The 288,358-nt window shown below is 38.5% G+C and overlaps 10 protein-coding genes across 25 annotated transcripts in view; 5 read left to right on the top strand and 5 right to left on the bottom strand.

Annotated features, from left to right (window-relative positions):
- Positions 1-93,309: 93,309 nt before the first annotated feature.
- Positions 93,310-96,075, bottom strand: LOC119774524. Its single transcript, XM_038272057.1, has 2 exons — positions 95,641-96,075; positions 93,310-93,858 (listed from the first exon to the last, which is right to left on the bottom strand). The coding sequence occupies exons 1-2, from the start codon at positions 96,073-96,075 to the stop codon at positions 93,310-93,312; spliced, it is 984 nt and encodes a 327-aa protein (XP_038127985.1).
- A 5,191-nt stretch (positions 96,076-101,266) lies between these two features.
- On the top strand, positions 101,267-150,566 carry spred1 (sprouty related EVH1 domain containing 1). The gene is made up of 6 exons (XM_038272604.1): positions 101,267-101,984; positions 123,188-123,434; positions 134,869-135,037; positions 139,991-140,037; positions 145,754-145,897; positions 146,041-150,566. Exons 1-6 carry the CDS (start codon positions 101,953-101,955, stop codon positions 146,707-146,709), a joined length of 1,308 nt encoding a protein of 435 aa, XP_038128532.1. The 5' UTR covers positions 101,267-101,952; the 3' UTR covers positions 146,710-150,566.
- A 1,186-nt stretch (positions 150,567-151,752) lies between these two features.
- On the top strand, positions 151,753-156,608 carry fam98b (family with sequence similarity 98 member B). Its single transcript, XM_038272615.1, has 8 exons — positions 151,753-151,968; positions 152,135-152,283; positions 153,218-153,346; positions 153,420-153,595; positions 154,590-154,670; positions 154,740-154,856; positions 154,935-155,102; positions 155,201-156,608. The coding sequence occupies exons 1-8, from the start codon at positions 151,931-151,933 to the stop codon at positions 155,465-155,467; spliced, it is 1,125 nt and encodes a 374-aa protein (XP_038128543.1). The 5' UTR covers positions 151,753-151,930; the 3' UTR covers positions 155,468-156,608.
- A 2,093-nt stretch (positions 156,609-158,701) lies between these two features.
- ptpn21 (protein tyrosine phosphatase non-receptor type 21) lies at positions 158,702-185,665 on the bottom strand. Of its 2 annotated transcripts, XM_038272581.1 has the most exons (20): positions 185,448-185,665; positions 181,872-182,164; positions 178,388-178,557; positions 178,111-178,208; positions 177,291-177,358; positions 177,127-177,197; positions 176,720-176,807; positions 176,516-176,604; positions 175,245-175,332; positions 174,518-174,597; positions 174,296-174,403; positions 171,576-171,636; positions 171,338-171,419; positions 169,730-171,243; positions 167,805-167,945; positions 164,783-165,001; positions 162,561-162,689; positions 160,095-160,329; positions 159,840-159,997; positions 158,702-159,754 (listed from the first exon to the last, which is right to left on the bottom strand). In XM_038272581.1, exons 2-20 carry the CDS (start codon positions 182,049-182,051, stop codon positions 159,626-159,628), a joined length of 3,708 nt encoding a protein of 1,235 aa, XP_038128509.1. In that variant the 5' UTR covers positions 182,052-182,164; positions 185,448-185,665; the 3' UTR covers positions 158,702-159,625. The 2 variants fall into 2 exon arrangements, with proteins under 2 accessions (XP_038128509.1, XP_038128520.1); XM_038272592.1 differs by lacking the exon at positions 174,296-174,403 and having other exon boundaries at positions 185,448-185,664.
- A 1,342-nt stretch (positions 185,666-187,007) lies between these two features.
- spata7 (spermatogenesis associated 7) lies at positions 187,008-199,529 on the bottom strand. Of its 3 annotated transcripts, XM_038272571.1 has the most exons (14): positions 199,328-199,529; positions 198,913-198,975; positions 198,638-198,727; positions 197,266-197,313; positions 196,241-196,344; positions 195,710-196,137; positions 194,783-194,828; positions 193,254-193,375; positions 193,103-193,153; positions 192,872-192,949; positions 191,624-191,681; positions 191,080-191,541; positions 188,331-188,391; positions 187,008-188,201 (listed from the first exon to the last, which is right to left on the bottom strand). In XM_038272571.1, exons 1-13 carry the CDS (start codon positions 199,368-199,370, stop codon positions 188,362-188,364), a joined length of 1,623 nt encoding a protein of 540 aa, XP_038128499.1. In that variant the 5' UTR covers positions 199,371-199,529; the 3' UTR covers positions 187,008-188,201; positions 188,331-188,361. The 3 variants fall into 3 exon arrangements, with proteins under 3 accessions (XP_038128499.1, XP_038128484.1, XP_038128493.1); XM_038272556.1 differs by lacking the exons at positions 187,008-188,201; positions 188,331-188,391 and having other exon boundaries at positions 190,810-191,541; XM_038272565.1 differs by lacking the exons at positions 187,008-188,201; positions 188,331-188,391 and having other exon boundaries at positions 190,810-191,541; positions 193,103-193,150.
- Positions 199,530-202,383: 2,854 nt separating this feature from the next.
- Positions 202,384-210,221, top strand: pnn (pinin, desmosome associated protein). The gene is made up of 9 exons (XM_038272531.1): positions 202,384-202,542; positions 202,956-203,033; positions 203,599-203,670; positions 205,549-205,624; positions 205,747-205,841; positions 207,072-207,147; positions 207,245-207,400; positions 207,489-207,627; positions 208,560-210,221. Exons 1-9 carry the CDS (start codon positions 202,430-202,432, stop codon positions 209,750-209,752), a joined length of 1,998 nt encoding a protein of 665 aa, XP_038128459.1. The 5' UTR covers positions 202,384-202,429; the 3' UTR covers positions 209,753-210,221.
- Positions 210,222-211,374: 1,153 nt separating this feature from the next.
- Positions 211,375-216,391, bottom strand: gemin2 (gem (nuclear organelle) associated protein 2). The gene is made up of 10 exons (XM_038272542.1): positions 216,141-216,391; positions 215,956-216,037; positions 213,966-214,055; positions 213,784-213,843; positions 213,571-213,690; positions 212,352-212,396; positions 212,207-212,275; positions 211,902-212,012; positions 211,685-211,743; positions 211,375-211,523 (listed from the first exon to the last, which is right to left on the bottom strand). The coding sequence occupies exons 1-10, from the start codon at positions 216,260-216,262 to the stop codon at positions 211,484-211,486; spliced, it is 798 nt and encodes a 265-aa protein (XP_038128470.1). The 5' UTR covers positions 216,263-216,391; the 3' UTR covers positions 211,375-211,483.
- A 937-nt stretch (positions 216,392-217,328) lies between these two features.
- ctage5 (CTAGE family, member 5) lies at positions 217,329-241,129 on the top strand. The gene is made up of 29 exons (XM_038272045.1): positions 217,329-217,553; positions 217,692-217,825; positions 219,119-219,205; positions 219,319-222,964; positions 223,089-223,211; positions 223,426-223,526; positions 224,384-224,533; positions 227,100-227,231; positions 227,698-227,719; positions 228,431-228,519; positions 228,695-228,766; positions 230,986-231,096; positions 231,201-231,272; positions 231,367-231,471; positions 231,600-231,722; positions 231,855-232,001; positions 232,147-232,237; positions 232,348-232,415; positions 232,489-232,559; positions 232,632-232,733; positions 235,099-235,195; positions 235,350-235,417; positions 236,392-236,477; positions 236,608-236,721; positions 237,666-237,815; positions 239,463-239,612; positions 239,744-239,796; positions 239,872-240,052; positions 240,143-241,129. The coding sequence occupies exons 1-29, from the start codon at positions 217,454-217,456 to the stop codon at positions 240,373-240,375; spliced, it is 6,678 nt and encodes a 2,225-aa protein (XP_038127973.1). The 5' UTR covers positions 217,329-217,453; the 3' UTR covers positions 240,376-241,129.
- Positions 241,130-244,348: 3,219 nt separating this feature from the next.
- Positions 244,349-248,828, bottom strand: brms1la (BRMS1 like transcriptional repressor a). Of its 2 annotated transcripts, XM_038272522.1 has the most exons (9): positions 248,667-248,828; positions 248,050-248,213; positions 245,563-245,653; positions 245,350-245,477; positions 245,192-245,271; positions 245,013-245,109; positions 244,843-244,932; positions 244,693-244,757; positions 244,349-244,596 (listed from the first exon to the last, which is right to left on the bottom strand). In XM_038272522.1, the coding sequence occupies exons 2-9, from the start codon at positions 248,186-248,188 to the stop codon at positions 244,498-244,500; spliced, it is 789 nt and encodes a 262-aa protein (XP_038128450.1). In that variant the 5' UTR covers positions 248,189-248,213; positions 248,667-248,828; the 3' UTR covers positions 244,349-244,497. The 2 variants fall into 2 exon arrangements, with proteins under 2 accessions (XP_038128450.1, XP_038128439.1); XM_038272511.1 differs by having other exon boundaries at positions 245,192-245,477.
- Positions 248,829-248,915: 87 nt separating this feature from the next.
- ralgapa1 (Ral GTPase activating protein catalytic subunit alpha 1) overlaps positions 248,916-288,358 on the top strand; it is an 88,376-nt gene continuing 48,933 nt past the window's right edge. For 2 of the 12 annotated variants that reach the window (XM_038272415.1, XM_038272454.1), the window contains exons 1-34: positions 248,917-249,482; positions 258,286-258,396; positions 258,494-258,543; positions 260,372-260,429; positions 260,630-260,673; positions 260,771-260,948; positions 261,058-261,173; positions 261,494-261,632; positions 261,740-261,948; positions 262,871-263,182; positions 264,979-265,158; positions 265,259-265,330; positions 265,419-265,567; positions 265,919-266,042; positions 266,400-266,546; positions 266,627-266,717; positions 267,303-267,467; positions 267,967-268,113; positions 273,919-275,721; positions 279,320-279,444; positions 279,533-279,767; positions 280,655-280,840; positions 280,934-281,104; positions 281,225-281,418; positions 281,494-281,592; positions 281,797-281,952; positions 282,185-282,313; positions 282,485-282,610; positions 283,102-283,160; positions 283,317-283,425; positions 287,419-287,529; positions 287,612-287,680; positions 287,769-287,906; positions 287,997-288,180. In XM_038272415.1, the coding sequence (XP_038128343.1) occupies positions 249,377-249,482; positions 258,286-258,396; positions 258,494-258,543; positions 260,372-260,429; positions 260,630-260,673; positions 260,771-260,948; positions 261,058-261,173; positions 261,494-261,632; positions 261,740-261,948; positions 262,871-263,182; positions 264,979-265,158; positions 265,259-265,330; positions 265,419-265,567; positions 265,919-266,042; positions 266,400-266,546; positions 266,627-266,717; positions 267,303-267,467; positions 267,967-268,113; positions 273,919-275,721; positions 279,320-279,444; positions 279,533-279,767; positions 280,655-280,840; positions 280,934-281,104; positions 281,225-281,418; positions 281,494-281,592; positions 281,797-281,952; positions 282,185-282,313; positions 282,485-282,610; positions 283,102-283,160; positions 283,317-283,425; positions 287,419-287,529; positions 287,612-287,680; positions 287,769-287,906; positions 287,997-288,180 (6,292 nt within the window). In that variant the 5' untranslated portion in view covers positions 248,917-249,376. Of the gene's footprint in view, positions 249,483-258,285; positions 258,397-258,493; positions 258,544-260,371; positions 260,430-260,629; positions 260,674-260,770; positions 260,949-261,057; positions 261,174-261,493; positions 261,633-261,739; positions 261,949-262,870; positions 263,183-264,978; positions 265,159-265,258; positions 265,331-265,418; positions 265,568-265,918; positions 266,043-266,399; positions 266,547-266,626; positions 266,718-267,302; positions 267,468-267,966; positions 268,114-273,918; positions 275,722-279,319; positions 279,445-279,532; positions 279,768-280,654; positions 280,841-280,933; positions 281,105-281,224; positions 281,419-281,493; positions 281,593-281,796; positions 281,953-282,184; positions 282,314-282,484; positions 282,611-283,101; positions 283,161-283,316; positions 283,426-287,418; positions 287,530-287,611; positions 287,681-287,768; positions 287,907-287,996; positions 288,181-288,358 lie in introns of all 12 variants that reach the window. The other 10 variants (XM_038272430.1, XM_038272448.1, XR_005279581.1 and 7 more) reach the window with 9 other exon arrangements.

The following is a 288,358-nucleotide window of genomic DNA, read 5'->3' as shown; positions in this document are numbered from 1 at the left end:
CCAAGTACATCTGATGATACTATCACAAATTGACCTGCCAATCACCTGACTGTGGCTTCAAAGGTACAGATAAGGTGTTTAAGGTCATTTTAAGCAGATTCTGCTTTCTGTTGGCTTTCCTCCTCACCATTATCACAGCCGTGTTTTGCTACAAACAAGAAAGAACCTCAGTCTCTGCTGTAACATGAAAGAGATCCTGGATAATTCACCCAGTTGCGAAAAAAAAAAAAAAATGGAAGCGGTCTCACAGCTGGGATTTTAGAAACTGAAATAGCCCTTTAATACTTCTTCCTCGTCTGAGGGCTCAGCAGCGGTTAGGTCGCAGGGTGGTTCTTCCTGAGGCTTATGAGGTAATCTCATTGATATTTATTCATCTAATGATGACGAAGAATGTAAACTAATGGCTGCATTCATTCTGAGATGACCCCAATGAGTCCCTCATATTAAAGTGGAGAATTGTGCATAAAAGGAGCTCCAAATCCTCAAGTCTGACACAGACTTAAGCTCTAACGCAGACCAATCCCAGCAAGGTATTAAAGTTAGCAAATGGTAGATAATACCCCAAGATTCAAACTGGTATGTCGAACACTGATTCTGCAAGGGTGAATTTAAGCTCTTGGAAAATTGGATATAAGAAAGACTTAAATAAAGATTTACATTTCTGGAAGTAAAACTGACCAATGTCTCTTATTTGATAACTTTCACATGGATTTTAGAGCATAAAACAAATTCCTTCATCAAATAGGTTAGTGGATGTTCAGTAATTAAAAACCAGGGATCCATTATTAGAAAGACAATGAAAAGGCAGAAGGAAAAGAAGATAGGTTTAGTGTCCAAACACAGGGCTGGAGACAGAGAGTCGAGGACAGGGAGAGTGTTACTTTTTGGGAGACATCACTCCTCACCTTGAGCCAGGGCTGTCGTACCTGTCGGAGTGCTGCTGACAGGCAGTTTGTTTGAATGGGGGGTCAAGCAAGGAGCAGGGGAAGTGGAAGAATGCTGAGGACACTCAAAGTTACTGATAGCAAAAAGGATCAGGCAGAAAAGGTGACAGTGTGATTTATTGACTCTTTAGGGGGTCATCTTGACCTCACGGTGAGGTCACTGGAACACCTCCGGGAAATACGAATTTACACTCTTATCTTCAATTTATACAGCATCTGTTACATCTGTTCTTTTTTGTTGTGTCAAAGATATTCTTAAATGCATGAATAAATAAAGAGATTCTCATGTGGATTACATGCATAAAAGCAACACTTAAAGAGCTAATTTTCTGTTCCCCCTTCAGCTGTTTTGTCTGTGCTGTTTGCTCAACATTCACCAGCATCCATGTTGTCATCACCTGTGAAATGACTGAGCTTAGAGCATAAAGGTCTAATGAGAAAGCACACAAAGGTGCTCTTTTGGTATTGCATCATTACACAGAGGTAGAGTCCACACCGAATCCACGCAGCTATCCAAACACGTAGCTTTTCATATCGCCTTTGCCGGCCGTTTAGTTTGCATGGCCATGGGGACAGCTGTTGACACTGTTACCACTGCATTTCCTTTCTAAGTCTACCAGCTGCCTTGCCTCTATTCTCCCCAGCCCCCTCCCTGGAAGGGTGGATCACACAAGTGTTACCAGCCTCCCCGACGACAGACAGCTCCTTTCTGCTTCAGGCTGTTACTGTATCGCCGGGCTGTTGTGGCACAAAGGAAACCAAGGAGCGTGGAGACCACAATGGCCCCGCAGCCCACCTCACCAAGCCCTATTCTTTTAAATAAACACTCTATGTTGCAGGTTGAAAGTATAACTGGATGAAACGTACGCCACGCGCACAAAATGAGCATGGCTCCAGGTGAGAGGACGTCAGCATTACAGCTAAACAAAAATGGAGGCAGCTGAGTACACAATAGTTGGTGCAGACTATGATGTCAGTTAAATAAATAGGACTAGTTATGAAAAATATATGTTGGTAGAAAACAACAGATTAACCATAAGAATAACAGAAAGAGGCAAAAGTTTAAAAAAAATCAAGAAAAAGAATTAAAAATGCGACACCAGCATAAAAAAAAAATCCATTATGATGGACATCAGCCTTGTTTATACTATAACTTCTGCTGGTAGAAAGCCACAGAGTATTTCTATTTTAGCAGTAGCAATCTAGAGCAGATTTTTTTAATAGAAAAATGGAAACTTTAGTTTCAGGAAATGTATAAAATGGGGTAGACGGTGTAAAATCGTGAAGTCATTGTTTTCACTTAATCAGTGGTAGCACATTTGGTCTTCTTTCTTTTCATCACAAACACAAAAATATGAAGTATTTCCTATTTTGGGGAACTTTAATTGGAACAGTGTCCTTTTGACACATAAAAAAAAACATCCTGACAACAAATATTTTAGGTGAGTTTCTCGTAAATGTAAAATAACCCTAATACCCATTTTAAATCACAGTGGAGGTTCTGTAATGCTTTGGTCTTGTGCCTCAAAGGCCTCTATTTGTTTAAGTGCATCAGTTCCTCCAGCAGTAATAGACATACACAGCATGTTGCTACCCCCACAATGCATAAGAATTGGGATGTTTTGATAGTCAATGTGGACATATTCTAGTGTTGTGCCAATGCCATTTTATGGCGCCAGTACCCGATACCTGGCTGTGCAGTATTGGCTGATACCGATACCATATCGATACCATGTGTTTGAAATTAATGTATTTGTCTATATGTAGAACTGCATATACTTGGATGTAAAATAATTACCATCATGGCTTTGTCAAGCTGCTGCCTACCTTTGTGAAGCAGGAAAAAAAAAGACTAATACAAAGTGAATCCAGTAGAACTTTTTATGCCTACCTGGCATGGGTGAATAAAATTGAATAAACTTTTTGCTCTCGAAATGGTATCGGTGCCCTATTTGTTGGTACTGTCAGATACCGATAGAACCATTTTAGTGCTGGATCTGGGCCCCATCCAGTACTGGTATCAGTATCGGTGCATAACAAACAAAGGTGTAATGGCTTCTTCCTTGCACATTGGACTTTCAGTCCTGGGATGTGTTGTCCCTCATCTTGGAAAAATACCCTTTTTCAGCCAGCTTTAGCAATTTTTAGTTTTTCACATCTAGGAAAACTTAATTTCTTTTGCTATTTCAGTGATGCCACATAAGGAAGCTGTGTTTGAGGTATTGTCTTCACATCCATCTACAGATGTGCCTTCAACTAGTTCAAATTTTGTTAATTAGGCTTTAATAGGAAGGAATATTGGAAACCAATGACAATATATTTTGGGGTTTTCCCAGTTACAGATAAGAAGTAACCTTAGCATGTAAAAAAAAGTTAAATAAAAAAAAATGTATCTTCTTGTTCTGTCTTTAAAACAATGGAATGCAAGAAAATAAATATTGCCAGTAATCATAATTTACCTGAAATAGGAGGTTAAATTAACTTTATATAAAATGTTCTGCCTCTTTCTATGACAGTGTATTCAAATGTTTGGATTCAACTGTAACTTTTCTGTTGTTTATTGTTCATAAGTTATCTGTTTAATTCTTTGCACATCTTTATGCTTCCAAAAAACAGCAAATGTGTCAGGCGTGGTGGGACCATATGTGTGAATTTGTATAAGAGTCCCTTCTTTGAATATTGATTGACACAAAAAGAAAAAAAGGATTGGAGTACATACTTTATATGCATATGAAAGAAAGCAGAGGACTATTGATGTAAATGGCTCTCAGCATTTCAGGAATGTATGTACAGCCTCAAGAGAGGCCAAAACAATGATTGCCTAATATGCAAGTGCTTTTTGTTTTTACACTCCGCAATTGATAATGAATTCTGATCGTTTTGATGGGGCCGGGGCTTTTAAGAGCAGACAATGAAAAAGTTTTTACCATTATCGATCGTGGCAGGTTTCTGTTGACGGGGGTGTGGTTGTTGTTGAGAAATTGTCACACGATTAAAGCAGCAATTGGAGACAGCAAGATCGGCAGAATGTTGAAAGAGATGATGGGAGAAAGAGGAGAGTAACCGTGTTTAAAGGACCCTGTGATCAGCCAGGGAAAGAAATGACAGGTGTACTACAGAAAGAAACGCTACTAGGAAAACAAGACTGGGTGGCTCCTCCAAAGCTCTGCGGCTAAAATTAGATTGTTTTAGAAGATGTGAACAATAGGCTGTTAGATGATTGAATAAACATTTAGAAAGTGTTTCTATTCCAGGTAATAAAGACCCTAAGGGCTTGTATATCTTCGATTCACCACCAACAAAATATATAGCTTTACAAAAATGAAGGAGCTGTTCTGTCTTGGACAAAAATAAGGCCAGGCAGCGCTGAAGGACGAGGCCAGCCATGAGTTAAAAGAGGTGCAGGGATGGCATTTCTTTCTCATATTTTATGGACCTGCCATCTCAGCATTTCACATTCCAGGCCAAAGTCTAAAACATGAAGCCACAGCAAAAAAAAAAAAAAAATGCCCATCAGCCCGCTGTACGACTCGATAAATATAATAAACATCCTTGTGAAACAAATTGTTCATAAGCTACATGTTTAATTTTTCAGATCTCCTTGAACCATATATTTCCTTATTAGTTTGGAGACATTCGCTTGGCTTGAGTGGATGGATGACGCTGTCAGAGGCCTGGGCATTATGGCGGCTCTGTGTGAGTGATTTCTACCAAGAAAAGCCTATTAGGCCTGACAGGGGGATGATGATATTAGGCCATCATCATTCAGGAGACACCGCCCCCACCAACCCCACTACACCCTCATCCATCAGACAGCCCAAAACACCAAGCCACGCTCCCTCTTCCCCCCCCCCCAAACTCACTTTCCTCCACACTCCCTCACTTTTCCTTTCCTCTTATTCTCTCCCTTGCTTTCTACAACCTTTATTTTGCCGTCTGTTGTTTATTTTCATTTTTTCATGTCTTTCCATAATAGTCCCGCTCATCTTTTTTCCCTTTCCTCCATCTCTTTCTTGGTGAATGTAAAAGACAAATTCTGCCCTTTTCTTAGCCCATGAAACATTTAACATTTCATTCCAGTTCTTGGCACACGCAGGTAAAAAATGACCTAATGAATCTTACTTATAGTCTATCCTGAGTGCAATTACGAACTAAATATGAGATCTCTGTCCCTTATCCATGTATCCATTGTCTTCTTGGCCTTCCCTGTTCCTACTTGCTCAGTGAGGATTTGGATTCTCTAACTGAAGACTAAAATAACTGCAAGCCAGATTGATCCAAATATCAGGGGTAGTTTTGATGTTTTTGCAACTCTTCAGAATTAATCATTGTTCTAGGTTAATCAGTTTTAGTGCTTTGGGTTTTAAACTGAAGGTGAAATCCAGTCCAGTAGCCAAAATTTGTACTCAAGTAAGAGTTGACATGAGCATGACATACACGATGGTGGTGCAGGGAGTAAGCGTTCTCACTATGTAGAGGCTTTGTTCTTCGACACAGCTGTTGCGGGTTTTAAGTCCCAGCCAGTTGATCTTTGCCGCATGTCTTTCCCCTCTTTCTAATCCCATTTCCTGTCTACTTTAAAAAATGATTTTAAAAAAACTAAACTAATTAAGAGTAATCATTTTATTTATTTGTCATTTGAAAGTAAAAAAAAAAATAGAATTAAATAATTTCTCAAATACTGAGTAGATGTAAAATCAACTGATTTCATTCTTGAAACATACGGTAATGCAAGAAGGCATAAACATAGCTGTGTAAAAATCTACCATTTTAGATAACAAAACAAATGACGAGTACAAATAAGAAACATCATTATTAAACACAGAATTCATGCAAAAGAAACTAAATTTTTTAACCATTTTTAGCAATCTTAAGGTTTACATCAAAAGCTTAGTGCACGTAATATGAATGCGTTAGAACAGGCAAAATACTCAAAATTAAAATACATAATTTAGAGTGCACAATAATTTGAACAGTGGATTAACATGGTGTATGAATAGAAAATGACTTTAGAACAGACTTGTCTAAATAAAACCATCATAAATCATGTTTATGTATTTAGGAATGGGACATTATTTGTCATTTAACTTCAAATTGTTTGTTTAGCCAGAGATTAAACTCAAACAGGAGAAGCTTTGTTTCATAATAATATTACTTAAGGAAAAACAAACAGTGTGGTGTAATAAAACTTAGCCTAGTTTTTTGTTTGATTTTTTTTTTCCAGTTGATTCAGTTTAAAGTGTGACTTTGTTTAAGGTTTTAAACTTAAGAAAAGTTCTTTGACCAAAAACTATTATTGTTGCATCGGATTGATCCAAATCTCTTTGGGTTGCTGTTGGACGCACGGACTGGACTCGAGTCTGTTGCTGAAGCTAACTGCTAAATCGTGAGATAACCCTCTCTTTGTTTCAGCTGGACCCGACCAGAACCAGAACCCCTGGGGCCAGCTAACTAACGGGTCTTTCAGCCTCATCATAGTTTAATGCATTCCTGAGTCATTATTTATTTTTCACAATAGGCTGAATGAAACTACACTGTTTTTACTGCAGTTAACATCTCTGTGTCAGGGTTTATTTACATGTTATCTGCTATTATTATAAAGGATACTTTCAAATGCATTAAGTCTTAAACTCCGAACATCATGGACCTTGAACGGACTCTTAAACCCCTCTTCGCCTTTTATTTCTTTAATTTTGCTTATTTTGAGTTATTTACTGCTTTGCTTAGTTATTAGATATAATACTGTGTGACTTAAGCTGATAAAGGTACCGTTTTATTTTTCATCCTTGGTCTTTTGTGTTTGTTTTACACAGTGAAGGATTTATCACTCAGGTTGGATTTCACTCTTCTTTCGGTAGCATCTGAATGAACAGAGAAATATATTTGGTTGGTGATTAATAACGTTGCTAAGAGCCATAGCCTAAATTACTAAATTGGCGAAAGACAACTGGATTTTGAACAGCCAGATTCAGGAGTCTAACCCTTTTAGGAAAGGGGCTAAAACCCTGGTCAGTAAGCAAATAACAGTTACAATCATTCAACTGATAATAAATAACTAGCTTTATCCTTGATTTGAATGACCTGTTAATTAACTAACTTCCGGTTCTAGTTATTTAATATATTCCTAATCTTCTGGTAAGCTAAATGGCACAACACACATATGACAGATATGTGCATCAGTTAACCTCTGACTTTTTGCGCCAGTGTGCCACTAAAGACTCAGGCCCCGTCCACACGAAGTCAAAACGAACACGAAACGCTGATATTTTCCAAAACGTTTGCCGTAAAGACGGAGACGTAAAATAAATGTGAGCGTCCACACGAATGCATGAAAACGCTGCAAAATGTATGCCAGGCCTGTAAGTGGCGCTGTGGTGCCAAAGCAAAAATAAGCGACGAAATGTTGGGCATGCGCACTAATATTTATACATGGTTGCCCTCATAGATCTATGGTTGCCCTGCGGGTCCATTTTTGTGGTTAAGTCAAATTCAGGTGCTGAACTATGTGGTCGATATTGCTCTGTTCTTCCTGGAGATATTCCAGAAGAAGAAGATTCTGTTGTAAGCCCGACAGCAGGGTGAGTAGCATTAGCAGCAACGGCGCCATTGTTGTTGTGATACTGGTCGCGCATGCGTGTTTAGAGGCGACGCTATGACGCATGCTTGTAAAAAAAAATATGCGGTTAGAGCGTAAAGATGGAAACGCAAAAACGGCGTTTCGAAATCTTCCCACTCTGAAGGCTGAATAAAAAAAAGATCGTTTACAGACCCCCGAAACGCCGGCTTCGTGTGGATGAGAGGCTGGTTTGGTGAAAAATGTGTGCGTTTAGGCCAGGGTTCGTCTTCGTGTGGACGGGGCCTCAGAATCCTGCAGGGTTTCTTGTGGTTAAAAGGTTTTATTTAAGCATGAAGATCAGTATATTTGATGGTCAACTGTTGGTGTTGACAATGAAAGCTTTATGCCCATCAAAAGCAAAGTAGTGTAGAGTAGACAGTTTGATTGGTTAGAGATTTTCCTTTTGTTTTTTTATGAAATCACAGGTATGAATCTTAATTTATGTCCCTCTTAATTAGGAATACATTAAAATTCTGTCCAGTTAGTCTATTTTTATCAATCTTTAAAATAAAAAAGAAATGTTCCATGTTCAGTGAAGAGAAGAATATATATTTTAATTGCAGATCATTACATGCTGCATATTTAAAGAACCCATTTCTCAACATTAAGACCAACTTAAACCCCTCTGAGTGATGTCTGCCATTAAGACAGTCTTTTTTTTCTCTGCAGAGCATTATGCATGTTCAAATAGCATTCAAGGCTCATAGCCTTCCATCAGGTTTTCTTTGACCATTGTCAAACTTTGACTGCATCCTTGCAGGGTTCTCCATCTAGATGGTGGTTTTCTAGAAGCCCTGCCCATATGGTCTTTGTATATGTCAGTCATATCTTTTTAAATAACTGTTTGGTCATTTTATTAATCTAATGTTATACATATATCCCTCAGGCCACCACAAGGAACAGTAATGATTGGTTAGGTTAGTAAGGATTTTTTCTTTTCTCTATTGACAAACACCATAGTTGTACGTATATTTCAAGTCCACCAATGTAGGTCCACCAATGTATATATGTTTTTTTTACATAATGAATCATGTAAATGGTAAAATTCCTTATAATTTCAGTTTAACACCCTTCCCCCATACACACAACACAGTATAGTTCTCATAAAGGCTAATCACTTTCAGCTCTGGCCCGAAAATAGATTGGGGATTACCTTGGACATGAATGTGTCAGTGATCAAAATGACGGCGACAGAGCCGTCTGAGGTGCGGAGCAGTGGCTTTAAAGGTTTTATGCAAAACATGATCTTCTTCTTGCTTTCCATTAATACTGTATAGACATTAATTAAAGGATTACTCCAGTATAAATCTGGCTAGATATTTGCTGTTGAGCACACATTCTTTATGCAAAGAACTAAGTCAAAAAGGAGTGCTAATTCTAATGACTGTTTGGTACAGTTATGAAGAAATGGGCCTTGAATGAATGCCATCGACTTTCAGACAAATATTCTACAATTTAGACACTAAAAACAACCAAATTTGATCTAATTATATTAGAAATGAATATGTGTATAGAGTGTAGTTTGAGGGATTGCTGCTGGAAGTATGATTGCGAATGCTAACTGAGTAATGAACAGTGTGTGTTCAATATTATGTTCCAGCCAGAGGCCTAACAGCAGCAAGATAGCAATTTAAAAGTTATGCTATGTACATACAGTATCATGTTTCAGAAATCCATGTGTTTGGTTACCTTGCAGGATGGATTAATTTTAATGAAATTTGTTAATTCCAAAAACTTGTGAAAAGAAGCCAATAGAGGCATTTGCCTGCAATACAGAAATATTTCGAGCCAAAGAAATGTTGTGATGTGTATGAGAAACAGAAAGGGCAGGCTAAAGCCAAACAAACATGGCTGCATCATAGACTCAATCTGTTTTTGCTTGAATATCTTCTATTTCTTTTTTGAGAAGGACATGATTGAGTGATAAGTGCACAATATCTACATATCTCTTTACACTTCCAAGTGCCAGTAGTTCTGGTCCCATTTGACTTTAGTGATTTATTTAATTTCATTGCTATGTCACCTATTGGTTGAAGCAAATGAATAGCTAATGCTAATAATGTGATTCAAAAGGTAGTACTTTTGTAAACCAAAGAATTGTTGCAGAGTAAACAACTCATCAGGATCTCCTGTAGAAGCAGTATTCAGCAATTGTTCCTTTTTTATTTTAGCTGCAAAACCCCTTTTTTTTCTCTTTGCTGCTGCAAATCTTTTCCGCTACTGAAACAGTGAAAAGCTAGTAGTTATGAAATGAGGCCGACTATTACAGGGATATAAGAAATGTATCTGAATATTTCTGATGACCCTTTATTCTATTCTGTGATTAGTGTGGACTTATGGCAACGAAACATGAAGGTGTCAGTCCTAAGCACCACCCACCCCCACCTCTTTAGTCCAACCTAATGCCCTTTTTTCCCCTCCTGATTTTCTCAAGCCTATTCAAAACTTGTCACTCACTGCTATGAATTCCATTAAACCGATAAGGCTACCAAGCAATCACCTGAAAGAAAGGGAATTACAGAGCATTATAGTTTCTATGCAGAACTGTTGAGAAAACTCTAAATCGTGTCACAGACTCTGAATCACACTGACAACACCAAACCAAAACACTGCATATTTGCACCATATATATTTAATGCATCCATATCAATTACGGTAGTTTTTTTGCATCAAGTTTTTCATCCCACACTGTTTACATTTGATCACTGTTGAACTTTAAGTAATGAAAATGTCATGAAAGCTGTACAAAATGAAATTTAGTTCTATATACACCCTGTGTACACAAAATGGCACTAAAAGTTGTTTAAGTCTAAGTCTGTGGAACCATGTCACAATTAATGTGTTTCTTAGATCTTCTAAAACCTGAAACTGTTCTCTTTATATTCTGTCTTTAATTTTACCTAACCTGAAATGGGGAACTAAGATCCAGTAGCGTGTATTAAGCAAGAGTAGAAATAACGAGTCAGCAGAGCTCCCTGGGAGAGAAATGTGTCTGAGTGTGAATGTGCTGATAGAATGAATGCGGGTCATGATTTATCAGGTCCAGTGAGCCGCTCTCCACCTGTCCTGCTGTGCCTTGATGGCTGCAGCCTTTATCTAAAACAAATGCAGTCTTTTCATTCCTCTGCTCCCAGCACAGCAGTTCACTGTAGCCAGGAAGCCAGATGCTGCATTGTCTGCCAGCAGCACTGAAATGACCACAGCTCTGTGTGTTACAGAGGTGCATGCTAAAAATCATCACCACATGAAGGGAAGTTATTACTCTTTAAAGAACATTCTCTAATATAGATAAGGCAATGAGTCATGATTAAAAACAAAGGGAAGGTTCGTTTGAAGCACTGTATAACCAGAGGGGGTTTGTAGATTTAGCTGACTTGCATTACTGTTGAGCAGGTATCTGTCATTGATCATGATTCTGGCTATATATTAATAGTACCCCTACAGCTTAACATTTGTAAAGTTGAGTTTATGTGCAGGGTAATTTATGGCTACTGAAATCTTAATGCTTTGATCACCATTTTTTGAGTATAAATCAAAAGTTTTCTTCTGAAGGGACAAAACATTAAACGTAGGATTGTGTGTCTTTCTTAATACTTTTTCTATGCCGGTTAATTTCCCCTTTTAAGACACTGAAAAGTATTCATACCATTTATATTTTTCGCATTACAATCATATTTTAACACATCAATTTGAGAGTTTTATGTAATGAAAAAGAGAATGAAAAGGAACTTGTGGAGTGCACCAGTATTCATTCATTTGACAGTGAGAGCCCTAAAGAAATGAAATAATTGCCTTCAGAAGCAGCAAATATGTAATCGAACTATAAAGACAGCTACTATCTAAAGACCTCAAAGGTTTTATACCGAAGATTATGAATTGGAAAGGGAGGAAACAGCTGAAAGGTTAGGAGTGAAAGTGTAGTTCAGTTTCAAGTAGGATTAGGTTATAAAACAATTTCAGAGATTTGAGGATCTAAAAGAGGATTATTCATCCTGAAACTGAAAAGAGTATAGCGCTACTGTAAACCAAGGAAAACATACACCTCACCGCAATCGTTGATAAAGTGGATCTTTAATCTAAGGAGTCCAAGCACTCATTGTAACATTGGAGGAGCTGCAGAAAACAACAGCTCGGGTGAGTGAGTCTGTTAAAAGGATATCTATAAGGTATGTTAACAGCAAATCAGACCATATTGAAGACTGATAACCCTTATTGTAAAAATAAAGTTACCTCAAGTTCCAAGCCATGTAGGGAATGCAGCAAAACATGTGAAAACAAGGACTCTGTGTCAGGGCTCAGAACAGAGGACCCATAATTAGAAAAAAAAAAAAAAACAGACAGGCGTACTTCTCAAAAGTGGAGAGGGAAGTCTCAAGATAGTGATCACTTAATTCTTACGGAGGACGATTACCCTTATACTTCAAAACTAGGTCGTCTGCATAAGTTGTCGTGGTGAACGCAGAGACGTCCCAACCCCCATCCGTAGACACTCTGCTGCACCTCTCCCAAATTGTAGGTGACTGCAGACAGTGCCGCAGACAGGAGGCCTCTGATTGGTAAAATCTACATGTGCTCCACACTATGCATATTTCCTGTTTGGTACCTTACCAGCTTGTTTTGTTTGTATGACCGCCATTGTGGAAAACGACCACTGAAGTTGGACCAGCTAGAAGAGCTAGGTGCGCAAGAACGCTGGGACCCTTTTTCCACTTGGATCCCCGCTCTTTTTTGCCTCATGTCCCTCGGTTGTCGGACAAACTTGCCCCCACTTCCTCACCACCTTGGCCGTATCTAGACCCACAGCTAGTTCTCTTGTCCCTTTTGTGTTGTGGCATGGAATAACAGAGCACAGACCATGCTTCAATTTTGAGCATAAATCAAAAATGTCTGCATCATACCTGTGACAAGCTCAATACGACACACTGCTACTGTAGTATAACCAGCCTTTTAGAGTTCACTCTGTGCCCAGAAACCGAAGCAGAATCCAGTTGAATGGCTGTCAACAGCACGTGGCAAACGAGGGTCCAGAGAGTTCCAGGAGCAGAAGCCTTGAAGACGGCAGAACTGGATGACAAGCAGATCCAACCAGACAAAGGAAGACAGGACATTCCTGAAGATGAAGCCAGAGCCAGTGCTGAAGAGATTCACATGAGTCCAGTCCAGAAGATTATCGATCCGAAGAGGTACAGAAGGGAAATCCAGGTCGAAGTCAGGAGGCAGATCCAGGTTCAGTCCACAGGCATAATCCAGCAGGAGTCCGGGGACAGGTCAGGCAAACAGATCAGAAAAGGAACAGGCAGGCTCAAGGGTCCAAAGACAAAACAGATCAGGATCAGGCCAGCAGAACACAAACAGGTACGCTATGGAACTCTCTCTAAAGGCTTGAATAATCTGGCACTGATGATTGGGAGCAAGTAGCTAAAATAGAGACTAGAGCAGGTGACACAGATGAATGGTGATGATAAACTGGGCGAAGCTAGACAGGTGAAAGGAATGAACAGTTAGGCCAGTCATCAATGGCAAGATCGTGACACTCCGGTCAAAAAAACACCATAACTAAACTTTCAGACCTACACCTAAAACTTTATGAATGATGGAAATGAATGCATCTCATTGTCCTGAACATGGCTAGGCCAATATTGTTGATGGCGTCGTCATTCTGGGTTTATTTTTATCTGTAACAGATACACAAAAACTGCTTAGTGTCTTAGATGGGAAGATCAATGCAGTTTCATATACAGCGGTTCTAGAAGAAGATGGAACTAAATACAGTCATACCGCTTAAAGAAATGGTTTATATTAAAGTGTATTCATGCTATTCATGCTAATGCTTAATGCTATCGGACTGAGCTTGAGCAATTTTGCCAGGAACGTATATTTTTGTCTTTGAATGTGCAAGACTGTTAGGAAGACACCTTAAAAGACATGCAGATATACTTTCCAGGTAAGTGAAATGTTGCCTTTTGAATACAAATGCACACCAAAGTTTTTCAGATTTTTGCTGAGAAAAATATTGAAGACCAAGTTTCAGAATATTTCGTTTTTGTAAAAGTGATTCTAAATACAGTTGCTAGGCTTTCATTTTAATAACCCCTTTTAAGCCCCCTTTTTTTAGGGACCAAGTATGTGTCTAAAGAGGGAAGGGCCCGGCTCAGCCTGAAGTCCAATCCGCTTTTGTTGTTAGTGTTGACCCAGCAGAGGTAATGTGCGTCCGTACTTTGGATTGCAGTGTTTTAGAGATCGTCAAGCGACAAGGACAAAGGCCCTAAACCAACAAGCTGTTTAGTTTCCATTATTATGAAGTGAACATTGTTCTCCTCGACAGGTATAAACATCTCCATTGATCCATCGATGGCAAGATAGAAATATTTTCTCTGACCACTCACAGCCATAAAGTGCCCCCTTTCACAAAGACAGCCAACAAACACTGAAAAGGAAAAAAGGCAAAGAGGCATATAGGAGGCCTGACATTCTGCTCCTTCGGTAAATAATAGCACCGGCAAACTGGCCTATCTGTAACCTCTGAAGCCGCTGTCTGCCAAGATAAAATGTCGGGCCCGTTTCTCGAAAGCCTTGGAAAAGATCAACACGCCTGATGGAGTTTTATTTCTCTTTAATGTCACACTCAGTCCAGGCTCTCTGAAAAACAATCTCAAGTAAACACTAATGACAAGAATGCTCTTAGACACTTCAAATTGGTCGCTAAGCACAGTGCTGAAAAGCCATTGCACCCTGGTGAATCACTAATCTGTTGAACCTCTGAAGTGGTTAAGGCTGTGATGAAAAAAAAAAAAAAGGAGTCAGACACTGCTCACAATGTGGATTGATGATGCACAGGGGGTCACTCTGTAGCCACACACACTGTCCAGGGGGGAAAATTCATCATTTTTGCGTTTTTTGTTTTGTTACAGTTATTATTTAATTTATTCATTTGGAATCCAAGATGTCTCTCAAACAGGTTTTTTATCTGCCAGTTGAAAAATATCAAATTGCATGTTTTACCAATATAATTGCGCATTTTTATGTCCTGTTGACACCCGCTCCTTGCATTCTATCCTTTAACTGCTCTCCATTATGACTACTCTCTTGTAGACTGTGAATTAGAAGCCTGCTTTTAAGTTTAAATGGAGGCGTATCCTTTTCTAAAGGGTCCTCGGATGAGCCTGCCGTCAAACGGAGGGAGGGGGGGAGTGGTGACAGACACTTGGTATGCTGTTATTTTGTGAACTACACTGCTTAGTGTGAAAGGAGAGGGCATCTCTTCCCAGCAGGAAGTGGACAGCTCTTCCCCTAGTAATGATGCATAACTGGTACACTTCCATTCACTCTTGCTGGCCTCAATGAGGATGGCCCCACAAACCTAACTATTATAGCCAAGCTAATGTCAGAGAGTAAGCTGCATTCAATATTATATTTTCGTCTTTTCTGCAGTTTGATTACTCTCTTTTACAAACAGTCGTCCCCCGTACCCACGCCTACAATGCCCTTTATCCACCATGCTTGTCTCTGGCTTTCTGGTTCCCTCTTTAATTTGAGCCTGAGTCGCTGCTGCTGATTCCCTGGATTTTCAGGTGCCATAAACAAGCCCAGTGGGATATTTACACAAGACTTGCACCAGAAATTCATTCAACCACCTTTTAAAAATTAGATGAAGGCACAAATTAGCACCAGTGTACAACAACAAAAAAACAAGTAGAAACAATTTAAAAGCTCAACAGAACTAATATTGAAAGTTGTTAAATTTTTATAGAAAATTGCAGTGTGAGAATTATTCAGCCCCTAATTATAGGAATCTTCAAGTCAGAGGATTTCACCCCCCTGCTGTTATGACCTGCTGCAAACATAATTTACAGAAAGACAAACTTGTGCAAGGCCAAGATTCATTCTGTGACATTTTTGGAAATTTTTCCTTACTCTAGAAAGATTGCACCAACAGTTTAGATGTTGGGAGCATTTTATCTCATGCACACATGATGTAACTAATGACTGATGGATTAGTTGCATCGTCCGTGCCTGATAGCACATCTGATTTTCGAATATGTGCATATATAAAGAATTAAGAGTGACAGACTATTAGTGAATTAATTAATTAATATATTATTATATTACTGCTGTAGTTTGTAGTCACAACCTCAAGACCATTTGGGGGCATTTTTGTGCTGAATTTGAATATAAGTCATAGAAAATTACTTATTTTGAACAGTTTTTACTTTTTTGTCAAATGTGTTATGCACACACCTCAACAATCATGAATTGTCCCAATAAAACTACTTCATAGCGAGGGGGTTGAATAATTTGAGTTGCATCTGTATATTAAAAACCACTGATGCATGAAAGAGTTATAAACAGTAGAGGCCTCCATAAGCAAATTATTACGGCTAAATTAAAACCCTAAGCACCAGCTAGATGGTAATAATGTTGTAGATCTCTTGAGTAACCACAACCTGGGTGCTTAACTTTATTTATTTGTCTCCAGGCAGCCTATCAGACTGTTTTAGGGGCTGTAACAGCCTCGTGAAAATGTCTGTATTACTGCATTCATAAAACAGGTAATGCAGATTAGTGTCTGTTCAACCATATGGATGAGCACAAATGTCTGTTATGGTTTCTGATTTTTGTAGAGCACCCATATTATTAGCATGATGTACGACAGCAAAACAACAGCAATAATGACTCTCCTAGAATATTAGATGCCAAGATTCCAAGTCACTTCCTCAGTTGTTTATTAGATAACTCTCTGCTCTGTGGTATAACATTAAAACCCCATTACTAGGGGTCTCGTTTTAGTGCATAATAGGTTTATATTTCAAAACACTTCTTTGTTCCCTCAACTGTTGATTTTTATTCATGCAATGTAAAATATAATCTTCATATTCCTTGCTGAACCTGCACTGATGTGTATCACAAACACTTGTCTGCCTCCCACCTTGCAAATCATGGCTTAATGCGATAGCATCAGGGTTATTTCATATTTAAACTTGGTGTGTCCGAAATGTGCAAAGACTTTACATAAGTATCAAAAAGCTTCAAATGAGTATCTTCTCGCAAGACCACAGGATTGAATGTAGCCCCGGCTTGTTATATCTTTAACAAAGATGTGATTATTTCTTTTAGAGTGTTAATGTTGAATTCTATTTTCGGTTTCCTTACATAAAGGTATGTTCAAGCTGTTTAGCTGTGGTCACAGTAGGCAAAGGTGGTATATTTTCTATGAGACTATAGTCACATTGTGATGTACCAAAGAAGCATGCAGCCGGTGTGGCTCTTTCAGCAGTTGCCCGCCTGAATTCAAGGCGATTATGGATAACAACCACATTACAGCACGATACATCAAAGACCTAGCTTACCACTCAGCAGGGAGCCACTCAGGCACATTTCAAAAAGCTACCTATTCAAGAGCTCTCACTGGAAGCATGTTATGCATTAAATGTGTCACCCAGGAAAGTGCCTCCAAAGCACGCCTGATTCCTGGACTGCTGCTTCTTTGATAGAAAAAAAAAACATAAATTACAAAAAAAAACCAGTGCAAACAAAGTCCCAGGCCTAAAAAATAAAAACATAGAAACATAGACAACTGTCTTCTCATCACTACCCGCTGATAAAGTATTAAATGTTTTGTTATATACTAGTTATGGAAAATACAATAAATAAGAGTGATTCAAATTCTAAGAGACAAATAACTTTTTCTATTCTTATTTTATATGACTTTTATGTTTAAGACCGAAACAGCACAACTATGAGGCATATAAATAAATGATTGTGGCATGGAGTGTGTGTGTAAATAAGCATTTAGAGACTAAACATTTTCCTCCATCTTGTTGCAAGATATCCTTAGTCAGAGTTGGATGGCAAAGTATGTGGACGTTAATTTTTAGGTCATTCACAAACTTCCAATTGTCTGTAGTTCTGGGCTTCCAAAAACAAGATTCTACTTCTGTCAGAACAGAGGACCCAGCATTCAAGGCAGGCGAGACAGTGGGATCATTCAAAAAGGTTTTATTAGAACAATGGATGATCAGGGTAGCAGCGGCTAGAGCGTCTATCACAGGAAACCCTGTAAAAGGAAAAACTATATAGTGACAACGTTAATCTAACAAAGGACGATATGAACATGCAGCTCACTAACCTTAACCGTTTAACAATTCAGCATCTGTCCTGAGAACGAGTTAGGATCCAGCCCGGGGGCTGCCAACAAGATGCGGTTGGTGCTGTCCAGAGTGTCCCAGCAGCCCCAGAGAATGGAGAACAAGCAGACGTCCAAGCCAAATCAGGCAAACAGATCAGAACAGGAAAAAGCAGGTTCAGAGGTCCAGGAGTCCAAAGACAGTTCAGGCAAACCGTGTTACAGGAAGTGGAGCAGGCAGGCTCAGTGGTTGAGAAGCAGAACAGGTCAGGATTAGGTCATCAGAAACACTCTGGTACACTAAAAACCCTCTTGCCATTGAGATCAGACGGGAACACGCAGACTCAGTGATTGAGAGGCAGAGCAGCTCAGGATCAGAAACACTCAGTAACACTAAAAACCCTCTGGCAAGAGAGAACGAGAATATTCTGGCTCTGATAACTGGATGCAACCACCTTAAACAGATGCAGGAGCAGGTGGAGCAGATGAGCAGTGATGAGAAACTTGGCAGAGTTAGTCAGGTGTATGGAGTACGTAATTAAACCAGTCATCAGAACCAAGATCATGACAACTTTGACATAAATAACTATAGAGTTGGTCTTTACTGTATGTTCAAGGCCAATGTACTGCTGTTGACAGTGTTGGGAAAGTTCTCTTTCTACGTGAACTAGTTCAAAGTTCAGTTCACACATTTTAAAATGAACTAGTTCAGTTCATAGTTCATAATTCAAAACCAAAAAATGAACTAGTTCATAGTTCTTTTTTTTTTCATATATTGCTCAATTACACCATAGCCTACTGTAGAACCACAGACAGCAATTATTTTATCAGCTGTAACACTGAAACTGTGCGTCAGATTTCATCTTCATATCCAGTTTTGAATCCTTATCCAACCAGGGTTTACATTAGCATTGAGGGGACAGCATTTCCCCATTGTTGCTTTAATGCTTTGTTGCTGTCCATTCACTTCACACTAGTAGCAGCTGCAGCTTTCACCCCTACAGTATATTCTCAAAAACATCAGGAAAAATGTGCTGCTTGAATGGTCTTTTTTATGAGTAATTCTTAAAAGAAAAATAGGAAAGTAGTCTTTAAGGTGCAAATGTTTTTTTTTTTATTTTAATAATTTTTTCCATTTGAAATTCCATTTCAATACATACTAAAAAGGAATACTGGAATCCTGGAAAATTATACCAGGCAGGTTTAACAAACAAGTTACATGGATAGTAAAACCCTCAAGAACAGGGGTCTTCTATGTTTTCCAGACCAAGGACCCCCAAACTGATGGCGAGATGGAGCGGGGACCCCCTAACTATATATATTGTATGAAATTGTGTCCTATAGTCACTCTATTACAGATGGAGTAATGTAAAGAAATTAATTTCTCCCTGGGATTATTAAAGTTTTTCTGATTCTGATTCCTGGTTGTTGTGAATGAAACGGTGCCCAGCTTGAAAGAGCTCCTGTGTGTCACTGAATGTGAGCATTGATGACTGAAAGACATCTGCCTCCATTTATCTGTTTACTACAGTGTGTTGATTTCATGTTAATGAGTATTTAAAGACATTTCAATTAGTGGGGGAAAAAATTGCAGGGGGGGAATATAAAAATATCAACTAACCATGCAGACCCTCATGCAGTACCTCCGTAGACCCCCTAGGGGTCGCGGATCCCCTGTTGAAGACCTCCGCTCAAGAAGATTTTACTAACACAAACTGAGGGACCAGGCTGAGGTAGGAATTTAAGGTTACTGAAGGGCGGATTTTTTTACTGAAAGCCGGCGGGCAAACTTGTTGCCATCATCCTCACCGACCACCTGGTCATAAAACTGTTTTAAGTGATCATACTGCTGCTGTGGCTTCCACGCTGCATTTTGTTTTGATGACGCACGCGGCTGTAGGCTACGACGCTGGTAGCTGGTGTTGCCAGATTGGATGTTTTCCCCGCTACATATTAAGGCCTGTTTACGGTGTGATTTAGCCGGGGTTTCGCCTGGAGGACTCTATAGAAATCTGGCAACCTATTGAACGGAGCTGAACTGAGAGAGCGTGCCGTTCACAGACACCAGAATGAACAAGTTCACAATAACGTTCATCAGAGAGTAATGCAGTACGTTCAGTTCACGTTCGCCCAAAATATGAACGAGTTCATGAACTTTCGTTCAATGAACGCGTTCAGGCACAACACTGGCTGTTGACCTCTGCTTCAATCTCAAATGTTTTAACAGGGTTTGGTCCAGATTTTTTCACATATTCAGCTCTAAACATCATTTGTTCAAGAGAAAAGCATTCCAACAGCATGATGCCACCATTATAATGCTTTACTGGGAGGATGGATAGTGTCAGGGTGATGTGCAGTGCTACTTTTCTACTTCACATGGTGTCATGCATTTAAGCTCAAAAGTTTGGTTTTGGTCACATCTGAGCAGAGTACCTTTATTGACCTGAAAACTGCAGGATATTGTTGTAGAATAATGTGAAACAGCTCAAGTTCTATGATCACTCTTGCAAAGCATTGTTTATACTAACAATGTAGACAAGTAATACCTTTCATACACATTCAAATCAGACTTTTTCTTACAGAGTACCTCATTCATCTAACTGAAGTCTAGTACTTCTGCATTAAATCAAGGCTTTTGCATTAATTACCAGCTTTTTCTCATGCAGGTGTAAGGACGGGTGGCTACCGGGGTGTATTTATATATTTGCATAGATTCACACCTGTTAATGACAGTGCTTGTTTTGCCAGTGAATTTTCTTGTTCCTCCAATAAGACTTGGTGTCCTCCCACAGCTATCCTAATGACTGTTATCACACTACCTTGCAGAGAAGAAGCGGAGGAGTTATAATAACCTGCTTACGGGAACATGGCAAAGCCAATGAATTTTCACAGGTGTTTCATACAAAAAAAGGTTTGTAGTATAATGCAGGAGAAACTTTGAAAAACATAATGCATGTGTTACATTTTCATATACATGTATTTTGTTTTTCCAATTTCATTAAGAATAGCAACAAGAACACATGAATGCAATGTACATCTATAAGTGGATCATGTCAGGTTATATATATATTTTCTCATGTGAATGACTTAGTTTTCAGACATTGGGCCTGCTCTATAAAATCACGCAGCTTGATTCTGACATATTCTACAAGAGCAAGTGAGAGCCTGCCATACTTTGCCTACAACCTTCAACTTTGTTAAGAGCTGAAAACATGCCAAGCAAGCCTCCGATAACAAGCTGAAGATGTGGAGAACCTCCTCTAGGCAAGAACAGAATCTATGTGTCTAGCTGAGGATTTTTTTTTTATTTCTCCCTCCTTCCCTCAAATGGCCCCTCTGCTTCTTATGGCTTACTCATGCCTGGAACTGTAGATATTTCCTCCAAGCATCATCTCCCATTACTGGGAGCAAAATTAAGAGTATTTAAGTGACTATTAAAACACCAATGCTTCGCTGCCTCCGGCTGGCAGCGCCCTGCCCTTTATCCATCTGCTGCTTCTCATTAAAATGGCATAATTGCAGGTAAGCATCCTGCACTATCAACGCGTTTAATTACCAAAGTGAGCAAGGTTCACTGTGCCACACTGGCTCAAATAAACCTGGGTAGCAGTCGAATAAATAACAGTTATCATTAACAGTCCCATCCTTGCATATTACTGAGGGCAGGGCCTCTGCTGATGAAGCCTTATTAGTGAAAGAGAAATTAAAAGATTACAGTATTCCTTTAAACACTAACAGGATTCTGTCAGCTAAAATGTTTTTTCTTAATTCCATAACTTAATTGATACTGCATTTATTGCCAAAAAATTTTCTATTGTTATTATTGCATTATAACGGAAATGCCACGATTGTGTAACATATAATCACACCTGACATATTTATTCCAGTTAGTTTCAACCACAACTTAGTTTGTTGGACTAATTATAAACGTCTACGATAAAAAAAGTCTTCTTATGCCACTTGTTCTAATACCATTTTTACACTTTTATATTGATTTGTTTCTAATAAATAGCATCATTGAAACTAATAGTACAATCATACAGAACCTATTAATTTGGGTTCCTCCCTAACCAAACAGAGCTGAATGTTTTGCCAACATATAAAATCATTGCAACTCTTTTGGTGTTTTATGGAATATAGGCAGAAAAAAAGTGTAGTAAATACAGTCAATGAGAGGAGATAAAGGAAGAATCCAGTGACGAGCAATGACAAGAGATGAAAGAGCAATCATCACATGTGCAGATGTAATTAGCCGCCGTATGGGGTTTCTGCTTCTCTTTCTTAACCCATTTTCTGAGATAACTTTTGGTGATTTAATTGAGATTCCAGAGGCAACAGAGGCAAAAATCCAGGAAACAAAATATGAAACCAAAAAAACCAGGAGACACCAAGGAGAAATAACCCACAGAGATCAAGCAATAAAGCAATAAAGCAACAAAGCAACAAGAAACCAGCAATGAGAAACTACAGAGGTGGTGTATATGTGTGGGACAGAACAAAGAATGGGCTAATGAGCTGATACGGAGCAGGTGTGAATAGTACTAACTAGAAGGGAGCCAGGGGGAAAGGAAGCTGGCACAAGGGGGCAGCAGAGAGTAATCCATAAATCACAACACTGCTTAAAAAGAAAACAACTACAATGACAGAAAAAGAAAAAAATACCAAGAAAACAGAATGACATAAATTAAAACGTAAGTGAAAACTTAAAAAGCCCACAAAGGGCAGGATCATGACATCCATTTTCAGCTAATTTTTATGTTACATCAACAATGAGTTTCACAGACTGCTTTATCTCCCATACTAATTTAAAATAACATCAGCCGTTTGTATTTGTTTTTTAAATTCTGCATTTCAAGGACAGGAAAGTGCAGAAAGATCCTCCTTCTCATGTAAAGGTTTAAGAAATACTAATCGGCTCTTAGATTCCACCTTTGTCATCTGCCGTCCCTTAATATGTGCTAACTGGATATAGTATGGGAATGTTCTTAGTTTTTAACCTGCCTCTGAACCGTCAAATTTCTACTTGCTCTTGATCCCTCCATTTTATACATTTTAGCTCCTTTAAACCCCCTTAAAGCTGCTTAGTAACAGTTGGTTGATCAAAGCTTGCATGGCCCTTCATTCCCTTTCCTGAACTGGAGCACAAGTTGAAAATTGTCTTAAAAGGGGACCTGGAGCAAAAAATAAAATGGCATTGTTTGGCCCAAATTCTCACTCTGAAAACCAAAATGCACAATTGTTAAGCTGGAGCACAGCGTGTTTGAGCTTCCAAGTGCTGATTTCATTCATTAAACTAAAAGGGTTGGCCGTCATCCAAAATACAGCCGTCTGATTGTGCTAAGTTGGGAGACTCTGCAGTGAACTGAGCAGTGGTGGAGTTATTAGAATATAATAATATTAAGAAAAATAATGTTACCCTACATAAACAGAAAATGATAATGATGAAGTGTAAATCATCTACTCAAGGTATTAGCTAAAATATAAAAACTGTAATTATCTGCATCTTTTCAATGTGGCTGTTTGATTTTCCTTATTTATATGCTTTCCTATGTGTGCTTTTGTGTCTGGGTGTGTGTTCTTATGAGTGTGTGGGCAGCTGTATTATTTGTGGGTCTGGGTCTGAGGAGGGGCATTGTATCAAAGATCACAAAAACTGTATGACAGCTGACAATTTCAGGCTTTTGATTAAGATTTGTTGATACGACCAGTCCCTGGGTCTGTCCCAAACTCACTCCAGGGATTCTCTGCAGCCCCAGCTGTACCTGAGACGACACAATCCATCAGCTGACAGAATATGGCGCCTTCTCCAGCTCCACTGCCTTGCCTCTCTGCTGAAACCCCAGTAATTAGAGTCTGGGCAACATGCAGAAAAAAAACACCTACAGAGAGGGCCATGTCATGGACATCCCCAATTATGCAGCCACTTTTGCTCCTGTCGTAATCACACACTCACAGAAACACACAACTGGATACACACATAGCAAGGAGCTCTTTTACAAAAACACACATGCACATCTGGCCACATTGACATCATTAGAGGACCAAATCCAGTTTAATCTTGACACTTGCTTATTATTGAGTGACTTCTGTAGTAAGCATATGTTTTTATTTTGCTTTTTTTTTTTTTTTTTTTTTTATATTTAATTCCCACAACAGCCTTCAGCTTCACACCTTTTGTGCACCTGGGATTGTTTTCAGATTTTTCACAAGTTCAGGGAAACAAACTATACATGGAACTTTGCTAACTTGACAGCATTGTGATTCACAGTAGAACTTAACATTTTTTGAACAAAGAAACTTGCTGACATTAATATTGTCTTTTGAATGGCTTCTTTTTACTTTACCCATTAAATCAACCCTGAATAATACAACATAAGTGGCCTATTATCTTCAGCTGTAATACCAAAGGGGAAAAAAGCATACTAAAATTTAACTCCAGCCAGAATATTCTGTTCACTGCAGGCTAATGTCTTTAAAACACCTTCTCCGCCTAGAAAAAGGGGATGAAAGTTAATTGCAGCATTTGCTCATCGGTTAGACAGAGAGGCCACTCAAAACGTCCCCTCATTTGTGAATTAGAGACACACATTTAGCCACAGGAAACGTGAAGTGGGATTGCTCTCCTTGAAGAGGAGGTTAAGTGCACTAATGGAAAGCAGTTGAGTGTTTGTTATTGTTGGTCTGTTATTTTTTCTCTCTTTCTGTGTTTATAGCTGCTGGTCACAGATGCAAATTTCTTAAAGGTTTAAATGCCACTCGTTTAATTCATCCAGCTACTTATCAGAGTGATGGTGAGCGATCCTGATGTTTTGGTCCGTTATCTTGGTATTCTATAGCTTGTGACCTGAAACAGTGTTAAATGGATGAATTCAATGAGATCTAAAGTGTAAGTTTTCTGTTTTAGTTCACTAGGCCATATTCTTTAGCTGAATTCTAAGTTTATAGAATCATAAAAAAAAACTGACTGTATATATATATATATACATATATATATATACATGAAAAAAAATTGTAAACTATCAATAGTTTTAAAATACAGGGGTTTATCACTGCTTTGAATTGAATATGTCCCTTTAACTGGTCAAACATAAACTGGTTGATTTTCCCATGAGCACAAAATGGTTTCTTTAAAAATAATTATAATTTTTCTGAGCTGATAGTAAGATTTTTTTTTTTTTAGAGTTTGTAATCATTCACTGTGGTGTAGATGCATTCAGTGGCATCTTCATTTGGTTAATTTACTTGATTTAGAGGTGTCACGTAACTACATATGCATACATATTTACTTTACTTAAGTCGTCTTTCTTGGCCCCTGTAATTAACTACAGTATTTAAGTTTTGAGGACTTTTAAATTTTACTATATTTGAACACAAACATATACTGTATAATCAGTCCTCACTTTCTTAAAACTGTCTTATTGCTTCTACGCATATTTATAATAACATGATGTTAAAGCTGCAACAAAAATGAGGGAAAAAATGAAGAGTGCAAAAAATATCTGTGCAGTTGGAGCCCAGTTTTTTTTATAAATGAACACTGATAGACGGATGAAGACAGAAGCCTGTAAAAACATTGGATGAATGATGAAAACGATGGATTGGTTTCTGAGAAGTTAGACATTCCCCCTGCATTCCGCTTTATACATTTTTACATTTAAATGTTCATTATGTTATAAATTCTATTTCAAGTTTAACGCTATTTGTAACTAATGGTGAAAATACCAGAGCTCTAAAAGTATATAGATGCTGATTTAGGACTTTTGTTCAGTTCATTTTATTTGATCCTGTCTGAAATTTGAATTAAGAACAAAACTAGACCAAGCTAGTACTTTTTATGTCTAAAGACACAGTAAAATGAAAAAAATGTTTCTGAATAAGAATAGTTAAAAGTTATTTTGTATCATTGATGGCAAACATTTCATAATACTTTTGCACATAAAAACAGTGTAAATTCTGTATTTTTTACTCATAGACAACTAAAGGAGTTCAAACAGACTATAGTCTAAACAGTATCTTTTTTTAAAGTTATCTGTATTTTTACTTTAGCAAATACTGTGGGTACTTTTAACTGTTCAGTGCGAACTTAAGGGTTTAAAGTAAAAAAAATTTAATGTTGTTTTCCACCATTTTGAGGTGTTATATGTTATAGTAAAAGAGCTAAATCTGGTTCTTTCCCACGTTTCAGGTTTGAATAATAAAAGCTCAAACTCTCTGAAGACAATGGGTTTGATTTAGGTGAGTTTTTGTACTTTACAGGTTTTTTGGTTGTTGTTGAATAAAAAAGTTAGCATTGAGTACCGTACATTTTCACACAATGTTAATTTTTTATACCTCCCCACTCTGAGTGAATCATTGCAAAGCAAGGCTGATGATGTTCAGTGGAATTTGTATTTCTGTTTTATTTCTCATGCTTGATAACATTTCCTTTTTCCAGAGAGTTCTGACAGGAGGGAATTCATGGGTGCATTGTGCCAACTATTGTTATCCACTGAAAAGCAAGAGGACACAGTAAAATGCTTGAAATTGTATTTGTCATGTTTAAACTAAGTCTGGGGCATTTAGCAAAGCAAGGCATCAGCGGGAGGGAAAATCCTTGGTGCTGCTCTGAGCTTCCTTTGACACAGATCTTCAGCATAACATGCTTACTCTCTCAGAATAAAACAACCCTGGCAAAGCAGGCAGACTTTTGGAGCAACCCCTTCTAATGAGAATTTGGTGTAATTGATGTCACACTGGGGCATGATTGGGATCATTTCTCACTTTCTTCTCTTTGTTTGGTGCCATTTCAGAAATACGCCCTCTGAACTTTAACAGTCATTTATTCTTTCATTTCCTTCTCTAAACAAAACCGGGTCCCTTCTTTCTGCTCATCACCTTGCCAGTATGAGAGAAACATCATCTTGTCACGAATGTAACAAAACCATTAAACGTGCTACATTAAAAGAGGACGAGAAGCAATTAGCCAAGAAATTACTCTGATCTTGGTGACATTTGGAGGAAATTGTAACACAATATGCGCCGCATGGGCTTGATTGACAGACTAATCCAAGTTTGATGGGTGCGGGTCCACGTTCAGCGAGCAGAGCAGGTCGCCGGCAGATAACGAGTACAGCTGCACAACCCTGATAGCTGTGTCCGCCACCATTCGTCACTTGGCAAATTCCTCCGGTTTAAAACGATGATGAAAGTATCGACCATTAATGACAGGATCATCTTCCTGCCTGAAATAAATGCTCTAATCCCTTTTGCCAGGTCCATGAATTCCTAATATAAATTATATAAACTGGAGAAAAAAATCAGTGTTAGCTCAGTTGTGTTTGTAAAACTGTACCGTGGCTTTTTGTTCGCTGTTTGAAATGCAAGACAGGCAACTAAGGACATCTTGGCTTAAGCCTTAACGTCAAATAAGTTATTGTTAGGGATAGATCAACTGTCTCACTGCAATAAGAATTGCAAATAAGTAAGAAATACAATGAAATCTAACTTAGCAATTGTTAATCACTGAGCATATATGACCAAGAGTACATTTAAATTAATGTCACAACCTTTCATTGGCAGGGCCTTCAGTTGGTTGACGTTCGTTGAGTATACTCTTTGCATTTTAATTGCATTAACCCTTTAAAGCCTTGAATGTTGCAGGGAGCGGGCTGGTTTCTATTTCCATATGTCATTGGGCCAGAGCCGACAGGTCATCACAGAAACATACCGTTCAAATCAAACAGGACACACACTCATACTAATACAAATTTAAAAAGTCATGCTTTTGGAGACTGAAGGGTAAAACTGGAGTACCCAGAGAGTACTCATGCATGCACAGGGAGAACATGCAAACGCCATGCAAAATTACTTCCAAGTTGGAGTCACACCTAGCACCTTGTTGCTATATGCTAATAGTGCTGTTCAACTACACCCTAAAAATGAAATGCACTTCCAACTTAAATGAATTGCTTCAATTTGTAACAAGTAATTTAATCAAGTTGATCCAACTTAACTTATCGAGTTTATAAGTAGAAAACTTAAATAAAGTTAGTTGGGCAAACTTAATTACTTGTTAATAACTGAAGCAGTTCAATTAAATTTCAACAGCATTTTCTCTTTGAGAGCATAATGGAGGAAATTATGGAAAAAAATCTTTCATTTTTAAATTCAACTTCTGATTACATGTTTTCATCATTACAACAATGTATATCAATTTTGATAAGATCATAACTGATACATCAGTCACTAATGCTGTCATATATATCGTGTTGTCCCCAGCTAAAAGCATATTAGTTGCAAGCATTTAAAACAAACTCATGGGGGAAATGCCTCAAAAAAACAACTAAGGCCTTAACTCAATTAAATAAACTTGAATATCAAGTATATCACAAGTGATATAATTTTTTTTTTCTTTTTTACTGTAAATATGTTTTCTTAGTGGTTCCAAAAATGTAAAAAAATAAAAATAAAAAATCCACTGGACGTCGTTTTAAACTTTGTTTCGCTTCCCATCCAGGAAGATTTTTCAATTCAAGATGTCAGAATTAGCATTGAGTAGTATAGAGTAGACCAAAACAACCCCTTGTTTGGCTTAGAAAACATGCAAATTGAACCGGAGTAATGGGTCCGTCTCTTAGGAATGGGGGTCGTTTGGGTTCTGGTCTATGCCTCTGAACAATGACAGGTCACCGTTATCTGTCGGCAACCTGCCTTCTTAGTAGCTGTGTGTAGGTTTTTTTTTATCTTCTACCAAAGAATGGAAGATGATAGGTGCAGCAGGTTTGTCAATACTCACAAAATAAAGATATGCTTGGCAAAGGATCTCTTTACTGCATTTAATAACCAGTGGCAGTTTTTTTTTTCCTGGTTAAGAGATTATGTTAGATTATGTTACCCTTTATTATAGATTAGAATTACAAACAGAGATCTGAAGAGGTGCCGAAAGAGAATCTAGGACAGAGTCAGGTATCATTTCCAGTTTTGGTATACAGGCTGAAATCCAACATGAGTGCGAGGACAGGTCAGGCAAACAGATCAGAACTAGAACAGGCAGGCTCAGAGATCCAGACACAGAACTGGTCAGAATCAGGCAATCACAAACACTCAGGTACACCAGTGAACTCTCTTTAAAAGGCTCGAATAATCTGGCACTGATGACTCGTTGAAGGCTGGTTAAATAGAGACTGAAGCAGGTGGATCAGATAAAAGATAATGAGAACTGGGCAGGTGAATGATATGAGTAATCAGACCAGTCATTAGCGCCAAGATCATGACAGATATAATTTCTATAGTTAGCATTCCCTCACTTTATTCATACAAAATAGGTAAATTTGGGTCAAATTTCAAAGTCTGCCTTTCTGATAGTATGAGACTTATTTTGTGTGTTTTATAAACTGGAGGTCAGTTTTAAATCATTAAAAAAATTTGTAAAGTCCAAATTATTTTTTATAACTCCCCAATGTATACCTCACACACATGAACTGAAAAAAGGGGAACCTTCTATTTCACGTCACACATATTATGGGCATAAAACCCTATTGCATAATTAGTCTAATAAGTAATTTCTGTTTTATTATTTAACATTCATCTGTAATAGAATATAACAATGTCAGCTTTGCTTTGACTTGTTTTATAGTAATATTTCGACCCTCTTCTTTAGCCTCAAAAGTCCTCCCCATAATGCAAAATACGATTTACAGTCTTGTGTTTAAATTATAAATTGATGGATGACCAATATATTTTTTTATCACATGAGCCCTAATGAGCTCACTTAGCTTTGTCCTGTGATGTGTTTTGATAAATGACTGTGCCCATGCAGATGTGGCGAAACAACCAAATTCACACTGGAACACTTGTCCAGATCTCTTTAATTAAAGCTTGTACATTTTTCTATCACTGACAAGTCCATTTGTAGATAACCATCTATCACACTTGCACCCGCCTTTTTTGCTGGCATGTAATGAATTTGATGTGTGGTTGTAATCTCTCAAAGAAACTGAATGAAGTCTAAGTATGTCGTGGTTTCTATGAACACATCTGCATTTTTTTTAACTCAGAACCTTTTGTGCCCCACAGGCATTGCTATTATATAGACTCCAAAGAACATTATGTTGACTAAGGTTTTGGTGCCATTTCTATGTATTTCTAATGATAGTAAAGCCCCATATATAGAGCATCTCATCTTCCATTAAGCTTCAGTGCCCTTTACCTGAAGAACTCTACTACCTTATAAGCTTTTCTATGAACCTGCTAATAACTTCAATCTTAGTCAGAACATTATGGGACTGGGGGACTGAGGCAGTCATGAATTAGATATTAATGCAAAGTAGGTGAATGGATATTGCTACAGGTATAAGAAAGTGTCATAGAGGTGCCGGTAACCCTATATGATGAAATATTTTGATTCATGATGTAAATAGCTAGACAGCGTTACTTTTTCACATATTTAAATTAAACAATCAGCTCTAAGATAACAGGTGATGAGAAGAGAGCTTTCCATTGGAAGAAAGATTGCATTCAGAGAATTGAAATCCTACGTAAATATTGTATAATATAATAAACTAATAACATTGATATACATGATATAATCATTTTTATTCAAAACAAAAGTAATGTTATTATGAACATTTTATGAAAACTAAGATTCGTCATTAAATTGCATTTAAGGGTGTAAACAATTAACCCAGTAAAAATCTGTGTCTCACATCTCATATATTCAAGGAGCCAATATATATAAATTCAGTATCTGTCAATGAAATTCAAGATCAAGGCATATATTAGATCCAAAGTTATTGTCAGTTAAGACAAAATAACCCAGGTAATAGGTGCATTAAGTACTAGAAAAAAGGCATACTTTAGCAGAGATCTTTGTTCCGGCCGGGAATGGCCATAGGGAGAATCGGGAGAGTAAGCGCCAGCCTAGGGCTGGCCTGCTACCCTTTATTCCAAAAGCGCCAGCCTGGGATTGGCCTGCTACCTTTATACCTGAAGCGCCAGCCTGGGATTGGCCTAGTAACCTGCATCTCTAAAGTCTGCCAGTGCAGCAGTGGCATGCATACAGGTGCTGGTCATAAAATTAGAATATCATGAAAAAGTAGATTGATTTCAGTAATTCCATTTAAAAAGTGAAACTTGTATATTATATTCATACATTACATACAAACTCATATATTTCAGATGTTTATTTTGTTTAATTTTGATGATTACAAATGACAACAAATGAAAATCTCAAATTCATCATATCAGAAAATTAGAATATTGTGAAAAGGTTCAAAATTGATGGCCCCTGGTGCCACACTCTAATCAGCTAATTAACTCAAACCACCTGCAAAAGCCTTTAAATGGTCTTTCCGTCTAGTTCTATAGGCTACACAATCATGGGGAAGACTGCTGACTTGACAGTTGTCCAAAAGACGACCATAGACACCTTGCACAAGGAGGGCAAGACACAAAAGGTCATCGCTAAAGAGGCTGGCTGTTCACAGAGCTCAGTGTCCAAGCACATTAATAGAGAGGCGAAGGGAAGGAAAAGATGTGGTCGAAAAAAGTGTACAAGCAAGAGAGATAACCGCACCCTGGAGAGGATTGTGAAACAAAACCCCTTCAAAAATGTGGGGGAGATTCACAAAGAGTGGACTGCAGCTGGAGTGAGTGCTTCAAGAACCACCACACACAGACGTATGAAAGACATGGGTTTCTGCTGTCGCATTCCTTGTGTCAAGCCACTCTTGAACCACAGACAGCGTCAGAAGCGTCTAAAGAGAAACAGGACTGGACTGCTGGTGAGTGGTCCAAAGTCATGTTCTCTGATGAAAGTAAATTTTGCATTTCCTTTGGAAATCAAGGTCCCAGAGTCTGGAGGAAAAGAAGAGAGGCACTTCATCCACGTTCCTTGAAGTCCAGCTTAAAGTTTCCACAGTCAGTGATGGTTTGGGGTGCCATGTCATCTGCTGGTGTTGGTCCATTGTGTTTTCTGAGGTCCAGGGTCAACGCAGCCACATACCAGGAAGTTTTAGAGCACTTCATGCTTCCTGCAGCTGACCAACTTTTTGGAGATGCAGATTTCATTTTCCAACAGGACTTGGCACCTGCACACAGTGCCAAAGCTACCAGTACCTGGTTGAAGGACCATGGTATCCCTGTTCTTAATTGGCCAGCAAACTCTCCTGACCTTAACCCCATAGAAAATCTATGGGGTATTGTGAAGAAGAAGATGCAATACACCAGACCCAACAATTCAGAAGAGCTAAAAGCCACTATTAGAGCAACCTGGGCTATCATAACACCTGAGCAGTGCCACAGACTGATCGACTCCATGCCACGCCGCATTGCTGCAGTAATACAGGCCAAAGGAGGCCCAACTAAATACTGAGTGCTGTACATGCTCATACTTTTCATGTTCATACTTTTCAGTTGGCCAACATTTCTATATATCCTTTGTTTTTATTGGTCTTCAGTAATATTCTAATTTTCTGATATGATGAATTTGAGATTTTCATTTGTTGTCATTTGTAATCATCAAAATTAAACAAAATAAACATCTGAAATATATGAGTTTGTATGTAATGTATGAATATAATATACAAGTTTCACTTTTTAAATGGAATTACTGAAATCAATCTACTTTTTCATGATATTCTAATTTTATGACCAGCACCTGTATGTAGAGGCAGGCCGGGGAGAAGCCCCGCATTCTCAGGGAGAACATGCAAACTCAATGGGCCGGGAATCAAACCCAGAACCTTCTTGCTGTGAGGCAACAGTGCTACCAACTGCGTCACTGAGCAGCACCAGTTCTTTGAAGATAATAATCTTACCACGTGTTTTAAATTGCTTCAATAAAATGCATTTTTCAGACCTCGATTCTCTCCTCCAGGTTTCCTACACTGCCCTCACTACGGCTTCAAACTAGTTTTGTAGTTTTGCATGCTATAACTATTTCCAGAGATTAGGACTTCTAAATATTTGGTTAAGCTTATAAAAGGTAATATCTACTGACTAGTGATGGTACCAGCAACAATGATGCGTTGGTGCATACGTGGAGCCCATAGAGCAAAACAATGTATCGGTGCGCGTCTCGTACAAGAAAGTCATGTGACACGGAGTTGTTTCTAACTGACTGACACACTAAACTGTGTTTAAGAATCTATCTGTCAACATGATGCATCTGCTAAAAATAAATTCTCATCTTTTGTGGTTTATCATTAAAATGATCAAGAATTTTGGAGCAGCCCAAAGGAATAGGAACGTTTCTGCCATTGGGTTTTTATTTTAATTTTCTAGTTGTCATACTTTTCCTCTCAGTTATGACTCAGCTTATCTGAATAAGGGGTTCATTTCAAATTGACTCTTAGTTTATTTACTGTTTTTTCTGTATTTATTGTTTAAAAAATATTATTGAAAAACCTAGCCCACAAACATCCTCATTCACATGTTCCCCTAAATTTTCACATTATATTTCTACATTACTTATTTGCTGCATCAAAAAATATCAAAGATATTTTTAATTTAAACATAGATATAAAATGATACGATATAACCTACAATAACTTAAATTATATAATTGTACTAGTTTATCAAATCAATTCACTATCTGTCAAATAAGCTGCCTGTAGTGTCTTTAAAGGTCCAGCAGGAGTCAGTATTCTGTGACACAGTGTCAATACAGTTTGGAAATGCTTCAAGATGCCTCTTTACCCCATTACTACTACTGACTTTTGACTTACATGAAGCATTAGTTTTTGCCTTCTTAAAATGAAGTCCCTTAAATCTTGTTGTCTTGGTTGCTTGAACGTGATGCTGTTCGGAACACCGTCACCTGCTCCGCTGGTTGCACCAATAAGGTCGAAAATGAAACCGTAATTTGGTCAGGCTACTTTTAAGCGCACAGCATTTGAAAGGGCACCATTATTGCCATTACTGTTAATATATAGTAGACATTTTCTACATTCAGTGATAAAATGTCACAGGGGATTGTATGGGGGGATGGTCATTTAAGAAGGGGGAGGATTTTTAAGATTTTTTTAAGAAGGGGGATGCCATCCCCCCTCATCTCGAGTACTCACTATGGAAAGATCCTGTATTTGTATACATATATAATTAGTCTGCACCATCAACACCAAGTCAAATTACACACAAATAGTGCTTATAAGAATCAGACCTCACAAGACCGTAAACAGTGACTATTTTACAAAATCTTAAACTTCTGAACCCACAAAATATAAAAACAAAAATATGACTATATCCGACACAGAATTACAGCACAAACACAAACGAGTCAAAGATATATTAAGACATTGTTTAGTAGGTGGTGGATGGAGCCCTACATCTCAGTCTGGTCATCTATGACCTGGAGGATGCCGTTTGCAACAACAACCAACCTCTGTGAGGGGCGTAGGGCTGCCCCAGGGTGACTTCTTGTATCAGTCTGCCTGCGGCTGAAGCTATTTCCAAATCTCAGTCCCCCTGTCCTTTGTTTCTCCTTAGTACTATGTGTTGCACACCTTGTAACATCCTCACCACTCTTACAAACATGCACCAGGTAAAAAACTTGCTCATAAATATCCCTTTCACACAAAAACATCTGCACATACAGTAGACTTACCTATCCAAACAATTGTAAGACATATAATAGTTGTCAGACAAACTCAGGTAACAATGCAGCAGCGTAGCCTCCCTGCTTTGTTGGAAATAGCTTTGACTTAGTAAAGCAAATCGTCCAGATGTGATGCCAACTTAAAATATCAATTTAGTAGAGCAATTCTGGCACCTGTAGGCAACCAGCTTTTTAAAAGATGTCATTATAACATTATAACCAGGGCCGTGAAGAGACCACTAAAGGGGCAGGTGCTCAAAAAAAAAAGGGCAAATCTTATCGCATTTTAGGACAGAATATTAACAAAGTCACATAGCTTTCAGAGTTTAATGAACAATGATAAATTACAAAATTGTGAGACATACAATCAAAGCTAAGGGAAATCTCTACATAGAACATAGAACTAGGCATATGTAAAATATTTTATTAGTAATTTCTTTCTGCAGGTCTATTTTGTTATAGGAAAGTATTACAATATTCAAACCTGCAATTTAGCCAAAGATGTAAATCAGAGCTGGACCACCAGACATATTTTGTCTTTACAGAATTAAACTGTTAAAAATGTATACAAGGGCACAATGCAACCTTTTAGTGTACTGTAATCTATAAAAAGAATGTCTGCCTGGTTTGTTGTACTGACAGTGGAGATGGAGACGGTCCATTCAGAAAAGCAGAGCTGCTGCATCAAACTTTAACGTGGAACTGCAGAAAAAAAAGAACAAAAGCAAACATTTTATTAATGCATGTCACCATGAGAAAAGCCTACTCTGTTTGTGTCTTAGTGTATTTTGTAAGTACCTATATATTCATTTTCTTCAATCTTTCCTCTTCGTTTTTTCTTGTCAGTTTCTCTTTTCTTTTTTTCCTCATTGTCTCATCTTTTCTGTGTTGAGTGAAAGTCAATGTCTTATTTATTTCAGTCTCTTGCCTTTCTTTTTCCCCCAAACTAAATCCATTTAACTGTTTAAAAACAAATTTCCAACTTTTAAGCATTTTTGCTATTTTTGTTCTCTTTTGTTCACAGCAGCAGTTTTCTGTTAGCCATGTCTTTAAAAATGTTAATAACCTCACTGTGAATGATTGGCACATCCTTCTCGATTGCCAACAAAAGAAGGTCTGACAACCGATCCTCCTTGCATAAGCTGCGCAGTTTTGTTTTCACCAGCTTCATACATTACTGTATATCTATCATATATCTATCATGGTAGTTCTGGATGAGTTCTCCTTTAAGATACATTTACCTAACGCTAGAATAAATGAAATGTACATCATGCAGCAAAGGACATTAGAAAATCAGACATATATCCATTATGGAGATGATAGGTTTTTGACGGGCGATGTGCCCCTATTGCATAAGTAATACTGAAGAATGTCCTACTATCATTAACAACACAGGGAAGCTTTTTAGTTATCTTGCTTTGCTAGCAAAGTCATTAGCTAGCAGCTAGCTCATAGCACAAGAACAACGGCCTAATGTCTGTATGATAAAAATACTGAATCGATAGATAAGAACAGCTTTTCCTCACCTGGCTGTCTCCTCCCGCTCAGTAGTTCTTCAGAAAAAGAACTACTTTCCTCCGTTTAAACCGCTACTCTTTGCTAAAGTAGAGAAATTATACAACGTTCAAAGTTTTCCGTTGTCTGACAAGTAGGAAGCCTACTCCAGTATTTTCACCAAAAATTATGTTTTTTAATTCACAAAAAAACTGTTCTGTAATCATTACAGAACAGTTTTTTGTGAATTAAAAAACATAATTTTCAATGTAAAAGACTAAAAGCACAGAGTAAACAGTGTTTTAGATCAAACAATACTGCATCATCCATGGGGCTCATTTGGTTTCAATTACATGTCTATTCAGGTTGACATTGGAGAGGCGGTGCAGACTGAAGACATAGCCATCCGTCCGATCATGGTTGATCTTGCTTAGGGCCAAATGAGCAGCGGCCACAGTGTAATGTGGAATATTCGCTACCTTTAGCTCCGCAGTTAGCCGCCTTATCTGACTGTGCGAGAGGCAAGTGCGTCGTCACCGGCAAAAGGTCAAAGATAACAATGTGACCGGAGGGCTTATTGTATTGTTTTTCTTGCCAAAAAAAAAAAAAGATAATAATAATAATTTCAGTACATGTGTCAAATAAAAAAAAAAAAAAAAAAAAAAAAAAAAGGGACCAAAAGGGCACATTGGGATCATGGAGCAAAAGGGGCAGGTGCTCAAGCCCCCTTAGCCCCCCCCTCTGCACGTGCCTGATTATAACATAAGTTTCTCATTAACATTCCTTGACCAAGAGCTGTTTTCATTCACAAACAGGTTATTTGGCTATTGAATAACATTACATTTTTATTTTACTTTGTCTTATGTCACCTGGTTCATGGTGTGACTGGTCCGGAATTCTCACGATGGACGGGGAGGGAAGTAAAGCTTGGATTCAGGACAGCTAACCCCTCGGTTCCATTGAATGTGGAATCAGTGCAGCTTGTCTGTGCATTCTGCCAGGTACCCTATTTCACTGAGAGTGTTTCAGAGCAGAGGGTAGGCTCTGATTGCTCAAGGGATTGCAAAAGCCAAACATCATTCTATTCTCGCATGGTTATTTGTTCACGTGATCAGCTGCACGTCAGCGTCCTAAATTGAACGCTGCAGCTTATATGAGTGGCAGCCCAGGTAGGAGACGCTGTCTGACGCTGATGCAGGTAGGCTTCTAGCCCATCATATGGCTCTAGCAAGTGTCTACAATACTGTCTTCAACTCATATGCCTCTCAACTTTTAGATGCATTGTTGTAGTAAAAACTTCATCGGATCACAAGGTTTGACAAGTGGGAACTGGTGAGTGTGTTTTGTTCAGGATAGCACTAGCACTAGCACTTCCAGCAATTGTTTGGGCTCTGTCAGGGTAAACTGATCTGAATATGTTTACTCACCTGGATTAAGCGTTTAAACTAAAAGTATTTTAAATTGTAAAACATTATCATTGTATGCTAAAATGAAATGATGGGTACTCACATGAGTTTAATGGTTATAATGGTATGATTATTTTTGAGAGACAAATTTGAAGATTGATCAATCGGGCCTGTTTTTATGCAGGCCAGGTTTCCATATCAGGATTCTGTTCCAGAATCCATCTCCAGGACTCTGAAAGTCTAGTGGATCAGACTGGTGAGCCCATATAACGCACCAAGAGAAACATCACTTTCTGTTAACTCCGTCCCCAAATGGGAACTGGTTGAATTTCTTGGATAAAGGATTTAATGAACTGTCATGAATCATTTGTCTATAAATATTGTAAATATTAATACATATTACTCATTTTGCACCATTCCATTGTCTGTCAGTTTGTTTTTCCAAAGTTGCCACTTCCTCCAGCAGTCGAACTTAAAAATTCTTTCTGATTAGATTTGTTTATTTATTCAATCATGCTAATATTCATCCTTCCGTTCATCTTCTTCCGCAAATCCGGGGTCGGGTTGCGGGGGTAGCAGCTTAAAGGAATAGTACACCCAAAACATGATTAGCCTTCATTTTCTACTCACTCCCATGCTGAACAACACTCTGGAGTACTTTTTTGATATCTCAAATGCATCTGGAGATCTGGGAGGCTTCTTGCTGTCTGCTGACATTCAAATAATGGAGGTCTATTGTGCCCGAGACAGAAAGGTCCATAAAAGTCCACAAAAACGTGTCAATATTCCTCCATACTGCTCGTCCAATGTACTCCAAGTGTCCTGATTGGGTAGCATCCAGAATTTACTCGAAACGAAGTAATTTAGAATGTTTTTAGAGCATAAACAGTAGTGTATAGTATTTCCTAAAAGCGCGTTCACGAGTCTACGGAAACCGCGGCAGACCAAACCAGCGCATTCAGCTCGGCAAAGAACTCCTGCTCTTCCTCAACACTGAAGTCCTCAGACATTTTTCTTTCGTTGTTTCTTTCTTTGCACAGGTAAACAGCAAATTTCTTCTTCTACGCTTGCATTATCAGCAGAGCAGACGCTGAATGCGCACTTTCATCTGGTTTGGTCTGCCGGCTTCCGTAGCGTCCTGAACGCGCTGGCGCGCGCTTTCAGGAAATACTATACACTACTGTTTATGCTCTAAAAACATTCTAAATGACTTCGTTTCGAGTAAATTCTGGATGCTACCCACTCAGGACACTTGGAATACATTGGACGAGCAGTATGGAGGAATATTGACACGTTTTTGTGGACTTTTATGGACCTTTCTGTCTCGGGCACCGTAGACCTCCATTATTTGAATGTCAGGAGACAGCAAGAAGCCTCCCAGATCTCCAGATGCATTTGAGATATCAAAAAAGTACTCCAGAGTGTTGTTCAGCATGGGGGTGAGTAGAAAATGAAGGCTAATCATGTTTTGGGTGTACTATTCCTTTAAGTAGGGAGGCCCAGACGTCTCCCCAGTAGTAAGTTACAAGTAATATCTGTTACACAAATAACATACTGTCAGAAAATCTGCCTTTGATAGTCCAAATGTTGTCATCTTAGATGCTTCATATAAAAAAACATAAATTCCAAAACATCATGTTTGATATATCGACCAGTGGAACTCTCAGCTTAGGAAATATTTTGGAGAAGGGTATGGGGTCAGCCTGTGCTCTCATGGCTATGTGAGGAGAGTTAAATGGATCGTTCCTTCTACATAGCCAGCTAAGATGATTCACATGTGTAATACAACCCTTTAGAATTCACCTGATTAAAGGAATTAGATCAAGGAACATCTTACACTTTTCTTTTGTTTTTAATTTGAACAAAACCAAGAACAAAAAGGCTGATATAGAGTAGCATTTCCAAACACATTAATGGAAAAATAAAGATAAATGCTTTGATGTTACAATTATGATTTACTAAAGCAATGCCACAATTAGTGCTACTACAAATCACAAAATGTATTTAAAAACTAACAAACCACAAAAGAGTAAGTTTGACGATACAAAAATATGACTGTAAATATAACAGTTATGGGGTTTTTTTCTGACTACTTTGTGCCGGTTTCTTCCCCATTTTTGCAGGAAGAGCACACCTGTGGCTCAGGAGATTTAAGAGGTCATGTCTGCATCCCTTAGTGAGCCAACCCTAGACATGCCCAGCCCTGCTATGTCCCCAAAGCCCTCCTGTCAGCTGCACCCCGCACCACCACCACTATCACTAGAACAAGACCCAATTTGATTTGCTTCACTGGCCTGTGAAGCTTGGCTGTGAGGCAGCACCTCTCTTTATTCCCCTAATGGCTTCCCTTTCCCCATCGCCCCTTACCCTTCCCAAGATACCAGTTATACGCCCTCTTGTAAATATACATATACACGATTAAGGGAGAAAGACAGGAAACAAACATGGAGCTTAGAGCCAAAGACACTGAAAAGAGAGGGGAAATGTGAAAAAAGAGTAAAAATCAGCCATTCCCCGAGGTGCTTATTCTGGGCTGAGGTCTTTTTTTCAGCGCAGATTCTTTCAGCAGAGATGGGTCGAAAAAACGATCCAGCCCAGGCTGTCAAGAGGTGCCTGTCAAAGCTCCACATTTCTGCAGCTAGGGTACGGTGCAATGCTTCTCATTTCGTCTGCACTTCACTGTGAGTTGTGTTCACAGACGGCAGAGGTTAAACTTTCTGCTGCTGCTGCCACCCACTCTAAGGCAATGCAGCTGATACATGCATAGATACATATGGTATAAAATGAATTGTATGCTGCTGCTCTCCTCCCTCTGAGTGATCCAAATGGTCTTGTGAGTTGAACCGTATAAGTGAGTGTGATGGAGAGACATGTAAATTGTATTGCATAGGACGTGCAATCGGCTCAGACTGTAGCTAGCTAACAGCATTGTTCTGCTCAAATAGCTTCTCAAAGCGTCCATGTGTGACTTTGACTATAAATGGGTCATGCCATACAGGCCCAACTCAGTCTCATGTGAAATGAGTTTGCTTCCAGTAAACTTTAGTAATAATTTTCTTTGTCAAGCCTAATATGCAGAATTCAAAGGCTTTTTCTTTTTTTCTTCTTTTTTTGGTTGTGGATCTTTGGAAAAAAATGGCAATGGCTATGTGGGAGGGGGTGCTAATTTAAGAGGCTTAATAATGACCCCCTACTACTCTCTGCAGGAACTGCCTTCATTCGCCCATCACATCACATGCATGGCATGACAAGGAAACGGGAGATGCATGTCATTTCTGACACAGTGTGGCACTTATTGGCTGCAGGGGAAACTTGATTCTCTTGCTGGGTTACCTGAAAAAGCAGTGTTAGCTTTTCTTTCTTTGTGTATTCTTTCATTTGTTTCTTCCATGATGGAAACAAATAGTCAAGGAGCTCAAATAGTATCAAAAGTTAGTATCATGTACAATGAGTTGAATTTTCACATTTGTAGGTTTTTTATTTATTCATATTATTTTCATTCTCATAAAACAACTTTAGTCAAGATTAACAGTAAATGCTTTATTTTTCACAATTAAAGTGCCACAGCCAAACATTGTCGGTGAGTTTAATCTTTTAGGACCTTTTTTTTTTTGCATAGATTACTGTACTATTTAGGACAGACTATAGAATTGCTAAACAGGATGCCCAGGTTGCTTTAAAAGCTTTTTTTACTATATCTGCTTTGTTGGTTCTGGTGTTGCTCTAAAACTTGTCTCCATACAAGTAAAACCCTATTAATTCGAATTTATCTGTCCACTAAAACTATCAATATTAGTTTTATTAGTCCCTAGCTATGTAGGGGCAGTGATTGCCATGCCAGTCCAGCGACTGACTGCAGTTCTACTGCAAGGTGCCTTGGTCAATTTCAATGACCGGCGTACCTGACATGTAACAACCATACCATGCATAGTGCTTTCATTAATAGAATATATTAATTAGGCTATGTATACCTCCAAAAAAAAAAAAACGCCATCCCCCTTCTTTTTTTTTACTACTACTGTTGACAATATTCCAAAGATATTAGCTCAGGGCAGTTTGCACACCAATTAAGCACATAAATACCATGGCCATTAAAACAGGCACTGGTATTTTAAGCAGTGTGGGCAGGGGCCACGTGCTGTCAGAAAACGGAACTGAGACAGCAGCAAGAAGTGCAGCAAACTATCCTGCTCTTACTTTGAACTTAATAAAACACAGTGGATCAACACCAGCAATGTTCTAAAAGCCAGGAGAAATGCCCTGGTAAGTTAAAAGCATTTTCATAACAATCCGCTGTTTTTGCCACTCTTTGGGTTTAAAGAGGGATATAATGAGTAAGAGTTGAGGGCATTTTATAATAGTGGCAGCAGTGGCGTAGGGTGCAGGAGTTTGCCCTGAATGCAAGGGGTTGACAGTTCAAGCCCTGCCTCTGGCTGTCAGTGTCATTTTGTCCTTGGGCAAGACACTTCAACTGCGTTGTCTACTGATGGTGGTCAGAGGGCCCTGTGGTGCCAGTGTATGGCAGCCTTGCTTCAGTCAGTGTAGCTTGCCACCTTTAGTGAATGGGTGAATGACTGAAGGGGGTGCAGTGTAATGCACTTTTGTCAAGTCTCCTGACTTGAAAAAGCGCTATATAAGTACAGGCTATTTACAGTAAAGAGGCTTGAGTAAAAGTTAAGTTCTGCTTTGTTGGCCTAATTTGTGTAAATTCTGTGGTTATCTATTCTGTGTTAATGAGGTTTTTGAAAGAGAAGAACATTTGCTTACGCTAAAGGACTTTTAATTTATCTAACCCACAACCTCACTCTGACATGAGATAATCTCACTCTTAAAATCTATTCACTTAAAACAGATGAGGAGATTAAATTCTTACCGGTATTCTTTTTATAGAGGGATCAAATTCTTACTGTGGCCAGTTTAACATTTTCTTAATTTTGAGAAAATATTACTCAAATTTCCTCTGTAAGTAACTTGGCTTCTGTGTCTAACTACTCTTTTTCTTCTGTTCTCTGCCACTTTTCTCAACCTCTTGGACCTTGATAACAAAATAAGTGAGAAAATTACATTATCTGAAAAGATAACTTTGGAGTGCTGTTCAAAATGCATTTGCTTTTTCTTCTTAAGAGGTTAATATGTCTCTGTTGCATTTGATTCAGGATTAGCTTAACATGCAAATAGCAATAGTTGCTTCCTATATACTTTCAGCACCAGCTCAATGATCCTCAGAACTGTGGTTATCCCTGTTATTGCTGAACTTTTGCTACCACATGCTTTCACTAAACCTTCCAATGATATCACTGAAAACCATACTCTGCAAAAAAAATTGTTGCAGCATTGTAAATGCTCTGATATTCTGAAGGTTTTAGGAGCTGTACGCCAATATGATGAAATGACCAAAAGCGAACTCCTGCACCACTTATTTTAATTGAAGAAAAAAAACATAAAGAATTTACCTTTAAATGCAAGTAAAGATAAAACAACATTAAAAAACAGTAGAGGTGAATGAGGTGCATGGTATTATGCATACGCTTAATGCATGACTCAAATCAGTTTAAATAGAATGAGACTCGTCATTTTACCTTTGACTTTTTAATGACTCCACAATCCTTTTTAAGAAAATGTAAACTACCGTAGTAGTATTTCACATTACTTTATGCTGGGATAAATAAAGGAGACTGGCCGTTGTTACTTTAACCACCATCTTTTCCCTCAGAAAGGAATAAGGACTGCAGGGTGCACTGCAAAAAGAAGAAAAGGTGAGTCGAAGCGTGGGGGGGGGGGATGTTGCATGGCCCCTTAACGTCACTATAATGCGAGTGGCATGGTGTGTCCAAGCACAGCAGTTTGCATAAGAATCCCTCCCTCTGCCTTGCCTCGATTTATCTCTGTTCTATAGTCTTCCTCTCTTTGACCCATGTAGAAGCTAGCTTCCCATTTGGGTTTCCATGCATGCATTCAGTTACATTTCAGCACATCCAAACTCTTCTAAATGGGATCTGAAAGCGTGTCATTGCAGAGACTGTTAGAGGAGACAGGTCACAAAATTTCACCAGAGATTTTACCTTTTCTGGTAGAGTCCTTTTGTGGGTTCACTGTGGGAGATTTCTTTTTCAGAGGTGACTGAATTACACAATTTACAATAAACAGATATAATTCAGAAATGCAGAGGACAGTTTTAGTCTTACTTTCCTGTCTTTTAAGTCAAATATTATCAATTTAGAACATTCAAGTTTTATAGTTGAAGGAACCAGCATGATCAGTCTGTGAATGCCATTTAAAAAACATACAAGTTGATTGATTTACTCTAGCCTTTAAAAGACTTGCATTATCATCTGTACAATAACATTTCTGTCTTTGATGATATTCCAAAATGTTCCGTCTTTAATCCATTGTGTCTTGGAACTCAGGTAGTGAAAAGTCCCTCATATTTCTACGTGTATTATTGCAGGAAAAGAACTGAATGGATTACACTGGTTAGGCACCCCTTAACCTTTCTAACTCTCTAATCCAACCAAAGAGCGCAGGTTTTTTTTTTAATCAAACGTCTGAATAGATAAACAATAATACCTTTCTGCAAATGAAAAAAAAAAAGAAAAAAGAAACAATATATGGAGGGCTTACCCATAAGCCGAGAGCCTGGGCATCACATTTATTTGTTGGGGGGCTGTTTGTTTTTTAACTGCCTGCTTTTGTTAGTTTTAAATCCGAGAGAAATAAATGTATTTGAATGTTCCATGGATTAAAGAAACAGTGATTTTTACACTTCAAACACGCGGTGTCTGTTTTGTGATTAAACGAATGCGGCTCAGGGTTTCATTGTCCTTTCTTCACTAGCACCAAATGCTATTTACACTCACTGTAGTCTTTCTTGTCTGGGTACGAATTTTGTAGTTGTTTTCTTTTACCTCTTCAAAAGCATCCCTGAATAATCCAGTAATGTATCTTCTGAGTTCAAACTGCTCCATAAAAAAAACTTCTACTTTTAAAAGAATAAAACCAGATGTGCCTTGGTCAACTATTAACAAAGCAATAACACGATGTAAACCTAGCTCTAGTTGTACTTCAAGGGCTAGAAAGTAATGGACAGATTTTTTTCTTTTCACCAGACTGTCTGTTTTACTCTTCTAAGAAATAAAATTAAATCCCAATAGTAAAAGCCTAAGCACCCACCACAATGATGCAAATAGAGTGAGAGGGCTAGCACTATAGAGAGTAAAGAATGAAAAAGTTAGTAGGTGTTTGTCGGTTTTACAGAATATGATTGGATGTGTATCTTTTCTTTCTCCTTGAAAACGTTGAACAGTCTTTGAACTTTGCTGTGATTTATTATTGTTTTTTAAAATGTGTGATTTGTTTGTTTTTAAAGGAATCACTTTATGATACATATTATTCACGGATTAAACTTCTAACTTAAATTATAGATATATCGATTTTCATGGAAATCAATTATCAAGAAATAGTGTTTTTAAGTCTGAAAATAAGAGAGCAAGCCCAGCGCTGATGAAAGTTGTTAAACAGTGATTGTTCTGCCTACAGGACATCAGTGCACTACATTATGGCCATCCAAAGAAGAAGTAATAAGATTAAACAGGTGGTTGTTCCTATTAGGAGGGGGGATAGTAATGTGAACACTTAACAGCCCAGCACCTCACCTATAGATTTAAAAGCTTTCTGTGGTTATATCTGCTTCTACAGCATCATAAAGGTTAATGACTTCTTGTGAAAAATGTTTGAAAAAAATTTAATGTTGGTGAAATATGATTAGACTTTGCAGTGTTGCAGTTCTGACTACTATTAAGATCAGATGCACTTCTATAAACAACTGTATTACATAAACATTGTACCATGTAAACATGGCTATGCAGTATTTATATAAAGCATGGTTGGAGTCAGTGGAAATAGCTGAAGATCTCACTTTTTACCAGAAATCAGTCTTTGTTTTGCTTATGAACTCCATGAGTGTAACATAACTGATAATGTTTTCAGCGAAAGCACTTTTCTCAAATCTACCTGATGCTGCAGATGCAGGGTTGTCATGAAAGTTTAATAAGGAGTAACAGTTAGATGGTAGTTAAAGTAATTTGGCTCAGAGACTGACAAAGGCAACTGACTGACCCTGTAGTTTTTTAAGGGAAATTTGTAGATGCATCTGATACCAGCAGACATTTGGAACAGAGATAATCCATAAGTAACATCTACACCAAAACCCTTTATCACATTTGAGCATTTTATGGCTGTTTGTGAAAGTTGGTGAAGACCTGTTGAGGAATATGAGCGAGGAACAGGAAGTAGTAGCTACAGTTAGAGGTATTTAGAGGGAGACAACATCTTTTTAGGCACATTTTAAGGTATTCTATTAGAAAAGGTTGAGGGAACTACAATTATTCCACAATTTCTTGAGATGTATTTTGGCTTTTTAAAAGAAAAGAAAATGTGGTAAAAAAAAAAAGAACACGTGAAAGGAGCGAAGCGCCGCACAATTCCCACTCCCCGCTCAGGAAGATCTTTGATCATTCGCTCTGTTGCTCAAAGTTGCGCCAGGACGCTCCACTCAAAATCCACTCCGTGCTCACCCTAACTGTCCTGCCGCTCTAGTGAAATCGATCCATGCTCGCTCAAACTTTCAGGGGTAGGCATTTTCTGACAGTTTTCCTTCATGTATTTGTGCCAGGGCCCTGGGACACACAGCGTCTGACACACACGTTTTCTATCTAATTATTAATTGTCCAAAAAAATCACACTCAAATCAGAGAAATATGATTTTACAAATCTTATAATCTAACATTTTTAATTGAGGTTGTGAGCGAACTGGAGAGGAGCAAAATCCTCACTCCGGCCTTTGAATTGAAAACCGCTCTGCACTCTACCATATTTTGTCCGCTCCACTCCACCGCTCTGCTAAAAAGGAGGTAAACCCATTTGTCACAAGTAGGTTCTGACATAATGAAACAATACCTCCAATGACTTATACATTTTTTTTTTTTTTATCTCTGAATGCAAGCAATAGAATTGGATTTCTTTCTCAAGGCACCAGCTGACATGATGACGTAAGCATAACTTAATTTAAATCTTGTTCCACTACTCTTCTAGTTTGCTACCTATACTTCCTGTTTATAACAGACACCTGTAATGTAACCTACAGGATAAAAGCAGTTCTAAATACAACAAGGTCTCCTTATAAAGTGATGGGTGAACACATTTTTTCAAGAAAACCAACTGTCCTGCAGAGCTCTAAAACATAATATTTACTTTCTAAGCAGCTCGTTTATGTTTAGTTACATGAACTGGGAAATATATATGCACCAAAAAGACTTGGTTTGGGCTCAAATTTTTTGTTGAAGGCCAGGAGAGAGAGCAAAGTAAGTACTCGATAACAATAGCAACATGATTACTACTGATTTTATATTATCTTGTTTTATTAAGTCTCACAGATAAACTTTTAAAAAAAAAACAGCAACTGTTCCCACCATTCCAGTGCCACCATGTTGGCCAGGGGCATTTTAATTTGCCCACTTCCGAAGTGTAATTTTTTTAATTGCTTAGAGACGCTGTGTTCTCTTTAAAAGAATCAATGCAGATGTAATAATATCTGTAATTGTCTGCCACGCTCCAGGGACACCACAAAAGCCTTGGATCAATGGAGGAAAGCAGGGAAGCTGGTAGGGGTTAATTTTTCCCTTTCTAGAGGTAATGACAGGGAGGCAACACTTGGCTCCTGGCATAAAAGCACAACTTGTGCTGTTCCTATTGTCTCTACAGTGCCTAATTAGGCCAAATGCAGTTAGTTCCCCTTGGCAGAGGCTGCCGAGGTGGTGATTAATGAAGCCTCCAGTCATGTAACCTGATAAAAAGGAAACAACGAAGGAAAGAAACTTGCATGCATTGTACTCTTAAGTCCTTTACTATTCCTTTGCTTTTTCTAAGTCTTTGTTTAGGCTCCAAAAGTTATCCCATAAAGTAAACAGAAACAGCTGAACTATTTTCCACTGAATAGAAAAAATATATATCCATTGTAGTAAGTACCGGTAAGCAGTTTTATAGCAGTTTTTTTTGTCTGGAGTCTTCAATGTCTGAACTTTTTTTTTTGCCAAAACTGATCTAGAAGCCGGCCTGAGGAGATGGGATATTGCGGACACTCTTTCATTTCAGTCTCCAGAGATGTGTGTCAGGAATCCAGGATCAAAAGGTTGCAGGTATTAGCTTCCCTGGATCGTCATGCCCTTTGACTAATTACCTCATTAAGACACGCTCGAATACTTTCCACGATTCTGCCTTGTTGCTTAGTGTAAAGAGGGCAGAGTGGACGCAGATCGCATCCACAGTGCCCTGGATGAACTAACTCCTGCTTGTCTCTGGATGGTGGGTGGGTGGGTGGGTGGGGAAATCAATCCTTTGTAAATATATTAGATGCAATTACATCCGGCTGGACTTTGCCTAACACATTTATGGGAGCATTAGGCAAAGTCTTCCTTTATCAACCCCTCCCAAGGCCATTAGGACAATGACATGTAATTTGCACATGCAGGAACTTTCCGGAGGGTATTAGAGAAGAAGCACAGTGGAGAAGTTTTGATTACATTTTGAGCAACTCGTTTGTTATTTGTTTTAATATGTTAATGGTCCTCTGCTATTTGTCCTTATCATTTAGGGTTTGTTTCTTTTGAAATTAAGAAATATTATAAGGAGAAGCTCTCGCTTTAGACATCAAATGATTCTCTCAAATGACTTTACATCTTCACCATGAACATTTTGAAGCTGTCATAACGGTCTTTTAAATTAATCCCTAATTAATAGCCATAAATGTAAGCTCAACAACCACCTGCTTATTTATTCTGGATTGTTTAGATATATTTTTGCTGTTTTATTATTATTTATATAAAGTTATTATATTGTATTATAGGTCTGAAGAAAGAGATTCCTTATTTTTTTAGGGACACATTGTTATGTGATCATTTGAAGGATTTGTCATATTTCTATTGCCTAGAATTTGCTTAGGCCTTCAGTTCATTTAAATTATAAATATATCACTATGAATGATGTAACAGTATGAATAATGATCCTGTAACCATGCAATGTCAAGAGCTGTCTGACTAATCCTTTAAAATGAAGCCAAATTGCTTCTTAAGTAACGCAGCAGCTGCAAATTAAACGTCATTGTTTCTATTTATTCATTTTCGTAAAGGCTCATTTTGCTGCTTAGATATTTTCAAACCCCTTTAAACATTCAAGTCTTTAAAAAAATATAAAACAAATTACCCTTTTTGGATCATGTTTAAATATAATAACTGACGAAACATAATACATACTCCTAATGACACAAGAGGTGCTTGAAAGCAAATATGATCTAAAAAGCCACAACAGTTTGCACAGATTTCATCTGCATGTTTTTCTTTTTACACAAACTCTTCTACTTTCTTAGCTCTACAGGTGGATAAGGCCCAGCTTGTGTGCAGTCAGAAGGTCTAGTTTTGCTCCTATCCTACTTGACATGGTTCTTGTCTCCAATACAACATACAAATTAAACTTTTTAACTGCTTTCTATTCGAGCCAAACTAACGAAGTTCACAACTTGCAGTTGACTGATTCTCCCTCCCACTTGAACTCTGGATCTCGGCTGTTACTCCACAGTTACCCCTGCCCTTTGACTGTGTTTCTGATTGTTTGTTTTGTAGCTTTAAATGTTTTGAAGCCCAGCAGGGGCTAGACATAAAATGAAAATGCACATTTTCAAAAGAGTTTTGTTTATATTTTTGTAAGAGAAAAATAATAAACCCACAAAAAAACTTTCCAAATTTCATTTAGAGTATTTACAGGTGCTGGTCATAAAATTAGAATATCATGAAAAAGTAGATTGATTTCAGTAATTCCATTTAAAAAGTGAAACTTGTATATTATATTCATACATTACATACAAACTCATATATTTCAGATGTTTATTTTGTTTAATTTTGATGATTACAAATGACAACAAATGAAAATCTCAAATTCATCATATCAGAAAATTAGAATATTACTGAAGACCAATAAAAACAAAGGATTTATAGAAATGTTGGCCAACTGAAAAGTATGAACATGAAAAGTATGAGCATGTACAGCACTCAGTATTTAGTTGGGCCTCCTTTGGCCTGTATTACTGCAGCAATGCGGCGTGGCATGGAGTCGATCAGTCTGTGGCACTGCTCAGGTGTTATGATAGCCCAGGTTGCTCTAATAGTGGCTTTTAGCTCTTCTGAATTGTTGGGTCTGGTGTATTGCATCTTCTTCTTCACAATACCCCATAGATTTTCTATGGGGTTAAGGTCAGGAGAGTTTGCTGGCCAATTAAGAACAGGGATACCATGGTCCTTCAACCAGGTACTGGTAGCTTTGGCACTGTGTGCAGGTGCCAAGTCCTGTTGGAAAATGAAATCTGCATCTCCAAAAAGTTGGTCAGCTGCAGGAAGCATGAAGTGCTCTAAAACTTCCTGGTATGTGGCTGCGTTGACCCTGGACATCAGAAAACACAATGGACCAACACCAGCAGATGACATGGCACCCCAAACCATCACTGACTGTGGAAACTTTACACTGGACTTCAAGCAACGTGGATGAAGTGCCTCTCTTCTTTTCCTCCAGACTCTGGGACCTTGATTTCCAAAGGAAATGCAAAATTTACTTTCATCAGAGAACATGACTTTGGACCACTCACCAGCAGTCCAGTCCTGTTTCTCTTTAGCCCAGGCAAGACGCTTCTGACGCTGTCTGTGGTTCAAGAGTGGCTTGACACAAGGAATGCGACAGCAGAAACCCATGTCTTTCATACGTCTGTGTGTGGTGGTTCTTGAAGCACTCACTCCAGCTGCAGTCCACTCTTTGTGAATCTCCCCCACATTTTTGAATGGGTTTTGTTTCACAATCCTCTCCAGGGTGCGGTTATCTCTCTTGCTTGTACACTTTTTTCGACCACATCTTTTCCTTCCCTTCGCCTCTCTATTAATGTGCTTGGACACTGAGCTCTGTGAACAGCCAGCCTCTTTAGCGATGACCTTTTGTGTCTTGCCCTCCTTGTGCAAGGTGTCGATGGTCGTCTTTTGGACAACTGTCAAGTCAGCAGTCTTCCCCATGATTGTGTAGCCTATAGAACTAGACTGAAAGACCATTTAAAGGCTTTTGCAGGTGGTTTGAGTTAATTAGCTGATTAGAGTGTGGCACCAGGGGCCATCAATTTTGAACCTTTTCACAATATTCTTATTTTCTGATATGATGAATTTGAGATTTTCATTTGTTGTCATTTGTAATCATCAAAATTAAACAAAATAAACATCTGAAATATATGAGTTTGTATGTAATGTATGAATATAATATACAAGTTTCACTTTTTAAATGGAATTACTGAAATCAATCTACTTTTTCATGATATTCTAATTTTATGACCAGCACCTGTATGTTGTATTGTGCTGTTTGCATGCAATCTCAAACCTCAGGGTTCTGAACTAATTTGGTGAGATACCCCTTACGGTCCTGCATGTTCTTAGGTGGATGTTGCATGACTCATTGCACCTCTTGCAGAGATAATACAAACTTGTTTGTCATCAGTCATGAAGCAGCTCTAAGTCTTCGTGTGAAAGGTTCTTCATACAGCTTCACTCCTCTTTCAGCAGTGAACTGAGGAGCAGGTCTGGTCAGATTGGCTCCAATCCATCAACACAATTATTTTTAACTCAGGGGCTTCCTTGTTGTCACCCAACAGCAACCCTCAACACTACTATTCTCCTTTTTATCCAAGACCTGAATTCTTCATTTGGTCACACTGCTTGCTCCTGAATAGTTACCTCTGAGAAGATTAACCCTTTCATTAAAAATGCCAGACGAGGGTCAACCTCCCATCCTGGGTCTGTGCTCCCAGCGTCCAGCTTTGATCTGTTTGTTATAACAAAAATATTTGCAATCTGTGGGAACACATATATATATATATATATATATATATATATATATATATATATATATATATATATATATATATATATATATATATATATATATATATATATTTTTTTTTTTTTTTTTTTTATTATTATTATTATTTTTTTTTTTAAGGGTTTATTTTTAATTCTATCAATCGACCCAATGACTAACCTGTATAAAATAAATAAATGTTCACCCCCTTCCTCCCTTAAGAAGAAAGGGGGAGAAATACACTGAAGTTATAGCAATGCAATGCTTACTAGTTAGATTAATAAAAAAAAAAATGTATTACTTGAGAGCAGATTAGTTATTTTTTCAGCTCCTTCGCATTCCTGAGTACCCCTTTTTTGCAGACAAGGAATAATTGTGACATTACAAACCTGAGTCCCAGCAGCAGGGATTGAAGTTTACCAGCGGGGTAATGTATTGTACATAACCAGGGGAAGAGGAGAAATCACAATTTATGCACCACCCATCTCCCTGTCAAGGGCCAATACTTTGCAGAACAAAAGTCAACGTCTCAGCCTAAATCTTGTCTGACAACGCGTAGCAGCCCGTGCTATTTTGGGCCCTTTGTGGTGCCAATCTCCTATCTCTCCTGTGACATTTTTTTCAAAGAAAGAGTAGATTTCCTAGAGACTCTGCCCTTTGCAACTTCCACAGTTTATTCTTGCACGCAGAGCGAGGACCCTCCTCCTCACTTTTGCGCCACTGCTCTCCTCCGTGACCTGGGAAATCTGAAAATTAAGACAGCGTATCAAGCTAAGAACCCAATCTTTTAGCTGGAGGAGTGAAAGGGTGCTATGCAAAAGCTTAGTTCAAAGTTACAATTTTAAAAAGTGGATTTTTTTTTTTGTTAAACTGTTGAAAAAAAGGTACAAATATTCAAACCACTGAATAACCTTTAATCAAAGTCTACTGCTGTCTAGCCTTTTATGAGAATAAAAAAATAAATTTCCTTTTGTAATTACTTTGATTTATTTATGTCACCTGAGTTATTCAGGAATCTGATCTTAACTCATCATGTGGAGACTTCAGTAATGATTTACAACCTAAAAAAGCCCACTAACTGGCAGACCAGCAGCTTCACATTAATTTGTTGCAGTGCCTGAGTGTGCAGGTCTGATCTTAGCGCGCTTTTATTCGGGGTGAAAAGCTGAGTCGTTGAAAATAACGCGGGTCTAATTGGCTGTGTTTTGCAGTTAATTTCCATAAAGAGCCTAGAAGACTGTCACCTCGGCTTTGGAGCATGAGGTGCCAGCGCTGGAGCCATGTAACTCAGCCAGCCGTTAATCAGGAAGCACACTTTTCCCTGTTTCGTTTGGGGCAAAGGTCAAGGAGGAGGGGCCGACACCATATCTGCACCAGAGTGCCGTAATTGTGAGAGTGTAAATTGCTGCAGAAAAATGTCTTGTCTCAATGATAATGCATCGTGAGTTTCTGTCCAAAGGGTATAATGAAGGACCAAATGTCTTTTTGAGCTTGCAAAAAAAAAACACTCAATAAACCCATTTAAATGCTTCTATCCTTAAGTAATAGTAAATTAAAAATTATCGTTTTTAACTTTATACTTTCTAGACAAACAATGACAAGATACCCTAAATAGAAAAGGAGTTGAATGGAAACAAAAGATCCGGATCTGGCTGATAATTTCATAATCATCACCACCTGAGTTGTACAACCTGTACAACTCAACAGAAAAATAAAAATAAGTCAATATAAATATACTAAAATAGAGTGTTCAAGCCTATGTTTAAAAGTAGACAGCACAGACTTCCATCAATTAAAATGCCTCTATTCAACACTAAATAGTGTCAAACTACTCTAGCAGGTTTTTGCTGACATTGTCTAAGTTGCTTCCCACAGCAGAGGCTATGGTCTCCATGCTTTAAGAGGTTTCAAAGCATTTCTAGGGACAGCATTGTCAAAAAGTATTAGTTAGGAAGCTACAGAAAGATTTGTAGGACATAGATGGGCCATGGAAAACACTGAATAGATAGAAATCTGCTGCTGCTTCGCTATTACTAAGAACAGGTTGTATTAAATTTAATAGATGAGCAGAAAAGTTGAAAAATAATCAGACAGGCAAGCAAGAGACCTAAATTTTTATTATTATTATTATTATTATTATTATTTCAGGAGATTTAGTAATTTCTTGGAAGTGCCGGCTGTGCAGAAAATGTCACAATGATATCTATATTTTTTTATGTGTGGGTCAATGTGGTTGGATAGTACAATGTGACAATTTTTTTGCATAGAAAAACATTAAGGTCATTATTATATTTATATATTCATTATATAATTATATATTCGGTACAGAAAAAAAAGTGTGGCAAACCATCAAATCAACATCTGCACTCTAGCATGGCGGAAGCTGCATTTAGGTTTGGAGCTCTTTATCCTCGATTGAATATAACGCCTTAGACAAGGTAAGGGAAACCGTTAAATATTCTGTGCTACAGAACATCCAGGCTTAAAAAATAAAAGAAAACTTTATAATTCATACAAAAACATACAAAAACCAAGATTGAGCATCCAAATCAACAAATTAATCTTTTCCCCGTTAAAAGATCCTGGTTTTAAATGGATTGGCATGGGCCCAAAATCAAGCCACACATCTGGTTGATTTGAAAAGGCCTTTGAGGCCTATATAGGACATTTGGTGAATTTTGCAAAGAAGAATATTCAAATATTCTTAGTGATATAATTCTGATTCAAATATAAGTCACAATGTGCCATGCTAATTACCAACCAAAAAGATTTTGGTTGGTAATTAGCATTCTTTTTTTGGTACTCCTTTTCTGTTGCACTCTATTCCTCCCAATTTGGCGTGCCTGATCCCACAGCTGGGATTTTTCGGCTGCCACTTAGCATCCAGAGACTCTGGTCGCGATGAATAGAGGTGGTCTCAGAAGAGAAGGGCCCCCTCATTATATGCCTGCTTTTGGTTGACAGTCCTCCGGATGATCACAACAGGACTGCAAAACAGCGGGGAAACTAAACTTAAGCGTGGTTACAAGTATTTCCTTTGCAGAGTAATACTGATTTACATTGATATTCCACTTTCTGGTATTGAAATATTACTTGTTGCGTTATTTATGAAAAGCAAACACTTCAATGTTTACCCTAATCATTTAAGAATATATTAAAAGAAACTCATCAAGACAAAAAAAAGATTCACCCTACACAAAACATATTGAAAAAAGTTTTGAGCAATCTCTTGGCATTGCTAACAGCCTTCTCTGAAATTTGCTCTCTCACTGCTTTAACCCTCAAATACAAGCACATCTGTGATCCTGTTAATTCAAATTAAAGCCCCTGTAATCACTCCTTTAAACCCTCACTGATATACTTGAATGCCTCCCAAAGAGATGCAGAGGATGGTGCCAAATGTGTCTTTATAGGGACAATTTAACACAATGGTCAAATAAATAGCGGTCTAAAAAACACAAATGATCTGAAGTGGCAGATACATTTCTAAGAACACTTTTTTTCAAAACTTCCAATCCATTTTACTTAAGCAAAATGTCTCTTGCGTTTTTAGAAGATGAAATAGATGAACAGAGCATGAACAGCCCACACTGGCATGGTATGGATGCACCAAGCCACATGATGTTAACCAAATGATTAGAGCGGAAATGTTACTTTTGGGTGGAGTTTGGGGCCAAGTTATTACAGTTCAGTACAGTTTCCTGTCAAAAATGTGATAAGAATAGGCAGACATTTATTGGATGACTGTGGCTATTTAAAGATTTTTGCTCTTTGTGTAAAACGTTGTGATTTTGACCTTTTCAAAAAACTATTATTGGTATGTTGGTATAGCAAAGAAATGTGTGACAAGGAGTAATGCCTTCATTTTAATAATTGCCCCTTTTACAATCATAAAAATGAAGATTTTCTGTCTTGAACCATATCGACATTAATACCCCTAACTAAAATACTGGACAATACTTTTATTACCAGAACTGAAATATAATGATTACAAACCTTATTCCTTCTTGTCTACATTACACGTGCATTTTTTATGCATTATCTTCCGTCTGTGGGTAACATAAGCACATCTGCAGTTAAATACTAGGCCAAACTATCAATGTTGGGGCAGAGAAATGTGGTCAGCAGACAAGTTCTTAGACTTTTGGCACTCAATCTACAGCCTCAGGAGTATGTGGGTGATGACAGAGCAGCAACGTTTGTCTCAACAGCCTGCAGTTATCAAGTACAATCAGCATTAAAACTCAAATATCAATAATGGCTGTTCCATTCACAACCAAGTTTGCAACAATACGCTTTTGTTTTCGTCTCCAATTCTGTCTCTATCAGTTTGCAGACTCTTGCTTTTCAAGGCAGCTGGCGTCTCGTGAGACTTGAGAAATCTCGGTCAAATCAGTCTTTCTGTGCTCTGTAAAATGAACAGTTGCTGCTCATTTTGCATCCTATACTGGCAGCTAGAGGTGGGTTTTAGGTGTGACGACAGCTCAATAATCAGGTAGAGCAGTGGTTTCAGGGTATTTAAAGCTACAAACTGGAACCATTTCATGTTTCCTTAAAAAAGCTGTTGAGATGTACCTTTTATCACTACTGCTAAGATGAAAAGTGAGCATTTGCAGGTTAGGAAGATAAAGATATTTTATCCACTGTCAATTGATTTGTCATACATTTTACTGTGTATAACTTTATTTAATATTTGCCTTTGCATGGACTAATAACATTTTATGTACATATGTTGATATTGCAATTTACATATACCAGTAAATATCTTACAACAATATCTTACAACTAGCAAAAAAAACCCAATGAAAACACAAATAGAAACTGATTTTGAATATGAAAATAGAAAAGATAAGTAGAACATGTTGTTTCTTAGCACTTCTCTTGAGTGATCAATGAACAAGTTTCCCTAGTATATCATATTTATATTAAAATATGTAACAACAACTAAAATTGTTTTTTATTTACAAATAAATTTAGATTGTAATTGGCACAATTTTGCTTTTTGTTGGACCCATCTAAACCATGTCTGTGTCTGTAGGTTTTTTTTTCCTTTCCTCTAATCATTGTCGACTCAAAAAAAGATTTTAATCATGCAGTTGTTCATGAAAAGCTTTCCTTCTGAACGAGAAATTAAGTTTTCAAAATGTTAAATGTTTTTTTTTTAACAATTCTTGTAACTTTACTTTGATGGTCGAAATAAAATAACCAATTTTTAGCAGGGCCGGCCCAAGGTTCTATGTAGCCTTAGGCAGAACATGATGTGTGGTCCCCTGTTCCAGTTAAGCTCACGACATTAGTCACCACAGCACCATTAAAATCTATTTAAATTCACCTTTTATTGTTCATGTCTTGCATAAATAATACTCCTAAATGTCATGGTTTACCAGCAACCAGGAAATAATTTGTTCAAGGGACAATGTAATGTTTAACCATTCATACATTCCCTTCCAGAGGTGAGTAATCCAGGCTCAGGAAGTAAAAAAAACCCATACAGGGATTCGTTCCAACCATTTTGATTTTCAGCACCCTGTACAGACAGAGACTGAACCAGTGATCGTAAAAACTCTGGTCCTGGAGGGTTAGTTTCCTGCAACGTTTAGATGTGCCTCTCTGCCTCCAATATTAGCTTATTAGCAAGCTCTGCAGAGCGTGGCTGCATGCTAGTGAGACAGGTGAGCTACAGTATTTGATTCAGCTGTGTTGGGCAAGGGATACTTCCAACAGATGCACGACACCAGCCCTGGCGGATCTGAGTTTGAGACAGTTTAAAACCAGACAAAATGAGGCAGAAAGGGAATATAAGAAAAAACACTCTGACTTTAATTTAATTCAGTTTTCAATTCAATTCAGTTTAATTATATAGCGCCAATTCACAACACGTCATCTCAAGGCACTTTACAGTTCACAAGATCATACAGTCAGAATGATTCAAAGTTTCTAAGGAATTTAACTCAAAAGTAAAATCCAGTAAGATGTAGTATGACTTTGTTATTTTTGTAAATAATTTAACATTTTTTTTATGATCTTTGCTGTTTAATTTGGTTTAAGTCAAGTTTCCTTCATTTTAGATATAGAATGTAAACCTTATGACTGAGGAACATTACAACAGATGTCTAACATTTGGAGAAAAAAGAACAAAATAATCTTAGGTGAATGGTAGAGCTGTTCAGGTGCTCAAAATGAAGACTAGTACAAGGCCAAATATATTATTGCAAAATCTTAAACACTCATAAAATTAATTTAATTTTCTTTTTAATTACTAGAATAATAAGTCAAAGAAAATAATATAACTTTTACATTCACTTGCAAAATCATCCAAAAATAGGTGCCGTTTGCTTCCACCCTTTGACCACGATGGCGGCTTTGATGTTCCTGCATGTATGTAGTGCCATCTGCTTTGTGAATCCAATGCAGAGAAAAAACAAACAATGAGAAGAAAAAGATGCAATAAATGGATATACTGCTGTGCTTCTTAAATTCTTCTTTAATGACTTATCAGCAAAAAACGTGTATATTTTCTAACTTGAGTCCTTTTATGTCTTTCGTTCATAAGCAATGACCCTTGCTTCACCCCCAACACAGGGGTGTGTTCAGGGTGTCGCAGTCAGACCTGTCCTGCTGAATGCCTCATGGCAGTTTGTTTGTGAAACTCTTGTGTTCTGTTTGCTCCCTCACCCCACCCGGTGCTCGTTGACAGGGTTCCCATTGTGAACCTGAAGGGCACCGCTTTGTTTTGCCCGATACACTGGAGATACTTTGGTCCGGAGAGGTCTTGCACACACACACCTCTTGCGTTGTTCTGTGATAGCATCTGTTGACTTACCTGCTCATTATTTACCTTTATGTTTCCATTATCTGCATTTTCAGAACACAAGTGGTGTTGTTTGCTCAAGTTTGAATGAGTAATGGTTGTTGGCCAAAATTTTCCTCCATTGCTTTTCTTTTTCTTTCAGCATTCAAAAGCGATGATAATCGAAATTTACATAACTACGTCTATTAGATCAATTTATTTTGATGTTAACAAATACCATATGCTTCTCATTTGTACACAAATAAAATCCGCAACGCAATGCAATCTAATGGAGTCTCCTGTGTGTCTCCAGTCTACCTTATTCCACCCCTCCTAACAGTGGGGAGCAGGGCTAATTTACGAGCTTGGGCAATGCCAACATACACTCTGAGGAGGGCCCGTTTTAACACCTCCAAATGCCGTAATGCTTCCCAGCTGACCTTAATTATAAAAGCATGTGGCTCCCCGTGCTTCCTCCACCCCCTCCAATCCCCCATATACAATCGACAAGGCCGGGAGGCGTGAGCCAATGGTCTTACCTGCAGAGAACAACACAGCAGCAGCCACTGTAACAGCTCAATGTTAATAGTTGCATCCTGAGAGGAAATCAATAAAGCCATAAAGGGTGATATCACAGTGTCTGGGCGCTCTCGCACACATTCTTCTCCTCTCTCTCCCCGCCCTCCGCTCTGGGACCTGTTTATGAAAGGTTCTGCTGTTTGGAGGAAGCGGCTAAAAGGTCACAGGCATGAGGTTTTGATCCGGGATGAGCCTCTCTCCTTGGGAGTGTGGGTTAAAACGGCTGACTGGAACTCTTGGCCCACCCCGAGAAAAGTGGGTCTTTTAGAGAGCTTATAGATGCTGTCAAGGTAGCAAAGCGTTAGTCCCTGTAAGCGGCCATCGATGCTCGCCTGGTTATGATCAAGAAGGAATTCCAGGAGGGAAAATGAGGCCTCTCTAAACTGCTGATGAACTGTAGGAGATATTAAAAGACTGACTCGTCTACTTCTGTCCGTATTGCAGATTTCAGCCCATAATATTGATATACGCACAGCACGGGGCTCCAGCATCATTGGCCTGATAAACTGCTCATACAATAGATAATCTTTTATGTACCTCCCCTGCACAGCACAAATATTATGACTATTAGTACATTAATTAACTCACTGGCCTTAGGGTGCTCTGCACAGCCAAGGTTAAGAGCTTCTTTAATTAAAGATCAATATGGTTTTCCCGTATATTAAGACAGCACCGAAACAGACATGGTCTAACCTGTCTATGTGTCAGAATGATATAGAAATTCATGAAATATGCATTTAGTGGGAAGCAAAGTGCAAAATGAGAGCCTCTGCAAGCAAAACTGTAAGCTCAGATGCATTAAAGAGATATGAAACTGTGAACAATGTAAGAGAAGCCTGAAGAAACTCACTGCAAAGAGAAAAGCACACAAGATCCTATACAGAGTTTGCCATAGGCCATACAGGGACAAAACAAACAAGTGGAAGAATGTGCTCTAATATTTGAGGTCTAACTTTTTTTACCTATTGGAAAACATGTTGTGTCGCTGAAAAATACCAATGTTTGTCTACCATCACCATGGTAAAACATGGTGGTGGCAGGATTATGCTATTGGGATGCGTTTCATTAGCAGTGACAACAAAGATGGTCAAAATTGATAGGAAGATCCACAAAGCAAAAAAAAGGCTAATAATGGAAGAAAATCTGATAAAGAACTTTAGAATGGAGTAATGTTTTCTCTTTCAGTTGGACAGAGGATCCATATCCAAATGAGTCTTGTGCCCAATACACTTTACTTATTCTATTTTGTAAAAAAAAAGTTTTATATATTTAAAACAAGAGTATGTCACTTCTGTAACAAGGTAAAATGGCTTCCACCTAAAGAGATACATGTTTATATAAAAAATGCAAACAGTTTTTTAAAACAACTATGCGCTATCTCGTATGCTTTCTGAAAAGTACAACAATAAAAATACAATTTGTGATGTTACCATGAAAAATTTTAAGAATCAAGAAGTATGAATATTATAAGGGACTGTATGTAATTGCGTATATTTAAACCTGGGTTCTTTACTGTATAGGAAGGTGGCTGTGAACAAAGCAGAGCATGTTTACACTCAACGTTCCAAAGTCCCCTTAAAATCACTGTAATCCACCAAGATTATGTTTGACAGACCACACCCTTTTCCTTTTCAGAGTAAAGGCCAAAGAGTAGCTGCAGCCCAAAGCCTTAGCCTAGACTCTGACAGAACAGTCAGCCTACCTCCACATTTACGCCTGGAAGAAACCCAAACGTGGAACTTTTAAGAGCCTTTGTTTATGTAAAATGTTATTTAAAGTCTAATTCGCTTCTGCCAAACCGTTTAAATTATATCCGAGGATGTCGGGAAAAGTTAGGATTTCTAGTGCCATCATAATATTTTGTCATAATACATAACCACAGCATCCATATTTTATTTGAAATTACTTTAAGACTGCATGCAGTGCAACAGCAAAAGAAAAAAAGATATCTGGTCTGCCTGAGTTTTTTCAATCATCACAGACCAACCATTAATTTTAATTCATCTTCATGGGATTTTATATGTTTATCTAATCTAATCTAACAAATAATGCAGTTGTAGTGTTTGCAGAACAATTAAGCAGATATTTTCCATTTTTATAACTACTATGAATCTGAAAGATGTGCGGTGCATATGTGTTGAGTCACTTCTCCTCTGACATCACTTTATGAAATCCAATGGATTATTTATATGAATACAGCAAATACGCAATAATCAGAGAAGCACTGCTAAGATGAGATAATCTGTTGAGCTGATTTCTATAAATTGTTCACTTTAGGGAACTCGCCTTAAGATTGGGTGAAGATGGGTAAACTGACTAAAAAAATAAAAATAAACCAAGTATTATATATATTGGAGTTTATAATTGTTGTCATTCATTTCATCAACTTTCCAGATGGTGACCTAAAATGTTCAAAGCTTTCATCTTATTTAACATTCTTTGAAATACTGAAAAACCGACGATTATTATATGTTTTTGTACAGCAAAAAAATAAATACTAATTTATTTCCAATCTCTCAAAAATGAATATTTTTTCTGCTCAAACACGTTTTTAGAATGTAAAATGATTAGGGGGAATCTAAGCAAGAGCTTTAGTAAAGGCTTCATCATGTTGCAAAGTTTTGAGGATTTCTTTCATTTAGTGCAGAAAACTCTGCATGTCCATTTTAGCACAATGTGCAAATTATTCCGTTTGTTTTAGCAGCATATTTTAACTAGTTCTTCTCAAGATCCCTATAGATACTAGTAAAGACATTGAATTTCAACTGTCAATAAATGCATGCTTTAACTTTAACATTTTTTCTCTATATTTGCTCCCCTTGTTAAAATACTGAAAATTACTGTTATTCTGTTGACATGCACATTTATTAAAGCACATAAAACATTATATGAAGACATTAGTACAATCAATGAGAATAGGCATTAGATTCAAGATTTAATCAGGTTTATGAAAAAGAGCTCACAAATAGACAATATGTGCTTATTTCCGGACTGTAAACATAGTTTCCTGCATCGACGTTGGTGCTCCTTTTAGCAGCATGATGGATAATTCAACTCCATCTATCAGTGAAGTTCTCACTCTGGCTTTATCCTTCACCTCTCCCTAGATCGGATGTCCAGTCTTTCTAAAAACCTCCCTCCTTCCCCTCCCATGATCACACAAACCCCTTTGCTACACAGACTTAGACAGGTTAAACAGTTAAATGCCTGAAAATCCAACTCTGCCCTGTGGGAAATTTGCTTCTAATCCCTAACTTATAGGCACAGAATCAAAGCCAAAAAGCCGAAGCAACAAATCTGATCCTCCCCCTAACAATCTTAGGCCTCTTGGGAGGGCACCGAGAAGCTCCACAGACAAGGCTGAGATGGATAAATACCTAAATGATGAGACAGTCTGGGGACAGGGGAGTAGTGTCTGGCTATGGCCGTTCACGTCCAATTTGGCATCCACGCAATGAAAGGCAATTGGGTGGCAGCCCCCACACAGCAGCCAGTCCTTATTATTATATGTTGAAGTGTGGCTCAGGCAATGATTAATGACAGTGTCGGGGCGAAAACAAAGCACAGTGCAAGTTATCTCCAATCCACCTGCTCCTGTGCCCCGATTGGAAGAGAATGGAAAAGAGCACGGGCACAGGCTTGATAATAGAAAAGAAAAGGGGAAAGAGAATGAAAGGGGAAAAGATGAAGAGGAGGAAGAGGAGAGGAGGAACATGGTGACAGAGAGAGTAGCTGGAGGAGGACTTATTTCCTATAGCATGATGAGAAATAAGAAAAGTCCTGAGAGCATACCCATATTAACCTAATTTTCCACTAAAGATGAAAATGAGGATAGGTACCTTATGTCTTTAGACTAATGAAATGCCAACTTGCAGGTAGTTTACATGTGAGGTGTGAGCACAAAGCTCGTGACTTGTCTTTTTGATTGATTTGACAGGCATAGTGGACCTTCATGGCGTCTGTGTTTGTTACATCCAGGTCCAACTGTCCCCCTGCTGTATTGGTGTTGACATTTATGAGACATGTTGGAGGGGGCCTGCTAGACCTCACTAATGAGATAGCTGATGCAGAGAGCCACTACCACAGCCTGACACTGCCATCCAGAGGACACTTTTGGTAAAGAGCGATGGTCAATTATCAGATCTACTTATGTTCCACAGTGGGGATTCTTTAGAGTATAGCGAATTACATTAACTTACAAGTCAAGGAAATATCTTCTAATCTAATTTTAAACTGAAAAATATAAATAAAAAAACACAGTCTACTTTATTTATGTTGTAATATTAATTCACAAAGTAACTGAAAGTGATTTACAGGAAACTAAAGAAACAGGTAGAAAGACCATTTATTTAAAACAAGGAATGCATTGTTGAGTAATAAAAATATCGAAGTATATCATTAGAAGAAATACAATTTTGGATGCTAATTTCAACAAAAGCATATAGCTTAGCCATGTTAACCCTTTATCGGGCACTCAGTGAAATACTAAGAAAATCAACATTTCCATCCAATAGTGTTATTGGAATTCTTGACAAGACCTTATTACCTTTGTAACATTCAAAAAACTATGGATATTTTGATGGCAAAAATGAATGTCACTGTAATAACAAGACCTTGCAAGAATAAGAATTAGGGACAAATAAACAAAAGTTCTTCTATAAGAAATTCATGAAAAACACTCAGAGTGAGAGAAACACATTTTTTGGTCCAACATAAACTTAGAGGCATTAATGCTGATACCGGCACTAACATTTTTTAGTTTATCAATCCAAATATAATTGTTTACAAGGCTTAATAACTTTTCAATGTGCTTTTTAACTTTTTTTCTTGACTCAGCTTTTTTTTTTTTTTTTCAACTTAATTTACAGTACACTAGAAAAAGTCTAGATCTAGATCAAGCATTTTCTTAAAATAAGTGCATTTGTTCTTGAATTGAGGAAATAAAAAAGAGATTTTGCCAATGGAAAAAAGATAATTGGATTGTCTTATTTCAAGAGCATATTATCTAATTGTCTTATTTTAAGATTCATTTGTAAGGGGTATAAAGGTGATCAAAAACTGTAACTTGCCCTATAAAGAATTAAAAATGTATAAATAAGATAATGTTCAAGTCCCATGAAAAGAATAAACAGCAATATTTTCTGTCTTAATTTGAAGGAAATTACAGTTTTTGTACATCTCATGTTTCCTGTGTTTCTGGAAAGCACAGGGTCTAATTAAAGCCTCCTCCCATTTATTTCTCAGCCTGGGAGCACTGAGCAAATAGGTATCTAATGCACTAATAGGTCCACATTGCTCATACTAAATTAGAAATGCTGAAATGTATTTAAATCCAAGTAGATTAGAGACCAATAACATGGTTTTGAAATATATGTTTTTTACAAAGAGGGAGAGGGACAGTAGTTTCAGAAAGATGTGGTATGATCCATTTCCTTGGTCCTGGTCAACACGCTGGCAGTAGCATTTTGGTTGAGCTGCAGCTTACTGGTTGAATTTTTTTTCCATTTACCGTTTTTCTATATTCTGTCTTCAAATTATTTCCTTTAGTCTGATAATGTTTTGATGTCACAGTAGACCAATATAGTAATGAAGCCTTGTTATGTGTTAACACATAAATATATATCATCATAATATATGTAGTTAGATATGTTGCAATAGTCCATGATCTAATAAAAAAGGAGCATTCAGGAACCTCAAATCAAATCTTTGTTTATTGAGGGTTATGTTTCCTAAAGCGCGTCTATTTTCCAGACAATCTCAACCTTTTTTCAAGTCAATCAATATATATTAGTTATGAGTTTCAAACTCATAAAAACATAACAAATAATATAGGTTTAAACATCTTTGTTCCATTTGACTTCTTATGTAACAAACTTAAATGCCTTCATGCAAGTGTTAAAAAAAAAAACAATTTACCTCCCACTGGATGGTATTAGATTAAAACCAGTAATATATTAAATACGTAATGAAAAAAAGTTGCTTCCATGTATTTGAGATGAGTTTAACAGAAGCCAAAAGAAGATTTATTTTATCTTTTTGACTCTGAGAAGGAAGTGCTGCTTAAAGTAACATTGCCATTAAGGACCTCACAACATAGAGCCAGCTTTTGACCAAGGGGATCAGCACAATCAGTTTTTAATTTTTTTTAATAAATACAATTCAATGTTTTTTAGTCATTTTATTATATGAATTTATATCACATGTTTAAAAAACAACTTCTGAGAAGAATCTACACTTGTGACCAACACAGCAAACTTTAAACCACTTTTTAACACTTGCAGATGGGAATAAATATTACAATATTAATATTAGTCTTTTTTGCATAAGCAACCTCTCTTTTCTTCCTGGTTTTGAAGAATGTAAAGGAATAAAAACCCTCTGTAAAAATGTGTTTGATTTTATCAATCATAATAAATTGGAATTGAATATAATTGATTTTACTTTTTTATCCCACATGGGAATAATCCACTGGGATAGTGGCAAAAACACATAGACGTCACCAGACTTACACTCTAGATTGAATAATATAAACAAAAATCAAACTTAAAATTAATTATTAAGATGTAAAGCAAAAGAATAAACATAGGGAAAAGATACTGTGTGATCTTTAACAGATAATGAGGCAACTTTGGTCAAAAATGGAATAGAAAGAGAAGGACGCAGTCTAATTACAGAACATTGAAGAAAAAAAAGCAATATGAACAATTTTACAAATGAACACTCCCACTTCCCTAAGTTAAGCTTAGACAATCTCAAGACCTTTTGTACTTTAATTCATATATGCATAACTCTATGGAAACAGCAACTCAGTAAAAACTAATTAAAAGTTCCTCCACACACCAATCACCTTCAAATAGTAAGACAAGTAAAGCATAAATTGCATAAAGAATGTGTCTAATTTTAGCACCAAGAGGGATTCCAAGCAATTAGTTATTTCTACTCTGAATAAATGTCATGGATAAACTTCACTGCAATAAAACAAGAATTTGTTTCCACGCATATCTTTACTGTATATGTTTCTATTCTGTATGCAAAATTGTAATACAAATTGCAATACAAAATTGTTAAATGTTAAAAAGAACATATTTAACCATGTGGGGGTTCCAAGACTCTTCAATAAGACCAGGGAATTAAAGTCTACCTTTACTTCCTCCCCCTATCAATAACCCTGCCGTCCAGAAAAGTACCTGGTATCTCAAGAGTTTCACAAAGTGATGCAAAAATATATGTACTTTAATGCAAAGAATCCCAGATAAAACTGAATAAAAAATTAACATGCAGCCTAAAATACACCTGTAATAGATTAATAATAACTTTTATCCTCTGAACTGTTGGCCTAATTCAGGATTGCAGTATAGCTTCTATAATCTTTATAATTTGTCTATATGAACCAAAGCATAGCAGCAGGGTTGAAGTTTGTGGTTCCCGATGAAAAATAAAGAAATAAATAAATAAAACTTACCATCTCAAAACATAAAGAAGACTCTGATATTTCTATCAACAACCTGCCAATCATGTGTATCAAAAATGTTTTTACTTATTTATTTTTTTGTGGAGCAATAGTTATGAGACTTCTCCGACTGTATGCTTTATTTGACAGTTCCAATCATGTAACACTGCATCTTTCAGCCCAAGATGTTGCAAGGGGGTGTCTTCCCTGTGTAGTTTTCCCACAGCACTACATTCTGCAGTGGAAACAGTGGTGTTTTAATGAGAAGCCATAGTCTCCACAACAGCTCTTGTCTGTCTTAACCACGGTGCAGCACGGCACAGCGTGCTCCACGGAAATGTAGTCTATGTGGGATTGCAGGGGCCCCTTTGAAGTGCAGAACTGCGGCTGTTTCCTTTGTGTGTAACAACTGAAAATCAAACCCAAAACCAAAACACCCATAAGATTACCTGAAAGGGGTACAATATAAAGAGCCATATGTATATGATGCTTTACATGTCTCCTCTTTGTTCCATTCCCTGCTCTCTGCCATGATTATGCATGTCTACTGTGAAGAGCTGCAGTGCGTCTGGAGGAGCCCTTGAATGGAAACAGTGAGGTACAGAGAGGCACATTAAAATCCTCTAAAGCTCTCAAACGTACGACCTAGGGACAAAACATGAATTCCATGCGGTTTCTCTCCTTGTAGTGCTGCAGCTCAGACAAGCTCACATTTAGAGCTGGCTGCCATCTCAGACAGTGGGTCCAGTGGGATGTGTCAGTATGTGTTTATCAGAGGATCAACTTCCTCTTTTAATGTGGCACACCCCCACCCCCATCCCGCCCCCATTATCTCCTCCCTCTGCTCCCTTCACTTCCTCCCCCTCCCACTGCTCCCCGTGCCAGCAGTTGAAGGTGAAGAAACCAGAGTTCAGAGAGGAAGAGCAGCAAGCATCGTCTGGGTTACCCTGTGTTCCACTCTCTGGGACCTGAGGGGTTTGTCTCTTTGTAGAGGCTCCGGCACATTTAGAGGGTTTAGTGTAGAATAATTGTGGCACACACAACATCTGTTTTTTAGTAATTAATCATCCATGAAAATGATATTTGTTCATATTGTTTTTTTCTTTTTATTATTGCAAGCAAAATAAAAACACAATAGATCAACAACATAATTTTTATGTTTGGTGAAAAAGCAAAAAACTAGATTATTCATATAATTTAGAGGACATCATGTTAAGGTTTTATAGCAATATGAAAATGCATTGACCTAATGTTTCTATACACTTTGTAAGCTGTGTGGCAATTTTCACATAGAGCTTTATTTCATAAAGCTTTAATTTACATCAAATCAAAACTGCATTTTATATCTGTCTGCAAAGCCCTTTAAATATCAATGCATATGCAACAAACTAAATTCACACCATTGGCACTTGTACATGTTCTTGTTCCAAGCAAGGGTTTAAGAGATTTAAACATTGAAAAATAAAAAATAAAAATACTTTACTTTACTTATTTTTTTTTTTTGCATTATTTATTGTTATTGATTTTTGTTATTAATTCAAGTGACCATTGTGTAATTGTAGTTGTAGGAGATTTTATTTAAGATGACAACAATGAACAACCAGTTTTTTTAACTTAGATTCAGTGCATTGAAAAAAATTGTAGCTTTGTGAAACTTTGGGGAGTGGGAATGAAGGGTCAGTGTTCATGGCTAATTGAGCTGATACCAAGTCAGCTCTAGTTGCCCATCAGCTCGCAAGCTCAGCCTGTTCAAAACCTTATCAGCTTTGAGGTACATTATTGAAGAATGAATATTCAGTAGCTTCTAGAAGTCAAAGATGTCCCTGTAGGATGGCATAGAAGAACACGGTAGACATATTATAGGACCACGCCGTTGAAGCCAGATTTTACATTCACTGTTTTAAAAGACAACCTATTTTCATAACCAGTAAATCAGACAAAGCATTAGCTATTTCAATTCAGTTATGGTTATTGAATTTTTTTTTTACTGGTTAAAAAGAAAAAAAATAATGATAGAGAGACTTTGTCTTACTGTTTTTGTCTTAAAGTCAGAAGTAGGCCTATACACATACAAATACTGTACATAATTACATAGGAATAAAGATTAACATGCTGCACACACCTTTCAAACACATCTCTCCAAACATCAATTGTCAACATACCATAGCCCACAGGACCATTATCTTTGTCCAAGTATATATAATGTACACCCATGTACTGTGTATATATATATTTCTTTTTTTTGTGGGGGGGGGGGGGGGGGTGTTTTTAACACAAGAAGGAAATCAGTGAACCTGTTAAAACCTTAAAATGTGACCGACACTTTGGAGATTCTTAGCTGGATGCATCTGAAGAAAGCTTGCTTTTTACACATGTAACTATGCTGGCACTTGTAGGAACCAGTCTCATGTTAACCGTACTTTCTTCAGAGCATGTTTTCACTTTCTCCATCGTCAGAATGTGAGGAAAGAAAGTGACAAATTTTAATGGTCTGAATTGAGTTATCCGGCTGATCATATTTTCTAAATTATATCATAAAATAATGTCTGTTATTTATTTTAAGCAGTCTTTTGGCTTTAAAAACTACAAAAGCTCTCAGAAGATGCAAACAGCACAACTACCACATCTAAAATCTGAAAGCTAAGCAAAGAAAGAAAAGTATAGTTTAATGGTGTTTTTTGATGAGTGTAAAAAGATAACCAAAGCAGATCAGATCATAATTTTAACCACTTCAGTATGCTGCTTCACAGTAAACAGATTTATTTTGTAATTTCTCTCTAACCTCTCTAAATCCCAGTGGCACTATTCATCATCTGGTCTGCTCCTGGCTGTGAAAGCATGCAGGGTATGCACTTAAATGAAACCATGAAAAAAGTCTAGATGCATACCTTCCCAGATAGCTATGCTTTACAAAACATTTTTTGCCAAATAAATGCCAAAACTAGCAGATTTGGGGTGTAAATTTCTAGCCTCATGTAAGTTTGTCTGACATGCATGTTGCTGAGAATCTCGCCAAGGTTTTGCATTAAGTGAAAGTGACAGTCATCCGTTCGCAGCGACAGGAGGACAGCATCACACTGATCAAAGCACTACTGATGTGCCTCGAGGAGGCAGATGAGCATTTTACATATTAGGGTGTGGGTTTACTATATCTGAAACTGATTTAAACAAAGTTTTCCTGACCAAACAAAGAACATGTGTTTCTGTGATAATGTCATCTCACTTCTCTTCACATTTTACTTTGCAATACTACTTTGCAAAATTTTTCCTTTCCCCCAAGGTGGTTTGTTTCTTAACATTTCTAGTATGTGATCAGCCAACAAGTTAGTACATAAGTTCCTGACATGCAGGAGCCCTGGATAAAATGTAATATTTTTCATGATGGGTCTTAGGTTCTTAGCCCACATGCAGAACACAACGGAGGCTGGGTAAAAGTTTAACAGAGTTTATTGAGTTAAACACAAACACAAGATCATGAACTGGATCAGGAACTGTTCCGGGCTGGTTCACTGAGGTCTGCAGAGATGATAGTTTGATTAGGAAGCAGGTTGATGAGTTATGAGTCTTTGATAGTTCAAGAGTATACCTTGACAGAGTCCGGGTTTCTCTTTGAGAGAGAGGGAACCGTTGGGTCCAGAGACTGTTTGTTCAGCAGAGTCCAAGAGCAGCTGCAGCGTCTTGCTTCTGACTTAAATGACAGACCTTGATCAGAGTTTCCAGCTCTTAACTAAGAGCAGCAGGGGAATCCACACAGGAATCTTCAGGTTTGGCTCACGAGGGCAATCTCGGCAGGTTAAGCTCATCCAGAGCTTCAGGTTTAGAGACAGGTTTCCTGTGAGGCAAAAACAAGGGAGAGTTAGAATCAGATTTCTCTCTAGAGACAGCTAAGATTCTTCAGGTTCTAGGCTCAGGTCGCTAACCAAACTAGGTCAACACTGCGGTGTCGAAGCAAGGTCTGGCAGCTGGTTATAAAGGGCAGGTCTCTTGATGAGTAGATGCGTCTCAGGTGTGCCGGAAGACTCCAGCTCCAGGAGACCCACGGCGCACTTTGCTGGAGGAAGGTGGTACAGCTCCAGATCCCAACAATATTCTTGTCAAACTCAAGAGGATACTTTTCCAAATCAATGAATGGTACAATTAAAAGCACTAGTTTCAAAAATGTATTCAATAAGACTAAAAAATTGCAGTCTTTTCTCTGTAATCTAAAGCTGGGCATACACTGTGCAATTTTTTTCAGTTGTTGCAGCTACTGCTCACACTGTACGACTAAATCGCAGGGTTTAGTCGTACAGCTCACGATGATGCAGATCACAGCTCACGATTTATGTTTGATTTATGCCTGACGCTCTGATGCGATCTACCTGCTCACACTGCACGACTAAACACCACGTCAGACTTAGCTCCGCAGTGAGACGGAGCTGCTGTGACTCATCTATCCAGAAGCCAAATAGAAGAGGAATATGAACACTATAGTGAAACGCGCTGCCTTGGCAATTTGTGCAATTTTGTGCTAAAAGCCCTAAAAAGAAAAGGCGACGACGTATTTTAAAAAAAAACATGGCTGAGCAAAGGTGGCTACTATGGTCTGTCAACAAACAGAACTCCATTTCACTCATTGCATCCCTGCCATGCTGCTGTGTTTACAGAAGAATCCTTGTTTGCACATGCGCACTGAGCGATTTGCCCACGACGTTCAGGAGAAAATCAAACATGTTTGATTTTCCCCGACCTCTCGATATCTGATCGGGAGGTGGTCAAGGGAGGCTGATTGCCCCTCGTAACCCCCTGCACACGACACGACTCACGATGCACAATCAGGCTGAAAGTTGGGCCGATCGAAAGATTCTCGCACATCTGGAAAACCACCCCACGAAAATCTCACAGTGTACGCCTGGCTTAAGTCCTAAAAGCAAATCTAGATTGAAGCTGTCAGTGGTGTAAGACTCCACAATATATAAGTAATGCCTCATGGCCAATATATTTGTAGTTCTTATGTCATATTTCGTTAATAGCATCTCAAAGGCCTGGGCTGAAATGAATAAGAATGTTGTGATGAAAATTGAAAGAATAAGGCTAAAGGCTGCAAGACAAGGAGAACCCAAGGATAGCAATGTCAGGAGGTTGGCAAGAAGACTGGAGGAAGTTAAGGATCTTAGAAGACACGAGCACTCAAGGCCGGATCTTATTAGTTTGAAGTTCAGTAAACTTGATTCGAGGATGAACATTTCCTGCTGGTAGAAGAACTCAGAACAGTAACACTAAGCGAGTCCATCTGGACATCCTCATTAAAGAACACAGCAGCAGGAAAACTAACTAGATGGGTCCTCCTCTAAAAACCTTTCAATGAACTTCAGTTAGCTTGTTCTTAAATTAAGGAGTTGTGGATGTGAGCAGACTCTGGGGCTCTAAGACATAATGCTGGGAGAAGATGGATACTGCAGGGGATACCAGGGGAATGGACAAATCGGCCAGACTTTCTGGACCAGGTGTAGGAGTGTCAGCTGGACACTGGTCTGTGTCACTGGCCGCAATGACTGGTGATTAGAAGCCCAAGATCCTGAGAGACTGGATCTGAAGCTTTGGCTTCATCCTTGGGTGAAGTAGCAGAAATTATCATCTGCCAGTGTCATCTGCGGCAATCAGCGATGTTTAAGATGGAGGACATGAAAGCATCAGCCGGCCCCTCCAACACAGAAGTGAAAAAAGACCCTCAATCCGAATTGATCAAATTGTATCTTCTAGCTCCTATTCCTTAATAATTTGCTGGGTTAACTGTAACAACACTATCATGGAAAGAAAAGGAACTTAAGACTGCTGGTCAGGCTTCCCAGCATGATAATGCAACAGACACGCTCATGTGTTCCGCTTTGGCTTGAGAGTCCTTATAAATTTGGATTAATTAAGATGCACAAGAACACCTAAATAGAGACTGTGTTAGAGGCAGTGGTGGTTTAAAGAGAATTTCCTCTAATGCTGCCTGGTGCCATTTGGGCCTTTCAACAGTTCCACAGGACTCAGGCAAGGAGGAAGCAGAACCCAGAATTTTGCAGTTCATAGCTGTACCGAAATATCTCCTAAGTGAACTTGGTAAGATGAGTGTGACAATATGCAAATGTCTGGTTTTTGGTGCAATATCTACATAGGTGTATAGAGGCCCATTTCCAGCAACTATCACTCCAGTGTTCTAATGGTACAATGTGTTTGCTCTTTGGCTCAGAAGGCTAATTGATGATTAGAAAACCCTTGTGCAATCATGTTCACACGTCTGAAAACGGTTTAGCTCGTTACAGAAGCTACAAAACTGACCTTCCTTTGAGCAGATTGAGTTTCTGGAGCAACACACTTGTGGGGTCAATTAAACGCTCAAAATGGCCAGAAAAAGAGAACTTTCATCTGAAACTCGACAGTCTATTCTTGTTCTTAGAAATGAAGGCTATTCCATGCGAGAAATTGCTCAGAAATTGAAGATTTCCTACAACAGTGTGTACCACTCTCTTCAGAGGACAGCACAAACAAGCTGAAAGCATTAATAGTAGAGAAAAGGAAGTATTTGCTTTTGGATGGAAACCTTATATGTATGAAAATAATCCTTTATTGTATTTTTTAGCTTGTCTTTCTGCTATATTATCCATATGATGCATTGAATTATATCTGCTATTTTCACAAATTTTGTGAGACACTTTTGTATAAAGCAGGACATTAATCCATAAAAAAGTTTATTTGAAATCTATAAATTTCTATCTATAAATCAAAGTTTTCTTTCCAACAGCAATGATGAACTGCATGACAGTATTCTATACCCATCAGTTATAGTATCCAGGCAAGAGCTGTCAGTCTGGTAAACAATCTGGTTGTTATGGCCGTTGTAAGTTTTAGTCAACTAAAACTGACTAAAACTATCCCATATCATAATGACTAAAATGCAACTAAAACTAATAATAGTTTTCATCCTGAAGACTAAAACTAAAACTAAATCTATGATGGCTGTCTAAAACAATACTGATGTCATAGATTACAGATGTGTTGTGAGTTATCTACTCTAATCTCTGGTTGAGTAGGTGGTCACCATTTGAGTCTGCATGCTTGTTTTTCCTCCTGTTTTGCCATATGCTACAAGCAGGAGATGCAAATTGTTAAAACAGTCTCTAGATGTTGAAGATGTGGAAAAACTGCTTTAAAGTAGCTGCATGTCACATATGAATAAAAACTTATTTTTTTTTTATGAAAAAACTTTATTGTTATTTTTCCTAAAAAGGTTTACTATCCAAAACCACTTGGAGATACTTCTACTCATTAAAAATCATTGGCTGATCTTAAAATTATGTCATACCAGAAGTTGTAAAAGTCTAAATTTATCAAACAAAATCAATCAAATTCAGTTCAGTTCTTGTAAATTTACAATATGTTAAATTTTGAGCTTGTTTGTTGAGGGAAATGTAACTAAAGATAATCAAAATATGTATTGAAAAACTTTTAAAGTTAAGAAATTTAAGCTATTCTATGTATTTTTAATGTTGTTTCAGAAGTGTGGGGTCTTGATTAAATATCAAATTTTACAATCAGAAAACTAAACACACAAACAGAATTTAAATGTGTCCCAAGTTGAGATTTTAGAAGATAAACAGCCTAAAACTTTTATTTTATAATGCAGAATTTAGGACAAAAATCATACTGTGACAAGTTAGGAAAAAACTAACTAATGTGTAAGTCCTGCAAAATAGTTTTGTATTGTCGAACACATATATTGTATCTAAAGATTAAAAAATGGCTATGTGTGATTTTGGTGTTTAACCAATTTGGAGTGGAGTATGGCAAGATATTGATAACTCATATTGGTGGTTGTTCAAGTTACTGATGTTTAATGACAGTGAAAGAGCTAAAGTAAAGACAATAAAAAAAAAGAAAAGAAATAAACAAATACACGAGAGGAAAAAAAAAGAAAAGTCCCTAACCTTTAGGAGTCCTCCAAATGTTTCCAAAGCACAGATGTTTCACAGCACTATATATTTTTTAGTCAGTAACAAGATAACTACAGTTAAACCTAATTAAACAAATAAAATGATGCATACATTTTTTTGAAAATGGCCAACACTGAGTTCACTCTGTTTGACACAAACAGCATTAATACTTTCATCACTATATACAAAATCTAAACGTGACAAAGGTGCTAAATCACAGGATGTGTTAATGTACACTGTACTACTTCATTTGATTTAATTTTTCAATCAGATATCTCCTTTTGTATAGTAATTGCAATACATGTGGGTGGACATAGGAGGGCGCTATTGACACTTAGTTCTTAAATCTGTGATTTTAGGTTTTATGTGGGAAAATAAGCAGAATGTTATTATTATTATTGTTGTTGTTGTTGTTGTTGTTGTTATTATTATTATCATTATTATTATTATTATTATTATTATTATTATTATTATAGAAGGATCGAGAAATATGTGGTTGCTGTGAACGTGTGACATTAATTAAGGCCACTAGATGGCAGCATTGACCTTATCAGAAACCAGCACTCCCAAAGCTGCTCAGCCTTCGCCTAGCAACAGGGTTGCTGCATTTCATTCACACACCTACATGATTACACGTGATTTCAACCACTTTAACAAATAATCTGCTAAAGCTGCATCTTCATCAACATACATGTGAACGTGTATGGCAACAACAAACTATACTGCACTTCTCTTAAACCATAATATAGACAGATGATAAGCCCATAGAATTGTTTAATGAAAGAATATATAGACAGAACAGGCAGCACTGTAAGGATGAAGCAATATCCACGTGACATAAGGCTGATAAACTGCCTTCTGCTACCTTCAGCCCACATAAAGCCACACTGAGTGTGAATGGAAAAGCTTTGATTAGGCTTTCCTCAGACGGATGCATTGTAATCTTTGCCTGACAAATGTATCCACAACCGATCACCTTTAAACCTTCATTTTACACTTTTCTCTTCTCAATCTCAATGAAATCCTTTGTCCTGTTTCCTCATTCTGTATCTAAGATGCTGTGCGTAAAGAAGCAATACTAAAATCAATTAGCTCTGGAGGTCTCAAGACTACCAAGCTGTAAATTGACTTTGAATGACAGTACTATATGGAGTCCTTTTTTTTTTTTACTTCTAACAGTTCCTCTTTTGAATAAATACAAACAAACTGGTAAATTGTGAGTGCAACACAGTTGTTTTCCTTTCCTTTCTGTAAAAGTCCTGTTAAGGGACTTTTAAAGGCATGTGGTACTGGAAGCATGTGATGAGCTCTGTGGTATTATCATTCCCCTGTGGCCAAACTTACAGAAAACAAAGTATCTGTTTTTGATCATGTTTTTTTTTTTTTTTTTTTTTTTTTGTTTATACATTTAGTTTAATGCCAAAGTGTGAACAGTGATCTTACTGTGTTTTTAAAGTCAGAACTATATCATAATTTTTATACTGGTCATATGAACCACATCCGTTCAGGAGACGTTCATATTTTAAGAGCTTGAGTTTACTTTAGTTACCACCATCCTCTGAGCACAATGTAAGCTCCTACCAGAGGCATCTTGCCTGCCGATTTACTGTAGCCAAACTAGAAGGGGAGGCTTTGTTAAACACTTAGTTCGGAAAAGGCAAAGTTTTAACAGTGTTTACTCCAATTTGTTTGTTGATGGTGCATCTATCGCATGCATCTAGGGGTGTGCAAAATAATCGTCATGATGATGCATCGTGATTCTAATTTTCGTGATCTACTGCATCGATTCTTGATGCCAAGTATCGATTATTAATTTAAAAAATGAATAAATAAAATTGCATGAATGGTTGGCGAACATCAGCCAAAAACAAGTGTAATACAACTTCCAGTCCAGTAGATGTCGCTGCAAATGTGTTGATGCACGCTGCCTTGTGTCACAAGCATTTCCGGCCGCGGGATACTGTGCCGAGTCATTCAAAAACAAAACATGGAGGAGAAAATATTGCAATGCATCGCAATAATTCAAGTATTGTCATGCATCGTGATAGAATCGCATCGTGGCCTGTGAATCGTGATTCGAATCGAATCGTGACTTCTTTGGCAATACCCACCCCTACATGCATCCGTGCTCTACTTCACATTTTATCACACCAAAATCATTATCATTTCATTTTATAGAGATGTTTAATGCTAGATAAACACAAGAAGAGCCCACTTGTAGTGGAGATTCCAAATTTTACATTGTTTCCCTTTTTTTTTTTTTTACAAATAAGAGTCAAAAAGCTGTATCAACTCCATGCTTTGCAGAATCTCTTTGCAGAATCACCAGGTTTGCATATCACTGGCTAAAATGTCAATCCTTCTTTGCAAAATTGTTAAAACTCAGTCAGACTCAATTAAAGAGGTCTGTGGACAGTGACTTTGTTTTGACCTTTCCAACACATAGTAAGCTTTGATCCAATCCAGTCCACTGTAGATATGGATGAATGTTTGAGGTCATTATCCCTCTGGAAGATGAACCTCCACCCCAGTCTTAACTTTTGCAACCAAACACAACTTCTTCAAGGATTGTCAGGTATTTAGGTAATTCGACCTTTACACAAACACTAAACAGCTTCCCTTTGTCTTTTTAAGAATAATCTGCTCAGAGTATGATGCTGCCACCATCATCCCAAAGTACACATTTTTAAAGAGATACATGAAAACAATTAGCACTGCTTTTGTGAGAACTGACTGAGAACTAGAAGGTGAAAAATGCACATAAAAAGGCAATTGAGATTGGACTTCTCCAACAGGATAATAAAGTATAAATTTCTATATGTTTGTTTGCAATAAATGTGAAAAGATGGGCCAAGAAGTCAATAACAAACAATTTTTTTTTTGCCAAATGAAGACAAGGACTTAACTCAAGTTCATGAATGTTGGAAATCTTCTGCAAGGTTTGCAGTTTGGTTGCATCATATCTGAATTTTGGTCCCATATGATAAAACAACAACAACAAAAACTTGCCGTTGTAAAAATAGTCTTGGTTTAGTATGTTGGAATCTGATGGGTTAAAGTGAAGGGGCAACAGGTCTGGCAAGTTCTAAAAGAAGCAGCGAGCTTGCTTTGTTAGTCGGAATTTGCAGCACCATGGAACGACTTAATAACAATGCATGAAGCAATGAAAATTACACAGCTCCAGCGAGAGAGGAAAAATTAATTGCTCTCAGGTTGCACTCCAGAGAAGTTTGCTCATTCAAGCACAGACAGAGTCATGCAAAAGCAGATTTATAACCTTGCAACACACACTCACACTGTGAGTGCAGACACATGTGTGCATGTGGAACCTTGACTGTGAGCGAAACCAGGCCTTAGGACTGGATCTGTGTGTGTGTGTTTGTGTGCGCATATGCACATTAATTTGTGTGTGTGCAAACCAGCAGCTCTCCAGTGCTGTGAAGGTGAGGAGAGAAGAATTAGGGCCTGGGCCACATTCCAGTCCAACCTCCCTGGGCGAGAGACAGTATTCAGCATTCTTTTGCCTGTCTATCAGACCAGGTGCATTCCAGAAAACATACAAAATGCTGATGTCTGGACTAAATACATAGTTGAAAATGTATTCAACCCGAATCATTACTTTATAAGGTCATATATGTTTTTTTTCTACTATGTGAGTTTATGCTTGACTATGCATTTTATGTTATAGATTAACATGAAGTCAAACATAATGTTAAAGTTATGTAGGAAAAACAATACAGTGACTTATTGTTCCTACAGGTAGAGATGTGAAGATGTGAGGCTCCCTTCACTCTTGCACCCCTAAATAAATTCCAGTGTTATCTATAGCCCTCTGAAGTCACCTTACTATTAAAAGGTGTGTGTAATTTTATTTTAGCAACAAGGGAAGACCTTAGAAGGTTTGTTAGAAAAGACCAAGCATCATACCACAACATATCAGGATAAGGTCATTATGAAGGTTAATGCAGGTTTTGTTTTTTAAATAATAACCCTACCCCAAAACATCTCTCAAGATATTGGTTGATAGATTTACTAAAATTGCAGTGTACAAAAGTGTAAACCTACTTAAAGGTACAGGCTGGACAAAGTGATGCCATTGCATCTGTTTCTATTTGAACAATTGTAGTTTTGTTGGAGCCCTTTAAATCCACAGCCCAGGTGGGAGAAAATGATGTGGTTACACAAGGCAAAAACTTAAGTTTTTGGCCTGCATTAAAACTATGTGGATCAGGAAACATTGCAAATCACCCTAAAATACATAACCCCCATTTTCAACATCATGCTGCAGGTGCTCTTGGCTAAAGGCAGGGATGGAATGCTGTTAGAAAGATGTAAAAACACACGAAAATGCAAAACACAGAATATGGTCTAGTGGAAAAAACCTGTTAGAGGCTGCGAAATACTTGAAGATGCAGCACAGGTCCACCTTCCAGCAGAAGAGTCAGAGCCATAGTATCAAAACATAGTCACATGTTAGAACGGCCCAATCAAACACCAGACCTAAATCAAACTGCGTATCTGTGGCAGCACTTGAAAATAGATGTTCACAGATGCTTTCCATCCCACCTGGCTCAGCTTCTTCTGTTTGAAAAAGAAGAATAGGCAGAGATTTCAGTCTGTAGATGGGAAAAGCTGGTGGAGACATACACCAAGTACCTTGCTGCTGTAATTCCAGCAGAAAAAGGTCTTTTTCAAAGTTGAGCCGTGTGAAACTGCATGCCATTATTGACAGATATTTATTTGTGAAAAACTGAAAACCATGTTTCCTGTTTTTACAGTTATGTGGTGCTGTGTGTTGGTGAGGCTTATGTTCTTGAGTTTTAATCAAAGGAAATTTAGAATAATCAGTATGTCGCTATTGTTCTGCACAGGGATGAACGATAAAGCCATCACTGCTTCTTTCATCTAATGATTCAAAGATTTATATTGCAAGATTTTTTTTTTATGTTTGGAGGAGGCTGAGCTATTTAAAGAGCAAGGGCTTTGAATGTACAGCTAGCTTCTTTTTGAAGTTCATACAGTGCTGCGATGCACTGTGAGTCACTCATGACTGTGCAGACGGGGGTGGACGGTGGTGCATTTGTGTGTGTTTATCCAGGTCTTTTCTTTCTTCTTTCAGGAGAATATAATCTCTGCAGATTTGAAAAGAATGAAAAAAATAATACTTGTCAGGGAAAACAAACCCAGTGCAATCAAGGTGAGCATAAATAGAAGTAGACCTGTTTTCAAAAATAGGGCAACAATCTTGTGTATAAAGAGATCGATGAAACCCATTGGAACCAGATTGTCTTGTCTGAAAGGGGAAAAAAAGCTCCACAACAAAACTCCACTGGGCCTACGAATTCTGCATTAATCGGTACCATTGGACAGAGAAAAAGGTAGTTTTATTATTGAGGGACTTCAGTGTTATAAATCTTGAATCAAACTACTGCTACTCGTTCCTCCCTCACTTTTATGCTCCCTTCCCTCATTCATGCATTTCCTATCTACTTCCTTGTTTTTTATCCTTTACCTCGCTCTTTTTCTTATCCATAAACTGTTAGATCATGTCTGCCCTGTTATCTACTGCTCTATCAACTTTTCATCAATGAGGTGCCTTCCTGGCCCTGATACCGCCACCCTGCTCCCAGTGCAAACTGTGGGATGGAAGCAGCAGAAGTACGGGTTTAAGCCATGCTTCCCTCGTCTCACAGGCACCACCCCCTTGGTGCTGGCAGAAGTGGTATGTTCCATAGTGAGGGCTGTGGAAGTAGAGAGAGCACATTGTTTGTAATCTGGCATTGCAGAGGTCACTTCCTGACTCGTGTGTCTGCTCTCGTCTCACCCCTCCTCCCCTTCCTCCTCCTGTGTGACCATCAGTTTGGCTAAGAAGCCTTAGGCTTTTGGACAAATCATGACCTTCCTCTTTTGTGTAGGAATGCTTCGACATCTGAAAACAATCAAATAATCTGGGCACAATGCATCTCTTTATGGCGGTTGCTGGTGGTTCCCAGATGAGCCAGAGGATTAAGCACTGGAGCCCAACAGGGGAGGGTTAAAGAGGGAGGAGGACGAGGCTAGACTACCACATATGGGAGGGAGGCAGAAGGAACAGGGGGATTATCTGAAGAAAATTTAAATAAAGTGACATTAGGTAAATATAAGTGTACATACAAGTGCTGTCAAAGGTATCCAGATTTCTTCTGTTTTTGCTTTTTATTTAAACTTAAACATTTTAGACCAAATGTTTAAATTTAGGGCATCCAGAGGTTCTGAGTTCAAGCCTCACTCATACAGACTGCCACACTGGATTCCTTAACCCCACACTGCTCGCTGGGCGCCACCCAATGGCACCCCACTGCTCCCCAAGGGGATGGTTTAAATGCAGAGAGTTTTTCCAGCTTTAAAAAAAAACCTGGAAAAAGGTTCTGATGACAGAAAGTTTGTGTTCCAGTGGGTGGTGTGAGTTAAAAAGAAGGTATTGGTCTGTGTGAGTGGATTTCCAATACACTTCAATGATCGGGTTTCTGGTGCACGCTCTGTTTAAAAGTTGCTGTTGGCATGCAGAGATACAGATACACAGAGAAACTGCACTGATTTATTACTTATTCAAAAAAGAGCTGAGTAATAGACCACCAAGTGTTGAGTACATAGAAATTGACATAATTTTCAGAAGCCTAAAAGTTTGGCTTAAATTACATAATTATTTTGAGCTTATAATAGAGTTTTCTATCTACAAGCCAATCAAATCAATCAAAATTACAAAAAAAGTTTTTTTAATTATTTTTATTCTATTTGTAATGAATCTCGGTTTCACTTTCTCAAATATGATGATGATGACAATGATGATGATGATACTTTTTTTTTTATTTCAGACACATCTCACCAACAAAACATAAAAACAATAAATACTTTCATTTTTCTAAATGTAAATACAATACTTTACTATAAAATTTGCATACACATATACATGTTAATGCACAACTTATTCAGTGACTTTGAGTCTTTAAAGGAGTATGATGAAGTTTAACTTATAATCAAAGCCCTTTTCCATTCATTAATTCATAGCATAAATAGGCTTCTTGTTTCCAGTATCCTATCCAAAAGAAGGAAAAAACAAAACAATGATAATAATGATATGTGAAATATGTGGAAAAAAATATTGAAGATATTCAAGATAACCATATTTTTTAGCTGTGCCTGTAACATACTTATCTTTATACATTTTTATTGCTTTCATTTTTCTCATTCATATTTATTTTGCTTCTTCCCCTCAAGTAAAAAATTTTGTTTTACAATGAAAACAGTGTGCAGCTGTTTGAGTAGTCTTCTTCATTTTCTGCATATAACTTAAAGGTATAGTGGAGGATTTTTGCGAATTTTTGAAAAGACTTGCCCTCTCCACTTTAAAAAAAAAAAGCACATGCTCGTCCCTGTACCTGCTACCAAGAGGGAACGCCTGTTAAACACACGCAAGAGCATGCAAGTGCCCTTTTCTCCTCGTGCACGCTCTGTTTGAAAGTTGCTGTTTGCATCGCTCATACAACCTTACTTTCCAAAAGAAGATTTGAAATTCTTCCACTATGTCGGACTCACCACCTGTAAGTTGAAATGGGGACAAGCACGTAGGATGGTCTTACGTAAACATATCACCAGAATGATTGACGATTTGGATGACCGATTATTTTGATGATGCACCAGGAAAAAGAACATCCTTCAATATACCTTTAACAATCAGAGTTTCTCAATTCCTCAAGCAGCAAAGGAAGCAAAAGTGAAAAGGAACCTCTATGTTTCTTTTCAGAGGCTAATATGACAGGAAGCTTTACCTGCTTTAGATATACTTACAATGTAGTTACAATTGTTACTATAGAATCCCTGCTTTTTTTTTGTTGTTGTTGTTACTCACATCACCAAAATGTGATTTCCAAAAAGATTGAAAGGGGCCCTCTGCATTATCTATTTTGACCAACACTTAATCCATTCACCCACCACCCACCACTGCATCAGTAATGCCTATGTGAATTTGTTTAAGCTTGATTTGTGAGCGCATATGTGTTTTGTCCTTAAGACTATCCATCCATCCATCCATCCATTATCTTACACGCTTGTCCTAATTGGGGTCGCGAGGGGTGCTGGTGCCTATCTCCAGCAGTCAATGGGCGAGAGGCGGGGTACACCCTGGACAGGTTGCCAGTCCATCGCAGGGCAACACAGAGACACACAGGACAAACATCCATTCACACACACACTCACACCTAAGGACAATATAGAGAAGCCAATTAACCTAACAGTCATGTTTTTGGACTGTGGGAGGAAGCCGGAGTACCCGGAGAGAACCCACACATGCTCAGGGAGAACATGCTCCTTAAGACTACTGAAATACATAGTTTAAGAGTGAACTAATATATTGTGCAACCCTCAAATGATTTACTTGCTCTTATTTACTAGGTAAAAATAATGGATGTTTTGTGTTGACAATTTTTTTTTTCCTTGACTTATGCTGTCTGGCAACGGTGTGCAGTAATTCACCATAGGCTGCACTGGTAGGCTCAATTTAATTGATTACACTTTTATACATGGGCAGTTGTGATCCACATTTATTTGTAGTTACAGAACAGGATTAGCAAATGATTGTAACATAAAATAGTTATAAATGTTAAAATAGCTACGATGCTATGCCTACTTCACTCTATGTGATTATAAGCTAAAGCACTTTTCGCTTCTTTGAAACATTTATTTAAAATCTCTTCAAAGTGACCTTAAAGGTAGAGAAACAAATACCAATTTTCATATCTGTATTCTATGTTATAATTAGACTACTCGGCACCTGTTGGTGTGGGATCTTATGTAGCAGCTATGGCTGACTAAAAAAAAAGCATTTCATTTCTAGCATTAGGTATTTCCATGGGATGGAAATATTTGCCCTTGTTTCCTCACAATTAGCTCAAGCTCTGTCTTATTGAGTAGTTTCACCCAAAGGTAATTTTTAAGTCTTGCCACAGAATTGCAACTGACTCTATGTCTGGTCCATTTTAGTCCATGTATATCATTGTGAACCAAACTGTTGTAATGTAGGTGTAGTTGTTATGGTTAGAGCTGTTTCCTGATTAAATGTGGATCTTAGCTGTTTTTGTTGCACAGTAACAGATTTTCTTCAAAGACTATCCTGTATCCTATGAGTAAAAGGCAACCCCTAAAATGATGTTGCAACAATCCTTTTTGCATGAAGGCAAAAATGTTATAATAGAAATCAAATCAGTTTTTGTCTTAAATGACCCGAGCTCCCGCTACCAGATGTCTTCTGTGTCTCCTACATGGATTTAATAGATTGCTTCGACAGTTGTCCAGTTGATAGATTCACTAACCTGTAGGTTTCTGCAGCTCTCCTGTTTGCAGCTTTGATTATTTTACAAGTAGTGATACACTGCTAATAGCACTGCCATCCTTTATTACGAAATGGCATTTTAAGATAGCTCTTCACATTTGTTATAGCAGAGTCATTCTGACTTTTCAAAGTTCATGCTACCTTCAACCATACTTGTTTAAATTCTTCTTATTGTACTGTCTCTTATGCTGTTCTTTTTAACCCCCATGAGAATTGTAAACAGTCATCTCTAACTTCCCCTCCAACATATTCATTAATCCCTTCTATCCTGTGGGGTTGGATGATGATTACAGGGAAGCCAACTGAAGCCGCCCAAATAAACATCCCTCAGGCAGTAACAAAAGCCTGTCCACCTCACCCTAAACACAGTTTCCCTGGCTAGATCAGGTTTCAATCAAACCCACGCACAGCACAACTAACAAAGGGAAGTAGCAGAGCCTCAATCCGTGAAAAACCCACAGTGGCTAAAGCCTATTTAGTTTCCAGTTTTTGCAGCCAAGACTTGCAAACGGCTCTAATATTTCCAGTTTAATTCTTATAAGCTAAGAATACTAAGCAAGTTCAGGTTGAAGAATTTCTAACAGACTATTCCAGTGTAAGTAGCCGTTTTCATGCAACGCAAAATCTCCTTACTATAAAGTGACTGGACTTTAAGTTTCTATTCTCTTTCAGCTGAAGAACATCACAACATATGGATTTTTTTTTTTTGACATTCACAAATGTAGAATTCTCTAGAATAACCTGCAAAACCATGCAGATTTTCAGATGTGTGACTCAAGTATCTCTGCACTGAACCAACATCCCTGCACAGGTATGGCCACAAAGAGGCACTTTGTGCTTAACACAGTCTGTTGGGCTACTTCTGATTAACTTTGGAAAATATCCTCGAAACAAAATCTTATGAGATATACTTTCATGCACACTAAGAGCAGAGGTTTCTAAACTAGCTAGGAAACGTTTCTGTCACACAGTCAGCAACATGAAAGCAACAATGTTGAACATCAAACATGCCTGAGAGCCCTCACTTCCTTCCCCTTCAGCCATTACACCTTTTTTACTCAGCACCCTGTAATTAGCTGGCCTAAAAGTTGCTAGCTTCCGTGGCTTGGCCTGCACTAATCATAGGTATGCATTGTTACATTTGCTTGCCTGGTCTTTTAAAAATCAGCCTCTCCTCAAGCCACACCTTTTGGTAAAGATTGCCAGGAGTCAGTTTTTGTTATCCAGATGGGTCTTATAAAGATTCAAGAGAGCCCTTATTGTGGTAAATAAAAAAAAAAATACTTTTTATGAGAGAAACTCTGAGATCAAAACAACAAGCTGTGGTTTGTTAAATGTGGTTAACGTATTCAAATCAACATTAAGATCAAAGCGGTATCTTTATTCACTATGTCCAGAGGTCTCATCACACAATCTTAAGATTATTAGAATAAACAACATTTCATTCCTTTAGTCACTATAACATTAAAAAGAGAGAAGTTGTTCATCCCTTTATTGCTTCGAAACAGGAGGCTCAAGCCTCTCGCCTTCATCTGGTGCTTGTATGTTTAAAATTATTTGTTTTATGACATTTTGGTTTCCTTCCACAATTCAAAAACAAGAATGTCACATTACTCTGAAGAGTCCCAAAGGGTTTGAGGAATGGATGGATAGATGGATGGATGGATGGATGGATGGATGGATGGATGGATGGATGGATGGATGGATGGATGGATGGATGGATGGATGGATGGATGGATGGATGGATGGATGGATGGATGGATGGGCAGATGGACACATGGATGGATGGATGGATGGATGGATGGATGGATGGATGGATGGATGGATGGATGGATGGACGGACGGACAGGCGGGATATTCCAATCTTATAACTTAGCCAAACACATTCTCTTCGACAGACTAGAGGTACTGAAGTAATCTAGATTTTATTAATCCACTTATTTCAAATAGCAAAAACCTCATTTAAATACTGCAGAGAGTTCTTAGCGTAATGCTTTTTGTTATACCCACAATCTCTGGGGTCTTCATCTTGTTTTTATTATTTTTCTTATTGTTGTTGTCATTGGGGTGTAATGTAATAGACCCAAATAAATCCTTCACAAGCCACCCACTACTATAATAACACCTTTTATATACAAGATATATAAACCATAAATGTCTGAATATTCTGTTTTACAAAATACCTCAGGGTCAGTCAGACCATGTTGAGAACATCTGTGAACAGCAGTGTTACAAAATCTGCAAAATGTTCTGATTATGTGAATATCCTTTTTTTTCTGTTTAAAATAATCCATTTTAACATTGACCAGTCTAACAATTTCAGATGTTGATCTAATGATGATCCAATGTGGTGAAGATTATTTAAAAGAAAAACAGGGGAAATCAAATCCAGTTTTCTTTGTATTATTAGTAAGGTCTGGTCTACATCTGTATTTTGCACCATATCTACTGGTATCCACTATCTACTGAAGGGGCGTCCAAATAACCAATAGAAGATTAGTTAAGATTACAATTAACTGATGCAATTATACAGATATTTTGGTATTTGTGGCATTTCCAAGGCATTGTCCCTTAGAAAAGGAGCTGCCTAAAAAACCAATATCTCTTAAACTTGAATCTGGACTTTAGCTGAGGAATCCTGACACACAATTAAATACTGTGATCTTAACTAAGTCGTATATTCTTAGTTATATGTTTAAGGGCACTCTCTTATCATTAGCTCAACCTCCTTCCTAGTTTCAGCTTTTTTTTGCCTCTTTCAAGCTTTTCTTCCAAGACTTCCCTGTATTGAAATACAGGTGCTGGTCATAAAATTAGAATATCATGAAAAAGTAGATTGATTTCAGTAATTCCATTTAAAAAGTGAAACTTGTATATTATATTCATACATTACATACAAACTCATATATTTCAGATGTTTATTTTGTTTAATTTTGATGATTACAAATGACAACAAATGAAAATCTCAAATTCATCATATCAGAAAATTAGAATATTACTGAAGACCAATAAAAACAAAGGATTTATAGAAATGTTGGCCAACTGAAAAGTATGAACATGAAAAGTATGAGCATGTACAGCACTCAGTATTTAGTTGGGCCTCCTTTGGCCTGTATTACTGCAGCAATGCGGCGTGGCATGGAGTCGATCAGTCTGTGGCACTGCTCAGGTGTTATGATAGCCCAGGTTGCTCTAATAGTGGCTTTTAGCTCTTCTGAATTGTTGGGTCTGGTGTATTGCATCTTCTTCTTCACAATACCCCATAGATTTTCTATGGGGTTAAGGTCGGGAGAGTTTGCTGGCCAATTAAGAACAGGGATACCATGGTCCTTCAACCAGGTACTGGTAGCTTTGGCACTGTGTGCAGGTGCCAAGTCCTGTTGGAAAATGAAATCTGCATCTCCAAAAAGTTGGTCAGCTGCAGGAAGCATGAAGTGCTCTAAAACTTCCTGGTATGTGGCTGCGTTGACCCTGGACCTCAGAAAACACAATGGACCAACACCAGCAGATGACATGGCACCCCAAACCATCACTGACTGTGGAAACTTTACACTGGACTTCAAGCAACGTGGATGAAGTGCCTCTCTTCTTTTCCTCCAGACTCTGGGACCTTGATTTCCAAAGGAAATGCAAAATTTACTTTCATCAGAGAACATGACTTTGGACCACTCACCAGCAGTCCAGTCCTGTTTCTCTTTAGCCCAGGCAAGACGCTTCTGACGCTGTCTGTGGTTCAAGAGTGGCTTGACACAAGGAATGCGACAGCAGAAACCCATGTCTTTCATACGTCTGTGTGTGGTGGTTCTTGAAGCACTCACTCCAGCTGCAGTCCACTCTTTGTGAATCTTCCCCACATTTTTGAATGGGTTTTGTTTCACATTCCTCTCCAGGGTGCGGTTATCTCTCTTGCTTGTACACTTTTTTCGACCACATCTTTTCCTTCCCTTCGCCTCTCTATTAATGTGCTTGGACACTGAGCTCTGTGAACAGCCAGCCTCTTTAGCGAGGACCTTTTGTGTCTTGCCCTCCTTGTGCAAGGTGTCGATGGTCGTCTTTTGGACAACTGTCAAGTCAGCAGTCTTCCCCATGATTGTGTAGCCTATAGAACTAGACTGAAAGACCATTTAAAGGCTTTTGCAGGTGGTTTGAGTTAATTAGCTGATTAGAGTGTGGCACCAGGGGCCATCAATTTTGAACCTTTTCACAATATTCTAATTTTCTGATATGATGAATTTGAGATTTTCATTTGTTGTCATTTGTAATCATCAAAATTAAACAAAATAAACATCTGAAATATATGAGTTTGTATGTAATGTATGAATATAATATACAAGTTTCACTTTTTAAATGGAATTACTGAAATCAATCTACTTTTTCATGATATTCTAATTTTATGACCAGCACCTGTATGTCTCTGTCCCATCTTAGGATAAGGATCCACACAGCATGATTCTGCAGCCACCATGTTTGACAATGAAGTCTCTGTGAGAGTTGTGTGTAGTGCTTGTTTTACTCCATATATGGCATTTTGCATCATCTTTTTACACATGACAGTTTGTCAACTTTGACCAGCTATCCTGTCCCTGCTCAGGATTCTAATAGCAGCATAGGCAACACCTTGTTTAATTGATAAAAATTGCATATTTGGGGTGATGTGTAATGTTTGTTTTCCAGGATATGGAGTTTTAAATGTAGTCCACCATACCTATACAAAGCAATTGCATGTGCACTGTATAAGAATTTATATTACTTGTACTTTGTAAACTTTCAAATAGTTAAGTTGCAAAGCATGCTACAGTGATACAATTGCTGAAAAACAGCTAAACAGGACCTCCTACAGGTCCCTTATGAATATAATCTAGAATTCAGGCCAAAATTTTCTCTGAAAGAGGTTTGTGTTGAGATAAGTGCATCCCATTTTCAGTGGCTGCTTTTCAGAGTCAGAATAGTGGCTTGTTTTCCGCCTTGAGGATAACTGTGACTCTGGTTGCACTTGGGAATGAAGTCAAGGGATGCCTCTGTTAGCTAAACATCCTGTTGCCCTGTTTAAATAAGCAACATTGTGTGGTGTTAAGTGTGTGAAAAACACAGGAAATGCATGAGGGTCATCCGCGTTTGTGAGATGAGAAAGAGAGCTGACTTCCTGAACTCTAAATACTCAGGATAAAGGCATGCAAGTGGGAAAATTCATGGTCACTTGGGTTTTTTTCTACTCCGTTTCAGACAAAGAACACTTTATTTAGACTTTCAAGCCTGATCAGTCGCAAATGCTAACCTAATTTGAAAAGGAAGAAATTAAGCAAAAAAAGTTATGGTCTTTAAATAATAGTCAGCTCTCTGTTTCTTGATTTCTCAGTGTGAGGCTCCATGTAGATACAGATTGTGCAAATGCAGGCTTGTAACATTCATATCAAGCTGACATAAGTAATGTGGTAAGAAAACAACACTGATAGACTATTCACCTTTGCTCTCAAAGAGTCAGCAGTGGAGCACAAACACAGCTCAACAGAAAAAACCTAATCAAACAATAAAAAGGAAGTCCACAATATGTGTCGTAGCTGCAAATTTATAGCTTCTGCATGCATGGGGTGTCTATGTGTAGCAACATGAAGAGTGCTTTTATATGGTGGCAACATAAGGCTGAGGCAAAAGGTGTATGAAAGCCAGAGGAATGCAGAGAAACTTCTCACACAACATGCTGTCTCTATGACAACAACGCAGAATCATTTAGCCTGATCTTTTGGCTTTCCACACGGCAGAGAAATCCAATAACATTTAAGTCTTACACAACCAAGCCACAGATTCACTCTATAAAGCTTTAGACACATGTTCAAATAAAGTTAATGGATCCATTCATGGATTAACACAGTAACTTCCAAGAAACAGTTTTTTAGGAAACATTTCAAGGCGTAAGAAATATGAACTACTTCTCTTTGCAGACTTTTTATAAATAAAATTAATAATCTGTATCTTCATTTGAATGAAACGTCTTTAGTACCAAAAATTACTGTATAATAGATTATTATATTGATATTGCACTAAAAAGCAGGAATTTAACCAATAAAGTTTATGTAAAAATCTACAAACATTTTACATACCGGTAAGTATATAATTGATACTGCTGAGAATTGAGGCTACCATAGTAACAACTACATCGAGATGAATTATATTGGTTGGATAGAAACATCGATTTCTACTTCTTTTGAATGTAATTTAAAGATTTTAATTCCAAACCAAAAAGAAAAGAAAGTTGGAGGAGGCTAAGCTACCATGAGTTCAATTTCCAATATGGCTGCTTAAACACAATAACATCATTTTCAGATAACGGCTCCAACTTCTGTAAAACATACAATGCATCATTACAAACTCCATAGTTATTTATATCATTAAGTTATCCGTTATGTATATTGAGTGTTTAAAATAAACAAAATAAGAATTAGTTGATGATTATGGCATACAATATACAATTTAAGTGTTTTAAATCTCTTCTTAATAAATGTAAACATTTTAACAGACAACCAAAACTAAAAGGAATTTGCAACAACTGCCTTAGAGTCAAAGGGCTCAGTTTGTTAATAGGTTTTACTTGAGGTATTAGAAAGGTTGCAAACCTACCTAAAGCTGGATCTACACTAAAGTTCTTCCTCCAATATAAAACCTTTTGATTTTTAAGTCAAAGTGTTAATATTTTAACTTGGTAACTGAAAGATGAAAAAAGTGAGCAAAACAAGCACCCTCAATATGCATAGAACAAGAAAACGATTTCATCCATGGAATGAAATATTGACATTGAGAGATAACCATCTCCCAATAGTCCCAACAGCAGGGCTACTAAATAAAATGTGCCATACCTTCCACCATACAAAATTAATATTCTCTCAGTCCAAGTCCTAAGCCATTTTGTACTTTTATGCTTTTGGTAATAATATACCCAACTTTTTGTGTAATCTCTATGCCCACCCCGTGGAATTACGCAGAAACAAGGGTGTAACTTTGTGATGAAAGTTGGTCGAGACACTCATAGGGTAGTAGCTGATGGAACTACAGTTACTCGACACAAACACTATCAATAGGGTTTGTATTTTACAAAATTGAGCTGAAACATATTGATTGAATGCTTTGCTATTGTTGAGAACACAAAAGAACCAAAATACACTAATATTTATATTATTGGTAGTTAGACATTAATGTATAAAAAAAGGATTGAAAACAGCCGATTCTAAAGCCAACAGCAATATATCGTGCCTCCCTACTATGCACACAATATTAGTTTCATTCATTCATCCATCAATCCATCCAGAAAAATGTAGATTGATTGATTTGATGTTTTTCCTTTCAGCTACATCAGCAGTGTTGGGGAGTAACGGATTACATGTAATGACGTTTCGTGATTTAATTACAAAAAAAGAGTAACTGTAATCCGTTACAGTTACAATGAGAAAATATGTAATTCAGTTACAGTTACTTCCGAAAATATTAACAATTACAAATTTAGTTACATTTTTTAAAAAAATATAAAGAAAAACCTTTGCGAAATATGTAATGATATTTTTATTGTTTCGCGCCCTGTATCGCCGTTTCCCACTATGGCTCCTTGTCTCTATTATATTTGCCACTCTGATGATCCATCCTGTTTTGGTGGAGCCTCCTTGAGGAACAGCAAGCGAGCGGACGGTTCTATTTCAGCTCAAGCAGCGCATCAAACAGTGATGGGCAGTAGCGCAGCTACATGTAGCGAAGCTATTAGTTTAACTACATGTTCCAGTAGCTTGACCGTAGCGTCGCTGCTTTATTTATCAAGTAACTTTCCTGTAGTGACGTTATTGCTTTGATCAAGAAGCGACGTAGCGTCCACAAACGCAACAAAATCCAGGGCATAACTAAGAAATTAAACCAGGTTTTCTATTTTGAAACAACAGAGTTATTTGTTGGACATTCACGCATGAGCCTCTATTCTGCCTCTTCTGTGTGTAGTTCCCAAAACATGCGTATGCGCACGGCAGTGGAACTCAAAGAATGACACACACAGACACATGCACACACACACAGGATGGAGGAGGAGACAGGAGCAGAGAGAGAAGAGCAGCCAACTGACCCTACCACACCGTGGCCTTATCTTCAGAGATTATGAAACTTGTTGAATCCTCAGATAAAAAAATAAGTGTACAGATGTCTGCTTTGCAAAAAAAAACAAAAAAAAAAACAGTTGTCAACGTCCAGGACATCCAACACCAACCTGAGAACTCACATTCAGGTGAATCACTAATTTCCCTCCTGCAGTATGCAAGGAGGGAAACTAAAGTGTAATAAGGTGATCACTGTAGGAAAGAAGTGGTTTCTGAACCTGCTTGTGTTAGTCTGCAAACTGGTTTTAACTCCTCTCAAAGCACGACGACAAGACGTAGGTTTTCTTTAACGGGTTTATTCCTCCAGGCAATCTTGTCAAGCCTCCCAAAAACCGTGAAAACTGAATAAACACAATACACAATATCAGAATGACGTTAGCTAAAGCGCTAACACGAACCAAACCTTACAGAAATGAATAAAATAAATTACAAACAAACAAACCTCGTTGGCTGCGTGCGTGAACAGAGAGAAATTAAGTCCTTGGTGACTTGAGTCCTTGTGGTCATCAGTCCTGAGTTGAGTGTAAATGTTCGTATTTAAAACTTTAATGACAGCTGATCTTCTGTTGCCGATTCCTTGGTGGGCTAATGTCTCTCTGAAGTTTAACTGACAACGTTAGTCGTTACTAGGGTGTTGCGTCACACGCACGCGCATTGAGGTTGTCAAAATAAAAGATTGATCGTGAACACGGTAAGTACATAAGCAAATAAAAATAATTATAAAAATAACAAACCCTTTAGATGAAACACTTAAAAAATGCTTGCAACTGTTACACTCCCACCAAATCACATCATACTTAACGTGGGATTTCTCTAAATTTAGAACAAAACTGTTGCGAGTCAAATGTGAACCTTGAACCATAAATTGAAACATGCATTATACTCTGCCTCAAGTAATGTGATAACCTTCTGTATGGGTCTGTCAAGCAAAACTGTCTTAACTTTAGGTTTACCCTGTGTAGCATGTGTTGTGTCACCAACTCGTAATGTGACCTTTCTCACCCTGCCGTCTGATGATGGCAAGACTTTGTGGACTCTGGCCAGCTTCCACTCACAGCGGGGGGCTTCATCATCCTGTAGGAGCACGATGTCATTCACCATCAGATTTCTTCTACTCTTCTGCCATTTCTGTCTTTGTTGTAAACTCAGTAAGTATTCCTTTCTCCATCGAATCCAGAATTCATTTGCCAAGTACTGAATTTTCTGCCATCTCTTTCGTAGGTACAAATCTTCCTTTACGAACTGTCCCGGTGGAGGAAGAATGACTGTGGACTTCATGGTGAGAATGTGGTTTGGAGTCAAAGGTTCGGGAGCGGATGGGTCATTCAGGTTCTCAACGGTAAGTGGTCTGCTGTTGACGATCGCCATCACCTCGTAGAACAGGGTTCTCAGGGAGGAGCCATCTAGTCTTTGCACAGACTTGTCCAGAATGGCTGTGAGAACACTTCTTGTAGTTCTTATTTGCCTTTCCCAGATGCCGCCCATGTGACTTGCTGCTGGGGGATTCATGATGAATTCACATCCGAGGGCTTTGACTCGTTCTCCACTTATTCCTTTCATAAGTTCCGCAAACTCCCTTCTTGCTCCAGCAAAGTTGGTGCCTTAGTCACTCCTAAGTTGACGAACACTACCTCTGATGGCAATGAATGTTCTCAGCGCGTTGATGAATGCGTCAGTTGTAATGTCGTCAAGCATTTCCACGTGAATGGCTCGTGAGCACAGACAGGTAAGTAGTAAACCATATTTTCTTCATCTCCTTTCTTCCTTCTTTTACGTGGAAAGGTCCAAAGCAGTCTATGCCGGTGTAGGTGAATGGAGGACCCGTTTCCATTCGATCTGAAGGCAAGTCGCTCATTTTTTGTTCTTCTGGTTGTCTTCTGTATTTCCGACACTTGACACACTTGTAAATGTGAGACGACACTGCACTGCTGCTTCCCAAGATCCACCATCAATTGGCTCGCAGTTCGTTCGAGGTCATTCTGCGTCCTTGATGATGAACTCGCTCATGGAAATGTTTGATCAGCAGGCTGGCCATGTGAGTGTTACTTGGGATAATGACTGGGTGCCTTACGTGTGGGTGTAGCGCAGCTTGACTTAAGCGCCCGCCCACTCTCAGGACTCCATCCTCATCCAAAATCGGATTCAATTTGAAGAGTTTGTTGTGTTTTGTCTTCGTTAGATTTCCTTTTCCTTTCAGATCCTTGATTTCAACTGAGAGTGCTTCTTCTTGAACCAATTTGACGATGGTAAGTTCTGCTTCCTTTCTTTCTTCTAAGCTTGTACTCTCATTGGTTCTTTCTTTCACACCTTTGTGTTCTTTAATCAGTCTCTTCAGTCTGGCAACTGCTTGTACTGCCCTTGACCAGTCAGAGAACTTCTCCAGGCGGTTCAACAAAGACCTGTCTTCCTTTGCCTTTGTGTTCAGCACTGTAGCCTTGCGAAGTTCAGGATCATCTTCTTTAAGTTCTCCCACCTTGCTTTCTCTGTGCGGTAGTTCTTGCCGCCATAGAAACTCAGGACCAGGGAACCAATTTGAGCTCTTGAGCTGCTCTGCTGTCAACCCTCGAGAGGCATAGTCCGCTGGATTGTTCTCGGACACGACGTGAGCCCACTGGTCAGGGTTTGTGCTTGACTAGATTCTCTGTATTCTGTTGGCTACGAACACATGGAATCTCTTGGCGTCGTTGTTGATGTAGCCGAGAACTACAATGGAATCAGTCCAGAAGTAGTCCTTCGGATCTTGGAGCTCCAGCTCGTTTCGGAGCATGTCGCTGACTTTGACCACGACTACAGCTGCTGAGAGTTCCAACCTCGGTATCGTTGTAACCTTTGTGGGGGAGACTCTGGATTTTCCCATCACTAGGCTACAATGAACTTCATTGGACTCGCTGACAGCTCGCAGGTAAGTACACATGCCATATCCCGTGGTGCTTGCATCGCAAAAGTGGTGGAGTTCATATCTTTTCACAGGTCCAAAATGTGCAGGTAAGTAGCATCTTTTTATTTCCATGTCAGACAAGTTGGGTAGCTCTTTGATCCAGGATTCCCATTGAGGTCTCAGGCTTTCAGGGAGTTCTTCGTCCCAGCCGATCTTCTCTCTGCACATCTGCTGGAGAACTTGCTTCCCTAGGAGAACGAAGGGGGCCATGAATCCTAACGGATCGTACACGGAGGCTACCGTGGAGAGCACACCTCTTCTTGTAGATGGATTTGACTTGACTTGAACTCTGAACTTGAAGGAATCAGATGTAACACACCATTCTACTCCGAGAGCTCTCTCCATGTGTGGTAGACTGAGAGTCAGGTCTTGATCTTTGACTGCAGCAAGGTCTTCCTCTGGGATGGACATCATAACATTGTTGTTGTTAGAGACGAACTTGTGAAGTCTGAGCTTACCGGTGCTACAAAGCTCTCTGGCTTCCTTGACCAGGTGGATGGCTTCCTGTTCTGTGGGAACGCTTACAAGCCCATCATCTACGTAGAAGTTCCTCTGGATGAAGCGGACGGTATCTTCTCCATAGAGTCCTTGCCCTCGAGCTGCCAGGTGCTTCAGGCCAAAGTTGGCACAGCCGGGGGACATGGCCGCTCCAAACAGGTGGACCCTCATACGGTAGGTTGATGGTGTAGACTCCAAGTTGCCATTCTCCCACCATAGGAATCGTAAGTAATCTTGGTCTTCGGCTTTCACAAAGAACTGGTGAAACATCCGTTCGATGTCACAAATGACTGCGACTTGATCGTTCCGGAATCTGCAGAGGACACCCACCAGTGTGTTTGTGAGGTCGGGTCCAGTAAGTAGGTGGTCATTGAGACACTGTCCTTGAAACTTGGCAGAGCAGTTGAAAACGATCCGGATTTTCCCAGGTTTTTGTGGATGATACACTCCGTGATGTGGAATATACCAAGCAGCTCTGCCTTCAACTTCTTCATCAAGGATCTTCTCTGCATCACCACGAGAGAGGATGTCGTTCATATGCTTCATATAGTCTTTGTAGTACGTTTCGTTCTTTCTTAGTTTCCTTTCAAGACATTTCAGGCGGTGCTCTGCGCATATCCTGTTGTCAGGCAGTGTAGGTCTCTCCTCCTTGAACGGCAATGGCATTTCGAGGTGACCATCGTCTCTTTGTGATACATTTTCTCTCATCATGGACAGGAACTTGAGGTCATCTTGAGAAATTGGATCTTCTTCTCCAGCTCTTTCTGGGAAGTCTGACTCAAGGATCTTAATGATGTCTGAAGGAGTGACCTCTTTGACCTTGCATCTGTTCACGTAATGTACTTCAGTCTTCAGGTTGACGGGAGAATTGATCTCTGGTGACACTCGCATGGTGACTATGTGATGACTGATGCCGACTGCGTCTTCGAACTCCACACAGGGATTCCCATGGCCTACGATACTCCACCCCAGGTCAGTGCATTGCGCGAAAGGCTGATTGGCTTGACCAGACACGACTTCTCTTGGGAGTAAGGCTTGAGAGCAGTTGTAGCCAATGAGCAGACCGACTTCACAACTTTGCAGAGGTGCGATGTGTTCTCTCAGGTGCTCTAAGTGGGACCAAGCCTCGGCAGTTTCTTTGGTGGGGATGTGGGTTCTGTTGGCTGGAATGAAGTCACGTGTGTAGGATGGTGGTAAGGTGATTCTTTTGTCCAAGTGAAAGCCTCGAACCTGCAGGTTCTTCACTCTTTGAGATTGTATGACGGTGGTTGAAGTCATAGTTGAGAGCTTTAACTTGACCTGGTATTTCTCTGCACCCAGAGACTCTGCAACTTCACTCAGTACAAATGTTGTGTCACTCTGTGAGTCTAACAGCGTAAAGGAGCACCTCTTCTGTTGGTTGAGTAGCAGATGAGAGCCAGACAGGAACTACTGCGGCTGTTTGCAAACCAGGTTCATGTTGGATAACTCTGTGTGTAGAGGCTGTGACGGTGTCTTTATCCTGCTCAGCTTGAGTCCTTTCCTTGTTTTGGTTGCTTGACTTGTATTGACTGTGTTGGGCTTGTGGTGTCTTTCGCTCTCCGTTGTCTCTTTCTTCATGCAGACAAGTGGGGTGACGCTTCTTGCAAGCATCACAGACACTCCTATTGCTGCAAGCTTTAGAGTGGTGGCCCGGTTCAAGACAACCGAAACACAGCCTCTCACTTTGGATAAACTTGACTCTGTCTGAGACTTCTTCCTCCAAGAACTTCCTGCATGCATGCAAGGTGTGGCCGATTTCCTTGCAGAACAGGCATGTTTTAGGGGCTCGCTCGTTGGAACTTGTGGTTAGAGTCTTTGCTTCAAAATTTAGCTGCTTCTGCTTGTTGCTTGCTGGCTGCCTTGCCCTTTCAGCCTCATCTTGCTTAAGTGAATGCAGCGATGTAGCTGGGTTACAGGCGATCTTTGCTTCTCTTGAGAGGAACTTGACAAACTGACTGAAGCTTGGGAACTCGTCGTTCTCTTCTTCCATGTCAATGACTTTCCGATTCCATCTAGCTGTTAGCCAGTCAGGTAACTTTGCGAGAAGCTTCCTGTTTTCATTGCAGTCATTCAGGATCTCCAGTGCCTTGATGTGCAGCATGGCGGCTTCACAACTGTGAAGAAAGTCTGCAAAGTCTCTGAGCTCAGTGTTGTCTTTGGCTCCAATCCTGGGCCATGTGTGAAGCTTATCCCTGTATGCTTTTGCGATGGTAAATGGGCTTCCATATCTCTCTTCCAACAGCTCCCATGCAGCAGTGTAGGCTGACTCTGTTCCTAGAAGGAAGTAACCGTCGAGTGCATTCTTGGCTTGTCCGCTCACGTACCTGCGAAGGTAGTATATCTCCTTCTCCCTGATGTTTTTCTGGTCTATCAACGTTTGGAATGACAACTTCCAGTCGCTGTACTTTAACGGATCACCCATGAATATTGCAGGTTCTGGAACAGGTATACGACTCGCACTCATCGCATCAGAAAGCATTTTAATGAGCTCTAATGAAGTTGAATCAGCTGGCGTAGCTGTTGGTTGAGAAGCTTGGACGATAGAAGCTTGAGGTGTAGATGTCAGAGGACCTCTTTCAGGAAGTGATGGCTTACGATCTGCTGCCAGATTACCTTGTGACACCTCATGGATATTTAGTCCTTGGTTGTACACTTCACACTTTGCTCGTGCGGCATTGAAGTCTTTGACTGTTTCTAAATGTTTGATCTTCAAACGCTTTTCTTCGAGTTTGGCTTTGATTTCAGCTGCCTCTTCTTCTCTTTTAATTCTCCACTGAATTTCTTCTTGTTCTTTCTGTTGGCATCGCTTCATGTCTGCTATCTCTTGGGCTGCTATCTTCCTCTTAGCTTCTGCCTCCAGATGCTGCAATTCCAATTGTTCTCTTTGTTGTTCTTCCAAGACTTGCAGAACAGCTTGGCTTGCTGTGGCCTCCGCGACAGCTTCTTGGTGCTTTATGGAAGATGCTTTTGAGCGCCCTGAGGGACTCTTCAGAAAGGAAGTGACAGATTCCAATTCACTTAAAGTGGAGTTCCAAAGAGAACCAGCTTCCGGCCAATCTGGCTCATCTTCATGTGGGTGCTTCCCATCCAGCTAAGCTGTGACTTTGGCAACAATGAAATCTGAAACTTGTGTGCAGATATCTACTTGTCGTCTTGTGTCTTGGTCTGGAGTTGAGACTCTGCGCAGATCTTCATAGACATGGTGGACGTCTCCTGAAAGGCCCTTGACATCATGAAGGATATCTTGCAGTAGACACTCTGAAAACGCTTCTGTTGTATGTGATAGTGCCTTCTTGGAGAGTTTTACATTTGTTCGCCATTTATTGTAAGAATAATTAAATCTTAGTTTCAGTGTTTTCATTTTCTCCTCTTGCATTGCTTTTCCCTTCTCTGTCAGGGTACGGGTACGCTCGCTGTGTCTCTGCGGCTGTGATTCTTGAAAGTTGCTTACATCATCTTTTGGAAGATGTTCAAGGACTTCACTTCCATCATCAACTTGCCCTACCTGAAGTCTTGACTCACTATACTGTGACATCGCTAAGCTGTACTAAATGTAAACTCAAATAAATAAATATAGAATGTAAATATAGAATGTGTGAATGCTAACTGTAATGCTAACATATGTGAAAGTAAATAAAGCCTGCATTAAGTGGAACCATCTACTCTAATGTGTCTAGTGCCTTTAAACTGAAATGAAATAAATATGTACTGAAATACTTAAATAGTTCAAAATACTATTCACTGTGCTCATGACTAATAATGCACTAAAATGGCTCAAAATTCACAAGAAACCCAAAATATAGCATTAGCTTAAAACATAAGAAGGAAAAAAGCATCAATGTCAAATACCAAAAAATACCAAAAATACACTTTAAAGTGGCAGATAAAATACTTTCCAACTTAAAACAAAAGCATTTAACTGAAAGATGTAAATATTTAACCTTCCTTAAATGATGAGCTTCAGTAACCTTTAGATGAAAGACTCAAATGTAGAACATTGCATTACCACGCAAATAGGTTTACAGCACAACACACCATGGAACCAGCGTCACTTAGCTCAACCTTTAAATAAATCCTAGAAAAGACGTTTCTTGCTAATGCCTTTAGTCACTCTTGTCAGTGTCCTTCTTGGTGGCTTCGCTTTTAAACAGTCTTTGATTCAGTTCGTATCCGCTTTTCCAGTCTAATCAAGTGTTTGTGTGTGCATTCCACTTATCTGCTTATCCTTCCTTGCTACGAGAGAGGCAGTGTTCATGCCCACAAGCCGGGCACGTTGACCAACGATGAGCTTGACAATGGTTGCTAGGCACACTGGATACGAGCTGGCTTCGTGATCTTGCTTCGGTTGGGATGGCTTCACCTCCGACGTGATGAACAGTCCCGAGTATTCACTGTAACTCCTCTCAAAGCACGACGACAAGACGTAGGTTTTCTTTAACGGGTTTATTCCTCCAGGCAATCTTGTAAAGCCTCCCAAAAACCGTGAAAACTGAATAAACACAATACACAATATCAGAATGACGTTAGCTAAAACGCTAACACGAACCAAACCTTACAGAAATGAATAAAATAAATTACAAACAAACAAACCTCGTTGGCTGCGTGCGTGAACAGAGAGAAATTAAGTCCTTGGTGACTTGAGTCCTTGTGGTCATCAGTCCTGAGTTGAGTGTAAATGTTCGTATTTAAAACTTTAATGACAGCTGATCCTCTGTTGCCGATTCCTTGGTGGGCTAATGTCTCTCTGAAGTTTAACTGACAACGTTAGTCGTTACTAGGGTGTTGCGTCACACGCACGCGCATTGAGGTTGTCAAAATAAAAGATTGATCGTGAACACGGTAAGTACATAAGTAATAACCAAATAAAAATAATTATAAAAATAACAAACCCTTTAGATGAAACACTTAAAAAATGCTTGCTACTGTTACACTGGTAAATGGTAGAGCCTGGGGGAGGAACAGAAAAGAGTATGGCCCAATGAGAGGAGTCTGAGAAAATCTTACATGCCTGGTGCTGGCATCTGTTCTTATGGACATCCTGTGATTGCCTCTCAGCAGTTCCCTCTCAGCTTAGTGCTTTTTTAAGATTCACATTCAGTTCTCAAAAATTAAATGTTGAACATGGGTCAATACTCATTAAAACCTTAAAGTAATCAAAACGTAATCAAAAGTAATTAGTTACATTACTTTTTAAAAGTAATCGAAAAAGTTACACTACAATTACATTTTAAACAAGGTAACTTGTAACTGTAACGGATTACATTTTTAAAGTAAGTTACCCAACACTGTACATCAGTGATTGTCCTCCTTCAAAAGCAGCAAAATCCAATTTAGAAATTTGTCCCACTGTATTGCTGAGAGCCAAAGTCTATTGAAATTATTGGTGGGGACCGTCCCCACCAGTCCTTTAGAAATGTATGCCTGTGTGCAGAAACATTTACAAGTAGAACCTGATATATTCAACAAGTCATTCCGGTTCATAACATCTAATATCGTGTTCTATTTCGACCCGAAACGTATTGTACCAAAAATATTTAGATCGGCCTGTTTTTCAGTGTAGTCCTGTTTCCCTGACTGTGACTGGCTGGATGTGCTCTCTTCATCCTCTGACATAGGAGCTGGCTCGGAGCTCGTCTGCCTGGCTGCGTGTTTCCTGCACGGGGCCGCCTTTGACAGCTGCTTTTTGTATCTCTGCTTCTGGATCCTTGAACCCCAGTCGGCCTCAGCAGATGGACACTAACACTGAGCCTGCTTCTGCTGGAGGTTTCTTCCTGTTAAAAGGGAGTTTTTCCTCTCCACTGTCGCTACAAGCATGCTTAGTGTGAGGGATTGCATTCAAGTCAATGAGTTGATGCAATCAACTGGTTTTCCTTAGATAAAAAACTTTGAATGAATTTGACTGTACAATCTGGTGAATTGTAAATTGCCTTGAGATGACATGGGTTGTGAATTGGTGCTATAGAAATAAACTAAATTGAATTGAATTGCACTACACTCATGAATTGTGCAGCCCTCTAAATATTGTAAAATAACTAAATATTTCACATATATATATATATATATATATATATATATATATATATATATATATATATATATATATATATATATATATATATATATATATATATATATATATATATATATATATATATGGAAGCATGTGCCAACCTATGGTAACTTCGCATACTGACGCTCCTCTATATCAATGCGATTAGGGAAACTTCTTTTGGGAAGTTTTGGGACTACTTTAGTTGTTCCCCCGTGCATGATGCAAAGGCCGTATTTTAAAAGTGCTGTTAGTTTTTAATAAATCAGAACCTACTATGTGCTAACTGGAATTTTGCTTGCAAAGTTAAGTTGTTTTCAATACGTCGCGGAAGGTTACGTTTTCTGTCGAGAGAGGGTCAACACATCCGCCCAGTTTTCCGATGCTTCATCCCCCCTCTTACCGCCCCCTCCTTCCCCGAGTTGAAAATGGAGTTCGATTAAAGCAGATGTCCACAAACTTTTCCTGGGAATTTCATACCTTCATGTTTCTTTTCTTCTTATGTTTGCTTACTGAAACAGTCAGTATCCTTACTTTTTTTATGGGCTTCGGATGCCTTTACTGCAAAATTCTCGGACACGTTGACGGGGAGCCGAAGCTGCACGGCGCTTTTAAAGTGTCGTCCTGGAGCTGAAGTTGGACGAATGGATGCTCGACGTAAATGACCTGCTAAAACGTTAAAGTCTACGGCGACTTCAGCTTTTTTTTTCTTTTTGAGGATCTATAAACTTTTTTTTTTTTTGCATAGCGGGGAATCTGTTGTGTGTTCGCTAAAGGAGAATGGTGCCGCTGGCTCATTTGTTATGGTCGGGTTTTACTTCAGGGGAGGATAAAATGAATCAACGGCTGTCATTCCTCCTCGCTGCTCTACACTAGTCCCTGCCAACTAAGCTAAGCTAGCTTTCACTCGGCGTTCGCGGGGACGCTCGGTTAGGCATGCCCCCTCTTTGTACATTGTTTTCCCGTCATCCTTAATTGGGGGGTTCTTCGTTTTATGAAGGAAAATGGTGATTTTTGTGGTATTTTATCCCGCCGTCACTGCGCCGTCGATGCTATTGCTAGGATTTGGATCCTCGTGAGGAAAAATGAGTGAAGATTCAACAAATCCAAACAACGAGTGAGTACTTCTCACATTAATATATACAAATGTTTAATTATATTGACTTTTACGCACACGAATGCATCTAAAATAGCTGTTCGGATTACTTATAATAACAGTGTGTGCTTTTATTCGCTGTCCCAATAATATTTCTGATTATACTGCGCTGGTATTCCAGCATTTTCTCTTACCTTTAATATATAGAATGTGACTTCTAATTGTTCATTCGTTACTTGTAGCTCAATGTCAGTTTTGTTATAACCATAACAGTAGCACATCTGAAAATAATGCAATCCCTTTTATTCATCTTGTTTTGACACATCTGACGTGATCTTTGATGGGATAATGTATATCAGGCCTCCATATTTCAGTCAGTTTGATTCAGTAAGACAGAAAAATGTATGTTTAATTTGTTTTTATTATGTATATAGTAAAATATATATACCGATCGCCACTTTTTACATCTATGTATTCATAATCTAGTTTTTAAAAATAAAAAGTAGATATTTTGACAATCTACAGCGTTATATTGACCGTGTGGATCTGTGTGTAGACAGCTGCTGTCCGCCATGATTTCGATCCCTTTCAGTTGATTTATATCCTGCATTTAATCCTTGTTTTTAAATCGAGCCTATCTTTGAATCGCAATCGACTTATTCATCGTCGTCGGGGTTTTGAAAAGAGCAGAAGATGGCTTTTTTTCTCAATCACACATATTTACATATGACGGTTCCCATTCATAAAAAAACGCAGTAAAACTGTAACATTCACGCCCCATCTTTCACCACCAAAAAACCCGATACTACGGTAATGTGTACATGCCGTGCCAATTGTGCGCTACACACGATTTATGATCACGTTCTGATATTTTTTAACAAGGCTGATCCCCCCCCCCCCCCCCCCCCCCACCCACCCTAATGTAAGCGCTTGTTGACAGTCAGTGAGAAATATCTGCTTTGGGAGGTGGTGCGGTCACATGATCTCCTCCATTCATAAAGTACCTGCCTTCCCATTCACAGCACTGTACACTGTTTCGCATTGCACCGGCGATCGCTGAATTGATTGCATTTTTTGGGGGGTAGATCCTGTTCGGTTTGCTGTAAGCACAACAGCTTGCCTTTGGTTTATACATGTAGACTATTGTGACATATAATACCTTTCTCTTACTCCGATGATTTTTTAATTTTTTGTCACAGAGGAGGTAAAATGTCCTTTACAGCCATTTACATTGTCCTGATGTGATTACTGAAACACACCCATTTCTTCTCCCATTCCTTTGTAGTGCTGACTAATTTAGTGCATTATGTTTTGTCCTTGAAGTATGTGATCTAATGTAACATGCCATTCAAGCATATTTTTGTATTAATGGCTATTTATTCATGGTAAAACTGAGCCTTTAGCACATGTGACCTAAATTTTGAAGGCTGTTTATGTATATTTATCTAGGTATTTAAGGCTTGATTTTGCTAGACGAGCTAACAGGTCTCATTGCATTTGTCTGCAGGGGAAAAAGGAATTAAACACAAGCGTAAAATTTGACCCATCTTAGGCAAATATCAAGGATCCGAAGCCCCCACTTTGCCGTGGGCTTACGTATTATCAGTGGGTTTTAAACTACAGTGCTTGGTTTGTTCCACGCTGCATGATGGCGGCAGCGAAGAAGATAAACTGATTCAAACATTGTTGCTATGATTCCACAACCTTTTGGCCAGTTGTATGATTCATGGGAATGAAAGGAGAAGACGGATGATAGATTGTCTTTATATCTTTGAAGACCACAATTTAAGAAATTATGTATGCCTCGTTTTAGCTGTTAGAAAAACAGCTAGGACATCATTAAGTTTCCGCTTTTTAGATTTGGACATTGAGGTTACTGCCATTGTTTTTGTGCAGTTTTGTATCTTGGATGATTTAGATTAATTTATAACCGCCTTTCTAATATTCTTAGAATCCTTGAGTTAATGTTGGTCATCAAACAAAGCTGTAATTACTTACAGACATAATTAAAACATGCCTTTTTTGTTTGTTAGTTTAAAAAAAATCTGTGTTCAACTCTTACTCATTTCTATTATGTGCCCCGGTAGCTTTCTTCTTCAGTCAGTGACTGCACAGGGAGATTTAGGTCTTTTCTCACACCTGATAGTCGATTGGCGTCACTGTTACCATTTTCCCCTGGTGCGGATTTTATTTTACAAAGCACTTTGCCAAACCGAAGCAAACCTTTGGATCCACCTCTTATCCCCCTCGCCTGTGGTGGCGCTGCACGAAGAGTCACTCTAAAAAGACATGTTTTTTTTTTTTTTTTTATATATACTCAAGGCTCCAAATGAGGCGGCGACATGCGAGATTGTATAACGTCAAAATTTTGGCTCCCCGGAGCTTCCGTAGCTGAAGTATTACTCTCACGGTGCAGTTGCCACATCATGGCTACCGGTGAGAATGGGAAGTAAATCCTGAAAAAAAGCAATAAAATCATCCGTTGTTTGGAACTGGTTTGTGTTTGCTGCAACAGATGTGGAGCAAGAACCCCCACGCTGCAACATTTGCCTAAAGGCAGCAGCAGCACAAACCTTTTTCAGCATCTTAAACAGAGGCCTCCAGCAGAATATGAAAAATGCCACTCTCTCTTGGACGAACAATCCCGAACAAATCAACAAACCTCAGCTAAAAAAACAGCCATCCGTAGCCTAAACGTTTGCGAAAAGCACTGCATATGAGAGTAAAGGAGCACAGTCGCTTTGCACATATCTAAAGACATGGTGACCATATATACAGTGGAGAAGACAGGGCTTAATAATATTAAATAAAACCTTGTACTAAACATCAACCTGAAATGTATGTGAAAGCAAGGGTAATTAGCAAGATGGTTAGCACTAGCTATAAGGATGGGAGTATTCTGATGGTAAAAAACTGATTTTACGTGGCGATTTTCTCATCATGGAATGTTTTAATTATGAATATGCTGGATTACTTTTTATCTGTGACCCCTTATGTACAAATGGAATATAAACAATCTAAGATTGGATTTATAATACGGCCTCGGGAATGATTGAAGGGTATTACGTCAACGCTTTATTTTAAAATTCTGCTTTAATACGCTGCTGTATCTTTATTAATTGTGCTTTGTTGCTAATGGTGTCCGTAAAATGAACGGGGTGGTTGAATTGTGGTGATTTTAAGATTTCTAGGGATTTTTAACATGTCTTTATTGGTAAAAGTTTAACCGGTGTTCTTTTCAAGCGTACTGCTGTGTTTAATGTGAATATGCAAAACGGTGTACCGGTGATTGGGTGGATGTTAAGAAGCTAATAAGTAGGGGGGGAAATCGGAAAAAAATTATTAGCGTATCAATGTGCAGGCTTCCCTGCTCAGAAACTCGTCATTGTTAGTTGAGATGCTGCGATGTATTGCTTAATATGTCATATGACCTAGAGCACTTCTTTATGGCTGTCTGAGTTCCCCTTAAACACAAGAGCTAACCAAGATAAAAATAAATAATTTTTTTTATTAGGTAAAAGGATTTAATCTAGAGGGTAGAATGTGGCCTTGTCTTTCCAACTAACTCCATAACTACTCAATCTGCCGGTCAAAAGTGGTCTGCTGTTAGATTAAAAAAACACAGAGGGAGACTGTTTAATTTTGCGACAATGGAGTGTTGTCAGCAGCCTTTAGGAGGGCTAAACCTGGAAGTTACAAGTGCCCCCTGATGGCTTAACATTTCACAGTGTTTTAATTACTGGTCTCAGTTAGCTTTTACTGCAATTACCCGTTTCCTCCATATCTAAGCCAGTTGAATAAGAAAATGTTGGACTGTATATTAGTGTTTTATCTTTTCTTCCATTCATCACATGTGTAAAATTAGCTCGAAGTGACTTTTTGGACTCAAACAGCCTGGCGAAATATGGAAACACTAACACAGACAGTGTAGAAAGTAGGGCTTCTGGTGTCCCCACAATAATGTTTTTAACAGCTCCATTTCTGTAGGGCTTCTAAAGCTTCACAAGTGGAGAAAAGTTGGACTGGTATGACCACTGTATAGCTCACTGATATAAAGCAGGGTATTTTAATGACACAATTGTGAGCAGTGTGTCTTCATGTGACTTTAAACATCAGGATAACAATGCCATTGCAACCAGGGGCAGGAATTGTGTAGACAGATTTCAAGTTTTTTTTTTTTACCAGATTCTTGTAAACTGGCCTAGATGTGGTGTGAAATCTCTCTGTCATGTGCTGGCTTGTTGTGTCTCCAAGCTTTTTCTCTGACATAATTCCGTACTTAAAAATCAACCTAAAAACCTGTGCTTTATGGAGCTCAAGACTACTTATGCCTCTCTTTAACTTTCTTTTGTGTGTTGATTCCTAAGTTTGGCATTCGTCATGCTACACCATGACTCTTTGATGCCTTACGGCTGCATGGTTGGCTGCCGTGTGCTTTTCTAAAATATTTTTCAGTTTTCACACAACAGGAAAGTTGTCCTGTAAGGTTTTTGTGTTTCAAAAAAAATATTTGTTAATTGATAAAAGCAGAGAGGGCCCTGGGGTAGTTTTGTCTTGAAGGTGGTCAGGGAATTAAGCTGTTGTGTAAATGCACAGCATGGCTTTTTTTTTTTTTTTTTTAAGAAACATGTTACTTGCCTTTGCTGCAGCGGTGTTCACAAAGCTGAAATGACAAGAGCTCATAATGCCTTGTGAGATTCTGCGTTCCATCTGTTCGACGTGTGAAGAGTCAGTCTGCAGCTTCAAACTGATGTTGTTGAGAGTTTACTTACCATTATGAATTTTTCTTTGTGAATGTCGTACCTCTGTGGGACACGCACGGGCTATGGCCTCATTTTTTGAGATTCCTGCCATTTTGTCTTTTTCCAGTCAGGTGATCCTCTGTATCTCCTTTCTCTGTCAGCTTCCTTTTTGTATGATGGAGTTAAAAGCGCAATGTTCTGTCAGCCAATGTGGGTGTCTTGATCTTATCACTCGAGAGCTGTTTTTCCCTCTTTCCTTTTTGCAGAGCTTCCCAAAAACATCCTACCCAAACAACCCCTATCGTGTCTGAAAACAACGAGCTTAGATGGCTCCTTCAGCTTTTTCAGTGCTTTATGGTTTGAGTTATTACTTCTATTCTCTCGCCCGCCTATTAATCTGAATAGTTTCTTAGCTCTTTTAATCATATATTTTGAGGGTATGGCAGTTTCTTAGATACAGCTTCCATTAGTTTTTGGCCAGTTTGAGATGAGCTTTGTGAGAAATGCCCCACTTTCACAGTAACGTAGCATTTAAAGAAAAATAATAAGAAAACGGGTTGTAAAAACTTCACTTTGCTGCACTTTTTAATTTTAGTATGAAATCAGATAAAGGTTTTGCCTGAATGCTTCAAAACATAACTTGAGATGAGGTTTTATTACTTTCTTTCTCTCAAAAACCTGTCAAGCCATATTTTTTTTATAGTTCTTGCAAATGGTGTCATTTTATAGTCCTATCTCTATCAGATGGGGAAAAACCATGGCATGGCTATTAACAACCTTCAGTGAATCAGGCTAGGCTCATGGATAGCCGTTCTTGACTTGAGACAGTGCCAGTAATTTGCTAATTGTGGTTGTTAAAAGATGTTGCTTGATAATAGTGAGGGATTTCTGCCCAGTGGCAGTCTGTTTTTCATGATGAGCAATATATATATTTCTTTTAAGCGTGATGAAAGTATACCATTCTTTCAGCCTTCTACAGAAATAAGTGGGGGAGGGGCAACACTGGGTTAATTAGAGAAAACCCTGTGTGGCGCTTTTTCCTCCAACTCACAAAAATTATTTAATTTCTGACAGTGGAATTAAGAAAGGTGGTAGTCGTTTTGAAACTTCAGGGTTTTTTTATATCTTCACTAGGTCTTGTAGTCTTTAATATCTTTTTAGCTGAACAAAAGGTCTTTTTGTTTTGCTTCTGTTTTCTTTTGCGGAAGTGTTGGTTCTTATCAACGTGGCTTAAAAATGTTTCATTTGACAAACCCGAAGTTGTTTAGAATTGTTTAGAATGAGCCGGAATGCTGCGAGTACCTTTTTTTACCTCCTAAAGGTTCACACTTGTAATCTGTAAACTCCAGTGTGGTATTTTATTGATAATCTCTCGAGCTAGTCTATGTATTCGTTTTTTTATTTGTTTATCTGTATATAGAGACAACTTGTGATGTTTGTGGTTGAGACAGGAAATCAAAATGAAACGCCTTGCATCGTGACGGACTCTGGATTCCCATGGTCAGATTAGGGCTTGGATCCTCTGTATTTTAAACCTAAGGCACTTCCTTCTAGTTATTTTCATTTCCTCTTCAAGTATTTTAGGAGCATGCATTAAGTGACACATGTTTGTAGATTAATAAAGTTTGTTCCTTGAAAGATGAACAATAATAAAGTCTGTGTAGTCTGTGCACATATGGACTTGTGATTTAGCTGTGTGTGTGCATCACGGCATCCACATAGCTGGGAATTTGTCTGTGTTTCTTTGTCCAGGAGGGCTTCTGATGTTCACATAGCATATCTTAATGCATTTAAGAAGTGCTTTTAATACCAAGTGGCTGAATGGTGGATATTGTTTTCAGTTGTGATGCATGTGGTAGCATGAAGGGTGGACCTTGTTGGGAGCCCTTTGCTGCAGCTGTGCTAAGATGGCTCTATCCTGTTGGGCAACAGACATAAAAGGGCAAAGATGTAAATCCTAAACCTTCTGTCTTTAGGTTTCCAAATGCTTTGAAAAGAGGATGCCGTTTCTGTGCATGTGCCTCACATACACACTCTTGTGTATTTATCTGGATAGAAACATTTGCTGTGCCTGTGTTGGTGGAAAAGATATGGTCTGATCCTGGATTAGGCAAGTAAAAAAAAAACAACAAAAAAAACGTGATAATAGTATTCAATTTACAGCCTTGCCAAGATTTGACATATGATCAAAGTGTGTTAGCCTGTATTTCATATCTATTCCCTAAATTTCTGAACACATTCTCTCATACCCTGTGACTATGCTTAGTGCTGGAGGTAGATTTGATTGGTTACTAAAAATTTTTGATCTATCAAATTGCAAGACATCTGTTACTCAAATGAGTTTTGTTCTTATTTTAGCATGATCTACTTGTCTATGATAGGATGTTTCTCTGGGATTGTTTAACTCTACTTGTATCAGCCTCAGATGGAGCTCTGTTTTATAACTTTTTACAGCAGTAAACGGGCCACCATCTCAGTGTGGTGGTTGATCATTCCCGAGTAGCATCTAAAGATATATAGACTATTTTTTTTCCCCACAGCTACACGGCTCGGTCCTATGGGACTATTTTCACATCAAAGGCGAGCAGAGATGCCGCTGCAGTTAAATTTCGTGGTTCCTCTTTTTGTAATGGCAAGCGTAAGGTTTTAATTTACTGAATGCTTGTGGTTTGAATTAAGATCCTCTCAATATGTGGCTTTGATGAAAGTTTGAGAATAGCTTTCTGGCATTTGATACACATATGGGATTCTTTTAGATTTATAGTGTGCCACAGGGCAGCGGGAGTTTGAGGACTGATGTTGGGATTGCAGGCCCAATATGGCAATGGATGGTTTGATTCGAAAATGATTGTTCAAGATATTATCCTAGTTGACTCTTCTGCTGTTTATCTACCATTATATAGAACATATTATTTTGGCCTAGTTAGGGTTATCCGTCGCGAACACAACCAAAAGTAGCTAGAACTATTAACATTTAGGTTTTGCTATGTCGTGCAGCAGATTAGGCTTGTTTTTTCGTTTTTTTGTGTGTGTGTTTTTTTTTCTCCCTTTTTTTTCTGACTCAGTTTCTAGCTACGCTGAATGTTCTTGTGAGAGAGATGACTCACCAGCAGCCTGAGGTGTTGAGAATAGATGGGGCAAATTTTTCTTTCACTTCTCTTTCTATAACCAGCGGATTAGTTTTCACTGCAGCTAGTGTTACCAAGCTTGTGTTGCCTGCTTAGTGTTCACACTGTTGTTATTTGCTTTTATTAATGGCCAACCGACAGTGTCTTCAAAAGTACTTTTACTCTGAATGTCTTTACACACATTTGCTTTTGTTTTCTGTATGTCGGTGCCCTTTTAGATTGTATTCGGTTGTTTAGGAGACTGTTGCTAATTAGATTGGTTGTTAACACTGTTTGATTGGATGCACTAGTGGGATCAATGGGAAGGTCTCAGATTTGTATTACATTTTTTAACGATAGGTTATGTTTAAAGTTAAATAAGTGCTTTACTATAAAAGCACAACTTGAGTTTTGTCTGCCTCAAAATTATGTTGATCTCCAAGATGGGACGATTGAGGAAAAAAAAAAAAAAAAAAAAAAAAAAAAAAATATATATATATATATATATATATATATATATATATATATATATATAGTCATCCGGGAGGTACTCGGAGTAGAGCCGCTGCTCCTCCACGTCGAGAGGAGTCAGTTGAGGTGGCTTGGGCATCTGTTTAGGATGCCTCCTGGACGCCTCCCTGGTGAGGTGTTCCGGGCACGTCCCACCGGGGGCAGGCCCCGGGGAAGACCCAGGACACGCTGGAGAGACTATGTTTCTCGGCTGGCCTGGGAACGCCTTGGGGTTCCTCCTGAAGAGCTGGAAGAAGTGGCTGGGGAGAGGGAAGTCTGGGCCTCCCTTCTTAAGCTGCTGCCCCCGCGACCCGACCCCGGATAAGCGGAGGAAGATGGATGGATGGATGGATGGATATATATATATATATATAATTTTTTTTTTTCTCAAAGTAATGTATGTCATTTGTCATTTTTATTATGAAACTTAAGGAAGAGAAACAAATCAATTTCTCAGATTCTGTAGGAAAAAATATTAGAGATTAGATTTTTAAACCATATTGCCTCACCTTAAGCAATGCTTAAATCTAAGAAAAAGAATGTCTAAATCAACTTTTGTTGTATGTATTGTAGGGGTGGAACGGCTCACAAAATCCACGGTACGGTTCGTGGTCACGGTTTTCGGTTCGATTCGGTATAGGTTGATTGTTACACCGAAATCCCATAAAATTTTATGAAATTAATGAAAAAATCTCCCAAAAAATAATGGATTGCAATTATTTTAAATGATCCGTGGAAACCATGGATCATTTCCGTATGTTTTGCTGCTTTGAATTTAATCATCTCGTGCATGCTCTCTACCATCTCCAAGGGACTCAGAGGGGAGCGGGAGCCACAGTGGGGGCTGTAGGCTTTGCTTTGAGCAGCCGGTCTGGAGCGCAGCGGGGCGGAGCGGGGGTTGCTGACGGAGTATGAGGGATTTCGGGGTTAGCATGACATGTTGGTCATGTTGCTGTTAGCATAAACAAAACGTGTTGCACAATGCTTGCACACTGTTGCACTTTTATCCACAACTTTCTTTCCGCTGTCATCGTAGGTCACTCTAAATGCAAAGCGGTCCCATACAGCAGACCTATAAAGTGCTGCTGGCGCATCTTCCAACAGTTCTTTCCCACTCGCCAGTCCGACACAATTCTCCACAACAACTGATTTTTTTCCCTGCTACACCTGGCTAAGCTGCTTCGCTTCTTCTTCTTGTTTACTACTGGTGGTTGGCTTTGGTCGCAGTACCGCCACCTTCTGCTCTGGAGTGTAAACGCTTCACCTATGAGAAAATGGAGCAGCGCATGAACCGAACGAAACACACGTGAATCGAACCGAGACAGTCGAACCGAACGGTTTGGGTGGTTTTCATAAATCGTCCCATCCCTAATGTATTGTATATGTACTGTATTTTCATCTGATCTCGATTAATCAAGTTGCTAATAGTAGCTGCAGTAACTGCAAATGCTAAACCCAAGAGTAACGATAATACACAAGATTACTACCTTAGTAAAAGCAGAAAAATACAGTAAAGTACACCTACTCCTAAATGTTTTTTTTTTCCTCAATGTTACTCAAGTAAATGTAACTAGTTACTGCTCACCTGTCTGCTTCACATTTTAAAATCAGGCAGTATCGATTGCTCTAGTTAAACTACCCTTTTGAAACCATGCTGAGAACGGTTCGAGCACGGTAACCGATATAGCTGCTGAGTGTAAATAGAACGCAACTGAACTGGACCGTGCCAGAAACAACCAAACCACGCTAAATCTAGTAATAGTTCAACAGTAGGGCTTGGCATGGTTCAGTTGTGGCTCAGCTCTCTGATAACGAGTGCATTAACAGACCATGTCATCTCCCATTTACAGACTCATTTTATGGTTTTCCGGTGTGTCCGGCTTTGCAGTTCACAGATCTCTTCACCTGTTCACAACACCAACTTCTTTTCAGTCTATTAACAATAAATGGCATGAAAAGAGTGGGATGATGCCCAGATGGAGACTCTCATTGAAATTTGTGCAGAGGATGCTGTCCAGGCACATAAGTTCCTGAATGTTATAGGCGCAGCCATTTTTGTTTGCGTAATTCCTGCCTTAAGACTAGTAGTATCATGGACCGCTGATAGGAGGCGAGGAACGGTACCAGCGTGATGTGCAAATGGTTGTAAGAACCAAGCTCCCTTAGATATAAAGGAAATGGAAACACATTTTTTCAAATCAACTTCGATGTAGTGAACTTTTACTTACATGATTGATCAGTTGTTTCTGCTGTCCAGGTCTTCCTGGATTTTCGTCTTATTCGCGTAAACGTGGCTGGAAGCAGAACCACCATTACTGACATGTTAATGTAAGAACAACTTCACAGATAGCAATACATTCTTTAAAACTTTACTCCATTACAGATCTGAGGTTAGTGCTTGATTGCATAATCTACTTCATGTTTACTACAACCATGTGTGACGACGTAATGTGTCGACGAAGATGTAGCATAGCAATATTCTTTGTCAATAATTTGAAGAGAAAAAAGCTAATATGGGATGTTTATAAAACTAGCCAACCTCTCATAACAAGCTGATGCACACTACAGTGACTTAAAATACAAAAAAACAGTTAAATTGTGATGTTATTGTTGAATATCGTGATATCAGTTATAATTTTCCCTTAGTCAACACATCCAACGAACTTTAATATCTTATATAATATATATTATAATATCTCTGCGTTAGCAGATAAAAAGAAAAAAATGTTACAGTTCAGCCAGCTGGCCAAGTAGAGCAGGGTTTCAATGAATATGTTTAGACATTCTAACTAAGCAGTCCTTTGTCATAGCAGTATTGCTTTACTTGAAATTGTGATAACTAGTAAGATCGAATATAATGTACAGTGCTTTTGTTAACTGGCCAGATGTTGTGGTTATCTGCTTATGTAACCAGCCAGCAGTTGACTGTTTAACCGACATTTCGTTCCCATTGTAGCTGAATTTGTAGTATTCATGTGTCCTAAATCACAGTTTTGGGTTTTCTGTTTCATGAATGTTGGGTTCTACTTTTCCAAACACTGGATTTTCCTAAAGGAGACTTGTAGTACTTGGTAAATTTAATATAACAGTAGTAATGGTATGATTTTATTTTTTTTTTTTAAAACCTTTATGTGCTATCATACCAATAGCCGGATATTATGTAGACTCTTTAAGAACATTTGTGCACACCATCCTTGTTTAAAGTAATTCAAAAGATCACTAGAGAACTAATCGGTTTTGAGGAAACTGTAAAAGGCTGCCCCACTTTCAAATAACAAGTCATAGCCAAAGTAGCTTTTAATGTAGGAATCCAAGTTTTACCTACTCTTTTGGTAATAGCTTATTCTTTCTGCAGATAATCTATGCAATCGGATTGGGATAAGCAGCTTGTGTTTATTTTTGCCAATTATATTGTTATGATCCTTTTTTTTGTTGTTTGTTTTTGCGTCTATTAAATGCCCGGGAGCCGAAGTGGTCTAGCGGAGCTTGACTGAGCTTGACAACCTTCCTCAGGTTTTGATTTGAGGAAAAGATGGGGAGGAAAAGGGGTGATGGAGGAAAAAAAAGAAGGCGAGGAGGGCTTTTCTGTTCTTTTCAGATGCTAATGAAAGGACGAATGGTTTTCCAGCTTTTAGCTTGCAAAGTGTGTCTCCCCTACAGCATGCTCCGCTGCCTGGACATTGTGGGAGGACAAAACTCCAGGCCCGGGATCCAATAACGTGAAATTTCAACAGAGAAGCGGCCATTGTATAGAGAAGCAGCCGGGGAGGAACTGTGTGGAGGGGGGTGGGAGGGAGTAAAGGGAGGGCGACTTGGCAAGCAACCAAGGCTACATCCTTTCTCTTTCCCCTTTCCTCCTCCTCTTCTTCTCTCTTCATCCTCTCTTCTTCTCTCCCCTCTTGTCTCCCTCTGCCCTCCAGAACCTTCCAACCCTTCCACCCTCTGTGCTCCTCTTCACCACTCCCATTTGGGTTGGAAAGCCCAAGGCTGAGATGGGAGCAAAGCATAATTGCATGCTGGAGCCCAGTGAGCCATGGGCCGAAGCAGCAGACAAACGGTCACTTTGTCCACTTAGGGATTGTTGTCTCAGGATCCCCCTTCTCTACCACACACTGGAGTAAGTGGCCTCAGGGCCCATGGCTCCCTGATCTGCACATGCTCCTCCAGCGCCCACCTCTTTTCTCTTCTATACATCTGTATTTATGTTTACCATGTATATATCCACTTGTTTTGGTTGAGAACAGTTTAAGTAGTTTGTGTCTTTTAGTTAGAATATTTTTCTACTTTTTCTTTTAGCCTTTTTTTGTATTATTTCTACAGTTGAGTATCATAGATTAATATTGCTTGATGTTTATATTTTCATTGAAAATAAAACTAGCATGTCTTTTCTATGATTGTTAAAAGTCCATTTGAATACATGCCCAGTTTTTATTTTTTACTCCATATGTTTGTGTCACATTGTGACTATCTACAGTTGCCTCTCCCTGCCGTCTTCTGCTTCAGTCCCGGCACTCCCTTAGTTTTTGTTCCCCTGCTTTGCTCGGAAATGAAGTCAGTCATCCAGCAGAATAACTTGGAATAATTCAGAATTGGGGACTCCTTTCTTTTATCCCGCCCACTCCCCCCTTTTCTCCTGCATGCCAAGGCCAGCTGATCTGCTTCCGCTCACAATTGTGTGTCCAGTTGACTGTGTGCTCTCAGCAAGGGGGGTGGAGGCCGGCTTTTGTCTCCACTATCCAGCGATGAGTTGTGAATGTGTAAAGTGTCTTGATAGATGCCCTAAAAAGCTCTATGCATTTAACATATAGTTAGAACATTTTGAATTTCAGAAAATTCTGAAAGACACTCATTAAACTACTTTATTAAAGAATTGGATGATTTTATATTTAGGTTTGGAAGTTTTTATTTATTTTATGAGGGCCACATATCTGTTGTCCAGCTAACTTCCTACCATGTCTCCCCCCCATGGGTGTCATGGTTGCTGGCATGTGTGTGATAGGAGGCTTGAAGGGTCACGCCCTGGTCATTGTGCTCTGGTCATGGCTGAGCGACACTACCGCCTGCCTTCTGTTCACCCCAGGGACCCCAGTATGACTGACAGCCCCTTCTGCACCCAGCACCCGCATCCTTTTATTGGTGCCCAAGGAGGGTGTTAAAGTAGAAGCAGCATATCCCAATTACTGCTTCCTGTGGTGCTCCAAAACTCATCTTCTACGGTTTAGCTAAGTTCTTGTGCACAGTTTGTGTCACTGATGTCATTAGATGTCATCAGAATGGGTGTTTCTTATGGTTTATTAATGGGAAGTTTGCTGTGGTTTTGCTGTTTTGTCAGTTTCCCATGACTAGAGGCTGCCAAGCAAGATCTAGGCAGCACATTTAAACCGCCCAGATCATAAAACTAAAAAAAAAAAAAGAGAAAAAAAAAACTTTTAAAATTTTTAAAGTCTAAATTTTTGTTTCTGATACCCCTTTTAATTTCCTAATTTATGTACAGTATTAAGGGTTATATCCAGCATCAGTCATCCTTCTTTGACCCACTGATGCCAATCTGAAGTCAAAATTTCATGTAAAGAATTATTTTAATTTTGGGTCACACAAATATGAGGTCATATATTTAAAGTAGGGCTATATAAGATATAACAAATGCATGAGAGAGTATTGACTGTTAAAGTGGAGGGGTTTGCCATTTTAAAATGAACAAAAGGATGTGAGAATTCACATTTTAAAATGCTTGAATTAATTAGCATCATAGACTGTGAGCATCAGCTTCTGCATTTATTCCTTAGAATAAAGTAGCGCTGTAATGGCAATAATTTGGAAATGGTAGCAAAACAGGACTTGTACTTAATCCATTGGGGCGTATGAAAAGAAAACCATAACCAATAACAAAAAATCTTTACACTTGGCCAAATATTGGTGGAAGGATATAAGTATCTGTTAACTTTACTACAAAGTAGATGCTTTAAAGTTTCAGGTCAGAGAACGAAACAGAAAAGACTTATTATTATAAATTCTGAGTGAGAAAGTTGAAGTCGTCATCTTAACAATCCAACCTTCAAATCTAACTGTCTACCTGTTGTCTGTTTAACTTTGTACTTAAGGTTCTTAAAGTTTTCCCACACACACTTCTCCTCTGAGACATTTTTGATGAAACGGAGTTAATTGCACTTTTCCTTTCACTGTTGCTACCTCAGCATCCGTTCTGATTTGTCAATATATACCTTGCCAATCATTGATTTCTTTCTTTCTGGATATATCTAAAACCAAGCCAAGGGCTAATATTGGTACAAAAACATAAATTGAGAAGGAAAACGTAAACGTGTTGTTGCAATTTTGCTGTTATTGTACGTCACAATGATGCAAGTTTTCTTTGACAGCCGTGCAATTTGAAAAATACTAAAAGGATTTAGAGATTTTCAGTTCATGGTCGTTGCATACGTGAGAAAAATGGAGTTGGCCTATATGAGGAAGGCCTTCCACATGTGCAGTGCAACTGCTATTAGTTGTGGTTTTCTTATTGATAGTCCGATGAGGCAACAGTTAAACCTCATCAACAGGGAGATACTGCCATTATAAAAGTGCCCTTGTGGTATGTTTTTTTTTTTAAAGAATATACTGCGTAATAGTGGTGTGAAAGAAAAATCACATTGCTCTTTGCTTTACGACTATCGCATTATGCACAAAGATCGCATTTCAGTTGTCATGCAAGTTTGTTAACAAACCTTACAAACTATCCAGTTTTTTAGGGGATCACCGCTGTTTTTAACAGTGCCTTAAGCCAAGCTAGCTTGCTGTAGTACCTTCACCCTTTATCTCAGTAGAGCTACAAGTTAAATAACTTTCTTGCTACATCAACAAAAGGTCCCCAAACAGGTGTGGATTGGCTTATTGTAGTGGAAGATTTATTAATTAATTTATTTTTTATTATTTAAAAGACTTAAAAAAAAAAAAACAAAGCTTTAAGAGTACAGTACTGTAGGAAGTGCACACCAGAAATCTGCCCCAATATTGTAGGAATTAGGGACCAGTGGGAGTTTGAAAAAGTCTTATCAGTTCCACTGACTTTAGGTTAAGATATTTTATCCAGAAATATTAGGATTAGATTCCACCCTCAGGGAAAAGGATGAGCAAAAGGTATCAAATTAGGGTTGGGTGTCAAGTCCACTAACGTCAGGGTTGAGTTTCTTCTAGAACTTCCACTATGAATTTTGTGTTTGATAAAGTAAACAAAGGACAGTGTCAAAGCAATATTGGAGTGCAAACTGAACCCTGAAATCTTCTCAAGTTTTAAAAAGCTGCAGATTAATAGAACAACAAAAGAATGAAATGAGCAGCAACGACTTACTCTATAGTGTAGTATTCTGAATGAACATCTGACATGCCTGTTTAGAAAAATGTAATTCACTTTAAATAGCTCCTTACACTTTTTACACTTTCTTTGACTTTTTTCAAAGTATTTTATTGATCAGGAAATTTTTTGCTAGTTCTTTCAGTAATACCTTCCACACTGAAGAGAATTATGGTTAATGTAACCTCCTAACACGTGCTGTGATACATACATTGATTATTTGACTGCTTAATACATGGTTTATTACCTAGCTCAAGCTTTATGAATGTGTCGCCTAATATTTCCTGCCATGTTTATGCTCTTTTCAAACTCTCAGGGAAATATACCAGATTTTTCAGTTCCCCATTTCTTTTCTGGCTAGCTGTTTTGCATATTATTAACCAAATGTTATTGTGCAATGTTTTGAATGGTTAGTGACATATTTGTTTCTGTACGAAAATATCTCTATAGTAGTGAGTTTAAATTCTCTGCTAATCTTCAGAAAGTATAAATAACACCAGATTTTGGTGCAAACATTGTTTGTTTCACATAACTTATCATGCTTAGCTTCTATGTGGTCTATGTTGGTAATGGATAGAACACTGTAGCAGTCAGCTTAATTTTGTGTGGTGAAATTCTTTTTGCCCTTTTTTTTTTGTAAAATTCTTAATTGATTTATCAATTGGGACTGAAAAGGAACTTTTATAAGGTATTATTTAAAAAGCAACATATTATTTGCAGTAGGATCAGAATTGTGGTCACACAGTTTATCCAAGAGTTAGCAGTCGGTTTTACACAGCTCTAGATGGAAAAGGGTTATTTTTTTTTTTTTGGTTATTTACCAGAAAAGCATGATATCAAAGTTGCCTCTTTTTTGTTTTTCTTCATGTTGAAACAACTGCCGTAGTCAGAATATAATTTTAAAAAGGATCTTTTGTCCCTCAGTGAGGAAATTCAGGTGCCCCAGCAGCAACGTGAAGTCAAATAAAGTGAATTTTCACAAAAATTGTGAAAAATATAAGACAAAATACTAATAATAGACTAAAGGATATGAGGAATTTAACAGCATAAGTTATTACTGTCAAGCTGACAAACATGTCATACTTACTTTGAAACAGAAGTGTAGCTCATGGAGTTTAACCATTTGGATTGGCTTTTCCAAACTTTACTTAAAACTGGGTGTATGCCTTGAAATAAAGAATTTTAAAAGAACTTTACTGATCAACCCAAGAAAAAAGCTCTTAGAGATCATTAAAGAATGATGACAAATGTTTAATGATGGCTACAAAGTGTGTGCTGGACATCATTAAATGCTGATTTGTGCACCCAGTTCCTTGAAATGAAGTGAGGTTGTAGAAATAATCGACTTGGGCAAATGAGCACTAAAATAAATTGTTAAAGCCTAAATGAACATCACACAGTGAGGGAAAAAAGAAAACATATATAAGCACTATACATCTGGATTAATACAAACTTTTAACTCTGTGATGCAGCTGTAGTTCCTACAAACCCAAGGTTTCCCAGACTCCCCTCCTTTCTCTGCCTCACAGGAAGTGTTTCTGCCTTTGCTCTTTAGCTCAGGTACCGGTAATTGGAAATAGGAGCAAACTGCACGACGCTGTGATGAATGATGACCTCATTGGGGGAGAAGTTCATGTTACTCAGATGAGAATGTGTGATGAGTGGATGTGAGAAACACAAAAAGCTGTAGGATTCTGGAAAACTTGATATGCCCTTATATGAACATTATTTTATCCTGAAGGCCACATTTGAATATGTCCCTTAAAAGGCATTTTTTTATTTTTTTATTTACTGATTATTTTTATTAAGGTGTTTTGCATTTTGGTCACTTTGATGCCCTTGAGAGTTGTTTATTAACAAAATTAGCAGTTTGATCTCTGGACATTTTACATCACAACACTGGTGCTTAAGGTGAAAGTGTGTAAGAATAACATCCATTTTCATCCCTTATGTTCATTATATGTAAATTGTTGGGTTTTTTTTTGTTTTGTTTTGTTTTTTTTATCATAGGTTTTCAAATTTGGAATTAAGAAAATGTGAAAGCAATACTAAAGAACAGTCTTTGTATTCACCGTAGATTAGCAGGCCCTTTCAGTGACCTACAAAGGCTGCCACAGTTCCTACGACACTTTTCTCCACACACGGAATTAGATTTGTTTAATGAATAAAACAGGCCCCACCATAGTAGTTCAGCTTTCCTGTTATTTACTGATATCTCCTTTTTATAGCAACCTGAATGAATAGCTGACCTGTCTCTATAGAAAATGGAAATACAGTTTACTTTCTGAAAGCCTTTTTGCTTTCCCCTGATTTCATTTAAAATGCTTTGCTCCTTTTAAACAAAGGATTGGTGTCCATCTAAACGTACTATTTGTAGGTCGGGTTGGATTTGGGGTCCTCAATTATTCTTCTTTACCACCTTTTGTACTCTAAGTGCAATTTAAAAACAGTAGTTTAGTTTCTACATTACTTAGACTTGTTCTTGTAGTTCCTTTCAGTATATTACAGTTCAGTTTTATGAATAGATCAGGTCATGTTTGGCACTAAATGCTTATCTCAAATGATTATATTTGATAAACTTTTTTTAGATGCCCCAGTTTACTTTTTGTACTGCTCTAGTGTACTCCTGTATTATTGACCAAATAAACACAATACCCTTTGTTTTAGCTTAAACTTAAGCATTTCTTTAAATAAAGACTAGAAATTGTGAGAATTATATTCATGGACCATAAATGTGCTTTTGTTCTCGGTGCTAACTTGTTTACTGGGTCTTTGGGTTAATGTTGATAAAAAACAAGAACCTTTTTTTTTTTTTGGAAGGCCACTAGTCTCGTTGAGTAAGCTAAGATAAAAAAGCTCTGGAACACCATTTTAGTTCATGAAAATCCTCCTACTTGGTTAACTCCTGTGTTGATGTTCTTTACAAACCTTTCGTATTCTGATGTTATCGTTACTTGCTAAACATACCAAAGAGCAGAGTGTCAGAAGAACTCCCCTTACAAACATCTTAAGTTCTTCTCTGTATGCCTGATGATATTCCCTGTCTCCAATGTATTACTAGCTGTCAGCACACCTTGACCTTTGTCACTTCCGATGGCTCGGTGCTCTGGTTACCTCATCAGAGAAACATCTGACTAAAGGTGGAACAACAAGGACAGAAATGGGACAAAGTTTAACTTCATCTGCAGTTTTATTGTAATCATAACATCCTCACAGGTTTAGTTTAGCACTTAGTCCTCTATGGCAGCTGTTGAAAATTTTCATTGGCAAAATCAACCAGTCCTTAGCTCTATTGCAACTAATAGGAAGACGGGAAGCATGGTGTTTGTTTAGAAGTTTTAAGAAATAGTTTAAGACACTTGATGAAACCTTAAGGGTACAGTTTTTCTTTACTGCTTCAACAATGTTAAAAGTCAGTCAGAGGTAAAGTGTTGCTATTAGGCAAACCTGGTGTTATTTTCAGCATTATTTCCATCAGAATAAGCTCTTGCAGGTAACAAACATAATGGTGTCTGTTTGTTTTTATAAGGATTCTACAGATTTTACAGAAGCTGTATGTACCGGTAAAAATCCCTCCATAAGTATAAACACTTTTGGTTTCTATTATATTGGATTAACAGGAACATACTGCAGGAAAGTCCTGTTCACTTCCATGTGTTTTTAATCTGTTACTGTGTTTATCAACTGTATGGCTTTATGAGAAGTCTTGGATTATAATTGCTGTTTTATTTCATTTTATCATAGATAATTTATATAAATCATTGTTTGAAAAGGGTTATGTTGTGATTTAAAGGAATGAGGGGAGAATGGTATGCTGTCTAGGTTTGAAAACCTCTGCCTGAGCTGTAAGGTTGGATTTTAGCTGTTACCAGAGACTAAACTTGACCACATGGTCAGTCACCCTTTGGCTGGGGTTAAAGATACACTGATAGCTTTAGACGGCTATTAGCCTGTTATGTGAAATGACACAATAAATGCACGGAAACTATTGCTGTTGTTTTCCCTTTATTTTCCAACTCATTCCTGAAACTATTATCTATAATGTTCAAATTAAACCAAAAAAAAAAAAACTAGGCAAATTCGCTTTAAGAGGTTATAGGTTAACATATTCTTGATGTAAAGGGAAAAACAAACTTTCTGGTAAAGCTATGAGCTTGAATTTCCTTTTGGAAAATCAGCAAGACTCTTTTTAGGTAAAGCCTGTGACTTATTAACCAACCCTTTTAAGAATTTTGTTAGTCTATTAGTTTGTAAAACATTGTTTTATCATCTTATGAGGCATGGATCATAGTTCATCTAATTGTCTTTGTTTACACCTTTGGTGTCTGCCAGTGTGAATACTTTGAAGCAAACCCTGGTCTGGATTAAACAACCGAACTGAAAGCCTTGTTTATGATTTTGTCCCGTACTGGTGTAAATGCAAACTGACCTGATCTAGCGCTACTACCAGAAACGTATGCCTTTTCTGGACCTACTGAGCCACCCTCACAGGGCCTGCAATGATAGTTAAAGTAGTTATACCCGATTGACCATTTTTTGCGTAACATGGCGGGATGCTAGGCTAGCAGAGTATCTTGTCTAATTTGGCTTACAACAAGAATTTCCAGAATTCCTGAAATCAGATACGAAACATCCAATAAACCTGTTTTGAATGAGCTGTTGACACAATGATTTTGCAGCTGTAACATTGTCCAGAACATCTGTTAGTTTTCCTTCATTTCCAGGTCCATTACCTGTCCTTTCTTTGTCCTTTATATCCATTTGAGAATTGATTTTTACACTCACAGGTTTGTTCACGGGTTATACTTAACTTACAAAAAGTACTACGTGAAATGGAACTGTAAGAAATTGATAAAAAATAAAAACTATAGGCCACTTTTGGTTGCAGACGAGCAGACTGAAGGACTTTTAGTATGAATGCACTCTCTTGGAGAAACCTGATTGAAATTTAGAAATATTTGGGTGCAATAACATGACAAGCATGTCTAACCAGAATGGGACTTCACATTCTGTGTTGAAATCTGCAGAAAGTTGCTTATATAACATAATTTGCCCACTGGGCTCTACTTAAGCGCCTCCTGTGAAGTATTTTCAGGTTTAAAGTTTGACTCGGAAATCTTGCTGTAGAAAAACATATTTTATTACTTTGCTATGTTTTTACTGTTTGTTCTAAAAGCAATACACCACTGCATATGCTAACTGTAACGGTACCCTGGTACATCATATTAGATTTAATTGAACTTTTCCCCATTTTTTTTTTTTTTTTTTTTTTTTTTTTTTTTTTTTTTTATGATGAATTAGTCAGTCCTAAACATTTGCCTTTGTTGTCGATATCCAAGCATATACTCCAACCCTTTTGTGTTCCTCAGGTTCAATGCTATGAATTTAATTGAACATTTCTTTCAGTAGCACTATGTTTGTAAACTGTTATTCAGACAGCTGCATTTCATGTTAGCGAATACTCTGTTAATTTGCTTTTGATTTTTGTGTATAATTATATCCCATTTTCTCGTGCAGTGACAGTTATGCGCGTGTGAGAGCAGTGGTCATGACTCGGGATGACTCCAGCGGTGGGTGGCTTCCCTTGGCCGGCGGAGGACTTAGCTATGTCACCGTCTATAAGCTCACCCGGGCAGAAGACAACAACAGCACCCACAGTGGGAGTAGCGGAGGAAGTGGCAGCAACCTAAGCCCCTGTAGTCCCAGTCCGAGTCCCACTGCTGTGGAGTTCCACATTAGAGGCGAAAGACTCAAAGATAAACTGGTAAGAAAGCTCCCATTCTACAAACTGAATCAATTAGTTGGACTATTGTGCTTTAATTGGGGTTTAATGGTGCAGTATTTGTGCAAAAGCTTAAATTTCCTTTGTGTTTTGTATCATCAACACTTTTTGAAGTTATGAAAGTCTTGAAGCCCCGTTTACTTCCTGTAAAGAATAATAATTAACATCAATATGTTTCTCTTTGTCTACATTAAAGGGTTTATTTAATAGCACACAATAGATTGATTAAAATTTCGACCATTGGGAAAGTCTAAAGTGTACAAAACCATGGTCACTGAAGTGAAGCCAATTTATCTTTACCATTCACTGAGGCTAAAACCAACAACAATGTCCCTAATCCACCAGAAAGTCTGTATTGGCTAGCCAAGACGAAGTCTGAGGAAGAAATATCTGTGAAAGGAGTTGATGCTAGATGTTAAACCAAAGAACGAAGGAACAAGCTTTTCGGAGCGGCAGTTATTTAAGGTTTGTGGATAGTATAATAAATAAATATATAATTTAATCATTGGCAAAAATACACATGCATCCATATTGTTTTTGAGGTAACACAAATGTTAAACATCTGGAATCGCCATTCCAAACTTTACCTAAACCCATAAAAGAAGTCCCCATACCAAGAATTTATCTTTTTAAATGAAATCGACCAATCCATCCCCCAACGAGTAGTTAAAGATCGAGAAAGGATCATTGCAATGGTTTAATGATGGCTACAAAGTGGGTCCTCCAGTCTGATGACTCGGGAGAACTTAACTTGTATTAGTGTACTGAGTTCATATATTTGACCCTGTATGGATTAGATAAACTTCAAACACATCTCCCTATTGATTTCTAATTGTGCTCCCAGTTCATGTTTAAAATTTAATTGATGTTGGAGATCTATTCCACTTGGGCTAAGGAGCATTGGAATTAATTATTAAAAGCCAAAATCAACATCACTTTTTTTTCTTACAGGCACTACAGATTAGTATAATTATTTTAAAATGTTTATCTCTTTGATGCACGGTAGTTCATACAAAAGCCAATGTTTCCCAGACTCCCCTCCTTTCTCTGCCTCACAGGAAGTGTTTCTGCCTCTGCTCTATAGCTCAGGTAACTAGAAATAGGAGCAAACTGCACGACGCTGTGATGAATGATGACCTCATTGGGGGAGAAGTTCATGTTACTCAGATGAGAATGTGGGATGAAGGGATGTAGGAAACATAAAAAGCTGTAGGATTCTGAAAAAACTTGATATGCCCTTAAAATCAAATTTTTGTCCTGAATGCCACATTTGAATGTCAATAAAAGGCATCACTAATTACCTTTATTAAAGTGTACATTTCTTTGCTACTGATAACCCTTTCAGGCACACAAGAGATCACAGGAACCAGCCAGAGCTACATTTTGCATTCAGCAATGGTGCATTAAATGTAGTTATGTATGTAGTTATGTGAGAATAACATGTATTTGCATTGCCTAATTTAGTTATTTGTAAATTGTTTTGCTTTTTACCCCCCCCCCCCCCACACACACACACACACACACACACACACATTGACAGTTGATTATTGTAACATATACAGATTCAACCCCCTTTTTCAACACTGCCAAACAATAACGCCTAACTTGAAGGTTATGTTATTTATACCCTGCAGCATTACATGCGTTGTCACATTTTCTATACAGTGTAGATGCAAGCCAGATCTGGTAGATCAGCTTAGAATATCTTTCGTCTGTGGTAATAGGAATGTAAATCTGTTTGTCTGAGAAAGGTTTGAAGGCACCAAGATGCACAGAATCTGGCAATCCCAGACTATTCGACATTAGAGATTTGTTACACAGGCGCCTGAATCAACGCTTTCATCTTTATTGACTGAACTCATTTACACTCATGTTATGTCTTTGACTTGTTTGTGTTTTGCACGTTGCTATCCATTCAGAGACCCCAACAACTACACTGGGATGTGGTTAAACACCCCCCCCGATTACAGCCAGGGTCACCAGCCACAACAAACACGCCACCACATGTAGGTCTGTAGGGATGCCACCCAGTGCCGGGGTGTTGGCTTCAACCTCAGTGCTGCCATGACTCCAAGAAAACAGCAAACCACATTCTAATGTCAGCCAGTGTGAGGAAGAAAACACTTAATATCAGTGCTTGTTGCCATATAATTTCTTATGCCGTTTAAAAAGAAGCACTGGTGGTTTTTCATTGCGAGTTAATCATTCATTCAATTTGAATATAGGTGGTATTGTTTCTCAAACTAAAGAAGACCTTAATGCCTGAAATACAACCTGGTTTTCTTAGTTTACCACCAAGCCATTGTCTTGCGGAAGTGTCTTGACCCCTAAAGATTCTTTCAGTTTGTGAAGGCAAAGGAAATGTTTATGTGGTTATTGAAAATATGTTTGCAAATTAAAATCTGAGAACTATCATATGCATCTTCATTCAGCCCAAGGGGCTCTGTAGGAGCACCTTTCACTCCCACAACTACAACAATTATTTTGCGGTATGTCTCTACCAGCTTATGGATGTCTATGTAGCACGTATATACAAGTCTTAACAAAGACTCTAGATTTATTTTATGTGTGAATAATTTTAAAATGTGGGTTTCCTACCAATTAGGTTCTTGTTCTTAACCTGGGAACTAGAGCTGGTTCATAACTGGGACTATCAATTAACCCGTTTTTTCCACCACATGGGAGCCACATCATCATCATCAATCCCTAACTAGTTTAATGCTGAATCCCCACCCCCCCCACCCCCCTGTATTATCATGTGTTTTGTGAAAGATTGCAATGCACGGAGATGATTTAACCACACATGGTTAATCCCTTTAAGTAGATATCCTAAAAAACGCTCTTTAAACAACCAGAGGTACATTGGAACAGTCCTGATCTATTATCTCTTGTCTTTTAAACTGAAGTTAAACACAGATACTAGAGTCAAATTCAGTAATACATCCTTGTGATTTGAAAAGAACATCAGATATAAATCAGAAAATATGAGTTTGGATTTAGGGAAAAACATCGTCTATTTGGGGTGCAGTGAACTTGTTTCCGATGGGGGATAAATTGTTTTAACTGTGTATAATTTAGCTAAGTTAATATGTTGATGTGACATTGCATTATTGAAGCACAGCGTTTAGATGTGGACTCACAAAATTCCCCTAAAGCATACGCTGTATGATTTTTTTTTTGCCCTTTTCAGTTGTACAAGAATTTTTTTGATGTGCAGTTTGAGCAGGTAGATCGCATCAGAGCGTCGGGCCGTACAGTGTAAGAACAAACATCTGAGCTCTGAACTTTAAAACCCGGCAGATTCGTCATACAGTTTGATCTGTAGCTGAGTGCAAAAAATGAAAATATTGCACAGTGTACGCCAGGCTTAAAATAAGGGGTCCCTCACTCTTTCTGTTTGTCTGTAAATGTCTATCCCAGTCCCAAGTCTTTAGCATCCCACTGGTTTCCCCCCATCCCTGCTCTGTATTCCTCTCCATCATCTTCTCCAACCTCCTTAACTGCATAATGCTGCCACCACCTACCCTGTAGTGGGTAACATGTTCAGGGTGTTGGATTAGAAGTGGGCCTCATGTAATCTGCTAACAGATTTCCCCACCTGAGCTGCAAATCTCTAAAATCCCCTTAAAGTGACGATCAGCTACTTGTCTGGTTCCTTAGATGATATAGCATCTTTCTCCTTCTTGTTACATTTATGCATTGAGGGGTGTGGTTTTAAGACGTTCAGGATTCTGAATACTTTCCAAGGAAATCTGATTCAAATCAGTTTTCCGGTCTGTATTAAGCAGAAATTGTTCATCTGCAGCAACTGGAGTCAGCAGATGAGAAATATTTGTGAGGCGTTTTGCAAGCTGTTATCAGGTAATTGAGGATGTGTAAGATGAGAGGAATCCAAAAAAGAAAACCTTATGATAAAAGAGCAGGAAGTGGAGGTGGAGCCACAAAAATGGGAGACGAGAGGGGGGAAAAAAGGTGGAGGGGTTTTGTCTATAAGCGCAGTGATGCGGAACAGAGTGTGCTGATGATGACTCAGCTGGCTCTCCATATAGCCACCAATCACTCGCCGAGTTCCTACCTTCTCCTCTGCCTCCTCTCCCTCTCTTTCTCTCACTTTGATGCTTTGCCTCTCTTAAAACTTCCGATCTAATTGGTGGACGTTAACTGGCCGTTCCAGCGCTTGGATTATAATAAATCTCTGACTAAGCTCTTAGCTCCGTCACCTAGCCTTTCACCATGGGTAGCCAATCGAGCTGTTAATGTAGTGTTGTCTAGAATAGCTGTTTCTCAATACATCATTTGGTGGGACTGTTTTTACTTGTATAAAGAGCATACATTTCAACATTCAGTTTTATTGTTGAAAAATGAAAATAAAAAACACATATTTTGTCACTTTGTGGATCACTATTTAATTATTCTCTGATTTCTTACATCTTAACTTTATCCCTCACCTCGTTTGACACATCCTGTTTGTTTCTTCTGTCTCCTTCTTTGGAAAGGTGGCCCCTCCTCCTTTGCTGTTTTCTTTAAGCACATTGTGGAATGTGGTGTTAAGTGTCATCCTGCCTTGCAACTGTGATACTCCTTCCTCTGTCAGGCGTTGCTGTGACGCTCACCTTACCTGCTCTGGCTCCATTCAGTCTCGCCTCTACAGTCACCACCCTCCAGAGGCACTATGCGCACCCCATCCTCTCCACATCTCCATCCATCTCATCTTCCCTCTATTCATTTAACTCTGGCAATACCACACAAGCATGACCCTTAGCCCTTCATTTCTACTTTGAGAAAGGTTTGGGAACATTATGGTATTTTTCACAAGCAGCTCCCACAGATGGGATAATGTGTCCCACTCTATCCTGATATTCATCATCATCATCATCATCATCATCATCTTCCAACTGTATCAGCCTCCTCGAACAAGGCACCTGCAGTTTAAAACCAGTGTTATTTTAATCACACTAGCTTCAGTGTTTGTGCATTCTCACACATTGTATCAGCACAGACACACCCTAACACTCACACTCGGTTAAGTCACCTCTTGTGCATGTCTGTAAAAACCTCACTGAGCGTAATGGCCGTCTCTCATTTCATTTAATCTGCCCAGAGGAAGGCCAGCAGGCGGCCCAGTAGCCCTGATTAATAATAGGCTTTGGAAGCACAGCCTCCTTTCTGCCCTGCTCTTGGGGCTTCCCACACACACCTAATCCTCCTGCTGCTTTAGCTCTTCAATTTTTTACTATGACCAAGATGAGATGAAATGATTATGGTGTTGTAACATTAACTTGGCTGCAGTTGCTCCATCTTCTCAATAGATGAACTTCAAACTGCTGGGGTGATATAACTAAAAATGCTGAAATGGTAACTTTTTATGGTAAATGGTAAATAGCCTGTACTTACATAGCTCTTTTTCAAGTCAGGGGACTTGACCAAAGCACTTTAAACTACATTCAGTCATTCACCTATTCATGCACACATTCAAACACTGATTGGGGCAAATTACATTGTAGCCACAGCTGCCCTGGGGCTCACTGACAGAACCAAGGCTGCCGTACACTGGCACCACTGAGCCCTCTGACCACCATCAGGGGACAATGCAGGTGAAGTGTTTTGCCCAAGGACACAACATTAAAATATGGAGCCAGGGCCTAAAACGTCAACCCTTCGATTTCACGGCATCGGATGAACCTCTGAGTGTGTTGATAGAAGGAACTGACCTGAGGGAAATGGGAAGTTTTTTATTCCTAGAGTATTTCAGAGTTGAGAATATGCAAAAACAGTATATAAATTGACACATTTTGTCTGGATTAAAGACATGAGATATTTTATTATTTAAGGTTGGATGTTTGTCAGAAGTTTTAACCAGTTAAGCCATGTGGCTAAGGATTGTGCAACCAGTGTACAGGTCCAGGTCTCGTGTTACTTTGCTCTCATTCTTGTTTAAATGGCTTTTTTTAACTACTAGAAATCAAATTTAATAATCTTCCTCAAAGACCTTCAGCAGGCAGCGCTACATCATCCTTTTAGCCTGGCCAAATCAGTCGCCTTCTAAGTTTCAGAGCTTCCAAGAGCATGGTAACTCTGCTTTAAAATCATTGCTGAACGAAGTGCATTATGCTTTTAGGCAAAGGATTTATCATTTTCATTAAGCATTGTTTACAGGGAGTATCTTGTTGTCCATGTTCAAAGTTTGAACAGAATGCATGTTTTCTTCTGAAAGGACAAAACATACATGCAAACATGCGCCTCATTTTTTCTGATATTCTTTACATTTATTCTTCTGCTGCTCATTTGTGTTGTATTACCTGTTCAAAATAAAATTGTTTAGGTTTTCTTTTTGTTCTCTGATAATTCTGATTTATGGACCATTGGTGCTTTATATGATATTGGTGAGATTCTCATAACAGCTTGGTGAAACTGCTGGGACTAAATGATCCAAACACAGATAAAACTTAGAAACCTCACCATTAATTCAAGTCTAAAGGAGGTCTACTTTAGCATCATTCAAAATGGCCTTTCCTAGTCAAGCGCCAGCCGAATGGCAGCCTACTCCCCTGTGACTCCCAGCAAAATCCCCTCCAACTTTCAGCCACTGGCCTTTTCCTGGGTGTGTTTTTTTTTTTTACTCTGACTCCACCCTGGAGCCCTAGTCAGACTTCACTGAATTACAGGGCCTGCCTAGGAGATGACACGTTTTAGACAAATTATGACAGATTATTTTAGTACCAAGATTGATGTTTAAAAAGGAATTGTAGGGGACCAGCCAAGGGCCAATCAAGGGAAGTGGGGAAATTTTGAATGGCTATTATTGTACATGTAACCTCAATGTTGCAGTCAGGTCCATCTCACATGTATGTTTTGTTATTATTATTAAATTCTTTTTATTGGGTTTTCAGAAGGTTTTTTTCAAAACATACAGTACATACAAACACAAGAAAAGTGGAAGATAGATACAAAATTACCCATGTTCTGAAGTGGTTCAAACTAAAAGAAAGCTGTTAATCATAAAAATATGCATTAGTATATCAGTACAGGTTGCTGGAATGACAATATGAATAAGTAACAACAAAATAATTACAGACCGGATCTAAAATAGAGAAGAAAAGGTTGCCAAATCTTGTAGTACTTTTGCTCTGATCCATTCACAGTATGCCGAAAATGTTCAAGTTTTAAATGAGATATAACATCCTCGACCCACCGTTTAAAAGATGGTGCAGTTGCATTTTTCCACTCAAACAGTATTATGCGTCTTGCAAGCAATGTCATGAAGGCTATAGCGTCTGCCTGATGAGGGGTCATGGGCACACTTGGAGGAACAATCCCAAACAAAACAGAACTCGAGTTCGGCAAAATATTTCTTTTACATACATGTGAAAAGACCTTAAAGATTTTCTCCCAGAATTCATTTAGCTGGGGGCAGTGCCAAAACATATGGCTAAGATTGGCTGAATTATGCCCACAGCGTCTACAGGAGGGATCTGCTTCAGTGAAAAGTCTGGCTATTTTACTTGGTGACATATGTAGCCTGTGCAATACCTTAAACTGTAGTAAGCCATGCCTGACACAGATAGATGTAGAATGAATTTTTGAAACAGCTTTTTGCCAGGTAGTTTCAGTTAGTTGTTTTATATTATATATATTTTATAGTCACAATTGAGGAGACTGATAGGCCGATATGAATCACAATGCAGTGGATCTTTAGATTTTTTCAATAATAGGGAGATTGAGGCTTGTGTCATTGTTGTGGGGAGAGCTTGCTTGACCATTATTTCTCTAAAAACTTTTAGCATTAGAGGGACTAGTTTGAGGGCAAATGTTTTAAAAAATTCTATTGGATAGCCATCTGGTCCAGGACTCTTGCGGGACCTCATCTTTTTGATGGCATTGCTTATTTCCAGTAGTGATATGTCTGACTCTAGTATAAGTTTGTCTGAATCTTCTACAGTTGGTAATGGTAGCTCATTGAAAAAATCCTCAATCTGTGCTAGATCATTGGTTTCTGAGGTGTATAGGTTTTCATAATATAATTTAAATTTCAAATTTATTTCTTTCTGATCAGTATGTACATGTCCATGTTCACCTTCAATTGCTGTTATAAATCCAGCTGTTGCTGATTGCTTTAATTGGTGTGACAGAAGCTTGTTGGCTCGGTCACCATAATCATAGTATGTTGCACGGGACCTGAGATGGAGGTCAATAGCCTTAATGTTGGTGACTACATCAAGTTGACTTTGAAGAAGGGTTCTCTTTTTATAAAGATCATCAGAAGGTGAAATGGAATGAAGTTGATCAATTTCTTTGATGCTATCAATTAACTCCGAGGCTCGCTTATTTCTCTCCCTACTCTCCCCCGCAACAAAGGAGATTATTTGTCCCCTTAGATAAGCTTTTAAGGTTTCCCAGAGTATGGAGTAACTTATCTCTGGGGATTCGTTAAGCTCTATGAAGAGATCTATCTGCGAATTGATGAATTCAATAAATGTTTGGCTTGATAATAGTCTGGGATTAAGTCTCCATGGGAAAGAAGAGGTCATATTATATGGAAAATGAATTTTTAAAATCACAGCTGCATGGTCAGAGATCACTAAGCTGCCATATTCTATATCAGAAATCAAGGGAAGTAATTTTTGGTCGACAAGAAAATAATCAATTCTGGAATAACTTTGGTGCACAGGGGAGAAGAAAGAGAATTGTTTAGATGTTGGGTGCTTGAATCTCCATGGGTCTATTATTCCATAAGCATCTAGAAAGTCATTTATACATTGGGCTGACTTGTTTGGTGTGGTAGTTTTAGGGCTGGAGCGGTCGAAAATTGGCTGTAAGGCACAGTTCAGGTCCCCTGCTAGTAATAGTTCATGCGAATCAAGATCTGGTAAGAGGGAGAATAAACTTGTAAAGAAATTTGCATTGTCCCAATTTGGGGCGTAGACGTTCGCCAGAACAACAGGTCTGTTAAATAGTTTTCCTTGTGTAATGACATAGCGTCTGTTTTTATCTCTTATGGTTTTGGTCTCAACAAACTGGACATCTCTGTGGAGCAAAATAGCTACTCCCCTGCTCTTACTGTTAAAATTTGAATGAAAACACTGAGTGAACCCTCCTCTAAGAAGTCTAGAATTGTCCTTATTCAGCAAGTTTGTCTCCTGTAGGTAAACAATGCAACTATGTAATTTACTCAAATGCGAAAATATTTTGTTGCGTTTGATTGGGTGATTCAATCCGCGAACATTCCAGCTAACCACTGTTGTAGGAGTTATACCTTTACCAGCCAACATTGAGACAGTTCAGTAAAAGGGTATTGGCGATGGGTAAATAATAGGTGTAAACAAAGGTGGTATATGCAATATGTAAAAGAGAGGCATCTGTCTTCCAAAAAAAAAAAAAAAAACACACATTGGGGGAAACAACACCCCAAAAACAAAAACAGAAATAAACTCTAGTCCTAAAAGTGGACCGACATACTTCCCGTGTAAAAAGTCCAAATCACACTCCATAGAAAGTAACAAAGTGCTTACCATGTCACCCCGTACAGGGACAATTGTATCATTTATTTATTTATTTTTTTTTTTTTTTGCTGTATTACAGCCAAACTAGGAACAATTACATTATCAAAAACTAATATTACTTAAATTATAGAGCTATAATGTAATTTTAATGTAACCTCGACAACAGTATTGTTAATTACTGAACTTTAATGATAGAAAACGATGGTGTACTAGAACAGAAACAGAATCATTAGAAAGTTCACCTTTGCAAGAATGCAAGACCAGCAGTCTTGCATTCTTTCAGGACGAAGTCCTTTGCCTTCTTGGGGTCGTTGAATCTGTGTTCACGGCCATCAGGCGTTGTGATCCTCAGTATAGCGGGGTACCTCAAGCCGTAGCGAACTCCCGCACAGCCGCGGAGCAGGCCCCTCACCTCCGTGAACGCCGCGCGCTGTTTACTTACGGCCTGGGTGAAGTCTGGCAGGACTCGAATGCTATCTCCATCCGCGGTCTTTATCACTCCAACCTCCGTGGCTTTCTTCAGAAGCATTTCTTTCTCCGTGAAATAGTGGCATTTGATCACGAAAGCACGAGGAGGGGCGTCATCATTAGTTGGTCTCGTACGGATGGTCCTGTGTGCTCTGTCTAGACACGGCAGCGTATCCAGACCCAGTGACTGTTTGAGCATGGCGGCTATGTATTCAGACGGGGGTTTGCCATTTTCACGTCCCTCTTTAACGCCAGTCACGCGGAGGTTTGAGCGGCGTGAACGTGCCTCCAAATCTTCACATTTGGCTTTAAGTGTAGCAAGATCCTCTTTCATTTTTAAATTGACACATTTTGTCTGGATTAAAGACATGAGATATTTTATTATTTAAGGTTGGATGTTTGTCAGAAGTCTTAACCAGTTAAGCCATGTGGCTAAGGATTGTGCAACCAGTGTACAGGTCCAGGTCTCGTGTTACTTTGCTCTCATTCTTGTTTAAATGGCTTTTTTTAACTACTAGAAATCAAATTTAATAATCTTCCTCAAAGACCTTCAGCAGGCAGCGCTACATCATCCTTTTAGCCTGGCCAAATCAGTCGCCTTCTAAGTTTCAGAGCTTCCAAGAGCATGGTAACTCTGCTTTAAAATCATTGCTGAACGAAGTGCATTATGCTTTTAGGCAAAGGATTTATCATTTTCATTAAGCATTGTTTACAGGGAGTATCTTGTTGTCCATGTTCAAAGTTTGAACAGAATGCATGTTTTCTTCTGAAAGGACAAAACATACATGCAAACATGCGCCTCATTTTTTCTGATATTCTTTACATTTATTCTTCTGCTGCTCATTTGTGTTGTATTACCTCTTCAAAATAAAATTGTTTAGGTTTTATTTTTGTTCTCTGATAATTCTGATTTATGGACCATTGGTGCTTCATATGATATTGGTGAGATTCTCATAACAGCTTGGTTAAACTGCTGGGACTAAATGATCCAAACACAGATAAAACTTAGAAACCTCACCATTAATTCAAGTCTAAAGGAGGTCTACTTTAGCATCATTCAAAATGGCCTTTCCTAGTCAAGCGCCAGCCGAATGGCAGCCTACTCCCCTGTGACTCGCAGCAAAATCCCCTCCAACTTTCAGCCACTGGCCTTTTCCTGGGTGTGTGTTTTTTTTTTTTACTCTGACTCCACCCTGGAGCCCTAGTCAGACTTCACTGAATTACAGGGCCTGCCTAGGAGATGACACGTTTTAGACAAATTATGACAGATTATTTTAGTACCAAGATTGATGTTTAAAAAGGAATTGTAGGGGACCAGCCAAGGGCCAATCAAGGGAAGTGGGGAAATTTTGAATGGCTATTATTGTACATGTAACCTCAATGTTGCAGTCAGGTCCATCTCACATGTATGTTTTGTTGACGGGTAAACTGTGTGTGTGTGTCTCCAGGTGGTTCTGGAATGTGTTCTGCAGAGAGACTTGGTTTACAATAAGGTCACCCCCATCTTCCACCACTGGAGAATCAAGGACAAGAAGTTTGGGCTGACGTTCCAGAGCCCCGCTGATGCTCGGGCCTTCGACAGGGGAGTACGCCGGGCCATCGAGGACATTAAACAAGGTGTGGGCGTGTTACTATGCTGTCTGTTTGGCTTTTGTCCATGTTTCAGAGCAAGTTAAACCAGAAGAGTCAGCATTACCTCAGCCTAACATACCTTACCTTAAAAATACATATCAACACTTTTGTTAAAAGCATCTGAATTATTTGCAGAATTTTCCTTCCATACCTTAACCAGAAATTTACAGGTTAGTTTATATTTCACAACAGTATTAAGGCAAAACTTTGTTCTGACCTTGTGCTATTTAATGGCAAACCTAGCTGCTGTTTTGGAACGGATGTTGGTTAGCCTCGATGATGCCACCTTTATGCCGCTTGTTCACTGAACCCAAACATGATCCTTCTTTTGGGATCCTATCAGTTCCACTTGCCCTGATAATGTTGCCGCTTCCTGCTCTGGTAGTGCAGGACTTCGCACAGAGCATCAGTCCTAAAGGGTGAGCAAAAACTTAAAGCTTGATAGGTAAAACTTACAAAACAGATGACTCTCTGGGAGGGGGTTCAAACTTCAGTTAGAAGAAACCTTATATTTGTTTAGGTATTAGGAGCAGCCAGACTTGCCTTTGGTTTGCTGTAGTAGTGAGTGTTTTTTGAGTCGTGATGGACTTGAGTTGCCAGCTTTTGGTCCTGATAAGCAATATTTTTATCTGCACAGAGCCAAAGGTTCCAAAGTCATCCAATTAGCCGGAGACTTGCTAACTCAGCAATCTGCTGCACAGTATTGTTACATAAGAGGTGAGCTGGCTAGCTGGGAAGATATCTTTTTTTTTTTTTCTGTCTGTTAACTCCCCAGATACTCTGGAACTGTAGGGACAATAGACCTGGAACAGTACATTGTATAATAAAGGCTTATCACTGCATGGCATCAGTCTCTTCTAACCCATAATTCCTTATCTGAGACTTGGAACGTCTGGGCCCAAGTCCAGGCACTTTCTAGGTGGAAGGTAATTTTTATGCCACACTGGGCTTACTGTATTTCCTGCTGGTGGAGATACAGCACAGTTTAATATGTAAAATAAAACTTCTAAAATCCATCCTATATTTTGGTAAGAGATTTGAAAAAAGTCATTCTATATATATTTATTTAAGTAACTTTTAATTTGTGTCTCATTTTTGATTCCTAGCTTCTTCATAGTGATTTCATGTGATAAACAAGCACAAAGTATCTGATACTTGTGAAATCAAAAGAAATAAGTGGATTTATTTATTTATTTTTCTCCAAATGAAAATCTGAAAAGTGTGTTGTACTTTTATTATTCAGATAGAGCTTTATTCAACCAATTAACATTCTCTGGCTCCGGGAACCATGCTTTAAGTGTGGTCAGATTAGATAGTGTCTGCATATTTCAGATTTTGCCACAGACCGTCATTTAGTTTTGTGTCTGGACTTTGACCAGACATTTCTAAAAACATGATGTCTTCCTCCCAAACAATGTTGTCTGTTTTATTGAAATTGTTTATGACCCCTGTTAGGTGTTTAATCTAGGATTGTTTTGTATTTACCGAAAGTCACTTTCCCAGCGTCAAGCTCCCAGAAGACATCCCCACAGTATGATGCTGCCAACACCATGTTTCACTAAGGGAGTGGTTATAAGAGTTGTTCTGTGTTAGTTTTCCACCTAACTGTTTTTCATGAAAGCCATAAGGATCAACTTTAAAATCATCTGACTAGACGACCCTTCTCCCTCATGCTTGCTATGACCCCCCCATGGGTTTGAGCAACACAGGACTTTTTCTAGCAGTCTCTTAATGACTGTTTTCTTCTTGTCATTACATGAAGATCAACCTAGTTGAATACACAACTTCCAGTTATTCCTGTCAATAGGTTCTTCAATTTAAGCAATTGATCCCTGAAGCTCCTTCAGAGTTACCGTGGGCCCCTTAGCTGTTTCTCCAATTCTTGCCCAGCCGATCAATTTAAGTCAGAAATTCATGTATTAATGGGTCTGCTGTTATGCCATTCCTTTCTTTTTTTTTTTTATCCCACAACCTGTCTGGTGTCATGCTTGATTTTCACTACGAAGCCTTTAAGGTCTTCACAGAAAAGCTGGATTTATCCTGAGATCAGATTGCTTGGAGGAAGACTGTTCAGTTATCAGGTTCCTTCTAAATGCAGTTTAATATAGCGGATTTTATTAAGGGATGACAAAAAGGAAAGGGGTCTAATGCACAACATTGATTGAACTTTTTGATCCTTCACAGCTAGGTCCTAATATAGCTATATCTATCCCCGAACATACCCTTAAGGTTGTTTTTTAGTGTAAAGTGGGAGACAAATTAGCAGATTAGCTAAAGCTGCTTCATGTGTGAAGGTTTTCCCTTGAATATCAGGAAAATGGGTGTTCATTGGATTCTGCCTAAGCGTCTGCACTTGTCCCTCCCCCTGCCACCCTTTGCCTTTTGTCTGTTTTCGTCTCGGGCTTGGCACCCTCTGTATTCTGGCAGTGTTGTGTAATGCCTCAGCTCTGTGCTGGCAGACGAGTTTGTCTGTATTCCTGTTGCATGGCTGTACTGCTGGACCACTGTGCGTGTGTTTGCGCAGTAAGAACGAATATGTTTTCACCTGCGCGTGTGCACACGTGTGCATATCAGTCTTGCAGTCTTCTGTTGCCAAGGCAACGGTGGGCACATGGCTCAGGCAGCTTTGCGCCCTAGCACTGCCAGAGTCGTGCTGCAGTAGGCCTCTCTTTCTCTCTCTCTCTCCCTCTCTCTCTTAAAAGCGGAGAAATGCACGCACACGCACACAAAGCCTTTCTCCATGTGACTCAGAGATGGGTGGACAGAGCGACTGAGAGACACACCATGTCTCACACAGTCCCAGTAAAATGTTCTGTCCTGACGGAGACGACATTAACATGTTTCCTACTTCTCATCCCAAGTACAGACAACTGCTGCCGCTTTAAATTAGGTGTCTAATTAATTAGTTTTAATTAAATGAGACAACGTTTTACAAGATTCACTGGCTGCCTAAGGTACAGTAAACTATTTCCTCTGGAACATGCAGGGAATAGACTGGGAACCATAGACTGGGAACAGCCTCCCCCCCCCCCCCCCCCCCCCACCCCCCCTTGTTTTTGCACCATTACTCAAATCGTGTTTACTTGTTTATTTTCTTTAAAGATTTAGTATATAAAGGCACATGTCACAGATTTTCCCTAAAGGCTTTGCTGGCATTTTGCTGCTTCCATTGCCAGCTGAGGGATCTTGGTTTTTAATCTGTGATTAGACAAAATAACCACACTACAGGAAGTCTGATTTCCTGGGAAGTAACTTGGTTTCTTTTTTTTAAATGGCAAACAGAAGCACGTTTGTTTATCTCAGTCTTGTGGTCGAAAATGATGTGATTTGGAGTTACGACTTCCCACTTCCAAAGTACAATTAAAAACATAATTTACTGGACGGTGCAGTGGGGAGAGACCCAGTATAAATGGTTTCATTTACAGTCAGTAACAGATAAACCTTCCACACAGGGGACATTATAACTGTGAAATTTCCCTTTAAGGTTCTATTGAACTTTATGAATACAGTACTTCTAATATGGTCATGTGTGTGTAGGTGCTCCAAGAGGGTTATAGGTATAGGACAAATCAATTCGGCATAAATAAAGACATAAATTCATACCTATCCTCATACTTGTGGTTTCAGTCTAATTCAAAGCTGATCGACATTGATGTTAAACTAGAAACGGATATTTTCTATTTAAAATAATTATTTATTCTTACAAATAAAAGTGACCTTAGAGATATCTTTTTATTACTTCCTCAAGTTTTGGAGGTGCATATGGTGTACAGGATAACAGTATGAGAAAGCCCAGTTTACAATAATAACTGATTTTTGTAAGATTTGTGTAGGACAGTCCTGCCAGTGTTAAACTAAGAAACACGATGGATATATTTGAAATCAATGCTTCAAACTAATTCCTTTTGAAACAACATTAAAAAAAATCTAAAGAAATTTGTAAAATTAAGAGAATTTTTAACCTCAATAAGTCAGGTTCAACCTAGTGTACATTTTCCAGAAGCCTTTCTAGAGGTGCCATGAAGGGAGAAAGAAAATAACATCTGCACCAGCATAAACTCAAAAGCTACTCAGAGAAATAAGACATCCTGCTGCTTAATGAAGAAGCTAATATCTGAAATGTTTGATCAAACTTAACATTGTTAGAGATGAAATGGGAAGAAATCTTTGCTTCTAAGTCTGTTTTATATTTTACCATTTATTTTTTTCACACCATTACATGTTTTTCCAGTTTCAGTCAGGAAAACAAATTTCATTTGAAAAGGCTTGGTTTATATCTTATACTGCACAAGAAAAAAAATTTACTTTTCACCTTCCTTACAAAGTTTAAACATTAAGCGAATCTTTACTCTGGTTTTTTTTATTATTATTATTTTTAAGATCAGAGTTTTTTCCTAATTTGCCATCATAACACAGATCACATGATGCTTAAGACACCGTCTGCCCACCATCAGCTCAGAGGCCGTTTTGGATTTAAAAATGGTTTTCAGTGTTTTAGGGTCACTTACTTCTGGCTCGTGCATATTTCATTAACTTCTGTGTTCCCCTCACGTTAACACAAGGCAGCTTTCATTTCCCCATTAGGCGGCAGGCAAAGGAAACCAGAAGCCCTGAGCTTTTCTGGCCTGACAAGGATCCGTTGTTTAAAAAAAAAAAAAAAAAAAAAGCTTTGGGCATGCTCACCAGGGGGACACTCTATGAAACAGAAAAATATATCAGTTTTACTGAGAACTCAGATGCAGGCTTAACATTGTTTTCTTGTCATGCTTTGTTTTGGTTTTAGAAAAATGATTGTGTTGGTGGACAGGATTCCTTATTTTTTTGCCCTCTAGTCGTGAAGTTTACATTAAAGCTACAAGTTCGTCCTCAAAAATAATTCAGATTTTATTGAATATTTTTATGTTTGAGTGACTAACTTCTCCCCTCCCTTCTTTCCAGTGTGTAGTCCATTTGGTGAAGGGGACACTCCTGAGGATGGACTACCGGTGAGTTACAGAACCTTCAGTGCAATTAAAGCTCCTGCATTTGTTTTAATTCAAATAGAAATAGAAAACCTCTCATGGCAAGAAGCTGAGAGCCAGTTCAGACCAAAAACACAGCGTTGAGATTTAGATCTTAAAATCCCAAACCTATACATCATGAGGGATGCCTTGTGACCAACCTTTGAATGTAAATAAGACTTTTGGTACAATTCGATTTATTTTTCAAGGCAAAAACCAGGTCAGCCTCTGTCATGTGACTGTCTGTTGACTTTCCATACAAGTGGTTCTGAAAGCACTGCCGAAGAAGCAGCAGGCAGCAAGCATAGCGTTCATATATAATGATCGACAGTCACCTGTTCTGCTTACGATTGTTCATATCAGCTTTTCAAATATAGCTGTCAAAAGATGGACAGTTCTTGAAATGTTTTTTTTTTTTTTTTTTTTTTTTTTTTTTTAAGAGCTGGATTATATTTTTTAGATGTAATTAACTAAAGAAGAGCCAAAGTTAGTTTCTGTTTTACTTAATTGATTTCCATGTTTCTCTTTTTAGAACAAGTTTTCTCTGTTGTTTGAGATCATCTATAGTTGCTGTTCATATCCCCAGAAAGTATCTCTGGCTTTGATTCGGCTTGGTGCATAAAAGTTTTTTTTGTCTTTTTTTTTTTTTTTTTTCATAAAATGGAGCAGAAGAGTATAGAAATGAAGTAACGCTCTGTTTCTGCTCTTGTGGTAAAGTTCCTCTTGAAGGAATAGACTCAAACATACAGGAAATCCAGTGGCACCACTGTTGCCAGGCAGCGGGACGGTGGGGGGGTGCTTTTGGAAACTGGTAGAATTGGGGGGGTTGTGTTCATGGGGTTCAGTGAGCCACTGAAGGTGTCACCATGGTGATTTGGCATCCGAATGTCGCGGTCACAGTCCTGGGCTACACAGAAAGAGAAGTGAACCAGGGACGAGGGCTGCAGCCGAAGAACCGGAGAATGCCACCATGAAGTGATGCCGCCACAGCGACCGCTTCTTTGCTTTCATTTCTTTTTTTGCTTTTTTGATCAAAATATCAATCCACAGGTCTGGGTCCCTGAGGAGCTCTGACCTCGTTGTTAAACAGGCAGCAGTGGCTTAATCAGATATTTGAAATGAATAGATCATTACAGGCTTGGATTGTTCCACATGGGTGTTTGGAAAATGTATTGAAGATGGTCCCGGCCGCCCACATCCTGCCCACTGAGGCCAAGCACCCACATGCATGCCCCTTCACTAGCCTACCACATTCTTCCTTTCCCAAACCACACACACACAGACACACACAGACAGTATGCACATGTTACATATTTTACCCATAAACTGGTTGCACAACAGCCTGCTCAGCTGTGACAACCCACTGCCAGGGATTAGGCATTACTGCCACAGTCCTTCCGCCAGAACAGGAAAACTTCCACATCTAATTTAGCTCCGTCAGGAAGTTTTCTCTTATCACTTTTGTACAATAACTGCCTCTGTTAAAGAGCAGAGCATTCAGACTGTTTTTTTTGGGTTTGTTTTCTGTTTTTTTTAACAGCAATGAGTCACTGTAAAAAACATGAGACCATTAAAAAACGTAAGGCTCAAAATTTTCCCCCTTTTTTATAAAATGATTTGGTTATTTATGTATTTATTTTTTTAGCTCTGGGACCTGCTATTCTAACAGCAACAATAATACACTCATCGGCCACTTTATTAGGTACACCTGTCCAACTGCTCGTTAACACTTAATTTCTAAGCAGCCAATCACATGGCGGCAACTCAGTGCATTTAGGCATGTAGACATGGTCAAGACAATCTCCTGCAGTTCAAACTGAGCATCAATATGGGGAAGAAAGGTGATTTGAGTGACTTTGAACGTGGCATGATTGTTGGTGCCAGAAAGGCTGGTCTGAGTATTTCAGAAACTGCTGATCTACTGGGATTTTCACGCACAACCATCTCTAGGGTTTACAGAGAATGGTCCGAAAAAGAAAAAACATCCAGTGAGCGGCAGTTCTGTGGGTGGAAATGCCTTGTTGATGCCAGAGGTCAGAGGAGAATGGCCAGACTGGTTTGAGCTGATAGAAGGGCAACAGTGACTCAAATAACCACCCGTTACAACCACGGTGGGCAGAAGAGCATCTCTGAACGCACAGTACATCGAACTTTGAGGCAGATGGGCTACAGCAGCAGAAAACCACAGCGGGTGCCACTCCTTTTAGCTAAGAACAGGAAACTGAGGCTACAATTTGCACAAGCTCATCGAAATTGGACAATAGAAGATTGGAAAAACGTTGCCTGGTCTGATGAGTCTCGATTTCTGCTGCGACATTCGGATGGTAGGGTCAGAATTTGGCGTCTACAACATGAAAGCATGGATCCATCCTGCCTTGTATCAACGGTTCAGGCTGGTGGTGGTGGTGTCATGGTGTGGGGAATATTTTCTTGGCACTCTTTGGGCCCCTTGGTACCAATTGAGCATTGTTGCAACGCCACAGCCTACCTGAGTATTGTTGCTGACCATGTCCATCCCTTTATGACCACAATGTACCCAACTTCTGATGGCTACTTTCAGCAGGATAATGCGCCATGTCATAAAGCTGGAGTCATCTCAGACTGGTTTCTTGAACATGACAATGAGTTCACTGTACTCAAATGGCCTCCACAGTCACCAGATCTCAATCCAATAGAGCATCTTTGGGATGTGGTGGAACGGGAGATTCGCATCGTGGATGTGCAGCCGGCAAATCTGTAGCAACTGTGTGATGCCATCATGTCAATATGGACCAAACTCCCTGAGGAATGCTTCCAGCACCTTGTTGAATCTATGCCACGAAGAATTGAGGCAGTTCTGAAGGCAAAAGGGGGTCCAACCCGTTACTAGCATGGGGTACCTAATAAAGTGGCCAGTGAGTGTATATTGACTGACATTTTTGAAATAATTCGTCTTCCTGTTTTCTCAAAGTTTGATCTTTACATTGGGAGGGGCTTCTTTTTCCTGTTTGGGGTAGTTTCCAAATAAGAAGCTCAGTTTATCTTTAGATCTGTAAATCTTTTATCTGTAAATCTGGAGAGATGGCAGCTTAACTGGGCCTAAATTCACTTTCTAGTTGTGCAAGGGTCAGTCTTTTCCCAAATGTGTTGTTAAGGGAATAGTTAAGAGTTAAAAAGCATGACCGCCTCCACTGGGGAAATCTGGTTGAATCTCATTGGTAAAATTGTCCATTAAAGCGGATATATCTAGTGATGACATTCCCTCAGTAACTGCAGTTCAAGGATTTCAGTTTAAGTCAACTTTAGGAATTGTTTGAGTTTTTCTTAGCTTTTCCAAGTCTGAGTCTATAGGTCAGAGAGAGACAGAGAAAGAATAGAAAACTGTTTTTGTTTATGATGAGCGATGCTGCGGCATATTAAACTTCCAAACAAGGAGTGATTCTGTTTTGTTTGGTTTTAATTCTGATTCTCCACTTCTGACATTGATTGAACCCGTTTTTTGTTATAAATCATTAATGATTCGCGTTTCTTGTATCTGAAACTATTTTCTTTTGCTTAAGGCTAGGAACTGTTTTCTCTGCTCTTCAGCACAAAGCAGAGGCTCCAAGCTCCTCTGGGGGGGGTGTCTGTTAATCATAAAGCGATGGCTGCGTTGTAGAGAGAACCAGTAAGCGTTTCAGTATGCTGACGGTCTTCCTTAGTCCTTCCAGTCCTGAGCCCCTGTGCCTGTGAGGGCGGAAGTGTCCCTGATGTCGGTGCACAGGTCCATTGCCTCTGGCCTCCCCCTCCTCCCCCTAAGCAGCCAGCCACATCTCCAGGGTCAGATCAGCCTCAGATTGGCCCTCACGCGTGCCTTTGAATGGTGGGGCTTAGGCAAGCTCTTTAAAAGGAAGCCCAAGTCTGTTTCCCATTTTACCCCCCTCACTCCTTCCTCTGGTTCCCTTCTCTCTCTCACACACACACACACACACGGCTGTCATTTGGCTTTTCAAGCTGCATTTCCCCAGCTGGAGCTAGTTTATGACATTCCCTCTGCAGACTCTTGGCCTCTCGTGCTCCCTCTGTTTCTCCGGCTCTAACACACACACACACACACACACACAGAAACACACACATAGCATAATCTCATTTTTTCCTGCTCTGTTCTTTCTCCTCTCTGTCTTCCTCTGTCTCCTGTTCCTCTCATTCCCATGCAGACATGGTGGATGTGGATCATGCTCTGTGGAGTGTTTAGAGGCAAAGAAGGAGCACAAACACACAGACACCATGTGCTAGCAGTCTGGAGAGGGTGGCTAGAAGAGAGCGAGAGGGGATAAGAAGTTAAAGGAAGCATCTCTTAGCAACCACAGGACAGTAATTACTGTAGCAGGAGCTAGGAGCAAACCAGATTTCCGCTGTGCGTTAAAGCGCTGGCGCGGGCTACTTTACACACAGCTCTGACTAACCGGAGCCAGAAGCCTCCTCCACATGCAGGGAGGACAGCGATAAGAGAGAGAGAGTAGGACTAACCTTGCCTTGTGAGGTCGGGATGTGTGTGGGAAAAGAGGGACTTCAATAGGCTGTGAGGACACCTCTGCATGTGTTACACCTGGGCTAGAACAAGCTGGAAGCTTGCTGACGATGCAGATGATATTTTCAAAGATGAATTACTGATTATTTGATGTTTATGACTCTCAAAACAGAATCATCTAGCTAAAAACACTCCCCTTTTCACTATTTTACATTATTTATCTTCTGCATCACCCCTAAAATGTTATTTACAGATCTTTAATTCTGGCTGATTTTGACGGGGAATGTTCCTCATGAGATCAATCAGCTCAAGGTAAAAGGAAGATTTGCTTTCATTTCTGGCTTTATGTCTTTCAGGAGCCTTTTTTCTCTGCGTGCGTGCGTGCGTGCGTGCGTGCGTGCGTGCGTGCGTGCGTGCGTGTGTGCGTGTGTGTGTGTGTGTGTGTGTGTGTGTGTGTGATTGTTTGTGGGAACACATGCAAGCCTAATGGGAACTTAGAGTTCTTGTAACAGAAGGGCCTTGAGTCATCGCAACACAGCAGTGATTTGGTGAAGCGTGGGTGCAGGATGCCCCCTGGTGGTTAAAGTGGACCACACAGAGCCTACGCATCTTTGAGTCAAAGCTGTATCGCTCATGAAAAGTGAGCATCAGCTCCTCTGCCAGTGAAAAAAAAAACGGAAGAATTTGAGAATGTGGAACTTCAGGGATGCAGCACCTGCATTCTCAGCTCATCTCATAATTTATTAATGCGGTTTTAACATTTCCTAACGTCCCTTGGTTTGCTGTTGTGTTAGAAACAAAAGCAGAAGGTCTCATTGACTCAGTCTTGAATAATAAAATAAGTAAAATAATATTTTAGAAAATTAATTCTAAGGGGTTCATTTCTGCAGGTTTGGCTCACTTCCCTTTTCTGGCAGAATAGTGCCACAACTGTTGTTCTACCAATTGATTTATTTTTTCTGGTTTGAGGTGAGATTTTTCCAAATTGAACTAATTGTATTTATCCAAATGAAAGCTTGGATGTTAATATACGTTCTGAGTGGGAAGTTGTGCTACACCAATGACTATTCAAGGTTTTTTACTCATCTGAGACAAGATGAGCAAATATACTTAAACCAGGTTTTCAAATGCATAGTTTTCCTGCTGAGATCATTGCCTGATATAAACTTTTGAAGGTTTTGACATCAGTGTTTGATTTGTTTTTGCTTCCAGGTGTGCGATGATCCTCCCTCAATCTGTACCCCAATCAAAGAGCCTTTCTCTCCTCTAAGAGACGTCGTCTCCACCGAGCCATTCAGGAGTTGCTACATTCCCCCGCAGCCATTTGATGACAACCGCCGATACCTGCCCCCCCAGGTGTGCCTCTCCTTAAGTTGCCGAAATCTCTCTGAATTCCTGTTTTCATAACTTCCAGTGAAAAATAAGAGCTATGAAACCCCCTTTGTGTTAAGTAATCCAGCTAACTCTGCCTTATCTCCCTCCTGCTTGTTTCCTGATAGTCGCCTCGTCGGGTCAGTTTCCAGGTGGACGAAGAGAAGGTTGTCCGCATCAACCCACGTAAGGATGTTCTCATCAGAGGCTATGAGGACTACCGCCACCCTTTCATGAGCCCACATGATGCCGATCGGGACGACATGGACTTCCCCACCTCTGTTCACAAGAAGTGCGAGTATTTTTTCGACGGCCCTGGCAGTGACTGCCTCTCTGGCCCCGGCATGGGCATCGGAACAGGTCTTGGCTTGGGGCTGGGCAAAGACTCTGCAATTAAGACTCAGCCGTCGCCCCTCACCAAGCCAAAGGGCCGCCGGCGACGAGAGGACGGCGAGCGCTCGCGCTGCATCTACTGTCGAGAGATGTTCAACCACGAGGACAACTGGCGGGGGCAGTGTCAGGACGCCCCGGACCCAATCAAGCAGTGCATATACAAAGTCAGCTGCATGCTGTGCGCCGAGAGCATGCTGTACCACTGCATGTCCGACTCAGAAGGGGACTTCTCAGACCCCTGCTCATGTGACACGTCCGACGAGCAGTTCTGCCTGCGCTGGCTGGCCTTGTTGGCGCTCTCCTTCATTGCGCCCTGCATGTGCTGCTACCTGCCTCTGCGCGCCTGCCACCACTGCGGCGAGGCCTGCCACTGCTGCGGGGGGAAGCACAAGGCCGCCGGGTGAGCCTACCCCCGCCTCTGCAACAGACTCTGGGACACCCTCCAAACTAGCTTAAAAAAGGCAGTGGATACAAGTGGAAAATTACTAGCCGGCATCCTTTTTTCATTCCTCTCTCAGAAGGGGGCGATGCATTGTTGACCCCACCCCCCCAAGCTCTGAGGGCTTTTGGAGTTTTCAGTTAGTGTTTGTCGCCGACAAGCAGCGGTGGAGGATAAACCATGATGCTTTGTGGGAGTTCTGAGCAACAAGTTGGGTACAGGAGCTTAAAGCTGAGGCAGAGAGAAGGAGAAGACCTCATGATTAACAGACTTTGATGTTAATACACACACACAGCTCTTTCATATTCACAACATAAATTGACAGTCGGGCCACAACATGTAACTATGAAGGAGAAAAATGAATTTTGTACAGATGGCAACAACTTCAACTGTTTTACGTGGAGGACAAAATAAGACGTACTTGCTGTTTTCAGTATGCTAAAAGGGATGTGTTGTTGCTTTTTGTGGATTTGCAGTCGGGTAACAGTGGCCTTTCCTTCATGGTTCAAGGATTTAAAGACAATGTAATTACTAGCCAGCAAAAAAAAGAAAAAAAAATGCACTAAATAGTATTTATCCCCTAAAAGTAAAGGTGAGAAAATCTTGTGGCATGTCCATGTTTAGGTGTAACTTTTCAGTGTTTTACGGCCACAAATCAGTCAAAGCTTTCATTGTGTTTTGGTACGAGGTGTCCTGACCTGAGATTATTTATAAGATATGATTGCATTCCGTATTCGAACGATTGTTTCCACGATGTGAAAGGGTGAAATGGTACCAATCTACCATGTTTAGGTCCCTTAAACAGCTTTTTCTTTCCCAGCCATCCAGTTAGAATCTACTCCAGATACATGTTTTACCTCTTGTATTTACAGCTGTAAAGATTTGTTTTTTGTTTTATTTTCGCATCTTCTCTTCCTGCTCACATTAGATTTAAATTAAAGGTTGAAATGTTGCTCAACCAGCAAGTTTTGACTTTGGTGAATAAAAGGAGTCAGCGCTCCTTCATTCAATTATGAGGCACTTAAACTGAGGATATTTTTATTAGATGTTAGATTTAGGCAACATGTTAGTTAAGCACTCGGATCGGACTGGGCGAAGCCCTCCTTAAAGCACCGCTCTCCAAACATTTGGTTGCAGCACCAGCTCCACATTTTTGTTTGTCCGTTCAATCTATTTTTGTTCTTCTGTCTGTCTTGCCTTTGAGTGTAAAGCACGTTTGTCTGCTCGAGTTCAAAAGCAAACTAAGAAATGAGAAAGGGATGGAACAGACACCATCTCAGTTCCACAGTAGAAATGAGAGCAGCTGGAGGCCGTTTCCTGCTTCTGTCCACAATCTAGAAAACTTTTTTTATCCATTAACAAGGAAACAAAACAAACTATAATAATCTGGTTATATTATTTAAAAAGTGATTCCTATTCTGCTTAAATAACTGACTGTAATAATACGGTTATAAATACTCATTTATGTGAATTCCTAATTTTCGCCTTAAAGGGAAAAAAGTATCTTTGCCTTATTTGAAAAAAAAAAACTACAGTACAGTTTTTTGTTTCTACACAAATAAACAAATAAAGCTGCATACGAGTTCATTTAGGATGTGCTATTAGGTAGATTTGGTTATAGGTGGACAGAATCAGGTTGTTTTTGTTTTGTTTTTTCATTCCCTTGGCCTTTTTGATCAAGCTGGCTGCAGCCTTACAGACTACAGATGACCCAGACCAGAAAAGGAAGCATGTAGCTATTAAAATATTCCTATGGGGTGCTCTTGGGTAGCGCCTTATGACAACGGAACCTTGTTTTCCATCCAGAATGGGAAGAATTGAATGGGTTAAAACAGCTTGGATGTTTATGTCTCCTTGATTTTAAATTTCTCACTAACGCTAATATTCTTAATCCGAAAACAGGGTTTGATACATCCAGCTGCAGCTAAAGATGCTGCTGGTCCAAAACCTGACTCTCCCCGTTTCCAAGCCAACCAATGGTCCCTTTTCTTTCTATGCAAACATTGTGGAGGGGAACACGCTGTCCTCTCAGCAGACTTGAGTCAGAGACGGGACGGAACCAGGGGACCCTTAAAAGCTACATTCTCCTGGTTCCAAACTAAACACGTGTAAATACTTAACACTATATTTAAGGACTGACAATAATCCCTTGTTTTATTTTGGAATTTTTTAAAGATAGAGTTGTATTTATGGTTGCTGTCAGCCTATACTGTAGCTTCTACTGACAGCAGTCTGTACATAGATCACCTTTTAGTATTATTTCACATTAAAAAGTAGAGGGCTTTGTGATGGATATGACTATTGAACTTCTAATAGAGTCCCTCTCTAGTTTTGTACGATAGAAAGAAGGCTAATGCTAACATGGTACAGTAGTGGGGGTCCACTTGTTTTTGAAGTTTGCTTTATAAATATATAAATATTCGTATAAGCTGCTGGATACAATCACTAATTTTATTGCGTTGACAGAGGAATCAGCTATGAACGACTGTTAAGATTAACTCTCCAACAGCATAAACAGCCGTGTTTTTTTTATTTTTGTTCTATGTCTGATTGCTCTGTGTGGGGAGTGTGAGTATCACCTGTATATGTGCGTCCGTGTGTGTGTGTATGTGTGTGCTCAGGTTCCTGGTTGTGTGGTGTTTGTGTGCAGAGGAGGTTGGTGTGTTAACCAAACGATTGGTTGCTTGTCATTATTCCCCCCCCGCCCCCATCGTAATTTGGTCGCCATGCATTACGGAGGTTTGATGCACCTGATTAAAACTTGCTGGCTGAGAAGCAAAATAAATTTATTTAAAAAAAAGGACTTTTTTTTCATTTATACAAAGAGTGTAGAGAATGCTGAAATAACCTTTCCTCATTCTGCATTAACCAGCGCAGTGCAACTTCATGTCCTGTACTGTAATATATATATATATATATATATATATGCAACATGTGTCTGTCCGCTTTTAATATATATTTATATATATATATATTAATTTTAATTATTTTTTTTAACTGCGGTGTATAAGCCTTCAGTTTTAACCACTTTGCTGCTAGTCTTTTATCCTCTTTCGATCTTGGAAATTGTGCATATCTTTGGGAATGCATCCAGGTGTACATTCTTGACATTGTGTAGTTTTTTAAAAAGAAAGAAGAAAGAAAGAAGCTATATAAACTCGTTTTCTCTTCAGTGTATTGTTTAAAGAAAAAAAAGATTGCTTTTCACAGCAGTGGGGTGGTTTTGTTTTCGATTCTCCGATGCTTTGGTGCACTGATAATGTGTAAGCTTTTTTTTTTCTTTTCTTTACAGCGCTTGGTGTAACATTTGTGATTAGTTCTAAATAGTGGAAGACATTTGTGTTTTTTTTGTTTTTTTTAAACTTGCAGTATAAATGGTACTACTCTTAACGATTCTGTAAAACACTGCCTGTTTTTTTTTTTTTTTTCCTTTCTCTTTCTGCATTTTTCCCAAACATTTGTGTTTCCTTTGAGTTTCCTTGTGCCATCAGCTTTCGCATCCTGACAACCTCAAAAAAAAAGTGCCTCACGTCCATCTTAGTTACCATCTTACGATTTAACATCACTCATCCCGGGTTTAATTGGTTTCTACATGTCTAGGTATTATCATGGTTTGAGAATACCAAGTATCTGATGTATAATTTAGAGAACCAATAACTCATGTCATAGTTGTATTTTCTTTATACAGATGTAGCTTGTTACTTTTCATAAATATATAATGTAAATATGCATACATATGTTTGTAACTGTTTTTATGTTACATCATACACTTGTAATTTGACATATCAAATAACATTATCATAATAAAATGGTGAATTTTAATCTTTTTGTACTTTTTATTGCATATGTTTGTGTTCTGACCTGGGGTCCGTTTCATGAAGCAGGTTTAACAAATCCAGATTCAAATCCGCAACTCTAAATAAATCTAGCCAAAGGTTGGGAATCTGAGTGTTCAGTTTCACAATGGCTGCTATCAATTAGTTCAATATATTTTAACTAGGTCCACTCAGAGTTAAACGCGTGTGCAACAAGTATGAAAAGCCATTATTAGTGGAGCCCCAATTTGACGAGCCACCATGACAACAGGCAACAGGAAGTGCCTATTTCACCCCATTTTAATGCAGAAATGCAAAAAAATAAAAAAGGAGAATGTGTTTAAAAGACAGAGAAACAGCACTACAGCTAAAAAGGAGAGGAAGGTGGCGAAGTACAAGATTGTTGCTCGAGTTAATGCATACAGTTATATGAAGTTTTTACATTTATTAACGGCACTCCTCCCTGTTGTTCCATTTGTAGATCACTAAAATAAGATTTTTCCTGATCATAATCACACTCCTAGACCTATCTTCAATAATTTATTTTTAAATGGCATTTTTGTAGCAGAAACTGAATTTTAGAAAGAAAAAATTATACTAGTAAAAATTAAGTTTTATACATCTAGAATTTTTTTACACATTTTAAGTGTCCGTTCTGACATTTATACATGATTGAAAATGTATGTATATCTGTGAAATATTTTTTCATGATTAAAATAATACAAATGCTGACCAGTAATATTAGGAATTTGGAGATCTGAAATTAATTTCTAGACATTCATTTTGTTCTAGTTGTGGAAGTTGTCATTTTGTTTAAAATGGTCATATAGACACATAATAATCAAGACGAAACAGTAGAACATGTAGTGATGTAAGAAGTATGAAGAAAGAATTTGGTTAGAGATCTAAATAAGAAGAAATTTGATTTGATTTGATAGATATTCTGCAGAAAAAGTAAAAAAAAAAAAGTATCAATATTTATTTAGATGTTTAATATTAACAGGAATAATTAGGAGGATTTAGTATTGTAAAGTTATATTATAGATACCGGTATATAGATAAAAAAGAAAAAAAATACACGTATCTTTATGAACAGGGGCATTCTGATCCACACTCCTCACCAGTTGATGGCGGTAATGCACACCGAAAAGTTGTTTGCCATCCGCCATTAAAGGCAGCAAAACAAGACAAGAAGAAGAATCCTGGTGGCGGAACCTTTTCTACCGTCCTTGTTTCACTCCGCCACATGAAGCTTACGGAACGTATCGTGTGCACGACGTTATGGTGGAAATGAATGGCTTCGAATCGTGTTGATGTTCACAAACAGGCGCCCCTAACTTCGCCATGTTTTAGTAAAGCGACAGATTAGAGATGGAGTGTGACATCTTGGACTCATTGGAGCAGCTCGGGTAAGTGAAACCCCTGTTAGCACGTAGGGTAAGTGGTCGGCTCAGGTCGGACACTCAGTCGGTGGTACTGTTTGCACTAAGCGCGGCTGAAGTAACGGGCTACGGGGTGTACGTTTGAAAAAGTCTGACATGTGTCTGTGTTTTATTCCTGACGGTTGTCTGGCAGTTATGACGGTCCTCTGCTGGAGGAGAAGGCGCTGGTTGGAGCCGCAGAGGGAGGCCTTTCCTCACGGGATTATGTGGACCTCTGTCGGTGGTTGACATCTAGACTGAAGCTCCTGTGTGGTCTGGAGGAAAGCATTACATCTGGAGCAGGTAAACTATATAAACCTAAAAACAAACTTAAAAAAAAGGTTTTGGACCCACAGTGACATGCACAGATTAACTCACCAAAGCAGTTTATGGGGGTTTATGAGTAGTTTATGGGGGGGTGGAGGCCTAGTGGTTATGCGCTTGGAATCCTGAGGTTCTAGAGCCCCACTCCCACAGACTGTCACTTCGGGTCTCTGAGCAAGACCCTTCACCCCACACTGCTCCCTGGGCGCCCCACGATGGCAGCCCACTGCTCCCCAAGGGGATGAGTTAAATGCAAAAGTAAATTTCTCCAATGTGAGATCAAGAAAGTTTAATTTAAAAATTAATTATCATTGCTCAGAAGAATCCAACAGTCTGAAAGTGTCGCAGCTGTTTTTATAACCCTTTACTCTAATGTCCATTTGACCAATTTTGACTCATTCTAATGATGAATACACTTTGTAGTCTACATGCATAACATTTCCACTGCTTGGTAAAACATGGTGGTGGCAGCATCATGGTTTTGAGAACAAAATCCAGATAACCAATATTTCAAAATCGCTGTTTGCAAGCACTTCAGTCACTCTAATGAAAGTGTTTTGCTAAGGAATGTAGGAAAATGTCCACCTGTAGATATGCAAAGCTAGTAGAGACACACTCAGATAGGATGGGATTCAAGCCAAACTTGATTAATCAAAAAATTAACTCAAAGGTGCGAGAACACATATGTACTGAGACTTTTTACAGTTTTATTTATGGGTTAGTTTTAGGAGATGGTGATCCAGATTTCCCCTAAAGCTGTATGCTACTGCATGTTGGTCGATCAAATAGATTCCTGCAATAATAAATGTATATGTTTGTTGTCGTAACATGATCAAATGTAAAAGGCATGTGAATTAACTTTTTAAAGTATTTTTAATGAGTTTACAATTTTTTAAACCTTCCGACTCTTCAGATGACTTGGACAGCCTGCGGGTGGAGATGAGTGGTTTGCTGAAGGAGCTGCAGTGTCCCTTTGAAGGAGCGGTTTCTGGTGTTCTCCGGGGAAGCACGCTGACTACAAAAGACCATCTGAAAATTATCTGTAAGTAGCCACCTTCTTTGATGCACCCCGTGAGTGAACAATGCAAATAAAACGGGTGTCTGCTTTTCTTTAGTGTTTTTGAGCTCTGACCTTCAGGCGGCTATAATTGTGAGCGGCGGGCGAGGCTGTGATAATCACCAGGTTGAGAGTCTGGGTCAGCAGGAGCTTTCAGCAATCTGCAAAACACTGAAGCTACTGGAGCCTGCAGGAAAAGGGGTAGCAGAGGTTTTTTCTCAACTACAAAACAAGGTGAGGCCAGTCAGATGGTTAATATGAGGGTGCTCAGGACTTGCCTGGTGTTATGGGCTGTTTTTCTTTCATTTGGCTTATATTTGTATTTCTTTTAGCCGTTAAGCATTTGCACCAGTAGCCACCTAACCTGGCAGTAGCCGGATCGATGTGTGAAGAAGCGAGTTTTATCAATCTGGGATGGCTGCCATTCACTGTCTGTGAAATTGAGGGAGGTTTAGTGCAATACTTTAAGCTGATTGGATAACATGCCAGCTAGTACCCGCCTTCTATAATACGCTTTCAGCCAATCGTAGCAGTGAAATGGACGTTTCCCATCCTCAAATGCACATAGTGCTTCTCCTTACTCCATTTTCGAAATGAGAAATTGTCGCTATTTTACTAAAAACGAGTCAATTGTGTATCGGCAGGCGAGTCCTCCAGCACAGCCATGTTTGTAATGCCATGGCGAGGCCCTTCTGACAGTCATCAATCCCACTAGCCCCGCCCATAAAAACACTGCTGGCATGTCCTTGGTCCAACTCGCTGGTTGCTATGAGATGGATGTATTAGCAGGAGTTCTGTAAGATGGATTTTTTTGTGAGACTGAAAACTCAGATCCCACAACAATCCAGCTTGCAGTGTAAGGTTAATAGCCGCGCACTTGGACACATTATGTGGAGGAAAATAAATACCAATTTGACACTCCATCACAAAAAACATCCCATTTTATCTTTTATTGACAAAGCTTCTTCTTTTTTTTTTCTAAGCTTTAGTTTTTCCATTTAGCTGAACATAAAACAGGCTAATTTTAGCTTTTTTATATGACTTGTTGTTCTGTTGCTTCAGAGCCTGAATGACTTTTTAAGAACCTTTTCATCTATAGAAGGTTTTCCTCCTTAAGACACAAAATATTCATGTGGAAGTTTAGGAGCTGCTTCTTTTTAAGAATAAAAATGCTGTTTGTTTTTTTTTTTTGCTGCGTATGCTGAATGTTTCAAAATGGTTATCTCAGGTGGAAAATTTGCTTCAAGATCTTCCTAATGGCTCCGTTGGAAAGCCAGTGCTGAAGAAGGCTCTCAGCAGTGACCAGTGGGTGAGGAAACGTGTTTCTGTGAGCTTGACATTCCAGAAGAGCTCAATTTTCACTGAAGTATCTCCGTAGGAGAAGCTACATGACATCAACAAGGTTCTGTCGTCGGAGTACGAATGCCGCCGCCGGATGCTCATCAAGCGGCTGGACGTCACTGTCCAGTCCTTCGGCTGGTCGGACAGAGCCAAGGCAAGTTGTCAAACTTGTTTCCAAACCAAAGAGCGGAAAACACAACCTTTGCTTCAAATTGAGCTTTTGTTTATCCAGGTGAAGGTGGACAGCATGGCCAGAGCCTACCAGCCCAAGAGGCACGCTCTGCAGCCTCAGCCCTCAGTGGACATGGCTGAGCTTCTGGCTGCCAGGGAGGACATCTGCAACGTGGTGAAGACCAGCAGCGGTTCTAGCCGGGAGAAGACTGTTTGTGCTGTCAACAAGGTGAAGGAAACTGATTAGCACTTCCACATATAACAAATAAGGCTTTAACTTGAATATCCTGCTTTCGGAGACGATCATTGTTTCTGTTGTTTTCACAGGTGTTGATGGGAAGAGTACCGGACCGAGGTGGACGCCCCTCTGAGATAGAACCCCCGCCACCAGAGATGCCCCCTTGGCAGAAGAGGCAAGATGGAGGAGGAAGGGGAGGGCACAGTGGTGGAGGAGGGCGAGGAGGAGGCAGCTGGGGTCAAGGAGGCAGAGGAGGCGGTGGAGGTTGGAAGGGAGGCGGATGGAACCAAGGAGGACAAAACAGACATGGAGATTATGGAGGACATGGAGGGAAGAGAGGACGATACCAGTATTAACCTGTGCAGTCAAGCCTCATGTAGTTTTCTACACAAGATTATGTATAGAAACATTAATTTTCAGACTAGATGGACTCAATTTTGGACTAGAGGTTTGGACACTATGGCTGTGTCCGAACGTCGGTTCTAACCCCTACATCCCTCCATCACTATATAGACTATATAGTGGACATTATAGGGAACTCAGCTAACTGACCGTTTGGACAGATGATCGCTGCTTTTTGCTCCTCGTTGTTCACGTGACTCCTCCTCCCTGCATGTTGTTGTTTCTGCTGTGACAACAAACCCCATAATGCTTTGCGAGGAAAGCGCTCCTCGCAAAGCAATCCAGGATAAATCTGCTCGTCTAGTGACAAAGGATGATCACTGCTTTTCAAGGTGCATTGTGGTAAATTTTGAATCCACTTCTTTTTCATCCACTAGACTTTCGGACACTTATCTAAAATGGCGTAACACTATATAGTTTCCTATATAGTGATTAGGGCGAATGTTCGGACACAGCCTATCAGTTCAATATGAGCTGAGCTCAATTTTTATCCACTGGAGGAAAACTCTCCTCTGATGGCAGATGAGGAAACCTTCCCTTCGCCTTGATTTTATGGTTTCATTTTTTTCAAACCGGAGTGTTTTTTATTAGCTTTTTATTTATGCTTTAAGGACAAATCTGTGGTCGTTACGAGATTCCTGATGAGAAACAGTGTGGAAGGTTGACTTTTAACAGCAGCAGGTTAAAAGTTTAGTGACTTGGTGCTTTAGAGATACACTTTTGTCCTCTTTCATGCTGCAAGACTAAGATGTTAATTGTTTTACTTTAAAGGAAAACAATTTGACGATTTAAACTGTGAGAGCCTGAGGTGTTATAGAAGCATAATCAGTAGTGCTGGTTAAAAGGATGCAGAAACTCATCATAACCTAAGATTTATATAGGGTTAGGCTTTTAAAGATGCACATGAACCACAATCTATATAAAAAAAAATAAAAAAAAACTTATCATAATTAGTTGTAGAAGTTTGAAATTACTGCAGATTTTCTCTGTCCCGTAGTTCCATACAGGCCATGAATATGTTTTTACACCCCCTTTATTATTTGTTTATACATCTTGGCAATTAAATTCCACCCTTAAAGTTTTTATGAACATCAACTTCAGCTTCTGCTGTAACTTTGTTTGAACATATAACCCCCCTATTGGTAGACTCGATCATCAGATTTAACACATAGCAACACATTTTCAGCCGCTTTGCATTCTGGACTCCTCTAAAGCTTAATGTTAGCCAACTGTATCTCTGGATCAAAACAAAAAAAATCTGAAAATGATATGCATTTAATTAGTTGGGTAATAGTTGGTTTAAGCTAAAGTAGAGGTTTAAGAAAATCTTATTTGTGTAATGAACCAAACCTGTATTTTTGCAGCATGATGCAGCAGTGCTTGAAAGTTGGGGCTGGTAAACCTCACTTTGACCCCTCCAAACATATTTTGTCATTGTCAACCAGAAAAAAAAGTCTCCTGATGTCTGGTGTTTCTTCAAGAGGTTGTCCATCTCTAGAAACTTCAGCTGAGCTTTGTGTTTATTATAAATATTCCTCACTAGTTGTTGCAGTTTCTTCCACTAGATGGCAGACTTGGGCCTTGGTAGATGGTTTTAACTAACTTAGTAGTCTTCCTGACAGGACATTTTGATTTTTTAATTAAAATCACATTCAACTTTTGGGACTACACATCTAGGAATTGTTTCTACAAGGCAGTAGTGACAAAAAGCATGTGGTTCATTTTAATTTGGTAATTTATGGGAGGAAAAAGTGCATTTCTTTTTTTTATTAAATAAGTAATCAAAAGCCTAAAAAACATGAGAATGCAAACTTCTGACCTGGACTGTAAATACAGTCACTGCTGATATGTCATAGATGAATTAGACTGAAACCTGTAAGAACCATTAGTTTTACATCTAAAGCTTAAAAGCTGTGCATTAAGGGAATTTTTTTTTTTTTTTCACGACTGCTTTATGAATTTGTATTATTGTGAAGATGCTACAAAAAGTAGGCCTACATGTTGTAATAGGAACCCTCATAGTGGATTTAAATTAATAAAGGCCTCTTTTATTAATGATTCTTCAATGCATTATTACAACCGCATAAAATAAGGCTGAAAAAAAATGGCTAAATACAAAAATCTTTTTTTTAATGCTTTCCTCAGTAACATTCAGTTAATAAACATTTTTACAATATTCAAGATTTACACCTGTACATGGAGAAACGTTTTTAGGTTGAGAAAATCAATCTGTGTTTTTCTTCACGTCTTAAAAATACTTGTCAACATCAACCAAGCCGTCTGAACAAGTTGGCACCATCATTAAAGGGAAAAAAAAAAGTAGAGCTATTAACATTGTTTCTGTGCAGCCAAAATGCTGATTTCTTTTTGCTATCATTAGCAGTCAGCGTAATGTGGGAGGAGTCCTTTGTCGTCTGTGCTGGAAACAGACAGGCCGCTGCACAGGCTGATTTTTACAGGAACAAGAAAAATAAATCACCAATTTCATTCAAATCGCCTTTACAAAAACTTTATCACTTCAATAAATTACACTTAATTAGAAGCACGTCCATCACTTTCTGAAGCCGACACGCTCTGCGGTGCCCACTGTAGAGGCACTTAAAACATTACAGCTTAGAAAGAATATCGTTTATTTCAGTTACAGCAACACAAATCAACGGTAAGTCTTTAAATACAAAAAAAAAAAAAAATCGCTTTAAACCCAAAAACCAGACTTTTAAAAAAATAAATATCCCCCCCCATCCCTCTTCTATATTTTTCAATCTGCTTTCATCCAGTGTTGCACAAAGACCAGTCCGTTTGTTGAACTTTTCAGATGCATTAGATGTTTTGTTTTTTTATGAAAATAACTTTGGGAAACAACCTTAGCTTAAAACTAACCAACAGACAGCAGAGAAGTCCCTCCTTTGTGCAACAGTACATCCTTACAGTGAAACCCAACCCCAAAAATTTCAAATCAAAAAATGAAACTCATACAGATTAATTCCACCGTGATATATTTGAAGTGATTTTTGATTACAGCTAAGAAAGTTTCAGTTTGATCCAAAAGTTATATCACCTAAACCACTTGGGTTTTGTTTTTAATTACAAGAATGTTTGTAATGACCTACAGTCATGCCAAAGACTGCTGACTTGAAAGCTGTCCAGCAGACCATCATTGGTGCACTCATCGCTGCAGTTTTTCAGAGTATTTTAAAAGAAATTTGACCAAAAAAGATGCAAAAGCAACAATGATGAACATACACTGTATCGTTTGTCTGAAAAAGGCAAATCACATTTTGCATCTTATTTTGAAATCAAGCATCCAGATCTTTTTCAATTGATAGAACTTTGGTTTTGTCCAAACTACTGGTATCTGCATGTTTGGGCAGCAAATCGCCCTGCAGGAAATTATGGGGTGAATGTTAAGAGGAAGAGGAGAAAGCTTAAGGCTGTTACCATAGCAACCTGGGCTTCCGGAATACGTCGGAGCCACAGACTGATCCTCTCCACTAATCAATGCTTAAGGACCAGACTGCATAAAATCTAAAGTAGGTGGGAATTGTTTTTTTTTTTGAACGCCAGCTTTTGTTGCCGTTAGGTAATATTACAATTTTCAAAGGAACTGAATTTTATTTGACCTGTTAGCTAATAAATACTTGAAATGTATCACAGTGAAATGTTTCCATATAGAAGTTTCATTTTTAGAGTCAAATTAAATAGATTATATTTTTAAAGACTTTTTTTTATTATTATTCAGACGCATCCATTTGTAATTAATCCTTCATCAAATAAACATGACCGTTTCAGTGACATGTACAATAGAACGTTTGTCCTCTGTAGCTTAGTATTGCTTCATCATGTACTTACATGGTACTATCAAAGTGCTGGGCTTTATTAAACAATGTGTATGTAAAAAAAATAATCTCTTCAGGTAATACTGTTAAGAGGCAGGTCACAGTCTTAATTTCTTCATGTGGCGTTTTCGTCTCCTAAATTGTCATTTCACTTCTTAGAATAAAACCTATTTAATACTTGGCAAAAATAGGGTCCAGGTTTTGGCATCCACACTTTAACAGCTAGGAGCAGTTTTCCATAAAACCCCTCTGCAGAATTCCGCGATGGGTCGCCCATCAGATGAGCCGGGAATTGCGGAGGTACTCGATGAGGACCTTGTAGACGAAAGTATACTGCGACAGTGTCTGAACCATCATCATCCTCTGATCACGCAGCAGCCTCAGGACTTCTGGGACTGTCAGCACCTGAAAAACACGCATTTTTTAGTGGTACATAAAGACCAAAAAAAAAAAAAAGATAGCTGGTTTTCCTTCTTCTCAGTCATGTTACCTCATTGTGCTCCAGACAAGCTATCATGATCTCAGAAAGGATGACAACCCCTGAACGACCCACTCCTGCACTGCAGTGGACCAGCACTGGGTTGGTGTTCTTTGGGTCACTGATGGCGTTTGTATGTCTCCTCACAGACTGAATCTCCTCTAGGTACGCTGGAGACGTATTCAGACAAAGCAACGGTTATAAATATTTGATTGAATTCTTTTAAGTAAATCACACATAGGATGTGACTATAGTTGACAGACTCACTGAGGAAGCCTTTAAAGTCCTCTGGACAGCCATGGTCAGGCCAGTCTGTGTACTGAAGGTGCCAGACCGTCCTCTCTTGTTCTTTCACCAGGTTTTTGATCTTCAGCCCTGTGGTGGCATAGCAGCCCGATTCTGTTCGGAAGCGCGTGGTTATCCTGAACCGTCCGTAGGTCACCGTGTTGTGACGGGAGCCGAGTCTCGGCCAGTAACGGAAACTCTTTTCTCGGCCGCTTTCCTGCAGGGAAAACTTTCATGTGAAAAATGTCGGGGGTTTTTTCACCCACATGCCCATCAGTAATGGGCTTTAAAGTTTCTAATACATCTTTCAAAATAAGGATCAATATTATAACCCTGTGTCAATATGACTGGGTGCGGGGCCACTGTCCTTTACGTCACATTCAAATTTTAAGGGACACTCGACTTAAAGGTATAGAGGATGACCTTTTATTTCCGGGTTGATCATCTAAATAATTGGTCCTCCTAATTGTCAATCATTCCGGTGATATGTTTACATAAGGCCATCCTATATGCCTTACGTAAACAGTTAGCTATATTTTGTGCTCATGCGCACTTTCAGTTATACATTTGTGGTGAGCTACGGTTTCAGTCATTGAAGCTCGACTTTCTCACTGCGGTTCTTTAAAAATGGCCGAGGGTCGTAAGGGAAAAAGTGTCTATGCAGTGTATAAGAAAAGAAAGGCCTCAGAAGAGGCAGATATATCCCAGAATGCTTTGCACGGAGAGCTCTCCTCACAATGCATTATGGGGTTTGCTGTCACAGCGGGCCACTGTCGCCATAAGCTGCCACTACCCGACACGGCGACTATTAACAAAGATGGCGCATGCACTACACAGTAGAGGAGGAGTTACGTGAAAAACTGAGCAAAAAGTAGTGATCATCTGTCAGTTAACCGAGTTCTCTATAAAGTCCACTATATAGTCCCCGCTCAATATAGTGGTCGAGGGATTTAGCGGTTAGGGCGGACGTTCGGGCACAGTTAGCTTTTATGAGCTAACAGCAACTTTTAAAAAGAGCGTGCAAAAGGAGAAATGGGGTCGTTTATGGTCTCGCACGCTCATTTTTTTTTTTTTTTAAAGGAGAGGGCGGGTCTTTTAAAAAACTTCCACTGATTCAACCCTGGATTACAAAGCAGGATATGAATAAAAACATCAACATAACCTTTAACTTATCTGTTTGTTTTCATTCTTTCTGAAACTTCCTCACTTAAAAAATTTCCTGCCAGTAATTTATTCACACAACCTTTGTCACTAAATATTTACATCCACTGTAGGTGTTTATGCTATTTTTAAGGTTGCATTTCATCATATAAAACATTTATATATGTAATTTGGGTTCAAGCAATATATTCATGAAAGTTTATATTTTTAAGTTTATTAATATTTACAGCGTTTCTAATCACTTTGTTCTGCCAATTTTGCTAATCCTCACCTCTACAGTTATATGACAAATTCTTTAATTTTACGTATAATATTTGAGCTTTTGTTTATATATTTATAGAAGTTATATTTAAATCTGTTTGATGATCTGAAACAAAAATATCTTAGGTGTGACAAATGGCCCCTTCCAGATCTTTGACAGAATTCTTTACGCCACTGTACTTCAGATTTGAAAATACAACGTTATGTAAATAATTAAATCTATTAAGTTTTCTGACTTTCTGATCAATTTTTTTCTGTTTTAGGTCAGTTAGGATTAGGACAAACATATTTGCTTAATGCTTCAGTAATGCTTAAGTTATATTTAAAATACATGTCTTAGCCTTTGGTTTACATATGAAGTCATTCAAAAAAAAAAGTTATTTTGTGCCTCTAATTAAATTTGTGTTTTTGTTCTAAATATTAAAAAATAGTTCAGCACTCATTTATTTTTTTTACCCTTCTGTTTAATAAAAAAGGTCTCAATAAAAAGTATTGTTAAAGCGTAGTAGAGATAAATTCCTAACGATACCCATCCTTCCAAAGACACACGTTGCCATTTCAGGTACCCTCAGGTTACATTAAAGAATAAACCTGACTCATTCTCTTCCTGTTATCTCAGTTGTTTCTCTAGATTACTTTCCAAGTTGTCAGACCAGGAAGCAACTTGTATAAAGAGCAACCTGAACATACATTCACAGGTGTGTCTCTATTTACCCGAAATGAGGAGAAGCTTGAATCCATGATCAATTACATAACTACTTAACTTTACTTTTACTACTTTACTTAACTCATGCCAATAAACGGAAAATGCATCTCTTATCATTTTGACTTTTATGAAAAAGATATTATCCGAAAAATTTTTAAGATGCATAAAAAAAAGGAAAACATTTGCCTAATTTCAAGTCAAATAGTAAATAAATTAATAATTTGATCTGACATATTAGTATTATCCTTTCTTTCCATGGTTTTAGTATCTGACCCTAATAAATTAAATTAAACTGCATTTAAAAACGAAAACGAACCCACCTCTTCGGCCGTGACCATGGCGATGATGGCAACACCTTCCTCCCACACCATCTGCCAAAAGTCTGAACATGTGTGTGACAGGGGACCCTGTGCAGCTATGTAACTCCACTCCTGTCCAGCTAATGTTACCTGATAAGACCACAGATGAGGGTAGGAGGTCAGAGAAAGTGACAAAAATACAAATAAACAAGGAAAGGCAGCAGTTTTATGTAGGGCTGTGTGGAAAATTCTCAATTTTTCAATTCTGAATGGGTTCTTATACAGGTGCTGGTCATAAAATTAGAATATCATGAAAAAGTAGATTGATTTCAGTAATTCCATTTAAAAAGTGAAACTTGTATATTATATTCATACATTACATACAAACTCATATATTTCAGATGTTTATTTTGTTTAATTTTGATGATTACAAATGACAACAAATGAAAATCTCAAATTCATCATATCAGAAAATTAGAATATTGTGAAAAGGTTCAAAATTGATGGCCCCTGGTGCCACACTCTAATCAGCTAATTAACTCAAACCACCTGCAAAAGCCTTTAAATGGTCTTTCAGTCTAGTTCTATAGGCTACACAATCATGGGGAAGACTGCTGACTTGACAGTTGTCCAAAAGACGACCATCGACACCTTGCACAAGGAGGGCAAGACACAAAAGGTCATCGCTAAAGAGGCTGGCTGTTCACAGAGCTCAGTGTCCAAGCACATTAATAGAGAGGCGAAGGGAAGGAAAAGATGTGGTCGAAAAAAGTGTACAAGCAAGAGAGATAACCGCACCCTGGAGAGGATTGTGAAACAAAACCCATTCAAAAATGTGGGGGAGATTCACAAAGAGTGGACTGCAGCTGGAGTGAGTGCTTCAAGAACCACCACACACAGACGTATGAAAGACATGGGTTTCTGCTGTCGCATTCCTTGTGTCAAGCCACTCTTGAACCACAGACAGCGTCAGAAGCGTCTTGCCTGGGCTAAAGAGAAACAGGACTGGACTGCTGGTGAGTGGTCCAAAGTCATGTTCTCTGATGAAAGTAAATTTTGCATTTCCTTTGGAAATCAAGGTCCCAGAGTCTGGAGGAAAAGAAGAGAGGCACTTCATCCACGTTGCTTGAAGTCCAGTGTAAAGTTTCCACAGTCAGTGATGGTTTGGGGTGCCATGTCATCTGCTGGTGTTGGTCCATTGTGTTTTCTGAGGTCCAGGGTCAACGCAGCCACATACCAGGAAGTTTTAGAGCACTTCATGCTTCCTGCAGCTGACCAACTTTTTGGAGATGCAGATTTCATTTTCCAACAGGACTTGGCACCTGCACACAGTGCCAAAGCTACCAGTACCTGGTTGAAGGACCATGGTATCCCTGTTCTTAATTGGCCAGCAAACTCTCCTGACCTTAACCCCATAGAAAATCTATGGGGTATTGTGAAGAAGAAGATGCAATACACCAGACCCAACAATTCAGAAGAGCTAAAAGCCACTATTAGAGCAACCTGGGCTATCATAACACCTGAGCAGTGCCACAGACTGATCGACTCCATGCCACGCCGCATTGCTGCAGTAATACAGGCCAAAGGAGGCCCAACTAAATACTGAGTGCTGTACATGCTCATACTTTTCATGTTCATACTTTTCAGTTGGCCAACATTTCTATAAATCCTTTGTTTTTATTGGTCTTCAGTAATATTCTAATTTTCTGATATGATGAATTTGAGATTTTCATTTGTTGTCATTTGTAATCATCAAAATTAAACAAAATAAACATCTGAAATATATGAGTTTGTATGTAATGTATGAATATAATATACAAGTTTCACTTTTTAAATGGAATTACTGAAATCAATCTACTTTTTCATGATATTCTAATTTTATGACCAGCACCTGTACATTCCATATAACCAAGGATCTTTTAAGATTTTTTAAAATGCATTTCCACTGTCCTTACAACCGCCATTAACTATTACTTTAATAATATTCTGCTGAATGTTAATAAAATATTAGTATCATTATAATGCATAACTAAATAATCATTTATTCAGGTAACAGCTAAAAACATGTTTACAAAACCACTAATCCAATTTAGGACTGGATAACATTTAAAATTGATTCTTAAAATGTGAATTCAGAGGATGAATTCACATTTGAAGTCCTTATTTAACTTATTTGTTGCATCTCCATGTCAGCTTTTGTTTCTATCAGAAGCTCATAGGTCTGTAAAGTCCTGTATTCTTACCTTAACGTGTGACGCATTGATGTAGCCCGTGTTGTTTTCTTTAGTGGGAACCAGCTCCACTCTCGTATTGTCGTAAGGCAGGACATCGATGAAGCGGTTTTTATCCCTGTTTTCTGGAAGCTGGGCGATGGTGCACTCCCCACCTGGAAGACGCTTTGGGACGCTGTCGAACTCTTTCAATAGCTCCCCCATTTCCACATGCTGCTCCAGTAATTTACACTAAAATTTACAAAGAGAATAAATACAGACTGTGATTTATTGCTTGTAGAAGGATATATTCTAAGTAATGATTACTGTAACTTTAACATCTTTGGTAGCTAAATTAGTTTAAAAGTCACTTCTAAGAAACATGACTTTTCATAAGGGGCTGTATCTAAGCGTATCTGTATCTAAATTGAGTTGAAGGAAAGACTTTGACTGAAAAAGATGCAGAAACCAAATAAGAACAGTATTTTTGTTGGGATTGTATTATAAGTAAATTTAAGAGTTAGGCGAGTTTCATGTGGACTGCATCAGGATTAACCGTTTTAAGAGTCTCCACAGGCAGATTTATCCAGGACTCAAACACTGTTTAAGCAGCTGCAAGCTCAGCATTGTCAATCTTTGCAGTGTTGTTTCTCTTTCTGATTATAATAAAATATCACAACAGTACAGAAGAAGAAAATTAAATATTGGGATGCTTTGGAGGACATTTTCAAACGAATATCTGAAGAACCGCTGGCTCTTTGATACTGAAGATGAGGAAATTATTCATAAAGAGCAGCTCTGTGATTAAGTTTCTCTTTCCATTTGCAGTTTACATAACTGGCCTGTTATTTCAAAAATAGGGCACATAAATATAGTAGGAAATAATTCTGATCAGATAATGAAAAAGTATAATAAATCCTGTTTGTCTCCATGCGTCTTTAGAGGCTGATAATTCAGAGTTTTGATACTGATGTCCAAGATGAGAAAATGATCCATAGACTTGTTGTTTCAATATGTGCTGCTGTTTCTTACTGTTAGACCAGAACAAAATATATACTTTTATTTTCCAGGTTGAAAAAAGACTGAAAAAAAACCCCTAACAGCTTGCATTTTGTCACGGTAGATCAGGAAGTGCTCCGCAGAGACCCAGTGTCTGAACAAAATCTGCTATAAAGTTTATGTTTCAGCTCATCTACATTAAATGTCTTTAATATGCTGATCTAGTAAGAAAAACGTTCTTATTTGTCCCGTTTCCCACAGCCTCTTTACAACAGTTATGATTCTCACGCAGATGATCCGCAGAGATTCTTTATGAATGTGTTCCACCATAATCTTTTATTTTTAGATTTTTTACAACACGTCTGCTATTTCAAAAATTGGACGCATAGATAGAGTAGGAAATAATGCTAATCCACTAATATATTTAAAAAAAAAATCTTTACAATGACTCCGGTTTCCACCCACCCTCTCCTCATTGTAACTACAGAATGTGGAACTGATTCAGACAACTTTATAAAGCTTTTATATATTATTCAGACTTAACTAATATAGATTACTGTTATTACAGCAACATTTTATATATAAACTTTTTTCTGGCTTTTTCTGTTGTATAGTTGGACATAAGTATCTTCTAATCTGATGGGGAAAAAAATTTTATAAAACACAGTGAAATCTTATGAAAAAACTATTTAGATTCAGGAGTGGTACCGCCTTTAAAATCAGCACTTTAATAAGACCAGATCCAGATTGTATTAGAAAAAAAAATCCATTTGGACACACTTGGTAGATTCGTGCCAAAACCACATGCCCACCTGCCACACTGTCAACTAAAACTTTGTGGAACGAAAATGCTTCAATCGATTCAGTCCAAATTTGCTGCAATCATTTGTAAGATGAGTTTCTATAAATCTCCCAAAGTCCAAATCCAGGACTGTTGGGTTAATTGGCTTCTCTAAAGTCTCCTTAGGTGTGAATGTGTGCATGAATGGTTTTGTCCTGTTTTTCTCAGTGTTGCCCTGCGATGGACTGGTGACCTCTCGCCCGTAGACAGTGGGAGATAGGCACCAGCACCCCTGGCAACCCCAGCTTGGATTAAGTGTGACAGAAAACGGATGGATGGGTTCTATATATTCTGAGGCTTCATCCAGAGTTTAAAAGGGATTTCTATGATGTGGTTCCAATTGAAAAATATTCTGTAATGACTTCGCATCATACAAACTTGTTTTTGTTTTGTTTTTTACATTTCCACCATTTAAGTTCAGGCAGAAATTGCTACTAAAACCCTCTGGGCTTAAGGGTTTAATCGTTAACTGGAGTATGCCCTTATCTGACAGAGCAACCCACTTACAGCAGTAATTATACCAACATTTTAATAAATAAATAAATTTGGCATTTATCATAAAAATAAAAACATTTTCGAAAATTTTTAATTTCCCCTTTAACGCTTTAATTCTGTAAAAATATTAATGATTAATAATTTCATCATATATATATATATATATATATATATATATATATATATATATATATATATATATATATATATATATATGTGTGTGTGTGTGTGTATGTCTGATGAAATTATTAATCATTAATCGGATAGGAAAAGGTTCCTCATATTAAAAAAATATGTTTTACAGAATTAAAGCGTTAAAGGTGAAATATATATATATTTATATATACACACACATAATTATTATAAATAATCTTTTTCTTAAGTTGTTGATCAGAGAAAAAAGGCAAAACAGCTGTTTTGTAATCAAGTCAAACAACGATGACCTTCAAACCTGCTTATTACTGTTAAATTTTGAGGACTTTAAAAATCCAGGTGATTTCAGCAAGAAACAGCACTATTTAGAGATCTTCAGTAACTAATGTTGTTTAAAATAATTCAAGTTAATATTTTTAACTTATTCCAGAAACAATCTTCTTTCTAATCCAAGTTCATGAACACCAACAAAACCTGCAGCTGCTGCTGATCAGCCGTTTCATCTTAGAGGAACATTTAGCTCCTAGGTTTTTAAAGAGCAAAGCCCTGAAAGCTGAAGGGTCTTACTTTCTCCTGGTTGGACGGTTGTTCTGGCTCATCTTTGACCTCGCTCTGCACCACTTTCCTGGACACCGACAGGCCATTGTGACGGGCGAGCTTCAGAGGGCCCATTTTCCTCACCTCTGACCTAAACCCTTTCTTCATCCCCTGGTGTGACCAAGCAGACAGAGAAAAGATCAAGGTAAATGCGCAGCAGCTTCAGACAAATGGCGACTGGCCAGGTGAGGGGAGGGACAGCGCATGCTTGCTGACATTTCGGGAACAATGTCACCTTTCCGGTTTAGCAAGGAAACAACAGCATTCCTCCACAAACTGTCAACCTGAAACTGTTACGGTCATCAACTGCAGGTGAAAAGACTTCCATTCTTGTTTTTCTCTCTCTGTGTCTCTCTATAGGTCAATTTGATGGATTTTTAAAAGATATAATAAGAAGTTAACACGTATGACTTACAGATATCAGAACAATGCAGCATTAATTAAACTCCAGCAAATGTTTAGGTATTCAGAGCAGCTGACTGCCTGGAAACAAACCATTCATTCTATACAATCAGGGATAACTCACTTGGCTTCATTTTTGGCATGCCAGCTTTAGTTGTTCTATTACGGAGCAAACCTGGTTGCCAAGACCTTAACTTTTGAATGCTTAGAGAAAACATCTTCTCGTAAGACAAATTTGACATCCTGCCTTGCAGGACTTGATATTTCTGTTTCTCAGCTATAAGTCATAAAAATACTTATGGATGTTTTAATTGGGACTGAAAAGGATTTCATAAAAAAAAAAAAAAAAAAGACAACGTGCATCAAATCTTTCATACCAAAACTCAATAGTTATGATTATATTAAAAGTTTTCTGTAGGGGTGCACCCATTACATGTTTCCAGCTTATCAATGGTTCCCGATCCTTAAAAAGCCTGACATGCCGATTCCAATTTTGGCTGATACAGAATTATTTTTAGAACTGATATTCTCAGCCGTTATTAGTTCACAAGACACAAGATATTTCAATCTAATATTACTGGAAAAAAAAAAACTTTGAAATAACTACTGTTAAATATAAATTAAAGTTTAAGGCATTGGCAATGGGTGGTTTTAGACCTTTACGGAGGTAGATCAGTTTAGATTGGTGGAAAAGATTGGTTCTAACATCTAAGTATCGGCTGATAACCGATCTCCCAAAATGGAGAAAATCTGGGCCGACTGATCAGGGCCCATTATAGAAGTTCAGGAAGACAAAAAAAAAAAACCTATAAAAATAAAATAAAAATTCAACAAACTACAAAGATTTCTCCCTAAGAATCACCTGCCTTTATAAACTGCCCCACAATGGTGTTTTCCTTTTCTTAAACCATAGTTTAATAAGTTTAATATAGAACTATAAAAATTCTCTGTTGTGGTTTCTGCACAGGCTCATGAAGTGGGGCTTTTCTTTGTAGCTACTTTTTTTTCAAAAACATTTCATAATGTGCCCCAATCATATGTGAAACATTTTGAAATTTAGTGATGCACTGAGATGGAAGAGGAAAAAAAACTGTACAGATCGAAATCTGCTCACCCCGTGTAGTCGGAGGTGAGCAGTCAGATTAAAAAGTCAGACGCAACTGGAGTGACACGGGCTTAAAGCATGAATTGAACCTCTTGTTATCTTGACTGTTTTATTAGCTCTGCAACCTTCAGGCAGTACACAGGTGCATGTTGAGTTTCAAAGAGCATATGGCGCAGATATGAATTACGTTTTCAAGTTTCTACAGGTGCAGAATAAGCCGACTGCGATACGTTTATGGTATAATAATGGAACACAAAACCCATTTGCAAGTGATTATTGTCATGGGAACTAGGATACATAATAAACTAAGTATTTCTATGCTTTTTCTTCCTATTTTTACCATACTCTCATGCTCCAAAGCATAAACAGTTTGTAAAAAGAATCTCACCGGCGGAGGTAAACCCTCCAGCGTTTCACCTCCAGGAGGAAGAGAAAACCCAGGCCCCTTGCCAAAGTCCTTCTTGGGCTTTTGATTGTCATGCTCGCTCCCGTCCCCCTCTGACACAGAGGGCATAATTTCAGGTTGCCTTAAATCTGACAGCAGGTAAAGCGGCTCTCCTTTGTGGATGCGGGGGTGAACTTTATAGACCAAGGAGCTGGTTATAGAGGGGTCCAGGGCAGACCCTATGGGGTATGCAGGAGGTGGTTCTTGTAGAATCTGTTGCTGTGCGGTCAAAGACGTCAGGCTGCGATGCTGCTGTGACGGCTGTTCCGGAATAATCCCTGATGCTGTTTCCTGCGAAAGAGGAGTGTGACGCCCACCATCATCCTCTAACTCTTCATCTTCTCCGCTGCTATGAACCAGCATTGTTGCATCAGATAGGGACTTTTTGTGTCCATACCGTGCTCCCTCTTTTATCTCTCCCCTCTCGTTTGTTTTGGTATGTTCTAAAAACATGTTTAGCTGGGACCCCTGGGATTGACCAGCATGCACCACGGGAGGAGGGGTTGCTACTTCTGCTCCTGATGAGGACAAAGTTCTCTCTTTGACTCTCACTGCCTCCAGACTGTGAGCCAAACCAGCAATCTCAATGGAGTTTCGTTTTTGAGCATGGTATGGCTGTCGATTTGGGGGTCCGCTGAAAAGAGGTTCAGAGACCTCCTGTAAAGAGTGGGCAACAGGCAGGCTGTCCTCCTGGAAGGTCTGAACCGAGTGATGAACCCGTCTTGTGATTATCAGGTCTGGATTGCTGCTGCTGACATAGAGATGACGAGACAGATCAGGAGTGCTGTTAGCAGGACGTGGATGAGCATACGGGTAAGGAGGTGGAGGCCGGTAGACCTGAGTTCTCATTATGTTAGGGGCCGGATACTCCTGCGCCTGTTGCAGCTGAACATTTGTGAGTTCTGGGACACTGACGGCTCCAACAACGGGTCTTCGCTCTGCGGGGTAGGGGTACGGAGAGGGGCTGTGGAAGCTGGAGCCAAGATGAAAGGGATACTGGTGATGTTGGGACGTTCCACCATATTCCACTCTGATTTCTGGTTGGCTGTAAACCAGCGGGTCTGGTCTACTGTATGCGTACGAGCTCCCGATGTTCAAATTCCTCATGGAGTGGCTCTGCCGATGTTCTTGAGACAAAACCATTCCTCCCCCTATCCCTCTATTCTTCTGCCTCATCACTGTCTCATAATCAGGAGTGGCACGGTAAGACGGTGGGATGAGAGCGCTGTGGCGATGAGAGGGAACGTAATCTGGTCTGGTGATGTCACTAGTAATGGAGGGGTTGGAGGACATAGGAGAAGGCTGTAGGTGGTGCTGGGGATTATTCAGAGAGCTGGTGCTGTGGGCACTGTATACGCTGCCGTTACGGAGACGCCCTCCGCTGCTGTATTCCATAGGAGAGCGGTCCAGGCTGGTCTGAGAGTGGTAGTAATAACCATTGTTAACATACAGGTTATCTAAAAGAGCGAGAAAACATCCAAAGTTAGAGGCAGTTTGAATGCAGTCATATTTAAGATTTCAGCTGAAACCAAATTTGTAGTCAGTAGTTACCTTGTGATGATGTGTAAGGCTCAGTGAAATGGCCATTGTAGTGCATCTGAGAAGGAGGCATCATATAGGCCTGTGGCATTTGCTAGAAAGAAACCAAAATAGATTTCACAACTCTTATACTTACTAATATTTATAGTCAGGTTTTTTTTATATATATCTAAGAGAAAATAAATACAAATGGTATTTTTTTTTATAAGCTGTATTGGAATGTAATGTTGAGGATAAAGAGAGATGTTACCAGAGAGAGTCTTGTTGAAGATCTTCGCCTGACCTGGTTGACCCCTGTTGGTGGAGTTTGGCTAAGAAAAATAAATAAATAAATCCAACTTACAAAAAAATAACTGGCAGTAAAAAAAATGTGACGTCTTCAAGTTGACCTTATTTATTGTCTTCAGATCACCAGGAACCCGCCTGGCCTGTAGTCTAATAATTAGCATAAAAACTCTGCTTGAGTTATGTAACTGAGGCACTATTCATATGTAACTCTGTAAGGCCAAAAGTATTGAGACAGTAGCCTTTAGACAAAATTCAATGCTAAATACGTTTTAATTGTATTCCTAATAAATATGCAGGCTTAAAGAAAAAAAAAAAATCCTGAGGCTGAACTTTTCTTGGAGAAGGCATGGGTTGTTTAAAAAGACTTTGTTTACACTAAATGGAAAAATTAGGCCAAAAAGAGCCAATTATTTTGTTGAATAAAAGATAATTCTTTATTGGTTATTATTAAACACTCTGTGCACCAATTTTAATGCCTTAAGAACATTACAAATTGCAATGTAAAGTGCAGATTATAAAAGCGGTGGGTATTAGTTAAGACTTCAGAATACGATGCGTATTGCATTACGATACAACATTGCAATATTGGGACACAGCAATATATTGTAACATTTTACTTCTGAGAAATTTAAAATGCAGCTTGAAATATATGTTATACCTGTGCGACAAATCTGGCGACTTTTTACGGTGTCACTGGCGGCTTTTGCCTGCCGTGGGGCGCCTCCCCCATCCCAACCCCTTTCTCCCTCTCCCACAGGAATCCCTCTCAGCGCTGCAGTCAGAGCCGCAGGATATTAGTGAGGAGTTTACCCTCAGCGTCCAGACTGCAGATGAAGCGCGCATGCGCCGGGATTGACGGCGCAAATTGATCACAATAATTAAAATAGCCTGCGATTTGTAAAGTAAAAAAAGTTGTAACATGCAACTTTTGTAAAAACAAATGAACATGGCACGGAAGCACCACCGTTCTGACGCAGCACCTGAAAAGAAAACACGTTGGAGCTTTCAATGGCAGTGAAGAGAGCTGATCAGCAGGATGAGTAACCATGTTTGTTTGGTTTTAAAGTGGGGAAACGTAACGTTAGTTTCTCAGGTAGCTCATCTGATGCTTTCCTTACCTTGTTAGTAGGTTACAGACAGGGATACGGTTGGCTACTTATTTTACTTTTAATTTCATTTGAATTAGCTTAAGCAGCGTTAATATTTTTTTTATAAATAAATTAACTTGCAAATTATGAGGGCAAGGCTTTTAAAGTTTAAATCTTCTGGCAAAGATAAAGAAAAGAAGATCCTGCAATTTATGGAAGTAAAGCAGAATAAAATCCAGCAAGATCAGTAATATGTCAATTAATTATATGCCACATTCCCATGTAAATATCTGTCTGTGGAGGATGTGTTTTTTACCACCCCTAGTTCTCTCATTTTTATTCCAAATACAATTTATAATTTGAATCACAGGGCTATTTTTATACTTTCCTGTCTTAAAAGGCAGAACTCTTCTAGTCTAAAAAAATGAATTTGTTGAAATGGGGGGGCCTATTGTTTGAACCCCTTAGGGGCTTTAAAAAACAAAAATGCCTGTCTCTTTTTGCGCTTTATGAAACAAAGTACCCTATATTTTGTGGATGTACAGCTACATTTCTCATGTACGTTTGTGTAGTTTTAACACAAACATTTATTTTTCATATTGCACCAGTACAGTTAATGAGCAACCTGTACTTGTGTGCTTGTTTGTTCTGTCTAAAATGTTTATTTTGGAATAAAGAGGTTAATATAAAAAAAAATTTTTTGTCCGATTCATCGATTAATCGAAAAAAAAATTCGGCCGATTCATCGATTTTTAAAATAATCGTTAGTTGCAGCCCTAGTTAAAACCATGTTTTTCTCATTGATCAGAGCACATAAAGCACTGCGTCAGAAAACTTGGATTTAATTACTATAACTAATAGAAAATGTGACATTAAATGTAGCATCCCCCACTTTTATAGTGATAGAAAGAAGAATGAGATGGGTTAGAATATCATGCATGAAACAGATGAAGGAATCAGGCATTAGAAGTTTTCAATATAATTTAATTCAAAAATACTTTATTAAAACCAAAGGGAAATTAAGATCTAAATTAAATTATGGGGCTCAAAGCAGAAATAAACCAATGAATCGGCCAGCTGAAATTTTTCTTGTATCAGTCAATGCAAGTATTCTCCACTCCATTCAGCGGCAGTTCCATGAGATAATCTAATCCTTTTTCTAGTCATCGTTAATGTTTTCTTTGATTCGTTAATAAAGGTTTCGTTATAGTTTAAATGGGGATCTGTGTAACATTTGTTACTGTGTCATTTTTATGACGTTTTTATGAAGGAAGAGAGAGAGAAAAAAAAAAGCAGAGATCGGTTAGGTTGATGTCAAAATAATCCAAATGATTTTGGGAGTAAAGCGCTAAATGTTTCTACAGAAAGGAGCGACTCGTTGCTTCACTGCTCTATCATGTAACCATTCTCAAATTCACAGCAGCAGTCTGCATACAAATGCATGCCAAGATTTACCGATTTACAGTGGTCTCAACACTTTAGGCAATACAGAAGGCTTTTACAAAGCCCACAGTAACTACAAAGCGTTTATTTTGTTGGCCTGGAGAAGCTAACCTGTGTGATCACACAGGGAGTGGGTGGCAGTGTTGCTCACCCCTTATCTGAAGGCAGTGATGTACGAGAAAGCATTGGAAAACGAGGAAATGATAGAGTTAGAAGGGACTTCTGGGAGCCCTCAGAAGGCAGGGGGACACATTCCTCTCTAAAGAGAGAGGAAAAGTGGAAAGACATGAGGTAACAGCAAAGAAGAGGCACACAGGAGACAGTAAGGAACAAAGAGACAGGAACTAGGCTAGACATGCAGCATAGCACTCACAGGTTACTCTTGTTGATCTTATAAAACTTGAGTCTGGCCAGACACATCCGGCATACATATTTAGAAGTTTCCATGTCTTCCTACAAATACAGAAAGAAAAAAACATATAAAGCTGCAAGAGAAAATGTACAGAGGTATACCTACTGAGTTATGTTTAATTAAAATAGAGCATTGCAAAAGTATTTATACTCCTTTAACCTTTGCACGTTTTGTCTGTTCTAACCAAAATGATCCCTGACCTATTTGGCATGTTCCTTGGTATGTTGTTGTTCAAACCTCTGAAGCCTTCACAGAACAGCTCTATTTCAACTGAGATTAAATTAGAAACAGATGGACTTCAATTGCTAATATAATTAGATGAATTCTAAAAGCGATGGGTAGCAACTGAATTTATTTTGGGTTGGTAACAGAGTTCAGTGGACTGAATGTGAATGCATACCCCACTTTGATATGTACAGAATTTAATGTTTTATGTTTTTCTTCGCCATGAAATCCCAAAAAAACATATCGAGGTGTTTGATTGTGAAGCGACTAAATAAGAAAAGGTTTGAGGAATGTGAATACTTTTGCAAGAGAGTTTATATATTCCTACATCGTTTTGGGCAATGACAGGCTAAAAAAATACATTCAAAATGTTGCACTCTCGATTAGCGATGGTTGAAATCCATCAAGAATTAAAATGTGCAGTTAAGAAAAATCAAATTAAACACAAAAATGTGAGACTTACAGTCTGGAACTGAACACTCTCCTCTCTGTTGCTGAGCTCCAGGCCAAAGAAGGACCTATTGTGACTCATGTTATTAATTTCGTGCCACCTAAAAAGGAGGATAAAAAAACAGGGAAAAAGATGGTGAATGTTCTTAAACCAAAACAATGCTCGACTTTTTCCAAAAATAAAAACAAAAGATGCACTAATTAAATTCATAACTTAATAATTCTGGCCTGAGGACACATATTCTTAGAATATATCTCACATAATCTCTGAGCTAACAAACAATGTGTTCTGTTTTATGTCTCCCTGTTATCTGTCATTTCCCTGTTGGCTTCATGCAATTAAAACGAGTGAAAGGGAAACAGCATTAAATGAGTTTACCGTAATTTTCGGACTATTAGCCACACCTGAATATAAGCCGCAGAAGCTAAATTGTATGATTTGTAAATATACAAGCCGCACCGGACTATAAGCCACAGGTTTTTTATGTTTAATTACAATATGGTTCATGCTCAGAGAGGATTGTCGGGAAAGAGGCAACTGTTTGGAGAAGCTCCTATTTATTATTTCTACCAGTACGTTTGTTTTCCATAATGAGGGTGTCACACTAGCTGTCTTGCACTCGCAACGTCCTTCTTTCTCGCTGTCGTTCTGTCTCGTACCACTCGCGGTAGAAGTCTGCTTCCTGAGGACCTCCGCATAAATTTGTCTTCCCCTCATCCTCTGGGCCAGGTTCTTTTAAGAGGTTCGACTGGGCCCTCTTAGTGAAATATGTGGTCAGGATTCCTTGTGACATTTTTGGTATTAGTCATTCAGTGCTTTCAGCACCGCCCTCCTGCGGTCAGTAGGGATTAAATAGACCAAAAGTTACGGTGCTATGAATCCTGCACGACTGCCAGAGTCGTAACTTTCGTTTTTTCCTCACCAGTTCATTGACCCTCTTCATGCACCTTGGAATTGGTGAAGTTGTGCTAGATATTCTGCATCTGAGCATTTCTTTGTCCAGCAAAATCTATTATTTTTGAAAGGCTTACAGGTGGATGAAGGCGTGTGCTGCACAAACTTTATGATTCATACAAACATCCAACCAGTCCAGCCCTTTTATGTCTGGTATTGTAGTAAAAAATTTAAAGACTGAACCTTCAAAACCTACCAATAATAATTGTTATTTTTCATTGCATGTGTACTAATAGGAAAGAATATCATGCAACTTCATTTTTCATTCTAATCTTTTTAAGAACATTTTTACAAAATGTAAAAAAACAGATTTATCTTTAAAAAGTTACCTGTATAATAGAGGGGAACGTCCATTTTTATATTTGACAAAGATTCCATCAAGGCAGGAACCCAGAGTAACATCTATGCCTGTGTTGTCCTGCTCAACAAAAGGGAGAAAATAAATGGCTTAAGTCACACCTTTCTGCATTCTACCAATCAAATGTGTTAAATCCAATGGGCTCAGATTAGTAGGATTGATGCTGCAGACCCACCTTGGCTTGATAGCTCTCCTGGCCATAACCTTCCATCTTTTCAACCTCCTGCATGTACAACATTTCTGCCTCTGGAGCTGACAAACCTCTGAATAGAGCAAAGAAGAGATGACAATAATATGAAAACTCCATAATACCACAAAAACAACATGCACTGATGCAACTGTTTATATAAGTAACAGCACTGTGACTAGAGTCAACCTCTTATCGTTTGAAGTGTACAAAGCCAGAGCTACAGAGGGGAAAAGCTCTTGAAACTGCAGTAGATGAAATAAAGTTCAATGATTAATGCAGGCTTTGTCTGGGTTCTCAACAGCTTCTCCTGATTTTGAGATAATCAACCTGATGGTCTCTGGATTTCTTCATCCAAACACAGAAGAAGAGAGATTGCTATAAAACAAGCTCACCTGTACGACTGATAGAGAACTGCCACTTTTTGAGTGGCCTCCTCCAACACCCTTTCATCCTGAATCCAGTCCTGCAAATACACATTTAGGTTTGATGCAATTAAAGCTTTAAACAGAAAACAACTTTCCTAATATGTGTTGAACGTTAAAAACTAGATGCTTACAATTGGGAACAGTGCAAATTTCTGAAGAAAATCCTGTGAGTCATATCGATTGAAGTCCCCAAAATCAGCTGTGGGGAGAAAAAAAAAGGGTCACTGTTGTTGAGCAGATGCATAGCAGAGGCCATTCGCTCAGGAATTAATTACCTCACAACAAACTTTACATTTCCAACAATAAAAAAACATATGGAACTACAGTATAGTATGATGCTCGATTTGTTTATTATTTAAAAGAAAAGAACTGATCTATTTGTCCTGCACTGTCCAAAACCATATTAGTCCTAAACTGAAGCAGTTTCAATTATTTTCTAAAAAAAAGTCACTGCTATATTGAGTTTCCCAGACATGAGTAGTGCTAAAAAGCTTAACTGATTTCCACTCCAGACAGCATGGTAAACCCCAAAAAAACAAACAAATTTGTACAGTGAAAAAACATTGCAGCAAGTGGAAGAACGTGAAAAACCAGACTAATTAAAGAATCATCAACATCCAGATACTCTCTAAGGAATCAAACCAGGACTACTCTCTCCATAAAAGTTACTGTTTTACCAGCTACTTACAAAGCGTACTGTTAAATTAGAGCTCTGGTGCTGAAATATTTGCAGATGTTTAAATCAGATAGCAAAAAATAAAGAATCGCCTTGCAGTAATCAAACTTGAATGCTGGAAAAAACAAGCACCGCTTTCTTGAGCGACGATAAACCAGAAGAAGCACACTGTCAGAAAAACTGTCTGAAAAATTTTTTATGTGGGCAATAGATGATAATTCACTGTTTTATTAACATCTCTGACAAAAAAGAAGCACATCATTTTTTTTTTTTACCTTGCACTGCTAAGCTGGCTAAACGTATAGCCTGGTCCAGCGAACATGTGATCCTGCCTTCCAGAACATCCTTCTTCAACTGCAGGTAATACTGGTATCTGAGGGACGGTAAGTGAAAGTAAGAGCTAATTTGCTTTTCAGTTTGCAATTAAAAGCAAATTCAAGAAATGTTGTGCAACTCTTTGGATAAAATTCATTATGATAGCTCTGAATTATTATTTCTAATTGTTTATATCTTAAAGGGTAAAAGTGATTTATCTTTTTTTCTGAAGTTTACCTTGTGATCTCCTGTTGCAGTTGGGTAACACTGGGTATGTGAAACAAAACTCCAAAATAAACTGTGGGCTCCAGTCCATATTTGTCCAACTGTTTCTTCAACGCCTTCTCCAAGTCGATCCACCTCTGCTGGTTCTGCTTATTGTAGTACCAAAGACTGAAATATGTGATCTAAAGGCACAAACAAATGAAAAATTACTGATTAATCACATGACTGAAGATAGTACACACTGAACTGGGTTAATCTGGAGGACATTTTTAAACTCCAAGTAATCTTACACGTTTTATAGATGAAAGGGTTGCTATTTAAATGTACAGGTGCTGGTCATAAAATTAGAATATCATGAAAAAGTAGATTGATTTCAGTAATTCCATTTAAAAAGTGAAACTTGTATATTATATTCATACATTACATACAAACTCATATATTTCAGATGTTTATTTTGTTTAATTTTGATGATTACAAATGACAACAAATGAAAATCTCAAATTCATCATATCAGAAAATTAGAATATTGTGAAAAGGTTCAAAATTGATGGCCCCTGGTGCCACACTCTAATCAGCTAATTAACTCAAACCACCTGCAAAAGCCTTTAAATGGTCTTTCAGTCTAGTTCTATAGGCTACACAATCATGGGGAAGACTGCTGACTTGACAGTTGTCCAAAAGACGACCATCGACACCTTGCACAAGGAGGGCAAGACACAAAAGGTCATCGCTAAAGAGGCTGGCTGTTCACAGAGCTCAGTGTCCAAGCACATTAATAGAGAGGCGAAGGGAAGGAAAAGATGTGGTCGAAAAAAGTGTACAAGCAAGAGAGATAACCGCACCCTGGAGAGGATTGTGAAACAAAACCCATTCAAAAATGTGGGGGAGATTCACAAAGAGTGGACTGCAGCTGGAGTGAGTGCTTCAAGAACCACCACACACAGACGTATGAAAGACATGGGTTTCTGCTGTCGCATTCCTTGTGTCAAGCCACTCTTGAACCACAGACAGCGTCAGAAGCGTCTTGCCTGGGCTAAAGAGAAACAGGACTGGACTGCTGGTGAGTGGTCCAAAGTCATGTTCTCTGATGAAAGTAAATTTTGCATTTCCTTTGGAAATCAAGGTCCCAGAGTCTGGAGGAAAAGAAGAGAGGCACTTCATCCACGTTGCTTGAAGTCCAGTGTAAAGTTTCCACAGTCAGTGATGGTTTGGGGTGCCATGTCATCTGCTGGTGTTGGTCCATTGTGTTTTCTGAGGTCCAGGGTCAACGCAGCCACATACCAGGAAGTTTTAGAGCACTTCATGCTTCCTGCAGCTGACCAACTTTTTGGAGATGCAGATTTCATTTTCCAACAGGACTTGGCACCTGCACACAGTGCCAAAGCTACCAGTACCTGGTTGAAGGACCATGGTATCCCTGTTCTTAATTGGCCAGCAAACTCTCCTGACCTTAACCCCATAGAAAATCTATGGGGTATTGTGAAGAAGAAGATGCAATACACCAGACCCAACAATTCAGAAGAGCTAAAAGCCACTATTAGAGCAACCTGGGCTATCATAACACCTGAGCAGTGCCACAGACTGATCGACTCCATGCCACGCCGCATTGCTGCAGTAATACAGGCCAAAGGAGGCCCAACTAAATACTGAGTGCTGTACATGCTCATACTTTTCATGTTCATACTTTTCAGTTGGCCAACATTTCTATAAATCCTTTGTTTTTATTGGTCTTCAGTAATATTCTAATTTTCTGATATGATGAATTTGAGATTTTCATTTGTTGTCATTTGTAATCATCACAATTAAACAAAATAAACATCTGAAATATATGAGTTTGTATGTAATGTATGAATATAATATACAAGTTTCACTTTTTAAATGGAATTACTGAAATCAATCTACTTTTTCATGATATTCTAATTTTATGACCAGCACCTGTATATGCTTGTCAGTTCATAAATTTAGAATTTAACTGGCAACACTGCCATCTGTAACCACTAGAGCATTGTTTAGATGGCTGTATGACTGGAGGTCCTCACTGCTACACTTTTCTATTTATATAACATGCCAGTCCATTAGGGGGATGCTATGGTGCTGGTAGTGATTTCATGGAGAAGATACTGAAGATGGATATCGGGCCCAAGTTTGATTGCAGGGCAGTGGACAGCCATTGTTACAATCAGTACACATCGGTGGTCAGTCCTGAAAGTATCAGAAGTCTGTCCCAACGGAAGCAGCTTCTGACCATTTGAAGGTTTTGGTGTTTGATCTGGTGCCTCCCTGATGGCTGATGTAGTAAACCACAAAGTTTATTGGCAAGAATGAAGACCATCAAGTAGAAAAAGAACAGTGTTTAAACATATCTACAAACAGCAGTCAGGGGTAATCTATGTAAATAAAAAAATAAAATAAAAAAAGTGTAAATTAAAACCAGAGTGCCTTAAGGTTTAGAAAAAAAAAAAGAATTGAACCAGTTATTTATAAATTCGACAGTTTTAAACAACTTCAGGTGTCAATTGAAAAAAATGCGCCGCCCTGGCCCTGCAGGAAGTTGTATTGCAAATTTTGTACTGGATACTAGATAAAGTATTCTTTAAAGCAACTCAATGCGGATTTATTGTTAGATGAACATTGTTAGCAGAGGATGGTTAGTTCAACTAACAGAATTCAACCAACATTCATAACAGTATAGGCATAAACCTGCTGATTAAGCGCAAAGGCATTTGAGTAATTCTGTTAAAAAGGACACAGTTTCAGTGCGGGTAGTTTTGACCACAGAGAGGTCTTCTAAGACAGTACAACATTTTATTCATGATTTTGTCAGTGTGCAGGTGACAATGGTGGTGAGACATGGCTGAGAACTTTATCATTAAAGGTAAGTCAACTCCAGCTTACAGCCCATGGAGCAATGGACTGTTAGAATGCCATAATCTAATTCTTACTGAGATCCTAATGAAAGCAAAAACAAGCAGTGGATCTGATTGGAGCACCACAATGGATCATATTCTTAAATCTTTTATATTTAAACCTTTAAACCCCTTTTTAGGTGTTCTAATATCAAAAGGTCATCCTATCCAAACTGTTTTTCATTTGTCAGCCTTTTATTACAATTAAGATATAAGTGTAATATCCATTATGACTCCTGCAAAGGAAAGACACTTTAGAAGTTTATTCACTTTTTGTTTCTATTTATTGCAGTTAGATTATGTGAACATCTTTATTGGCAGAATTAAATTAAAGAAAATGTTCTTAACATGTTTTATGATTTGTCCCAAATGAAAGATCTCCATTATTAAATTTAGACCACATAAATAGTCTTTTCAATGTTACAGTGAGGAAAATGATTCTGAAACTAAATGCTGTTTTTTGTATCTTCTTTTACCAGGTTCAAGAAAGAATGTGGACAGGGGATGGCCCAACCAAAATACTTTACTGCTGAGACACCAAGTCCTAAAAGGAACAATCAGCATTTGTATTGAATGAAAACCATACATACCTCTCTTAACTCGAGTCTCTGGGCTACTGCCTCCAAACATTCCTGTCCAGTGCTCTCCACAGACAGAGTAAACTCAACAAACTCTCCATTCAGAAGCTGAATCCGAGTGACAAGACAGCTCTTGCTTGAAACAGTATACCTTCGAGTCCTTTTGAGTTTAAAGCCAAATGGCAAGGGCATGATTTATTCGTTTCACACGTGGCTTTGTCTTCCCATCCAGAGGAAGTACTCCCTTCTGGTGTTCGCTCAAACACAGAGAAACTCTCAAGTCATGAGGATGGTCAATGTCGGACCTGAAACATGAGAGGAAAAATATTAACTGACATGCCCTGGAAACTAGAAAAAAAGAGGGATGGTTAAAAAAAACACCCCCTCCTTATTACTCAGCTTAGCAGCCCTTAGCTTTGTGTGCAACTCATCCCATATAAAACATACCGCGCCCCCTCAGAGACCCTAAGGGGCGGGGCTAAGATTAGTCTATCTCCAGAGATTAGTCTCTGAGGATGAGTGGCAGGATTTAAGTAGAAGGTGCAGTCAGGATGAGGGAAAGCGGCAGCTACAGTAGGTTAGCCTCATTTAGCACAGAGTGAGGCAAGTAGGGTCCTTTCCAGCTGAAACTATGCTGAAATTTAGCTGTTGAGTTTCAGTGAGGCGTTGCCGGGTTACAGGTGTCATACCCCATAAGGAAAAAGTTTTTGGCTAATATGACCATCTCCTGAGGAGGCTTAGGTCCTTTGGAGTGAGCAGGCCCCTGCTTAAAACCTATGACTTTGTGGTGGCATCACCCCTCCTCTACACTGTTGTTGGCTGGGCCCCTGGCAGCGCAGAGCGGGACAGAAAGAGACTGAACAAACTGGTGAGATAGGCCACTTCTGTCCTTGATTGCACTCTGGACTCAGTGGAGGAAGTGGCTGAGAGGAGGGTGTTGTCCTAGCTCATATCCATCATGGACAACATCTTCCACCCTCTGCGCCAGACTGTAGAGGAGCTTAACAGCTCGTGTAGTGAAAGCCTTTCATCTCCTTTTTGTAAAAAGGAGCCTTACCTCAGGTCATTCATCCCTGCTGCAGCCAGACTCTACAATGAAATACGGCAATAACTTGTGCAACGTACAATGTGCATGCACTGGGTATCAAACCCTGTGCAATAAGCCAGTATAATGATCCCATTATAAAAATAAGAAAAAAGCTGTCGTATGTGAACGCACTGTATTTCTTCCTTTGCCACCTTCTTCTTCCTTGACTATTTGAGCTGATGTAATGAGTACATTTCCCCACTGCAAGATCAATAGAGTCAATCAATCAATAAATAAATCCAGCCAGAGAGAAAGTGGTCAGATTCTTCTGCTGCAAAGAGTGCAAACGGCAGGACCTTCACCCAGGCAGCACTGTTAGCTACATATAATAAAAGTAACATTCATGTTTTCTTAAAACAAACTGGCTAGCTTTAGCCTCAGTTCTGAGGCAGACCGCTTGGTGAGCTGGTCAAGTCATCAATCAGTCATCAATCAGAGCCTGTCAGAGTTGATTAGACTAATCTTTCCTCAGCTGTGCATTCGTTGTCAGTGGTTCATATGTACATTCATATGTATACTTCATACTTCGAGCTGTACTCATAATACCATAATATTTGCGCTTACAGTTACCACACCAGAATATCAGAATATCATACCAGCCCAGTTTGAATCAGGGTAAGGCAGCGGCCATATGAGGATTTGAAAGGATTTCCAAACAACTTGGATGTCAAAGAAACCAGCCAGTGGTCAGAGATTTTTTTCTTCTTCTACCCAATAAAATTAAACATCACTGTTGCATCGGTGCATAGCCACCCCCTGCAGAAGTAGTTAAGCCAGGTTTAAACTGTACGAGTTTTTGCCCTTTTTGGGTCGATTCTCCAGTCGTGCGAGAATTCTCTGGTTCAGGCCAAGTTTCAGCCTGATCGTTCAGTATGCAGCGGGGTAAACAGGGGTGATTAGCCTGTCACAAGCCCCTCACAATCAGGATTCTTAAGGTTCTGGAGAAAATCAAACATGTTGGAATTTCAGTAAACCCTAGTAAGGTGCTGATGTACAAACAAGGGAGTTCTTATTCTTCTTCTTCCATGTTGATGAATCCGACCATCGCCACCTCTAGACGACGAGTGTGACGTGCATATTTTGGACGTACTGTATGAGCAGGTAGATCGCATCAGAGCGTCGGGCCGTACAGTGAAGTTCTAAATCCTCCAGTTTCGTCTTACAGTTTGAACTGTAGATGAGTACAGCGATTGAGAATATCATAGAGTGTGTGCCCAGCTAATAGTCAATTAATAGATTATTTTTAGATGGAATTTTTATCCATGCTCTTGCCAGAGGTTGAGGAAGGCTTAGAGGAGTCTAGTGGGCCTGAATCTTATCAGTTACAGGCGCTGACTTAATGATGCCAAAATCCTGTGCTGTCAAGCCAGCAGAGGACAGAATGACCCGCGACGATAGGCAATAGCCATCGTTCCACCACTTGAACAGCAGCACCTAGTTTAAAAACATACACTGCAGAAGTGAACAAGTTCACATACATGTAAAAGAAAAAAAAAGTGACAATAATGTAGCACCCTATAGAGCCAGTTTACACAGCTTATACGCAAAAAAGAGAAAAAAAGTTGGATTTTGGGGTGAGTCACACTTTAATCAAAATACCCAATGAAAGACTAAGCAGAAATGTACACATCATTCACTGGTGAAAGCACTCAACTAATCAATCCCATGTGTTTATAGTTGATTTTTTATTATTTTATACCAACGAATTATCCAAAAAATAAATAGATCAACAAAAGTGATTTTGTTGCTATTTTTTTTACACTTCTTAATTTATTTTCAAGAGTTAAAGACATTTTTTTATTAATGTCAAAGTGAAATATTCAAGGAAAATGAAAAAGGATAGCTTACAATCTAATGGCAGAAAAATTACTGACCAGTACAAACTTTTTTTTTCTTCTATTATTGTTATTCTCATGTGTGGCTTTTATGAAGATACTGCATGATAACACAAATAAGAGCTATTAAAAACACAACATTTTAAGCAAAATTCATCTAAATTGGTGTCAGAGGGCAGACAGACACATTGCTTTACGTGAAGTACTACTTTGTAAATCAGGATTTGGTCATTTGCGATGTGTAAACTAAATTCGCCTCATTCATTCAATTTTAATCGTTTTAACCCATTTAATAGAAAAAAAGAAAGGTATTCCACCTTGGATCCCGTCCCAGGAAAAAGTCTGATCCCCACTGCTTCCAAAACCAGTGATTCGATAATCAACAATCTGCATAATAAATTGTTTTTTTCAGCAACCCATCGTATTTTAGGGTCGATGCAACAGTATATAATTCAACCAGCTATGTCTGAATGAACAATGTGTAACGTTTAACGTTGTCAGTGGTTCATTCCGACTTTCATTGCGCTGTTTTAAACTCTTTCAAATGATGTCAGGTAACTTCTGTTAGCTAGCCAGCTAAACTCTGCTCCAGCAAATAGACGACACCCTCGGGAGGTTGACGTCGCCGGTAAATATTATGGGAGGAAAAAAAGGTGTTAACGTTACCGTTAGCCAAGTGATGCGATTTAAAAGTCCAAACTATATCAGTTCCTTGAGGATATGGTCATCGATGTGCGCTGAAAGCAAGTCTTAGGGCAATTACTTGATTTTAAGAGAGTTTACTGGACTATAGTTAGTCCGCAGATCTAAACTAACGCAACAACTCCATGCCTCCTGGACCAACAGTTCACTAAAGTTCCAAGCGTGTTTCGCTTCCTGGGATTGGAACAGCAACAAGTGTATTTCGTCTCCATCCGCGCCTCTATATTTTTAGAGTTAGTGTTTCAAGGCTCAGATCATTTCCACACTGAAGATGAAAACAAAATGGATTTATTCTAAACACGTAAACGCTGTGTGCATGTCTAAAATGTATTTGAAAACGTTTTAGAAGTCATTATAGTCCCTCGGTGGCGGATGAATACACTGGCCTTTTCAGCGGCATGACATCAGACAGCTGGAATGCTGAGCGGTGAAAATGCTAGAAATGGGACAGCTGTCACGAACTGCTGTCCGCGGACGTGTTTGTTTACCTATTGAATCGACTTGCTAGCTCACCCAATAGTTTCAATCACACGCATCGTGCTGTCCAAAGTTTTATTTGATTGCTGTAATTCCACAGACGCGATACAAAATTTACTGGTGTTATGAGCGCTTCAAGGTTCAGATGAGAAAGACTGACAAAACAGAAAGTTTTGAAAGACACTTTCTGGTGAAATTCATAAAAAATAAAAAATAAACTATATATATAGCTATCAGTGGTGGGCTGAGGGCCTTCAAAGCCTTCTCTGCTGGCCTAAAATCAATCAGAAAAACTAGCATAAATTCTCAACCTAAACTTTAATTTTCTTCTTTCCAGCTCCATTAATTTATTCAAAACAATTAATTCTCTTAATTTTGTAACGTTTCTCTTGATTACTGAGCTGCTTCTTTTACATTTATGTGGTCTCTATATTTTTTGTCCAATCAGATTTCAGCCTTAGTGCATTGCTATGTCAATCAAATCTGCCCAGGACCTTCAGAATCAGCAGTACTGGCTAATGTTATCTAACAATATTAGTGAGGAGCATTTTCTTCAACAGAAAACTGCTCAATGCTGCTTGCTGCATCCTGACACTAAGTATAAAAGGATCATTCAAAAGCTGATAGCCATCAGATTTTATTTTAAACCAGTTTACCTTAGCAGAGTGAAAGCCACAATTACAGGAGACAGACCCTCTAAAAAGGGTGGTCTAAGCTTATGCTTGCACGGGGCATTTTTCTATCTGAAATGGTACAGCATCATCCTATTAACGACAATCAATCATGTCCTTTCTTTTTTTTCTTTTATTTTAACAGTGGCTTTCCTGATAAAAATCATGCCATTTCTTCTGCCTGGTCTATTTCCAGCATCTGATTTCAAACCCCACAGCTGGCAAATGCTCTGAGCCTTGCCATCCACTCCCCATCTCCCATACCTTCATTGCTCTTTGGTCATTCTTTGCCTCCCATTTTGGTTTAAGAAATTCTAGGAACCACTGGAGAAGACAGTGTTTGGAACACCAGAAACAATCAGATCTCTAATATAAGTTGGAGCTTGGTTGTTTATGGCTTTATAGGTGAGAAGGGGGATTTTGAATTCTATTCTTGTAATGATTCCTGGCATGAGTGCTGGTTTGATTCAGGATTCAACACACCTGTCAGCTCTGCTCAGCCTCCATCAGATTTTCCCTCTTAACTAACTGTATAACCAGCTCTCAGACCAGTGACTAGTGCCAGATTATTACGAGTATTTCTGTAAACCTGCCTGCCTGCCTGACCCCCATCGGACCTGTCTTAGTGTCTTTTGGATCTCTGACCTGTATTCTGTGTTGCAATTGCTGATTCTGGTGAATCTCTCCCAACCAGCGCCAGTTTCATTCCAATAAACTGTTTAAACGTCTCTTGCTCCGGTTGAATCTGGGTCTTCCATTATCTGGTCATTGTAATTCTGGATTTAACAGGAAGCCATTAAAAGGAAGCTAAAAATGGGGGAATATGTACAAAATTTAAAGTTTTTATCAGAACTATAGCTGCAAAAGGAACAAATAAAAAAGTCATTGAATGTAAGTGAATTTTATTAAAGATTAAAATTAAGCTTTGGTCTCAGATAAGGAAAAGCATAACAGGAAGTGAAGCCTCCACTATGGTAGGTTTTTCTTCTCTTGTGTCAATTTCCAGATGATGTTGCACAGATTTCAATGGTCTGAAGCTTTTTCCACGCCTCCTGCACATGTAGGGACTCTGGTGTGGATATTTAGATGTCTTTTCAGAGAAGATCTACGATCAAAGCTTTTCCCACACTGATGGCAGACGAAAGGCTTTTCGCCGGTGAATGGCGAGATGGCAATTCAAATCTCTTTTCTGGCGGAACTGCTTCCCACACTGATGGCAGACGAAAGGCTTTTCGCCGGTGTGAATGGGTAGATGGCGATTCAAATGTCCTTTCTGGCGGAATTGCTTCCCACACTGATGGCAGACGAAAGGCTTTTCGCCGGTGTGAATGGCGAGATGGTAATTCAAATGTCCTTTCTGGCGGAACTGCTTCCCACACTGATGGCAGACGAAAGGCTTTTCGCCGGTGTGGATAACCAGGTGTCTTTTCAAATTATGAAATCTCTTAAAACCCTTTCCACAGTGGTCACAGCGATGTACTGATTCCTCAGAGATATTCAGCTGATCCTGGTCTCTGTTTTCCACATGCTGCTGACCTTCACAAAACTGTTCCACATTACTGATATCCATCTGTAAGAGAACAAAAACGAAAAATCCATCAATTATTTGCCACCACTGAATAAAGTGTAAACCCTTTTTGATGCCTAATGTGGACTAAAGTTATGGTTCTTCATAAGAAATTCATAAGGAATTACTTACTGGAGCTTGAGACATTTCTTGGATGTGTATGTCAGTGTTTTCTCTTTGTTTTTTGACTATCCTGCTTAAAGAAGAACAATTTAGTTATTGCATACCTTATACATGATAAAGTCAACACATTATCTTCAATTTACAACTGTACCAGTACACAAAAAGCAGTTAAATAAGTTATTTAACTTATTTATAATAAATGTTTTTAATTAGTTTAATTTCCTCTACCTTGTGGTTCCCTTATTAAATATTTATAGCATCAGTCTCAAGAGAGAGAGTTTTCTTACCTTTAATGCGGTGAAGTTGACTGCTTGCCTGCTATCTGTCTTTCTACGAATCAGAGATCTACACTTTTAAAAAATGCTTTTTTTTTAGTGTAAACAAGTGTTAAAAACAATCTGAAAAGTCCAGTATTTATTCAAAAGAAAATAAAAATAGATAGCATTGCATGCCCTTATACATTCTTGATATCACACCTCATGACAGTGCACTGCCACTACAGAAGAGATAAACAACTGCATAGTAACGACCAGTGGCGGGCTGCGAGGGCCTTCAAAGCCTTCTCTGCTGGCCTAAAATCAATCAGAAACACTAATGGGCCTTTCAGATAGGAAGCGATTTGCGCTGCGCTGGCCGCGGGGTTCAGCGCATTTGCGCTGCGCTGCGCCGGCTGGGTTGCCGGGTCTAGTCATTTGTTTGTTGTTCCAGCTTTTGGTCAGCAGCAAATATGTATCTGACCCGTGCTAAGAAGCAAGCGCTAGCACTAGCCCTGCTAGTTCGAAGAAAAAGAGCAGCAAGAAAGAAGAGGCTGTGGGTGCACGAAACACTCAGGTCCAGAGAGCAGCTTGGGGAGTTCCCGCTTGTGAAAGAAATTGCAAACTTGTGTCATATAGTTCGGGGAATTCAGACACACACAGTATAAGCTTTTCCTCCATTTTGCTTCCTGGTCTTTCCAGCCGATGGTTTCTATTGGCCACGCGTGCATTCGTCACGGCGCGCCGCGGTCAAAGTTCAACATAGTTCAACTTTGACCTGGCCTGCGCGCGAGCTCGCGAAGCGCTGCGCTGTGCTTGCGCTTTGCTCGACGCAGCGATAAACCGCCCTGGCGCGGCGCAAGCCATTGAAAAGAATGGGTTTCACAGCGCAGCAGTGCGGTCGTCGCAGCCTGTCTGAAAGGCCCATAACATACATTCTCAACCTAAACTTTAATTTTATATATATATATCTTGGAATTAATCTAGATTAAAATGGGTAATTTGTTTTCTGCCAAAGGGATTCATTAATCAGAATCAGAATTACTTTATTTACTTTAATAATCCCTTGCGGGAAATAACATAAGAAAATGAATTAAATAAGGATTAGAATAAAATAAGATAAGGGTAAGAATAAAATATGATAAGGATGATATGTGTGTGCTACCTAAATAATAAGTGAAAGTAAGTCTTTGAACAGGTTTCTCTATTCAGATGGTGCATTAGACCAGGGGCTCATTTCCTGTTTCCAAAATGCATCACATAATACCACTGAACCAACATTTTCATAAAGCGTCCCACTTTACCCACATTCACCAAAGCAATCATCAAGAAGCAAAAATAATTTTGTAGTAATCATTTTACCACGTGGTGTCGTGGTAAAATGAAATTCAAAATTACATAACATTGCCTACCTAAAACGAAGGTGTGAAATTCCCAGCTTGCATCGATGAGGTGTGCAGTAACACCGAGGTAGTTATGACAGATATCCAGTGGTCCACTGTCAGTACTAAACACTTCGCCTTGACCAACTTCTCATCTTTCGCAGCTTTCTCTGCGACGTGCTGGGCATGTATGAGCACCTGTGGCCACCTGGAGAACGAGCTCGAGCCCATCATCTTCAACCACGCATTGGCTTCCTTAAAAATAAATTTACCCTTAAGCAAACATGGTGGCTTTATAGCTGCATCCATGTTATCATGTCACGTTCAAAGTGTTAACAATAGGCTGATTTGTTCACGCCCCCAGATAGGCATCTGCGCTATGTATATATGGAGATCAAGGGATAAAAGGTAGATCAAGTTGAGGGGTGCCCACTGAAGGCTTAGTTACCATATGCATATCTATCTACCTACCTACCTACCTAACTACCTACCTATCTATCTATCTATCTATCTATCTATCTAGATGTATTTTATTATTATTTTTTTTTTTTAGTTTGACCTGCTAATCATAGATCATAGTAAATCAACATGACATTTTTCAACCTTGGTGCAGCTCTATTTTCAGCTATTTATTCCACCCATCTAGCTCAATAAATCTTCATATTAAAAAAACACTTAACAGTGTCAATATCTTAATGACAGCCTTGAGAATTGCATCTGAGTTTTTAGGCAATTTGGCAACGTATGGTCAAGAAGGTACCACTTTATAAATTGTATAAAACAAACTTATTTTTAATTAACTTTAACTAAGAACAATTAATTTAAAAAAAAAATCGAATTACCGGTAGTGACTGAAATGTAACACCTCTTTAATGTGACTTGTACAACACCGGAAACATAACCAGTCTTAAAGGGGTTATACAAACTAAACTTAAACAAACCCACAGTTCCTCATTTTAGACTGGAAAAACAACCCTCAGCACAGCAAAGCAACATTCAGAAATCATCATCACTACTATCATGTTGGTTAGTGCATGCCTCACTGGCAGCTGCTACATTTTCAGAGTCTGTGTTGTCAGATAGATGTAATGTTTCTGACAAAATAGTTTCTAGATCCTCTACCTTCTTAGATGGTCCATCACATTTTTTTACATCACTGCTCACAGTCATGTGCTCATCACTTTCATTATGGACATTCACTGCTGCTCCTTGACTGGTTGTTGTCCTGTCTGTCGCATTATCGGTACATATCATTAATCCTACAACTTCTGCAGCATTTTCTCTCCTCTTCTCATTTTCCCTTTGTTTGGTTGGAGATGTAGCTCTTACAGGAGAGGTTGAGGGTGTAGAAACCGGTGAAGGATTATCACCATCTGACAATTTACAGTCATCAATGGGTGATGCATTGGTTATGCTTTCCTTCACATCTTTAGTCTTTGCTGGTTTAGACCCAGATACTAAAGTGGAGAATATAGAATCAAGAAAAGCGCTCCCATTTTTTAAATGGTCTTCACTTGAAGCAGATACATTGGATGGTTCCTCAAATTCTTTACGCAACACTTCCAGAAGGTAACGCATTTTACCCTAAAAACAAGCACAAAATAGTAAGCTTTAAATAAGACTTGATTTTGCACATTTGCTGTCATTCATTAGATTACACAGTTACCTCATCCAGCTGATGGAGATTCATATTAATGTGTTGATTCATCACCCGGTCAAGCATCCTTTCAAAAAACAATGACATTTAGAAACATTTGCATACTCCACTACATCTTAGATACCCAAACCAGCAATCATATCCACTAATACTCATCGCAACACCCTGAGTTTGATAAAACATAAATGTGTACAAAGCTCAGTTGTGTCTTATCAAAATCCTATGTGCCTAACTTGTTTTGCAGTATATAATAATAATAAACTGCTCTTATGTCAATCAGCAGACAAAAATAACTTTCTTGAGTTTTGTAGTATTTCACATTTTTTATATAGACCTTTAACTTTAGGCATTTTTATCTTTTAAATTTTTATTGGTGCTTAAGGCACTGTAAGATAGGCTACCCTTTTCAGCTGGGCTATAAATATTATTGAGTATTTTCATGATCTTTTTCACAATAATTATCATTATTACCTCCATGTCCATGGCTTTCAACCTCATCTTTCTCTAAAAATACCTAGAGAACACACAATCTGCTCAATTTAAAAGGCAGAACCAAATCGGTTGGCACGTCTTAACATTTGCGCAGCTGTCTTTGTAGATCACCCGCAACACGCTTACTTATTTTACGTTCTAAACAAGTGCCTCTTATTTAAAATCTTTGGGAAAAAGATACATTAACACTGAAAGCAACAGCATTGAAACATGGAGGTTGCATTTAAGTCAATATTGGGCAATTCTAGAAAAGAAGAAATGGCAGAGGCTGCAAAACACTGGAGAGCAGAGCAAATATTCAACAAGACTACAAACCTTAAAACACTTCCAGAGATAAAATGGAGCGTTTTAGATCAAACATTTATTTACTAGCACAGCCAGTCATGTTTAAATCTAAATATGAAGTAGAACCTGTGTCAAGATAAAAATCAGGAGCCTAAATATTGTGTTTTCAAATACTTTCTGTCCGATCTCATAAAGCTAGTAGACCCATGCCTTATAAGACTATGCAGCTATTAATGCATTGAAACATGGTTCTTCAAAGTACTACCTCAAAGGGGACTGATATAAATACATGGCATTTGAAATATATTGCAAACCATAGATCACTTTCTTCCAACAGACAGCTATGCTCCTTTTTATGTTATTCTGTCATATACAGTCATAATAAAATATTTGATTCTAATGAGACCAAATCGTTTTGGGCATTGGGCCCACATCTGTGTAACATTTCAGCTGCTTTGCAAAAAATGAAATACTAAAAACCTGTCAGATATGTGGCCCCTGGACAGGATATCCTCTGTCACAGCAGAAATGAATTCAATGTATAGGAGCTCTTCTTCTCTGTAGCCAAAGAAAAAAAGATTAGATGTTTTTTTTTTTTTTTATATAATAAGCTACTTATTTTTTTGAAGTATTATTCTTTGCACATAGTTGTAAACATTTTATTTTTTATATAGCTCTCACAGGTCTCTCAGAATACCAACTGGAACTTACTCTGCAGATATAAGGCTCCTAACAGGAGATTTCCATCCTGGAGAGACCCTGCTAAAGTAAGACACAATGTCATCTTGAATTTGAAGTCAACTGAACTTGATTACCATATGTAAAACAAAAGCTACATGTCAAACCATCTGTGCTGTCTCACCCGGATGAAGAGCCAACAAAATAATGATCCGCACTTTTAATTTTATGCTCCTGCAGTTGCGATGGGGATAGGTATGTATCAGTGACCTCATAATCAGACCACTCAGGCTCTGTAGAATATTCCTGTAAAAACATTTAACATGATGATAATCACAACCATTAAACCGCATTTGACTGTGAATTCATTCTAACAGAGGACTACAAGTTTAAATGTCGATGCTTTCTGTTCCCCAACAAAAATCTCCTACTTTCTTTGATTCTCCCATTCTGGAATTTATTAGTTCCACCCATAGGTTTATGCTCTCTCTACTATTCTCGTTAAAGTAGCTTCATCTAGTCTGTTCCAGCTTCGCTGTGACACCATCCTGGAGAGCAACATCAGCTTGGCTGCTGCCTGCACCTTAGATTATAGATGATACAGTTATCCCTGTTTATTTAGTTTTTAGTCTTGTTTCTCTCTAAGACATAGCTATAGCTCAACTTTTACCCTAACCAACTGAATGTGTTCTCTTTCATCCATTGACATGAATATTGGCTCAGAGCTCATCTGCTTAACTGTCTTTTTCCCAGAGAGAGTCCCTTGTGGAGCTAGTTTACCACTACCTTTTCAACCATAGAATGTGTTTATTGATCAGGGCTTCTATGTTTGTTTTATATATCTGCTTTTGTCTCCTTGAACCCCAGTTGGCCTCGGCAGATGGCTGCTTACACCGAGCCTGGTTCTGCAGGAGGTCTCTCCTCATTAAAAAGGAGTTTTTCCTCTCCACTGTAGCTACACGTGTCATTGTGTCCTTGGGATTATTTTTGATCAATAAGTCGATGCAATCAGCTGGTTTTCCTTAGATAGAAAACTTAGAACCAATTTTACGTGAATTGTCTCTGTAAAGTCCCTTGAGATCATGTGTTGTGAATTGGCGCAATATAAATAAATAAACAGGTTTTTTTTTTTTTTTTTTTTTTTTTACATGAGGCCTTTGCAAGAGGGAAAAAATAGAAAAAGAAACCCAGTTTTAACCAGTTATAGCATCCCACTTCACTTGTTCTTAACCAGGGATAGAAATTAACTTTTCAACCTGAAAACATGGGATCTTTATAAAAGCTGTAGTTAGTTACCTCCGTATCCAAACTGGATCTTTGTTCTTTGTTAATCTATATTAATCATAAAAGGTACTTTATATAGATCTTATATTTACAAAAATAAAAATTATTTGGAAGAGTTTTTGGGCCTAAGACACAAAGAAAGAAGATAAGTTGAGCACATTTACACATTTACTCAGGTGCTGGTGTCCTTTGACCTTTAAATGTGTTCACTTCAGATCCATCACCCCCAGATCAAATAGTCAACTTATTTTCAGGGCTCTAAAGATCCTGGCTAAGGGATTCTTAACCCATTTGATGGGAGGATAGGATCAGAAAACATCTCAAGAATGCAGGATACTTTCCCTCAAGGCATAGAGCTTGAGACTCCTGTTTTATGGAGATTTCTTTGGAGTTACAAGATTGTAATTTAGATCAAATACTTTAGCCTACCTGAGATGGCTTATCTAGTCTTTCTGTGTATTCTTTTTCATTTGGGCTGAAATACAGAGAGAAAGAGAAAGATGAGCATTTTAGACAAAAAAGTAAATTTATAGAACCACTCAAAAAACTATTCATACAACATTTATTTACCGGTAATGACTTTTTCCTACCTTTTGGTCCAACTACAACTGCAAACGTTAATGTATTTTACAATGTCATATGCCAACTCAAAGAAGTGCACAACTGTGAACTTTACTTTTGGAGACATAAATTCAAACCTCTAATTGTTTGGAGTGTTACTAAACAGCAGTTGATAAACTTAAAAACATGTACAAAGACAAAATTCTGAGAGATTATGAACAAATTCAAAACCTCTGAATGTAATCGCTGAACTGTAAGACGAATGATGCTGATTTTGTTTTGTGACCCGGGGAGGAGTTAGGGCGGAATGATGTGAAATCTCATTGCTTATTTAATTTCTTCATTTTTCAGTTGTGTGTTTTAAGGAAAAGATAATACAAGATTTATCTTCCCTCTGTTCCTTTTTGTTCATGTATGGAGAAAAAGATTGTGCAATGAAACATGAACAAATAAATTAATTAATTGATTAAATGAAACGTAAAGGTCTTGAATATTGCCATTCTCAAATATATTACAATTTGCAGCATTCTTGATGTTGTTTATCAACATTCTCCTAGACTTTTGGACTGTGGGAGGAAGTTGGGAGCACCCGGAGAGAACCCACGCATGCACAGGGAGAACATGCAAACTCCATGCAAAAATACTCCGGCCCCGGAATCAAACCTTCTTGTTGCAAGGCACTGCAGCACTCTGCAGCCCATAAAGCTCTATAGTTATAGTAATTTTAAAAATGTGAAAATGTTTAAGCCATTACTAGTTACAATATCCAAGTTTTTTTCTTCTTATATAAAGTACCTTTTACAAGGTTTCTCCTCCCCCTGCAGTCTTGAGTTGCTCCTATCCTGACAAGATTTACTCTGCGGTGCTCTGTAGAAGCGATACTTTGACAGGTATGAACTTTTTTCTGACTTCAGAGTCTTGGGAGTGAATGGTTTCTCTGGAGTAAAATGCTGGGAATGTTTTTCAAGCAAGTCTCCGCTGTAGGTCTTCTTTACAGGGTCCTGGAAGGCCTTGTAGAACCATTGATCTCTTGTAGCTAGCAGAGAACATGAGGTCTGCTTCCTTTGAAAAGCTGTTTCAGGGCTTCGGTACCTCCTCTCTGATGATGGGCAGGCATAATGGGAATTGGACGGATAAACAACATCCTTGGCATTAAAGGAGCTGTTGAATCTCGGGCTTGAGACGACGGAGCTCCTTGAGCAGAGGTAGGGGCGCTCACCATCCTGCATCCATTTAATCAAATATTGAGGAAAGGAAAGAATGTCATACAATGGTGTTAACAAACCTTACATGACTTAATCACAAGGATATTATTTGATCTCAAACCTGAGCTGAGAAGCAGGAAGGTTTGCAATCTCTGTCCAAAGAGGAGAAAGCTGAATGAGGACGACCATTTTTCCTCTGCTGTTCCTTTCTGATTTGGTCCTTGTCTGCAATTAAGATCGATCACCAATAACAAAAACCCACAAAAAACTAACAGGAAAATCCCCATCTGCCTTTTAATGGATTGCTTTATAAGATGAAATTGTAAACAAAATTGAGTTTAATTTGTTATAACTTGAACTAATCCAAACGCTGAAAAAGAGGTGTGATTCCTTTAAGAAGGACACTGTAGGAGAAAAGCCAAGGCTTAGCTTTGAATCAAATATTAGAGATTCCAAATAACACCATCATATCAGAATGCAAAAATAATGTGAATGGTTTTCTGATTTTTCATAAATTATTCAGATATTAACAGTTTTCCGAAGGGCTTTGGCACAGTTTATATAACCACCATCCCAAATACGTAGGATGGTTACAGGTTTATGCTTAGATTTATTCTTTTTATTAGTCTATTGATTTAACTGATCATTTTAGAAATATCCCTGAGGCCCTATAACACATTTCTCTGCAGAGTAGTGTTTAATTTTACTGAGCTTTTACAATGGGCCCAGAGAAATTGCTGCCTTTTAGTTGGGAGAAATCTAACATGATTCAAGATGTAGATATTTATATTCTAAGTCTATGCAGTTTTAATAGAACAGATTATTGTCATTACAGTGCCACAAGTACAAAGCAATCAAACGTAGTTTGCATCTATCCAGAAGTGCTATACAAAATATAAATATTTATTTACATATGCACAGAGACTATGTATGTATTGACTATAAATGGTATATATAAGCAAAGTATATATAAGATAAGCCTAATTAAATATTTTTATAAGTTATGAACCAAGCTGATAATGAATTTCATTATTTAAACAACATTCTGACACATGGTTACAATTTTGCTAAAGAAAAAAAACTATATTTATTTAGAAAATGTACCTTTTTTTTTATTTTAGCATGATGTAATAAAAGGCTACTTACATTTTACACTTTGCAACAGGCTTTTGGGTACTGAGGCATCGATAGCAGCTGCAAGTGAAAGAGAGAACCATAATTGTTATAGTGAAATCAAATAAACCTGTTTAAGATCCCTATATCTGTGTGGGTAAGAACAGCAATGTAGATCAGAGGTAAACAGAAAGTGAATCCGGACTTACTAGGACATAAATAATAAAAATGATCAAATTTGACTTCAGCAACCTAATGGGAAAAAAAATTCTAAATGAAAGTATTTGATAAATAGAGAGGAAGCTAAATGGGAAAAGCAACTTTTAAAAAGCAATTCCAGCCCACAAAAAACATCCTTGTTGAACTACCTTCATCTTAAATAAACTTCAAATCAATATCTCACATCACGTGGAATGGTTATTGATCACTTAGATTACCCAGGTTAGCACAGTTCTTTTAAGAACTTTGTCACCACTAGATTTCAAGCCTTTGGTCAGGACCATTCTGTCGTAGATTGCTGTATTTTTGAGTAAATATGACCCATATTGGACCAAGCTTATGCTCTCAGACAAATATCCTTACAATCACAGAGCAGTGTATGGTAGACTAAGTGAGCAAAAGAAGACAAGGTGCTGTGGCTCTAAAACAGGATCAAATCATCATGCTCCCATTGCCATGCTTAAAGGTTCGTTTGAAGTGTTTGCCCTGATATTCTGTTTGTTCATTTGCCAACCATGGTGCCATGTAGTAAACTTAAGACCTCAACATTTTATTCCAGAGGTCCTTTGGCTCTAAATAACACTTCCATGCTAGTTTTTGAGAGAATATGCATCTGGAAAACCATTAAAGACTCGTGTGATATTTTGTAATTACACTGTCATGAACTAAAACATTCATCAGACCAAGTCCCGTAGAGTACAAGATAAAAACTTTTGAGTTAAATATAATTTATCTCACCATCGCAGCCACTGATCAAGTGCCACATTAGCTTGGATGTCCTCTTCTAAAAAGACTTGCAGCTTTCTAAAATATTTTTACTTGTGAATAAGCTTTGTCATTGTATAGTGATTGTTTATAAATGTTATAATAACCCTTCTAGATTGATAGGTAGCGTCAATTTCTACTCTTATGTCATTGCTGGTGCATTTTCTCATTTGGAATGTTTTAAAGATGTATGCTGCAGTGTTGCTTTAATAAAGAGGTGGTCATGAGCTTTTCCTTTTTTGTTAAATATCAGGTAAGTATGTGATATTTTTAAGTAGAGATATAATTTAAATGTAAATACATTATAAAATCAAGCAAAGTAGTTCAATCTTTATTTTGTATGTCCTTATACATTATATCTCAAGATCCAGTGAACATATACTTCATTACTTGTTGACTGCATTTTTCAAATGAATCCCACCTTTAGCTGAGTAAATCTTTTTGTAATGAGACACCATGTGATCTTTAATGATGGACTGGGTCAGTTTGCTGGAGGATTGAGGGCAGAAAGCTAAAAAAAAACAAAAAACAGAAGCAATTAAAAATATAAAAAGATCACTTACATTTGTCAGGTTAAAGGGATGAATGGATGGTCAAATCATAACTGCATCAAATTTAAATTAGTTGGGACTCAATGGCTCTTACATTATGAAATATAAAGACAATATCTTCCTAAACCTCTGCAGGTTTACCTACAGCTAGTTTTTAATGTCTGCCTTTTCCCTCCAGAGCTGCTCTCCAATCCGGATAAAACACTTCCTAAAACAACAAAAGATTGAAAAGAAATTTCCAAAGATAAGTGAATATCTTCATGATTCTGTTTCAGAGTAGCATAAATCTACTGTAACAATTGAATTATCTTCTTAGGTAATAACGAAGTAATATATCATATGGTCTACTAAATACTAGGTACTGTGTTTTGATATAGTGAGAAAGGGTTAACTAAAGCACGGTGATACATATAAAGTTTATTCATCCTAATTTCGTCAATCAAATACCAAAAGAAGAACTAATAAAATGATTTCAGCTTTTTTTTTGTTTTTTATCATTAACGATCCGACCGAAACTGCGCCTCGCTATACAGAGCTACTCGATGCTAATATTTTCTGACCTGTTCTCGATCCCATTGAAGGTTTTAATTTAGCGATTCCCATTCTATTCAGAAATTTTTCAAAGGATTAAAGACAGAGGTCCAGAGGCCTCGGCTTGTTCAAATGCCAGCGTTCTAATACGGCAAAACTAAGCTAGTTACCAACGAGCTTCGACAAATGCCGGGCAACGCTTTACCGTCGCCATGCTGGTTGCTAGGAATGTGTCGTCATCACGTTTGTGCGTAAGAGACTAGCGAGGGATGCAATGGGTGAGACGAACGGTAAACGTTTCTCAAATTACCATAGTTGGCTAAAGTATATTTATACATAAATTTTATATATATATATATATATATATATATATATATATATATATATATATATATATATATATATATATATATATATATATATATATATATATATATATATATATATATATATATATATATATATATATATATATATATATCTACAAAGAGTAAGGCAGGTCCTGAAAAGTCAGCTGAAGGGGAAAACAAAATCCAAGCCATCAACACATATGCCCTGCCAATCATCAGATACCCTGCTGGTATAATAAACTGCCTCCTCACAATGCATGGAGGGTTTCACCCCAAATCCAGGATGAAACAACTAAGATCCAGGAGTACATGAGAAAGATGGCCCCCAAAGACAAATGGCTTGGTGAATACCTCAGGCAGGAGAAAACTGAAAGTGAGGACAAGAAAGATGAAGGAGAACCATCATGGAGGGACAAGCCGCTGCACGGCGTGTACCACAGACAAATAGAAGAAGTGGCTGATATCAAAAAATCCTACCAGTGGCTGGAAAAGGCTGGACTGAAGGACAGCACAGAGGCACTAATCATGGCAGCACAAGAACAGGCACTCAGTACAAGATCAATAGAGGCCAGGGTCTACCACACCAGGCAGGACCCCCGGTGCAGATTGTGCAAAGATGCCTCTGAAACAATACAGCACATAACAGCAGGGTGTAAAATGCAGGCAAGAAGTGCATACATGGAACGCCACAACCAGATAGCTGTCACAGTGTGGAGGAACATCTGCCATGAGTATGGGCTGAAAGTCCCAAGATCAAAATGGAAGACACCTTCTAAGGTAGTTAAGAATGACCGAGCTAAGATCCAATGGGACTTCAAGATCCAGACTGACAAACAGGTGATGGCTAACCAACCAGACATTGTGTTGATCGACAAACAACAGAAGAAGGCAGTAGTGATAGATGTGGCAATGCCAAGTGACAGCAACATCAAGAAGAAGGAAGACGAGAAGCTTGAAAGAGGAGCTAGAATAGATGTGGGAAGTAAGAGCAGCAGTGGTGCCAGTGGTAATTGGAGCACTGGGGGCTGTGACCCCCAAACTGGGAGAGTGGCTTCAGCAGATTCCAGGTAAAACATCAGAGGTCTCTGTCCAGAAGAGTGCAGTCCTAGGAACAGTTAAGATACTGCGCAGAACCCTCAAACTCCCAGGCCTCTGGTAGAGGACCCGAGCTTGAGGATGACACATACTACCCCACGAGAGGTGAGAAAATAGTTTATATATATATATATATATATATTTTTTTTTTTTTTTTTTTTTTTTTTTTTTACAGTTGATCTAAAACAAATTAAACAAATTATTAAAATCTTTTTTTTTAAGATTTGAATACACGTGTTTAAATTTGTTTTGCACCATTCCACCTTCTTGAATGGAAGACATTTTTGATGTGCAACTCACAGAACACAATTTGTGTACTTGTACTACAGAATTTCAAGAGGTGTAACTTTTTTTGTAATTGTGACAGATTAAAAAATATACAATTACAAAACACCAAAGTTACAATGCACAAATAGTTTTGCAACAATAGTTCTGGACCATTTGGAGCAGAACTGAGAATTTAAGAGGTTTTTTATGTGTAACTTGTAGATCAGAATTTGTGTACTTGTACTTAAAATTTGGTGTAAAAAAATTGTAGTTGTGATTTTTTTTATTTTTTATTCTACAGATACAAAACATAGAATGTAACTCTCCCTACAACTTCAAATTCACACTTACAATGCACAAATAGTTTTGAAACAAACTAACCTTCATAGAGGAGGCCTATCCTTTCTTTGCCTGTAACAATGGCAGCTATATTTGCTGTTATAAGTGGGTAAAAAGTAGTTGAGAAAATCCACTTGAAAAACATCTGTGCAGTCAGTTCAACGAGATTACGATCCTGCATTCAAATATTATTTCTCTGTCGGAGCCGCTCAGACCCGAGTACACATGCGGTGAACTGTCACTGGGAATCCCTTTCAACGGGAGCTCCTGGCCCGGTCTCCTCTTTGCAGGGGCTGGAATGCGTTTTTTTTCGTGTACGTAATCCAAACTGAATAACCAGCATAATAAAAGCGAACATATTTTGCCAGCAGGTTTTGACATTTTAAGTTAATTTATGTGTTAATAAATCATTTCAGAGGAGGGATCATAGTGATCTGCATCACTGTGTCAGTCTCCCTGCCAGCTCCCAGATCAGCTTCTGTGAGTGGTTGATGTGGTGCGTCGAGCAGCAAAACTTCAATTTTTCCAACTCCAGCAGCTGCTGCCTCTGCTGCTTGCGGTCTGCAAGCATTAGTGTACTTCAGAGTTAGTGTACTTCTTACAGATTTTTTTTATTTTCATATTTATCAAAACAAGACCGAGCATAACTCGGTAGAAAAAAAAACAACTGTAATTTTGGTGGGACTAAGACTAAATGGGGGGGGGGGGGTTGCAGTCACTACTTCAATAGTAAATGTTAGAAAACAAGAAATAACCATCAATTAGAGCCAAAATCTTCTGCTTTCTTGATTGTACACAGACAACATTTACACTTTGTAACATAAACGAAAGCTCTCTGGTGTACATAAACAATTGTACGGATATGATGAGAGCACTTAAATGATTGTTTATTTTATTTTTTAAAGCAGCTTCCAACAAAATGCAGTTTTTTTTTTTCTAAAAAGCAGGTTTTTTTTTGCAATTCTAAGCAGCAGGGTGCGACGGAGCGCAAGATCCAGTTGTTACTTTAAACAGCAGAAGAAGAAGAGGCCACCGAACCTGAAGAAAAGCACGCGTGATTCGCGCTAACTGGAAAGCAAGATGGCGGTGGCTGTGCGGAGCTTGCAGGACCAGCTCGAAAAAGCCAAAGAAAGCTTGAAAAATGTGGACGATAATATTCGTAAACTGACTGGACGGGACCCCAATGAGTCACGGTACGCGGGTGATAAACACATGGATTTGCTTTATTCGATTAACGGGTGTTATTGAGGCTCCTAATTTTTCGGCGGTGTGTGCTAACTTCATTAGCAGGAGGGGGTAGTCACTCTGCTGGAAGCAATAACCTCCCTCTGTTTTCGACATGCCAATTGTAACTGTACTCAATATAATTTAGTTAATATAAACATTATCTGTTAACAGTATATTTTTTGTATTATAATAAGAGCAGAACAGAGTAGGCTTACTCCGCTCATAGCAGTCAATCATCTGAATGTCACCTCCCTGTTTGGTATCGCAGATTTGTTCCCCTCTCAGTGAAGGAGTGGAGCAGTACTTATTCATTCCTCTCTGGTTGGTGTTATCTTGCAGTGGTGATTCTGTTGACGCTCTGTTTTTCCCTTGTTTACAGACCGGGTCAGCTCCGTCGGCTCAGCGGCCCCATGGCAGGCCTAGGAGGAGGTAGAGGCAGAGGAATCAATCTCCTCAGGTAATGATGGAGGCGATCACATTTAGAATTCAACTGAAGGAGGAGGGGGATAACATTTCAGATGATGCCTTCCTTATTTTTATCGCTGGGGAATACTAATATAATTTAAATTATAAATTGATAGTTCCAATGCCACAGCTTCTGCATTAAATTGAATGAGAAAAAAAACAGCTTACTGATTTTACATACTCCATTTTTTCTTCTTTTAATTCAAGCCTCATTTATGCAGGGTTGAAAATAAGCTACAGTGTTTTCAAGCAGGCAATTTGTCCCAAAGATCTTTTTTTATTATTATTCTAAGCAGAAATTATTTAAAATGGTTAACATTTGTAATCACATGCTACAAAAAATGCACTTAGTCTATGAATATCTCATGTTTGAGTTCACTGTACAAACGTAAGGTCTGCATCCTAAAGTTTAGACGTCAAAGTGTGACTGCAAAGAACAATGCTGCCTTCTCTAAATTGAATTGAACAAAACTGGTTTAAGTTTAGTAAAATAACAAGACAGTAGTTTTTATTTCTCCTAAACATCACCTCTTCATTGTTCCTAATATTTTGTCTAGACGCAGTCTCTCTGATATGGGAAGTGGTGGCCCCCCTGCCAAACAAAGGGACATCGAGGGAGCTCTGCTGAGGTGAGATCTTCTTTGGCATTTAGCGTTAAGACCAACATACTCATTTCAGACTTGATACCTCAGGTGTGCAAAAAAGCGTGGAGATCAGATATTCTTTGGATGAATTAAAGACTTTATTCGAAACAAAAAGTTAAGATAAGTTTTATTTGTACATGTTTATATATTGATCAACTGTTAAAAGTAGTCTGACCCTTCCCCCTATTATAAACTTTAGTTTGAAAACGGGACTAGTGGATATCCAGGTTTTGCTAGTTCTCTGGACATGCACTAGTCAGGATTTTGGGAGTCGAGAGCAGATTACAAACTCAACATCTGCTGATCACAGCACCAGATCCATTAATCCTTAGACTGCTGTCTCATGTATGTTGACATTCTACAATTTAGAATCAATATTACCAGATGAGAAAGTATCATGAACTGACCTTAGTTTTGGTGGAGGAGGCAGCAGAGACTAGCTTTTTTTTTTTTATCACAATGAAAGAGCTTTTTAAAAAAAAACTGTTTTACTTTAGCCATACCATACCAACTTTATTTATGAAGCACTTTATGCACCGGACAGGACCAAAGTGCTGTACATGATCATAAAATACAATAAAATTATAAAATAAAAAAATAAAAATAAATAAAAAATGAGCGTAAAATACAAATTGGTATACAAAGTAAAACCTCTCAAATTGTGCCAAAAGCCAAGGAGAAAAGATGAGTCTTAAGAAGGGACTTAAAAACAGCAAGAGAAGAGGCCTGTCTTATGCTCAGAGGCAGATCATTCCACAGCTTAGGAGCTGCCACAGAAAAAGCACGGTCTCCTCTGAGCTTGCATTTTGTCTTTGAGACCCTCAGAAGCAGCTGATCAGCTGACCTCAGGGAACGGGAGGGTGTATAAGAAGGCAACAGCTCAGACAGATAAGGGGCAAGGCCATTAAGAGTTTTAAAAACAAAAGAATAAAAAAAAAACCCATAGAAGAACTGTTTAATTATCCTATGTCAAGCATCAACATTGACCAGCAGTCGCCTTCTCTTCCCCTCTCTGGTGCCGCCTGCCCATAGGCTCATCTGTTCCCCTGTTGTCATTCTACCACCTACAGAGTTAGGATCTAGAGGTTGACCTCGGCTAGGCATAGTCTCTTGGTGCTCATCCTCTTATTCAATCTGCTGTGCTCCTTGGATCCTCCACAGTTGGCCCAGCTATCCTCGGTCAGCTGTAGCCTTTCCTCGTCCCGGTGCCGTTTCCCCCTGGTGGACTTGGCCAAACTTTCACTTTGCTCCTCTGCGCTTTGCACCATAACTCTGCTGACTGTCAGTTGTGGTGCTCTTTCAGCTGCCGTTCTTAGACTGATTCCCCAATGCTACTGTCTGTGCTCAGGATGCGGTCTCCTCTTCCCTCTGTTGTCTGGGTGATTTGTTCCCATGTTTTGATGGTCTTTTGTTTCCAAAATAGTCTTATTTTATTTATTGCTTATAAAATGAAATGAAAGTTGTCACCAGCATGTTGTCTTGCTATAGGAATTCAAATGGAACTGAACCAAAAGATATTGATTTGAATTCCCGGATATTTTTATTTATTTATTTTTTTTTTACAGGGGTACAATTGACCGGGTTTCATGGCCTTTTGTAGCTGCTTTCATTCGTCTAATTTTTTTTACACATGGATTTGTGTATGGATTCCTGAGGTTATGTGTGGACTGGGTGAATTGCTGCTGATCTCTTTAGGAATATATTACAAAAGAGTCTAATTTTAACCTACTGTAAATCTTAGATTTGTTGTTTTGAATATTTGCTGTCATATAATTCAGGTGAAGATCTTAAGTTTTCTGTTATGTTTTGGTAAATCCTAGCTGTAGGTCTGTATCTTTTTTTTAATGGTACTTTTCTGTGCAGGCTGGCAGGTGATCAGAGGGCCAGGAGAGACGTGCGTCACGATAGTGACGCCGAGGATGATGACGATGTCAAAAAAGTAAGATGTGACATTTGTTTTAGTTTTACTTCACTCGATAAATATCTCTTCCATGTGTTTTTTTCTAACTTAAAAATAGCTGGCTTGCATTTAGTCTTTTTTTTTTTCTTCCCCATCCTCAGCCGGCGTTGCAGTCGTCTGTTGTAGCTACCTCTAAAGAGAGAACACGCCGGGACCTCATCCAGGACCAAACCATGGATGAGAAGGGCAAACAGAGGTAACGGCTCTAACACCAGGGGAAAAAATGAAAAAATCTGCACCACCTGAGGCCTGTACCACAAAGCAGGATTACTGGGTTAGCAGGACAACTTTAGGTTTAACCCTGACTTCTCGGTACCACAAAGCTGGATTCATTTTTAGTGAGGCTAATTACCATGGTAAGCTACTCTGATTCTGCTGCCATCAGCTGTTCAGAAAACGATTACATGACCTTCCATTGAAGACCCAATTTAATTAGGAGCACAAAAAAGAGCTTAAACAAAATATTACAATAGAATAATTCAAAAACCAACAGTACTCTTGACAAATTAAATGGTTTTTAAAATGTTTTTTTTTTTCCTTCACTTTTACATACCGGCCTTTCGCTATTCTGTATTAGTTTTCTCCTGTATAACCTCTGGTATTCTCTTACTTGTATAATTGATATATGAAGCTTTAAAAAAAGAAAACAATGAGCGCTCAAACTGATTGTACAACAGACTGCTCTAACAGCATAAATGAGAAGGGTAAATGTTGTACTGAAGCATACTCAATGGGGTACAGATGGTTAGACTGCCAATTTAAAAAAAAAAAAAGTTGATGCGTCAGGATGGTTTCTCTCAGATGAACCACATTAATATGTAATTGCGTCTCTGACTTCCAACTTTATTGGAGTTCTTACATTATTGAATTAAAATCCAACTAACTAGATGACATGTTTTCCTTTTTAATCTTTTTTCCAAGTCCTCTCCACTTCCGATGGGTTTAAGCTGGGGGCATGAGATGCGATAAATATGGAGTACAGTGATTTGGATGCATTGCTGTGTTAAATTAAAGCAATGTTTAATTTGTGCATTTATGTAGACAGCAATCCTTTGATTTGGTCTCTTTTCATGCCGCCACCTGCTGTTTTTTTTTTTTTTTTTTTTTTTTTTTTTCTCCCCTCGTATTTATGGAAGATGGGTTTTTCTTCTGCACTGGAGAAATGCGGCACATTCTCCCTGCTGTGCTCATGATTGTGATTGGTCTGCTACCTCTAAACCACCCTTTATACATGCACATACACAAAACGGTCACAGCTGGCTTGAGTCAGCCAGTTGATAACCAGCCTAGTGGTGCTGCTGATCCTGAATGCCTTTGTTGTGGATTGTTTAGACTGGGACAGATCCTGCTAGGTTCAGTTCACTTTGTGGTACAAGCCTTAGGACTTGTAAAAGGCATATATTCACCATTTTGATCTACATGTCAGGAACCGGCGCATGTTTGGCCTACTCATGGGGACGCTGCAGAAATTCAAACAAGAATCGAACGTCTCTTCTGAGAAGGTGAGAATGTAATGCCCCATCATGAGAATACCCCCATCCAGAGGGTGTGTTTACCAGAACTTGCTCTTTTACTTGTTATATTCTGTCTAAATCACAGCTAAAGCGACGTTCAGAGATTGAGCAGAAGCTCGAGGTTCAAGCTGAGGCTGAGAGGAAAAAGGTTGAGAATGAAAAGAGAGAACTGTTTGAGGAAAGGAGAGCCAAGCAGACAGAGCTGAGACTGCTGGAACAGAAAGTAGAATTAGCTCAGCTGGTAAGAAAATATTTCTTTTTAAATGATGTACATTTTATCTAAACAAACTGTGTGAATTTCATATAATTTATTCTGTCTCCAACCATAGCAAGAGGAGTGGAACTGCCATAATAATCATTTGGTGAAATATATCCGCACTAAAACCAGGCCTCATATTTTCTACCGGCCTGGGAAGATGTGTTCCGCCACGCAGAAACTCCTCGAAGAATCCACCAAGAAACTTAATGGTCAGTGGCTTTCTTTCCTGAATGTCCCCCTCTAAAGTTTGAATCTCAACATAGTTTGTTCATGGAACACAACCCTGGAAGAACTGGTGGTAATCTCTAAACTCTGAACCCAGCCATGGGGGTTTCTTATCTAGCAGCAGGTGGTGGGAAGAGGACTGTCCAAAAGCTTTGCTCTGTATGTCTGGGAGTATGTCAAGAAATAGGGCTAGAACCAAAAAAAGCCTAATGTAACATATTTGGAGCTGATTCTACCTACTGTGACCACTACTATAAAACAAGTATACTCTGTAGTATGACTCCCACAATGGCTCACTTTTTTAGTGCAGTGTTCTCTGTAAAAGTGTGGAGAGCACCTGACTGCTACTAGTACATAAGAGATTTGGATCCATTTCAAATACTACTCTTTTGCCTACTAGGAATTGGGACTGGGCAGTTAATTACATTACATTTGTAATTTATCTGCAGTTTAGCAAAACATAATTTTCAAATAATGGAGGCACTCCGTTTTAGTCATGATACATCTAATGCATAAGAAACATTTCTCCCTCTAGCCCTAAAGCCCTCATTGGGCTTCTGTTGCTCAGAGGGATGTTGATTCATCACTTAAGTCCTAGATGTCTCCTCATAACTGATAAACTAGCTGACTCTGTAACACAACCAGCTGCAAACATTTTGGGGTTTCTTTGTTGTGGTTGTAAAATAAAAAAAAAGGCTAGTTTTTGATGCTATTATATGCTATTTATCATTTTCAATTCTAAAATTTAAGGAAAATCAGATTTAGTTGGTAAATGATCTAACCTACTTGATAATAAATGGATTAGATTTATTTTATTTTTCACTCTTTAACCTTTTTTATGGTGGTATTTAAGATATTGAAGTTTTGTTTCATTTTTATGAATGACACTGACCTATGCGCTGTTATCTCTGTCTAGGTATCTTTGAGGAAAGGCGTGAGGCGTTTGCCGAGCATTTGAGTAAGATGGAGGCACGTCCCCGGCGACAGCAGAATCGCGAACAGGATGGCAGCTCAGCCTCAAGGATGGACCGCCCGGCGGAGGGTAAGCCAGCAGGTCAGATAGAGAAGCGGACAGGTAAAAGGGGGGAGTCTAGGAGGGATGAAGAGGAAGAAGAGGATGAGGAAGATGAGGAGGAAAAGGATAAGGAAGGTGATGGAAAGGAAATGGGAGGGAGAGAGGGTGAAGAGAAGGAGGAAGGAGAAGAGGGGTTAAATAAAATGGAAGAAGTGGAGGAGGAAGCAATGGAGGTTAGTGAGGAGGGAAGCAAGGAGATAGGTGAGGAGGACCAGAAGGGGAGAAAGGAATCAAGTCCAGAGTCTGAGGAGAATGAGGTAGAAGAGAAGGAGGATGGGGGGCGGCAGGAAGAGATAGAAATAGACAGGACGCAGGAGTCCACAGAGATCCAAGAGGAAAAGACTCCAGATGTTCAGAGCTCTAAAGCAGCCGTAAGCAGCCAAAAGACCCCGGACAGAAGTGATCTGCCCTCTGAGAGCCTCGCTCCCCAGGAACCAGCAGAGCAGTCCCCTGTGACGGAGGCTGCCCCTAAAACCCAAGAACCCCAAAGGGCCTCCATCACCCCTAATCAGGATGTAGCCAGCCCCGCGCAGGAGAACAGCGAGTTGCAGTCCAGCCTTCAGGAGTCCACAGTGGAGAGAAAATCCGAGGAGAACGAGGTCCTCCAAAAGCTGCCCGATTCCAAGGAGACCCCAGTACCTGCTCTGACAAAGGAGGACGACCAAGTCAGAGGGAGAAAGAAGGAAAAAGAAGTGAGGAAACGTCGCAGCCGTAGCAACAGTTCCTCCTCCTCTTCATCTGGGTCATCCTCCAGCGGTAGCTCATCTTCATCCTCAGGATCCAGCAGATCCTCGTCGTCATCGTCATCCTCCTCCTCCTCATCGTCCAACAGCAGCAGCCGGAGCCGTGACGGCGGCAAGCGAAAGAGGAGGCCGTCGGATAGAAGCAGAGACAAGAAGAAAGAGGAGAGGGGTCAACAAAAGTCAGGAAGAGGAGACTCGAAGAGGAGGAGGAGGAGCGAGGAAAAGAAGGGCAGGCCTTCTCGGAGTGATAGGGAGCAAAAAGATAGAGACAGGAAGGACAAGAGACGCTGATGTTGAAAAAAGGTGACTTAATCTGCTACGTTCATTGTGATTACGGTTTTAATGCATTTTTCACTAAAATCACCAATTTTTTTTTTTTATTGTAAGTTTTAAGTCAGCTTAAAACATTAAAAAATGTCTTATAGGCCACATTGTTTGTTAGTAGCCAGTTTAAAATATGTGGAAAACTTATTTCTGTCCCTTTTTCCTCCTGATCGACTGTCACTGCAAATGTGTCCGATTTGAAATGGTTCGTCATTTTTAATTTGGCGTGATATTTAGGTAGTAAGAGACTCCGTGGGGCTAAAAGGAGCTTCTTTCTATAACAGCACAGCTGATTTGTTTTGGTAGGAATGATTCGGATTTGGTTCCGTTGAGGTCGTTGCAACTTGGTTAATTCTCATTGACACCATGTGTGCTTTTTATCCAGCTGTTTGGATTCTCAATTTTTTTTTGTTTTGTTTTTTTTTTTTTTACTTCATGATCTGCTCAAAATAAAGTTTTAAAGGGGAACATTTTCAGTTGTCTTTATTTTGAATGAACTCCCACATCTGTGGCATCACTGATCAATATTCAGTTTGTTGCCAATGCAAATGAGTTTACTACAACCCTTAAACTTTTTAGTAAAGATGTCAACAGTGTGAGTTTTGTCAGAAAGCTTAAAAGTCCAATGTACACTTGATAACTGACTTGGAAATCAAATAAAGCTCAAAATGAATTGTTCTTGTAGGGAGATCAAGTGTTCAGTCCTGTTTCCTGACCTTAAAGTATTATGAATGCCACCTGGGGCTTAATTTGAGTTGGAAAAATTGGTAAAGACACTTAAACCAAAGTGTGAAATGCATAACCGGTTACCATAAATGCAGGCAAGTAGGAATCTTATTGATTAGTGTAGGGGCCTCTGGACATTCCTGATGCATAGGAGCTAGATGATTTGAAACAACCCTAAGTAAGATTTATTCATGCGTATTGTTCATGTGAAAGTACACACCCTAGTTTGTTTTAGAATGCAGATTATCAGCCGTTCTCTGCGTTTTTGTAGATGTTTTCTGGAAGGCTGTAGTCCAAATTATTACAAGTCATCCATGTGTGTTTGTCAGGTAATATGGAGAAGGCTAAATGCTTTTCAGATTGGCTCATGGCAGTCTGGAGTTCCTTTTCTACCTACTAAGTTGTTTTAATTGTTGACCCTGTGAAGGAAAATTATCTAGGAGCCATAATGACCAATTCAGAATCGGTGCATGTGTTAAAGAAAGCAAGAATTCATATTTGGTGTTCTTACCATCCAGTCTGAGTTGGATAAATTTGGAGAAAAAAAAGCATGAGACGTCCGGTCATAATTAAAAGGCGTTTAGTGTTCAGTTGGGCTCAGTATAAATGTAAGCCCAACTTTTCGGGTTTTAAAACGGGAAATTTCTCCCCCCCCCCCATCTGCTAAACAATTGCCATCATTAAACATTTCACAATTTACATAAAAATCTAGACACTTGATGGTGTCAGAAAAAGACATTTAAAACAAAAAAAAGTATGCCACAAGACTGCATCTTATAAATCCTTTTATTTTAGAATCTTTTCTGAATTCACTTGCACATTGCTGGTCATGTAACTGGTTTTGATTGAAACATGTTTCAGCCTTTGAATGTTCTTCTGTAGACTCTGGTTGGATAATGAGTAAAACGTCTTCTGATCCATTTTGCACATGTGGTCTTGAGGGTAAAATCAGTCAACAGTTCGGCTTTTATCTCACTCTGGACGGTCTGCAAGATCAACCTGCTCAAAGTATCTGCAGGTAAAAAAAAAAGGAAGAGCTCATAATGCAAAGGACAAATCTTAACCCTAAGAAGAAGTCATGTTTAAAACCACAAACTGTTTTTTCCTGTCTGTATTTTACTTCATATTGTACTTTTAAATATGTTATGCATGGTAGAGGTTGTTTTGAGTCACCTTGCAACTAGACAGATAAGCAGGTTGAGAGCAGGCAGGTTTTCATCGTCCTGGCTGTTCTGTTGAACAATAGAAGCAAAGAGGGGGTGAGTAATATCTAAGATTAAAACATTTATGGAAAGCATAAAACAAATAGGAAGATGTCCATATATAAAGGGAATGAATATGACTGAAACTTTCAGCTTTGCAGCTATAAACCTGTAGATCAGCAGCCTACCATTGTGCTCCGAAGCTGGGCGCATCTCCTAGCCAGCTGTCTAATGGAGGAGTGAGCCTCAGGCAGCAGGGGCTTCTCCAAGCAGGCCAAAAGAGCATACAACCAACGGCCCTATTGATGGGTTAAAAAATTAAAACTTTGTTGTAATGCAGGAGATGCGAAACCATATAAGACAATTTGGGAGCTGAGTGAGCAGATGATGTGGAGGTTTATGGTTACATGCCTATAAAACTAGAACTGCAGTAGTTAACGTGGCGTCATCGACCAGCTGAGAAAGCCCGGAGTGAAAAGTTTGTCAAACTCACCAGCTGTGGGACAAATTCTCTTTCTTCAAACCAACTGATTAGGATGTCCAGCAGCATCAGTACTGTGGACTGAAGATACACAGAGCCAAAAAAATAAACCAACAGTTAAAAAGCAGGAATCTGGGGTGACGAGCACAAAACTTACCTGATTGAATCTGCTAATGATGCTTAGCAAGGGAGGAAATCCAACCTGAACACAAACATAATTAGTAAATTGATATCCTATGTTCTCATTAAATTAAAAGAGCATTCCCACCACAAGTCTCTATAATATCCTTAAAGGTATAGTGGAGGATTTTCACAATTTTCCGAAAAGCTGCGCCCACTCCCGGAATGTACGGGGACGCAATGATAAGACGATCGCTCGGATGGATCTCATCTGACCCATATTTATATATAAAGCTTCCCCGCAAATAACACTACTGGTACATTAAATATAGAGCCTGCTTGTATGCGTTTGTGTGCTGCAGTGGAAATTTGGACATGTTTGTAGGGTAAATAAGGATCTGTGGCCACCCTATTACTAATAACGATGCAAATCACAAAATAAATAAACTTAACTTCCATGAAAAGTTACAATATAGAGGTAGATAATTTTATTAGCGGTTATGTGAAATGGTTTTCTCCAAATAGCATACCAAGCTTTTGAGTAGAAACTTTGCAACCGAGAAATCAGTGGGAAGCCCGACCTGTGATTTCAGTGTACACCATCAAGGGAAAGAATCTCCCAAAAAACACTGGTCTTGTTTCTTTCTTCTGAGGCCTTTCTCTTCTTCTCATGCCCTTCGTAGACACTTTTTCTCTCACTAACCTCAACCATTTTCAAAGAGCCGCGGTGATAAAGGCGAGCTTCAATACCACTTATACACCTGAAAGTGTGCATGCGCAGAAAAAGATAACTGCCTGGGGATGAGCTCGTAGGACGGCTTTACGTAAACATATCACCAGCATGATTGACAATTATGAGGACCACTTATTTTGATGATCCACCCGGAAAAAGTGTTAAGGGTTAAAAATAAAAAGCTCCCAAATTTGATCAAAATCAAGTTCTTAGGTTTTACCAGTCGATTTATAGTAGAAACACTGAGGATATTAATTAAACTAAGGAGTGGTCAGGTTTAAATATGGAGTCTGGAAAAAATAGTTGCCCAAAAGACGATGATGCATAAAATAGGACATTCTAACTATGGGCATCTTTCGTTAAACCTTTGGGGAGAAGTTCTGATAGCCATTCCAGACAGTTGGATGGGATATAAAAAAAATTTCAGTTTTAGTTTAATAAATTTTAAGACCTGAAAACCACTCATTTCAAACTCTTCCTAACTGCAAATAAAGCCCAAGTCTCATGGATGAGGTTTAATAACCTTGCTGTAGTCCAGTGCTGGCTCCTGGGCTGCGTCTGTGAGACCAGATGACGAGGGACCCAGGTAAGTCGCCTCTCCTAAACAGAACCTCTTCCAACCCTCTTCATCTGTCAGCTTTGGCTGTAAAACAAAAACATTGAAAGGCTTCTAAATCGCCTTGGTGATCACCAAACTCAAACACAACACGGCATCCTGCTGTACATGTGATCTTACCATCTGTACATTGTCATCCAGAGTGTGATTACTCCAGTGTGTCCTGTTCTTAGTGATGCTCTAAACATCAAGTGGCAAGCAAAATTATACATAAACGTATAGTTTTGATGATAAATCAGTTGTTTAAAATGTGTGGATATAACCATAAGTAATAATATGCAAAAGGAAGGTTTTTTTCATACCAGCCTTACGTCCGAAAAATTACTGACTTGGTGCTGCTGCCAACTGAGGCTGGGAGAGAAGCCTACAGGAGCAGCAAGACAGCCTGCTACCTGCAAAACAACAAACATGTTCCAGCTATTTATTAAGCATCCTGCGAAATTACTCAAATGTATTTAACTTTTCCATGTTTTGTAGGGTTACATCAATAGATGTAATTAGGATTTTTATGAGAAAAACAAAACTGCATAATATGAAGTGACCAGATGAACCTCTATTAGCCAGAATAAATGTTCTTGTTTGCAGTGATGGAATGTAACAAACTACAGTTTTTTTTTATTATCTTTAACTGAGTCATTTTTTGAGGGGGTGCTTATAATTTTCACCTATAATTTTCAAGTCAAATATTGTGCTTTTTACTCCACTTCATTTGGAAGAAGCTGGTAGTTCCTTGTTCCTTTAGCCTCAGCTTAGCTTTGTAATCCGCTGTTGCTGTTTTTCTCTCTTGAAATTCAATTTCAACACACAAGACAAAAGCCCAAAGGACTGAATTTGGACAGCACTGTTTCAGAGATTTTATGATATTCTACAAATTTGGGAAACTCAGGCCCCATATTTGTAGTTTATAAATGTTATTAGGGTGTTAGTTGTTGCCATGTGGCCAACCCAGATTCAGCCTTAAAACCTCTATTCCATAGTGACAGTGTGAGCAGAAGCAAGACACTCTTGTTTGTTTTTAAATAAGAAATAAAAATCAAAATATCTGCCCCCTTGTTGCATTTTATGCTAAAGTTCTTTACAAGTGTAGAATATGTAGCAGGTAGTTCTATGCATCAACACATCAGGTGGTTTCTGGAAGTTACAAGGTTCTGTTGGGATAATTATCATTGAAGATGTGTGAGTTTATTACACCCTGGTGTGGCCGGCCTGTTGCTCGTCAGAACTGAGGTTTTAATCTAACTAGGACATTTCCTCTGTCTAAATATAAACAGTTATAATCTTCATTCTGTATGTGGCAAAGATTTGGAAATTAAATGAGATTAGCGTCCTTCAGCTAAGAACAAAGTGTAATATTTTGATAAGGCTGCAGCCATGGATGTCTACTCATCTGCTAATGTGTATGATGTAAAATATGATGATGTGGCAGAATGGAGATGTATAAAATGCCTTTTTAACTGTTAATCAGGGCCACTTCCTGGGAGGTGAGTCCAGAGGTCAACAGCTGCCTTCTGTAAACTCTAAACTTTCTCTGATCTGAGTAAGATTACAATTTATATTAGAATTGGTTGTCATGTTTCCTGGTTATTTAATACATATAAGTTGTGAAATGTTATTTAAAGAGTTTGTCCCAAGTGATCTCTATTCAGGAAAAAGAACCGGAAAGATCATCAGGGTGCAAACACAGAGCCTATCTTTAACAGTTCTTTAAAATTACTCTGAAATTTAGACAGAAAAAAAAAAATATTAGAAAAGTTCATTTGTTTTTTCGACTACTTTTAAATGCATATACTTTTGAATACTTAAGTATTTACAAATGTGAATACTTCCAATACTTTAACTTGAGTAGATGTTTGACTGAGTAACTTTTACTTATAGTTGAGTAAAACTTGACTATGAGTATTAATACTTTTACTCAAGTACTACTGTTGAGTACTTCATCCATAACTGCTTGTTTGACTTAAAAGCTACTTTACTCTTTCTCATCATCACAACATTCCCACTGTAGTACATGGTAGCGCCACCATGGGAGATCCTGTTGTCAAGCAGGACAAGGAAGATGGAGCTTGACTGGTTTTGTAAGGAACATTTTTAAAGCAGCTGTTGTGGGTGTCATAAAGTACCAGTACAATGCATGATCTTTAGTGTTTGTAACGTAGGAATATGTTATAAAGTGCTAGGAGGATGAAAGTTTGTGAAAGAGAGATGTGCCCTACTGTTTGCATCAAGTCCGGTGCATTGTGTTGTGTTTATGAATATAACCAAATTCCTGGTCCATTGTGTACATTCACTTACAGAGACGTTAACTGTTTGCTTCTTCAGTTTCTTTGGGTCGATTTTAGCAACCACCACATCAGGACACAGTGATGCCTCCAGCCTTAAATCAAGGATAAATACATGAACCGTGAGAGGCAGCAGGTGGGATTTATCCTGTGTCAGGATAGACTGGATTGAACTAAAAGGTTCTGAGCTAAACGTACTGGACCTGTCGGAGATATTCTTGGGGGTTCCTTGGTGGTCCACTAAGGTCCAGGTCTTCGGTATCTTCTCCACAGTCCACCGGCAGCAGCCTCGGCATTAACTCCTCCACGTCCGACTTCATCTTCTGACAAAAACTTTCAAAATATTACCTAATGACACAAAGTTATGGCTTTCTTCTCCTCGTTAATTTGAATAACAGGCGCCATGTTGTTTGTTGAGGCGATTGGTGATGAGGTCATTTTTGTGCGCGAGGTTGCCACGGTAACCGCCTCACTATTTTAATTCTTCTTTTTTTATGGCAACTTATTGATGCGCATTACCGCCATCTACTGGAATGGAGTGTGGTCGAAATGATTCTGTATTTCTGTCTTTTTTTTATTATATGCCTGCTATTATTGTTGTTTCGTTTGTTTGTTTTTTATGTGGCTCCGTAAAGTTATTTTAAATTATTTGTGACTTTTCCGTGAAACCAACATATTAAACTGTACACTTGAAGGGCATCTTTTTAAATGCACTATCTATTAGATCAAAGGCCTTTCCTGCTTTGGATTTTTATTAGTGCATAAGAATTTTGATATACATGTGCATATAATACTAAGCCACGCCCTCTATAAATGTTGTCTAATATATTAAAAAAATATTCAAGAAATTGGATTTAGTTAACAGTATCATTGTAATGAGCCTAAATTTATATGTTCAAAGTACTTTCATTTTAAAGGTTATGAGTTCGGAAACTACTTTTTTGTTTTAGTCTATAACATTAAATCCTACACAGATGCTTATAGTGCTTTAAAATTGTGAAAGAAAGAAAGAAAGAAAGAAAGAAAGAAAGAAAGAAAGAAAGAAAGAAAGAAAGAAAGAAAGAAAGAAAGAAAGAAAGAAAGAAAGAAAGAAAAGCTCTAAGACAGAATTTCAGTAGTCACCGATTGTGTGTTGAATTTTATAAATTCCAACTTCTGACGAGGACGGGAATGCACCACAACTTTCACAATTTTTGAAGTCCACACAATGAAAACAAAGATACTAACATACAAATATTTGATTATTTTGAATACAGTCAAATATACAAAAATAATCCTAGATCTTGGTTTGAAAAAAAGAGAACCATTGACCGGAGAAATGATCGTGTCAGTCCTTGTTAATGATTATCTTTCTGTAGGCCTTATATCTTATCTCAACTGTTTCATATGCCATTGAGCTCTCCTGACAGCAGCACAGAGGCAATGTCCACTCGCTAGCTCAACTGACATGAGTTATTTCCACCCTACAATGGACATTTTAATCTGACTCTATTTTTCTAAACTTAAAAAATATGGAAGCCTATTTCTGGATTGTATTTTTTATGATTTTTCCACACGCAAAACTGGGATTGTTGTCAGACTACAAGATCTGTGGAGATCCAGAATGTGACAGTAAGTCTGAAATACTTTGTTAGTAGTTGCAGGCCACGGACTATCCCTGTAGGATTCATTACAAACTCTAAAGGTCCTACATGATGATCACAATTATATTTACTTTCTTTTCTTTAACTAATGTGTCTCCTTCTTTAGGTGCAATGAGCAGAGTGCAGGCTATTAAGAATCACCAAGGAAAGGACTGCAGATTCCTGAACTTCAAAAAAGGAGACATCATTTTTGTTAACCACAAACTTACAGGGAAACGTGAAGACCTCTGGGCAGGCAGTGTATGTTTTGTATCACCAACAATCTTATTGTTGTCATAAAAGATAAAGACCTACCTAATACATCCAGCCCCTTATGTTAGGTTGTTGGTTAATGTGCTAGTAAGTCTTAATTATGACAAAAAGCAGGTTGTGAATGTTAAGAGGAATATATTATCAATGGCCTGCTTTCTGGCACCAGATTTTTGTTAGTCTATAAAGTACTGGTAGGAGTGATAAACGGAGAATTACGCTGACTTACTAAATTACCTAATATTTCAAGAACTTCTTTACATTTTGGCATGTTACAAGCATAAACTATAAACTATTTTTTAAGGGGAATTAATGTGAAAGAACAACACATTGTAATGAAGAACTAGAATTAGAGCTGCAAGGCTAAGATTTTCTCTAGAAGGACTTTGATTACTTTTCTTTAGAAAATAGATTGAGCTCAGTCAGAAAGATGGTGACTGTCTACAAATATCCGTTTTCAAGCTCCATACAGCTCCCTAAATTGGATTGCAGATTGAACTTTGGACCATATTCTCTGATCTAAATTGTCAACTGATGCTTATCCTAAGAGATGAAGCCCTACCCGCAGTTTTAAGTCTTTTGCATACAAAAGCAGGGTTACAATATTTCCTTCTGTGTAGCTCCATCCTTCTCTGCATAAACCTCTAACAGTTTCTATGTTCCTGCTGATTGAAGGTCCTCCCCACAGCAGAATGCTGCCATCACAATGATTCACAGCAGGAGTAATGTGTCGGTTTAATTTAGGTACTTCCAATTAACAAAGCATTTTGCTTGTAGGACAAAAATTTACAATTCTGCATCATCTGACCTGAGCTTATTCTTCTACTTGTTCCCTGTATCCTTAGATGCAAGATCAGACTAGTGAGAAATAGGTGGACTCTACTTAAATTGGAGGAAGAAATTACTTGCAATGTATTTTATTTAACAATTTTGTTGTAAAAGGCCTAAACATATGTACTCAAAATACTTTAATTTTTAAGGATAATGAGTTTGGAAACTCTCTATCATTATTCACTTCATAGTTAGAGTATGTACTCTTTTATTTGAATCTATTACATTAAATCCTACTAAAGTACACATATGCTTATAGTGTAGTATAGTTAATTATAGAAATAAAATACATTTTAAACACTTTTCACTCAGTTATTTCATGCTGTTTGAGTTTTAAGTTAAAAAAAAAAGTCTATAACCCTGGATGTATGTTGCTGTTACAGTGTTAGGTTTTGTGTTCTTTTTTTTGGATATGTTTCTGTTTTCAATACAAGCTCATTTTATTCCTTTCAGATTGACAAACATTTTGGCTACTTCCCAAAGGATTCAGTAGAAGTGGAAGAAGTTTTTGCAGAAACAGAGAAAGTGCTGGAGACCCAGGTAATCTCAGTGCTGATCAAAAACGACACATTAAAATAATCCCATGAAGGTTTATGAAATCTTAGATGGGTTGGTACTACAGATCCATTAACTTTCTTCCTACTTTTCGGCAGGAATCTGATTTCTTCTGTATGGATGAGTCTGGATATCCCATCGATACAACTAATTTGGACTTTGATGATCATAACTCTCAAACAAAGGAGCCAGAATCCACACAAACCAGCCCAAACACTCTTGACAAAAATGCCCAAGCTCCTTTGATGTCTACTGAAGCTACAGTAAAAGAAAGAGATAATGAAGATGGAAGCAAAGATCTCGTGGATGCGGCCGAACAGCTCAGGGATGAACTTAAGGCTTCAGCGACTCCAGAAGAACAAGGTGGGTCCCCCTCATCCTCCTGGCTGCGTTCATCTGTGACGGGATGGTTAGGTTTTGGAAAAGAGGAGCAGTTAAGGGATTCAGAACAAGGAGAGAAGGAAGATGAGAAGGAGGAGACTAAACCAGAAGCCTCAATCAGATCATCTGTGACTGGCTGGCTGGGCTTTGGAGGAGAAGGTAAACATGACAGTGATGAAAATCATGTGGAAATCCAGGAAGATTCCTTAACTTCAACAATGACAAGGTGGCTAGGCTTCAGTGAGGGGACGGAAACTGCTGCTATAGCAAGTGAGGAAATTACTGAAACAGCTAATGAGAAAGAGCCCACAGAGATGTTTAGGAGCAGGAGGATGTCTCTGGACCTGGAAGGCAGCAAATTACAGGAAGAAGAGGAGAAGGAAGACATGGGAACGTTAGCCTGGCTGGGCAGCAGGTTGTCAAGCAGGCTGGGACTTGGATCAAGTCCACAAGATTCAGGAGGAGAAGGAAAGGAAACCGAGGATCAGGTGGCTTCTAGCTCTTGGATGGAGATGAGAACTGAGGGAATTTTTGGCTTTGATGACAGTAAAAGTGGAGCAGGCGGAAGTACAGGAAATGGTATTAAAGAGACAGAAACGGACCAAACATTAGAAGAACCTCCTGGATTGGAAAACATACATATTGCTCAATCAGAGGGTTCATTATCAGAAGAAACTGAAAAAGAATCCCAAATAAAGGAGCTTGTAAATGAGTCTAAACCACCAGACAGTAATGATGGTGGGGATACTGTAGATAGTTATGTAGATAATTCAGACACAAATGAAGTAAATATTTTTGAAACTGATGTTGAAGTTTCCAACAAGGATGTTGTGGGTGAAAATGATATCAGGAGTCAAGAAATCGATCGCAGTTTAAAGGAGTTAGATTCAAACTCGATGGAGCAACTTGAAGGTCGAGTAGAGCAAGAGGGAAAGAGTTTCACTGAGAGAGGGGCTGACGTAAAAGAACAGCTTCATACGTATGAAGAATCCACTCTAATGTCAGAAAACAGTCCTGTTAGAAGTGATGATCAAAAAGAGGAGCAGTTAACCACAGAAGAAGGTTTATTTCAACAAGGACTATTGAAGGAAGAATCCCCTGAAGAGACTGAAGTCAGTGGTGATCAGGGAGAAAATGATGAACAGAGAAAGGCTGAGACAGAGAGCCGTCAGGGTGAGTTAGAACTGCAGCTAGAAATGCATCCCACAGAAGTCAGCTCTCAGAATGATGGATCGTCATTTTATGGAAATCCTGAAAGTATTTATGACAATATCTCAGAGGACGATGGTGTAAAAATGACTTTAAATAAAACCACACAAACCGTTCATGAAACCCAGGGGTTTCTGCAGATGGAAAACAAAGAGCAAAGGGACAGGGATGTTGAAAGACTGGAGGAAATTGTGAAAGATGAGAAGGAAAAAACACATTCTGAGAAAGAAGTTTTTAATGAAAGTGAAATAAAATCAGTAGTAGGTTTTGAAACAGAAACTGAAGTAACAAAGGGATCAAAGGAAGAAGAAAAGTTAAAATTCAAGATACAGGAAGAAGTAAAAGAGGTAGAAGAACAGATTGAAGAAGTAAAACAAGAGAGCCAGCAGAAACAATTAGAGGAAATTAAAAAAATTGAGAAAAAGAAGGAAGAAGAGTTAGATAGTGTTTCTGGGGAGGCGAGGGGGTTAATAGAACAAAGGCAGGATGAAGTGAAGGAACTAAATGAGGGAGAGAAATGGGAAACAGTAGACCATGAGCAAGACAGAGGATCAAAGGAGGCAAATGAAAAAGCGCTGAATCAGGAGAAGATGGCAGAAATCTCTGGGGATAGCGCAAGTGAAGAGTTTAGGTTAGAAAGACAAATGGATATGCAGGAGGAAGACAAACAAGTTCCAGAGCATGGGAATCATATCAGAGTGGAAGAGTTGAAGGAATCTGAGAGGCAAAATGAAAAAGAAGAGAAGGGAAACTTTTCTGGGGAGGGTGACACAAAGTTTGATGAAGGAATGCAAAAAGAGGTAGAGGAGCTGAAGGAGGAAGAGATCCATGAAAATGGGTCACAGGATCATGAGGAGCCCATATTGGAAATACCAAAGGAATTTGAAGACCCAAATGAAAAACAGAAGGAGGAAAAGGAGAAGGTTTGGGGGGAGAGCAACAGAGAAGGGGGAAAAGAGATAACAGAACAGACCCAGAATGAAGATTTTGAGCCAATGGAGGAGGAGAAAACTGTAAAAAACTCACTCGAGTTTGGAAATCATGTCAAAGTGGATGAGTTTAAGGAGTATGAGCAAAATGAAAACCAGGAAAAGGGAGATAAGGAACAGGTTCAAGAGAGACAGTCAGAGCATGAGATAGACAATACTAAAGAGATGCTGGGCGATTCCAACTTTGCTTTTTTGGTCTCTGAAACTAACAAGAAGACTGAAAATCAAAATGAGAACGAAGAGGTAAAGGTGAACGAAGCCTTTACCGAGCCTGACAAAGAGCACCCAGTACAGGAAGTGAAGGATGGAAATGTTAATGTAGGTGGGTCTGAGGATGGAGGATGCAAGGATGGCAACTGGAAGGAAGACATTGGTTTTGAAGAAGAAATCAAGAAAACTGACAATAAAAATTCTGGAAATGAGTTTCACAGAGACATAGGAGGAGAGGAATCATATAACCCTGCTGAAAGTCAAGTTCAGGGTTCTGAGCAAAGTGAGTCCGCACATCCACCTCTAGGAACAAACGATAAAAGCCAAGAACGTGTAGGAGCTTTTGGTCTTTTAAAAAATGCCATTGAACTTTTCTCCCAAACGCCCAACCCTGAAATGAATGAGTCCACACAGACTGTTCAGAGTTTCAACACAAACTCAGCTGAGACAACAGAGCCTCTTGCCTCTTTTACTCCAGGACTTGATGCCTCCACAGATTCACTTCACACCGAAGTAACACACACAGGATTTCCCAAAGAGCAGGCGCAGTCACATCCTATCTCTGCTGAAAAGCTCCTCCACAATGCTCCTTCAGTCACAGAAGCAAAAACCTTCAGCAAAGATTATAAAAGTCTCCACCACCACATGAACGCGGATGAAACGGTTATTTTGCTTGAACTCTTCGGTCGACACAAGCTGCAGTTTTTAGACTACATTTTGACTAGCCCAGAGGCCGTGTCTGCAGATGAGGATCAGTCAATACTCTCAGATATAGAGGAACTCCTGCAGCACCAAATGGAGATGCTAGTTGCTCCCAGTATGAAGGGATCCGATGCACCAGAGGAGGACAAACAAAGAACCAGTACAATTATTGCTCTTCAGAAGCTGGAGACATTATTAAAATCGATGAAGGACACTGTCAGCACAGGAATATCAGATGTCAGTAACCATCAAGGTATTTTTGTCCAAATTGCATAAACTATAATGGCTCATATCATTGATGTTTTAATCTAATGTAATCTGTCAGTTCAAGTCTGTTGTCACCAGTGGGCATTTATATGTTCCTTTGTCAAATGCAGCTGGGCCCAGTTCAAGCCGGACCAATGGAAATGAAGATTGGAGCTATCTGGAGAAGGAAAGAGATCAAGGAAGTAAAGAAAAGATATCTCTGCATAACACTAAGTCAGGATCACAACAGAAAGGTATGAGAGGATACAATACAGAAAAATAATTAAATATGAGGAGATATTTATATTAACTGAAACTTTTTGCCAGCTATGTCTGAAAAACAAATCTGACCAATACTTTTGGTTATTACTGTAATAAATACTAACACATACCTTACACAACAAAATATAATCTTGGCATAATGAATAATGTTATGATAAAATTGTACTTTTGTGACTCTAACTACAGGGTTAATCAAGCAAAGTGTGGAATTTCTTCTTTGGTTTGCTGAAGAATCAATTAGTTCTGCTAAGGCAGTGATGGGGATCCTTGTTTGGATAATTGTACAGGTAAGAAATGAGACTGCATTTGCAACCTAACATCATACCTGCACTTCATGGTGAACAGAGGTGTCAAGTAATGAAATACAAATACTTTGTGACTTTCAATTCATATAGTGGCATCTGGCTGTTTTTTTTTTTTAAAGGTTACTTTATACTTTTATACTTTAATTAGTTTTTGGAGCACACTTTTTCACTTTTACTTGAGTAAAGAGGTCAAGCTGATACTTCAACTTTTACCCGAGTGTTTTTAAACAGCAGTATCTATACATCTACTTAAGTAACAAATGTGTGTACTTTTGACACCACTGATGGTGAATCTTCAAAATAGAACCTAACTCAAGTGTTTTTTTGTTTTTTTTTTACTGCATTTTGCACCATATATGTATTTATTTTTGCACTGCTCTGAACCTTCCACATCAATGCCTTTTTGCACCATGTCTCTCCCACATTGTTTACATTTGATCACTGCTGCACTTTATGAATGGAAATGTTCTTCTTCACTGCTAAGCTGCTGCTGATTCACTGTCGGAAAGTGGTATAAACAAAAATTTGTTTTGTATACACACCGTGTATACAAAATGACAATAAAGTTTGTCCAAGTCTAACTCACCAAAAAGCAAGTACAAGTCATTTGTGGATATCAAAATAGTTTATATATTTTTTAAATAGGCAGAAGCATCTTTTGAACTTTACAGAAAGATTAAGAATAAAAAATAGAAGGTAAAGTGAGACTAAATGAGTAGCCTATTATTCATAAAAAGTTATATTAGTTAAAATAGATTTGTATCTAGCATAGATCACCTTTTGAATCTTTCAGGCCATAAGTAGATTTTGCTGGCCTGGTTCTTTAAGACATGTGACATGTTGATCTCACTCTACCATTGGAATTCAACTTTGCCTTAGTCTCAGTTGTCAAACTGGCTTACACGGACATATTGCTTCTCACATTTGGATCTACGTGGTGTTCCAGGGGAGGAGATTATGTTCAGATGGATAAAAGTGTAACCAGGTCGGGGAGTTGAAATTTAAAGCTTAAACCGTGCTTTGAACAGGGCTGTCTGTCATCAACAAAAGTTGACACACAAAACCGGCCCCAATATGTAAATTGTTCAGTATTGTAAGTATAAAACACATTTTTTAACATTTATTTTGAGAAAACAATAAAATCATAAACTGTATAAAATATGTAAAGTATATGATATAGTTATTATTTGAGTAACACCTGTTTCCCTCGGTGTCACTTTAAAAGCGCTCCGATGTGCCTGTGTGGCATCTTACAATTGGTGACGTTTGGAATAAATCATTTACAACAGTAGGGGCAAAGTTTGTACAACATTTTTTTAACATTCAATATCCAAATGAATAATTGTAAGTTTTATTTTCACGACTAAACGTTAAAAATGTGTTCAATACATATGCTATTTATATCTTTAAAATATTAGTCTGAGTAGGTGAAGAATATTTAATATTCACACGGTTACCCCCATGGCTTTAAGAGTTGGTACGGTCCTGAGGGTAGGTGTTGTGAATAGGATGTGGACTAGCCGTTAACCCGGCTGTGAGAAGCTTATATTTTTTCTAATTGTATTAATGAAATTCCTTGTAAATATTAAGCCAAATGAAATAATTTGGATATGACGGAGCGTCCAGAAAATGTGCAGCTGGCCAATAAAGTGGCCGACTTCCAGACGGCAGCAGAGACTTACTACAACACCGCCGTGGAGAAAGTGAAAGATGTACGTCAATATGTGGCAGGTTCTGGTTAGCATTTCCCATTTATCCACTACAGCAGAAGTAATGTAACGGATATTGTTTAACACGCCGAAGTATTTATCTTTTCAGGCGTTTATTCTGATATTGCTGTATTTTCGGTCATGGTCGTGCCTCATTTTTAAGCAATATTACAGTTATTAGCATAGTTAGCTGGGACAGTCAGACAGCTTTTACTCTGTGTTTATACTTATTCATCTTTTGGTTTTTAATTTCAAGAAATTACAAACGTTTGGTTTGTTTATTTGGCGCATTCTCTTCCGTGATCATAGACAGTGGCTTTAAAGCTCTCCCACGAACAGCTGTTAAATAGGATTTCTTTAAAGTTGTGGCCATAATAATTAATAGTTCCTGTATTTTTTGTTTAAACAGGAATTTAATTTACTTGTAAATTTGTGATGATAAAAATCTGGTGTTTAACAACTTTATTTTACAGATAGTTTGTTAAAAACTGATGAAGCCCAAACATTTGTGAAACATGTACACCATAATCTAATACCCCCTTTCACAACAATAACTTTAATTAATTAATTTTTCAATTTGTTAGCAGTCTCTGGCATCTTCTTGGAGAATAATTTTTTCTCCAATCTCGTTAGGGCCCACCTAAACATTTCAATCAGATTCTGGTTTGGATTTGATGGTCTTATTCTTTCCCCATTCAGTTGTAGATTTGCTGCTGCTGCATCTCGGGTGATCTCCTGCTGATTACCTAGTTTGGCCCAAGCTTTAACCATAGGATAAATTACTTTATATTTAACTCTTTTTATCGTAAAGAGGAGTCAATGGCCAACTTAATTACAGAAAGATTTGCTGGTCCTGAGTCTGCATTGCCAGCTCACATCATCATGCAAGCTTACTGTTTTTTGAACAATTTGGTTTCTGTGCATCAATTTCTGGGTAAATCTTTACTTTATTTACCTTTGAGAGTTTGAAATCAAAGTTTTTTGTTTGACCATGGCATAATGTTGCTGCAATGTCCATTCCAGGAAAGGTTGATAGATGAATAATCTTTTTCACTGTAGATTGGTAGTTTTAAATGGCATTTAATCCTCTTTAGATTGACTGATTGCAACAATTTCTTCCACAAAGTCATTGGTGAACCTGCTATCTTTCCAATACCTGAAAGCTTTAGGTCATCAAATCTAAACTCTGCTTTCCAGAAGCTGCTAGATCAAATCAGTTATGCTAATCCATTTAATTGGTAGTGTCTGGCTGCTAATTTTCTTAAGGAATTTTCCAAAAACAGCAGAGCTATTTTTGTTCTATTTTCGCTTAAAACAGTTTATCACATGACGGCATTTGATATGTTGCATGTCTTTTGTATACTGAAACTGAAATAATTAGGAACCTGGTAAAGAGCAGATGATTTCTTTTTTGTACTGATATGAAAAAGAACCCCATCAAAACCTTAAAGCATTTAAAAGTAAAAATAAAAGGTAAGGAAAATGAAAGTTTGTACCTAATGCTGACAAAGTTGAAGTTTCTTAACTTTGTTTTAACACATTTTTCTATACAAGGGGAACTGTCATTGGAAAGCTTATATCATTGAACTTTTTTAACTTGAAATAATGGGTTTACACTAAAGAATCATTTTAATGGAAACCCATTAAACAGAAGGAAGGTTGAAAGTCTTTTTTAATGTCGTAACCTATAAATTCTCTGGTTAAAATCTTGTTATAACTGATGAAAATTTAATACAATGGCACAAGGAACTGGAGATTGCATCATGGCATTTGAATGTTCACAACACTACGATCAATTGTATATGATTGAAGTTTTAAATGACTTTACTTTTACCCGTCTTTCTAGGCTGTATCCTTACTGCCTGACAACATGAGGCCCGGCTCAGACCTCTACGGTGTACCATGGGAACCTGTAATCTTCACCGGCCTGTTGGGGCTGCTGACGTTTCTGTTATTCACCAGTAGATGTTACAGATCTGTAAGTGAGCAGCAAGTGTTTACCAGAGATGCACAGATCTATTTACCCACATTGGTATAAAGGTCGTAAGCATTTCTTAATATAACAGCAAATAGTAGCAATTCAACTAATGATAGTAGCTGGCTGCTAATATTCACCTGGCTCTGTTGACTTAAAAATAAAAGGAAATATTTTTAGCAACACAATTGTTGGCTAAATTATATCTTAAAGAGGAATGAGCAGTTAGCTGTAATGATGTTTATTTTATTGCTCCGTAGTCTTAAAGGAAAAATTAAACAAAACAGACATTAGACAATAACTCTGATTCAAAAGAATGGTCAGCAAATGGGCTCTCAGTCTTCTCATCTTTGTTTCTTGAATCTATTTCATAATTATGTCTTCACTGCAAGATTCATTTTACACCCAGTTGGATAGTGTTTTTTGGCAATTTTCTTTATCATCTTTTCTCTCTTTTTTATCTTCACAGATAAAGAGCAGACTGTATCGAAGTAAGTTTTCACTTTAAATACCTTTTGCCTTATAAATAAACTTAGTACTGTTAGCCTGCTGGTGCTTGTATTACACTGGCAGTTTAACCAACCCCCTTTTCTTTAATATGAAAGCATTAAAGACCATTTGTAAATAAGCTATTAGCTGGTTATTAACTTCATATTTTAACCCAGAGTCCCTATCTCTGACATCATGTAAAAATAGTGGAGTTAGACTGACTTTAATGATGAGGTGGGAACAAAGTTATGTGCAAATAAATATGCAGCCAAATATTATTAAAGTAGGATTTATTTTTATAAATTGGGCTGCAACTAACATAACTATTATTATTATTATTAACTATTATTTTTATATCTAAATTATTAAAGAAGTTGACAGTTTGTTCAGTAATTTATCAAATTAAACCATTTCAGCCGAGTACATCGTAAATAGTTTTCCCCTGTCTGCTTAATGTTGTACATCACTGTGGGAAAAAAAAAGCTTACGGTATGCTACTGTAGTAAATTCTGCAGTGTGATGAGAATCTTTTCAGAGGGAGACGATTAGATTTCCTGCGTTTCACCATGGTGACAGAATCAGCTTTGTGATATTAAAAATGCTAAACTGAATCTCTGATCTCTGATCCTGCTTCATCATGCAGGCCTTACCCTAAATGTGGAAAAAAAAAAGGGTGAAATCCTCTTTGATTTTAAAAACTATTCTTTCTACAGGAAAAGAACAGAGGATGGCTAAACAAGTTGAAGAGCTGCTGGATGAAAAGTGTAAAGTCCTGGAGACTCTCAGTCAGTGTCAACAAGAGGTTGGTACTTATGATTACTTAGTGTTAGATTTACTGCAGGCTGGAGACACAATTTATAAAAAGTCTATAAAATTTTAATAACCACAGATTGAGTCTTCTTTAATATATATATATATTTTTTCAAATAAAATCTGTGGATGCTCAGAGTAACCTCTTCATAATGTGACATTTGCAGTATGATGACCTGGAGAACCTACTCAGGGACAGTGGTGTCCTCGCTCAGACTCAAAAATCAGAACATTTGGAGGTAAGGGAGCAAAAACTTGGACCGATGTGTAGAAACCTGTGTGAAACTAAAAAAACACAGATCCTTTCAATGCTTCCATCCAGTAATAAAAAAAAAAAAATCTATTTTGAGTAAATTTTTCTTATAGGTTGTTTTTTTGTTTAGAGACTAAGGAGGTCTAGCTCCTTGCATATTGAAGAAACGTTTATTTTGTTATTATTAAAAACGATGTATTAAATTGTAAATGTGTTTTTATTATATTCTTGGTGCCTTCTTATAAAGGTTACTCTTAAATACATTGACTGACATTTAGGCCATACCTATCAAGTTTTGGATCTGAAGATAAGGGAAATTTTACTACTTCGATTTAGAGCCGTCCAACTAACCCAGTCGAGCTCAGGTATCCTTTATACTTTAAGACACATGTACTAGATCTAAATCTAAAATAAACACTTTAAACTTTCAACCAATTGCAAATTTGCCGTCCCTCTGATATCGCACGGGCCCTATACATACCCCATTTCTTTCCACCACAGAATTTTATGATATAGTAATGCAGGGAATTTACTGGAGACAGCTCATATGGGAGGATGAAGAGGGGTAAAATACAGTGGTCTCCTGGCCAAAACAGGAGACTTGAAAGCTATGATTTAAGCTGGATGAGTCTACCAAATTGAACAATTTCACAATTTTCACATTGTTTCACATGTTCACATCACTTACAATAAGAAAGGTTCACAGCAAGATAATCGGGTAAATTTATTTGCCTTTCAAAAGATCCCGATATTGGGGAGATGCCGTGTGTGGTGTGGTAAGAGTAATCAGATCAGGTTAGAAAAACGCGGGGACTCCTGTGATCTTATATCTATATCTATCTTATATTTATCATAGTGGATTCTCGTGGTCTGATATCCTAGCATGTGTTTGGTGGCCCCCTCAAGGACAACAGATCAAGAAACATTCCATAATAACATTCTAGACTATTTTATTTTCTTGCTCCGCCAGAGCCCTACATGAGTCCGGTTTTTTAAGTCCTTATCCACCATGCCCCATAGAGCTCAGAACTGAAACCTGACCCCAAAAAAAATACTTTTAACTTCAATCTCCTCTCATCAACCACAAACCAAACAGATGAGAAGTCTTCTTCTCTTGCTAGACTTGATGCTGGGATAGCAAGCACATTATACACAATTAATGCTAGGTTCAGAAACCTTTTTGCATGATCTTTCCACTTGAGCAGAAACATTTATTAGAGCATCCTCTTCTGGCGTCTTCAATTCATTGTAGGTTGCCAAGTGGCATGCTTAAAAGATCATACATAAATGAATTTGCTCATTGAAATGTAGAGTTAATAATTACCGGTAATATAAGTATTAACTTTCATTCATGTCATGACACTTTTAGAGCTACCCGTCCACTTTTTGTTACTTGTTACTTATACCTGTAAAATAATAGTGTCAGTTTACTGTGGCAACTTGTTATATCCAACTCTGTGCAGGAGTCTAATCTGTGCAGACTCTTTTATAACTAAAACAGTGCACACTTGTATGCAGCTCGAGAAGTTTGGCAAGATATCCTGTCTGACAGCTGATCCTACTGAATGAAATGCGCTCATGTATGCTTGTTGTCTGGCTGGAGAGAACACACAGTCCAACCAAAACTGTTCTATCCGCAATTTCTTTTTATTTCATGGTCACTTGTGGTGTTAGTTTAGTTTTGAAAGCCATCGGACAGTTTTAAGATCTGCCTGTTTGAACCTGTCTTTACTTGACTCAGCAAAAAATCCCTGAATTTTCATCCTGTCCAGGAATTCTCAAGCCAAATTTATAAAAGGTGCATCAATGTCTTCATGGTGTTCAATAAGGGTTTTTGTACAGCAATACCTGGACTTTTTATTTTTTACCTGCTCTATATGTGTTTTCTTCATCCAAGCTGTTACTTATACATTTTTTTCTCAATTTCTTCTGTAAATTGGCAATTTTTTACTTCTTTTAATCTTTTTATTATTTTCCATTTAATCTGTGTGTCATATTTTGGTCATCTGGACCGTGTTGTTTTCCTTTGCTGAACAATCTGTTCTAGTTTGAGTTTTGTTGTTTTCATAGGTTTGTTTCAGTCTTTTTTTGCTGTTGTTTGTTTTGTTTTTTGCCATGTAGAACAATAAAGAATATTGCTATTCTAAAATGCAAGACTACTTCTTAGTGATGTTTTGTAAACATGTTTTGTCATGTTCACTGTAGGTTCAAGCAGAACAGCTAGAACAAACTAAAAAGCAGCTGGGAACAGATCTTGACTATCTGAAGGAGCAGCTGGCCCAGCAGCAGGAACATAGAAAGGAGCAAGATAGGAAGGTAGGGTCTCATACAAGACTTTGAAAAATATTGTGGAATCTGTGTTTATCTTGTTCAAGGTGAAAAATAAATGTCTTTCTTTTTTCTTTTCCTTTTTTCAAAAGATAACTTTGCTTGAGGAAAGCATGAAAGCCTGTGAAGCAGAGGCCAAAGACCTCCTGTCCAAGGAGGAACAGGTGATTAGCTCTATCACTTCATGCCTTTTTGTCACTCTCCTGCTTCTTCTTTTTCTTTAAATATTATTAGTTGTTAATTTTCTGTTTTATTTAGGCACAAACAACTTTGAAGATCTACAGTATGAGCAGTGAGAGGCTACAGCGGAACCTGGAAACAGCAGAAGAAGAGAACACTGTTCTACAGGAGAGCAACTCACAGGTTAGATTCTGTACAGAGCATTAAGAAGAGAGATCTTTCACACATAGATTTTTTTCAACATATCTAGTGGTTTTCCATTTTTTATTTCCTGCATCATTGCTTCTCTGCTTTTGTGTTTTTATCACCAGTTGAAGCAGGAGGTCGAGGAATGGGCAGAAAGAATCAGTGAGCTCGAGGCTGAGATGCAGAGATGTGAGGTTGCCCATAGTGCAATGATGCAGGATGTGGCGGTTAAAGACGAACGCATAACGGTATGACTGCTTCTCATTAACACTGATCATGTTGGGAGAACAGCAACAAAGGAGAAGTGATTGGTGAAAAGTTCAATTAACATTATACTTTATGTAAGATGCATTTAATTGTTTGTTATCCCCCTCCCCCAGTCTTTGACAGATCGGCTGCTTCAAATGAAATGCTGGGATTCAGATCTAGAGGAGGAGGAGGGAGGAGAAAAGGATACAACCAATGGGACTGCAGGAAAAGAGGACACGCATCTGCAAAAAGTCCAGAAACTCATCTTTGCTGCTAAGGTAAAAGGCACAAGTAATAAATAATTAACCAAGTTTACTTTAAAACATGCTTACTGTATTTATTTTTATAATTCTTACCAATATTTTTGAGGAATTTAAAGTTTTGCTTTAATTTTAAATACTGTGAACATGTTTCTTCGTGTAGCTCAATGCAGACCTCAAATCAGTGGATGAAGATAAGGATAGAGTGTTTGCAAAGCTGAATGATGAGATCAAAGCCAAGGAGGACCTGCGAAGTAAGTTAACAGTTCTCACATGCAGACATGATGCTGGGTAAAGATGGAATGACAAGTCTCAGAGAAAAATTAAGCTGATCAGATTTTCTGCTCTTAATTTCCATATAAAGTGAGTATTGAGGAAATGGAGAGAGATAAATTATCCCTACAATCTGACACTGAGAGTTACACAGATCAGGTAGGTAACTTCAAACTGGTGCTATGAGGTTTATCACACAATCTGATGTAATGGTTCCCATTTATGTGCGCAGGTCGATCGGATACAACAGAAACTGCAAATTATGACAGAAATGTACCAGGAGAACGAGCTCAAGCTTCACAGGTTCATACATCCATGTTTAGGCATAAACATAAAATATACGAGGAATGTGTAATAATAAAGTTGTTTGTGCAGAATGCTGACTGTGGAGGAGAAAGAGCGTCACCAGAAGGAGGAGAAGTTGAGTAAAGCTGATAAGAACATTGCGATGGCGATTGAAGAACTGAATAACTACAGGTAGCAGTTTTTGTTTTATGATAATAAAATATTTGGGTGTGCTGTGTTTTAACTGGAGTAAGTTTGTAATATGAATATGAAGTATTTTAAAGTTTTTAATGAAATGTATCCTCTGTGTCATCATCTGTCATTGGATATTCTGAGTTGTTACCAACCTCTTTTGAAAAAAAAAACATTTAGATTTGGGCTAAGTTAATATAAACATGCACATTAATTCAGTAATGTCATCCATTCAGCTTTCGTCCCTTCATCCACCTGTCTGTTTTTCCATCTATCAATATGTTTCCCGATGTCCATCAACCTATCATTTTTTTCCTTCATTATTAAAAAAAATAGCTCATCCTTCCGAGCAATGTTCCCTCTAATTTTTCATTTGTCTGAGCATACATACAACTGATAACTGAGGACCACTGTGAGCAAGATGTGTACACAAAAGCTACAAAGCTTGTTGCAAAAACCAAGGACTAAAGACTTAGACTTAGACAACTTTTATTGTTGTTTTGTATACACAGAGTGTATACCCCCTCGGGAGTGGGTACAAGGTTGTGCATATGCATTTTCTTTTTAAGTAGAATGCGCAGGTCTTTTAAAATAATTGCTAAAATCCTCTACTATACCTTTGAATTAAACCCCAAAAAACTATTTTACTATTATCATGAAATATATGGTATTCTATATGTAACAGTATTGCTTTGGCCAGGATGGGTGTCCTGCTCTGGTAGAAATGAGAGATCACTCCTGTCAGACATAACTTTTTTTTCACATTTTGTAGAATAAAATGTGTGCTGAAGCTTGTGATGCAGCATAGATTACTATGACTCAGTGTCTGTAGAATATTTAATTACACACGTTTTTAGCGTTTGGACTAAGATAAGTATATAAAAACCTAAAAAACCTTAATAAATTTTACAAAATTAACAAATTGTAAATTAAATTTATGTCTGTCCTTATTACTTCGTCAATGCTTGTCCATATATGTGCCTTGAAGAGCTTTCTGGATGTTTAGACATTAAACTGAATCCTCTTTCGCAATAAGCATTGGATTCTTGTTATGTTGCACAAATGACCAGAACCTTTGTGATCTCCTTTAGCTCATTAAATCTATGTGCTGCAGCCACAATATCTGAGAATGTGTTGATTGACCCCGGTTACGCTTTGCTTCATTATGCAGTTACATTTAGCACCAAATAAAAAAGGAGTTTCATTGTTCTAAAAGCCTGGACTGATCAATAATTTGTACCACAACATATTTTTTTCCTTTTGATTGTTTATTTATGCATCTGTAGTAGGGATGCACGATATAATCGGCCACCTATCGGTATCGGCCTTAAAACTGAATATCGGACATCGGCCACCCCACCGATATTTAACCCGATATTTGATCAGCTTCTGATACTACTTCTTCTTCCTCAAAAGCTTATTTTTTACAGACTTAAAAACTTCTAAAGACGAGGGAAAAAATATTGATACATTAAAATATCCCAATATCTTCATATGCTGATATATTGCCATTTAAAAACACCATATCAATCTCTTTTACTAATGAAATATTGCTATATTTCATCGTTATTTCGAAATCCCCCGAAAATTCATGAAATGTTGCCATATTTTTATATGTTGATATATTGACGCGGTATGGATCTATTTTACTAACAAAATCTCACAAGAATTTGCAAAATATCACGAGTTTGTAACAGGACGATGAAATTTCATGAGATTTTGAAAGTAAAATGGATCGATACCGCGTTTTTAAAAATCTATTTGATATCAGCATATGAAAATATATTTGAGTATATTATTTTTCAAAGTGTCAGAAATGGATAACAAAACTGCTATTTTCAATGACTACTTATTTTTGTCCAGCTTTAATATCAGTATCGATATCGGTTATCGGTTATCGGCTACATGAGTTTTAAAATAGCGGCATATCGGATATCGGCCAAAATCCCAATATCGTGCATCCCTAATCTGTAGCCTTCTGTGAGGTGCTGAATGAGGACATTGCTTAATTTTTTTTAAGGACACCTCTGTTTTATTAAACATATTTAAAAAAGTATAACTCTGAAATGTTTCTCCTAATTCACGATGATACAAGAAAAAAATGCTATTGGTCTAACTGAATTACAGCTAATGTTGGATTTTATTCAAGCAATGCAAAGATTTTCTTGTGCTTTGAGAATATGTGAGCAGTGAGCTAGTGCACAGCTGGAGGAACATTGCTTCCAACCCTCTCCTTGTCTGTCCGTCTATCCATTTTGATTTTCCTTTTTTCCATAAACAATGTAAAATTAAGTGACAGAATTTCATTGTGAACTGGCATTTACTGGAAAAAGTTTCTTTTAATTTTCCTCTGCTTTGTTTTCAGAAAACGAGCAGAAGAGATGGAAGAGGAGCTGGAGAAAACAAAGCAGTCGTTTCACACCCAGATTTCAGCCCATGAGAAGAAAGCTCACAATAACTGGGTTAGTAAAGCTCTGCCACACTTGAGCTCAGAAGGGATCCTGAGATCGTCTTTGCTCTGATGAATCTTAGTTAATGGTTCTGGGCCTGCTGTTTAATCAGGGTTTGAAAATGTGTTTCCATACATTCTGATTTGCCTGTGTTGATTGTTTCCAGTTAGCAGTAAGGTCAGCAGAGAGAGAGCTGGCAGACATCAGAAGAGAGAACGCCCTCCTCAGACAAAAGTAAGCATAGCAACAACTTTAAGCCCTAATTTTCTTTTAAGTTATTAGAGAAAATCACAACTTTAATAATACAAATGATAAAATAATAATTGAGATCATAACACTGCATATGAGGCCTAAACAAAGAAGATCACATTATTTGATTTTAGGTTTAGTTTTTTTTCTTTTTTACATGGTATTGTCTTAAAAAAAAAACATTTGTATGTTTATTAATATGACTCATAGCATTTTTTTCCTCAGTGCAGCTGTTTAATCCTGATTCCTTCTGTTCTTCCATTTTCGATCTAAAAATAACTTTATATATGCAAACAGATTATTGCTGTTGGGATATCCCTACTAGATATCCCTTTAAAAAGGTGAATATTTTTGCTCTGTCAAAGTTTCCTTCACAGATTTTAGTGTCATGTTGGTGAATGTCAACACATGTAAACATTATACTATATGGTTCAGGTCCCAAAACCCCCTGCATTTAGCTCCAGTCTGATTTTTTTTTTTTTTTTTTTTTTAAACTGTGTTCTTGTTTATCACTAATGTATGAATGCACATATTTCTGAAAGGTCGAGTTTTGATAATTTATTATTTCCCTCTCTTTGATAAACTCTAAAAGCTCAAATGCAGCCTGCAAATGGAAACATTTTTCCTGATATTATTTATTGTCCCAGTGGCTGTGTAATAAATGCCCGAATTTCTTAAAACAAGTTGCTCTGTTTGTTTATCCGTGGACCTCAAGTAAATTAGACACTCTGAAAAGATCATTATGTTAGTTCTTTAACTCTATAGAGGATTCCTACACAGTCCTAAACAGTTTGGAAAATGTTTGTTTTACTTCAAAACAAGACAACAATTGCCTGGCAATGTTAAATTCAGTCTCTAAAATGTCAGAGTTTTTACCCGGAAAATGCAGAGAATGTTGAGTAATGTTAGGAGTGTTATACCCAGAGTTTTCTGTGTTCACGCTGATGGTGTGTGTTCAGAATTACAGATACTCAGTTCAAACTGGACTCCCTTGAGAAAGATCCATACGCCTTGAACAGCCTGGCTAGACCGCTGCCTTTCCGAGGTAAACCTCCTCACATATTTTCTTTCTCCACATAGCATTTGTTTTAATATGATTTAAACTTATTAAAACAAAGAATCCAATGTTAACAGAACCCTAATTGTGATTTAATGTTAAATGCCCTTTATCCCAGCTGAAAGGTCCCCCTATGGCCCTTCTCCTCTGAGTCGACCCTCATCTGAAACGAGACCTTTCCTCTCTCCTCCAACGTTAATGGATGGGCTTCCTGGTAGACTCTCTCCAAGAGGTAAGATATACATTTCCCATCTGTTTTCTTATTTATTACACCTATTGCAAGTTCCCCTTCCACCATTTGCATTTTGTGCAGTAAAGTTTTTATGTTGGAGATGACGAGGTGACTGCTGCATGAGTAATTTAGAACCTTTCAAAGACATTCATACCCCTCCATCTTTTCCACATTTTGTCACTTTACAACCAATATATTTTTTTAGGATTTCATCTTTTAGATCTACTCAATGCAGTGCATCAATGGGAAGTTGAAACACCTGAACCTTTTACTAATAAAAAGTGTTCGTAAAAGTGTTAGGAATGTGGGATGCATTTAAAATCAACCCCTTTTTCATAATTATTGTATCATTATTTTATATTCCTAAATACTTTCCTTTAAAAGTTACGTTATTGACAAATACAATCCATTGGGCTCAATTTAATCATATTTCTGTGAAGGCCATTGAGGCTACCGTAGACCATGACATGGGGACCATCATGCCTTTCCTTAGCAAAGATAAGGAGGTTGGTACGAACTGATGAGAATGTGAAAATAGCTAATGACTAAATGTATTTTATTTATGTTCATTTCATAATGATTCACTGCTTTTTGGTGGCAGCACACATAAAATTCATCTATATTTTATAAGTGTGGTTGTACTGTGTGAAAATATGAAAAGGGGTTTGAAGACTTTTGAATGGTTTTGTACATTTGGTAAGATATTTTTGCATGATGTCTGCAATGAGCCAATCAATATTATTCACAGAAAACTTTTATAGGACACTAAACCTGGGAGTTTGGTGTTTCTCTGACTGACTCAAAGTTCTCTTGCCTCTGTTGTTTTCACTCAGCACACTCATTTTGCTTCAAATGTCCCCCTCCCTCCACCGACTTTCTTCCCCTGTCTTCATCATCTTCTTTGGTTTGGACCGTTTTTCCTCCGTTCCTTATTTCCTGCCTAGTATCTCGTGGTCCAGGTGAGCCCCCAAGTGGTCAAGCAGACATGGAGCGCACTGGAGGTCCCCATTCAGACAGCGGTTCAATCTCTCCCACATGGGAGAGAGATCGGAGGGGTCCCCCACCAGGACCTCCTGGGCCTCTAGGACCCCCAGGTGTGTTTAAAAACAACAATGCTGAAAGCACACTTTCCTTTAATCTTATGAAGATCATTTTTACTGAGGATAAATATTTGTTTTCTCATTAAAACTCGCAAACAAAGCTGGTAAGTCCAAGTTAACGCAAGGCTCATTGCTTTTATTATTTTGCTTTTATGCATCTTAACTGCCAGCAAAAGAAACCTGATGTGTTTTGGACTGTCTCAGGAAAATTATGTTTGAGGGTTTATGTCTGTTTGCAAACTAAAGAAGATACATCCTTTAAACTTGGGAGTGTTGGCCTAATGGTTAGAGCAGTGCTCTTGTGCTCTGAGAAGGTTGCAAGTACCAGGTTCGATATCTACAGCCTGCCCTCTGGGTGTCTGAGAAAGACCCTTAACCCCACACTGGCAGCCCACTGCTCCCCAAGCAGATTGGTTAAATGCAGAATTGAATTTCTCCAGTGTGAGATCAATCAAGTTAATTTATTATTATTAATATTATAAATTGTGACAGTCAGGGGTACAGTATGTCTGCATGCACCAGCTGCATTGCTATGGGGTTAGATTATCGTCAGTGAAAACAAATGCGTTGGTTGCTAAATATGTAGATAAAAGTCAATATATGCAATTAATTTTAAGATTTGTATTTTTCTCCTTTTCAAAATATACAAAATGTGTAGGAAGATGTTTTATCTGTAAGAATACAAGTCACAACTCTGCAAAAATACCAGTAGGAATCACAGATTTATGAGTATGAATCAACAATTTAAAACTAAAACCCCTGATAAAGCTGCTGCACTGCTGATCAGTAAGTGGATGTGACACATTACTGCCACCAACTGGTAAGGAGTGTAACAGCTTCACCAGGGGTTGTAGATTTGTACTCATACATTTGTGATTCATACCTGTATTTTTACAGAGTTGTAACTGGTTTTCTCCCAGATTACACATCTAATGTCACTTGTATGTATCGGTTGAATAGGAATCTTAAATTGAATTATGCATCTTTACTTTTATTCCCAAAATTGGGCAACTATGCATATTTCTGTTGACGGTTATCTTGCACCATACATCACCATCTTTGTGCATGTGCATCTTGATAATGTTCAGAGCAGCCACCCTCCATGTTGGTTCCTCTTTCATAGAGATGTTGACATAAAACAGAAACGTTATGTAAGATCCCCATTTCTGTGAAGCGCAGTCTTTATTAGGTTGTAGCACATGGTTGTCAAAGTTCATGATACTACAGCAACATAAAATGATTATGGAACATCATCTATGTAAGTTTAAATATCTCATCAGGCATTAACTTGCTGGTTATTTTTTTTCATCTCTCAGCATTATTTTTATTGCACTGGGTTAGTCTGACTTTAAACCTGGTTTACACTGCCCATACTACTGGGTGTGGGGCATGAATACTGTACTGTGTATCATTTTTCTTTCACTTTATAATAAAGTTAAATTGTTTGTACTATATTATGAACAAATCTCAATACTACAGTAATTGAATGTAATTTTAGGAAATAAACAATCTCATGGGGTATAAATGTTTTTTGTTGTTGTTTTTTTTTTTTTAAAGGTGTCAGCAGTTCAACTTCAGATCTAATAACATCATCAGAAAAGAAGTTATGTATGACTACTGAATGTTTGTTTACTCTCTCAGGCTACATTTTCCCTGAGCCAGGAGGTCCGATATTAAGGAGACCTCCTCTGGGTGCTTTGGGATCTTTTCCTCCTCCTGGAGCCCTCCCACCTGGTGCTCTGCCACCTAGAGGCTTCCCTCTGGGACCTCCTCACCCCCTGGACATGGCAGGTGGGTGGTTAATGATCATCCTTAGGACTGAAAACTGGTTCAATATGAAAGCGAAATACGTAGATTTACTCTGTATGTGCTAGAAAACATTCTTTCTTTTCTTTACTCAAACTAAATGGTTGTCTCTGCAGATGGCTCATTCAGAGAAGGCCGTCAAGGGCCTGGTGATCAGGACCACAGAGAGGTAAGCAGGACGTGTGTGAGATAGAGCATCTGTAGCACTGTAGTACTTAAAGGGATTTTATTTGTGTGTTGATAGTCTGGTCCTGGTGGTCAGAGGACTCCCCCTGAAATGGATCCAAGGATGGTCGGCCCTCCTCCACCTGGACCGCCAGGGATTCCTATAGATGGCCCCTATCCTCGTAGAGCCCCTTATGGACCCCCTCCGCCTCCTGATTTCTACCCTCCCAGGATACCTGGGGGTCCTCCTATGAGGCACAGTAAGAACTCATAGCCCCCTTTAGAACTTAGATTATGTCCTATCTGGATATGATAGGTGTGGAATTTAACTGTTTTTAATTTTTTGCCCCTGTGGCTTCCCCCTCCTCAAGGAATGATGTTTCCTCCTCGCTTCCCTTCTGGTGGACCTCTTCCTCCCGGCCCTAATCCCAACGTACCCTATGGTCCTCCCATTCAGCGGCCTCCTTACGTTGGGCCCCCTCCTCCTTCCATGGGCGCCCCTCCTCGTCAGCAGTCCCTACCTTCACCACCTCACAGCCAGTCTCCAGAGGAGAACAGACCTTCACCTGAAGACGCCATCTGACAGTTTTTATAAAGATGAATTTCTGGTTCAGTTCAGTAGCAGATGGAAGAAAGCAGAGCCGCCCTATATTCTACACCATCTATTTATTGACCAGAAGAGATATTTAATGGTGTTTGTAGAGCAGAAGCATCAATTTCCATAAGGCTGATTTATCGCTGTAGGACGGCCTTAATAAAACCTTTCTTCTCCACCACTTCATCCAGCCACATGTAGTTTTAAAAACAGCCGTTTAGTTGTTGCTTAACTTGTACCTGTGTGGGCTAAAGGTAATCTATCAGCCAGACACATTACTACTTTATTTTGAAATTATAATTAAGGTCAGTAACGGAGAGAGATCAGTGAATGAGCACAGATTATGTGTCATAAAATATCTTCTATGCCTAAAATACTCATGTTTACCACTCTAGTGTTTTAACAGAATTTCTATTCAGTATGATTTTCTTTCAAAAACATCAGTGTACATGATCTTTCTCCTCAAAGGTCAAACCAGAATGTTTTCTTCAGTTGTAAAAACTTTTCTCTCTTCCCTTTGAAATTCAGCAGGCATTTCATCTTCTGTCTTTGCTTCAAACCAAGAGAAGCAATATATCGATGCCTCTGACCCTTTCAGTAACTTAGAATGAAAACTTACAGACTGCCAGGAAGAGAGGCTCACTTATGGCTACAGAAATCAGCTTTGTGAATTTTGTAAAAAGTGATTATTTGATAGATGAATAAAGACTTTTAAAACTTGCTCTAAATTTCACTGATGTAACTATGTGTAAAGTTGTTGTTTTTTTCCTTTTTGCTCATCAGCAAAACATTTCACTGTAATTCTTTTCAAATTCTGTGTAAATGATGTTTTTAATATTTAAAGACCTTCAGTTATTGTTAATATGCAAACATTTTAAAAATACAAACCATGTTTCATAAAGGTTTGTATGCTGTAAATGAATAGATAATAAATCTTTCAATGGAAATAGATAAAATGTCAAATCATCATTCATCACTCAACTATATTCCAGCTGCACACAGGAATGTCTCAATAGATATAAATATTGAGAATTTTAAGTAATTTTAATAATTGTTTAATAAGAAAGGAAAGACTGCTGTGATGTTTAGTAAACTGTAATGGATCGCTTTAATAGTTTTAGTCCACTAAAGGTTGTAGCTACATTATTATAGAAGGAAAAAGTAAATCAAATAGTTATGCATCCAAAATATAAAAACTGAGAAGTTGAAAGCTTAAAACTAAAGTTTTTTTTTTTTTGTGAATTCGCTTAATCGTGTCATTTATTAGGAATCATGTTTTGGAGAAAAATGTTTTAACACCATCTATATTTTGAAAAATGCCTATCCATTTTATACTGCAAAGGTGGAGACTCTGCTGTATATCTGACTCAGATGTCTATAATATGTCAGCCTGTCATTAAGTAGTGGAAGAGCAAACCAAAGACTTGTTGGTCTGTTTAAGCAGCACTAGAATCATCAACCTTTTCTGCAAGGTGAAACATAAGTTTTGTATAGTAGAAATAAATGACATTTAGCTTCACTTTTTATACAGACCAAATCTGTAGAACAGTATACCAATTTTTAAAAGACAAAGTGTCCCTAGGCTATTAAGAAAGGCCAAATGCAAGATCTGATTATAAATATTGTAATAATTAATATATAGTTGTAATACTTACTTTTAATAAAAGAAAATAAAGGTAAAGATTGTCTAATATTTTTGATGCAAGGACATTTTTTTTTTGTAATTTATGATGCTACCTCTACTTTGCCTTATAATGTTGGAACTTTCTCAGAATTTACAAGTTACTTTCACCAGACATGCAAGTTTTACCTGCCTGGATCTTAGTTATGTCCTTAGATGATAAAAGTTACTTTTACAGAAGTTATGTATTTTCTCACCTGTAATTTGCTTTTTAGAACTTCTAAATTACATTCCTGAATCCTCAAAGGTTCTATAAAAGAAACCTTACAGGTAACTTTTGTAAAACCTAGTAGTCACTTTCCAGAACCTGCTTTCACCGAAGTCCCAGGTAACTTCTTGTAAGATCATATTTACTCAAGAGTTCCTCCCATGCTGTTAAATTTCTGCCACTTACAGTACTTTCAGTGAGGTTACTGCTTACTTTTCAGAACCATATATATTTTTGCTGGAACTAACAGGATAGTTTAAAAAACATCCTGAACATTAAGGGAGCTTGTAGAGAACTTGCAAACGGCTTTCTGAAAATGACTTGCATTCACTAAAGTAACTGGTTACTTTTAAAGGTATAGTGGAGGATGGTCTTTTTCTCAGTGAATCATCAAAATAAGTGGTCCTTCTAAATTTCAATTATTGAATCAGTCATGCCCTCGTCCCCATTTTCACTTACCGGGGGTGAGTCAGACATTGTGGAAAAATTGCAAATCTTTTTTTGGAAAGTAAGCTTGTATGAATGATGCAAAAAGCAACTTTTAAACAGAGTTTCTGTTTAAAAGTTGCTGTTTGCAACAGAGAAATGGGGCATGCATTTAATAGGTAATCCCCCTTGGGAGCAGGTATAGGGTTGTGCATGTGCCTTTTTTTTTAGTGGAGAGGACAGGTCTTTTCAAAAATTCACCAAGATCCCCCACTATACCTTTAAGGTAACAACTTGCTATGTTTATTCTTTTTATACAAGCTTGTGGCAGTGTTATTGAACATGTGAAAAAACAAAAACAATAAGTTGAGTGAATCTAATTTGATTAGAATTCGGTTTTTAACTGGATATGAACTGGATCTGTTCATGTTGGAAAGTTGTAAATTGGCACTTTGCAAATAAACCAAAGCAGGTACTTTTATTGAATTTACCTTTTTAGTGGATGCATTTATCTATGACGACAGGAGATAACGTTCAAATCTTTTCAAATATACTACCTCAGCTTTTGTCTTAAATGGAATCATGACTATGAGGTTTTATTTTATGGAAATTATAGATATATATATAAACAGCAAAGTCAAGCTAATATGTAATAATATCCCTTAACTCAGAACTAAACTCTTCATTGCATCATTGCTCCTGCTTTCTTATATTCTTAATTTTACATGTGGAAGGATATACGGTTTCTCCAAATATTTAATACATTCAATTAAAAATATCAAAGCAAATAGCTTTATAATAGTGGTTTGTGCACAGAGTGATTTAAAGCTCTATTAGCTATTCCTGGATCCTTTTGGATGGATTGGGTATTCTCAGTCCACCGGGAGCTCTAATGTGGAAAGCTGTTTAATATTTAATTCACACAAGTGATATAATGACCTGTGAAGATTATGGGCTTGGTGTTCTAAGGCCCCTCTTGGTCTAGTTGAATGAGCTAATCATCAATGTGTTTTTTTTTTTCTCTATAACCCTGTAAGACACAGACTAAACGTATAAAAACTTTTATTTGTAAAGAAAGATCCACATAATTAACAGGAAAGATAACAGTACCTGGCACAGGAGCAAATAAACTGTGTGGAGGTCAAAAGAAAGATGATCTGGATTTATTTTTTTATTTTTTTCTACATTTCTTATCATTCGAGCAAGAGCATATGAATGCTCTTGAATCTGTAAACTGAAGTTGTATTTCCTTTTTTCTTTTCACTCAGTGTAAAAATACAATGAGATTATAATACAATAATAGTTTCCTGGAAAAAACAAAAAACAATTTAAAAAACAAAAAAAACACTGTACTTAAGGGCTGTTAAAACCACAAACCAAGATGGTACCCATTTAAGGCTAAGGCAGGCAGCTATTTATTTATTATTGCTCTGATTTTAAAATAACAGCTGCTTAGAAGAGAACTGACTCACAATGAATAGCTGGAAATATTTATCCAATTATCCAATCCAGATGCAGAAAACTAGTACTTGTTTTTAGAAGTTTTAAACAATCCCTCCAAGTTAATAATTTCTTTACACCCAAGCCTGAGTTTAAACCAAAGCAGCCACATTTATTTGAAGGGATCACTAATGCTAATGTTATTCTTTTTTTATAGAACAGGAAAACCTCCAAAACTGGCAGCTTAAAATGTAAAGTTTTAACTCCCAATGGCTGTGAGGAGTAGAAGTATTCAGATTTGTGCCCATGCATTTTCTGAGGTTCTTATGTGCTTTTAAACATCCATGTGGGCTTCTCAGCAGTTAAGAATTGGCCTATTTTTTTCAGATCTGAAGGGGAAACTGCAGCTGTCGGCGTCAACCTTCACTCTGTGAGGGACCAAGGTGGCTACGGCCTGCAGCACAAAAATACAAACATTAAAAACAGATTTTAAAATGTACATAAAAACACTTAATACTGCAGAATTGGAGAGACAAACTTGCATGTGTACCTTCCTGATAGTTGTCCAGTCCTCCAGGATGTCCAAATCAGGTAGCATATAGACAATATATGGACGTAAGCTGTGTTAAGGTCACATTCTTAGCATTCTTAAGACATTTATAGTATATTTTGACATTAGACATTGAGAAACATAGGATATCAGAAACCACAGAAGGTCTCCTCCTCTTCTTATCTGGACTTAAAGCATCTTGTCTTTTCTTCCTCCCAGACAGCTCATCATTCCAAAGCTCTGAACACAGACAAATGACTCAGAGGTGTTGCAAGAAGCTCCAGAGGTATTACAGCACCACATTGCATCCATTGTGCTACCTGATGTGATATCTATGCTGTGTCTGTCCTCTTCCAGTCTTCTAATTTTCTCCTCCAGCTCACTCTGCACTGTATCAAACAATAGCAGTTTCTCGCTCTGCCCGGACAGACATAAGTTAGGAATTAAAACAAAGTTCAGCTATCCAGGATAAACTTTAAAGATAACCAGCGTTTCTAACCTCCCAGTGTTGGCATGCAGCCTGGATTTCACAGTTGTACTTGTTCCTCACAGAATCCAGACACAGCTTTCTGTAAATACCTGATGGACAGCAGTTAGGGCTTATAAGACTGAACGCTACAAAATGACTGAGCAGAATGGTAAATGGGTCAATTTTACCTGCAACTTTAGTGCGGACCTGCATGTTCTCCAGCAATACAGCTAGAGGATCGAGATATTCTGCTGCCCGTCCAGCCTCGACTTCCGCCAGTTTGAAGTTCACCTGACTGAGTCGCTCTCGATACAACCTGGAACACCATAATATTAGCAAGAAAGAGTATAACACACCGTTATTACACTCAGTGAAAGGATAATACATCAGATAGGTCTTACTGGTCTTTCAGATTGTTAAACTGTTTCTCCAGGTTGGACATTTCATCCAGACACGCTGTTCTCCTCCGCTCACAATCTTCCTCATCCATTTCTGGAAAAGAACCCCAAAAGGATCAAACTTTGGTGTTAAGTTACTTATACGTTTTCGCATTACAACCATAACGCTACAACTTTATTATTTAGATTCGATGTGATACATAAACATAAGTATGTGAAAGGAAAGAAGCTTTAAAACAAGGTACAGGTTAAATCTGATCCCTTCTTATTCAGGCCTCCTAATTTGTGAAACGCTTTCTTTCTGCAATTAAATCTGCAAGTCTTTAGGTTATATACTGTACTGGACTTATCTACCATCTTAGAACATATAGCAAATCCGAACTTTGCAAATTCATGTTTCAAAATGTATAAACCTCAGTTAGATTGGACAGAAAGCATCTATCAAAATTGGTTTTCATGCCTCACCATTGACTCACAAACGGATTTATCAAATTTAATACATAAATAAGCTTTTATTTAAAGGCACACTATGCAACATTTTTCAGTTAATTAATGTGTTCCATAACGTTATGGATGATTAAATGAGTCATTTCAGGTTGAACAAAGGTATTCTCGGCCGCCCTGGTGGTCTGTGGGGGAAATACTGCACTTGCAACTGCAGGAGCACCGACCCGCACCCACAGGCTCAGAAGTCTCGTGAGAGTCAGTCTTGCTTTACGGCGAGAACTGCTACACCCCCCAGTTAAAAGCATGCTCGTTGCTAGCACAGTGGCAATCTTTGTGCAGTAATGCTACGTTCACGCAGCAAAAGCACGTCTGCTGCTTCATTTTTGCTGCTTGTACCAGTTTGTTCTGAAGCAGCTTTGCTGCTCTGGCTGCGCGGTGCAAAAGTGTGTCTGAGGCGCATTGGGCGGAGCTTCACTAACCTTTCTCTGCCTTGCAGCTATATTTGCTGTGATCAGTGGGAATAAAGTAGTTTTAATATGTGTTTAAGTGAGAAAATACACCTGAAAACGTAATCAGTGCAGTCAGTTCATTCAGATTATTATCCTGCCTTCAATATTTTTTCTGTCGGAGCCGCTCAGACCCCCACATACCAGGGATGCGCCGACAGTATGGATCCCTTCATCAGCAGCGGTTCACCGCGGCAGCTGGTAGGTGTTTTTCATCTAAATAATCCAAACTGCATACTCTGCCGGCAGATTTCTACATTTTAAGTTAATTTAGGCGTCAATAAACTGTTTAAGAGGAGTGATCATCAGCGCTGTGTCTCTCTCCCTGGGTTAAACGCGCCCGATGCGCTGCTTCAGCTGCTCAGACGTGCTGCGCCTGGTGCTCAAAACGCGCCGCTGGACCTTTTGCTGCGCCTTGACGCGTCAACCATTGATTTTGCATGTAAACTCGCTGCTTCTGTCGCGCCAGGTACGTCCAGTGTGAACGCAGCATTAGTCATTCGCTGCTAAGATCAAAACAACCGCGCCTGGCTTGATGGAGAAACCAGGAGAACAGCTGAGCATATTTACGACAGTGCACTTTTACTTTCGCCCTCTGGGGGGAGCCTCGCTGGAAAATCAACACCGGTTGCATAGTGTACCTTTAAATTATTTCAGAGTAGCTTGTCCGTTTGTTACATACATTGTCCAGCTGAAAAGGTAAACAGACTAAAGGTTTTAGCAAGCGCCCCATGGTTCCTTTAGAAGTAACAGAGAGATAGTGCCTTAATACAAAAGTAACACAGTGTTCTTATTCTTTATTACATTTCTATATACTGGTGAAGATTCTCAGTCATCCAGGTCATAGTCATTCCAAAAAAGTAAAAAAAAAAAAAAAACCCCACTGGACTTTGTTTTCCAAGTTTGAAGACGTTTTGCTTCCCATCTAGTAAGTCTTTTCAATTCAAAATGTCTGGATTTGCGTTGAGTTCCAAGCTTTATAGAATAGGCCAACAAAAGTCTTGTTATGACTTAGAATACATGCAAGAAAGCCACTTGCAAAGAACAGGTCCACCCCTTAGTAATGGGGAGCCATTGAGGTTGTTGTTGGCCTGCAATACCTCATACTGGCCATGCCTCTGAAAAGGGGAGTCGTTATGGTCATTGTTGGCATGGCTGACCAAGTGAGATGTTTTGTCGCCTGCATAGCGAAGCAGGATTCCTTCCCACTATCATGCATGTTTTCTAAGCCATAACAAGACTTTGTAGGGCTGCACTATAAAGCTTGGAACTCAACGTTAATCCAGACATTTTGAATTGAAACACCTGACTGGATGGGAAGCAAAACGCCTTCAAAAAAGGGGGAAAAAAAAGTCCTGTGGATTGTTGTTTTTTTACTTTTTTGGAATACATTCTTATATCAACCCACATGTCTTCATTTCACTAACATAACTGCATACTTATATGTTGGTCCATCACATAAAATCCCGATAACAAATCCCTGTTCACATTGCGTATGTTATAAAAACAACTGCAACCAACTTTTGGGTTTCCTCACCAGAAGAGTCTCCATCCTCTGAGACAGAGGAGGTGTCAGATTCCTCCTCCTCTGAGCTGGAAGCCTCGTGCTCCTGCTCCTCCACATCCATCTCCTCTGCTACGCTCTCCTTCTTCTCTCGGTCACGGCGCACCGGCATCACACCAACAACCCCAATTTAGACTCTAAATGTAAAAAAAAACAAAAAAAAAAACATATATGGAGAATTCACTTAATGTATTTTGGATTCCAGATGGAAATTTGGGAAAATATTTTAGACAAAATTAATATTTTTTTTGTTTAAAAACATATTCTTATCTTAACACACTTCTGCAGTAAATTATTTGCTAAAATATAAGTCTTTACTATTAAATAAGCTGCCACATTTTAATCATGCCATGTTTATTACAAATGTGAAGAAATACATGAATAAATACAACTAATTGAAACACTTATTTGAAAAAATACAAGTTAAAGTAAACCAGTGTATTACTTTTCTTGTTATTTTTGGTAAGAAATCGACTTTAAAACAACTAAAGTTAGCACTTTGTTAGCATTTTAGCAAACCAGTTAGATAGCAATCGATATCAGACCACAAGTTTCCAAAAGAAGCGGTTTCGTTTTACAAAACAACTCACACTGTTGTTGAGAAGAGCGAGGACTGCTAGAACCCTTTCAAAGTTTAGGGGGAAAAAATATAAAATATTAAAAAGTGTTTTCTTTGCGCACAACTTGTGTCCCTGCCATGCTAAAAACAAATCTCAGAAATGCGCCTGCTTTGACATGGGAAATGTAGTTTTCTCCGAAGCGAGTAATAAAGAACCTACGGCCTACAAAACAGGGTTAGGACTACATTACCCAGAAGTCACTTTAAGGCGGAGAATTCCCTCGGAATTTTTAAGAGTGTCAAAAAATTTATCCTGGTGACCTTTAGTTAAATTACATTAAAAAAAAAGTATGCGACTTATATTTTAATACATTAATTGAGATTTGAAGTGTGTTGAGACTTATTTGTATTGATTTTTATCTGATGGCGATTTGTTTCCGCCATGACAGCCACCGTCGTTTGAGCTGTGGACTAGAGTGGAAGAAGGGAGGGGGTGCGATGGATGGATATGAGTCGGCCCGCTGGCCGCTGCGTTTTACACATTCGCCTTTAGTTTAGTCAGAATGGGGCTGATTTCCCCGCTGGATGTTCTCGGTTCTGTCATCGAGGACTGGTGTTAATGAGGCTAGGTTCTCGTGAGGGTTAAAGATTATCGTTTGTTTGTGCTACTCCGCTAGCCCCCCTCTGCTTCTTATCCTCACCGTCTTTTTTTCTGTTGTTGTTGTGCCTCCTGCTTTGGGAATGTTTTCCAAAAAGCCACATGGGGACGTCAAAAAATCAACACAGAAAGTGTTGGACCCCAAGAAGGACGTGTTGACGAGACTGAAGCACCTCAGAATTGTCATAGGTGAGTTAAAAAAATCCCTATAAAGGAGCTAGGAGGTTAGCTTCCTGTGGACATGCATACATATTTGGAGCATGTCAGGCTAATCTCAAACATCTATAAGTTGCTTTCTGTGGGAATAAATGGAGAAATATAGTTTCAGTTCTTCATTATTGTAACATTTTAAACTTTTGTCAACTGTTACTAAATAACACATTTTTTATGGGTATGTAAAACAGGTCATAATGCCACAAATGGTGTGGTTTTGAATTGTTATAGTAATTGTTGACATTTTGCATAGTGCTTTAGATGCAGGCAGCATCGTTGTTTTGAGATTTGTTTGAGGATACTTCGGTTTTTGTTTCATCTTTTAGGGCAGATGAGTTAATATATCATGAGTTAAGTTTGTTGGTTTATTGATTAAACTGATTTAAATATTGTAGCTGCCCTCTGGGAAGAGGCTTTGCAGTATTCAATGCAGGACCAGCAGATTCAGAAACAGCTTCTTCTCCACAGCCATCAGACTGCTGAACTGTTTTAAAAACTCTTAATCATATCACTGACTCCTCATCACACCGATGCTCCTAACCTCCATGTCAATGCATTTTTTTTTGCACCATGTTTTCTCTCTCACACTGTTTACATTTGATCACTGCTGCACTTTAGGGAATGGAAATGTAATGAAAGCTGTACAAAAATTTAGTTTTGTATGCACTCTGTGTATACAAAATAAAAATAAAAGTTTTCTAAGTCTAAGCTAAACAAAGTGTGCATCCAATTTTAAATATAATGCTTGAAAACAAGAACAAATAAAACAATATAGACATATTGAATAATTTCCTTAAATGGAGCCGAGGCGGAAGTTCAACTGAAGAAACTGATTGCTCTACTATATCCACCTGCGATACAACCAATCAGCTTTGAACCACACCTCCACAAAAGCCAATCGGCATCCAAGATTCATCTTAAAAGGCCTCCAGTTCGCACTGTCTGCTCCTGTGCGCAGGCTGTGGATGCGCTGTGTGACTTCGTTCAGATGACGGCCCCTCCTCCACCATCATAGCTAAAGCTTCATCAGTGTCATTCCTCCCAGACTCTTACTGCGTTCCCTGTCTCATCTCAACTGGTCCGGCAGAAGACCGCCATGTTGAGCCTGGTTCTGCCAGAGGTTTCTTCCCAACGGGGAGTTTTTCCTCTCCACTGTTGCTTCATGCTTGCTCATGATGGACAGGTTCTCTCAACCTGTGTTATTTAACGGACCTACATTTTCCAGGTCCCTGAGTGAAGCTCTAGAATAAGCTCACACAATCCACGAGCTCAGCATGTCGTCTTTGCTAACCAGCAGTCTACAGAATGACCAACTTCATCTATCTCCACTCCACCACCAGTTTCAGGCCTTGCTTGTCATGCTTATCTATCAAAATTCAGTGCTATGCTTCCTGCCGAGGTCTGAGTGCCAAAGACAAAGTAATTGTATGATACATTTCTCCTAATTGTCTTTTCTCTTGTGAGTTTTTCAGATTGAACTGTTTCTGCCTTGATGTAACATATCCAGTACAACTGGCCTCAAGAAAACTTCTTGGCATAAATAATTGTAAACAGGATAAAAACTTCAATTACCTGGGTCCACCAGTGTGAAAACACTCCAATCAATGCTTTGTTGAAGCAGCTTTTGCTGATCGGCCATCAGTTATAATGAATCTGATTAACTTGCAAAAAGAATCACCTGTCACCTGACCTTTTGCTTAAAAAAATACAAAATGTTTGCAATATGAAATGAATGAAGGGTGCTTCATTATAAGAAAATTTTACTTACAAAATGACTTAGCTACAATCCAACACAAAATACAACAATCTGTTAGTCATCTAAACAACAGATCTTCTTTTATGATATGGCATGCTGATTGTGTGAAAGAATGTATGCTGAAATTGAATCAAAGGAGGCTTTTATAACACATTATTTTAAGACTCTGCATTCCCAGAAAACCAGGTTGTTTCAGTTTTTTTTTTTACTTATCACAGGATATATTTACCATTTAATTTCCCTTTTCATGCACAAAAAGCTGTAATTCAAACAGGACAGTGATTACTTTTAAAACTCTGCACATTAAAACCATGGCTCTGTTTTCTGCGATTTAGTATTTGACTTAAAATAGGGAGAAAATAGTGTAATATTTAATAAATATAACCTTTGAACAGACTTAAAAATGTTTGCTGTAAATTTATAATAAATATTGAAATTAAGAAGACTAGGTTCAAATTTTACTTGTGGGCAAAATCATGCGCTGATGTGTGTCCTGAAAACTGAAATACAGATGCTGTGAAGCTTTATGCTGTCAGTCAGGTTGTGGTGATTTTTATTCGGGTGTGCCTGCCTTTTGCACAAGAACCTGAAGAGTGAGAAGTGTTGAATGGGTTTTCTCCATGTTTTAACACAAATAAAAGTCATATAAACAGGATGATGACCCTGTGTTCTACCTGATGAAGCTGTGAGTGCTCATGCAAGCTTGTATCTCGATAATAGCTCCTGCCGGATGGGGAAATAGCCTCTAGTATTTCCTGTCTATGTCCAACACAGTAGCTGAACTTCCTTTGTTTTTGTCTTTGTGAGAGAGGGGTGAGCTTCCTCTCTTTGCTCTGTAGGGAACTTAACATTTTGATAACAGCCAAAAATGCATGCAAACCATGTCTGCATGGAGAGTTTAACAATAGTATTTCTGGATTGCTCCGATTTTTGTAAAGCTATTAGTTTTATCATTCTAGTTATCATAACATTCAATCGTAACCAGTGTGGTTTGTTAATAAGATACGTCATTGTATTTGCTGTAAAGACAATTTAACAAAAGGCACAAGTTAACTAAGATGCATGAAAGATTCTGGTAAGCTAAAAATGAAAAAAAAAAAACAGCATCAAAAGATTTCAAACTTAAAAGATATTAGCTAGCTTATGCCGGTATGAGCTCTTCATCTCTAAAGCAGAGCTCAGAAAATCTTTTGAGGAAGCCCATTTCAGCCACTTGCGTACGGGATCCTGTTCCTTTGGGCATCATCTGTATCTCAGCATCAAAGGCAGATGATTGAACTCAGATAATGCAGTGAAATAGGTGGGTTATGTTTGCATCTTCACATTTTTACAATCTCGCAAAATCGGTCAAAATAAATGATGAGGTTAGTGCTGGTTTTTAAAACAAGTCTATTAATTGTCCTTTATGATAAACTAGTCGAACCCACATGACACTACAAGCAATTAGTGCTGCAAAAGTTTGTCATATCATAAATTTAAAGATTCTGATTTTAAAAGATTATACTAAGGTTGTTTTTGTCTGTACTTAAACATCATGAAATTGATTGTAACAAAAAAACTATTCATTGACATCTGTTGGGTGTGATTTGGGTTATTCAAAGTGTCAGGGTTTACTACCAATGAAGTGTCTGTCCATCCTCCACTCCCTCCCACAGAGAGGCTCTGTCCGCAGCAAGAAAAATGTGGGCCTATTTGACAAACTTAGACCTCTTTGTTGGATAGAGGGTCCAACCATGAAACCTACCACATTGGAAACCTGATGTCAGCGGTTTGAAGATTCCTCCATGTGGTGGCTTAATGTGGACAGCCTAAACTGCTTAACCAGATAGACATTGTGCTTCTAAACTAGATACTACAATAGCTGTGTATAGAATGCTGTTGTGCAGAAACCTTTGATTTCTAGATTTCAAATAAACTTTTCTATAGCTTACTTTATACAACAGTGTCTTACAAAGGTTGTGAAAATAGCAGATCTAGTTCAACACATCACACTGGTTAAAATAGCTGACAGACAAGCTGACAAAATGTACAATAATAAATGGGTGGTTTTAGATATACAAGGTTTCCATCCCCATGAAAACACTTCCTGATCTACTATGAATTTTGTATTACACACAGATCAATAAAATATTAATTACTTCAAAAAACCAAAGAAAAAAAAATCTTCTTTCCACTTTGTTAATTTTGGCTTTATTTCTAAGAATCTGCCCCTTGGTTATTGCTGCTATTGGTCAAAGTAGAGTTAAATTCCTAGGGGTCTTAAAGGAATAGTACACCCAAAACATGATTAGCCTTCATTTTCTACTCACCCCCATGCTGAACAAAACTCTGGAGTACTTTTTTGATATCTCAAATGCATCTGGAGATCTACCAATCCTATACACTACTGTTTATGCTCTAAAAACATTCTAAATGACTTCGTTTCGAGTAAATTATGGACGCTACCCACTCAGGACACTTGGAATACATTGGACGAGCAGTATGGAGGAATATTGACACGTTTTTTGTGGACTTTTATGGACCTTTCTGCCTCGGGCACCATAGACCTCCATTATTTGAAAGTCAGCAGACAGCAAGAAGCCTCCCAGATCTCCAGATGCATTTGAGATATCAAAAAAGTACTCCAGAGTGTTGTTCAGCATGAGGGTGAGTAGAAAATAAAGGCTAATCATGTTTTGGGTGTACTATTCCTTTAATAAAAAAAATACACAGACAACATAAACAATTTCCACATAATGCCATGGCAATCCAGACTTAAATTTCACGAACTAAAATGTTGAAATATTTAAATGAAAAAGAAAATGTTTTATTGACAATACAAGGAAACAATTAAATCATATTTGAATGTAATGAAACAAGATATGAGAGAGCAGGATAATTTACCTTTTTAACAGTAAGCAGTATTTGCTTTGGATATAATTTAGGGATTCCTTTTGGTAGAAATTAAAGAAGGTTTTGCATCACCTCTTTTTAGCTCAAAGAAATAAAATCTTGATCGGTAGACAAAGGGAATTTTATGCTTGGCAGAGGATGATCAGCCACATACAGTTTATTAAGTAGGGAGGGCAGGAAGAGCCATACTGCTGAGATCGAAACATCAGTGTAAAGCGTAAAGTGCAAACTCGGAGATATGTGTGCTCAAAGACAGATATGTGGTCATGCAGAATGTGCTCTGCTGCACGCCAGGTTGGTGGGCGTGACCAAACAGAAATCAGCAGTACAGCTGATACCTCTTGGCTTTTGACTGTCAGTTTACCGCACAATGGTACATTTTAAATCTCTGACAGACCACTTACTATCGTTTTCATCCAGTCTCGTCCCATCGTCGAAAACTCACATCCATCAGGAGTCATGTTTTCATCATCAAAGATCCATGTTTAGCTTGTTAGTTGTCGTTATGTTCATGAAAAAAGGAGCATCACTTAAATTATTTTGTCATCGTTGACGTAAACAGAACTGGTTTTAGGCTCCAAACATCTGCATCTTCATCATAGTTTAAAATAGCAATAAACAAAGTTTGTAGCTCCTTTTTGTTTCTGTGGTGGTGCCTTCTAAATCATTGGGAAAATTGGAGAAAACTTTGTCAAACTAAGTATGCTCTACTTCCAAGATTTATGCTGTCAGCAAAGGCCTCAATATTATATTCAACATTTGATTAAGTTATCCAAAGAAAGCTCCGGGTTAATAAAGCTTTACTTGTTTCATCTGGCATGTTGAGTGTTGGGTTCTATTCTATTATTAGAAATCAAATTCTAAAATAGATGAAGAGTCAGCTGCAGTGTTGATAAAGGTTTTGTTTAATGTCAGCAGCAGAAGATAAGCTTCTTAGCCAGGCCACCAAGAGCTTAAAAGGGAAATATCTCTTTTGACACTGATGTGAGTTTCACTTTCTGTTGTCATATAAGCAAAAATCAAAAACTTGCCCCTACATTGGCTCTGTGAACTTCAGCAGAATATCCTGCAGCCAGCCAGAATTGTTTAATTGATTCCTAAGGAATCACAGAAATGCAAACGACAAAAAGTCAAAATACTGCAGCGTTGTAATGTCAAGCGAATTAGCAGAAGTCAAATATAACACTTTTGTTTGTGTTTGTCAGGACTAGTTCCTGTTTGAGAATGTAATGTACAATCTTTTAGAAGGTGGTTTAAAAACATTTACCATATCTTTTTGTCAATACATTTCTTAGATCTCTCTGAGAATCACCTCTCTCTGCCTCAGTCAGCATATAAACAGTCTCACTGCGTTTATTGCTGTGTTTCTGATTTCATTAGATGTAGATCTCATTATGTTGTGAATATAGGCCTATGAACACTCTCTATCTGTTCTGGTTTGAGATGCTGCACAGACACAGTGATTGGGGCTTTGCTTGCGCCGCTGGCTTTTAATAAAAAAAAAATAATTTTTCATAACCTGTCAAGTCAAATGTGGGAAATTGTTTTCATTTGTGTATAGCAGAGAGACAAAAGTGAAAAAAATCTGCACAGATCTGCCCACCCTGCCTAGACAGAGCCTCTTTCTACGCAGTGTGACATGGAAAAAAGTTTTAAAAGTCGTACGCAAGCGGTGTGTTCAGGCCTTTATACTATGTGAGGTTTTCTCCCTGTTCTGGCTGTTTGGTGATATTTATGTGCTAAATAACAGGATGTCTCTTGATGTATACATTTTTAAACCCTCACTAGTAGTAGCTGCTGCTCGCTCACCATGTTTTCCATTTCCGTTACAAATTTTCCTTGGTGCTCCATGCATTGGAATTTCCACTCGGTGCCTGGGTGAAGGGGTGTGGAAGCCCAAAATGATGTAATGAAAATGTATGATAGAAATGCCACAATGATAAAGGGGAACGCCGTTTTTTTTTTTTTTTTACATTGGGCCCTTGATTTTACGCTATTAAATCATGTTCTACTCACCGATATGAGTTTCGTGTCATTTGGAGCTTTTCTGAAGATATTCTGTTAGGTTATATCCAAATAACGTCTTACTATGGGCAAACGACTTTAAGGCACAAACTAAACTGTTCATAATTTATAATTTATGGTATGCCAGCATTCATAACATGTAGGTGAATCACTGTCCCCCCAGATATATTTCTTATATTTCTATATATCTTTTAAAAACAAAACAGAGTGTGTATGACATCACATATGACATATTCAATTCATCAAATGAAACATAAACCTAAGAAATGTTTGTAGGCATCTATTCTAATATAAATGCAATGAAAAAAAAAAAGCTACAGCAAAGTTATAAATGTAAATACTGCACTCAAGTATGCCACTGGAAATGTGTGTGCCAAGACACTCAAATGGGACGCTCACATAGTGTGCTATTTTTATTTTTGACAGTGCTGATAGCTTCTCATGGCGTTGGTTTTTCTCCAGATGTACTGTAATTTTAATTGAATTTTGATTAATTTAGATAGGTGCAGTTGCCATGTTTTGATAGTACCCTAGATGCTACAGAATCAGATTCCCTTAATATTATAGAAGTAGGCTACAATTGCATTTTGACAAATGCAATGTATGAGATGCATCCAAGATTAAACAATTAACAAAACAAATAGTAAAATACATGATGAATACATAACAGAAAAAAATGCGATACAACACCTATGTGGTTATTGCACTATATTTATGCCACTATCTAGCCTGTTTGTTTTGGGTGTATGGTTTGTCCAATAAGTGCAGTAATGGCCCTGGCATAAAAAACTGTAATTCAACGTGTCCTGTCATTTATTGTCCTTAAGCTTCTACCAGAGGATAGTACAAAGATGAGATGGATTCTTGAGTGGGTTAAGTGCATTTTCCTGAGGCAGTAGGAACATTACAGACATAAAGACATCGGAGAGCGGACTAATGATCTTCCAGGCTGTAGTGGTAAACCTGGAAAGTTTTGTTGTCCAGCCGTGCAGTTAGCATACCATACACACAGAAATTGTCCGTTTGTAAAATTGTTTAAACTTAAAAGTGTTTGACAGATTAACAAAATGTGAACTAACAGACTCATAACCAATTTTAGCATTCCTGCTCCTCAAATTTGTTTTAAAGCACGGGTCTCAAACACATTCAATAAAGGGTGCTTTGGCTGAAGGTTTTTCATTCTAAGCAGAAGCACGAAAGATCACCCGTTTCATCGAACCTTAACTTGAACTGTTAGAGGCAGTCTGGGTAAGATAGAGTTAATAAAAATAAAAACACAAACTAACTCCATACCATAGCTGATCATGAAAGTGGCAGGTGCCACTGCCATTGCTCCAGTGCCGTGGCAGGTCATGGAAATCGGTGGCAGGCCATCTAGGACCTGCTCCGGTGCCGTGGCAGGTGCCACTGTCACAATTTGCACCTGTACTTGCTGGAATACAAAGAAGATTGAATTTATTCCAAGTATAAACAAACTAGCTAACGTCAAAGAGATAGCAACCTATCACAGCGTGTTATCTCTAACCCTAACCCTCAGTGGTTGGTAAGAGTAGCTTCGTTAATACTTGAAAAACGAGGAACATGGTATTTAGGTCAAGATGATGTAAAGAAGCTTAAAGCAGAGTTAGGATAATATCGCTTAGCTTGTACTTTGTGGTAAAGAAGAGAGGGGAAGGTATTTCACCTCTAGACAGTTGGTAAAACACCATCAGCAGGGATAATAGTATTCTCTCAACGTGACTGGGTTAAAAGTCATACCTTACTTTTTCCTGTTTTCATTTTATTATATTCCAAATGACTTAAGTATGAATCATGACTTAAAACTAGCATATCCTGTATACAATAATTGTGTCCTATATGCCTGATAAAGCCTTTGGGACTCCCAGAGTGTGCATCATGTTCCTGGGTGGAGGAATAGTTCCATCCTGAACTCATTACCTCTTTGAATTTTTGCCGGTCAGTTAGAAGGAAACTGAGTGAAGCATAGTGAGCATTGTTCCATACATTAACAAGCTTATAAACTACACGGCCAAGCGTCTTTGTTTGCTTCCTTAATGTGTCTTCTTGTTAAATCAAGCCCTCATTTGACCTGTTTCTTTTTGACAGAAAACTCAGAAGCTCCAGATCTGAAACAGTTCTTTGACGTGTACTACTCCCATATCTACTATGTCTTCTTTGAAAACTTTGTCACCATTGAGGTCAGCCTCAAGCAAAAAGGTCAGCTTTACCATTATTGTTAGCAGCACTGTTTATCCTCAATTAGCCTTTTACTTTGATCGTTTTTTTCTTCCTATGCTCTTCTTTTTTTTTAAAGGACATAAGTCTCAAAGAGAGGAACTGGACTCCATCCTCTTCATCTTTGAGGTACAAGTACTGAAAAAGTATAACTGTATCAACAGATTGTGTTGGGTTTGTTGCAGTGGCGGCTGGTGGAGTTTTCTCCAGGCGGGGCTGTATATTCAAAACGGACGTATACAAAAACCAATCAAACGTATACTAAGTTACCACTCCAGTATATTCATATGAATGCCAAAAACATAAAAACACTTTATAAAAACAAAACATAATTTCATGTACAGGTTTACTTTTTGAACATAAATTTTGCCCTTTTGAGGCTTTATGAAAGGCAGATCGGTGTTCTGCATGGTCCAATATGTCACAGACCTAAAAAAATAATGTACCAGTTTAATAATGGAGAAGCTATTAGTCAGCTTTATATTTTTTAAATATGTAAACACTATTTTATTCTGAGAATGTGTTAATTTAAGAGCAACTATGCAAATAAACAAACATCTAGAAAAAGTACACTGTACTATATTATTTTCCATGTGAATCCCACATTGTTCATGCTTCTTTGCCCTTTCTAAAAAGTGCTGTAAATCAGAATACAGCATTAGCCTCGCTACATGCAGTTAGCCAAGCCTTCTTCCTATAAATTCTGGTATAGCTTTCTTGGTGTAAAATAATACCTATGTACAATTTTGTAGTGAATAAATTTATATCTTGCATCCCTTGTAGCCCCTCCCACATTTGAAATAATATTTTCCCACACAGCTTTCTCAATGTCTGTATCAAGATCTTTCTGCCAGATCAATTTTAAATTTTCAGACATTTTGCTCTGGATTCTTGACATTTTGTTATAGAAGACAGAGACATAGTTTCAGTGTAAAATAGGTGGAGCATTAAAAAACTCCTGCATCACATTATCCTCTTCATTCTCTCTTCTCAAACCAAAAACAGATCCTACTGAACTTCTCAACTGTAGATACCTCCAAAAATTCCCCTATGTCAGTTAAGTTAAATTGTTGTTTAAGTTCTTCAAAAGACCTAAATGTCTGATCTCTATATAGATCTTAGACAGTACGTATGCTCCTCTCCAACTAAGTTGGCCATAAAACACCTTTTTACCTATGCAGATGGAAGGCTTATTCCATATAGAAGAGTAGCATTGTTTATATTGTGAAATACCTAACATTTTATGCACCCATGCCCATCGTGAATGTTCCAAAATTAAATTAGCCTCCCATCTTATTCATCTCAAAGGCAATATTATATAATTCCACGTTTGGGAGGGCCATTTACATCAATACTCTATGAGGCAAATAGTTTTTGAAGCTTAATTCTTGGCCTTTTCCCATCCACAAAATCTCTGTGATTAGCTTGATATAATGCTTGAAAATGGTATTAGAAATCTGTACTCGTATCATCATAGAGATGTAATTAAATTGAGTGGAGACTATCATTTTAATTACACTGTTTTTTTGTTATTTGAGAAATTAATAAGAATTACAATTTGTAAAATTGTGGAGCAGTGTTTGATTGCTTACTCTACATCTGTTATATTTTATGCTGAATGCATTTAAACGGTGTCAGTTGTAAGAGGTTTATGCATGGATCTAGTAGCAGTAAATGTTAATACTTAAAAAGATAATCAACATTGTGATGAAGAAATGTGGGTTTATTGACATCATTGTGACATTTAACAATAATGTAACAGTTTGAATTTTACCAAATATCACGCTTTTACTATTTAAAGAATAATGAAGTTAAAATAAGTCAATGCTTGGCTATATCTTAGATTTACGTCACCATTAAGTTAAAAACGTATTGTTTAACCTTATATATGACCAAAATATTGAGAAAAGTTTTGAAGATTGAAATTTTGCTATTTTTATTTATTTATTTGTTTTAGAAAATCCTTCAGCTCCTACCAGAGAGAATCCAGAGTCGGTGGCAGTTCCACAGCATCGGTAAAGCCTCCTTTTTCCTAAAATGGTTCACTCCAAATGTTTTTCTCTGTCAAGGATTGTTTTAGTTCCACATCTGTTACAATTAAAAAGCATACTTGAGCAACTGTTTTGTTTTTAACTTTTTTTCTTTTCCTTTTGTCTAAGCTATTTCTGTAAAGTAAATATACAAGTTAAGTTAATAAATCCCATTTCTCTCTTAGGTCTAACTCTGAAGAAGCTGCTGCATACTGGAAACTCTCTTAAGGTAATATAACATGAAAGGAAGATTTTCAATATCTTGATTCTCTTATAATCTGTTTGTTGATTTTAATTTTTTCTCCTTATTATTCTCTGACACTCAGATCCGTCGGGAAGGCGTGCGTCTCTTCTTGCTCTGGATGCAAGCACTTCAGAGCAACGCCGAACATGAGCAGCTCTGCATGTTTGCATGTTTAATTCCTGGTTTTCCTGCCCCTCTCTTACGTGGGACCCCACGCACCCTGGACACCCTGATCAACCCTCCACTGAGCCTCACGGAGAGTTAGTAGAACTAAAGCACCCACAAACACCCAGCTTGGGTTCAAACTCCAAGTCTATTATGTTGATTCGTTAAATGGTGCTTTAATATTCTTCTTTTTCTTTTCTGCAGCTCAGGTGATCCCTGAAGAAATCACACCACTGGTCGCTCCGCAGTCTGGTGATAAGAACCAGGATGACCTCACTGCCTACTTTCTTGAAGCTCTGCTAAAATACATGGTAAACCAGGTATTATCAATTTTCTTACTAACATATTTACCAAACACACACGATCCCCTTGATAATGCTGCCATGCTTTACTAATACCACTAATGTAAAACCCTACGGATAACCGGGGCTTGGTGATCACGCAGATTTTAAGGCGAATTGCATCCCCCCAGCTTGTCATTTCTTTGATTGCTGCCTTCAGCCACATGTGTGCAAACATTCACACACTGATAAGCTTCTCCCTCTGGCACAATGGTGCTCTTCTCTGCTGGTTCCTTTTTCACAGAGACTGATTTCTCTTTATAACACAAGGTTTTATTGTGTTTGTGTGTATCGACCAGGCAAAGTCTCTAGAGTGGCGGTGTAAGGAGAACCATGAACGTGGCTTCAGCTTCCTCTTTGGCCACTTTAGGAAGTTTTACCTTCCTCACATATTTCCAAACTTCGCCATGGAAACAAGCCTATACAACCCCATTTTGGGTCAGTACTGTTACTCTATGAAGATTTTGTTCTCACATGAAATAAAGTGACTATGAATGGTTTATGTGTTTTGCTAAAGCAAAATTAAAGCAGTTTTCTCTCTCTAGATGTTCCTACGATGCGTCCAAAGCCCTATTACAGTGTGGTGCGCAGAGAGCAGGATGGTGGCGAGACGGTGTACTGCACCAAGGAGAGCTTCCTTCAGGCCAGAGTCATCTTTATCCGTTGGCTCGTTTCCTTCTGGTTGGAACCACGACCCAACACCCAAACACACATCCCAGGAACAGAAGGCGAGAATGTCCCTAAGAACATACAGGTACAATATTCTCTGACTGTAGAGATTTGATAAAAAAAAAAAAAAAAGTTTCCAAGTTTGAATTTATGGGGAAATTTTTGTTCAGATCTACTTTCAAATACCTAACGAGACTCTAACTCAACCATTGCTTGCCAACTAAGCTTATGGTATTATTCTGAGTTTTCTGGTGTTTGACCCATATTTTGCAGATTTCGTCAATCTCATTTATGTCTGTTTTAAGCCCCATTATTACAATTGTGTTGCTTAACTAGAGAGAGTAGGGCTGCACTGAGCCAAGCTATGCAACATTCAGAGAGTGCTGTGCCTTACAGCCCTATGAAGTAAAAAAAAAAAAAACAGGTTCATGTCCACATAGACAGAGGAAATGCTAACTGTATCTTAATATCCAAGCTTTAAACTTATATTTTTAAAAACAAAAAAAGTTTTTTTGTTATTTTAAAATACCTTAATGCATATGTTAAAGCCAGGAGCGTGTGTCAGCCATTCCAGAAGTGTTTGTGTTAGCCCTCTTATCCTGTCTAAAACTTGTATTGATGTGTTTTTGGGATTATTTCCATCTTTGATTCTCTCTAAGCTCCTTGTCTTTCCTGGTGATTCGCTTTTTGTGTCATTGAGAAAGTGTTCTGCATGCAAGGAAAAGTTGCCGTTTTCATTCATGAACAGCAAACAGCAGTTTATAGGCATTAGATTAATTTAGAGCTGGCATTCAAGAATTTTCAGCAACATTTTTTTTAAAAGATTAAAGGTGATTGCTTATATTTGAACCTCTTGGTATTTATTTTCCCGATCTTATTGTTTCTGTGTAACCTGCAAAAAGAAAAACTTAAAGAAGCCTAAAACTAATAGGATCTGTGCAGAAGATGAGAGCATGTCTACTTCTCATAGGATCAGTCCTTTAACTGTTATTAATCATCTTACTCAGCGAGCTGCAGCTGGATTGGCTGCTCGCTCAGCCGGCAGCTCAGATGATGGCGGTGGAGGGAGTCGGTCCGAGAGCCACTTAGAAGGAAGCGGGAGTTCATTGGGGCTAGCTGGAAGCAGCATGGGAGGACCGGGGAATGGAGGAGAGCCCGAACAGAGCCACTCAAACACATCAACGTTAACAGAGAGGGAGCCCAGCTCCTCCTCTCTCTGTTCCATGGACGAGGAGCAGCTGACAGACATGGAGGTGGTGAGGAGAGTCCTGACCAGCTCCAGAACCAACGTCAACTTCATCATAGAGATCTTCAGACAGGTGAAGGAAAATATATCAGCAGTAATTAATTTAAACATATTCAGTTTGTGTGGGTATACATGGATGCTTTTCTCGCTCATATTCAATTATTGGAACAGCTGTGAAGAAATTTTCCCTTTTTTGTTCTTATTTGTTCAATTTTTATTTTATGGACATATTTTCAGAGCTTCCAGAATAAAACTGTATGATAGTAGTGACCCTGATGGTTCAAGTCAGAGTCGAGTCACAGATTTGAATAGGTCAAACCTGGCTTGAATGTATCACAAACGACTCATAAGTGATATAAAATATATTGATTGTCTCCTCATATCATTAACGTTTTAAGGATAGCTCACTTTGACTTGTTAAAGACTTGAAATGTAAACCTTAGGACTTTGACGTCATTCTGGGCCTATTAGTCTTATCTTGTGACTTTGGACGTGACTTGAAAGACTTGTCATTTGGGGCGTAACGACTCGCTCCCATCTCTGACAGGAACTGACTTAAAAAAAGTAAACAGAAAAAAAATAGTGTTACATCTGCCTTCCTTTCTGTGACTTGCATTTCAGGATTTTGTATGTTGTGTCCTTATAATGCTAATTTGGGCATAATAAGAATTAAAGCGGCAAACAATACCTCCCATAGGCCCTGTGGTCAGCCTTAACTGTCTAATTTTTTTTATTTATTTATTTATTTTTATCAGGATCTAAAATTATACATTGAATTAAAAGATTCTATAGTTTATATGACAAAGATTATGTAAAAATGTGACAGTGTCTGTGAAAAACCAAATACTTTCCAGAATTCCAGAAAGAGAGCTGCAGGTAGAAATCTTTTAAGAAACACATTTAGGAAAGAAGCAATTTTGCTGCTCTGAATCATAAAGTTTGATGCAAAAGGTCAATCAACGGTTGAAAACCTTACAGACAGCTGCCAATCTTCCCCATCATTTAGATTGCAAGTAAAATAAAAAAATAAATAAAAAAAAGATCTAGAGAGTTCCAGGTCGGAATATAAAAGGCTTCATTTAGATGGGAAAGATGATTATTTGGTTTTGGGTTGCCTGCATTATTCCTTTTTCTAGCGCCCCTTTCTTGAAAAAAAAAAAAAGAACTTGTGCCATTTTTTATTAAAGTTAGTTTGAAAAAGGTATAGTAGATTAGATTCTTTTTCCAGGTGGATCATCAAAATAAGTGGTCCACCAAATTGTCTATCATTCTGGTAATATGTTTACATAAGGCCGTCCTACGTGCTCGTCCCCATTTTCACTTATTGGTGGAGAGTCTGACATAGTGGAAAAATTGCCAATCTTCTTTTGGACAGTAAGCTTGTAATGAGCAATGCAAACAGCAACTTTAAAACAGAGCTGGGAGATGGGCTCGTGCATGCTCTTGCAAAAGTTTAATAAGTGTTCCCTTTCTGGAGTGGGTTGTGCATATGCATTTTTATTTTATTTTTTTAAGGGGAGAGGGTGGGTCTTTTAAAACATTCGTGAAAATCCTCCATTATACCTTTAAAGAAGGGAAACCTGGGCTTTGGATCCTAAGGGCTAGAACAGAAAGGTGGATGGACACATCAGAAGAGAAAAATTGCAGTGTTTATTGCATGTGAACCCAGCACACTTCCTCAAACTGTGTTTTCTTTGTTTACATTAGGCCTGGTTACACACAGGGGGAAGTAAATGCTGTTTCTAAGTGAAATGTGTAAAACAAAAAATGCCACAGCTTGTATAAGCTTTTGTTGTGGTATTTAATGTACCAGATACTGATGGTTGGTTAATTATTTAGGTTTCTAAAAGGAATTTTTGATATATGCAGGGATTTCTCCTTCCCATTTGCGAGGCAGCTGCGATGCGAAAAGTGGTCCGTGTTTACCAAGAGTGGATTTCTATTGAGGACAAGCCGGTGTTTATGAAAGAGCCAGACGAAGGTCCGTACCCCATTCCTGCTGCTACCAGTCTGGATACAGGGTCTCAGCTGGGAGACAAGGAGGACGAGGTGGGGACATTCTTCTGAACAAAAATTTAAGTCAATCAAAAATATTTGTATTTGAAAATATAGGTTAAATAATGAATTCATGCTTTTTTTTTTACTTCAGGGAATAAATAAAGAGATTGATAGCGAATTGCTGGAATACAGTGTTCACGCTGGAGTCCAAACAACACTGCAGGTAGGATTCTTCCCACACTTTGCTCTGATGGACAGTCAAGTGGCTACTGTCATGTTTGTAATTTTTCCAAACATGTTTCTTTTTTCAGGTCTTTATCACTCACTCCTCCAACGTTTTCCTGCTGGAACCGGCCAATGACATCAAGCTCCTGTTAGAGGAACATGTCGACATGTGCAAACGAGTCCTGAACATCTACCGCAGCCTCGTCATGCATGAAACTATGGACCAGAAAACATGGTATAAAAACAAGAGGAGACCACAGTATAACCTGATGAATGGCTATCAGGAAAGATGGCTGGAAAATAATTTTCTATCCTTGATTTCTGTGTTTTATTTATTGTTTTTAATCATACATACAAATGTGCAGCTTGTATCTGGGTTACTGCTCACTGAAAGCTTAAAAAAAATCTGAACCTTTCTCCCTAGATGATGTTATTCAGACTAACAGAGGGAAATTGCACCTTACTTAAGATCCATCAGTTATTACTATATAGAAACATAAAAACGAATGCTTAGTAGGGTCTCATTGTGTCTCATTCAGCTACTATTAGATTTTTTTTATTTTAGGAAATAACCTTGTCATTGTAGGGAGCAGATCTTACTGGTTCTGCTGCAGGTGACAGAATCTGTCATGAAAAGACCACCGTCCATCATGCCTCAAGTCAAGAAAAGTAACACGCTGTCAGGCCGATTAGCTGGACCTATTTTTCAGGTAAATAACTGACATTATTGTTAAGTTTCTGTTTTCTCTGTCCCAACAAAACATTAAAGAAACATCTTGGTTAACTACTACAGCCAAGCTGCTTTAAATGAAGCTTTAAAATATATTTGTTTAGAATTTGCTTTGACTGTTTTATCTAAACTATATTATTTTTTATTCCAACTTTTCTTTCATTTTCTTATTAATCATTTATTTTATTTTTTTTTTCTCCTAACAATTGTATTTCTTAAATAAACACTGTTGCAAATGTTTTTCTTTAGTAACTAAATATAAATATGCAACTTTAAAACCTTTAACCGCTGGTTTTATGTTTTTATTTTGTGTTTCCATCTCCTTTTTTCTGGGCAGACTTTAATAGTTGCCTGGATTAAGGGCAACTTGAACGTATATATCAGCAGAGAACTTTGGGACGACCTCCTTTGTGTCCTTTCCTCTCTAACATGCTGGGAAGAGCTGGTTACTGAGTGGTCACTCACCATGGAGACCCTCACTAAGGTATGGAAGCTTTCTGCCTTAAATATCGCCAGCATTCTTGGTTCTATGTGAACTAAATGAATGATGCGTCTGTGTCCCAGGTTTTGGCCAGGAACCTGTACAGTGTGGATCTGAACGAGCTGCCTCTGGACAAACTCAGTGAACAAAAGCAGAAGAAGCATAAAGGAAAAGGTTATTGAACCTTTAAATCTCTAATGTATTGTGATGCAAGCTGGGTTTATCTCTTCACTTTGAAAATACTCTATTTACACGTATTAAATTATCTTCCGTTCGTTTTATGACAAAAGAACAAAGGGACATTTGAGGCATGTCACCCCGTACTGTGCCAAAACACAACAATAATGACAAAGTTATTAAAAACCTTGAAATTCTAGTAGATAACATGAGATGTTGTGCTTGAAAAATGCTACAACTTAAAATTGTATCTGACAAACAAGCCTAAAGAGGTGTTAAACAGGAAATTTAAGAAAAAAAAGATGCTTGCCTTTCAAATATGCATCCCCTGAGCACAATGCTGCCATCACCATGTATCCCTCTTTACTAATAATTGTGACAGATTTCGTTGGTTGCATTGGATCTTATTTTAATTCAAATATACATCTCACTTTTTAGAATTTGATTGTAAGAAATTTTGAATTTTTACTTTCCTTTAACTTCACCATATGGGAGCAGTTTCCGGTTGTAGTTTTTTTAAGACAAAGCGTAAGTATACTTTTAGAATCTACTCTAGGTTATTGCCATTTGTTCATCCTACAGCTATCGGTACAGAGGGCCAGCGGCAGGCTGTGGATCGGTCCTTCTCTAAAGGCTGGAGCAGAGACCAACCAGGTCAGGCAGCTGCCATGCGCCAGCGGAGCGCCACCACGGCCGGCTCACCAGGCATCGAAAAAGCAAGGAGTATTGTGCGTCAGAAGACTGTAGGTCAGTATTATCGCTGTTTGAAGTGCCCCTCATTTTATTCTACTCACCCAAGCTCAGCTTCCTAAAGCCGAACTTATTCTAACCGAGTCTTTTGGTTGACATCTCCTTTAAGGATGCTAATTTGTTTTTTTTAAGTGTTTCTTGCAAGAAGCTTAGTGTTCCTGTTTGTGAAGTTACCACCAGTCTCTCACTGTTTGGTTGTGTTTTCTGCAGAGCTAAACCTGATTAGGTCCTTCTGATCTTCAATGTTTCTGTCCTTTTAATCTATCCACAAACCCTCTCACTGAGTTAATTTCTCTCCTTCCACCTTATTTTAGTGTTAAATCTGTCTTTTCTTTTCCTCCATCCAACATTCCCTTAACCTTCCCTTTTTCTCTGTCTGCTCTCTTCTTTCCATCTGTTTGCTCTCACCTCTTCACTTGACTCCTCACTACAACAATACTCTTCTTTCTCTTTCTCCTTCCTTTTTTTTCCCTGACTTCTTTTCCAACTTCTTCAGCCCTGCGTAGCTGTTCTACGGGGGACTCTCTACTGTCCTCAGCCTTTATTCGCAGTGCTAAGAGTGCTCCTGCTCTGGCTCCGCCTCTTCCTGTCCTCCTCCACCACCACCACCCTTTTCTACCCCCTCTTGCCGACCATCTGGCAGGTACACTCTCTTTGCACTACCTGACCTCCTGCTGCATGGAAGCTATGATTACTTCATGTATGACTGTCACTGTTAAATTATTTTGTTGTTAGTTTGCATGCTTTCAATTGTTTTTGTTGTAAGCAAAAACTTCAATATTAATCGGCATGGAAGCAGGGAATGTGGGGCATCACTGATTCTTTCAGAGTTTGTGAACTCAGTTGATTCTGTTTGTAAAAATTGCACTAGTTTACATTCAAAGAAAGCAAAGCCCAGGTCACAACAGTTAAGTCTGAATTTTTAATCTAATGCGTTGTATTATTTCGTTGTTGGCCTCAGTTATCGCCCCTGTACCAAAGAGATCATGTAGAATAGATTCATAATAAATAAACTATTTATATGCACTGGAACAGAACCTGCAATTGACAAGTCCCTTGATTAATTAATATATTTTTCTTTTTTAAAAATTAAGCTGTTCCACTTTTAGCTTCAGTCATATTGAGATAAATCACTGTATTTTGGTGCCACATCTGAGTATTCCAGCGTTGTAAATGACTCTTTGGTTCACTTATTATATCAAACAATGAACACCTTTCTCTCCAAGAGCACACAAAACTGGATTAAATGTGTTCAGGGTTTCAGGAGGTAACTGTGTTTAAAAACACAGTTTTTGCAGTTCACGTTATGTACATTTAAAGTCTAAAGACCCTAATTCTAAAAGTTTCAGCTTAACCAGCGTCTTTGCTGATATGCTTTGAGAGGAAATTACAAATGTTAGTCAAAGGACCTTTATGCTTTTAAAAAATTAGTGTAATGGCCCTCTAAGCTGAAATACTTTGGCAAAACCCCTGATTGTTAATTATCTCTCTTGTTTTACTCATCATGCAAATATCAATTGCCTAAAAATTACCAACATAGGCCACTTCCAATATTAATTTGAATATATCACAAATCACTATTCTTTGTTTTCAGACTTTTAGTTATAGCAATATGAGCCATATAAAATAAGTGTGTACTGAATTAAAGAAATACATAATTCTATGATTATTTTTATTCTGTAATGCTACATTGAAACGGGACGCTCTTTGGACAGCAAAAAAAGTGCCTGCTGTTTCATGTTACATTAAGGTCAGATGTGCCTCAAGAGCATCTTTGATGCTCCTGAAGGATGTTCAGATAAGTGTGTCCAGATGCATCTGATGCTTCTACTGCTCCTTTGTTGCAGCTGGAAGTAGATGTTAACATTTTTCAAGTATGTGCTACAAACTGCAGGCACCAGAATCATAAAAGACTAAAAACCTGCCTACTCCATAATGGGGGCTTCTGCTACTTGATAGAACGGCATCAGAATAAACCTAATACGTTTGCACAGACCTTTTAAATGGACTCAGAAGGGTTTTAAGGAGAATCTTTTGTTAAAGAGGAACTAAATCGATAAATGGCACCTGGAAGCATTTTTAAAAAAGTATTCTCCTACATCTCATGAAAAAACTTTTACTCACCTTGTGTTTGAAAATACATTTTTAATAAATCTTCAGCTTTTTTTCTGTATAGGAAACATTTGGCATTTAAAATTTAGCGTCTTAGATGGAAACTAAATGCAATCTGAAGGCATTTTTGCTACAGAAAGGCATTTCGACATTTTAGCAGCCTCTGTCTCTGATAGAGATCTCTAAGCATGGAACTGGACATACCTGTTCTCCTGACTTCTTGCCTGTAACCCATCTTCCTGCTTGAACTGTTCACACGTCTCCCCATGTCGTTTAACTTTGCACCACCTTTGTTATGTGTTATTTATAATTGATAGTTATTTCTTACAGATTGCCTACGTTCTTGATGATAGTTTTAAGCATGTCGTTGGTTTCTTATGTGAATTACTGCTACCACAATTGTCTTATGTTTTCTAGAAAACAGAGATCATACATTTTGTGGCAGATTTCTGATAGAAAATTCCTGTTTCTTATCGATTGGTGTAAGGAGCGGTAATTACAATATTTCTATGTTCTTTTTAAATAAATTGCAAGTTAAAGTTGATCTTCAGATGTTTAAAATATCTTGACACTTGAATATAATCTCAGTTATATATTTCTCTTTCTGCATTATACTGGTTCCAGCATACTCCCCTTTTTACTGTACTTTATTATTTTTTTTCCAAACATAAAAAAAAATAAACAATATGATTAAATTATATAAGATTAGATTAATCTGTAGAATGTTAGAGGAGAGGGCTCTTATTTACTCTATTTGTTTTAAATTGTTTAATCATTTGTGTATCATACAAACAAAAAAAAAGTCTAAAAGTCTCTGTTATACATCATTAAAAACTTGCATGTGTAGCAGTGTTGACTTGTCACATCTGTGAGATGGAAATTTCACACTATTGTGGGGAAAAAATGCATTTTCATTTTGAAGCAGAAGCATTACAGAAGGGACTTTTTATACTAATATCAGTGTTTTAATTAATTATGATTAACATGACTCACAATAATAAGTTTTTTATGTGCATGCTCTTGTGTGCAAACATTTAATTTTGAGATTCCTAAGATTGGCAAATTCTTTAAAAACATTTAAAATCTTTAAGGGATAAAATAGAGCATCTTTGATTCCTGTTATCTGAGGAATGGCAGGAAGTACTTTATAAGTAAAGTAGGGTGGATACGCAGCCATCAAGCCCCCATAGAGAATATAGGTTCCCTTCTAGAAACTTCTTCCACCATTATTGATTGACTTCATTTTAAACACAAGATATACTTACAGGCTAACTGTGTCTTCTTTCTTTCGAAACAACTTTCAAAGGGAGTGTTTCTATGCTTATTAATTGGAAGAAAGCATCCAAAGTATGTCGCCATCACAGGGATATTTTATTATTAAATCTTATATTAATTGCAATATTACCTATATGGAATATTCTTTGTTCCTCTACATTAAATATTGGATTTTCACAACCTGCTAAAAGCAGTTTTTGTGACCTTTTACTGGTCCTCTATTTGTTCCTTTTTCTGTTCTTAAACAACCTTAATGCATGATATGTTTTCTTTGTCACAATTAAGGAGTAAAATGGCCTAAAAAGCCTCTGAAAGGCAGAGAAATGTTTGACTAGCATTCAGAAAGCCTGGATCACTATTCCAATCCAGTCCAACTTTATTTATAAAGTACTTCTCAAAGGAAAAAAAGTGCTCTACAGGGAAACAATATAACACCATTACACACTCAAAAAAACCATACAAGCATAAAAGACAATATTAAAATCAGAACTATAAAATCTAAAGCAAATTAAAAATAAAAGTAATTTAAAATAATGTATCACAGATAGGGTTGTCACGATACTAAACTTTCCAACTCGATACCGATACTAAGGAAAATACTCGATACTCGATACTATTTTCGATACCACGAGGATAAAAACAAAGACTCCAAAATTCTACATAAATATTTTCATTAATAAATAAAATACAATAAATAAATACAATAAAGGTTGTATGCTGTGCACAATATTAAGCGAGCTTGATAAAAAACGTATAAAATTAAAATTAAGTGTTCCTTCCTTGGCTATGCTTCGCACACATAACAATGACACTCGCCAAACCGGTTAAGAAACAAAAATAATTCTCAGCAGCTGCACCTGTTACAAAAAAAAGTCTGAAACTGAAAAGTGCGTAGAATTATTCAATCACACAGTGTTCTGAATGTGCATTGTCCTCTATTCTGCACTTTAGATGAATGACTGTTTAGGTGCCACTGGTGGTGGCACTGTATCGATACTTTTAAAAACGAGTATTGTATCCGGATACAACATTTTAGTATCGATACTTTTTTGAGTTTCGATACTTTTGACAACCCTAATCACAGACTAAAATCAACATCTCACACAATTTTGAAGCTAAGGCAAAGAGATGAGTTTTTAAGAGTGATTTAAAATCAGACAAAGAAGTAGACAATTTACTTTTCACTGTGTTTAGGCACGATTGCCCCGAAGCTTACGTTTAGTTTTTGGCACATGAAAAAACAGCTAATGGCTGACCTGAGTGGATCGGAGGGTGCATGAAGGTGCAGAAACTCAGAAAGATAAGATGGACAATGGAGAGACTTAAAAACAAAAGAAATTTAAAATGATTTGGTAGAACATCCGTAAATCTCATTGCACGCTATTGATCAAGAGATTTGTTTGAATTCGGATGGGTTTCAAACATTTGTATTGTTAAGTACCCAAAACAATTTCCTCTTGGACCAAAACTTAAAGAAAAAAAAGCTGCAATCAGCTCATCAATTAAATTTGAAAATATCCTGAAAGATATGTTAAATAATACTTTTGTTGATGCCTGCTTTTTCTACTCTTCAGGGTAGATGATTTACTAACTAAGTTTTAGTTTGAAATCTTATTGATTTTCTAATTTATTAAGAATAATATTACCCTAGATTTTTCATTGAAAATAAAAAATACTCTATCAGAAAACGCTTTACATTTGTCATTTTTGTAAGAATTATTTTACATATCTTCCTGGAGTGTATTGGCAAAAAAAAATAAAATAATTCCTGAGAAAGTTTAAAATCTTTAGTGATGAGGTTATTGAAGAAGCAATTTGGTTAAATTTGCTCTTAAAAGAGTCTGGGACAGACTCCATCTCATGTCCCCCAACATCAAGGTGATCATCATTCTCCTTGAGCTTTAAAATTGTGGTGAAGCCCCTGTCACACCTTGACGATTTAGACCAGCGTATGCCTGACGTATGAAAAATCTGGCAAAAACGCTGGCATATGTTGGATAAGTTATGGATACGTTTGTATAAGTTATGAGCACACTGAAGCTGGTGAAACACGCACGGCAAAGGCCGACATATGCCATACTAGGGGCATAAGTTACAGGTAAGTTGTCTGATCATTGACATATGGTAAGTGTACGTTATTCATGGATCATGGTGTCTTGCTTATCCAAACCCTATGAGTAACTTGAGCATAAATGATGCGTAACTTATCAAGAACTTGTCTCCAACGCATATCAAGGTTTTTGAAGTATTCCAGACCACCGCTGAACGTGTTTCTAACTTACATATAATGTAATATTACATATAATATAATGGCGTATTGGCAGTGTTTTGGTACAAAAGGGGGTTCACAGGAGGAAACCATCTGTACTCCTCCAGACTTCATCCCCATCATAGGGTGAGCGATAAGGTGAGGTTTTCAAGCTAAAGGTTTTCTTATTCTTTTTTTTAGCGGGCGGTAAACAGCAGCAAGGTTAATACCACGATTAAAGACGTCTTTTTATGCAGACCGGGCCCCTCCGGGGGAATCGCTGCTCCCATCGGGACACTGGCTTGTCATTTCAATGGCAGTACGCTGCCGTGCGTTATGCATACGTTAGGCTGTCGTTTTACATAAGTTCTGGATTCGTTATGAATACGCCATGTATACGCCCAAAATTTACAAAAAATAAATACATAGAAAGTTCAGCGTATGCCAGTGTTTTAGAAGATTCTGGGACGTCGGGCATATGCTGTCTAAATCGGCAAGGTGTGACAGAGCCCTTAGTTAAAACTCTCTCAACTGTGTGTATAAAAGACATGGCAAAGCTATGCATTTTGGCAATCTGTAAAAAACTGACTTTGAATGCATGATAATGATAGCATGTCAGATTCTGAGTCAAAGCAGTGCTTCGTGATTGTATTAAATCTACCATGCAGCTCTAACTGTTAGAGCTGAGGATAAAGCTGAATGGGGGCTTTTCCGCAGCATGAACATTGTATATTAATTGCATGTCATGATGGGGGTTAACATTTATTCCAAGGATCTCATCGGCTCTATTTCAATTTGCCTCCCAAATACCAGATCTGGAGGACCCCCCAATCACCTTGACGTCCCGCACCCCACGAATGCGCCATTCATCGCAGAGCGACGAGACCCCACCAACCACTTGCTCCGAGGTCTTCCCCGGAAGAGTGTGTGACCTTGATGCGCCAGGTTCGTCCTCCCTGGCACGGAGCAGCAGTGCCTCGGACATCATGGAGCCCTTCATCGCCGAGCAGGTCAAAGGTGAAGACACCCAGAGGGATCCTGTTTCCTTCCCGAATCCTCTGCACCACCACTCCACAACTACCTCCTCACTTGCAGCCAACAGCCACACAACTCAGCCTCTCTCACAATCCCGCACCTCCCCTAATCCCACACCTTTCACCTTCCCCAATGGCGTTTTCATGTCCTCAGAACTACAAGATGATGCTAGTGTTTATAACCTGTCCTGGCTCCGAGCCGGCTCTGGAAGCCATGGCTCTAGCTCTGACTGGGTGAGCGACTGGGACTCTGCCTTCACTTTTCCACCCGAAAAGGAAATTGACGCAGACGAGGGGGAGATAGGTTGTGAGGCTGAGGAGGATGATTTATTCTCCTCGATCAGAGACTACCTCATTCAGAAAGGAGGCGAAAAGAAAGAGGAGGCCGAAGAGGGATGTGATGCTGGTCATCTATTAGAAAGTTTTGTCACTTTACCTGCACAGGAGCAAAGTAGGGAGGTCGGATCCCTATTAGAGTACACAGGACAGGTAATGGAGGAGAAGAAGGTGCCAGATGAGCATAGACGGGTAAGTAAATCAGCAAGACACAGCAGTGTGGATTCAACAGAGGAGAGTGAGGCAGAGCAGCGCAGCATCTATGAGTGTCTGGAGCTGCAGTGTGAGTGGCCCTCTCCCAGTGTTAAAGGGAGCACTAGCTTAGAAAGAAACTTGGAGGGGAAAAAAGCTGCTTCAACAGGGCAGGGAGGGAAACTCGACTGGTGGAGCGAGACAGGAGGAGAGAAACAAGAGGATAAAGGAGAAACAAAAGAGAGGACTTGTTTAAGCAGACAGGATGCAATCACAACTGAATCAAACACTAAATCGTCAACTATTCAAGCCTCAGACCCTGCTAGATTAAAAATGTCCCATAGTGGTACCAAGCAGCAACCGTCTGCTGGGGCCCATGTCAGCTTCCAGCCCTCCACTGAGTCCGTCCAGTTTCACAACCCCCTTGAGAACAAGGAGGCCCACTGGAGAGCCAGGTTGCGTCGACTAAGCCACTTCCACACTCACAGCCATTCAGCTGGGGAGAGGACAGCTAGAGCTGGGGTGGGCTCAGTGGGGAAGCTAGGAGCAGAGGGTCCAGGTAAGTTTGGCTCAGGGAACGGTGCTGGACAAAAAACACGAGCAAATGAGAAGTTTTTACCTGGAGCTTCTATGGGGATCAGAGAGCCTTCTGCAGACAGCGTGGAAAACAGACAGGGGGCAGGAGGGGACAAGCAGCACCCACGGTCCTGTAAGGGATCCGGTCCAAGCCCAGAGGTGAATTCAGAGGGATCCTCAGGCACATCCGCAGGAGTGCGAGGACGTCTGGGAAGGTCCGCCCTGCGATCCCGAGTCTCCCGTTCGCGCTCCCAGGAGCCCCGCATCACTACCTCGCGACACCACCAGGGGGCTCTCCTGGGTGGCATGTATAAGACTGTCGTCCATGCCCTGTCCTCTAAACCTCGGCCCAGAGGCCAGGGGTCATCCCAGGGGTCATCGCCGCAGCGACAGGCCAAGGCCACCACGGGTGACGCATCGCTAAAGGATCTGTACTCCCATGTCCTGGGCTACTTTGGACGAAAGACGACAACGCCAGGTGAGGATGAGATGAACGAAGCGCTCACAGAGGACACAGCTGTGGAAAGAAATGCTCACCAACACAAACACCAGCCGCTCTCTTTTCCCTTTGGCTGTTTTAACTGGTTTGTCATGATGGAATGATATTTTTTTTTTTGGCTGAATCTCATCATCTTGCTCTTGGACTGAAACTGAAACTCCCTGTTGATTTATTCATTTTTTTACTCTTGAACGTAGCCCCCTCCTCCAGCCTGCCTCCCTTCGAGGACCCCCACCTCCTTCCAAAGTCTGTCACCTGTCTCTGTAGGTCAGAAGCTCCATCCCTCCTCCTTCTGTCCTGTTGTTTTTTTTAGGAGCTTTGGGATTTTAACATTTGCAACTCCTTTTCCCCTCTTCTCCTCCTCCCTTTCTTCAATATTTGCATGCGGCCTCTTAGAGTCTTTTTCTCTTCCACCATGGAAGCTGGTCCATCTTCAGTTGAACAGAAAAGAACCGCACCCTACTGTCTCTGAGAACTACAGCAAACTACGATTCAAAAGGGTCCCAGAAATGTTGCTGTATTTTCCAGCTATGGCCATTGTTTACTGTTCGATTATTATTACTATTGAAAAGAAAAATATGTTAATAAAGTGTAAATATACGCTCGATCCACTAGATGTCAGCATAGGATCTTTTGAGAAAGACCAATATACAGGTAAACAGAATTTAAGTGTGTAAGAACATAAAACAGATTGCTGCAATGGTTATTTGCCCAAATATTAGTTTAATGTTTACTGTTAATCCACTCTATATTTCTGTTTATTCTCACCCCAAATGGATGATTGGTAAAAATGTCTTGATGTTATAAAGGAGCACTGAGATTCTTTATTAGAATCCGTCTTCAGTGGAACCTCTGTTACTACAATGTTTAACAATCTTTTTTTTTTTTTTTGCCTCTCACGTGCTGCTTTTAATTTTTTTTGCCAATTTGTTTGTAAATGACATTTTGCCGCAATGCTGTTTCATCCTGAGCTAATTTGACAGGAGGGTTGAAATAGAGATCATGTGTTTTGCATGAATCTGCTGACAGCAGTTCTACTTACCTACAGTTAGTTGCATATTCTCCAGGTTCTAGGGTTTTATGTCAAAAAGTCTGATAACTATCCCGAAAGGATACAGTCAATAGAATTGATATCTGTCTCAATTATCAACAGGAAATGTTTAGCATTACAACAATAAAACTCTTCGTGATTAGCTTCTTCCACTGATATTTTGATGATTTATCTTTAAAGCTGTGCTTGGAAGGCCTCTTTACCATCACCCTGATCTTTTGTTTGTCAGATTCTTGATTGGACCCTGTTTAGGTCCCTCTAAACATTGATAATATTTCCAGTCAGAAAACAATATGTTGGTAAAATTGAAAGATTATTTATTTAAATCTGGAACGGTTCTAGAGGATTTTAGGCCGTACTGTATATATTACACTAAGAATTCAATGTTTAGTTTATATTGTGGAACAACTTTACTATCTATATTAAATCCTGAAAGATTTTTGCTCTGCTCAGTTTTTGTTGATTGAAATAACATCTGGTTTCATATAGATTTCTTAGATATTGTTAAATAACATCTTTAGGCCCAGGATATGTAGACCATAAGACTAAAAACAAAGCTCTGCTAATTTTAGACAAGCATATTCCTGTAACTCATGATGGCATAATGGCAAATAACCATTACAGTTGAATACTATTCAGATCTTGATCAGGGCCTTATATCGACTGAACTTGGTTTTAGCTTTTTTATGTTGGGTCATTTTGTAGACAGAGGTAAGATTAAACCTGCAGGGCATCACGTTTTATAGCAGGCCTGTTTCATTTTTTTCTGGGTTTAAAGTGGCAGCAGTATTTTAAAGCCGGTCTGAAATACTGTCACTTTGCATTCAGCTACTAGAAGCTCTGGTTACTTTAAACTCTTTCAGTTATTGACCTGGACGTAGGCGTAGATTCATGAGTTAGATTTGATCCTTAACTAAGGTGGCAAATTTAAATCAAAAACAATCATGGCTTTTTAAATGCTTTCTGTTTTTTAAACTCACACCAATCGCTCTCATTGCATCCAAGCTAACAGCATTATAAGCCAAAGCATCATAACTATACTACAGTTAGAAAGCTGGTTTGCTGCTTGTTTGAACCTAACAGAGTGATACTCTCTCTTTTTGCTTCTTTATGCATGGTTTAAACTAACTCCTGCATTGCTTTTACTGGGATGTCATGAGCCTGCTGTTTTGGCTTTTGGTTTATTTGACATTCTCAAAGCCTGAAGTACTTTCACATCAGGATTGCTCTTTTAATGAGGAGAAACATTTCCTTCAACTCATGTTATGACTATTGTAATGTTTTGATCTAAATCCATATTATGTTTTTTATGCATTACAAAGAATCTTAATGATAATTATCCAGACATTTGACTATTTGTTAGCCCCAGGCTAAAGTGATACTGCTCACTTACAGATGCAGTGTTTCTGGACAGTATTTAACAAATAAATGTTTTTTAATGTACAGAGCTACCTTTTTTTAAATATGAAATCTTTCTATTTAAAGATAAGCTCAAAATACGATTTTAAACTGATTATCAAGAATTATCTTGAGACTATAAGATAGTTAAACATGCTGACAGACAATTTTAATTGGACAAGCTAAGAAATAATTAGTGACAAAACAAGATGACAGTGTCAAGATAAATATATGTAAGTCTCAGATTGAAGATTTTTTTTTCAGCTTATAGGAAAGTTAAACTGTTTTAACTACAAAACATAATTGAGCTTTTGGTATCTGTGTGAGAAAAAACTGTTTTTGGATTCATTATTATAATTATACTCTAGAACTCAATACATGGAATTAATACATTGATTTCTAGGATAATTTAAGCACAGCAATCTTTTTTAATTGTTGTTTTTTTAAGGCAGTAAGTATAGCTGAAACAATTAATCATGATAAATTGATTATTTAAATAATTAGCTAATTTAGTAATCGATTAAGCGTTAACTGTAGTATAGAGATTCTAAAACATGCCCTTAGCTGAGAGAGGGACTGACTTAGAGCAGCAATTAAACCAAAATTGTAAAAAAATGTATCAACATTTTGCATATAAGATTTTTTTTTCGTCGATCGTTATTGTCCATACAGAACTCCTCAAGTGGAAATGATTTAGTTTCACCTGGTTTGATTTCATAAAAAGTCTTCTTGGAAACATTTGTTATCCGATTAAATAGTCGTTATCGATTAAAATAATCAATAGATTAATCGATTTACAAAATAATTGTTAGTTGCAGCCCTAGTACGAAGTAATCTAAGCTGATTTTATGACAAAACAAATCAGATAATTACCAGAGGAGGTAAATAAATAGTTTAGCTCAAGCTCTAACTGTACTGGAAATAAGTATTTTTCCTGAGATTACAGGTTTTGATTTGAGATAATCTTACAAAAAAACTGTCCTAAAATATAAAAACTTTGGGGATTTTCATTCTTTAGAAATAATGATCTCTCCCCCATGCCTTTTGTTGCACTTATTTCCCTTTAAATGTTTTTGTGCTTGACTGTGAAAACTTTCTCAAAGTGGGTTTGCTTTTGCATGTGTATAGCCAACAAAGAGGAGGTGGTTCCAAAGGCCCGCCCGGTGTCCACTGATGTTGGAAGCAGCAACCCAAACTTCTCTGACCTAATGGATGAGTTCATTCAGGAGAGACTGAGAAACAAAGGGACAGGGGTCAGTGCACCTTAACTGCATCTCTGTTTGTACTGAAATCTGTCTAAACCACCAAAGCTGTAAGAACCACTTTCCCCATGATAAACAGGGTCGTCGGGGAAGCAGTCCAATGGGTCTTGAAGTTCCCAAAGACCTTCCAGAGCTCCTTGAGTCCAATCAGGGTCCTGGATCAAGAACCACAGATGACCCTCGACCTGTTGATGACCCTGGAGTTCCCTCTGAGTGGACGTCACCTGCTAGTGCCAGTGGTTCTGATGTCATAAGCTCTGACAGCCAGTCAGATTCCTTTAACGCCTTTCAGTATTCGGCATGCAAATTTGACAGTAAGAAACCCGTTTTATCTACAGTAGACTCCTAAAATAACTTTGTGAAACTGTTTCTCTGTTTATTTATTTTTTTATCTGATCTAAATAAAATCCCAGCAAGATCCTTGTTTTTACACATAACTTACTTGAGATCACAACCTAAAGGGACTGTTTAATTCCAATGGAATATTATACTCCATACATATACATTCTGTATGATTTATATTTGACCTGTTTAAAAGACAAACTGCCCTAGATTCTCATATCTTAGTTGTTAATTGCTAAAATGCTAAACACCCCATCAAAAGCTGGGAATTTGTGATAAAGGAATTGAAGGAAAACAGAATGATGTGGGTTGATTTCAATTCAATTGTCACAGTGAAGCTAAATAATAGGAGTAATGTTGAATTTACCTGATATCATTCAGGCTTATAGTGAGGTTTTAGAAGAAAAAAAAAATATTTTTTTTTTAGTCAAGGAAAAAAAGCTTAATAACCAAGAACCTCGTGTTTAGTTCTGTTCAACTGTATTTTGATGAGCAGACACTGGGATGTAGTTTCCCTTGTTGATGTTCTTGTTATTTTTGTTGTTGGGTCATGGTGCAACTCTGCATTACAACACATGCAGTGTTTGGTAAACACTGGTTTTGGTTTGGTTTTATGGATCAGGACAGTTATTAACCAAATTGTTCTACAGTAAAAACTGTGAATAAATCAAAACACACTTGTTGCTGTAATTCCTCTGTAAAGCAGAAGATTCGGCTTTTTGTCGCTCTGGAGCACAGATGTGTGTTATTTCCATGCAAAACACATCAACAGGACAAATGAGGATAAAGTCGACAAAGTTTTAAATGTAACTGCAGAAATCTTGATGTCTGCAACACATTTCCTCTTTTTGTTTGGTAGATTTTGCGTTCAATTCAGATGCATGTGGAGGAGGAACTGGTTCTGGAGGAGGCGGCCGAGGCAGCTCACTGGACCAGGATAGCCTAGGTGGCGGATTGGCCTGTGACGAACATGAAGTAGCCAGTTTGACAACGCTTCACATCGACTCGGAGACCAGCAGCCTTAGCCACACAGTCACTGTTACCGGTATGTTTCTGTCTGGTTTTTTCAGGGACCAATAATCAGAAGTTATTTGCTTCTCTTTTTGTTTTAGAAATATGCCTTTTCTCACTTGGTTAGGCTCAGAGAGCGCCTCGCCCATGCATTCCCTTGGAGGCTCCCGCTCCCAGACCCCCTCCCCGGCTACACTGACGGCTGAGCACATAGATCACACACACAGTCATCCACACACACACTTACAGCTGGACCAGAAACTCCACAGCTCTGTGCTACAGACCCCAGATGATCTAGGTAAAACAGGTGGCAGGGGTTTGTTCAGTGTGTAAATCTTATACAGATCGCTAAAGTGTTTTTGCTTTACCTGGCTTGAACCAAGTAGGAGTCACTGATTGACTTATTGATCGGTTTCAGAAACAAGTGAGTTCCCCAGCGAGGACTGCAGTGTGATGGCAGGCGGCTCTTTAACTGGATGGCACGCAGATGTTGCCACGGTTATGTGGAGGAGGATGCTTGGGATCCTGGGGGATGTTAACAGCATCAAGGACCCAGAAATCCATGCTCAGGTTTTTGACTACTTGTGTGAGCTGTGGCAGAACTTGGCCAAGGTTGGTGCTGATTCTTTGCTGATGAACTGTTTTCACCAAGGTTCAAAGTTTAGAGACATTTTTTTTATTTTACAGATCAGGGATAATTTGGGCATTTCTCTGGACAACCAGTCGTCCCCTCCACCTCCTGTTTTGATTCCTCCTCTAAGAATCCTCACCCCTTGGCTCTTCAAGGTAGGTTGTTCTTAAAGTTGGCCTCTTGCTTACAGCATGCCATTGAAACTTTACCTTTTGTCTGAATAAGTGTCTCTTTGTTTGAATATGAGCATATATCTTTTAAAGCAGTAAATACGTCTACTTTGCTTAATGATTTCTGTAATATAAAGTTATATCAATGTCAAACCATTTTTATTTTATTTCCATGCCCATTTCCCTTAGACCACCATGCTGACTGAGCGCTATAAGCAGGGAAAACTTCATGCCTACAAGCTTATCTGTAGGATCATGAAGAGACGCCAAGACGTTTCTCCAAACGCCGACTTTCTCACACACTTCTACAACATCATGCACCAAGGGCTGCTGCACCAGGACCAGGTCTGGTTAGCTTGAAGCATCAATTACAAATAGCAAAATTTAGAACTCAGCTTAGCTCAGATGTTTTATTAATTATTCATGATATTTTATTTTCAAAAAAATCTTGAAAGTGCCAGTAATGAATCAAATATTTCTGTAAACTTGGACGTTTTGTGTAGCATTTTTTATACCTGAATAAAATTGAGTTATTTTTAGGTTGTTTGTCTTAACTTTCTTAAGCTTTCATTTGTAGGACATTGTGAACACAATCATAAAGCACTGCAGTCCCAGGTTCTTCAGCATTGGTCTTCCTGGAGCCACCATGTTAATCCTGGACTTCATCATTGCAGCATCCAGAGTCACTGCATGTTCCTCACTCAATGTAAGAGACAGGAATGCACACATAGTCCTGTGCATGAATGAATAGAGATAAATGTAAGAGAAGGTATTTAGTAACTTTAGACAACAATGTGATTGTTGCACAGTTGATGAATTTATTGTACTCTCTGTATTGTTTAGTTTTCTTTTCACTTCGGTCCTTCTTTTGTCTAAGGCTCCAAGAGTTGAGGCCCAGATCCTTCTTGGGTCTCTGGTGTGCTTCCCCAACTTTTATGAGGACCTCGCTGCTCTCCATCCCACTACTGCTGATGTTGTGCGGACTAAGTTTCCTGAGGTCAAGGTACACAACATTAACGCACTTGATTTGTGTGGTCAAGACAGTCAATACGGGAGGAAAAATGTCTTTTAAACATTTCCAGAATCTTGATCTGCCCTCCTTTTTAGTCCAGGTCAGTCCCAACCTTGTAACTGCTGCCTTCTTGTCCATAGGGGATCTCAGCACAGAGTATTAGGTTAATGTCTCATCAGCTATTCCTGAAACAGCTCGGGGCTGTGGGAGTAATGTTGTTTTTGTTGTTGTTGCTGTGTAAACAGTTAATGCCATGCGTGGCAGCACCTCAGGCCCTCTCTTTGGTTTCTTACGAGCCAGAACCTCGTTTTGAATTGCTAAACAATTATTAACGCTGACAGAAAAGACCAGCAAGTGTGCAAATTTGTCTGCAGCAGAGTCTGTAATTTGTGCTGTAGAATTGTGTGCTATAGATTGTACACCGTTTTACACAGTCTTTGCTGTCGGAGTATAATAAACCTTTTCTTTTTGTTTCTTTAAAGGAACATATTATCAAAACTATCCTGACCTCAGCCAGAGATGAACCCTCTGCTCCTGCAAGGTACGATATTCAAACCATTGTATTGCATCAAAGTTATTCATAAGTCGGGGGCATATTTGTTTCTGGTTGTCTCAGATGAGGATTGATGTGTTATTTTATTGTTTTGTGTTTTTTTACTGTGTAGATTACCCCTAACTGCTCTGTCCCTGTTCTCAGGTGTGTAGCTCTGTGCAGCCTTGGTATCTGGCTGTGTGAAGAGCTGACTCACGGAACTGAGCATCCTCAGATTAAAGAAGCCCTCAATGTCATCTGTGTCACCCTGAAGGTAAGTTTTGTAATTATGAATTTTAAAATGTCACAGTTTTGTTTTTGTTTTTTACAGTGTCCTGTCTGGCAATGTGGCAATAAGAATACTTGTCTCGATGCCAAAAAGAGCCCAACAGATTTAAAATGTCACAGTTTACAAAAAAAAAAGCTTTTAGTTAGTGCAGCCGAGGCTGTATATTGCTTACTAGGACTAGATTAAAAGTAAAATAACGAATATCAACCGGGAAGTGGCTGCATTTATCAGTCTAGTTGTGTTCTGCTGTAGGTCTCAGTGAAAAGAAAATGTATTTTATGCAACAATCGCATGCACTTTATAGTCTATTTAGCAAATAACTTTCATAATATGTATTAGGGGTGGAACGGTTCACAAAATCCATGGTTCGGTTCGGTTCACGGTTTCGTGGTCACGGTTTTTGGTTTGGTTCGATACATGTTGATTGTTACCCCGAAATCCCATAAAAATTTATGAAATTAATGAAAAAAAAAATAAAAAATTCATGAATTATTTTTAATGATCCGCAGAAATCTGGATCATTTCCGCATGCTTTGAATTTAATCATCTTGCGCATGCCCTCTACGATCTCCAAGGAACTTAGAGCGGAGCAGACGGGAGCCACAGCAGAGGCTGTAGGCTTTGCTTTGTGCAGGTGGTCTGGAGCGCAGTGGGGCGGAGCGGAGCGCTGACGGAGTATGTGGGATTTCGGGGTTAGCCTGACATGTTGGTCATGTTGCTGTTAGCATAAACAAAACGTGTTGCACAATGCTTGCACACTGTTGCACTTTTATCCACAACTTTCTTTCCGCCGTCATCGTAGGTTAATCTAAATGCAAAGTGGTCCCATACAGCAGACCTATAAAGTGCTGCTGGCGCGTCTTCCAATTCCTGTTCTTTCCCACTCGCCATACCCACACAATTCTCCACAACAACTGATTTTTTTTTCTGCTACACCCGGCTACGCTGCTTTGCTTCTTCTTCTTCTTGTTTACTACTGGTGGTTGACTTTGGGCGCAGTACCGCCACCTTCTGCTCTGGAGTGTAAACGCTTCGCCTATGAGAAAAAGGAGCAGCGCATGAACCGAACGCAACACACGCGAATCGAACCGAGACAGTCGAACCGAACGGTTCGGACGGTTTTCATAAACCGTTCCATCTTTAATATGTATATACATTTGTTTTTTATAATTTAGATTAAAACTTTTTCATTAAGATGAACTAGTGGTTTGCTTAAATCATCCAATCAAACAAATTTGGCAATAGTTTTATGAAAAAAAAAAGTTATCTAATAAAAATCTTCAGGCCTCGCTCGTATACAATAAATTATTTTGCTTTGGCCCGTTTAGAAAGGCATCTTCATTGTATATTCTACTAGAAAGTATAGCAGGAGGACTTTTACATTGTCTAAACTTTCAAGGATTAACTTTGGTCGTGCCAAGCATCTCACTTCAATTTAGCTGTGACTGGTACGCATAATCGTTGACTGAGAGAGTGAATACGTTTGGTTAAAATAACAGATTATTTTACACTATAGAAAGCAGGAAAAAATGTCAAATTAAAAAAAAAAAATTTTAATGATCATAACTATTAAAAGATACAAAGTGCACCATTTAGTGAGGATCCCATCCACAATCTGTTTTCTTATTTTTATTTTCTATTTCTCCTCCCCACTGTAGAGCTAAATTTTTAATATAAAAAAAAAAAAAAGCTATTTAGATTACAGTTGCAGATCATTTGAATGCATCCAAATGACAGCTTAATGTTTAATTATTAGGCTTTGGATTTGGCTACTAATACCTAAAGTAGGATGGAAACCATTGTTAGAGATGATTGCTGCTCTTTGTGAAATTGTCCCAGTTGTTATTGTCCGTTTCATGTGACTAAACGGACGGGCCAATGGATCAGAACAATACTGTCCAATATTTCCTGTCTCATCCGGAGCCAAGTGGTTCTAGATGGACAGAAACAGACACACACATACCTCTTCGACCTTGGAATCCCCAGCTCGTGTATCGGCAGCCAATGTTCTGTAGAGGGACTGCACCAGCGCACATTTACATTTGCTTGCTCCTGGGAGCAAAACCTGGACTGTAAATATGTTTGGTTCTCCTTCAGATAGCAGACTAATCCAGGGGGAATGCTGCAAGCTGTGACAGACACACACTCCCTGTTACATAAATATACACTAACATCTTCTTCACTTCTGTATCTCTTGCTTTGGTAGCTGCAGCCAGTCCCCTCAGCCACAGGCTCCGTGACATACACACACACAGTTATACACAAAGATTAAGGGATCGTCTAATTTCCACGCAGACACTTCCTCCTCTTGGCCGCCTGATCTTCCTTCCCTTTCATCGAAGAGAATTTTTTGGGTTTGAGGCGTTGGCTCTTATTCGAGCTGGAAGCATAGATCCAGCTTTTTCTGATTAATCACTCTAAGGCTTATTGTGTGGCAGAAATAATTCAGTTAATTTACATCTTTACTTTTATGTAATATTTAAAAAAAGTTCTTTAAAAAATAAAAATATAATTCAGTCATCTTTTTTAACATTACTTTGCCCATCTTAAGAAACCCTGATGGAAAAGTAACACAAATTTCTGAGTAACTAAACCGAATGAAAGCATTAAGCCTGCAGTATCATTCATCCCTTTCCTCTTTCCATGGACTTGTAACTCTGAGAATAGATAGATTTATATAAAGTTATTTGACCTAACCATGATTTGGCAAACTAGGCTGCTCTGAATGTGAAATTTTTACTTTTTTTTTTAGTCGTAGGGAAGTCATATTTAAATATCAAATCATTCTGGCTTAAACATGTATATAAATCTACTCTTTATCAGACGATATTGTCCCAAAAGTTAGAAATTTCTATTTAAAAAAAAACTCCTGTCTTAAAATCTGTGGGGATTTTTTTTGTTATCTTATGCAGGCCAGTTACTTATACGTTATGTCCCAGTGTTCACAGGGATGGATGTCTGTGTCTTTGGGAGGCTTAGAGCTAACAGAACTGGCAGCGTTATGAGGCAAGGGCTCAAACATGTACGGCTGTAAGCCTTCTACACCAAACCAAGCTTCTGCCGCCATGGCGTCCTCTTCAAAACATCTTCGTCCCGACTTTCCTCCTCTAAATAAAAAATATATGATGGAGGAGACTCATCCACGACCTCCGACACTAAACTCTCCTCCTCTTGCATGTTTCCACTGTCCATAGCGTTCCTTGACAGTGTCGTTTCTAAGTCACCAATTTAGTGCTACTTGGTCCCACCCGCTTCCTAATGACTTTAATCTTTTCATTTATAGCCAGTTAACATTTTTGTTCAGTCTTTTGAATATATACTTATGCTGCTTAGTTACATGTTTCTAATAAACATTAAAAAAAATAAAATAAATGACAAAATAAAATATAAGTAGTTAGTCTGGATCATGTTTCCAGATAAAAATAGTGTCTTGAATTATTTTTTCAACAAAATTGTGAAACTCAGTTTTTCTGCCAAGACAGTCCTGTAAGTCCTGGATATTAGTAAAAAATAAGTTAGCATTTACATTCCTAAAATCAGCCCTAAGACCTCATATCTACTGTCAAGCATAAGTATTGGGCTCTTATCATTTCGGTAGGCTTTCTACATTCTAGCATAACATCACTTTGCAGACATCTAGTTCACCCTAAAAACCAGCGGCTTGCATCGACTCATTGACTCGAAGGCAATCTCTCACACCACGCATGCTTGTAGAAACAGTGGAGAGGAAAAATTCCCTTTTAACAGAATGTCGAACATCCATTCATTGTCTTCTGATTGTCAGCGATCAAGGTGCGGGGCTTAACCCACACTAAACCCAGACCTACCTCTCAATGTAGGAAGACCCTTCTACTCTCTCTGGGAGATTCCAGGGTCTTTCCAAACCAGAATCAGGGTCTATTTTCCCTCTTTAGTGTAATCTGTCACTTTACTTGTGAAAAATATGGTAACCTTTTTTTTCCATTTCTTTTTTCCTAGTACCCCAATAAGAATGTAGCGTTGGTGGCATCGGATATCCTTCACCTTCTGATCAGTTACGTGGATCATCTTCAAAAATTCCCCCCTGATATGCCAAAGAAGATCGTAGAGGTTGTTTTCTATATTAAATGTTTTTTTTTTTTGTCTATTTGTTTTTGCAATTTTAACAGGTTTGTCTGTTTTTCTCCTGTAGATTCTAATTGCCACCATCACACATTTACTGCCCAGTACTGAGTCGTCTCCTCATGAATTGGATAAGAGGGTAACAAATCTCTATACTCTTAAATTTTTTTTACATCTAGTTGTGAGTAGAAAAGGGGGTCATGCGTCTTTTGCTGTGTGTGTTGTAGCTTGTAGTTTCCCTTTTGTTGTGCCTCTTGGACTGGGTAATGGCTCTGCCGCCAAAGACTCTTCTCCAGCCTGTTCAAACACGAAGCCCTCCTGAAAAAGAGCAGCCAACCAAAACGCTGCTCAGCTGTATTTATAAGGTATGTGTTTTTCTCACCTTACCTTGGTCGGTAAAGCACAGACTGCTTTGGGCTCTTTTCGTTCATGTTTTATCCTTAACATGCTTACAGGTCCTACATGGCTGTGTTTATGGTGCACAGTCTTTCAGCAGCCCAAAGTACTTCTCACTGCAGCTGTCGGACCTATCAAGTCCAGATTACGACCCGTTCCTGCCATTAGAGAGCCTCCGAGAACCAGAACCACTGCACAGTCCGGATTCGGAACGCTCCAGCAAGCTGCAGCCCGTCACTGAAGGTGATTTATCCAGACTGGCTTTAAAAGAAACCAATATGCTTTTGAAGCATGTAGAGTGATGCACTGGCACACAAATTCACAAAATCTCTGCACAGTTTGAGCAGGAAGAAATGTGTATGCTGATGCACCTTCCTGAATCCACGTGTAATACTATATTTCCCCCCCTCTGTGATCCAGC

Source organism: Cyprinodon tularosa, unplaced genomic scaffold, assembly GCF_016077235.1.
Source record: "Cyprinodon tularosa strain WSP-4 unplaced genomic scaffold, ASM1607723v1 ctg120, whole genome shotgun sequence".
Taxonomy (NCBI): Eukaryota; Metazoa; Chordata; class Actinopteri; order Cyprinodontiformes; family Cyprinodontidae; genus Cyprinodon; species Cyprinodon tularosa.
The sequence above is the reverse complement of the archived record's forward strand: the minus strand, read 5'-3'. Positions and strand labels throughout refer to the sequence as shown.

Bases quoted from the DNA above. Each gene is read 5' to 3' on its own strand.
- LOC119774524 (XM_038272057.1), bottom strand. From the start codon at position 96,075: ATGACTTCAACCACCGTCATACAATCTCAAAGAGTGAAGAACCTGCAG. The intron at 93,859-95,640 runs GTACATTACGTG...CTATGGCGGCAA, and splicing joins CCGTCAACCTGAAGACTGAA to GAACTACCGCACAGAGAAAG.
- spred1 (XM_038272604.1), top strand. From the start codon at position 101,953: ATGAGTGAAGATTCAACAAATCCAAACAACGA. The intron at 123,435-134,868 runs GTAAGAAAGCTC...GTGTGTCTCCAG, and splicing joins AAAGACTCAAAGATAAACTG to GTGGTTCTGGAATGTGTTCT. The intron at 135,038-139,990 runs GTGTGGGCGTGT...CCTTCTTTCCAG, and splicing joins CATCGAGGACATTAAACAAG to TGTGTAGTCCATTTGGTGAA.
- fam98b (XM_038272615.1), top strand. From the start codon at position 151,931: ATGGAGTGTGACATCTTGGACTCATTGGAGCAGCTCGG. The intron at 153,596-154,589 runs GTGAGGCCAGTC...TGGTTATCTCAG, and splicing joins TTTCTCAACTACAAAACAAG to GTGGAAAATTTGCTTCAAGA. The intron at 154,671-154,739 runs GTGAGGAAACGT...GTATCTCCGTAG, and splicing joins CTCTCAGCAGTGACCAGTGG to GAGAAGCTACATGACATCAA.
- ptpn21 (XM_038272581.1), bottom strand. From the start codon at position 182,051: ATGCCCTTGCCATTTGGCTTTAAACTCAAAAGGACTCGAAGGTATACT. The intron at 178,558-181,871 runs GTATGTATGGTT...TTGTGCCTTTAG, and splicing joins AGAGACTCGAGTTAAGAGAG to ATCACATATTTCAGTCTTTG. The intron at 174,404-174,517 runs GTGAGTGCTATG...CTCTCTCTTTAG, and splicing joins AAGATCAACAAGAGTAACCT to AGAGGAATGTGTCCCCCTGC.
- spata7 (XM_038272556.1), bottom strand. From the start codon at position 199,370: ATGGGAATCGCTAAATTAAAACCTTCAATGGGATCGAGAACAG. The intron at 198,976-199,327 runs GTCAGAAAATAT...TTGTTGTTTTAG, and splicing joins TTCAATGGGATCGAGAACAG to GAAGTGTTTTATCCGGATTG. The intron at 191,542-191,623 runs GTAACTGTGTAA...GCTTGTTTTTAG, and splicing joins ATCTCCATCAGCTGGATGAG to GGTAAAATGCGTTACCTTCT.
- pnn (XM_038272531.1), top strand. From the start codon at position 202,430: ATGGCGGTGGCTGTGCGGAGCTTGCAGGACCAGCTCGAAAAAGCCAAA. The intron at 202,543-202,955 runs GTACGCGGGTGA...CCTTGTTTACAG, and splicing joins CGGGACCCCAATGAGTCACG to ACCGGGTCAGCTCCGTCGGC. The intron at 207,628-208,559 runs GTCAGTGGCTTT...ATCTCTGTCTAG, and splicing joins ATCCACCAAGAAACTTAATG to GTATCTTTGAGGAAAGGCGT.
- gemin2 (XM_038272542.1), bottom strand. From the start codon at position 216,262: ATGAAGTCGGACGTGGAGGAGTTAATGCCGAGGCTGCTGCCGGTGGAC. The intron at 214,056-215,955 runs GTAAGTGAATGT...GTTGTTTTGCAG, and splicing joins AGCAAACAGTTAACGTCTCT to GTAGCAGGCTGTCTTGCTGC. The intron at 211,744-211,901 runs GTAGGCTGCTGA...ATTGTTCAACAG, and splicing joins CCCAGCTTCGGAGCACAATG to AACAGCCAGGACGATGAAAA.
- ctage5 (XM_038272045.1), top strand. From the start codon at position 217,454: ATGGAAGCCTATTTCTGGATTGTATTTTTTATGATTTTTCCACACGCA. The intron at 228,767-230,985 runs GTAAGGGAGCAA...TGTTCACTGTAG, and splicing joins AAAAATCAGAACATTTGGAG to GTTCAAGCAGAACAGCTAGA. The intron at 231,723-231,854 runs GTATGACTGCTT...CCCCTCCCCCAG, and splicing joins TTAAAGACGAACGCATAACG to TCTTTGACAGATCGGCTGCT.
- brms1la (XM_038272511.1), bottom strand. From the start codon at position 248,188: ATGCCGGTGCGCCGTGACCGAGAGAAGAAGGAGAGCGTAGCAGAGGAG. The intron at 245,478-245,562 runs GTAAGACCTATC...ATGGTGTTCCAG, and splicing joins TTTAACAATCTGAAAGACCA to GTTGTATCGAGAGCGACTCA. The intron at 244,597-244,692 runs GTACACATGCAA...TTTGTGCTGCAG, and splicing joins ACTGGACAACTATCAGGAAG to GCCGTAGCCACCTTGGTCCC.